The 275,775-nt window shown below is 39.9% G+C and overlaps 1 protein-coding gene across 11 annotated transcripts; it reads right to left on the bottom strand.

Annotated features, from left to right (window-relative positions):
* Positions 1–43,365: 43,365 nt before the first annotated feature.
* Positions 43,366–267,080, bottom strand: LOC311437968 (uncharacterized protein). Of its 11 annotated transcripts, XM_084521845.1 has the most exons (10): positions 117,882–118,070; positions 117,495–117,750; positions 117,269–117,363; positions 114,145–114,267; positions 102,580–102,777; positions 99,771–99,929; positions 92,006–92,123; positions 71,229–71,407; positions 71,052–71,130; positions 68,497–69,019 (listed from the first exon to the last, which is right to left on the bottom strand). In XM_084521845.1, the coding sequence occupies exons 4-9, from the start codon at positions 114,226–114,228 to the stop codon at positions 71,098–71,100; spliced, it is 771 nt and encodes a 256-aa protein (XP_084377971.1). In that variant the 5' UTR covers positions 114,229–114,267; positions 117,269–117,363; positions 117,495–117,750; positions 117,882–118,070; the 3' UTR covers positions 68,497–69,019; positions 71,052–71,097. The 11 variants fall into 11 exon arrangements, 4 of the variants coding, with proteins under 4 accessions (XP_084377972.1, XP_084377973.1, XP_084377974.1 ...); XM_084521846.1 differs by lacking the exons at positions 68,497–69,019; positions 117,269–117,363; positions 117,495–117,750 and adding an exon at positions 43,366–43,734; XM_084521847.1 differs by lacking the exons at positions 68,497–69,019; positions 117,269–117,363; positions 117,495–117,750 and adding an exon at positions 54,226–54,268.
* Between the last annotated feature and the right edge of the window lie 8,695 nt (positions 267,081–275,775).

Raw genomic sequence — 275,775 nt, 5'->3', positions numbered from 1 at the left:
AAATAAATCCACACTGTACTCCCAAATACAGTTAGCACTTTTCAGCAAATCTATGACTTATTCAGTAGGGAGCTCATTTATCTTCCTATTCAAAAAAAAAAAAAAAAAAAAAAAAAAAAAAAAAAAAAAAAAGAGGATCTCATTTTCCCCTTTTTTTTTCTTTTGTTTGAGCCTTTGTATTCAATAGTGGAGAGCAGGGAATTAGTAGGTCAGGAAATGGAGTCAGAGCTACAAATTAATCAATCATGCCTCATGTCCTGATATTGCAACACACAGACTGATGTCACTGGGAATTGATGAATGCCACATCTGCATGTAAAACTCATAGGCAATGTTGGGAACTCCTTCCGCAGCTATTCGGTGGTTACCTTCATGTCTGATTGATAACATCTTCTCACTGCTTCATTCTGCAGCCCCTCACGCTCTGCGAAGGAAGGGAACTGATTCCTGACACTCTGCCCTTGCTAAGACATGGGGATTCCATCTTTTTCTTGCAAATTCCTTCAAGGTTGGGTCCAAGACAAAACAAACAAACAAACAAAAAAAGAACATTTAAGATCTAAATTTTGACAAAATTCAACAGTATTTGCTCAGACAATTTTGTTCAGACACATCTCTCATCTCTCCTTTGTTTAAGGTTCCTAAGAGCCTGTTGGGATCCACATGCCACAGGAGGTGATTAATGCTTTGCTTGCCTTGTCTGAAGAGCATTCAATAAGAGCAAATCAAGAACAAAGGACCACACGCACTAAACCGCTAGACATTCTGCTAGAGAGCACTACAAAACTTTTACCACTTTCAGGGGAGGAGTGAGTTAAAAATATATATATATTATAAAAAAAAAAAAAAAAAAAAAAAAAAAAAAAGCACCCTACAAAAATAAGGTTCAATCTAAAGTTGCTCCAAAAATGAAAATTAAAGGAATAGACTTGAAAAAACAATCTGACTGATAATTTTGAATTTGTATTAGTACAGCAACATTTTCTGTTACATGGGGAGAGAAAGGATCAAATGCTGAAAAAAAATAAATAAATTATGATTTCATTAAAATCCTGTTGTCATTCTGCTGATGAGTGCTACAAGCAGGAACCTGAGCATGGCAACGTCATGAGCAGCTAGACCAAGAGCCTTGCTCTTTGTGCCAGGCCATGCAGCCTCCCAGCAGAGAGCTCAGTACCTTCACACTCGGACATGAGACCTTCATCTGGTTGCCCAGCCAAACACATACATTAAAATGTATTTAAAAAAAAAAAAAAAAAAAAAAAAAAAAAAAACATTTTAAATTGTGCACTGAAGCTATTCTCATCACATGGTGGATGCACTTGTGTTCACATGGTGAGGCTCTGAGTACAAGTCAGTTCGTGTCACCAGACACTACTCATATATCCAGTCTCTGGCGAGAGCCACAGTGTATGACAAATGCTTTCCGTAGCACTATGAAGAAATTTGGGTACAAAAGGCAGGCAATGAGCTCACAGGACAATTAATCCAACATGTAGTGCATTCATTACATGTATCCAATGAGCTCTTAGGGAAAATGTCAGTCAGGAGCATGTTCAGAAGTATTAATGAGAAGAGCACCAAATCTTAAAGTCCAAATATTTGCTACTCACGAGCATGTTGTCTGCTGGAATCCAAAGCAGCTTTGCATATGATACCCAAGTCTACAGCAAAATTAGCAAACATGCTTTGAAGGGCAGGGGTTGGGGGGAGAAGTCCCTCATGGGAATTGAGCGCTGTGACATGTCTGTGGTTCTGATCTGACTGAATTTTATATGAGAAATAACTTTAATTTTAATTACTGCTTTTCCAAACTAATTTCAAACATTTCTCCAAAATGCACAGGCTGCTACAGAGACTCATGTGCATAATGAACATCTGTAGTAAAACTGCTTTATTATGGGTTGTTTGATGCAGTTTATTGCATACCCATTGGTTTTTGGAATGGCATTAGTGAGCAGCATTTTGAAGATGGATGCTAAATTTTGCTGTGGCAAATTAGTGTCAACCAAGAACATATTAGCAAATAAAAGAGTGCATCTGCTCCAAACAATGTTTTTGCTTTGTATAGTGATTGAAAGACCGTAATAAAGAAATGATACATATACTGTATCCCCCAAACTACATTAAAAAATGGTTGCAAGTGATCAGTAACGCAGCAGGATAGACAACTGTGTTACATGTAAGCAGGGTTTGGTGGCAGGACCCCAAGCAATTCTCCTTGTGTTTATGAGGAGAACACCATGCTCAGTACCCAAACAGTTCAGTGGAGGGCATTCCCTGTCTCCCCTGCCAATACCTTTTTGTTTTAGATATCGCCCGTCTGTCCCTGTTTCCTGGATATCTCTTTGTCTGGGTTTGCCCCCCTTCCCTTCCCTCTAGTTTAATATCAATTCCAGACCAGGACATATATACTCCCTTGATGATCATTACAGTAAAACTTCAAGAAAAATCTTTCTGAGATATGGATAGCAACATATGGGGACAGTTTGCTTTATGTCTCATTTTTCATATTAATGTGGTTATTTTATAGGAGTGCATCTCATCTCCTGTCTGACTAATGCCTGAGTTGTATCTCATTCAAATGAGAAGTTCCTTGGGTTCAGTAAAGCACGAGAGGTTTAAAGCTTTATCATGCATCAGATGTTGTGGTGAATATTCACTTAACATTGCTCAGTAGTGAGTAAGCTCCTTTCCTTAATTTCCTGAATTTTGCCATCTTGCAGGCAATTCAGCTAAAACCGAAATGTTGTGATATATACACAAATTTACTTTTTTCTTAGAAGGAAATCGTGGTTCAAGTCACTCATGTGGTTTAGGTTTTCCTATGGCTAGAGAGACACTAATGCACAATGCCCACAGTCACTTGGCAGGCTCCTTGTGGGTGTCAAAAATGTTCTTGGCTTCAACTAACCATCTGAGCAAGTACATTTCCTTGAGGGCAGCACCACAACAGCAAAAATGTCCAGTGCAACCACTCAGGACAGATAATATTTTAAAATGAGGATGTTGCAATGAAATTTCTGTTTCTGATTACTGGAGTAGAGGGAATAATGGGGGATGAATAGGGAGGGAGAGGAACTGTCCCTTAGGAATTTGGAAAACAAAGGCTTCTTTTTTCTTTAAAATTCTCACTTTAAGTTGCTGCATTTTCAAATGCAAGTTAATTTCTAAGAAAAAAAAAAAAATCCTTCAAAAAGATTAGTTAGAAATTCAGGTGAAATATCTCAAAGCCATTGACATGACATGTTTTGATGAATCACATCTAAACCATCCATATGAAATGTTTCAATGAAGCACTTCTGGTTTAGGGAACGTGATTTGGGGTTAAATACATTTGCAAGATTTCCATTTTGTCTTGCCTTGAATTTGATATATTTGTTTTATGTTAAATTTTCTTGGAAGGGGAAAGTGGGTTTGTACCCAAATCCATGCCCAAAAACCAGTTCGCTTTATGAATATTTCATGCCTGTAAAAAGTGGAGCTTTGCCAGCAAAGTATATCCAGGAAAACTGAATGCTGGAATAAATGCGCAGAGGAATGTTAGGAGGATTACAAGTATAATTAATGAGGGTCAATTCATATATTAGTTTGTGCATTGTGAACCATTCCTCATACAAAGTTTGCAATTTGCAAACCAGCAGCTCACATGCTAAGGGATTAGAGTTAGGAAGTTTTACATCTTGACTCCCTGCTCTGATCACAAACACGACATCTCCACAGCTGTGTAAAGCTGGCGGCTGACAGGTTCAGTATGGCCACTTGGTTGCATAAAAGCTGGCCACCCAGGGTTGCATCCTGCTACCTCTGAGTCACCAAGACAGGCTGGCTGAAATAGGGCTTCTTGTGCAAATGCACAGCAATGATCAGGCACAGACACATCCCAAGATTCAGACTGCTCCATGCTTCAGTGCTCAGAGCAAAACTTAAGTAGGAGTTAGCTACCAAAAACTGCAGTACTCAAACATCCTGCCTAGCCCCTTCCCCTTGCAGGGAGTTTTTAGCCAGCTTTATTACTAAGGGGAAAGGCTGGGTCTTTGTTCTAGGTACCTACAGCCTGGTACTTTGGGTACCTTGGAGAAGAGGAGATGTGTTTTTAAATCTCTAGTAACTGAAAACAAAGAATGCAAAGGTCCCACCTTCTGGTAACTCCCAGAGCAATGGGCTCTAGCATAAAGAGTTAAATATCACCTCCTCTTTCTCTGAAAATTCTTCAGCAGAGTCAATCACCTAAAACAACCAGCTTGGCATCCAAATGAGGAAGGGACTGCATATACATCCCAGCTTTTCATATGCTTTGAACCTAGACGTAGACATCCAAATCCTGGAAAACTTTGGATTTCAGACACATTCATCATTTCTGACTGGTTAATAAAGGCACCTAGAACATCATGAGAGGTAAGGAGAAAGGTAGTAGAGTCGAGCAATCCTCAGAATAGAGCTTGTATACTTCTGTATGTGTGAACTTGGCACTATGCACAATACAAATATGAATAACACAAATACTAGCTAGAATGTGGAAGCAGACACCCAGCTGCTGGTTCTTCACGGTGTGCTTAGGGGTCCCTGACATGGGATAAACTGCCCAGTGGATATCTATTCTCTCCTACTGATGAAGACTCCTTTTCAGATCTCCTCCCGTGTAGTTCCCTGCTCATATTTTCTCATGCTTTTCTTTCTTTTTAACCCAGGGAGAGGCTGGGAGCCAACATATCATATTTTCATCAGCAGAGTAAAAGCTGCCACGTGGCTAGTGAAGGGTTAAAGAAAAGCAAACACTCCCCTCAAGATGTTCCTTAAAAAACAGTGTAGATAAGCACATGGAAAGCTCAGACAGCCGGCCTTCTGTTAAGTATGTGACAGAAATTTCCCATCTCGAGGTAAGGAAGATAGAGGCACTGTTAAATTATGTTTCCCGTGAGTGTTGCTAAGGCATACTTACACATATTATATGAGGTAGAAAATTAGTACTTTGAATTGTTATGGTTACATTTGCAGTAAAGTGTAAGTGTTTGCAGTTTTTCAGAAGTTTGTCTATGGTTTGTCATGCAGTTCACCCACTGAGAAGAAAATTTACTTGCTGTAAAATAGCGAAACCGATTGACGGCTACAAGGGAACGATTACAAACTCTACCCAGCATCCTGGTTCTGGGAGAGCTGATTATTCTAGAGATGAAAAGACTAAAATGACAGCTCCAGGCTTCACATTTATCTACTATTTACCTTTAAAAAGATTTAGGCCTGATCCTCACTGCGCACTCAGCAAGGCTAATGGACTCCTTGCACACACCAGCATCTGTCTCTCCCCCTCAGGGGTGTGAAGCTGATTGTGAACTGGGGTTCAGCGCTGTGATGTGCCCAGGACAACACCGGGGTGTCTGTGACGAAGCTGAGTCTGTAGCAATGGTCAAAAATATGTGCTATTTGGGGCTCAGAATTTGTTAGATGTAAATGTACCTGCATATATACATATGTATGCTATGTGTGTGCATCTATACTTATATATGCACATGCATATGTAAATATAACATATGTAAGTGATATACTTAAATTAGGTAGCCCCACAGCCATAAGGACTGTGAAAGAGACTGAGCTCTAGCAGCTTTGGGCAATGGTGATATGAGTTGTTTCTCTCTCTCTCTCTCTCTCACAGATAAATAAGTTAGGCATCTACCTTAGACTGGCTGAGCACAACCTGATAGCATGTGCAAGGGATTTTGAATAGGATAATCAGCTCTCATGCATGCAATAAATTACATGCTTTTACTCTATCTATGTAGTGCATATGTCAGGAAAAAAAAATAAAAAAATAAAAATAAAAAATCAAATGAAAATCTCTGAGAGAAAGTGTTTCCTTTTAGTCCACATGTCAGAACCTGGCATCCCCATCTTCACTCTGACAGTAATATGACTGACTCAGGGGGCCTAAATTTCTCCAAAGGCCTTGACACTTTTCTAGTACTGAAGGAACCATAGCTGCACAAATTCTTTTCCATTACTACTCTTCTTACAGGTCCCCCTTCCCTGCAAAGGATGGAAATGAGTGCAGAAGCTGTTAATATGTACCTGAGGTACCACTAAGTCTCTTGCCTCAGTACTGATCAACCATGAATACTACCATCATCACACCATAAAATAGGGGGGTGGATTAAAAAAAAAAGGAAATAATGTGTCTTATTTGACAGAATATTGCTGAATGTATGTCACCCTAAAGACCACTGTCCTATTCTTCCCCTATTGTACTCATAAGCAATGTCACTTTAATGCCTTGAGGGGCGGGGGGATGTAACGTGGTTTAGGTTTGATGTGCCCATGTGTATGAGAATAAATCACCATTAAATTCCATAAAATCTTCAGTGCCACCATTGTGTGGATGAAGTTTCACAACTTCATGCAGATGTATACCAAAATTGTCAAGACAAAACAGGATCTCTCAGCTTCAAACCCATGTAACTTTGTTGGCTTTACTAGCTCTGTGTTTTCATACCTGATGAAGTTGCTGACCATACATTTCAACTAAGCATTTAGTAAAAGATTCTTCGCTTCTTGTTCCCTTGCCTTCCTGTTGGAATATCCTCTGAAGCATTGCTTCAAAGGGAAATTTATTTCCAGTGTTCCTATTACAGAAACTAGTTTGTTAAAAGCTAAAAATGATATTGTATTGAACACCATTTAGACCTAGCAGACATTTGCTCTTTGAAGATGCTCTGCATATGCCAGTGATGGGACAAGATAAGTAACATGGACTAAACATATATATATATATAAAAAAAAAAAATCATCTCATTTTCTAAGGATCTTTGACTTTTACTTAGTAGCTCTCGGGCAAAGATAGAAGTGCTGAGTTTGTCTGATTCTTGCTAGATACTAAACACTCTACCGAGTATCATAAAACCCGGTGTCTTCCCCATCAAATGCTGAAAATATTTAGAACAGGTTACTCAATGGACAAAATTCATTTACAGGAGAAGCAAAGTTAGAAGTCAGAAGTCAGTACCTTATTTCGATATTAACTTCCTTTTGTGGCAGTTGTGAGCAAGCAGACCAAGAGGAGCAGAGATGAGGGAAACTGATTGAGTGCCAAGCACTTTTCCTTCCCAGGTTGCTTCCTTCTAAGCAAGCTACTAGTTCACCTCTAAACCCATCACCTGCCACACAAATGGTCAGCTCATTAAAGCTTGTACAACAAACACTGGATGCTTACATTTAATCATTTTTTTTTTATTTTAATGACAAGGACAGTTGGCTGGATTGCCATGCCCAGTGCTCTGAAGCTGTGCCATTAGTCAAAAACAAAGGTCACCGTTCTCTCTTTGTTGTCTAATATGATTTTGAATATTACTGCTTTCCAGCTATTACTATTTACACTGGGTGATTGGCTAGACTCATTAAAGTGAATGAATGCCAGGAGATGACATCATTTACACTTAATTGTCTTGTTTATCAGCAAAGTCTATATGGTTGTTTTAATAAAGGGCAGAGGCAGATAAAGGCTACATTTGCATTCTCTAAGGAGTCTTTGACAAGGGTGTAGGATGCTGTTGACATTTATTGTTTGTAAATGAGATAATCAAATCATGCTTTGTTTTGCAACTGTTGATTTTCTTTCAGTAAGTTATACTTTTTTCATTATTGTTATTATTCCTAGATGTTAACAAACAGACACTCAGTTTCAGCTCTCTAGCAGACTCTTTCCAGGATTCAGAACAACTGACGTGTTCAGCTTGCTTGGACGCCTCTTGCTTCCAAACGTACAATGAAGCACTAAGGCACCAACTTTGCTGTATCTAGCAAAAAAGATTAAATGTATGCAGAAAGCTATTGGCTTTTGTTAATCAGGGCTTACCAACTTCAAAACTCAGATGGTCAATATTTTCCGGGGGGGTGGTCCATTTTTCCTTTTAAGATTTCCAGACAATACAATTTAAGTGTACAACACATTGCTAATTTTACACTTTTTTTTTTCATCCCATATGTGATTAAAATACAAATGGTTCGATGGGCTCATATGTGCAGACGCCATAATCCTTCCTTATGTGACCTCACAGCAGAACTATGTCAGCTCTGGCTGCCAAATCTCCCACTCCGGAGCTTCCCTATTATGTCTCATTCACAGTTCATCTTTTTTCCTTATTTTCTACCCTCATACTCCCTGGAGGGTGCAGCTGTGCTAACTGCTTTTTGCATTTACGCATTCAGCCCAAAGTGTTAACTTCTTCCACACTAAAGCCACTCATGCCATTGCCATCTATGGAGCCTTCTCCTTATTTGATTTTTAATTCTGTCTTAAAGGAGTTATTTTGTGGTCAAAGGCACATCAGCCCATTTTCCTTTCCATACTGAGGAGGAAAGTGCCTGACCTTCTCCAGAGAAGGTCTGTGGAATGTCTAGCCTTCTGGGTCACCATGCATCCTGACTAGCTGTCATGCATCCACTAAGAGGTTGCTGCTTGATAAGGGAAACTGGAAATAAACGCACACAAGAGAAAGAAGAAAATAGAGGCGTGGAAGTCCATCTTAGGCTTCCACAGGAGGTGATTTGAAAAGCAGTAGGGCCTAGGTCAGATCAGTTTATTGTGTCTTGAGCGGTGCTTGGGATCAAAACCATCACTGGCAGGAAGACCTTCCACTAGGTATTTATGGAGCAACTTGCCACAAGACAATGTCTTTTTCCTTTCCAATTCCATTAAGTTCTTTCTAATTCCATTAACAATTGTCTGGAGTAAATCCTTTGCACCCTATCCAAACTTCTCAAGGATTTTATTTTAATTTTTGATATAAGGGAGAAATGGTGTTCTTTCATATTAAAATGGGGAAACTGATCTGAGTGGTTAGGAGTAATAATTTAAATCTTATCCAGTCTCTGAAAGGAACCAATCCAAGGCTTTATTTTTTCTCTGCTTTGCTGAGAAACCTGAGGCACCAGTAGTAGTATAGCTGCTGGTTAGATCCATGCCTGTATCTAATGTAGGTAAAAATGTACCCGTTAAAAGCAGTGCTCATGACAATAGTATAGATGACATTTTCTATTCAGTTGTCAATAAGCATTTTGGACTTGACTCTCTGCTCCAATTTTACACTGATTTAGCTTCAGTGGAGTTACACTGACATGGAGTCCATGTGACACAGCAAAAATCAATTCTTTCATTTGCAACAGGACCTAAATTCAATCTCAGGTATATATTTGTATAATTTTCTTTCCAATTAAAGAACAAAACACCCCTATCAAAAAGTATTGCGTGGTTTGTACCTGGTAATTAAAACCAACTGCAGGAATACCTAAGAACTATTCCCAGTGGGTCCCTATATTTGGGGTGATCTTAAAATAACCCATCATTTCTTAGCTAGTATTATGAAACAGTAGCAAGAAAAATAAGCAGAGTATTGCTTCACTTTTGTCTAATTACTCTGGCAGACGAAGGTGTGAAATGATTAGCCAGTAACATATGGGCTTGAGCTTGGACAGGTTCCCAGTGAGAGTTCTATTTATTCCAGGCATATTTTATCGTTTAATTTAAGGGTTTTAATCCGTGGGTGAGCCTCTGCCTGCCGTTCTCTCACTTGTTTTCTCACGCTTATCAAATATATTCCTAATCTTAATCATGCTTTCTTGTGCTTACATGCAAACAGTGTAAATAACCCCCTGGCCTGATGCTGATGACACTGGTGGTGGGGAGTCGCATGGTGATGTGGAGCCTGATCTTCATATGACAGCCATAAAACTGAGAAATTGCTGTTTGGGTACAATAAGGAGGGTTTCACAATGCTCATGACATCTATCAGTCCCATAATGAAAAGAGGGTGTCCTTTGCTTCCCCTCAGAAACACATTGTTCAGTGCTGTGAATGGGGCTATCTCTGTTGCTTTACTTGAACACAGAAGCAGCCTCTGAGCTCACTAAGTATAGGCAACATCGGAAGACACACCCACACAAATACCATTTTTTCCACTTCTAATTTAGTAGCAACATTCCCCAGTTAGCTATATTTAGCTTGCATTTGAGGTGCCTAAAATACTTGCATTAAAACAAGCGTATGTGTATTCTCTTCATCCAGCCAGTCAAGACCACAAACAGAATTGCATCGTTTGTAGTAATAATGAACAACTTTGCATGTGCTCATTCATTTAATCCCTGTGTTCACCGGCCGTGTTTGCTGGAACTCTGTAGCCAGCAGATAACAATGTACAGCGCAAAGAGACATTTCAGTTTTCAAATGCGAGAAACTTAATCCCTAATCTGGATGCTCCAAATTGCCACTTAGACATGTAAATGTCAATTTTATGCACGTAAGTGCCAATTTGAGTGTCCAAATGCATGACTTGGACATCACATTAAGGCACCCGTTGGGTCGTATCGCTTGTTTTATCTATCTGAGTGCATATTATGCGCTGTAAGTAATTATGCTCTGTTCCATACAAGTAAATCAATTCATTCAAGTACCTTTCCAGAAGAAAGTGATTTCAGCACAGCAGAAAATGTTAAAAACAAGCAGCTGGCCATGCATCAGTGTCACACTCACCTAGGCACCCCTTCCACTCCCCATCAGTGCCACACAAATTGCTGGTGCCTGAGAGCTTCCATTTACCACAATTTCTAAAAAGTATCCTAATCTGAGCACAACCATTTGGGAGCCCTGTTCTTGCTTCTGTATGTGCTCTGCCTGCTGAGATCCCCCCAGCTCAGTGGATTATTTGGGGCACATACAAGCAGGCAAGGTGGGAGCCACACCACACCTCAGACAGCCAGCAAGCCTGCACTGTAAGGGAATCCAGGCCTTGCTCACTCCACACATGCCAGGATGCTAATGGACATCTTAAAATAGGATTTTTTTCCCCTTCCCCCTTCAAAATAGTCTTTAAGCAGCCTTGAGAAAATGAGAGCAGATAATACCCACCATGCTTTTCCCAGAGACTCCTTAAAATGCTGTAGGAAGAAAGGTGCATGCAGAGGCCACTTTAACCCCAGCCTTTTCTGAGCAACAATGTCTAATATCTCTTTCACATCACAGCAGAGATTGTAAAATGAGGTATAATTTGCAGCTTTAAGAGGGTGAGGAAAAGAGCAGCCAAAAACTGGAAGCTCATTCTCTTCCCAGACAAGAACTGCACAATGTGTTACCTGTTTATTTTCTTCCCTCTTTCCCTGACCAAAATGACTGTTTTAAAATTTCCGAGGAAAGAAAAGAACCACCTGGAAATTACCCCCGAAACAAGCCCATACTGTTTGTCTGGGGATTTGCCTGAGCTTTAATAGACATTTTCTTTGTCTCGATTGCTTTCTGTAGGCATGCCATTGTAAAATCACAGTTCCTACAAGCATCCTCACAAAGAGTCAATGTGGCAAATGAGAAATATTACCCAGTGTATGCCAGGTTTCTTCCAATGACAGATGCAAATGCTGCAAACCCTCACAGCTTTGCAAGGGGTGTGATTGACCTTAGCATAAGCAATACTTTCTGTCCCCTTCCTGAGCAGGAAGGACTTGGGAAGGCTTGAAAGTGGGAGACCCCTGCCCACTGCTAATGCTGCCTGAGCTCCTACAGATGCTTTGAACCCCAGACCACACATGGACTGAAAGTGCCCCATTCTTGGAGTCCACCATGCTTATGCCCACCTTGCTATCCCTCTCATGAAGTAGACCTAGCCAAAATTCACCCTAATTTCCTATTGCATTGTGGGCCTGATCCTGGAAAAGGACCGCATCTTATGCGACACTACTCCTGTCCTGAATCGAGTGAGGAAATGAGCCAGGCAAGGGGCTGAGGGAACAATTACTCCCTCACAATAAGACCAGCACAGAGGCAAGAAATCTGTGCCAACTACAGCTCAATGAACACAGGAATAATGTGCCAATCTATGTATTTTGGTGGGGGGACCACAATGACTAACATCTCTTCATCATCTAGTTCCCAAGCTCCTTTAGCAATGTCCAGACAAAGATAAACCCATACACAGCAAAACTGTAGCTGCATATGCATGTGTGGTTAACTGCTATAAGCGCAAATACAAGAATCAAATTTCATGTGAATGCTAGTCAGCCAATAACCCTTTGCATCACCTAAATTTCATTTCCTCTTAAACAAACCAAAAAGAAAAAGATAATAAAAGTGAGCAACTATTTCCCAGCCCTGCTCTACTTCCTATTCTTCCTTAGAGATTCAGGGCCTTGGCTCATTAAAACTATTTTCCTTGCATGTGCTCCTCCATTGCAGAAATAGGATCAATACAGTACATATTACATGACCCATCAGAACAAGCAGTTCAAACTCTCTTTATCAGACATTTGTGGCAACCAATTTTTAGATCGATACTCTGTGAAAGAACACTTGTAAAACAATATACTAAAAAGCTACAGGTGTTTTGATTTTCTCATGGAAAACATAGAGTGAATATATTTATCTAGCAGCCTCTTCTCTACTCAACATACACTTCTGATACAAGACTGCCTGATATAAGACTGCATTCTGATATAAGACTTCTGATATAAGAACTTTCTTCATTGCAAACAGACATGAAATGATCCGTATACACAGACCTGCAATGCCAAAGGCACTGCACAGTTCTTCCTACTTTCCTACTGTCTTATTCAAAAAAATCATTAGAGAAGTTTCATCCAGTTTCTAGACTAACTCTACCATGCCATTCTGCAGAACATGAAATAAAATCAGAAGTCTACCATTGCTGGGGTGGGGAAAGGTTTCTTCCTCTTCCTGTTGCTAATTGTTATTGAGATGTGGATAAGCAGATGGGGCATGTTAGCAAAAGTCGGAAAAAGAACATGCACTTTTTATCAGCCAAACAAAGTGTGAGCCTTCTACAAAATGTAAATCACCTTCTTTTTCCTATAAATTTGTGCCTTTGGGGAGGATAGTGCAGTAAGAAAGCATGCTTCTTCCTCCGTGGCAGTTCAAAGGCTTAGTGCAATCTGTGAAAGTTGTCCTCTACTGTCTACTTGTTGAAATAAGGTTTAGATTAGAGACCAGCCTCAGGAGTCTTCAACACTGAAACAAATGGCCATAAGCCCTCAGAGAGACTTTCCCACAATGTTTTATTACTTTTATTACTTTTTGTTCAGAGATTAACTCTGAACACTTACAAATAGAGGTCTGAATATGCAAAAAATTAACTTAGCTGTTCCGGTTCTAGTAACAGGATTGATATTGGCACTTCATGAAGGAATTTAGGAACATGACATTGTCTGACAGATTTACTTAAGCATAGCAGAAAATTTGCTAGTTCCTGTTATTTCTGCAAGGCTTGACTGGGGAAGTTATGAACACTAATAGGAAGCTATGACACAAAATTGACATTATAATGCTTTCCAATAGTCTTGAGAGAAATAGGCAGTCAGGGTTGTCATAAGTAAATGTACAGAAAAGCATGAAGTTAAACATGGAACATATGTGCAAGGTTTTCAAATGTACAAATGAATGTCAGTACAAGTCTCAGGGGTTAATGCCACTATTCCCTTTGGAAAAACTGGACTACTCATTAACTTATTCAAGGCCAAAAATTAGTCATTGGATAAATTAAATTAAACTCACTTGAAATGGAATTAAAATGATGGAAAACTGCTGAATATAGTTTTTGTAACAATTAGAGTTGCTCTATGAAAATTAATGAAAAGCTCCATCTTAATCAAGTCTTAGTCCTGTCAGCATCCCTCTTTGTCGTTCTCTATTGTCATTTAAATAGCTAATCTTCCTCTTTTCCATGCCACAGTTTCTACCCTCCATATCAGCTAGTGTTGGTTTCCCTCCAAGTTCCATGACAGTTAATTAAACAGTTTGGAAAAACAGCTGATTTAGGCTTCCTGTGGCTGAAGGAAAGCAGATACACTCATCAGGAAAAGAAAACATGTAAAAGAGTCGACGTGCTATTTTTATAAAACTATAGAAGGTAGAGCTCAAAACAGCCTCTTAGGTCCACTAGTTCATCTCTCCAGAATTGTTTCCAACAGGAATAGTTTTTATGGTTTTAAGCAATCTAGTTTTAAGAATCCTAAGTAATGAGGCTTTCATAATGTTGCCAATTTATACTGATTACTCCTTTCATAAAATACATCCACAAACTCTTCTCCTTTTTACTATTTTTTTCTTTTTGCTGCTGTTGCAAATAGTATAAATAATAATTATTATTTTAGATAACATAAATATATAATATAAATAACTTCAAGCTGTGTGAAATATAAACATTGAACTGGGTAAAAACATGCTTTCATATGTGTGCATAGGAGATTTCTGAGATATCCATCAACATATGTCACACCTCATAGATTCTTTAGCTTTCCCTCAATGAATGCCATTAACATATTCAGAGGCAGCTTTATCAAGAGAGAAGAACCAATTGCATGAATGACCCAATTAACTTGAATCTCTCTAGGCTTCTGTAGCAAACTAATCTGTTCTGACCTGCTACAGAGAGGCCTGGATAAAAGTAAAGCTATGCCCATGCTGACAACATATTGTCTAAGTTATATGTATCCCCAGGCTAGAAAAATGGTCTTCTCTTTTCAGGTACTAGTGTAAAGGAAAGGATGATGGAAGGAGAGACTGAGGCATCCCAATACTAGGAATAGATCTTCCTTAATCTTTTTCCCAAAATTCCAAGAAGAAGAAAAACCTTATAACTTAGTTGTAACAGATCTTAAAATTTAGAAATGCACATGCAAAAATATAAATCAGCCTAATGCAACACCTTTAGAAGCTGTTTCTGTGCCTTGCTGGCAGGGGAGCAGAGTGCAGGATCCAGGATTCCTAGCAAGGCATCAGCCTCTGAACCAGGAAAGATGTCACATGTAAAGTGCCCCCTTTCCCACAAGAAACTGAAAAAGACGGGAAGTCTTTGCCCTTCCTATAATAAATACAGCAGGACATAAAAAGGCATAGAGGTGAGAAAGTTGCACATTGGACACAGACAGTGTGTGTGTGTGCAGACACACACCTACCCCAGCTGCTCTTTAAAGCACAGCAATAGCTGTTGGAAGGTTCAACAACCACCTAGAGAAATGCTGCCTTTTGTTGTTGTTGTTGTTATTTTTCTGTTAACAACACAAGTTTTGCTTTTCAACTAGAGAAACTGTTAGCTGCCATAAATCAGGACTTGCAGGAATGAATGGACAGCCAGCCAGTTTTGTTGCACAGAATTACCATGAGAGATACTCAGCTATTGTTGCATTGGGAATTGCAACACAGTAATGCAGTAAAACCCACCAGTTGATGCCTTATCATTATCCTCATCAGGCAGTTTTGGTGTTACACCCATTTCTCTTATTTGCTTTGTTTGTTTAAATTTGGAGAAGAGACCACTCTTTGCATACAGTTTACATTTACTGTATTTGTGTCTAGAAGTCCCTAGACAGTGTCCTCACACAGCTAAAGGATAATGGCAAAAGCAAATGAATACTGCAACCATCATCTACCCCAAACAAAAATCCAGCCCCTTCACTGTGCTTACTCTTTGTCAGGGCTGTGTTGCAAGCATTAAGCCCAGAAGGCCTCTCCTGATTACAGAACAGTATTTTTATTCAGCAGTGAAACTGGTATTAGCTCAGCTCCAAGGAAGTCATAAAGTCTCTCCCAGTAAAGATAACTGATGCAAAGTCCTCAGGATTAGAAAGAACTGATTCATTCACACTGCTCTTACTCAGGCCACACCAAAGGACATGTACTGATAGCAACTCACATCTTCCCAAAGACACAGAGATCATTCAACAGAAAGTCCAAGAAGTGAATTTTCTTAAAGAGGCTATGTGCATTGAAACAGATGACCCAATTCTTTGAAAGACACAGGACGGGGACAAATTGGGTATTATACTTATTTTTCTAAACCAAGGGACACAACAAGGCGTATTAAAGGAAATTCATTTTTGCAATGTCATAAAGGCTCAATTTTTCAGCTGGGCACAGTCTTGCTTTTTGCAGCCATGATTTTTCATCTTCAGACACTATGCCTGTAATCTGGTGCCAATAGAAAGAGTAAATTAATGCCTGTTTGCTTTGTAGGTACAAGTGATCAATTAGGACAAATGGAAACCAAGACTGTAAAATTATTTTGCTAGTTTTAAGTGTGGATTCCAAAAAATGTTTCTCAAAGACCTCTGGGGGGGTGGGTCAGGCATGTTCTTAGTTATTTCCACCTTTCCCAACACCATCTCTGTTGTCTTCTGTTATTTTCTATCAGATTTTCTTTCATGCTGTCACTTTATATATTTACTTATTTGCTTTTTCACTAAGAAGCTTTTTGCCCTGGCTAGAAAAAGTTAAAACACAGCCTTTTTTTTTCATCACAGAGACAATGCTGGTTACATTACTGTTTATTACAGACATGTTACATTATTTTTTATCCTAAATGTATCTCACAATCTGAAAAATATTACATGGCTTTGTGTATTTTGTTCCAATGAATCTTTGTGATTTTTCCCTTAGAAGTCTTTTATGTATCAAATTGATTTGTTATTCTTCAAAGATATGATTACAAATCCCTGAAAACTAACCAGTGAATATCAGTAATTTGAATCTATGAAGCACATCAGTCAATACATTCACTCTGAAACCCCTGTGACATGCTCATTAGAATGCTTCATTTTTATCCGCTTCCTTCCAGATCAATATTTATAGTATCATTCAAACATTTATTATCATAGAAGAGCAAAGCTCAGGACCCAAAGAAAAGGAAGCAGAAAGCACCAGCTGCAGAGAGTGGGTTTAGCTGCCTGCAGGTCTCTGAGCTTTCAGTCAGTCGTTGTCTTTGCTTGGAGTTAAGACTGGAAGGCCACAGTCTTTCCATACACAGCCACAGCAAAGTGTCTTGAATCCAGGTTAAAAAAAAATACCTTGCTTGATAACTTAAATCATTGCAGGTAGGTTACGCTCATGTGGTGCTGGTGGGAAAGGAGAACTGCCCACTTCTTCCCCATCACATCTGCATCTGATCTGCAGAGATTTTCCTTCCTTCCCTGAATTTTCCTACACCTTAGCATCTCAAAGCTATTCCTGAATGTTCAACTGCTAATCCAAATGACAGTCCTGCACAGCACAAAGCTGGGGGGAGAGGAGTGCACTAGGGAGCACAGCACACTACAGGATGCTCAGTCACCACTGCACTCTGGTAGGATGCTGCACCCTCACCACTGCTCGCTTCACAGCTCCAGCATAAATGGGAGAGATGCTCTCGTGTGGGCATTTCTCTGGGTTCCCATCCAGATAATCCTTTATTCATGCTGCCTGTATGTGAAACTCCTGGCCTGGGAAACTTCAGTTGGAAAGATTAAACTTTGGCGAAGTCATGAGTATCTGAAAAAAGGATCTAACAAGAGGAAGCACCAGGCAACCTTAATAGGCTGTGCTACCAGCCTCGCCTATAACATATCGCTGTGTTTATGGAGTAAGTAGCATATAATTACGATGAGTGATTAAGTCTGCTAACTAGCCAGAGCTGTCAGAACTTGGCTGTCTGCACAGTTGACGGAAAGAGGATCATAATAATTTCTAAATGTGACCGATAATGTGGTTTACATTTTTCACATTGTTAGCTCATGCACATTGGGATTTCTGGCTGGTAGGGAATAGATAACATTTCTATTACTTTTGCCTGGTTTTATCTCAGTTCTTAGCAGTTGGTTTGCTTTGGACAAGTGGTGTTAGCAGCATCCTGGCATTCTTTATGTGTCTGGCACATTTCTGTTTTTATTCCTGGACAGTACACCAAGGAAATGTAATCTGGCATGTGCTCTTTACCTTTTTCTGGGCGAAGTTAACCCATCAGTGTATGTCTAAATAGAGATACTTGCAATATTCATACCTGTTGCTGCTAAAGAACCAAAGTAGATGCCAATGTTCAAAGAGCTTATAGTTGCAAAGGAGATGGAAAGAATCTCTTTTATTTGATGTCTGATGTGCATGCAAATGCAAACAAATATCCCCAAACTCTGATGGTTCTTGGAGTCCATGGATCCCATTTCAATATCTGTCCATGGGCAAAGATTAAGTATCACAAGAGAATTCACCTATTTTAAGGCAGCTTCCTGGTCTTCAAGGGAGTTATAAGAGTTTCAAGGCTGCTTTAGCTTATGGTATACTATTCTCTGTTACCAGAGATGGAATAGATTTAGCTTCATTGCTACTCCTAACAGTCTGAAGATGGCAGGAACTTGGAGAAGAGGCACCATTCAGCTGATATAGCTCTGTCTTTGCTCTGTTCAAGACATATTTTGAATAGACTGGTCTTTCAAGACCCTTCTGCCTGTGAACAAGGCTTAACTCAGAAACAAACCCAGAGCTTTGCTTAAAATAATTTTCAAGACATTTTCTTGCTTTGTGTCATTAAGTATGTTATTTCTGAAGGATGACTCCTGGAAAGCAAATCGTTTTTTTTTAATACACAGACTTAGTAGAGCACAGAAACACGGGAGCACCAGACAGAAAGTGTCCACAGTGCCCCAGCCACAGCTGTGCCACATCATGCACTCAATTTTAAAACTACACCGAGCTCTAAGTTAGGTTTTCTCTCTCTTCAATCTGTAACCAGGAGACTGTTTCAGAATCTGTTTGCTGAGCTGGCAATCTGTTGTCTTCTGATCCCAAAGTCTGTTTTCATATGACTTATACCAAGAAAGTCATTTAGCTTAAAAAGCTATTTTCTCTCCTAATGCTGAGCCCATAAATGCATCTGCATAGCAGTCATCATCACTCCTGTGTCACTGAGCTGAATAATCCAAGTGCTTTGGTTTCCTCTTCTAAAATATGCCCTGCTTTCCCACTGCTGTTGGGAAAACTTGTCTGTGCCTACTGCAGACAGAAAACATCTGTCCTGAAGGGGACCAGAGCTGTACAGTGGCCTCGGATAAGATACAAGAGCTGTCCACCTCTGCACTGGAAAAATTTCTGCCCTTACACCTTGGGAGTGGATTTGACAACACTACAGCTGCATTATGGCAATATTCTATTCTGTGGTGATCCCAAGATCAGCTAAATCCTTTTTTTTTTCCTTTTTATTTTTTTTTTCTCCACTGTCATTTCCAAATGACGAGCTCCTAATGTATAGCAGAATTACTATTGCCATATGCACAGCATTGATCTCTTTTCTCAGGTCAGCCTTTTTTTGGTCTGCCAGTCCAATCCCTCTATCAACAGTGCCTCCCAGCACCTTATCATCAGCACGATGTATTTGATATTACTTAATTTCCTAGTAGTTCTGCCAAGCTTCTTAATGAAAATAGGGAACAGAATCAGTGCCAGACCTTATCCTTGAGGAACTCTGATAATGACCTCTTTCCAGCCTAATATTTCCCCTTTAACCCTATCTGTTGCCATCTCCCTGGAAGCTAGGTCTTTTTCTTTGTGAATCCCCATTATATTCATTTTATTCATAGTTTCCACATGATGGTACAATTGATACCTTCCCTAATTCCAGACAGACAAGATTTATCATTTCTACAATATCATTATCTTACTATAGAAAGCCATTGGTTAGTCTGATATGAGATATTTTTTGATAAAATCATGGTGCATTATACTCCCATTTTCCTTTAACCTCTCCCTTTTATATTCCTTCCAAATTTGTTTCAAAATTATGACCCAGTACTCAGATTAGGCATATCCAGGTTATTTTCCATTCTCTCTCTCCTGATATCAACACTGTAGTTGCTGCTGTTGGTCAGCTGGTGCCTTCTCACATCCGTTAGGTTTGTTTAAGTTACTTGCACTGACACAGGATGCCACGTGTGAGCTCCTCCAGCTTGCTGGGGTGGGATGGAGAATATCTGTCCCTTCTGCCTCTCCCTTCCCAAGTACTGCACTTCAGCAAATGTATGACTTCATTCAGAAATGCAATTTTTATCTCATTATATTTGCTTGGTGAGGTTTATTTGGCCCATTTTCTATTTTTCTGTTTTTCTCCACAGCCAGACTTTCTTTGTACGCAGCACTAGATGCTCTGACCATGACCACCTTATATAGACATCCTTCCAAGGTCAGAAGTACATACAGTTTATGCTATTTTATTAGGAACTGTTCTGCCTACAGTTTCATTTCTGATCCTAGAAGGTCTGCTGGTATCACTCAGAATATTTTAGATAAATTCAAGATTGAGAGTTGTGAAAAGAAGACTGAAGGCAACTGTAGATTTGTTTTAAATATTCAGTCTGTATGAAATAGTGTAAGCAGTTAGAAATTCCAGAAGTCATGAGAGATGAAAGACTGACAGGTTTCCTACACCTGGACTGGCTGTAGGAGGAGGCCAAGTGAGCTGAATGTAGTTTGGTGCTGGAAGTGGCAAAGCAGCTGTGGGGCCAGCCTGTTCCTAAGTGTGCAGGGCTACCACTGCTCTAAGAGCCAAGAGGTGGAAGTTACCTGCTCCTCTCTGCACTTCATCAGCACCCACAATAACAGCAATATCCTTAGATAAACAGCATTAGAGGTTCTTCATAACCCTCCATCACTGCTCCACCTCTTTATCTCACCAGTTTTTCTTATTAGTGGAAGAGGTGACATTTACTGCTCCAGCCTACACATACACATATTTGTGAAGAAATATAACACTGATTTTTTTGTTCAAGTTCACACACACACAGATACATACATATACATACATGTGGTATTTCAGCTAGTAAAATCATTCACTGTAATTTTACTTTAATATGCCTTATTTAAACCTCTCTTAAGTACTGTATCTTAATTATTTTTCAAACCATTTCAGAACTTTTTAGTTGCTTTTTTTGAGGAAAAAAAAATCTTAGTAAATACTAATTGGAGAAGCCTGCCTTATCAGAGAAAAAATAGTTCTGATGGGGAATAATTCTTCTCCAATAATTTTTTTACTATCAGACTAGTAAAAATGAGTTAAATGCAATTTTGACTCATCTATAATAATCTGCTTATAGCTATGATCGTTATTTCTGTTTTCCACAGAAACAATCACTTGCTAGATAGAACGATCCTGTAATCTTAATTTATCTTTATCACATACTTTTTTTTTTTTTAATGCTAGCAGCCAGCTGACCGCAGTAAATATCCCAGTCAGAACAAAGGTGCAAATAATCAATACATCTGTTCCATTTACACCAATAATGGCACATAGTAAGATTTATAGCACTTAGTATAAAGGAGCTGCGCTACTCAATTGATTACTGTTCAATAGCTGACATACATTTGAGTTTCACTTGTCTGTAAATATGACAAGATGCTAACTATTCATGAAGAATGACTGAATATACCACTTATATCCTCTCATAGTTTTTCACTCCTGTTTTTTTATGACATCCTTTCTGGGAAAGAATACCTTCCTACCCTTCCACAGGAAGAGATTTCAATTAGCTGGCTGCCTACATCCATAAACATTCCCTCCACACACCAAAGACAGGCTTAATTTTAATTCAAACCCAGATGTATTCTTTGCTACAGAAAGAATCATAGCTCATGACTGCAAAATTTGCCTCAGCTGTCTAAAAATGTTCAGAACATTAAGGGCTTTATTATCTAAATGCTGATTTGATTATCAATACTTTAATTGGAGGAAAAGAAATAGTGTTGCTGTTTGGAAGCTGAGTACACTGCATGGACAAAATTTATGATGAAGAGAGCACCGAGAGCAGGGCCCTACCAAAAGGGAAAACAATTAAGTGTTTGTTAATGAAGCAACTTTTTATGAACTCTCTTTTGACATCAACTGCTACATTACATTATTTGGACTTGATGATCTTGAAGGTCTTTTCCAACCTGGATGATTCTGTGATTACAAACCCAACATTGTCTCTAAAATTAGGATAGTAGGAATCTAAGGAGTGCTTCTAGGAATAGTGTTCCTTGTTCCCCAGCTTTGCATGTGCTGTTTGTTTAAGGTGTCAGATCCAGGAACATTTTGTATATAAACCCCAGCAAGGTAAAGTGAGGTAAGATGAGCAGCCGTTCTAGGATGACAGGCCGACAAGAAACCTCTGTTACATGTTTTCATATGCTTTTATTTGCTATCAGCTGGTGAACTACAGCACATAACTGCTGGCACAAGGGTGAAAACCACCAATAGATCCATTCTATTTAAATCTATAAAATAACTGACTATACATCAGGATGGGCATGATGCACATTGATGAGGTACTCATGATGCTCCTCACTTCTTTTAAGGGTAACCATTCTACTCTTCTCTCTACCCTGAGACAAGTTCCTCTTTATAGTTTCTCTGCACTTGTAAAAACCAAATTAAGGCACTTATTATTCTTAGTTAGCTTTGAAAATCTTGGCTCAAGGCTCTCCACTGATCTCTGGTGCAGCATGATAAAATTACATTGCAGTCTGTAGTGGTAGTGGTAAAAAAGGGTGGGAAAAGATGAGCCAGTGCATTTGGCTAACCTGATGACCTGCCCCACGGCAGAGCTGAGCAGTGTGCTCACAGCTGCCAGCCCTTCATGGGCTGAGAAAAAAAAAAAAAAACGGATAAAAGAAAATGATATTTTTTTATTTGCTTTTCATAGCTTTATTATCTCAAGTCTGCAAATAAGACTTTCATCTGTCTTCCTGCTGTTCCTCACCCAGCACACACAGCTCACAGGGAGGGTAGGAAGCCAAAAAAAAAAAGTATAGCACAGCCTGCTTGCAGGCTGTTAAACAGGTAAATACACTCCAGAAACAAGTGCAGTCAACTCACGCCTGTGTTCTTATCAGCAAAATCCACTGTGTGACAGGACATGGGCTTAGTGATGGCTTGAGTTACAGCCTCACTGCTGCTCCAGAGTCTACAGTAATCAGCTTGTATCATCTAACGGTTGATTTTGCCTTACCAAAATGCCCTTTGAATAGGAGACAGGTGTCTAAATTTTTATCTAATCTAAGCTGTGGCAGCGCATCTAGGTGTGCACAACAGCAGAACTATAAGGATGCTGAAAAGTGTTTTGCCAGAAGTCACATGTGCCCAAGCAAATTGTCTGGGGATTTTGGTGGAGGTAAGCAAGAGGAGGTGGCGAAGGGATAAATGTCCTCTTGGCATCACACACCAGAAATTACACCAAAGTTTCAAGTGCTGTTTTAAATTGTGTCCTGAATCTCAGTTCCACAGAGATGTCTTACCATGGCTCTGAGTCAAAGTCCAGAAAAAGGGGACAGTGACAATCTGGCAGGCATGACTAAGGATGTGAGTCCACCCAGCTAAGCTCATCAGTGTTCCCATGCTTCCTTTACAAATGACAGAGAAAAAGAGTCTCATCCAGCATGTAATTCATCTCACTGTATTCATGTTGTTACCAGTGATATTATCTGATTGCTTAAAAAAGCTAGAATATACCCAGAAATAAAGAAACCTAATTTAGATGGCACCCAAATGGTAGGAAATGTCAGACTTCTGCTCAGCTGCATTTGTTCCTTCTGAACAAAAAAGTGCTATTGAAAATGTGTATGGTCTAAAAAGACCAACAATGAGCATGAGGTTAAAGTTGCATGGACAACTGGACACTATGTCTTCACTTAAATTTGCAAGCATTTGAATTTGTAGCTAAAAATCCCTTTTATTTTAAAATAGGTTTTATTTGTTTGATTCTGTGAATGTTCCCATGGTTCCTTTATCCATTGCCTATCACGTGCTGTCAGTGGGTGTTTGAGCCTTTGCTTTCAGCACAGGCTGCTCCTATTTGCATTATGGGAGCTAATTAACGAGGAGGAAAGTGCTACTTTTCCAAAAGTAGGATGGACAGGTCCAGATGTAAGGCCAAAGTTTGGTTGAAATGAGAAGTCCACCTCGGTCAAGCTCTTTCTGTCCTCCTCTGTTACCTGTAGGTGCACTGGCATGAGAGGGTGACAGAAATAGGCTACAGCATTTGAACAGAGGCAGTGGTGAGAGAACAGAAATGTGTTCTTCCCTTCTCCAGAAACAAATAGTTACTGTTCTGTCTGGACAGGGTGTTTAAAAATACAGGTTTGAGATGAGTCTCCTTATCCTTGACAAAGCAGCCTTCCCATCAGGGACTGTCCTGAGCAAGCAGGCACATACATGCACGCACACACACACACTCACAACAGGAGATTTCATGCAAAACTTGTCTTTTAAGATCCTCAATCTAGAATCCCTTGACTCATTTTTTTTTTTAGTTCATCTCTTCTTGTTTTTAACTCTCAGAAGATCCATCTTGTGTAAATGCTGCTACTCTGTGTGCCAAAAGCAAATAAGAATACTTGCATAAAATGTTTGAAAATAAATAAATAAATAATAAAGCTTCACCTATGGGTATAAAATGAAATAGTGCTGCTTCATAGCTTTCCTGGGCTTTTACAGCAGCAAGCAGTAATGGTCAACAGAGTATCACAAAGGAAGAAAATAATCCTGTGACATCGGGAAGCCAGAGGCACAGAATTATCTGAGCCCTCAGTCTATATCTGCCATGCTTTTGCCAGAGAGAGATTAACCTGCCTCTGATCATAGCTTTGGAAAGCTTGGCATGGCTTTTGGATTAACCAGATCCCACTGCGGACATAACAGGCACCAATCATACAACAGCAAATTATTTTCTGTGATGTTATGTGGCCATTCAGCTCCAGGTCCAGCTTGTGCTGCCAGAGCACTTAGACCTTCTCAGAGGCCGGGGCCTGAGCCTAATGCAATCTGTGTGATTCCAAACTGAATTTCTCCAGAAAGATGCATCTGATGATTGCTGTCTGCCTCTTCACAGGCTAGTGAGCCTGATTAGCATGAAGGCAGGGGGACAGAGGAAGAGCCTCCCAACCCAGAATGTATTCCCAAGTGAAGCAGCATGGCTGACAAGAGCTCTCAGAAATGTAAAGGTTTATTGCCTCATAATGGAATAAAAGGATTAATTTAGAATAGGTCCGTAGCCCCTTGTAAAATATTTCATTTTAATAATTTATACTAATGGAATATAGAATCTAGGGAGGGTCACATGGGTTGCTTCTGGGCAATTGTTGACGAGGCAAATGTGGCTGGGGAGACCTGAGCTGGACTCGCATTGGCTTGTCCCTGGTGGAGTTGTAGAATGCTGAAGAGAGTAAGAACAATCGAACAAACAGCAAACAAAGCCTTTAATTCATCTGCTCCTCCTGTCGCTGCAGAGCGCTCATCAGATGACAGAGCTGATCAGCTCAGCAGGTGCCTAAAGATGCACGAGACAAAAAAAAAAAATAAGCTTTTATCTCTGTAATATGTAATGAATCCTAATTTTCCCCTTATAGCATTAAAAAATAATAATAAATCACTTTCTTGTGTGAGCACAGAGACCAGTGGCAGCAATGATCTCAGCTCCAAGAGGCATGCAGAGGTTTGGGAGTCACAGAGGCTGTTGTGTGTCTGAGTCTCACTCACGCACATGTCTGAAACAAGTTAGAGGCGGTGGGCAATAATTATGCAGTCTGTACATAAAGAGGGTTGTATTTCTTTCCACACATGCACTGTAAGTCTGCTCTCTCTCTTTATCCATCTGAACTGTTTATGATGGATATTTCTGATGCTCAGTCCTGTCCAAAATCTGAAAAAGGACTTTGGGAGCTCAGCATTGTGCAGGGGCTCTTAACAGAGAGATCTGCAGAAATCTTCAGTTGTTTCATCTGTCTTGTTTTATAAATCCCTCTGCACTTTGACAGTATCATGCAGAGTCCAATGTCTCAGCAAGACATTTCAGCCCTTCAGCCCTTTGGTATCAGTACTAAGTCCAAGTAAGAAAAGGCATCTCATAAATATTTTTCAACTATTTCTGATTTTCTAAATCAGAGCCAAGAGAACTTGTCCTCACTTTTGTTGTTATTGGAAAAAAAAAAAAAAAAAAAAAAAAAAAAAGTTACACAGAAATCCTAATTGTTCAGTTCTGTTTCATCTGACAGTGCAGACACACATGGCACTTTGTCCTACCTCTGCCTCATTTTTAAACATTAAAACTTGACCTCTGCTTACTGCCTACTTCACCAGCTTTGCTTTCGTTAAGCTGCAAACATTTTTCTTTCATAACAATTTACATATGTAATTACTACAAGTACTTCAGGAATTGTTTGCTAAAGGCTCTATGTAAATACTAATTATCAGTAATTAAAAATCCACAGCTATTAGGAAGATACTGATAGGGAGAAAATACTGCTTAGGAAGCAACTAACATTTGTCTAGGCAAAATTAAACATCAAATAACTTTCTATCTATGTAATTATATAATGTGACTCATCACCTGCTGCATAAATGAAAGTGCAAATGGGAGAAAGGTGTCTGCCTGCGTGCACACACACACACACACACACACACACACACATCCCAGCTGCTCACAAACTGCACATCTTCAGCATTGCAAAAGTCGTTTCATGTCAGGAGCAGAGACAATTTCGAGGTCTCACATTACAGTTTCAGAAACATAACAGCTGCCTGAATGCTGTCTATGGCGTGCTGAAGTCAGTGCTTCCAGGCTGATGATATGCAAATTTAACTCTCCAGGTCATAAAAAGCACTGGGATTCTTTCTTGTGCCAAGTACGCAAGAAAATATCCTGTGTAAAGAGTAGAAATAAAATGCAGGAGCAAATGACATCTGCCCGTATATCTGTGGTGGGTTTTTACCCTCCTTGATGTATTTTCTCATTGCTAATGAATTTGTTTCCTTATTAAATGTGGTTCAGCATCCATGTACTCAAAGTGGAATTTGGGCCCATCTACAGATGTCAAAGGGCATTTTGCCACTGTTGTACATGGAATTATATTTTCATTTCAGTGATTTATTACAGATTTCAGCAGGCTTTGAATCAGCCCTGGTCCATCTAAAATTAATCAACTTTCTGAGCCTGATGGGAAAAGCAAACGGGTAATCTAAGTGCATTATACAGCAACCCCAAAGTTTGCTCTCTACCGTACCGCTCCTGATGGTAGGGGAGAAAACCCATTAAGCACACGGGCAGGCAGGGGGGCAGCCATTTTATGCAGGGTGTGAAATAGATTTCTGCTCTCAGAGTACATGCACCAGGTTGCTCAAAGCCACCTCTGTGCTGGGGGCACAAAGCCACCAGCAGTGCTCACCTCTGACAGGAAAAGGACACAGCTGTGGGCCCAGGTTTCTTCTTATAACTCCTGGCCTTGGCTACAGTGTCAGCAGGAGTGAAACGCTACTGGCAGCACAGGCCGAGCTGCCTTCAGGATTTCCCAGCACGTTTCTATTTGCTGCTGTGGAGCTTGTTTTTCCCCGTCTTGCTCTCCATCTTAGGCCTGGAATCAATACAGGGAAACACTTCAATTATCTCTGGATCAGGCCCTCAGACTGTATTGTGGTTGAGGCTTTGAAAATTGCTGTTATCAAAACTATTAGCAGACTTGCCTGTGCTATTTTGAGCTGGACTGAAAAGGGCTTGATGGGACACTGAGCCACTCATAAACCACGAGTCAGACAGGAATAGCAGGAGTTTCACTGTCAGGGTTTGACTTTCAACTTTCACTCAGTTTTGTCCACAAGCAGCCACCCTGTGCCCTCCAGGTGAGCTGCTAAACCCAAACTCTCCCAGGCCTTATGCCAAGGTGTGGCAGAAAAGAGCAGTCCTTTGGGCAAATTCGGACCTTGCCTTGATCTGGTTTGCTCCTGGCAAGAGGACACTATCACCCTGGTGCTGGGGGCTTTTCCCTCCTGGGTTGTGAGGCCTGTACCACACCAGCTCATGGGGCAGCTCCAGTAAACCCATCGCTGGCCCATCTACCACCTGCAGGTAATGGGGGAAAAGAAATCCAACCCCTCAGGCTCTGCATTTGCTTCTGCATCTCCCTCGCCTTGGGCCTATAGTACACACCAAGCATGGGAACTCCCCAGCATCAGGAAAAGCTTGTCTGTCATACGTCTCCCTGAACCACAGCTTTATAGCCTACAAGTGGTACTGGCTTCCTCACATCTGATAGTAACTAATGCTTTGGATCAATATTTTGTTAATTCACAGCATTTCCTCAGTCTTAACTTGGCATTTTCGTTCTTCCCCTCCTGCTTTCACTCCATTTTTTTTTCTCTTTTGCTTCAACAAAGCATGAAATCATTGTTTGTCAAAAGATAATCTGCTTGCTGCTGTATCTGGTTGTAACTAATGATATTTTCTTCAGTCTTCTAGATTGCTGGGGAGACGTGCAACTGTACTGTAACTAATTTAAGATCAGTCAACCCAACTGCTGTGCTTGCAGGTTACGATTAGGGGCATGCCAATCAGAATCCCATGGTCCTGTTTTGCTTAGCTTCAGTTCCAGAGAAAGGTAAGTGAAGCTGTCCCAAACAGAGAGACACATCCCTTGCTTCTCCCCAGCCCAGGCTGGTGTGCCATGGATAAAGAACACAGTGACAAACAAGGCATAGTTTAAGCATTTAGTTACCTGCCTGCTTCATCTAGACCTCCTCACAAAATGGACATGGTGGTTCAGACACCAAAGCAAAGTAACAGGCAGCATGCTGCAGTAGGTGGAGGGGGTTTATCCGTGCAGACCAGAAATAAATGTTTGGGGCAGGAATGGAAAGGGAAGACCCTTAAGAGGGATTTTGCTTGGGGCCGGTTGGAAGGATTGCATCCATGCATGGCTCAGCCTCAACTCTTCCCACAGGTAGGTCCCTCACTTCCCAAACACAACCAGGTCATTCTTTCAGGGGAGAAAGATACTCCATACTCCTCTTGCTTTCCAACTCATGGGCTAAAACCCAGGCTAATACACAGGGCACAGGAGACAAGCTCAAACTATCCTGCCTGAGGGTATCAGCATCTGCAGCATCCAGATACAGGTGGGCCAGAGGAATTTGAAGACTGGATGAAGAGTATTTTTTATCACCCCAACTGAAGCAATTCAATTCTTCGTGGAACATAAAAACATTCATTATGTATGTAAACAATGCATAACTGTGTGTGTTAACTGTTAGCAGCTGCAGCAAGGAAGAGAAGATCGGGCATCTGCTCAGTGAGTACAGTACCACAGAGTGGTGTGAGTGACTTAAAGAAAAAAAACATATGTGTGCTTCCAAGAACAAGAGTGAGATGAAAGTGTTTGTCATCCTCTAGTGAGTGGTATGTCATGGTAATGGCTCCTGAAAAAAATCATTGCTGAGATCTGCATGACAGTGTATCACTCAGGACTGTGGAAGAGTGGCATACACAGGAAGAAAAAGAAAAGTAGCAAGCTATCAGTGTTTTATAGTGACATCCATCACACGCTACAGGAATTGAAACTACATCTGGTGAAATGTTGTCACCAAAGCATCCCTCAGAACACAGTCAAATCACAGGGGACTAACTGCTCGTCAGCACACCCAGAGTAAGGGTCCCCCCTCCAGCCCAAATCTGGAGCCACCTGCACTTGGTAGGGCAGGAGGTGGACCTGGGCTCCAGGTGTTTTTCCTTCCTACTCTCTTTCCCTGCCTTCACCTGATCCCTTGAGGTGATTCCAACTTTGTATTTGCAGCCCTCCTCCAACTCACTTCTATTTGTTTTTCCTTTGCTCTAATGTGGAAAGTAAGCAGGTTTTGAAACCTCGTGAATTGCTGGTTGTCCTCTGATTGGGCTGGGATGCCAATGTGCACCACTTACAATACTGGGAGAGATCAGAAAAGCACACCAAAACATGGACTGTTTATTCCAAGCTCTCATTGCTAAAATTAAACTGGAAGCATAACAAAACCAGGTTCTCACAACAATTATGAGAGAGATTTCCATATTTCGAGCTTAACAGACTATAAAAAACAAGAGTTCAGTCTCTCCTGTTTCTTCAGAGCATCAGTGTGCACGTCTGCCTGAGACCTGGGCAATCTGAGTAAGCAAGGGGAGAGAATTAATGAAGCTAAAACTGTTCTGAATCTAATTTTATATTCAACACACTACTAGCTTTCCTTGTTTTGGCAAGGAGTGCTGTGTGTGTGCGCGTGTGTATTTGTGTACACTCACGTGTGTTTACCTTGCAGTGGTTTCACTTGTGGTGGGAATTGTAAATGTGCTTGCTCATTCCTCATAGTTTCACTGTGCAAGACGAATGCAATTGATTTAGAAGGAAAAAGCCTTGCCAAGGACAGTAGTAATGGCTTTGTGCTAAGTAAATTTAATACAGTATGCTTTAGCCAACAGCTGCAGCTTTGGAAAGAAGTGATTCACCTTCTCCCAAAATAACCATGAGAAGCTAAGTAGCTGGCTGAGAAGCTAGTTTGTGCACAAGAAGAAGTGAAGGCCCGCAGTGGTAGCTAATCATATCAGACAGCTATCAAAAATCACAGCCAGCTGAACGGGTGAGCCCCCGGGAGGGAGGAGGAGAAAGGGGGAGAGATGAAAAGTTGTAGGAGTGGTTTTCTCTGTATATTGGATATATACTCTTTTATTCTGGGAAAGATAAAATGAAATAAAAGTGTCAGAGACTGCCGGCTTTTGGTATTAAAATATTTTAAAGAAATAATCATTATGATATTATTCCAGAAAGTATTAGTTCATCTAGCAGAGGTTAATATATTTCTAAGGCCAGAAAAGGCTATTAGGATCACCTAGATTAAGTTTAATATAATTCAGGTTCAGAAATAGATGCAGAGAACTATTCTGCCAGGCATGTCTGGAGGCATGAAGTTATTTTATGACTCCAGCAGCATCCCTGAAGCAGTGAGGTCTGTTCTGCAGGACTGTCCTGGCCCCTTTCAAGCAGAAGCCAGACTTTGCTAAGGATGAATAGCACCTCCCCAAACCTCACTTCTTTTCTTGCAGCATGCAGGGATCTCCTTTCATTTCATCTCCCCCACCCATCTCCAGGCCAGGTGTTTTTGGACCAATCACCACCAAGCAGAGTCCTTTGCAATCACTGTCCCACACAGCCCTTGCCATTTCTTCTCCGCGTTGATGCCTCCGGAGGCTGCGAGGGGCTGCAGAGCAGCTGGGCTGGCTCTCCCACGGCTCCATCACATGCAGCCGCCAGATAACCAAGCTGGATAGCACTGGTGGGTGGTCTGCCTGCAACCTGCGGCTCCTTGCAGCATGGAGCCAGATACACGCTTCAAAAGGCAGTTGTGTAGGAAGCTGCCCCCGCTGCTACCTGCTACAGAGATGGGTAGATAGGACACAAGCCCTATCCTCCCCTGGGTCCCGGCACCCCCCCTGAGGCTGTAGGGTATTTTTATTTCCACACCAAGCTTACTCTGTTCACCTCACGCTTAAACAGAGGAGTGTGTATATTTTCCAAATTTACTTTCTGGGCTGTTTGTTCTCTAAACCCGTCCCTGTTCTGGTAGAAGAGAAAAAGGGTTCCAAAAAAGATGTGGCTGGGAAACTTGCCCTGGTTTATAAGTGGGGAAAAAAAGTAAATATACAAACAGAAAGAATCACTTTTATTTTCACCACAAAAGATGTTTTGCTATTCTTTTCCCTCAGCAGATTGTTGCATTTACTACACAGACTACAGATTGCATTTACTACACCAAGCTGCAGGTACTGCGGGTTTCTGCTCTTCCTCCTTTTGCCTTGGGGCAACACAGAAAGAGCAAAGGAGAAACAGCAAGGCTGCTTCTGAGCCTTCTGTGTTTGTGTCTCACCCCTGTGAGAGAACTCAGGTGACTTTGTTCTCCAGCTTCATTTGTATGCTTGGAGCCAATCCTGCCATGGATCTAAAAACCAATCATTCCTATTGATTTCATTGTGAATTTGCCATGTGGAACAACAGTCAAAGGAGAAAAGGTTGTCTTATAGCTAGATGCACACAAAAACAAGACCAAAAAAACAACCCACAACCCAATAATAAAGGAACCCAGAACTCTCCTTTGCTCTAGATAAGCATCTTGGCATGTTACAATTACCTTTGAGCACCTCCCACTGAAAATTAAAAGAAAGCCTTGGTTTTGTCACCAAAGCTGAAAAATGTTATTATTTAACAATGGATTGTGGGCATTGCTGGTGTTATAATATATCTCATTTCAAATCATAACAGATGAGTGATCTCTAAATTGTAGGTTCAAATGAGATAATACTCTATGATGCTTTCCTTTGCAACACAAATCTACATAACTAGCACAGTATAAATACAATCCTGGCTGGTATAAAAGCTTAAAATACTATTTTAAATCCTACAAGTATGGCTGGCACTCAAATTGACAGCTCAATGCTCTGTCAGTTCCCACTGCCAATCTCATTATGGAAGTAAATGGCTTTATCTTATTTTATCCCGTTCTATACATGATGCACTTAAAGGGACTTAAAAAATCTAGTAAATGGAAATATATGGTACAATGAACAGTTAAAAATGTCAATTGAATTAGTTGGTTTTGTGATATCTTTTCAGCATACAATGTGAACACAGATGCTGCCTTTTATAGAGGTTTATGCATACGAGGAACCTGAAGTGGAACAAATGAGATTTGAATTTTATTATTCTTTTATAGCATTGCATTGCAGATAGCTTTTTTTAATTAGCTCCTATCTCAACACCTTTGGCAACTCTAAATAATTCAGAGAATCTTGTCTTCTGTTGTTGTTGCTGTTGTGGCAGTTTCTTTTGCAGAGAAGTGGCCCTCGTGAATGGCAGGAAGCTTATCTATCACCTAGTTTAATAACGAGCCTCCAATTACACAATTAATTGCACAGGGAGTGTGTTATGGCCCACTCAGGTTCTTAAATCAGCCACTAGATGCATGGAGTGACCAATCTATCCCTAACCCTAGGAGGTGCCTGGATTGCTGAAAGTTTGCTCCACTTCTCTTGAGATTTCCTGCACGCTCCACCAAGTGGCAGGCACACAGACGTTGGTTTAACATAGCAGGGCTTGGGGAGTCAGGGCCCCATAAACCCCGCTCAGGTCACATACGGAGGGACAGGAGGGAGCCCGTGCCACCACACAGCTTCATGAACCTGTTGCTGCCTCCTTCCCTGGTGCTACACCCTTAGCAATAAAATGAGATCTCGATATAAAACAGGCACAAAACCCATCGCTCCCAGGACTTCAAAGCACCAGGCGGTATTTCAGTTCAAAATAAATAAACAAATGCACATAGACAGAAGCTGATGTTTATGCTACGCTACACAGTGTGTGAGTGTGTTGGGAGGGAGGCGGGGAGAAGTCTGCCCTGCTCAATTTCTAGACAGCACATCTTTGCACAACTTCTTTGTTGAAAAACTTCAGGGACACGGTGTCTTACAAGGATTCCCTCGGGCTCCCAGCCTCTCCCTTGCTTCACAATGTGTGGGCAGGATACAGCTGTTCAGCTTCACTGCATGGTCTTCTCATCCAAACTGTTCACATAATGCAAAAATTACGTCCCTCAAGGCACTATGGAAATTCACATCCTAACACAGTTTCAAATGCCTATTTATTTCATAGCCTAGTGCAAATATTACATCTGCTACGGAGTCCACTGTTTCAAACGATACCACAGTGCCTCAGATTAAGTCTGCAGAATTTCTTTTGTACCTAAAAAGGGACAAGGAATTCTTTATTCTCTGCAGAGAAAAAATAAAAATAAATAAAAATCATAAAAAAAAATCACACTGACATCATTTTCCTTCTGGTTTCTTTCAAGAAAAATCCAAAGTTGAGGAAATTTCTGAATTGCATGAAACATCATTCTGAGAGTTTGGCCCAGCTCTACCAAAAGGAGGATTTGGGGTCAGATACTGCACTGTAGTCTGCTCACCTACTGCAGCTGAGCAGCCTCCCGCATCCAGAGGAGAAACAGAAGGGATTTCTGCTGCTCTACATCACAGAAATGCAACATGATATGAAATGTTTATAGGCCTGGATTTGAGAAATTTCTAATTTAAGCTTTTAGCAATGACATTAACTTAAAAAAAATAAAAATGGCCCTTTGGTATGTTTTTGGCATCCATTTCAAGCCTGGGAAGCAAGCAGAGCAGAATGAGCCCTGCTCAGGGGATCTCAGGAACCTCTGTCCAATATCAGCCCTGGCCCAGATCCTTGTGTGGCCCCAGGACAGTCACAAAAGGCCACAGCCACAAATGAAGGGGCTCACGTGTGCTCCCACTGACACCAAGAGCTTAGCTGAGACCTGGTTTTAGGGGGCAATGAGGCACCTCACAGCTAGGAGTTAGGTGGTTTCTGAGTCTAGGTTTCTGAGTCTAGGTGGTTTCGTGGATCTGATGCTGCTCTCTTTAGGTCACCTAAGTGTTGCATTGCCAAAAGCAACAAGTTTGGCTAACTCTGGGGAGAAAACTACACAGGAAATAGTCAGAAAGGGGGTTACAGCTTGTCAGGCTGAATTGCTTAGGTAGGTAAAAGTATATTTTTTGCACTACATAAGTTCATCGGACAGTGCTAAGGTGGCTGCCTCTGACATTTCCCCCACATCCATGTGACACTCACATTTCCTGCTAGGCACAGCTACAAACTTTCACAACACACCTGTGCAGTGCTCGAGGCTTCATCCTAAAGCTGGGGAAATGAAGGGAGACAGGTTTGCACCTTAGTCTCAGCAGTGTTGTTCATATGTGTTCTTCATGTGGCCACCGTGGAAGGCAAAACACACTTGCCAGGCTAAGAAATCGGGAGTATGGGAAAAAAAAAAAAAAAGTGCAATCACAAATCAAAGCTATATGAAATGGTCAACAAAGAGCCCTGGCACAGGCACCCTGTGTCAAGCTCAGAATTTAATTCAATCCAACAGGGAAAAAAAAAAAAAAAAAAGGTGGGTGAGATGTAGGGAAGAGGATAAGAGGCTGGCATTCTGGCAGCATCTGCCTCTTCACAGGACAGCAGGTGCTGCCAAAATATTAGGCTCTCTCATCTGCTTTCCTCATTGCTTTTGTGATGTGGGAGATTAAATCCTATAGATGCAAGTGAGTAAATGTGCCAATGCTCCTTCATGATAATTGGTGATTTTCTGGATCTCCTTTTTTGAACACGTCCTGTCCCCAGATGCCCATTGTCCCTCCCAGTCTCTTGCTGGCTCCTGCACCTTAATTAGATCTTGCAGGTTCTGCTTCTGTGGTGCTTTCCTTGCTACAGGTTTAATTTCCACTCCAAGTCTGCCTTTTCTTCAGGCTCCAGCCATAGTTCAGAGGTGCTCTGCTGTTTCCCACCACTGGTCACTCACCTGAACTACCTTTTAATAGTGGTTGTTGTAGCTGTTGCCCAGTCCTCTGTGAATGGTTGCTTCACCTCAGCACCCATCAAGTGTTCCTGATAGCAAAGGGCAAGTATGAAACAGCAGCCCTGGGTTAAACCTGAAAAAGGAACTTGGACATCGTGATACAGCATAGAACGTAGGTACCTGGATCACAAGGAGTTGGAAAAACTAAAGGGACTCCCAGAAACACAGCACATTGCTGTGTTATGAATTTTCTAATGATTTTCTAATGTAAAGGACAAGGACCAAGGCAGAAGCCTTCTCTCCCATATGACAGGCTTTTTCACTTGCCCAGAGTTGTATTCTCTTTGGTTTGCTCTTGAGGTAGTCCCGTAACTGTTTCCTACCTGGCTGCAGTTTCCTAGCATCAGCATGTTGTGCGAAAAGTGGTTTTGAATGCACTTGGCTCTCCCTAGCAGCGTGGTAGGTGTGTTCTGAGCATGTTTAGTGAACCAAGGCCTGCAGGGCAGGAGATTTTGGAACTGAGAAGTCTCTACCTGTAAGTAAGTCCAAACACACACAGGTAGGAGGTAGACAGGTAGGCATCTCTTGGCCAGGATGCCAGTACACCCACTCTGGAATATACTAGCACTAAAAGCATCTATAAAAGGACACTTACTTACCTTTTTTTAGGGTATGTCAGGTTCTGAGTTGCTAGGGTAGAGATTTGCTGGTTCACTAGGTTTGAGAGAGGCTTTAGAGAGGCTCTTCCTCCAGAGTAGTCAGAACGTGATCACAGACACGGTGCACACTTTGTGAAGAGGATGGAGAAGGCGCTGTAGACAGACTTCTCCATGGAAAGTCTGAATAAAAGGTGGTACACTGTGAGGAGGATACTGCTCAAAGCAACCCAGATCAGATGTTAGCCACAAAATTCCCCTGCCCTGCAAGTTGCCAACTACTTCCTAGGATCCTGTGATGGGGTTTGACATTTTCTACTCTGGTCCAGCCCTCAGCAAGGAGAGAAGATTGTCTGCTGGCCGAGAGCCCCTCTGGAAATGCAGGCAGCTTCCCTTCTGACTTCCTTTCCCTGGTTCCCTGCCCTGTGTTTTTTGGCAGCAGACATGGCAACTTTGAAGCAAGTGGTGGGAATGAACTTTTAAAAGGTAGGCACACAGTCGCAGCCGCATTAGCAGCTGGCTATTTCAGAGAACTTATTAAAAGAGAGGGGCCTCAGCAGCAAGGGATACATTAACAGCTACAGGGTACTTGCAGTGCAGAGAGAGCAGCCTGTTCTTTATTTATCAGCTGCCACGCTGGTAACTAGCTTTGGCAGAGTGGCAGACTCAGTCAGGAGTCTGGGGAACAAAAGAGGCAGATTTCTTTCTGCAGTGTTTAGATTCTGCATTTGCAGCCCATCTTGCTAAAGACACAAAGAGCAGAGAGAGATTATGGCTGTGATAATCTACACAGTGATGCTGGATTCTATTTCAGCGGGGGCAAGGGAGGTGATGCTGAAAGGTGTTTGGATAGCAAATACAGTGCCCAATTTTACTGCAAGCGCACAGGGCTAGAGCGAGACAGTGAGCCATGAAGTATTGACAGGTACTGTAGAGGGGACAGCACAGGAATAAGGACTTTTAACAGCTCTTGGTGCTTGGGGCACACCCAGCTTTTCTGAACCCATTCAGCATAGCTCCTCACGCGATTATCATAGGCACATTTTCAAGCCAATGTTATGTCAGGAGCACTCAGTATATGGAGCTCTTTGGAAAATTGGCTCCTACTTTTTGGCAGTAATTGAAAGCTGAGCTCTTAGGAAAATGGGAGGTCTGAATGCTTGGATGACATTTCTCAACTTTGCTCACAAATAGGAGAACCTGTAAGTCACAAAGGCAATGCCATCAGCCTTCCTTTAAGGACATAACCCTCAGACAGACTATTATTAAATCTGTTCTTCTATCTCCTCATGGGAACTTTAAAGACAGAGGTAGCAGAGTGACAGTGCTAAAGCATTCAGATTCTAATATCCCCTGCTTTAATACACAGCTATATCTAAACAGAAACAGCACTGATGTACATGTAGGTAACCGTATGTGTAGTGCATGCTTGTTCCTTTAAGTGAAAGTAAATGCAAGGCAGTTATCTCCATCAGATTTTATTATGTGACATAGGATGAACAATTACATACTGTGCAATAAGCTAAGTGAGGTTTTAATCGCTGCCGCATTTATGGATGGTTTATCTTGACCTTTCATAGCCTTAAAAACTAATAACTGAAGCAAAACGAAGTTTACCAGCTCCTCTCAGAAACTAGCCATGTGAGCATAATCAAATCCCAGGCATTAGTAAAGCCTGGATTCCTGAGCTGGTGAGGAACTGAGTCACCTCCCATGTCAGATGAGAGCACAGTAGTAATGTTTTTATGGTTAAGGCCAAATCATCACCTGAAGTAAATTGCACAGGATTTTCAGCTTTCACTGTCTGCATACTTTATTTATAGGACAATCACAACTGGTGTGATATCTCTAAGGAAGAATATTTATTTTAAGATATGCAACATAACTAAGAGTAGTTATAATTGAAATAATGCTAGATTAGATAAATGTTTTGCTGAAAAGGGAGGTCTGTGTCTCACACAGATACCAATTATATGGAAATATGCTGCTAAGCAAAGAGATTTGATGAGGTCCATGGGCAGGTTAGTAGCAGAGCTGTGAACAAAACCCAAAGTCCCACCTTTTTCTCCTTAGTCATCATACCACCATGGGTTTCTGGAGGGGGTGAATGAAATGACAAAGTATGAGAGGTAGTGTTTAAGGCAGTTTTCAGATTTACATTTTTCACCTCATGCCCTGAAGACACAACGATGTTGGGACTCTCATATAGATTTGCTTCATTCCGGAGAATTTGCAGAAAGAGTTGCCTTCCCTTCCCATGTCCTTTGCATGACATTGAGTTACAGACTGACATACTTCCTGCAATCAAGTTGTGCTTTGCAACCCCAATGAATCCAGGAGGTGATCATTTCAGGTAAAGAAATTAAGAAGCAGTACCACTAAGGTAACTAATGAAATCTCTTCTTTTCACCATAGCCATGTTTGTAAACATAGGAATGCAAAGTTTCCCCATTTCAGCTTATTTCAGACATGAAGGAAACAAGATACTCTGACTCTCTTTTTCCTTTTTTTGTCTCCAAGACAGAAGGCACATTTGCAAAGTTTGCCTGCAGCAAGCCCTGTCTACCTGTGTTCTACTTCAGAAACATGGCTTTTCAAGGCCTCTCGTAGGCTGCCTCATTCCAGGCTTGGTGACAAAATTGCCTACAGCAACACTTAGCCATTTTATTTGCCACCCTCAGCTGCAAATGCAAAGGAGCAGACATGCCTCAGATTAAACTTGCGGAGAAGTTAATTGTTATGATCCGACCCACAAAAGAGAGAGAAAATGCACATATCCGATGAATTTGCCGGCATCGTTCCTTGCAGCTGCACAGCTGTCCTTCACACATGAAAGAAGTGGGACTGGCTACCAAACATCTCTTTCAGTTTTTCCTTCTGTACAGCTACATTCAGGTTTCTCCAAACCGCAGCCCTGCACGACATTACAGCTGCCTGGGCCAGGTCCTCGGCAGTTGTAACCCAACCTGGCTCCCAGCTCCTGGATTTCAAACGTCTTTTCCACCCACTGGAGAATCCGTCTACAAGTTGAAAGGACTTCCATCTCCTCCCTTCCCCACCCGCCCCACAAACATACACACGCACATCCACATACATGGTAAATGGAATGAGTCCAAAAAGTTTTTCTCAACTCTGGTAGCATTTTTTTTTTTAACTAACTTGGAAAGAAAACTTTGAACGCTTTCCAATGCAAGTGTTCCTGGGGCAAGAGGGCTGAATGTAAACAACAGCTAAGGCTTGGTTCTGCAAGAGCTTTTTACATGGAGTCCCAAGTCAAACATCCCTTCCTCCTCCTCTTCTTTGCCTCCTACAGCTAATGTGTACTGTACACAGTTGTGCATTGCTCCATCAGAGACTCCTCACAGCTGCCAGGTCAGTAAGCACATAGCAGCTTCTGCCAGGGAAGTAGAAATGTGCTGGTCTGACCATTTTTTACAATGATTTTTCCCCAGTGAGTGGTGGGAAGATAGCCATTTTCCCTACTTTCGTGTGGTTTGCTGAGGAACAGGTAAGAGAAGCCAGAGAAGCATCTCCTCATTGACTATGTGGATGTGCAAACTGCTGGGAAAACCAAAGAAAAAGGATCCTATCTTGTAATAATTAGGGCAGGGGCTAGGGGTGAGGGGGAGAGAAATAGAAACTTTGGTCTCTGTTTCATAGTTTCTCTGGGCCTTGAAGTGGTCAAATCAAAGAGCTTCTGATTTTCATAGTACAATGGCAGCCCTCTCAGATCAAACATCATTACAGTGGGAGTGATCGCACGATAGGATGCTGGGCAAAAGGGTAAAAAGATAACCAAGGCTTCTGTTTTGATTTGCCGAAGAAAGTTAATCTCCAGAATCGAATCTGATGAAGTCTCTCAGTTGTGTAGACCTACCTTGACTCTGCAAATAGTGCTGCTTTCCACTAGAAGAACTCCTGGTGGGCTGGGTGAACATGCCATGAAGATTCCAGGCAAAGACCAAGAACTTCAGCCACTCCATCACCTGCTGCAAATTCAGAGCATCTCTGAGCATTTAGTGAGCTCTGTGTGATTGCCCAATAACCATCCCAAAGTGAATGCATACAGAGCCACCTTCTGAGTTCACGCAGCTCTGGGGCCAATATGATCCCATCCCAACATATGTACAACGTTCAGCAGATGGGGCTTCTCAGTGCCTTGCAAGACAAACCACAGTAAGACCATTAACGAGACATTATCTTTTAAACTAATCTCCCCATTACAAATTTGTTGGGGATAGGGTATTGATGTATTTTAGATAACCATATTACCTGAGTATTTTCTGGGTAAATAAAACTCAAAGTTAGTAGCTTTGATTTAATTGTTCTCCTGCCCCTTTTCTGCTTTGCAAGGTTTTAGCACTTTTTGGCATATAGGTTGCTGTAGTTGCAAAACTTTTGTTGATTTTTTTTTTTAATTGGTTGATCAATTGGATTTGAAGGACCATAAACTTATAGGATCATTTAAGTTAGAAAAGACCTCTGAGATCATCAAGTCCAACCTTTAATGCAAGGCTGTTGGATGAAAAATGTGCTCATTTGACTAGATACAGTTGTGAATCACACTAATGTTCTCCACAGATTGGGGTGAATTCTAAATTGATATAAAAGTAACTCCACTTGTGGAAAAGAAGATGGCCTGTTGGAAACTCCAGCCATCTGCAAGGCTGGCTTTATATATGTCTGTTTCCTTTCTTCAATAAGCAACACAAGGATTTCCAGATCCAGAAAGTCAGCGTCTTCTTGTAAAGTGTGCACCAAATTCGTAACATACCACCATCTGACTTTATTAGATTAATTAAAGAAACCTATTAATTTCCAAGTAAATGAAGAATATTTTTAATCATTGCCTGTGAACCACTTAGCACATTAACTTGTCCCTCTGAAGTCATTTACTTAAGTGTGCCCTCAGTTTGCTTAATCCATAACTGGTCAATAGTATATTAATATTACAGTCTCATTTTGGATCTAAGCATGTCTGAGCCTATTAAACTGTCACCCTGGATTTACTTGCAGGAAAAAATTATCTGCATTCAGAGATAGAGGCAGAAAAGTATTAAAGTGAATCAAGCACTAATGAAATTAATCATAATCATTGTAAGTACTTTCAACTGCTATCACCCAGTGGGAGATGCTGTTACAGGAAAGTCTTCCCGCTCTATTGTTTTTATGGCTGAGCTGTGGAGCATACTTCAGCTTTTGTTTGTTCCAAAGAGACCGATAACACTATTGTGGTTCTTTGGAATCATTCCTATTTTTTTTTAGTGAGAATCAACCTTAGAGACAACCTTGAAATACAAGCCACTTCATGCAAAGCTTGTTCTAGTGAACTAGTTTAATGTAGGTCAGACCTACTGTAGTTTGTGTTATAATTCATTCAAACTGTGAGACTCCATCTCTTGCTGTTTACTTTTACTGCGCTGCTTGTGAACCTAATATATATAATTTACGGGGGAAAGACAATAGGAAAGAGCAAGTCAGGAGAAAAATGATCTATTTCCCTGCAGTGTAAGATACATTTAGATATAAGGAGCCAGATCCTGAGCTGAGTAAATCAGAATAGGTATATTAAAGCCAATAAAGCTATGCTGATTTATAATAGTGCTGTAAAATTATTCTTTACAGCACTATCCTTAATTCATGCAAAAATTTAATAATCCTTTAATAATACTTGAATTTTAAAAATGCTTTTTTTTTCTACTCTTACAAATGCTGGGGTCTGTGGTGACAAGACACTAATCCATATCCTGATTAATACTTCATGAAACTTTTGAAGGGTTCCCCCATATTTCTTCTTTGAATTCCTCAGTTGTCTAGAAACTCTGGTGTTGTATGGATTAAACAGTTGACAGAAACCTCTGATGAAGAGAAACATGACAATGGGATAGACAAAAAATAGTAGCAGATCAAAAGCAGTTATCTCTAAAAACAAATTCTGTGCTATCCACAATTAAGCATAATTTGACATTTTAAAAATATTTGATCAGTGTTTTGGCTTACAGAACTGCTTAAGGGGCACTGTGATGTGTAAATTAAATTCAAATGAAGGTTAAATATAGTTCTTTGGGAAAGACTGCACGGTTTAAATTACCTAATTATTTGGACAAAATCTGTTCTCCTGTAATTAAATGTATACAAAAGAATGTGTCTTTTTACTAAGTACATTTGGAGAGATGTTTATCAGCAAATCGTTACTTCCTCTTGAAGATTGTAGAGATACTGTCATCACTCAGAACCATGTAAGGAGTGAAGTTAGTTTATACATTTATCAGAGCTCTGCTGAGGTTGGATGGAAGTGAGACAGAGCACTCCTGTATTTTCCTGTATGCAGCCCTCCTGCGGCTTCTGCAAAGCCCTTTAACATATGCTTTGCTTTAAGTCTCTTCCTTGAATTCATACCTATGCAGGAAGGTATGTGCCAGTGCAGTGTGTCCGATGTGAAAAGAGCCAATCATTCATCTGATTCATGTCTGCCACGATGCAGGATCACTCCTTGCAGCACCCGGGACCAGATTTCTGCCTTGCATCCAGCTCAGCCCCTCTCAGCCCTCAAGGATTCCCAGGCTTCAAAAGGATGACTGCTGGAGTGAGTTACGGCCCCGTGTGAGTAAGAGGATGAGAGTCTGGCTCACTGGGGTTTGTTTAGTCTATTTTTAAATGTGTTGAGTGAAGGAATTTCAACATCTTTCTGAGGGAGACTCCTCCTGAGCCTAGCAGATGTCAACAGCAGGATACCTCTTCCATGGTATTGGGCATAAACTTTCTCTTCGTCTTGTCCATTTCTCTTCGTTATGTTCTCTTTCACTTTACTCCGTCTTCACCTATATTCACACCCTTCAGTTTTCTGCTTCTTTCTACAGAGCCCACAAACTGTAGCTTTTTCATTCCATCTTTGGTATCACTCCATCTGGCTCCTTTCTGCTTTGGGAGGGCACCCTTTTCACCCGTTTCTGCCTCACTCCAATTGCCAACTCAGTTCAAATCTGTTGTGTGTGGATGACAGACAGAAATGTCAGCCCTGCTTAGAGCTCTATGCCATCAATTTAATATGGCAATACAGCCATAATGCACTTAGATTGCTCCATTCCTGCTCATAAACCAAAGTCTTGCTCTCCAAAGCAAAGGAATTTAAGTCTGCATGGCATGCCTAAACTTTACAATGCCATTCACTTCAGGAGATATGTGACATGGAACAGAAGATTCTAAGAAAAAATGATAAGGTTGTAGTAATTAAATTCAGAAATATCCAATATATACCTGGAACAAAGCAAGTATCTGTAGTTTCCCAGGCTGGAAGGAAAGCATCACTTTGCATGTCTGGTCCCCAGCTGTACTATCTGTCATAATTGCACTGCGAAAGAAATTGCATGTTCATTAGAAGAAGTGCACTGGTGCACAAAACTTGTGTCTGGTGGACCCAGACCATCTGAACTGCATCTGGGAGGAATTGTTTGGGTTTCAGACATGTCAAGGAGGGATTTTCAGTGTGAGTGGGAAGTTACAGGCAGCTTATCAAACTGTCCCACAAGTTATTTTACAGTCCACTCTCTTTATTCAAATTAATTCTGCAGAACATGAGGTTACTTAAAGGAAAAGGAAAAGAAAAAGAGAAGGGGAGGGGAGGGGGGAAGAAATAGATTTATTGCTAATAGTCATAAAGGGAAACCATAAATCTACTGGGGCTGTGCAGTGAGTCTCATAGTGAGTAAGAACACATGTAATCAATATGAATGTATTCATTTTTATTTTCTCTCAGCCACAATCAATATGCATGGTATCTCACTGCTGAGTAGGAAGGCACAGCTTTTGCCCCAGTGAGTTTACAGTAATTCAGCAAAACTCCCACTGAGTTTTGATTGAATAATAAGTTTGACTCTAGCTAGACAAAAAGCAGAGGCAGGCAGGCAATATGCTGACAGGGAGCAAAACTGGGAGCCAGCAGTTCTAGGGAAGAGCTGGGTGCAGGAAGGCAAAGGGAGAGTGCTGAGGAGCGGCTGCGAAGAACAAAGAGAGAAGTGCTGCCGTAATTTCTCTGGATGGTGGAAAAGCTCCCTTATACGGAGCAGAAGGAAGCTGTCCCCAGCCATTGCTGCAATCTGGAAAAAAAAAAAAGATTCAAAGGTGACCTTTGCAGCACTGCGGGAAGGAGTTGCTGTCACGCCAGGAGCTGACCTCTGCAGAGCTTCAGCCTCCACGTGACTCCTCCAAATATTCCTTTACTGTGTCATTATTAAATGTGCCCATAACGTCCCATGGTTACGTATACCCAAAGGGCATCAAACGGCACTGACGGAGCTGCCAACAGCCAGGAGGAGCCTCAGCCCCCAGGGAAGCCTGGGAGAGAGCTGGCTCCTGCTGCCTCTCTCCAGGTAAACATCTCCATGAGCAGGCATGCACGGACGGGGCCGAGCTGCTCTGCTCCCTGCCACCAACCCTGCTGAGCAAGCAGCCTGTTGCACTCTCCAATGACTTTTAATTTGCAAATAGCCTTAAAGCATTGCAAAAAACAGCATGAGATTTTTATTTTCATTTTTAATGATGGTAACAAAGGCTCGGATGTCTGTGTAATGCCTGTATTGTAATCACTGAACAACCAAAGAGTAGACAAAGTGTCACACAGAAACAAAGGAAGGGGTCATCCTGACCAGAGCAGAGAAGAAAATCAGAAAGAAATATTCACATTCATTAAATGTAGCTTCTGTACTATTGTGCTTGGACATTGGACTTACCTGGGGCACTAACAATAATCCACACAAATAACCAAAGCGGTTTAATGTGCTCCTGAGCTTACCTGCCAGAGCAGGGTCTGTGTCCTTCTGTCAGCCACAAGCAGGCAGCCTGCAAACCAGTCAAAGGGCATTCAGGTAACCAACTTTCACTGGCATTCAGGAGAGCTGGCCATTTAGCTGCTCTTTACCCTATGAAGACACACACTCAAGCACACACTACTCTGTGTACAAAGCAAGTTTCTCAATGGTTTGCTCTCTTTTCCTGTGAGAAGTCCCAGAAAAATCTCCCTGGATGAGCTCTCCAGGACTAATGTCTGTGCACTGCCTACCTATTCACTTCCAAGTCTGGTGAGACCCCAGGTACTCCACTGTGTCCTGTCATGCCTTCAGTTTGTTAGCCTCCTAATGAAAAGACCTAATTCATTCTCTGAGCACATTTGACTGGCAGGGGGGCTTGGCTAATGGTGCTGTGCAAATGAAGAAGAAAGTTATTACTGTGATTATGAGTGTTACATTAATAATAACCGGAAACTGTGGTCAGGTATTTCAGATATACAGGAAATGAGAGAAAATACCTAATTTAAAAACAGGTTAAAGAAACAACTGCTTTTCATGAACTAAAGAGAGAGATTTGCATGTTAAAACAGAACATGTTGAGCTCTGAGAAAAAATAGCTATTAGCATTAATTCCAATTTAAAACTGATTTAATTTTGCCATGCATTTTAGCCCAGAGAACATTGGCTTCCTGCAGGCTCATGAATTGCTCATGGGAATACGTACAGGAAGGGAAAGTTGAGCTCATACATTTGGTGTCCACATCCAGTGAGAATTATGCTACCCTGGACTGAGTGGAGGATTCAAGGAGAGAGCTCCTCTCCTGTGCCAGAGAGGCCAATGACTAAGGGAATAAGTAAAAGGCAAGTTAAGGATGGTCTTTCTCTACTGCATTCTCACAGGTTTTGACAGTCAGGTTTTCATCTCCCTGAAAGAGCTGCAGACACAGACTAATGTGTTGATGGTCCCATTAAAGGATCTGTCCTGTTTGACCCTGTCTCACCTGTTTTGTTTGCCTATCTCTACTTTTGACCGTTCTTCAATGTCCAATTGCAGTGAGGTCCCCATTTTAACCGTGTGATGCATGTAACAAAAATCCCTTTTGCCTTTTTTAAAGATGAGCATTTCAGTGAGCAGCCCCAGTATTTGAGTTAAAAGAAACAGGAAATAATTTTTTTTTATTCACTTTCTCAAAGCTATTTATGTTACTACAGACCTCAAGCATCTCCCCTCTCCCATTTTCAGCCTCAGGACTGAAGACTACTAAGATCAATCACATTATTATCATCCAACTGACACTGGAGCTAGCAGGTGACTTGCAGAAGGACAAGGAGAACCAAGCCACACTTCCAGCCAGAGGCCAAATTAATGGGCTGCTCAACTTCCTTCACTCTTGAGCTGTGGTGTACTTGTGCAGCAGGGCCAGATGCAGCCATATTTCATACAGAGGAGTAAGGGGAAAAGCAGTACTGTTAGTCCCACCTGTAGTCCTGGGTACAGTTCTCCATGGCAGAGATACCAGCGTAGCTACCAGTTAGAGGTAGGTCCAATTTCACTGGACAAGGAGGGCTTTGGATGGTAGTGATGCAGTTATCTCCTTACAAGTGAGCTGCAGGCCCCAAGTATTTAAAACGTGACATGGCAAATACTTTTCAAATAGCAATCTGTTCACAACAGCTTGCTTGCAAAGTAAGAGGCAGTATCTTTCTCCAGTGAATGATTTCTTTAAAGTCATGCACCAAGTCCCAAGCCAAAAAAAAAAAAAAAGCCCACTTATGCCATGGAAAACTCCTTACCAGCTGTAAGGGGCTATGTGTAAAGTCCTTGTCAAACAGCGAGCTAATGTAATCACTGCGTATTATGGACCAATCCAGGCTACTCCATTCCTTCAAATCCCCAACACACCAAAAAGATGCAAGTCAGAGAAATGCTGCTGGGTCCAAATTAAACATGGATGGGGAAAGAAATGCAACAGCAAACATATCAAATCAACCACTTATTGTATTGACTTGTTTATTGTTTTTAGTTCTGATGCTCATCCAAAAACCTCATTGCAATCTATCTATACCCTAAACACTGCTTGACATATTTTTCCAGAGAAAACCAGGAAGCTCATTAGCTTTCTTTAGAAGATACAAATCTGCAGCTCAACGTAAACTTCAAGAACACATACTTGATTTCCTGTACTGGAAGGTAATTTTTGCAAAACTAATAGCAAAGTAGTAGATACATCGTCAAGACTGTTGTTTGCTCACAGTCTGTGCATGGGACACCCCAAATATCTGAATGTAGCTCTACTTCATCTCCTCTGCAAAGCCTCAGAGGAAAAAAATACAGGAAGTGGTGGAAAAGGAAGATAAAATTATATAGAGTAGCAAGAAAAGCATAGGAATTACTTCAATTAAACAGTCAAATTAAAATAATAATAATAAAAAAAAAGTTAGTGTAGTTTCTTCATATTTTTACAGTTGGATAAAGTTTTAACAGTGGCAATTCGGTGCTTGTAGAAAAGCATCTGCACAAACAGCTGCATTTCCCTTGTGTAAAACATGCTGCATGCAGCAGCGAATTTGCTTGAACTTGCTTTCACAGGCAGCCTGTTCTAACAAAGGAATGGTTAATGATTTCTGCTAAATAATGGAAAGCTTCAGAAACGTGGCAGTGTAGGATGCGCCCTTCTCTCCCTTTGTCTAGGAGCACATCTGAAACATTGCATAACCTCAAGTCTCATCTTGGGGGAGCATAATGGACAGGCCATGAAGAGAAACCTTTATTCATTTTGCATAGATGTGGAGTAGACCACATGGTTTATCTTTTTATTTATGTTTATTCTTCTATGATTACTTGTGTTTAAAAAAATAAAAAATAAAAAATATGCCTATCAAAAAGATTTACATGTAATTGTCTGTAATTGTCTTGATGCTCATCTTGAAACTGATGTTGGGTGGCATACCAGTAAGTTCAATTTAAAAGTTTCTATATAGGGCAGCACCCAGTAGAAGCTACTAAAAACTGAAAAATATTTACATTATTCAGTTTCTCTGTTGTTTCTTTTTTTTTTTTCTTTTTTTACTTTCTTCCTTTTTTCCTTATTTCCTTTTATTTTCTTTCATTCTTTATTATTATTTCCTTCTGCAGAAAAAAGGTGGAATATTTCTGGACTTGATTAAGACCAGTTGGTGGAGATTTATTGGAAAGTGTTGCCGTGTGGTTTTGGTATTAACCTCTTAGATCACAGCAAGTGACTTTTGAAGTTGGCTGGGGGCTGGAGTTCTTCAGTGAGGGACCTACCACACCTGCCTCCTTCCATAGCGGAGCTGTAGGGGGAGGAGAAAAGCGGGAAGGTCACTCTGTTCTGCCTGCCACATCATGCAATAAATATTAACCACTGATGGTTATTGAATGCAAAGAAATAAATAATAAAGAGCTCTTACAAGCCTTACAGCTTGTATGTATCTTGCTAAGATGATTAAAGAAAAGTAAGTTTAGGATGAATGATTTTGCCATATGAAATTTCACTTATTTCCTTTCTAGCGGGGTTGCAAACAAAGTGAATTGATTTAGGGCTTTATCTGTCCTTACTTCTCCCTTTCCTTCTGACTCCTCCTGACCCGTTCCAGCACCCCAGTAGCCCTGTTCCTGGAACCACGCTGCCAGGTCCCCCACCAGCAGCAACTGGTTTTCCTCCCTTCTGGGTGGTGCAAAAAGAGCATCAGCACTTTCACGGTGGGAGTGTGCAGCAGTGCCACTTCTGCTGAAAGGGGACATGAAAGCAAGTCCTCTCCATCCCACCATCCAGGTGAAGGGGGACTTGCACAAGTTGTCCCACAAGGTGAAACCTGGCTGCTGCCACTGGAACTGAGAGAGCACATTAAGCCTGTGGCGTTTCAATTTCCCTGATTAAATTTCCCTATTAAAACAAAAAGAGAAAGAAAAAGAGGTTGGGATCAGACCATGGACTTCATCCCAGAGGACACATTCTTTCCAGGCAAGGAGCAAAAAGACCTGCAGCTTTACTTTTACAATTATTAGGACAAGGGCAAATTGACAAAATTCACATTTTTGTTCAGTTTCAGGTAATGAATGTGTAGTAAGATGCATGTTTAATTGACAAATCGCCTAATTCTATTACTTTTAATGCTGGAACAAACAATCAAAGAAACTATTTGTAAGCATCTAGAAGATAACGAGGAGATGAGTTACAGCCAGCATGGATTTGTCAAGAACAAATTGTGTCACACTAATGTAATTTCCTTCCCCCACAGGATAATAGACCTTGCGGACATGGAAGAAGCAGTAGTTGTCATATATCTTGACCCTAGTAAGGTTTCTGACACTGTCTCGTATAACATTCTGATAAATAAGAGAAGAAAATGTGGACTAGGGGAAACTAGTAAAGAGTGAGTACAAAACTGGTTAGAAAGCTGTACTGAAGAAAATAATTTCCAATGGTTTGCTGCAAAGGCTGCATCAAGTGGACTGCACAGAGGTCTCTCCTGGCCTGATACTATTCATTGCTAATGAACTGGATGATAGAAGAGAACGTGGTGTTATTACATTGCACGTTGCACATCGATGGGAAGGGTTCCAGAACAGGACAAGTACTGCAGAGGGTCTTGATTGTTCTGAAATAGTCTCAAAAAATAGGATTCAAGCCAATGATCCAGCAATAAATTGTTACATAAATTAAGAATAATTGGCATGGTACTACTTTGTAAGTAAAGATCTGGGTACTACAGTTGGCCAAAAGATGAACACAAAGGTGTAAGAAAAATAGAAGTTTTTCCTTTACTCAGTACATGAAAGACCTCAAAGTATTATATCCAGACTAGATTTTGCACAACTAAGTCTAAGGAACATGTAGGCCAATGAGGTCCAAAGAAGAGCAACATGAATGACCAGAAATCTGGACATTTATGAGAAAGAGGTAGACTTGCATAGTCTAGGGAGAAAAAAAACACTAATGCAAAACACAACAGGGATCTTTGAATTTGTAAATGATTTTTTTTTTAAGAGACAGCAGTCTCTTCTCTGTAACTTTGCTACACAGAACAAGAAAGAAATGGTTTATAATTCAGAAAGACTGTTTTTGGTTAGGAAAAAATTTCCAGCATGATAGAGAATTGATCAAACAGACTCCTTTGGGATGCTGTGGAGGAGATATCACTGAGAGAAGATACATGTACAACTTGATGTTGTCCTGCAGTGGGGAATGGCCTAGGTGACGTCCCAACCCACTTTTCTATAATACCATGAATTCTATGAACACTACAATCCATCTATGTTTAATAAATTAAACTGTAAAGGAGAAAAATAATCTCCTAGACCCAGAGCTAGGCCTGAAAACACTAAACATGTTGTAGTAATAGGCCATAAATTTGCTTCCATTCCCTCAGGAGATTTTATAGCCACAAAGACTAACATACCAGAAGCCTCCTCTAATAGTTAAGTAACTCCAGCACACTGGCAGGTTCTTTGATTCATATTCTGAAAGAAGTAGTTTATGTTTATAGAAACAAATTGGTTGCATCAGAAATACAGGTTAGGTCAATCTTCTGAGCTCTATATGTCTCCAAAATGTCTCTTTGTAAATCTTCATGTGCCTCGAACAGCAAACACACAACTCCAGACCATTATTAAAGGGCACTTTGAATTATTTTCACCCTATTCCAACACTCACTGCTTCCCACTATAACATTCAAATACCGTACCATCTGAAGGAAGACAAGTATAAAGCAGACAGGATGCAGTACAGCCTCAGCAGCTAATCAGAAAACACCACAGAACTGTACCTTTCTTCAGTGTCAGGCATCCATATTTTATAAAAAGCAGAAAGCACTTCATCTGTTAGTTGATGGAAGGGACCCTGCGAGGTTTCCTTTTGGCATCATGAGTATGACAGAAAGAAAGAAACTTTCTAATTAAAATCTTCCCAAGAAAGTGTGGTTTCACAGAAAGGAGTGATTATTGCTGTAAAACGTTATTCCAGTAAAGCAATCCAAGTTATCAACCAAGGTGTTAATTTTCTTCTTGCATCACCAGGCAGATTCCATGATCCAGTTTCAGATAAATGCCTAGTTTTTATTCTTTTTCACTTAGGCTCACTATGATGTTATAGGGAAATGAGCCCCCTTTTGCTCATTTTGATGTGCAAAACCTGTCCGAGGGAAAACAGAAGCCACCGACCACTTTATGTCAGGAGCGAAACTAAATAATTCACTCAATGAGACAGAGTTTAAGAGAAAAAAAAAAGGTCATAATGAATCTCCCTTGTAAAATCCTGCCCCCCAGAAGCTCATGGGGTTCATACAAGCTGCATTTGTTCAGAACAGTCCCAAGAGGACAATGCAAGTCCTGTTTTACTACCACGGGATATGAGGTGGTATCAAATAATGAACCCAAGCACTTCCTTTCTGAACTCAGCCCAAAGCACTTTTAAAGTTTTAAAGTTTTCTAATATAAAATAATATACCGTGAAGTGGAAATCTTTCTGATATTTTGTCATTTTAAGCTGTGGTAATATATTTTCCTTTGGAAAATATAACACTGTGCTCATTGTATGCTTTTTGTTTTCTGTTTAATCTGTGATGCATATCTGAATGGAATTTTTGCCTATAATTCTATAAAATTTACTCTGAAGTGCTGCTTATGCTCTACTGATCACAACTCTGTTTTAAGGATTGGCTCTTATTTTTTAATCTTCTTTTCACTGCCCTTTTGCTGTATTAGAATATGAGGAGTAAGAGGGAAGGAATTTCTGTGCATTTAACACTTTGTTTCCCTTTTATTTCTGTCTAGGGCTATGAGGCTCTTGCTACCTCGCATGAACAAGCAGGAAATTATACCACAGAAATGACGGACTTGCATAAATCTGATAGATACACACACATATAGATAATTTTGCTTTCCAAAAATTTCAAGAGCTATCTGCTATGTTTCAGCTGTGACAGTTATGGCAAATGTTATAAAAGAAAGAGGCTAGATCTTCAGCTGGTGTAAATCTACCTAACTGAAATCTTGAGTTATGGTTTACATACCTGTATGTCAGGTCAGACTTAATGATGGTGCTAAGACCATAACCTCTTGCCATTGCCCTCTAACAGCTGCTGGTTCTAATGAGCTTATCAAAATGACATTGATTGACGAAGCCCCACGTCATTTCATTCAGCTTCTGCAGGAAATGGCTTGATTTGTTTTCAGTCCAAATGAAGCCTACAATCTCATCGGGACCATAAACCGAAAAGTATGACAATTACACCAAGGCTAAATTTGACCCTGCACTTACAATCACTTAGCAGCTTCCCAGGTGCGGAAGTATAGGATTTCATTAGCTGCTAAGAAGATGGTGTTCCCTGTGGAAGTTTAACTGTTTACACAGTCTGTTGAAGCTGCCTCAACTGGGGACTCTTTAAAAGCTCAGAAGTCATAGGAAATGCCCTGCTTCATCCATCTTGAATAAGGTTAACCTTTAACCATCTTAGGCAGAAAAGTGATGTTCAAAGATGCCATAGAAGGGACTGGCATGGACTTCGAGCTCCTCTATGTCTAAACCCAGAGCCCTTGTGATGTGGACAGAAAGGGAAGAAAGACTGCGCACTAACAGGAAAGGTGACTGAGGTAAGGATAGGTTGGAGTAAGTAATCTCGGATAGAGTTGTGAGCTTCAAGTGGGGCATTTCATGGGCAGAGTTAATGCCTGGAAGCTCCTCACTGCTCCATACATGGGACGAGAATAAAACAGATGTCTGAAGTCCCCTGCCAGAAGTAAACTGAGGACATCTGAAGTTCCTCTGCCTTTGAAGTAAACATGGCTTTAAACATGAATACATAAAACAGAGCACAGCTATTTATAGGAAATCAAATGTAAATGAAAAGGGACTGGACCTCTATGAAACAGCAAGAAAACAAAGAACACAAAGCAAACAAACGTGAATGTAAGGAAAACAGAGTCAGCATTTGTAAGATGGTCATTAACCATGCTTTGTACTTCTGAACGCCCTTCATTTGCTGGTCTGTCTGCAAACATTAGGATTTGCCTGCAGAGGCATTGTGGTGGTATACGATTTTGGTGTAATGCGTATGTATACAGAACAAAACAAGGACTGTCCCACAGCATGCCCATTCATAAGCAAATGGGCTCTATCTGTGCAATGTACAGAAGGCACATCCACACATCCAGCACTACAACACAGCACCAACTCCACAAGCTGACTAATGACAAACTCCACACCAGCAACAAATCCTGCTTCACATAGGTTTTCCTAGAGACCATCCCTCATGAGCATCCATCGAGCTGCCTGGGGAATCTAAGAAGATCTGCCCCAAACCCTCCCCCACTGGGAGCTGCCAAGTTCTGCAAAGCTCTACGTCCTTTTCAAAAAGTCTGGGCTTTGTGCCTGATGCTGTGGGTCTGAGATGGTGGGGAGCTCTCTCAGCCTTCAGTTCCCCACTTGTGCACAGACACCATATTTATTACTTTCTGAGCATTAGGAGCTACGGTGAGGATTACTGACACATAACTGCACTGGAAAAGAGAAATTCTAAGTGATACCAGAAGGAGAGCCTTCTTTTATTTGTGTTGGCAGGTGTTGTGTGTTTTTTTTTTTTTTTTTCTTTCACCTTTTGTGCCTATGAGAAGGGCTCAGGTATCCTGTTTTTGTAAAAAGCAGTTTGAAAAAATCAAGTATTGGTATAATGGTACAGTCAATCCCAACAGGTCACAAAAGCCTTGTCACTTTACATTACATACCCTGATGAGACACAGGCTGGAAGATCTGTATCTAAATGGTTTCATGGGTGGTAAGAGGGTCACACTTGAAAGTAGTCCCTCTCCCTGCAAGGCAGCAGGTTCTCCCAGGAGATAATCAGGATTTTCTTCCTGAAACAGTCAGCGGATCACTCTGGTTAACAGCCCAACACACACAGGAAAAAAATAGGGACACATTTTTCAGATTTGTTCACTGTGAGAGACCAGGAAAAATCAGAGGACTTAGGAGACTGGATGCACAGGAGCCTATATTCTGATATTTCTATTTTGCCGCTACCTTTGTATTTGTGCTTCCTCTCCAACAGTGATGGATTCATTACGCTGTACCACCTGCTTTAGGCATTCTGCAGCTGCCACAGCAGAAAATGGACAGATATTACATTGTCACAGAACTTACACAGCTATTGCTTACTGCTTCCTTCCTACAAAGAGGAAGACGATAGACTTGTTTCCCCCAGCACATATCTTACATTGAGATGGTGCTTTGTTAATAAGCCAAGCCCAGTATTTTAACAACTGCAAGGTGAAGGGTTGAAGCAGTAATATGCCTTAGGGTCATGTGGCACATGGTCATATTTTAATTACCACTGCCTGAGGCTATCTCCACAGGTATGTTTCCTTCCTGCATAAAACATGAAGCCGGGAGTGATTTCAAAACACCCTGTCAAATAGTCTGTGACTCCAACAGGATGTACGCCGTATTAGACTTTAATCCAAGGGCAAATTTTATTTCAGTATTTTATCTTGGAGGCTCAGAGGGGCAAGAGAAAGAAACACTTGTCTGTTGGTAAACTAATAATGTTTAGCAACACAAGGTGTATCATATGTTCTAGAGATCTTTCATTTCCTTAATAAATATCTAAGCACAGCAAGCTCTCAACACCAATATCCTTTCAATAAAAGGTAACCTTATATGGTCACTGCATGATACATGATTTATAAGATGTCATGTTAAAGTAAACTCAAACTCACCAAACACACTGAAGGAAGGAAATGGTTGTCTGGCTCCATATGGTGTTTTCATGTTTCTATTAAAACCAGACTATTCAAACGCTGTGGATACCGACACAGGTTTTAGCTCTAAAAGAAGGATAAAGAGAGTCTTATCCATACCATCTGTATCAATAGCATAAAACTTGCTGGCAGCACATGAATGTGGTTAAAACACTTAGGGTCACCTTACTGATGGGGATTAAAAAGACATTGCTCCCGCAGACTAGTTTTGCACAAAGAACTATCCTGAAAGTGAATCACTGAACCTTTTTCTAGCCAAATATCATAGAAGAAAAAAAAAAAAATAGGGATAGTTAAACTTTTCTCAGAGACAATGTCCTTAGGATAAAGCATTGCAGAAACTGAAACTTAATCTTTGTTAGCATACCTGACACTTAAATTCAGGGTCCAGATTTTTGTGAAGTCATGCTCTCAGCTGTTTGGATTACAGATATTGTACTGCTTTTGCAAGCGTCTTCAATCTACAATGTTATCATATTAAATAAATAAAAGGTTGCTTATTTATAATGGATGACCAAAAAAAAAAAAAATCTAGGGCACTGAAATCGTTTTTTTCTCTAGCTGTTCCCTCTGTTCTCATTCCCTGGTGGATCCTACAAGGCATGCTCTTGCAACAGGCCACTTCTGGGACTCCCATGCTCAGCTTCTGCCAGTCTCCACCCAGAAATCAACAGAAGAAACCTGATGTAAATGGAGGAGGTGCCTGAATTATATTTTTCCTTCCCTATAGGGGGCAACCCTTCACCACAGCAGTGATTGAGGGGCCACAGAAAGTCTCAGTTCAGGCCCAGGCACATGCTGCATCACAGCAGCGTAAATGAAATCAAGGAGGGGAACAGATTTCAGTGCACGTCACAGCAGGTCATTGCATCTGCTTGGTAGCGTACTGCATGAAGTTCACATAGTTGCCTTTTAAGCTATTTTTGAAACCGCTCCCAAAGCATGCTGTTGTAAAGCCCAACCGAGCTGAGAATCTGCAATAAACTCAGTCAAGTTTAAAAAGACACAGAAACTCCTGTCTTTTGCAGGGGGACTCATCCCACATATTTTCAAGGTGGTCATTCACACAGCACCTCAAGTTACACTAACACTTTCAAGCTTTCCTCTTTGCTTAGAGATTAATGTATTTGTCATGTACTTTTGACTCCACAAGAGTTTGGGTTCATTCACTTCAATAGATTAGTCTTTAGCCTTGGTCATTAGCCTTTTGTGTCTACTACTACTTCTACTTTATTAACACAAGCACCTTCAAGAACTTCTGTTAATGAGAATGGCGAAGACCCAGAAAATGCTCTTGATTCTTTGAACCTCACATCATATTACAAGGCTAATAATGTCACTGCTCCATTAAAATTTTAAGTATTACAGCCTTCAGAGCTAGCAGCACTTAATGACTTAAACACCTCCTCCTCCCCTTTTTTCTTCCTACATCAAACACTATAGTATGTGGCAGCTTTTCTTTGAGTAGAAAATGCCATCCATGTTTCTAGTGTGTAATGATCCAAATGGTTTCCATTTACCTTTCCACAAACAGGACAAGTTACATGCTCACTCAGAGCTCACTCAGAAGGCAACACATCTCCATTCTCACTGCCATCTATGGCACAGAGGCAGGGGAGCTGAGTGTATGTTGATATATGAGCTGCAGCAGGCCCAGTAAAACTAGCTGCCTTCTTACTATATTATATTACAGGTCTTTCAGCTTTTTAGTTCCTACACCATTGTACAGATCTTTAGAGTTTCAGCAAGACGTTGGAAGAGATTTTGAGACATGTCTTAAAGTCTCCAATTTTGATAGTGAAGTATCTGAAGTGAGACCCCAACAGGGTGATTCAAGAGAATGAAGATCAGCACATGGAGCATATCATAAAACCAACGAGGAGAGCTGGAAGGACAGTGAACAGAGCTATGTGTGGAGCTGGAGCTGCCTGGTGCTGGGCAATAGGAAATGCTGAGCACAGGGCATATCTGAGCTCCTCCTGTTTTTCAGGAGCATTGGTATCCCTGTCCACAGGATTAGGATACATACCTGGGAACTAGGACAACTTGTATTCAAACTCCTCAGAAAACCACAGGCCATAAGAAAATCTTCCTGTTACAGATGGGTTGTCAGGCCAAGCACAGGATTCCTGGGCTAAAAAAGCTCAAGCAAGAGGGCCCTAGGCTGTAATTCGTGAATTGCAGGTGGGAAACTTATCTCGCTCAAGTGACAGAAATTTGACACTGGTGAAGATGTGGCCCTGAGTCTTCCTAAGTAGGTTTGTGAAAGGGCGTACCAGGAGCTAGGGCACTTACTGGCATGTTAACACTGAAATCTCTATGACAGGGTGAACCTAGGTCTGTCTCAATTGCCAGCATAGTTTCCCTGATTTTCTTTTATTTTTAATTACCCTGTGCTCTGACTGATGGGGCCACTACTACAGAGATGGGCATTTTAGGTGGGCATTGTTTTTTCAGGCTAACTGCTGTGGTCTGTTGCTGCTGTTTTGTCTATAGGCTTCTTGTGCAAGAACACTTTCCCTTCTCTTCTAAACAAGTGGCGTAAGTGGGGCAACAGAAATCTCTATGAGCTGCTGACAGGGTCCTTTATCACTTGTTCTGGACAGGACACGAGTGTGCTGTGAGCTACATTTGCAGCCACACTCACCCACCCATTATGTAAGTTAGACTAATAAATTTCAGCACAAATGAATATGTTCATCTGAACTTCACACCAATTTCATTGCAATGACACAGAAATAAAGTGACAGAGGTGCCTGCCATCAGTCTCAAGCACAGGATAACAGTATGCACAAGCATTTGGAAGAGGTTTTAAAGAATAGTATTATTCCTTAGCTTATTATCTTGCTGTTTACTACATTGGAACCGAGATTAAAATGCTTTAGTGTTTACTGAAGCAGCATATATGGTATCTAACAGCATGTTATTTTGTGCACACTGTTTAACATTCTTTATTGCTCCAACTCATAAGGTTTATTTGAAATCAGTGGAGGAATTCATCCCATCTACTATTTACTCAGTTATTATCAGCTACTGCAAAAGCGTCGTGTGGAGGGGAATAAACACCAGTTATTTATGAGCTTTTGCAAGCATGCAAACTCCTGACAGAAAATTACATTTTTAAGATCCATTATTATTTATGGCACGTGTATGTCCCTAAATACAGTTGCATTCTGCATATAGGTTGCTCCAGAGCTAAGCCTGAGAAGAACCTTATCTACCAGGTTTTACTCTGCATTCCGATTGTTTTATGTTTGATTCTACACACACACATACCCACACACACCCACACACCCCTCTTTCCTCTCTCTGCCCCTGTAGCAAGACCACTTTATCTTTTCTGGTAGCTACAATGAACATGGAGCTGATGGAGGATTACACTCTACCTAATGTTTTGATCAAATCTTAGCCATGTCAATAGGAAATCTTTCTGGGGAAGAGGGAAAGACCAAGCATAAAAAAATACCCCCAAAAGCCAATTCTTCTGGACCAGATACATAAAATGTTTGGCAGAGGCTGGTCAGGAATAATTTAGAGCCCGTTTACATAGATGTGATCGAGATGAGAGGTTCCCATGAGCCACTTGACATGGGGACACCGCTCGACTCGATCTGAGCCACAGACAAATGCCCACCTGCAGGCAATTCTTGACTGTTAGCACAGCGAAGGAAACTCTTCAAAATTCTCAAGTTAAATATGGGAACTTCGGACCTCAGTGCTCTGTATTTTTCCTATATTTCCACTTACTCCACCTGACTTTTTAAGTTTGCATTTTCCTCCTCCACGTTTGTGAATTTTTTTCTGGTCTTGCTACCCAGCTAGAGACAACTGTGCATTTAATAGCTAGTGATTGCTTCAGATAAGCAATTTAAGTGTAAATGTTTAGCACAGCTTCGTGTTTCATCTTCCCAAAACCTTGGTGACATCTAGTCTGGAATACATGGTTTGCATCATGCCTCTGTACACGTATTCCTTGGTTTGATTATCTGAGCTCCCAGAGAAAATAAATGCCAAGAGCTATGTACCTTTGCTAACTGGCATTCATGTGCTGGTTTTGCATAATCAAGCAGCACCTTTCATCCAATAATATATTTAAAATATCTTTTAGACAAAGCTCAATTTGATGAGGCTGACTCTGCAGCAGCAGGGAACATGCATGGTACATTGGGCATTAGAGTAATGGTTTAGATCTCTCTACAGCATGTAGCACACATAAGCTTTGAAGCATAAAAATCATAAATGATTAACCTACTTGATTTCACATAAATGACAGAAATATGCTCTTCATGGTTTATTTTAATGTCTAAAAACAAAGGCATTATGTCACCATGTGATGGGGTCTTTTTATGATCTTCAACTATGCTAGTCCATTTTGTTTTAATTGCCAATTTTTCACTGTATTAATTGCTAATTATTATATATTTGTATACGTGACACTTCAATTATCATCATGTGATCATAACTGTTTGGACTGGATATTGTGTTATCTCCATGAGCTATTTTCACTATAAGCTAGGAAGCCTTAAAAATTTAGCATCCAAACATTTCTCTTTTTTTGGATTAAAAACACATTTCAAATAAAAAACAAACTCACTAAAACATCTATTTTGCAAGAAAACAACAAGAGCCTTTGTAAGAAAATCTAAAACAGTATTTGTTAACTTTTCATTAAAGCAACTGTTCAAATCAAAATTTGAACATGATTCAAATTATGATTCAGATCATAATCAGATATAATATTACTAACAGAAAAAAAAAAAAAGTAAAATAAAAGGTTAATGCATGCCAATATAAATATTTCCTATAGCGATAAAAAAAAAAAAAACAAATTACCACCCACTTCCCAAGAACTTCTCTGAGATGTACAAGCATCTTAAAACAAAGCAGTGCATATTTTTATATTTACCTATTTTAAAAGTAGTCGAGAAGCCTCCTTTGGAGCTTCAGGTAACGTTTGAAAAGAGGAGTGATCTTATGGACTGTTGTTTTTCACAGGAATTACTGGCTTGTAAGACATGCCAGGAGTACACTACAGGTTGGGCTCAAATAAGAAACAGAATTTGAGGGGGGGGGGGGAAGAGAGAGAGAGGGAGTTGTTGGGTGGGGTTGGTTTTGTTTGGTTTATTTTCTTTGCAACTTGACTACATAGTTCTTACATTGCAATAAAATTATTTTCAGAGAACAATGACATTCCTGAGGAATTTTTGAAGCTTTACTGCAGTTGAATTTAATACCAATCACAAATCGGATTCAGTGACTACAGGAATGACGAAGCTAAGCTGACCATTTAAGGCCTAGTTTAAATACCTTTGTATGGTTCATTAGTTTATCCCCCTGCCAGGCCAGAAAACAGGTTGAAGATGGCCAAGACAATCATGGGACTCTGGAGACAACCCAAAGATGGCTCAATGTCACAAAACACATGAACTCACCCAGACAAATTATGGCAGCATCACCTACAAGACAAGTTTACTCATACATAGGACCCAAGAGAACATCATGGAGCTGGGACAGAGGAGGGTCAGGCTGGGTGTTAGGGAGAGGTTCTGCACCCAGAGGGTGGTCAGCACTGGGACAGGGTCCCCAGGACAGTGGTCATGGCACTGTGCCTGCTGAAGCTCCAGAAGCATTTGGGCACTGCCGTCAGACACATGGTCTGATTTTTGGATGGTCCTGTGTGGAGTCAGGAGTTAGACTCAATGACCCTTGTGGGTCCCTGCCAACTTGGGATATTCTGTGATTCTATGACTCTATTATATGTTGGTATACCTGAGCCTTTTCTGGAGGCATAATCTAAAATACACATCTCTCCTGCAAAATAAGAAGCAAAGATAAATTCCTCCACTTTGTTTAAAATGCTGTTGTTCTTGACCTCTGGGATACAGAAAGATTTATATAAATAAAATTTCTATTTTTGCTTGCTTCCCTGTCCTGGAGAAATATGTATAAATAAGAGATCAAAGATCCTGCACAAACATTAAACATAAAGCTGACAGGCTGCAAAAGCAGAGCTTCCTCAGTGTCTCCGAGAACGGTGACTAAGTAAGCCCCTGGGACTTGGCAGAGCTGCTTCCTCCACTATGCCCTGTGAGAGGGGCCCTTTTTAATAATTTTAATACCTTTGAAAATATAAATATGTCAGAATGGTTAGGTGGTAAATGGTTTGTATTAGTTGCTGCAAGATATTTTTGCAGCCTATTTGGAAACACACGTGCTATCTGCTACCTGATCTTGTCATCTTTCTGGAGGCTGCTTAAATCCCACGCAACAGAGAAGACAGTGGACCGCAAAACCTTAGCTTTGGCTAGCCCCACAAAAAAATACACCAAACTTTTTTTATTCAATTGTTCATTTTAAGTTAAAATATATTCCGTCAGTCAACATGACTTTTCCTGGTTTATGTTATTTTATTTGAACCTCTCATCAGTTACCTCCTAATATCCCAGCCAGCTGTGCAGATTCAACCAAGGAAATAAGGTCCGGTAGGAAGTTATTGATGGCTTTATCAGTATGAAATAGTCACAATGCATCACCTGCATGCTTAGGAGTGTAATGTTGACAATAAATATGATAATAGTTGTCACACATCAGTGAGAGAAATGTTGAGCTTCCAAAGCACTGAATAAATTGCATTTCCTTTTATTTATTCAGTGCAATAGATGGCACAAAGATGGTAGAACCAACCAACCATTTTGACATGTTTACAAGGCTTTTAAATCATGAAATGGATTATTGCAGTACTGAAATTATTTGGCAAATGCATTTTATGCACAGCACATTCTGCTTGAAGAGGCAGGCTTTTTAATTTACATTTGTTAGAAGTGCCTGTGAGGAAGAAGGATTGTATGTCAAAGAAGCTACACGTCTGGTAACAAGCAAAGTAACCTGCAATGTTGCACCCATGCTTCTTCAGACACAGCCACACAACAAAGCAGAGAGGATATAAAAGAGTTAATTTTGGACATCCATCTCAGCCCAGTGGGATTCAGGTGCCACAGCTGTGGAGTGCTACAGCAACTTCTTTTCTTCTAGGCAGCCACAGGCACCTATAACACCACCATATCCCTTTGTCAGGGCAACAGTCCCACCCTGGATGTCTAAGGTTTGATACGGATGAAGTGAATCCCTATGCAGTATCTCTGCCCACCACTTGGGATCTATCCCATACAGGACTGCAGTTCTTTAAATGCTTCTGCCTGAAAACTCACTGAATCCCACTGGTGTTACTTGTGGCAAAATCTGCTGAGCAGTCTCTAAAGAAAACAGTTTTCTTTCAAGCATTTCTTGTTCCCTTCAATTTCTGGATCAAATAAACCAGATCTTCAGCAGCTGTAAGTCAAACTCATTTCATTTCTGCTGGTTTAGGGCAGCTGATGGTGTGGTCAAAGTTTCTAAATCAGCATTTTGGTTTTATTTACTTTTTGCTCCTCTAAATATGGTGTTCAGCCATGGGAGCAGTTAACTTAAATGTGAATTGTTTGAGGAATTAAGAGGCAGAAAACAAACCTAACAAGAAACAAAAGGAACGCTGTAAGCTGTTGGAAGACTTCAGTTGTACTTACAGGCTAAGTAACAGTGGCAATCTGCCAACAAGAAAGCTGTGGGTTTACAGAAGTCCCTTGGTTTTAGTTAGAACAAAAAAATAAAATAATTATATATCGAAAAAAAAAAAAAAAAAAAAAAAAAAGCCTTACAACAGGGGGAAATAAATTCAATATGAAATGGAATGAAAAAGGACTAAAATCCCTAAAACTCAGTTTAACAAATGAACCAAGAGCAATGGAATGTTAGGGAGTTAGGGATAGGTCAAAAATTAGAAAAATAGCTAGTTCTTCATTCCTGTAAACCAGAAATTAAAAACCAGCACAAATTTAATATTTTCCAAGTTTAGGTATGGTACTGTTCACATTGAATTAGGCATGTATGCATTATTAACACACAAACTACATTAAAGTAAAATGAATGGTCTGAATTAAAATCCAGGAATGCCTGGCATAATATATCTTCACATCAAGGAAAGAAGCAAGCAGAAACCTTTCCACAGGTTTCAAGTTCTGCTTAATAGCATTATATCCTTTGAGTGATTTCAGGGCACACTAAAATGAATTTCTCTTCTAAGTATCTTTGAGATTATGACTATTTTCTTGGCCTTAGCTTTCAAGGAAAAGGGAAATACTACCAAAAGAGTTACTTAAGGCAATGTTAGAAACTACAGGTCATTGGCAGGACAGAGAAGAGCGGCTCTGAGCAAAGCCAGTGGCTGCTGAAGACCTTCCTTCCACTGACTCTTGATGTAACAAGCAGTGAACATCTGAAAAAGCAATGTTGCACAGTCTGTGTACTCTGCTGCCTGTGCACAGCAGGCTCTTACTCTAAATGGTCCCATTAAATTCTGTTTGTGCATATATTGTGCATCTATTCAAGTTTGAGATTTACTGGGCTATATGAAGGTGCAGGGAACAATTCCCTTCTCCCCCTTTTTCTCCGTGTTTGCTCTGCTGCATGTGCTAGGATGCAGCCTGCACTTCACTGCCTTTCTGTAGTCTATTCATCTACTGATCCAGAACCAGAAATTTTTTGTTTCTACTAAAGGAAAAATTTCCAGAAGTGCTCTGATAAGGAAAGATTTTTTTCATCCCTAATGCAGAGTGTGACAGTAACATTCAAGAGACACCATGGAAAAATCTGTTAAAGTAGGAAAGTACTAAATAATGGAATGAGATCCAAGAACTGTTTTCATGGGTTTCCAAAAGAATAGAAGCATATTTAATTATGTCATCTGCTTGTGTGTGCATAAATTGGTCTGTCTTTTCTGCACATTAAACCTGCTAGACACCTTCAAGTAACTATGTCTGGATGGCAGGGATCTCAAAGACATGCTTCTGCAGCTATGACAAACACAGGTAGCCAGGTAAAGAAAGATCTCTTTTATGCTTCCACTGAAGAAATGACATAAAGATAAACAAAACCATTGCTAAACAATAGAGGATAAACAAGAGAAAACAGTTTTAGTTATGCTCCAATAACAAAAGTCATTTCTGTAGGTGATCATCTTGAAAAACAGTGGAGAATCCAACACAACGCTGTAGGAAACCATACTTTATCCATTCATCTCATGGAACTGCTTATTGTCTACTCAGAGAAATGTCCTTAAACTAATTTAGAACATTGCACAGGGGAGCTATTTTGCAAGTTTCAGTCTACTGAAACAATAGCAACAAACTCTTGGAAAACACAAAAACCACAATCTGCTATTCACATACCAATCTTTAGATTTTCTGTGTTTGCTTGCAGTACCCAGAAAGTTTACCATTGCCCCTTTTGGTGTAAACTAGCATAATTTCAGGAAAATGGATACAACTCCACTTGCCTACATTAAGCAAGGCTCTGGGCTTCAGTTTGAGATACTTGGCAAGCAATCACATGAAACAGTATTAACAGGAGGTCTTTGACCTACTGGAGCTCATGTATTAGTGGCTTCGTTTGCTTTAAAATTTAAATTATGTATATTATTTATATTTTATTCTTAATTTAAATTATTAAAAATACCCCTGAAATAGAGAACAATTTGAAAAATAAAATAAAATAAAATAAAATAAAATAAAATAAAATAAAATAAAATAAAATAAAATAAAATAAAATAAGAGCAACCAGCATTGCTGCTAAAGTATATAGAAAACATTCTGCTTCTCCTGGCATACTCCCCTGAGGGCAGGGGCGATGGCTGTCCTTCTAAACCCTAGTTTCTCCTGAACAGCTTCTTGCAGCAACAGCGAATCAATTCCTTATGTGCAGTTTCTTCAAGTTTTGATTCAACACAGATGCCTGATTTTCCATTGTTTTAAATTCTTCTTCCCCCATGGACACATTTTTCTTTTCCTTGCCTTCTATGGTATATCTTCAATAATCTTCCCGTTTTTTTCAGTAGCTTTATCCCATTGCTTAATTCATTGCTTTTTTCAAGTCACATTAAACTTTTCCATCACCTGTCTGTCCAGGGTCTTTGACAAGACAGAGATAACCACCTGAGGGAGTCTAGATATCTGGATATATATGGTACTGCCTCAGGTAGGAATTTGAAGATGTCTTGAGGTTCCTTCCAGCTTTACATTTCTGACATTTCCATTATCCTTCTTTCCCTGTTGTATTTTATTTTTCCATAGGTGACATGACCCCAAATTCAGCAAAGCTCTTAGGTACAAGTCCACATTTCTGTCTAGAAAAACAATCAGGAATAAACTTGGATCCCACTGGAATGACTTCCCAAGAACCTAGGTAAAGCCTTTTCTCTCAGTTCCCCCCTTTCCTCCTATTGCTTCAAAGTGTCTCTCATCCCCAAATCAGTTTGTGTGTCAGACCTTCCAGTCTTGTTCACAGCCACTTTCCACTTCCTCCTTTTCCTTAGACCTCCTCTCTAAGTCCCAGAATTATCTGTTTGTACCCTGAATTAGTTCACATATGTGCTCACTATTCCAGTTCTGTTGTGCTCATACTCAGAACCTACAGGTGAGGGATCATTCAGGATTAATGTAGTTCCAGCTGTGCAATCTCTACCAAGCTGCCCTTTCAGCTTTCTCACTCCTCCACTGCTCCAAACAACAGGTTTGGTTGTTAGTGCCCAAGAAGAGAAAGGAACTGCAGAGATTTTCAAGCTGAATGTAAGCAAAGACTCTGAAGGCCCAGAAAGTGGCAGGAAAAAACTGAGGACCAAAAACCAAAGCCTGTGGTATAGGTTTCCCTGTATGGATGCAGTAAAAAAATGATCTGTAGTTACCTGCCTCTGTCTCAAGTGATGGCAATGTTTTGTTTTGTTTTGTTTTTTCCTTTTCTTTTCTTTTAAAGCATTTAACATGATAGGAACCCAAATCTAGTAATAGTAAATAATATTCCTGTCCTAAGCCATTACATAATAAGTATGTCACCCCAGAATATGTTTTTATGGTTCATTTTGAGATGCCTGGCAATAAGATTTATAATTTAAAAGGTAGAGATGGGAATGGCACTATTGATCATTGTTATAATAACGAGGCTTGTGCTTGCAGGTTAAATCATTTTGTGCTAGGGAACAAAGACTTACCAAAGAAGAACCTCTATTGCCAGCATAAACACAAGGACATTACACTGATGCCAAGAAGGACTGGAATCTGGAAATACTTTTCAGAATTCGTAGATTAATTTTGCTGCACCTGTGGGTTTAAGCTTTCAGTTTTAAATTATTATCATTAGATTCTTTTTTTTATGGTTTTTTTTTTTTTTTTCTGAATCTGAGATGAAAAAATAGTGATCCTTCCATCTAGCAAGAATGGGCTCGTAATAGCAAAATATCAGGAAGATGATAACATGTTATAGTAAGTGACTGATTTACCCTTCTTCATGTGGACCAATTGCTTGTAATTAAAGATTGCCACTTTAGCACAAAGGTCAAAGACTAGGGCTTGTACAATCATTTTCTAAAGAAATTCTGAAGAGATGGGAGAATGAGCTCTCTGCTCTCTCTATCATTTTGTTCTGCCTCTGCATTGTTAGCAAAGCTTGTGGCTAAAATGCACAATTTGCATGCACACAAGGAGCTTAATTCCGAACTCAGTTACAGATTTGTTATTACATTCAGAGTGTATAAAAGCTGCTTTATGTAACCAAAGTTTGAACTGAGTCCTGAGGGCCAGTCCTTCAAGATGTTCCTCATATGCATTTAAATTAAACTGACCTGTTTGCAAAGGAAGATGATAGTACAGACAGGGTCATATAGAATTGGCTGCACAATTGATGCTAAAGTGCCAGGTATTCTGCTTGGTTTCAGCCCTTACCTGCAGGAATTACTCACTACCATACCTACAAGGAAACTAACTCTGAGGCACAGCTCACAGTATCCTGACCTTTGCTTAGTGTTGTGTCAAAATTATTTGATGATGTTGTCAACACTATCCCATGATGATGGAAGTAAAGAGGGATGGTATTTAGGAATTATATTCTTTGAAACCATCAGCTCAGTGTGCAGCAGCAGCAAAAAAAAAAAAAAAAAAAAAAAAAAAAAAAAAAAAAGGCAACTTGGGCATCTTGAAGCAGGTTATTAAGAACAAGACAAAGGGAATCATTTTTCTTGTGTTGGAACCACATCTTGAGGATCAGTTGCTGGTCTAGTCCTGCATCTCCAGAAGGGTATAATGGAGTTAAGGAAAAGGTACAGACAGGCAGATAAATGATCAAGGAAGTGGAGCAGCCTCATAGAGAGAGATGAAAAAAGCTGTGATTCTGGTTTGGGGAGGGGAAAGCCAAGGAATGTAATCAAGGTTGTCAAAGTCTTGAAGGTATAAAGCTGAAGGATAAGCTGAATGCAGAACTCATTCACCCATATCTGCAGTATGAGGGATAGGGGTCATTCACTGAAACTAATGGTATCAGTTTAAAGGAGGTGAAAGAAAGCAAGTACTTCTTTGCACCTGGGTAGTGAACTTGGGGAACCTGCTGACACAGGAGGTTGTAGAGGCTGAGAGTATCTGCAGGGTCAGGAAGGGATTAGATACATTCATGGACAGCAGGTCCAGGAGTGGATACAAAAAGCTCCAGGCAAGGACATACATCCTAACAGAACAAACCTGGATGCTGGGAAAGCAGGGGGGCAGACCACATAAGATAGCAGATGCCAGTGCTCATCCTATACAGCATCTCCAGCCTGCACTGCTGGAGGGACAGCCTTGGGCAAGATGAACTGCAGCTCAGATCTATTTCTTATGTACTTAAAAATCAACTCAAAAGGCATATGGACAGCAGTCTTAGAAATCAAAATTTTTAGCTAAAGAGGAAGCAGTTACTGCCAAAGCCAGTCTGAGTCAGGGAAGAATTGCAAAGGAAAATAAACTGTTTGTGCTATTCCTAACAACGAAGAAACTGCAGAAATTTAAATGGAGTGGTTTATCCTGAGGATTACTGTATCAGCCATGAATGTGACAGTGTATAATAAGTCCCACAAAAAGGATGGTGTTTCCACAAGATGCAGTACTACCATAGGAAGCACTGGTTAAGCCTTCCTACAGCTCTCCCCAACCTTAGGTATATATATAAAAAAATAAAGTGTTTTTTTTTTAATTAAAAAAAAAAAAAAAGTTACTTCAGTGGGTATAACAGGGAATGGAGAGTCTAAATTAGGGGATGAAAACAGTATGATGAAAAGTATGTGTTGGTCAGCCCAGCAAAACAAAGCCTGAGAGGTGAGATAATTTGTTCTCTATAAACATATTAGTGAGGTAAATGTCAGAGGAGGAAGATGAGGTAATTAAGCTAAAGGAAAATGTTGTCACAAAAACTAATGAGCAAAGACTAACCAGAAATATCCTCCGGCTGGATTTGCTAATCTTCAGAAGAGTTCAATTCTGGAAGAGCTTTCTGTTTGGAGCAGAAGGGGGGAAAGAAGTAGTTTTAAACTGGTCCTTGATCAGCTAGTGAAAGGAATAACACACGGGGGTGGTCTGCAGTAGCAAAAGACTGGACTTGATGACTCAAGAGACCATTTCCATTGCTCTCTGTGTCCCTTAATTGTTGAGCACGGACGTCAAATAAGAGTGGTGAGCCCTCTGGGATTCCTTGGGTCAGGGACCTTGAGGAAGGGGAGGAGCAGCTGCCCATTATTTTGCACAGCCCCACCATCAGGTCAGCAGCACTTCATGATCAGCAGTGTCAAAGGCGACAGACTAATCATGCATGAGGCTTTGAATGGCCCTACCTTTTGCAAACTAAAATGGGGCTCGTTAGCAGGAAACTGTAGCACAGAGGATGTGGTGTGGATGGAGGACAGCAAAAGCACCGGACATCACATTGTATTCTTTTTCTAGATCCAAGGTCACAAATCTTATTGAAAACCTGTACTGTATTTTCCACTGGCTATTTCACTGTTGTCCTTCCTATTGTTTTGCAATTTGCTTCACTCAAAACCTTCTATCTATTCAGTGCTTTCTCATTCTCTATTCTCTTTTGTCTGAATCACTGTCCACCCCTTTTTATCCCTTCCAGTTCTGCATCCAGAGGTAAGCAGAGATGCACTGAAGCAGCTACTTCCTGCTTTGGTTCACAAACTTCCTAAGCCTTCATTTTTACATGCCAAGAAACAGAGAGAAACAGGTGGGGAATCTGCTGGGGAGGTACTTAAAGCTCACATTGCTAAAAACAGAAAGCAAAATATATGGGATATTGGCAATATTTAAAATGATGATAATTAAAACTTCACTGCTGTCTCCTGTGTTCTGCATCCCCTTTACAGGAAACCAGAGCTAATAAAGTTATCTCAAATATGGAAGTTCCCATTCTTCCAAGTTACCGAACGTAGTCCTTTGATTACTGCTGCTTAAACACATTCTAATGCAGACCATTTAAAATCTACAGAACCATTCTCAGTTTAATCCACACAACAGTACTTCAAACACCAAAGTGACAGAGATTTATGAAAAGGCCACACATATATATCTAATTAACTTTAGGAGTCTAAGAAATCTCATTAATATTATATTATATTAAGAAACATGTAAGAAATCTGTTTAATATTGTATTACAACATTATATATTTAATAGTATAGCCAAAATTTGAAAGACAAATTTTCACTGACAATGTGTCAGCCTTTCTGATATTCCTGTTACAGTCCCAAGAAAGACATCTGCCCAAGTCTGTCTAAGGTGTGACTCCAAAGAGAAGACGTGCAGAAGATATTCCAGCTGACTAAGTCATTCCTCTGCAGTCCTATCTGTAAGGTCATTTCTGCTCCACATCTCCCAGGCAGGAAATGAACAGCCTAAGGAATGATGTAATGAATCTATCACTGATGCAACCTGTCAAAACAAATGGAGGGCTGAAAGTTTGCATCTGGTGCCATCGTTGCTATTCAGACTGCGTGCATGTGGTCAGAAAACAAATGGAGCAAGTATTGACATGTAAAGGTTGTGAGTACCTCTAGCCCCTAATAAAAAAATGGTATTAGCAAAGGTGTTGGTAGATGTATGGATCTAAAAATGGAAAAGCCTTGTACAGTGTGTGAGTACAGCAGATACTGGAAAACTACCAAGAGGGTAGAAGGGATAATTCTTTTGCCTGACTTCACAGATGAACAGATCTGTGATGCAGCTGTTTTCAGCTCCCTGGCAAATTGTAAAACCAAAGTTGTCATACCTTTAGGGATAAGGAGAATAACAGCCTTTTAAACTCTACTCAAAGTGTCAGGGCCTTCCCCCTCATCTACCCCCCCCCCTCCCCCTCCCCCAAACCACCCTACCTTTAAATCAACAGTAAAAGGTTCACTGATTTCCAGGGTAATAGTTATTTGCTCTTATTTGAATGTGACATTAACATGGATATACTGTTCTCAGGAGAACTGACTGCTATGGGCCAGAGCTGGCCATTGATTTCACACCAAATTCTCCATTGATCAGGCATGGTAGGAAGTCTATTCATTGAATTGATAGCAGGATATAGCTATACAGTATTTGTTTTCCTTTTAATATACAGCTTCAACAGCAAGCCATGCATGAATTTAATAAAAGAAGATAATAATCTATCCATTCTAGGAGCTATAGTCTGAACCTGGGTGGTTATCAGACCTGCCCTCACTGCTATAAATCATGTCAAATAGGAGACTCATTTTAGCTTCGCGAATGAAAAGAATTCTCCTTTTTTCAATATAAGGAATCTGTGCTTTCTTCTCACTCACATTCAGTAAATCAGTAATTGCATTCAGTTATGGGTTATCAATGTAAAACCGTCAACAGAAGAGAATCAGACCTATTGTACTGCTAGACACCAAGCATTTGAGGGCAACAAAGTAGCTCTAAATAGTGCATAAAGGTATTCGCAGGATCTGTTGCAATCATCCTCAGTTGTTCAGTATGCTCTTTCAGTTGTTTCTTCATGTTTAAGACTGGAGATTTTGTTAAGGTCATCTTACAAAACAATAGAAGATGCTTTGAATATGCTAATACCTCCCACAGAAGGAGAGCAGACACTGGTAATAGAGAAAATGGGCTGATATAAAAGCCACTGACAACTATAAGGAAAACTGAATGGGCGGTAACAATTGTTAGCAGACTGCTGTGTCCACTGTTCAATCTGGGAATAGATCTTCAGAACTCATTTTCTGCTAGACACATGCTTGTAAATGATGGAAGATAGGCCGGGTGAATTGCACTGATAGTGCTTTCCAGAAGAAATGACCTCTACTTTTAAACATGGGTGGAAAGTTACATTCGACATGCAGAAGTGGTGCAAATTCAGCTCCTACTCCATTCACTAAGCATCAGTAAAGCCGAGAAAGGGACACTGGGTGCAGAATGGCATAAATGCTGGACATGTGAAGAGTGTTGTCTGGCAGACAGCATTCTCATTTCATAGCACAACAGCACAGCACAGCTGTTCCTACTACCAAAAATTAAACATCAGAGTTTTGGTAAATTATATCATTTTATTTTTCTCCTTTACCAACTCATGTGGAAAGAATTAAAGATTTGCTTTCTACTTTACCTGACCTGGCAAGTGTGATGCAGGTTTTCATAACGAACCTCTCATAACAGTACTGAATGGCATCAGACAGATGTTAAAAGTTAACTTTGGAGCTTTAAAGGCTGCTTGCTCTTACCCTAGGGCATGGCACTCCAGAAACTCTACAGTAACAAAAGTAGCTTGGAAACCTGATTATGAGCTTTGCTGAACTATCTAAAGTAACCTATGAGAAAGGTAAAGGAATAAAAGTCTTTCTAACTTTCTCTTAATCATGAAGTTTTAGTAATCCTTCATAATTATTTCAAACCATAAAAGATAGAAGTATTTGAGGAAAAAATTCAAACTCACTCACAGATTCATATATTCCCTCACCTTTAGCAGATGACTGTTGTTGGTTACATGCAGTGCATTCCCCTAGTCAACAAAAAGCACAGGACAAGATGTTAACAGCCTAAAAAGAAGGAACAACAAGTGAACATAAATGATACAGGATGGCAGAGCACAGGACACTGGGACAAACTTACTAGTTTCAGTGCTGTTCATTCTTACCTGCAGTAACTCCAAGAATAGCTGAGACTTTGGAAAAGGTGAGGTAGGGCTCTTTGAAAAACATTTAATTGAAGGAAACAGTAAAGGCAACCTGTGGAAATCCTGCCCCAAAGCTGAATGGCTGGGTAGAGTACAGAACAGGTCAACAACATCATGGGTGATAGCACAACTCAGAGAGTCTGAAAGATGAAAGGGAAAATCGTCTAAGTGAGATATAAGATAGAAAAGATCCTCAAGACAAAGGGGAACCAAAATAAATAAATAAATAAATAAATAAGTAAAATAAATAAATAAAAAGGGAAGAGAAAATATTTCTTAGTACTGAATAGAAAATCAGTTGCTGTAGGAATAAAAATGCTTGTTTGAGACAGATACATATCAGCAGCACCTATGGCTACCAATGTTTGCCAGACAAAATCAAAAGACATTTGTAAAACTACCTGTGTCCTCACCTATGTAAGAGCTTTAATCTATACAGCTCTAAATGCTACTTTTTCAAAGACTCATAGTGTCTGAGGCTGGAAGGGATCATTACAAGACTTGGCTATCCCATTAAATTTTATCTAGTTACTAAGCCAAATACCTAGTGATTGTGTAAGAAATAACTCAGCTAAAACAGAAATTCTCAAAAGATCTCTTACCTTGGACTGAAAACCTTGGGAAATAGAGAATCTGTCTGTCCTGGGGGCATATTATAACATTTAATCATTCTGACAGTTAAAAAATTACTCTTAATCTAAATTCAACTAGCTACAGTTTCCAGCAATTGATTCTTCTCAGGCTTTTCTTAGATTGGCTAAAGAGTTCTTTAGTGTCTTAACTTTCTCCTTGTGAAGGTACTTAAACACTGCAATGAAGTCATCTTTATCCTACTCTAATAAGATTCAGCTCTTGAAGATCCATTATTATAAGTAGGGCTGACTGGAAATGAGACCTGTGTTTTGTTAAGTGTTCAGAATTCGGGTATTTTTTCCCTACTATGAAGTAAAACAGAATCTCTGTCAGTCACACACTCCCTCTGTCACTCTAAAAGAAGGATTTTTTTCTACTTATTCCCAAATTATGGATGAACTGTTTGATAGCATTAGAACTGCCAGGAATATCTACATCCCTAAAAACTTCCATTTACCATACTTTCCCTTTGATGACTGTCATTGAAGATGAGCTGTCTGCACAAAATTGACACTGTATGTTTTAGCTTTGCAAAAACATATCACTCTCTCCTTTTGCCAAATAAAGGGATTGAGGTACAATGTGATAATGCACCAGTGGCAGGAATTTAATAGTAATCCTCCAATCCATTTGGCCTCTTGCAACACATTAACATTGCTGGTTCCTCCAAATCTCTTCCTCATTAGTCCTCTTACTTTCTCTCTTCCCGTTTTGTATGCTGACATGTGCCATTATTCTTTATCAAGTGCAACTCAGTTCTCCTATGGAGCAGTTGTAAAATGATTATAGTTAGGAGCTAGTTCTAAGGGAATAAAGAGTAAGATTAATATAAAAATCTGTAATTTAGATATGCATCTTCTATGAACGTCAGTGGGAATGCAATGAGATGTTTGAAATATTATGAATTTCCAGTTTTTAGTGTATTATTTTCCCCCAAGAGTATGATTTTGCCTGAAAAAGGAAGAACTTTATTATTTTCTAAAATGACATAGGAGTGCAGAATATTAAGACTGTTTCAGCAGGTCATGAATTCCCTATTATTTTCAAAATATCAGTTCTGTTGATTCTGTTAAATTCTGATAAGTTTTCAGAAGAATTTGAAAAATTCCCACCAGTTTATTTTCTGAATTTTTCAGAATGCTTCAGAATTCCTCGTGCAACTCAAAGCCAATGGGGAATCATTAAAATAAATAAATCTGCACAACTGTTCTGAACATAGAAACGGAGCAAGAACCAAATTCTTCTTCTCACAGATTTCAACAAATTCAACTCTTAATCATTTTTGTCAAAATAAAGTACCAAAATATTAGGATGACTAAATATCGGATGACTTCATTATTGACCTTTAAACAAGAGTGCAGAATGGGAAACAAAACCACACAATGGGAACTGATAAATATCAAAATGTCTTTTTAAAGAAAGAAGTATTTTTTCTGTTGATAATTGAGGTGACTTATGAGCTCTGAACAAAAAACAAGCTAATGCCTAAAAGCTGTTCTTACTCACTTGGCAAAATAACCCTGAATAATAAACAAATCACAATATTTTCAGTGCTGTGACAACTGGGGGGGGGGGGAGGGTGGGGCCAAAGAAAATGTTAAGTGTATTAATACCCATATTTTACATCTACTTAGGCATACTTAGGCAGGAGAAAAATCTCTTCATTTCAGATTTGAGTTCATACTGAAATGCAAAATAATTTATTCTCTAGAGTTTGGTTCCAAACCATCAATATTAAAAATAAAACAAATTAACCATATTGAAAGCATACAGGCAAAATCATTTGAAACCATGTTTCTCCTCTATACTCAGTCTCAGACGCTAGCACTACTAAAAATCACAGTACCCAGTGGCATCAAAGAAATAGACAGAAAGAAAAGGTTTACAGACGGAAAAACATAAGATCCCTCCAGAGACAGGAGACAGGGAACAGAAGGCAATTGTAGCATGCAAAAACCTTGGCCTGTGTCAGCAGATGCTGAGAACCAGAAGCAGTTTTCAGGGGTGTGATGGAGAACAAGCTGAGGGCAATGTGTTTACCAGCTAGATTTTTGTTTTCTCCCTGCACTACAAACTAGGATAAAGTTCTGTGAAGATCATTAAAAAGCATAGGGATTGTACAATTGAAACTTGAACACTACCTTTTACTACTAGTCTATTGCTATATCGGTTATGGTTAAACCAGGAAGGCACAGTTCTGGATCCATGCTGTTGTTGCCTTCAGTTGGTGCAGAACCTAATCAAAAAGGCCAGACTTTAGAAGTTCTTAGGAACCTAAATAAAATACATCAGTATTTAACATCTCCCATTTTCAGAGTTTGGCACCTTTGAATATCATTCTTGGCATTTATCTGTATCTTCATAATGCAAAATTTCTTTTAAAAACCTAGTCCAATAAAGGGGGGGGAGGGAGGAGGAAGAAGAGGAGGAAGAGGAGAGAGTTAAATGATACCTCAAAATGAATATTTAGAGGAATTTATAATCCTGCCACACACTGTCATATCCTGGGCAACTATGGCTCACCACAAGCAGGTCTTCTGCTGACTGACAAGGGTTTTTTGTCCCAAAAACTCTTCCTTTCCTGAGCTGCCTGTGTTTTAGAGACTACTTGTGCATGGCAAAAAGAGTACAGATCCTTTTTTTTATTGTTATTATTTTTGTTCTCTGGGGACACAAGAAGAATCTCCTGTCTTGTGCTTCTCAAGAGAAAAACAAAAACCATTGAAAACAAAAACCATTGAAAACAGAAAGGTGCTTTGTAAAAAAAAGGGCTATGAAGAACTCTGTCTCATTTCCTATCTGTGCAGTATAGAGAATCTTATACTCAAAAGCTAGAAACTCTTCCCTAGTTCTGCTAACTTGTAGCTCTTTATGCTAGCAGAGTTCATTCCAGCAGGAGTTATTAAGAGTTGATATAAAACAGAATCTTAGGATCCTTAGTGAAATATAATTCCTATTAGTGAAATATAATTTTCCCACTGTGTAACTGTTTCCCTTAAAGAAAGCATCTATCTTATCAAAATAATTGCTGGATAATACCAACCAGTGTCCACATTTCATAGTTCATGGTATATGAGCTGAACTCAAGTATTTAGTAATCTCAGGAGACCACCTTATCCATCTTCTGCTTCTTGTGTGTTGGGTCATTTTCATGATTGATAAACCTCATTCCTCAACATTTCTGTATTTTACAAAACCTTTCATCCCAGCCCCCTGCTTTCTTCCTGAGAAATTAGCACAGCATACACTTCTTGCAAGGAAGGGCACCTTATATTCCTTTAAATGTCACTGAGAATGGAGTTAAGGTTTTGCAATATAAAACCTACAGGATTATAACTGGTCACATCAAACTCTTAGCTTCTTTTTTTTTCTTGTTTTTTTTTTTTTTTTCCTTAGTTTTCTGCTGCTTGCAGAGATTGGTACTTCAGCTTATGTTATAAACACGCCAAATAATGGAGTTGCTCAAAAACTTCTCTGAAAGTCTTATGTCCCAACAGCTATATAGTGTATGAACAACTACTGCATAAGTTTCTTACATGAAAACAGGAATATCACTTTTCCAAGTCACCATCACACAAAACAACTTTACAGTCTATCAGGTCTGTTTCTCAGCAAAAGCATCCTGGTCAGACTACATTAATTTAACTGCTAATGAAGGTAGCAGTCAGTGGATCAGCATGTGCTAAGAGAAGAGAAAAATGGAGAAAATAAATGAAAAATACTTGAAGAAGAAACTTGTTAAAGTGTGGATTTTTTTAGAGTGCCTCCTTTTAATTATTCTTACAGAAAGCAATCAGGTTTAGACTCATCTTTTGTACTCAACCTATATTAAGTCTTTCATTTTCCTCACTGACTTAAAGCAATGTTCTTTATTCTTCCCACTTCAAATGAAATATCCACATCATTTGTTAATGCAGGTTGTTGGTTGTCAAAGCTTGTAAGGGTCCTTCAGTTTTGGGCAACTCACTTACAGAGCCTTAGGCTTCAATCCATGAGATGTAATAAGGCAAACTGTAATATACAAGCCATGAACAGACTCATATCTATGGAAAAAAGGTTTCACTTTCTAATGCTCATATAGCTCAGGGTAAATTCAACTAAAATCCCGTCTGACTCTGACATAGCATGAAAGTAATTCTTATTCATTGAAAATTAGATGGTAGAAGGAAAAAAAAATCCTTATTTTATATAAATATAAGTTTCCTCCAAAGTGGTTTTCATTTTTGTCCTGGGGATCCTATTCCATTTTTTCTTTCTTTTTTTCTTTCTGTATTTATGTTACTAAGTTTTTGTCTGTAATTTAGGAAGGGGAAAATTGTTCCATAACAGTGTTTTACCTAATTTTACACCCTGATCTCAAAGGACAAACTAGTGTTCATGGTTTACTATTTCTGCTTCTACTTTCATATTACAAATCTATAGAAAAAGGTTTCATGATCACTGAATGTCTCATACATCCTGATAAAGAATTCAGCCTTAAATTCACTTCTATGTCATTATTTCTGTGTGCTTTTTAACCTACTGTTCAAAGAAAGACTAACCTTCTACTAGTCACCAGTACTAACCTACAAATTAAATCCAGGTTCCTGTTACCTGAGTTGAAAAGAGACAGTTTCCCACTGTCAATTTTCATAACAAATTATTTTTCTAATTGTTCTTGAATAAATATTGATTTTTTAATTGCTGTGTTCTTAAATCTCCCTACTGTGGTTTATTTCTCGTATCAGGTATTATACTCTGCCCTTAGATGTCCCAAGCCATCACAAAGGCTTGTCTGGTTGTTCAGCAAGAAAAGAAATTCCCCAGAGAATCAGCTCTTCCCAAATGTCTTGACAGTATGCTCCTGTCCCGTACTGCATCCAACATGGAAGAAAGACACATAGTCCTTTATATTACAGAATAGACAGTAAAACATATGTTTCTAAAACCAGAAATAAATCTAAGATAACTTTAGAGTCCTCAAAGCTTTGAATTATCTAGATGAAAGAATGCCAACACTTAAATGTTGATGAACTGGGAAAAGATTTGGGTTTAAAGTGACAAAACTAGTTTCAAAGCATACAGCAAATAGTAAAACTGGTTGAAAGTGATACTTGCTATTACATTTCCAGAAAAATAATATATATACATGTATATATTTCTTGGAAATTAACCAGTTTTGACCAAACTCTCTTGACTCTAACTGAAATTCACTTGAAAGAGAGTCCTGCAAAACCAAGGATAGCCTTGTCAGTAATGAATTAATAAAATGACATGGATGGCAACACCCCTGAGTTAGGAGCATGACTGTATTCAGCAGTGCAGTGAGCCTCCCTAGCTCTTCTGGGAGCCATTCCACTTCATTACATAGCCAGATACCATCCACAGGCAGCAGCTGCCTCGATAGTCCTGGCACAACAGCTCTCACCTGGGCCAGCAGAGATGTGTGTTTGCCTTTCTTCCAGATCCAAAAGAGCAGAGACCTGGCCCTGCCTCTTCACTGCCATTTGAAGGGTCATTATCACTACTTGAAGACATGACATAAAGTAAGGTTTTGTTTTCAAAAAGAATTTTTAAGCAATAGCAGCATCTTCTCAATAGCAAAACTGAATTCATAGTCAAGAAGTACATGGGAAAATATGGCTGTGAGCTCAGAGAATAGTGTTCACTGGTAAGACACACACATATCTGGGAAGTACTATGAATATTCCCCAAAATCAAGTGCTACAGCAGGAGAAAGTGGGCTACACCCTGCTGAATTCATTCACATGAATAATCTCAGGTCTGTCCATGTGACTGTTTGTGTCAATAAGACAAACAAGTTTTGGCCTGTCCTGAATACTGTTCACTACAGATTGCAATAGAGGAGATGTAATTATGTAAGTGAGAGAAAGGCAGCAGGAGCAATTTCTAAAGGCAGGACATCATTAAGATTTCACAACAGACTCATTTTCCCAAGGGATCCAAAGGAAACTAGAGCCATGGATTTCCTTAGGCCAGGCTCTATGTTTGGATTCATACATCCAAGTGCATTTTTAATTTTAATTCTTAATTGCTGCATGCACTTAAGCATAAGTTCCTTGGGAAGTGAACCAGAGTCAAGACAGGTTCTAAAAGCACGTCCAGTCCACTATCCTACACAACCTGAAGCATGCACTGGAAAATGCATTAGCTTAGGGATATGGTTTAGTGGGGACTGCTAGCGTTAGGTCAGAGGTTGGACTCGATGATCTTGAGGTCTCTTCCAACCTAGAAATTCTGTGATTCTGTGAAAGAAAATCCCAGCATCTAGAACAGCCAGCCCTGGAGATTTACCACACACATTTTCTCTGGATAATAGACAAATAAATTTGTGCATTGCAAGGGGAAGCAGTTGCTGCATACCTTCAGGACCAGGGCACTGCCAATGAGAAGAACCAAGTCTGCAGGACTCTGAAACAAGTCAAGAGACATTAAGAGCGAAAGCAATCAGAGTTGGTCTAAGAGCTTAACACATCCAGCAGGAATGGAAAAAGGTATTGGCTAGGCTTGGGTTCGCATTCATTATAAGATGAGGAGTAAACAAAATACTTTGTTTTGTCTCAACATTATGGCAAATTCTATATTGCAGGTTGGAATTGGCACTCAACTCACACCTTTGGGTGAGGAAAGTTAACGTCTACAGTCAGTCCAGGTATGGGTTAGATTTATTTTTTTCTTTTCTTTTCTAGTGAAAACTGTTTAGACATTTAGAAAAATCACATGGTGAGTAGCTCTAATTAAAGGAGAATGCTTTAGAACTTATTCCCTGAAGAAGGAAATTTCCTGCTGGAAATAAACCTTGAGGAAAATTGCTATGTTGCATGTCTACATTGTGGTAACTGAAATTGTTCATATATCACAATATAACACTACCACAATGCCAACTGAGTTGCTTTGCTATAGGTAAATCAATGTCGTACCTTTGTATGAAACTGTGCTATATAGCTTTATGAATACACACACGTATACATAAGACTAATACAGTCCAGGAGCTAGAGCCCAGTTCTGGTGTGATAAAGAGAGAGCAGCTCTCTTTGGATTTAATGTGGCAGAACTCTGTGTGTGAATCTTGCTTAGCTCTGTAAGGTGGTGCTACTATTTCTGAATTGCTCCACTTCAAATTTTAATCAAATCCACTCCTTTGTGACTATAATACACTGCTTCATAAATAATGAAGCTTAATGAACAGAATTAAAAGTTGATTAATTGTAAGCATAGTTAAACACAGAAATGCTTTGCTTCTTTGCCATAAAATCTGTCTACTGTAAAAACTCGTCACTTTCTGTACTCTCTGTCTTTGGATTTTTAAACAGCTTTTACAGAGTTTTTAATTCCTGTCTACAGTTCAAATACGCTTTCATTTTTGTCCTCCTTGGCCCTTCTACACCACAGGCAGTGAGCGGATAAATGGCTGAGGAAGCTAAAATATTTACAAAGGATGATAAAGATCAACTCTGCTGGAAAAAAATATTGAAAAAAAGCACATAGGAAATTTTATGCAGGGGTGTGTGTACGTACATTTGTGTCTGATTTAATCTCTCTTCAGTGGCCTCACCTGGATCCTGTTCCTCTCCTGGTCCTATAAGCACCAATGCATCCAAAGTTTCCACAGAAGCTTACGGAGCAGACCTCTCTCTCAAAAACAGCTGTTCTGAGACATCTGAGTCTATGTACATGCCTGGAGGCTGAAGAGTTGAAGTTAGGCAAATGCTACCAAAGCCCTCTTATATACTTAAGAATCCTCACCTTCAAAATACTACCCCTTGAATGCTAAATACATTTGACCATTTAAAAATGATATTTAAAGTTCCTAAGTTACACAGCCTATCAGGAAAAGGGCTATTTTTCCTTTATAGACAGAAATCAGCAACCGTATGTTCTACTGTCTGTTTTTCAGGAGAGAAATTATATTGCCCAAATAATTTCAGTGTCCAGGCATCAAACAGAGAACTATTAATTTTAAGTAAATTATTTTTATTCTCCTTACCAGATCTTCACACGTAGTCAAAAAGATTTAAAAGGATTCAAAAAGATCTAAAAACTTAACCAGTAGAATTAAATAGTTGTAAGTTTAAAATGATATATTGCAATAGACATTGCTGATATATTTTGTGTTTCATTTATGTACTTCTCAAAGCTGTGAAAACAGATTATATGAAGTCTTAGCAAAAACATAAATGCAGTGTGCCAAGTGAAAAATAATAGTGATTAGATTAACAGCATCTTCAGTATGTATCTACCGTAAGACATGATGCATTGAAAGTGTGTTTTACTAGGGCTACGGAATTAAACTAGTAGGAGGTCTAGTTTGAATTAATATCCAGGTTCACTGGGAAATATTGATAGACTTAAGTATGATTCCCAGTAATATGCTGTTCTATACATCTACAGTTTGGTCAGTAGGGAAAATGAGCTGCTACAGTAAGCATATACAGTATTCTTGAAACATTTAAAAGATGTTTTGAAGAAATCACAATACAACATTTGCTTTTATAAATCCAGACCTCAGTTCACGTGGCACATGAAATTGCTGTGATTTTCCTTACTGCGCGCTGTATCTTTACAAGTCTTGGAAGCACCTGTCATTCTCCAAGACAGATTCAATGGTATGCGCTGCATTGTCTCCTGCAAATTTGCTTTTGTTCTTGTTTTGTTGCTTTTATCTCTGATATACATAATGCATCTCCCAGGAGAGGGGGGCTTTCAGGGCAGTGAGGACAAGCAGACCACACTGGTGGCAAAGCGGAGGCTGTCCAACAAATTTCATGCAGTTCCCACATCAGCGACAAGGATATTCACCTAAGAGCACCACGTATTTCTGGGTAACATGAATCCATCTGTCATGAAACAAACCTAGAGTAACCATGAAGTGTGATAGACTACATATTGACTCTCAACTACCACAGAGGATCAGGAGCCCTTGCAGCACAGAGAGTAGATTGCAGTCCAATCATTGGTAGCTCTTTTCTGTAAACTGTCCACACCTCCCCTTCCCTTTGCTCTCTGACCTCAGTAGCACATGGTTTGCAGCTATGAACTTGACGATTTAGCTAAGCAGCTCTGAAAGCTGGTTACCTCTGAAGGTTGGTTACACCACTACAACAGTGCTGAAACCCATCTTTCCATCCCAGAGATCACATTTCTTTCACAGTTCAAATACCAAATATTAACACACACCCATCTACTGGCACTGAATACCAAAAGGGCTTAAAAATCAGACCCCTAAATTGAGATGGAAACAGCAGCAGCCATTACTCCGTAAAACACTTTTAATCGTCTAATTATCAAGAACAAAAGAACACAGGGATAACACTGAGCTCTTGTCAGCCCGAGTGCCAGGTTGGAGTCAATCTGCAGCTATAGAGAAATACTGCAAATTTGCTCTAACAAAATGTCCTGCCTGCCATTAGACAGCCTGGCTGAGTGTTTCCTGTTCGGTTCCTCTCCTTACACTTGCGAGTGCCATTGTTATTTGGTGGGAAAAAAAAGAATTCATGTTAAGTGCACAAGTGAAATGACAAGCATCTCACTGTTCTCTAAAAACCCTCCCTGATTGCATGTCGCTCACTTTAAATTCTGATTAAAAGAGGGCATTGAGAATCTCAGCTGGGAATGCAAAAGGATAAATAGACTTATCATCAGCTAGATTTTGCACAAACTACCAGGCTGGGTAGCTTTCATTTCAGAGCAAAGTACTGAGGACCACCACTACCTAGGTGTTAGTGTATGGTCTCACATAGCATTCTTTACAGCAAAGCATTATTTATTCTTATTTTTTAAAGAAAACCCACCTCTCATGCAAATTAAAGTTCTGTATAAAAAACTAATGGTAGTATCACCATACAGCAGTAGGGACAGCGTCATATATACCCTTGCGATGGTGAAACAATACACATGGGAAACTGAGAAGTGTAGTCAGTACTGAGAGTTTAAAAGCAGGAAGACAATGTGAGTCCTGTCTTGGCATAACTTTGAAAAATATCTTGTTAAAGCTTAGAGTTAGACACTAAAGAACAGTGGAGGACCAACTGGGGACAAAAGAGAAAAAAGCAGGACACAGACATGCTAATAATCAGTATAAATGGATATCTGCCATTTTTCAATTTCAGATGATTCGGAGAAGATGACATCATTTATCTACAGAGGCCAAAATGCAAGCCTTAGATGTGGTGAAGGCCAACATGGGAAGATTCATCAGCCAATATGAGCTTGGCCAAAAACTGAAAATAAACCTTCTATTGAACAAGTGTTAATCATGACTGAGGTGCAAAAGTAAATACCAAATGACAGAGGGCTTTGAAGGTGAGAAGAAATGCAGATTATCTTCTTAAATGTTCAGATCATGCAACAAAGCTTAAGCAGTTTGGTACTAAAGGGTAGAATAAGGCTTTCCAGGATGCCATTAATTGTTATTGTTATCCTCAAGCAAGTGCTTCTACACATTCACTTGATCTCAATCTCTTTCTATGCATTATGTTACTACACTGACACCCCAGCTGTATTTGGTGTTCATTGTCATTTTCTTGTAGTGAGCTAATGACACTACTATAAAACAACTAGCAGCTGGTGGCACAGTACAAATAACTATTATTCAACATGAATTATGAATAGCATGGAAGCACTAAAGAAAACTTCTTGAAATACATGTGATAATGCATCCTAACTCTTTTCCCCTTCCCAGCTGCTAACTCATCTCTGAATGCTGCTGTAGTTCAGATGCCTCTCCACAATGTGTGTACATGGCACTCTGGAGCAGTTCACTAAAGCACCAGCTTGACAACACACCACCCCAAAAGACTGATATTTCTCACCCTGCTTAGTTTGTGTGCCACTGGAGTTTTTTGCTAATATTACACCTGCTTGTATTTGGGAGTAGGTAGAAGAGGTGCTTGAGATACGGACCTATAATTGTAGAGTCCCTAGACTATTCCAGAGTCAAAAGTCAGGGAGCCATTCAGGGTTGCCCCACACAAACAGGCCTAGCAGGGAAACACTGGCAGAACCTCAAACCACATCCAGACTGCTGTGTACAGTTTTGGGCTCCCCAGTACATAAAAGATACTGTCTTTGAGCAGGATGAAGAGGGAAATCTAAATCCACCATTACCATGGAAGCAGGCATGAGAAACTACAGGCACGTTAGAGTAGAGTCACAACTGATCTCTTGAGATTGGTTTCAGAAGAGCTTTGGTTTGCATTGTGGGATTCACTCTAATGTACATTTGCCGTTCAAAGGTAAGAATGGAGGTTTGAAGAGGGGGAGAGCCCCATCTGCTTTTATGTTGGCAAGTGCCACAGAGGGGAGTAATGAAAACCTTGTCTGTATAAACTATTGAACAAGGATATGTTTAATTTCAGTAGCTACTAATGACGTTTAGGGAAAAGTAAATGCACCTACTTATTTGTAGCATGCCATCAGGCCTTTACACCTGCTAATTTCTTTGAAATGCATTAGGTTTGCATTTTGTAAAATAAACAAATAAATAAATAAGCTTCCCAAGCAACTTACAGTTTGTTAACCTCTAGACAATAGGCTTTTCATGATGCATAGGGTTTTTGTTTTTGTTTTTTTAATGAAATTCTGTTTTAGAAAGATGGAGAGAATTCAGGGAGAAAAAAAAAAAAAAAAAAAAAAGAAAGAAAGAAAGAAAAAAAAAAAACAAAAAAAAAAAACGGGGGAAACAAAGCACTTTATTGATACAGTCAGAATACAGTCTCAGTTAAGTCTTCAAAATGGAGCCTTTAAGTTACACACTAAGGCCTTCAGCCTGCAAGGACTTCATGTATATACTTGTCTCTGTGCACTGCAGTTAGCCCCACTGATGTCACTGCAGTTACTTTCATGGATATAGTTAGTTATCTTCCATTTCTCTCAATGGATCATAGCCTGCATGTGTACACAAATACTGCATCACAATCTCGTTTATATACACAAATGGTAAAACAATTCCCTGTTCACACATTTAGATAGCCAACTCAGATGAGCAAAGATTTAATTCAAGAAAAGCTAAGAGTAAATGGGGTCTTTTACAAATGTACATCTTCCAAACAGAAATCAACTTACAATTGAAGTTGAAATGAAAACTGCTATTCAATTTGATAGCACATAAAGGGTTTCCTGGGAGAAAAGAAGGGGTTTTTTTGGTTTGTTTGTTTTCCAGATAACCAGGTATAGAATTATGTCCCATAACAGTTCTCTCAAGCAGAGATTCAGTAAGCAGCTATAGGGGAGGCATGCTACCTTCATCTGTAGATGCAGGACCTTCCTGAAGGCAGAATGAAGTACAGGTGCCTCCCTTTCCCCGAGACATTGGTATGAGCTCTGATACATTCATAAAACAAAGCAGAGCTTGATTACCACGTAGATAACACCAGGCTGCCACTGACTCTAATATAGTTTTTGTTATTTTTACTGGACCACTGGGGTACCCAGAAGTCAGGGAATTTCAATACCCACACATCCTCATTGAATATTAATGCCACAACCATAACAATAGTGGCTAATAATGAAGCTTTTCACTGCCATGTGAATTACACATCAATATTAATGAAGCCTTTGTTAACATTCAGTGTTCTTCCCTCTTTGCGTCTCTGCCAGGATTTTGGACTGGTTTATGCCAACAACACAGACTTAGATGTCAACCCTGAGTGGGTCCCAGACACTCAGAAAGGGCTTGCTTTTGCAAACATACATTTAAATTAAGAAGTATGCCATATCAACATTGGTTTAAATTGATGGTTGCTTAGTTTTTTTCTGCTTATACAGGACAGATATTGCTTTATATGTTTGCATATCCTAAAAGTAACACACAGAGGAGTGTCTTTTTATCTCAAAATGTTATTACAACAGCCTTTGTACACAAAGTCTGACACAACCATTTACAATCATTTATGATTCTTGTTCTTCCCAGAATCAGACATATTAAGAAAAGGCAATGGTTCAGTAATGAGAAATGAAGACAAGTAGTTTTCAGTTCTGTAACAAGTCCATGATACAGATCACTAAGCAAGTTCACCCTGAATTCTGCTCTTCTGCACAGGAAATTGTTCCAGTGCTTTGAACCTTCATATGAAATTTAAATGTAATTGCCAGAAGCATTACCTTATTAATAAAAGTAGAAAAGCATCATTACTAATTATCGTGAGCTTCATTTGCATTTTCTAAACATTTACATTATCTAATCTAACTATGTAACAGATGCATGCATGATTTCTAACTCAGCTCTTTTCCAAAATGAATATCCGACACCAGTAAATAATAAGGGTTGCTTTGGACTCTTCCTGTCAGATGCAGTGTCTTACTCAAAAAGGAAATTCATCAGCCACAGAAGCAGTCCATTTTTAATGAATACCAAACCACCAACTTCATTTCAGTACAGCTGATCAACCTTGTTGAATGCTGTATCAACTGATCCCATTTCAATAGTAGATCCTGCAAGATATCTGCAACAAATTACCTCTTTGAAAGAAAGATCCAATTGATTTGCACTAATCTAATTTAGAGGAGGCTAGAATAAAATCATACTGGGACTTAATCTCATCTGAATACAAACAGTACAAAAATGCTGCTGATAAGTAGCTGATGTAATGCTCCAACACACCAGGGGGCTGATGTACCAATCCTGCTCCCATTGAGGAGAGCACTCTGCAATTCCCAATGGTGCCACTCAGATTAAGACTTGAAATTGCATGTTTAGCATAGAATATCTGGAACTTTATATCACAAGATAAAGAAGGGAAAGAGAGGAGAGAAGAGAGGAGAGAAAAGGCAGACTATTCTTTGCAACAGTTGTCACAAAAGGGACATGGGATGCATTGAACACAGCATATCCAGTCAGTCCAAAGAGATTATTCTCCCACTATATTTAGCATTGGTGCAATCTCACCTTGAATATTGTGTTCTGGGCTCCACACTACAGAAAGGATGTTAAGGTCCTTGAAAGTGTCTAGATGAGGGCAACAAGCTGGCAAGAGGGCAGGAAGGCACGTCCTGTGAAGAGAGGCTGAGGACACTGGGGCTGTCCGGGCTGGAAAGGAGGAGGCTGAGAGGTGGCCTCACAGCTCTGCACCTCCCTGAGGAGGGGGAGAGGGAAGTGCCAGTCCCTGCTCCTGGTCAGCAATGGCAGGAAAAGCACAAATCATAATGCCCTTAATAACATGCTTTAAGTTTTGGTTAGCCCCGAAGTAGTCAGGCAGTTGGAATTGATCATCTCTGTAGCTCCCTTCCAACTGAATCATTCTATTCTATTCTATTCTACTCTACTCTACTCACATCTAGATCTGCAATACACAGCACCAGGCCTTTGGTGAGACAATGCCCAGGAAGAAAACAAAGCTCTACTCCTCACAGTCTAGCAAAGGAGCCATAAGTAGTGCAAGGAACCAAACCTAAAAAATCACAGGTGGTTCTTAAGCTTATTGTTGTAAGCTTAAGGTGAGAGTGATCTAGTGTCATAACCAGCAATCATCAAAAGCAAATGAAACCACTAGTGTTGCTTTTCCTTCCTTTAAAATAAGCCCTCCAGATTTTGGTAGACAGGCAGGCAGCCAAATTTCAACAAAACCACCATTTTGACCTGTGCCATCAAGTCCACTGCAGAAAAGAATGGAACCAATTTTACAGCACAGAATAGGATGCTCTAAAAGCCCATGTCAGGAGTAACTGGACTTTCAGTCAACAGATTTCATTTATAGACATTTATTTGCTGATTTACTGTGTAGATTTCGGGTAATTCAGCCCACCATCTCACTGTGTCTGTAAAACGGTGATAACAATCCCACCTCCCTGGGAAGCTCGAGGTTAAACTTACTAATATTTGCAAAACACTCTGAGGTGCTGCAATTCAGGCAGTAATATGAATATAAAACATCACAATACATCAGCAGCTATTGTATTTAAATTCATCAGCTTCAACCAGAAACATACTTATCTAAGGGGAAATACAATAATTCCTCCTTATTCTACACTACATGAATAACTATGTAATTATGAGGGAGCAATTATAAATGAAAATAATTGCAGCAAACTTGGAGAACTTAGAACTTGCAATAAATTCTGGTCATCTGGGACAGGAAACAAGAATAAATGGATGAAAAGACAAATAGATACAGGGATGCATATATAACTAAATTATGAAAGTGGAAAGGATATTTGGATCCAACCTCCAACCATACAAAAATGTTTTGTTTGTGACTGACTTTCTGGTTGTTCACTGTTCTGTTACTTCCATAAAATATGCTAAGAAAACAAAATTAAGTTGGTAATATCTTCAAGTCTGGGGACAGAATATGTGAAACCATTAACCACTGAAATCCTCTTCCATCTCTAAGCACACATATTCCCTCAGACTTTTGCAAATAAATGTATCTGCTATCCTATTTCTATGTTTGGATTCCATTGTTCCTAAATTAGTGTAAAGTTTCCTGGATGACCTGAAATCTTAAACTATGTTTCATGTCAAATCCCTGGAATGAAGCAAAATAGTAGATTAGCTTTCTACACAGACAAGAAGAAGAATGGAAACAAAAACCCTCATCTTTATAGTTCAAAAATGAAAGGCTATAACATTTGTCATTACTATGGCTGCAATTCAGTTAGTTTTCCTGAGTGGGAAGACAATATGGTTTCTGACAACAGGCACTGTTTTGGCATTAACAGCTGTCCAAAACCAATTCCAGTTATAAGCTCTTCATAAATGTCTGTCTTCCTGGAGTGCTCACATTTGAAATCTGTATTTTACCTTCAACGTGATTTCAGTAGCTGTTTGGAAGTATACATTCAACAGACTGACTTCCTGCTTTTATTCAGTATTCATGTATTTGAAATATACTACTGGAGAAAAAAAAAAAGATTTGTGTATTAAAGTGTTTACATTATTTTCATTTCTATTTTCATTGCCTCAAATAGAAAGCAGAATTTCCTGATAAACAATCCCCAACATGGACTAAAACAATTCCCACTTATTATTCACAGCAGAGGTAAAACAGGATTTCAAAGGCTAAAAGATGCCCTCAATTTGCATCCTGCTTCATTTGTCAGTAAATCTGTTTGCTGTTGGGAAGGCGTTTGCCATTCTGTTCTATTAGTCATTCAGTTAAAGCAAGGCTTGTAATTAACACTTGTGATAATTAGGTGTTGGTTTGGTTTGGTTTGGAATCAACCTCTGAGTTTTAATTAAATCTCAGGAATTGACAAAAACGGATATGGGTTTTTGTTTAGCCAAATGATTAAGCGGTATTTTCTTTATCATCTTTTTGTAGAAGCCATACTATTTTCTACCCCAAGCAAGCAGGGATGTTTCATTGTGGGTTTATATGAGCAGTTTACAAATAATTACTATTTCTCTATTTAATGTTAATAGGAAACTCATTCTAAAAACAAATCACTAACCTCACACAGAATGCTTCCCTCAACGGACACATTATCTTTATGACAACACTAGGTCAGCCAACAGTACCATATATTACACATGACTTATTCTTTATTGGAAGATAGGGAAAAAATATCCTCACATTGAGTTAAACCTATCCCAGTAAACCTGTTACATGAACATTTTGTCCACCAGCAAACAGACAACCCAACCTGCCATGACAGATTCCAATTACAAGAAAATATATATCTTAAACAAATGAAACCCTTGTGTATCTAATGGTGCAATACAATAATTACAAAGACGATTGGACCATCTGTGCATCAGATTTATGGCCTTATCATGTACAGTCAGACCTTCCTAAAGTAGCCTGTCAAAGGAGTAGAACTTAAAAGGAAAGAGCTGAATGCGTGGCTACATTTTAAAGTAGCTTCTAAACAAACAAAGACATTATCTTGCTGATCAGTTTCAGAAGATGAAAATTCTAGGTCAAAATTGGTATGGAACTAAGAATCTGGTATTGACACCATTTTTTGCCTGGCAAAAAATCTGGTGGTAAAAGATGAGTGGCAGGGATGAGGGGATGTACCCAGGAGGCTTTCTAAGAATACCCTGCAGGGCGGTTTAGGGGCACCAAGCATCGCTTCTCCTGTTGGTGGGGATGACCTGGGGAAACTATCATGCATAGAAGAGGGGTTGAAGGAGACAGAAAAATGAAGAATTTCATTTTGGGTTGTTGTTGTCATTGATGAGGTTGGAGGAGATGGAGTTTAGGAAAAGCCCAAATATCTCCTCATCAGTGACTGCAAGGGGGGACCTGGCTACAGGTGATTCACATTGTAAACTGAGCAATGTAGGGAGCAAGGTTTTGTTTGAACAAAGTAATAGTACAGTGCAGAGTACTTCTTAGGACCCAGCCCAGGTCTTTGTTCTCAAGCTGAATGTTCTTGGGAGCTACACAGCTGCAAGTAGAACTGAAAATCTTAAAATACATTTTGAAAAAGTCACCAAGCTGCACCTTGTTTCCAGAATTTGGCTAAGACTGGCAGCATTTTATACCCAAAGTTTCTCTTTTTAAACTCTAAAAAAGGCAAAATACTCATTGTTTTAGAGCAAGAACATTATAAAGCAATGGGCTATTGCAAGAAGTGGTATACACAAGGTCCTTCCTTAGAGATGCAACTTGTCCAAGTAGGAGCTAGTATTTCAAAACCAACCAGTGCCACGTGGAGGAAAGCCAGAGTAGTAGAGCCCATCAAGCCCTTACAGCAAGTTCATACTCCAGGATTCATTACAGTGCCTCTCTAAATGGCATTATGGTGAAGACAAGGAGCCCACATAGAAAGATGAGGAAAAGATATTCTTCAGATGGGCTATTCTGCAACATCAAGCAGTCCTGTTCTCTTCCTTCTCCTTCCCCTCCCCCCCCCCCCCACCCAAAAGAAGAGATTAAATAGTGATGTTTCAAGCACATACTACTGTTTCTTGTTAAGTAATTTTAACTCAGAAGTTATAAATATGCCAATGGATTAAGGGACGCATGGGACAGCAGAACAATGAAAGCTAATCTGTGCACAGAAAAATGAATAAAGGCAGTTTAAATTCATTGGAAAAAGATAAAGCAAACAGAACCATCCCAGCCTCCAATGCAAATGGTTTACAGATGCATAACAAGCATAACTATTAGAGGGAGACAAGATTTCTAAAAACTCAGTTGAGTTTGCTGTAAACTCCTTTTACTTCTCTCAGTACAGTTATCAATGAAATGGAGCTTTGAAAGAGGAGAAAAAGAGAGGAGACTGTGATAAAACTAGGAGCAGAGGAAAAGAGCTAATACTGAAAAATAAAATAAAAGCAGGGAAAATACAGGAAAATCAAAATACCAAGAAAATGTACAGAAAAGCAGATAAGAAATTGGAGATAAGAAGAATGAAGGAACAGAAGCCAGAGCCAGAGATAAAGCATGGAAAATGGAGAAAAAAAAGTAGAAAACCCGGGTTAAATAAGATAGGAGAAGACATAAAGTGCAAAATGCTACACTAAGGCTGAAAATACTCCCCCTCAAAAAATAATCCAACAATAAAATCATAATATAAGCAAAAAAACATACATAATAAAGGAATAGAAGTTACAAGAGCAGCATGCCCAGAAAATGCCATCTTTCTCCAGCATGCAAGTCCTGTTTTGCATAGGCACACTGAGGCAACCGGCCATAAGGAGGCTTGCCAGTATCTTGCAGTAGTGCAAAAAATTAGACTTTTTGCTAACAAGTCCCAGTCCAGCTGCTGCCAGCCTGCCTTTGGCTGGGACTTGCCAAGAGGATATCGTTCTCTGACAAACTCTTATCTGAAAGCAAGAGGGACAACCACCAACCACTATGTGAAAATGAACCCACCCAAAGGTGGAAATGACTTAATGCCTTCTAACTTCAGGCTGGTCATGAGCTAAGCAATAGTTTTACTCAAGAAGAAAAAAGAAATAAATGACAACATTTTGGAATATGTAGAATCTATTTTCTCACCTGCCCTCTCCAGTAAGGAAACTGAATTCCAGGAATTTAACTTTGGGCACAGGTCTTTGTCATTCTTTGCTACACTCAAGGGCTCGATGCTGAGGACAGATGGGTTTCACCAACTGTTCCTTACTGTCACAAAGCTTGTTTGGATTTCTGAGCTTGCCCCCTCAATTAGACAGCAATAGTCTTCTTCACAGATTAGGTCATTTTTTTAATCATCTTTTTCTCTAAAGGACAAGCCTGTTTTATTATGTATGAGAAGATAAAGAAGCCCTGAAAAAACACAAAAGGCTGACAGAAGTGGGTGGCTTTTATATTAGGTGAAGTCCCACGTACAAAATAAACCTCCCGCTGACTATACTAGGAGCAGGACTGCAGCTAACGTTCATCCCTGCTTTACCTTTTCTATCTCCCTCCTTCTTTGTGTTTGATACTCAGATGCCCAATACAGCTAAACCCCAAATGACATCTTTGCTCTAAAGCTACATTGAGATACATACAAGTAGAGAGAGACAAAAGAAAAAGCCCTATACACATTTAGGAGAGTTTTGCGTATACTGCATAAGAACTGCAGCATGGTATCCCCAAGATCCTGTGCAAAAGGCAATGAATTCAATGAGACTTTTTTGCTTGCCTTTGAAATGCTTTCAGATGAGGCTTCAGAAGAACTGTAATACTGCCAGCTCTGCATGCTCATTGTACATAGAGCAAGAGACAGTAACTTTTCCATCTCTGCGTTTGTCTTAACTTTCATACAAAGCAGAGAGGACGCAATTATAATCTTGAAATCAAGCATAGGATAGTGCCACACATGCCACCATTTGGGTCTTTTCAAACAGAAGCACGTGAAAATGGATATTAAAATATTTTGGAGGTGTTTTCCTCTCAATCACATTCCAACCTGGTTTTGGTTAAGAATCTGAAATCTTTAATTAATTTTTTTCACTCCCAATTGGAGAGAAATCTTTAGAAACATGAGCTAATCATGGCATGCATTTCCAGAAGGCAAAAAGACTTGAAATGACTGATATTTTAATAGCTCCTTTGTTTAAAGTCAGCTGCAAGAATTTTTGTGGCTTTAATACTAAATAATACTATGAAGAAATGACAGCCCTTTTCCCTTTCTCCTCTTATGGGTTTCAGGCCACAGCTTATCAGTGCAGAGGCTGCAGAAACGAAGGTATTTTTTAACCTGCTTTAACTTGGCTTTAACTTGCTTACCAGTAGGACAGAAAGATGCTGTTGGTGTAAGAAGAGACAGTTCCTTGGCTCCAGTCCTCAGCTGTGCCCAATGGCGCTGACTGGAAGGAGACCAACAAGATTGGGGGAAAAGTTCTGTCTGCAAGAAGCAAGAAGAAAAGGGTGGGGGAACCAAGTCAGACATGTCTTCCTCACCATCTCTCTGCCTTCTGAAATATATGTTTCTAGCCTCAGTCATCTGAACCTAAAAGAACGAGCCCACAGCACGTGGTTCTTTGTTACTTGAAGATCAACCAGAAGGCAGTACTGTGTTCTGGCTAAGGTTGAGGTGACATCCATCACCTCACTTGTTGGAAATCGACTGAAATTGCTGGATGGGCATGTGGATACAGTGGGGTAGGATTAAAGGAGCAGAATTTTCCCACTCTGCAAACAAGTTTTAGACAGAAAACTTCATAAAGCAGAGCAAAAAGTTGTAAATTAATACTTAAAAAAATATAAAAGTATCTCTGAGGATATAGTCTTTGGACCATGTTGTAACTTTTTCTCCCTAGCTATTATTTCTTAAACTGGAGTTCAGGGTTGCTGCACCCACTTCACACCAGCTAGGCATAGCAGCTGTTCTCTTCAGCTATGTCAGTTGGTTTAACAGAAGATACCAATTTTTATACGTATCTTGTCTCACCACCATGATCAAAGCATTTTTCCTTTGGGTATTCTTATTTTTCTTCAATGTTCTGACAAAATATCTTAAAATACCATGATCAGTTTATGTTTCAAAGCAAAAAGTTATTCCAAAAAAGCGTCATACTAAAGTAACTTCACAAATCTGTAAAATTTTCCCAAAATACTCTTAAAACACTATGCCTTCTAATAGCTATCACTTTTTGATATGGAATGAATTGACATTAAAAACAACCAAACATTAAAATGAGCAATTTCAACAAAGGGATTTTTTGTCTGAATAGAGAAGGAAGTAGAGAAGGATGGAAAGAAATCCTGCATCATCCTGGGAAGTAACAAAAGGAAAGGAAAGGAGGGAGAAGGAATCTCCAAAACTTGTGCTTGTCCAAGGGAAAAAGCACATAAAACATACATGTTGATGAATAACCAGATGTTTCTACAAGCCAGGAAATCTACTCTTCCCCTTGGCCAATTTCAAATTAGCATGAACTCCTTTTCTTGCTCTCAGTTCATTAGTGAACACTGGATACTCAGATGCTTTATTTGTGCCTCCTGCAATACTCACTAAATCCAAGGAAAGTCTTTGCAGTTTGGTTTTGGAGCAGTCTCTAAGCATAGCAATGCTGTGGTTAACGCAACACTTCAGTTTGCTCTGAGACGTGACACCAGATTTTCCATTACAATAAGCTTTCCCAATTGTCTTTCTTGTGGTAATTTTAATTATATACCGAATAAACTGTTCTTTTAGCTATTGAACCAGCATTTCAGAAGATTCAAAACAGTATCCAGTATTCAGTCAGTCAGTTACTCTTCTAAATTAACATCAGAGACTGATCAAATGAACACCCCTACCATTTTTTGTTTACTTAACTATAGATTTGGGCAGGCCTGCCTGTGTAAGTTCAGCATATCCCTAAGTGTTTTCAGGTCAGAGCTTCTATTTAGCATGAGACAGCAGTCTGAGGAATTAGCATGTCCTCATCTTCTTCGTGGTGTTCAGCAGACAAGATGGGTCTGTAGTATAACGTGTCAGAGAACTACAAAGTCCCTTTGGACAAGCTTCTGTGAGAATTAGATCCTTAGAATAGCTTGACAAGCGTTGTTGCTTTTTCTTTTGTTCCTCCTGTTGTCCTCTATGGCAGGTAGAAAATGAGCAATTAAAAGGATCTTATGTCTTCCTGTATTCAATAAAAAGAGATGTGTAAGAGGCTGTCATAGTGTCAAACCATTTCTTCATCACTGCCTTAAAGATGTGCTTTCTCATCTTCCACCCCAGCCATGCTTTCTCATCTCCCACCCCAGATATTAAAGGGGCAGAAACTAATTTCCTGCACAATTTCTTTGGCCAGGCCTAAGCGGCTTAAAGAGCAGACCTGGAAATGCGCTCAGAAAGAAGTTCCATAGCTTCTGCCTAGAAAGGAGTTCAAATAAATTAGAGCTCATTGAGCATTATTACAGCTTGTTGCCTATGGTATTTCCTCCCCCCAGGGTAAAGGAAATAATCTTGATTAATGACACCCAAAAAAATCATTTTTCTCTTTAATTCACTAATTGGTTAATCTTTTGTGACATCAAAGAAGGCTGCAGCATTTGCAAAAAATGGTCAATGCAAAAGCCAGATTTCCTGTGCATTTTCCATGTGTGCTTTGTTTCCTGATGTAATTTCTAACTGAAAAGGAATGAAAAATTGAAATCTCCAGTTTACATGAGAAATGGCAGTTTTGAGCTCCCTATCAGACACCTCATTTTCTCTACATTAGTCACAATCAGACAGACAAGGCTCTGTCTTGTTGAGCTACATTTAGTAGTCTGTCTGAACTGCAAATTTAGATGACATCCAAATTACACAGACTCAGCCAGTAGGTTACACTAATGCAAACTAGGAGAAAAAGAATCAAGACTATTGATTTTTTTGGTCCTTTCTCTGTCATATTCCCTTAAAGGCATTTACCAAGGCTTTTAAGATCTTCAGCATTTTCACAAAGGAACAAATTACGTGCAAATAAGACTGCCTTAATCTATTCTTCCCTGCTTGGATTGTTCTTTCTGTACAGTCATTATGTGTTTTTTACGCTGCTGCTGCAGTTTACTTGATCCACTTTCATGCACCATGTGGTCAATATATATGTTGAAGAGTAACTGTGGAAAAGCACATCTCTTGCACCTGCCTATGATAATCAAAATCTTGTTTGTTAATTCCCTGCAATCCAAATACATCACACATCTCTCTGCTCTTTCTTGCAGCTGTTTCAGCAATTTGATGTCAGATTCTGCAGAAAGCTCTTCTGATCGCATTTCCATTCGCAGACAACCTGATTTTTTGCAATAAATATTTACAGGGGGGTTGTTAGAACCTCACAAATGTGAAAAGCAAAGACCACAGATTCTACTGACAAATAGAGCTGATTTTAAAATTATTGAACCTTCACAATTCTGTCAAAGCCAAACATCCCTATCCCTCTGACTACTCAGGCTAATATGACTCTACTGAAGACACACGTAGCTCTACTGAACTCATACAGTAATGTAATTAGCTGATGTGGATGGCTGAACTCCACTGAAGGCAACAAAAGTATGTATTATTTTTTGCCTACCAGTCTCTGCAGAGGAGACATAGCCAATATCCAGCTCAACATAACTGTACATTACTGAGAAAGAAACGCTCAGAAAGCACACTCCTCGGAGCAGTCAGTGCAGTTCAGTTCAGGAACAACAGGCAACACAATCAGCCAGACTTAAGTTTCCAGATGCTATGAAAAGTAATAGAAATAATAAGAGCTTCAGAGAGTTTAAGTGCTTCCTTCTTTGAACCAGCTACCCACTGAGAGAATTAGGAAGAGCTTTTTCTATCTGATCTCACTAAGCAGCTGTATAAGCTTTTTTAGGCATAGTTAGCAAACTACAAACTCATTAGCCACTACATATGGTACTGTCACTTTCCATGAAATCTGAAGCTCACATACTTTCCTTTAAGGCTGTGCACATGCTTCCTGTCGAAGTTGAACGTATGTGCCATCAGGCAGTAATATGCCCCTTATGCATTACCATTTGTGTTTGTTTGACTTTATTTTTCATAGGTTCCTAGGCTTCTGACATTATTTCAGCCTTCAAACTTATATGCCCTGTGTTTTCTTTCCTGCACCTAAGGAAAGAAATTGATACATTTGCCCTTTTTTCCTCTTTTTCCTCTTTTTTTTTTTTATATGCCCACTAGGACTCCATCTTCCATCTTCTTTTCCCTCTCATATGTTATTAATCCTTATTATTATAAACTGAAGTTTAGGCTGTTTTTTGGTGCCTTTTTTTTTTCACCTTTACCAATTGCAGGGTTCGAGATGAGTTTTTCACAAGCAGGTAAACTGGCCAAATGCTTTCCTAGTCCTTTTTTTTTTTTTCCCCTCTGGGAAGGCAAAGCTTCCTTCAAAGCACTAAGAAAGCCAGTTCAGCATGCTTTTCTTCCCTGTGTAAAACACAGAGCCATTTCCACCCTTCAAACTCACATTTTCCTTACCATCGATTTTTTTTTTTCCCCGATATTTCTGTACTATTAATTTTACTACTGGGCTACCCCTTTGCTAACTCTAATGGAACAAAATTGAAGCAAAGACCCAAAATTCCTTTGACGTTTGTCCCTCTTCCTTCCTTCTTTTACAGTCCTTGCAGTCTTCCTTCTTTTGCAACCTTCAACAGGCTTTTAACAATGTTTCATTCCCACTGATTTTTTCTTCTAGATCTCATTCAAATCACAGAAATAGCCTGTTTAAAGTAACTGTAAATTTTGCTGGCTTCTTATCTTCCTTTTTAATCAAAACTTCAGGTTTATACCATTACTATGGGCTCATGTCATCTCAGAATCACTGCAAGATAATGCAAAGATTGAGTTGAATTTGAATAAGCCCTAAAACTTAATTATAATTACAGAAGCATTCAGAATCATCCTCTGAACTTTTTTTTTTGAACTTTTTTTTTTTGTCTTTCCCAATATGTTTAGTCTGTATATTTCCAATAGAAGAGAATTTGAGCAGTTGGAGAAGACATATGAAGAGAAAAGGGATGTTTAAGTAACCAGAAATGGAAAAGATGTGGCAGCTCCAGCATATTTGACTGGAGAAAGAATGAAAAAAAAAAGAAGTTGCCTGCCTACAGTAACATTAGTATTCAGAGGACTACACTAAGGCCAGTAGTTTGAGTTCTTGATTTAAAACATAATGTACAGAACTACCACTTGCCACTGCCACCCTGAGAATTACTTAAGAGACTGGAAACAATGCTGCCATGGTGAAAAACAAATCAGCTGGCAACCGGACTTCATAGAAACACAATTCAGTAGATATGGACTGCCACACTATGGAGAAATTAGAAGTAAACCTTACTTGGATAGGGGATCCCCTACCACTTGCCATGGAGATAGGAAGCGTCACAAATAGAAAAAGAAAGCATTAAATGAGCTGCTGACAAGGATGATAGCATTTTCTAGAGCACCATTTTGGGAGAGAGGATAAGCCTCAGAGAGGATGGTCAGCAAATCCATTTCACTTCCAGCTTAACACACTGCTAGCCATAAATGGTACGGATGGCTATTGCATGGGACTTTGATACTACCTATATCTGCTTAGCACCAAAGTCAGTGATAAACCTCCATTTCAATACCAGAAGGTCACAATTTAACTCCTGCTGAATCATGAAAAAAATGCCTCAATTCTTCAGTTCCTATAATAGTTCTTCAGCACTCACAGAATATCCCATTTTACACCTTCAAAGCTCTTTGGAAAAAATAAGTATATACTGACATGGATGTTCTCTGGAGACAATTAAACGTTATTATCTTCTTTTTACCGGTGGAAACACCAAGACACAGAAAGGTGAAGTGACTCTCTATGTGCCAGAAGTTTTAAAGATATCACAGCTGAAGATCCCAAGTGCTCAGAAAACTAGTTTAATTATAATACATGTCCCAACACCACCAAAAAAAAAAAAAAAAAAAAAAAAAAAGGCTTAATTTGGGGGTTATTTTGAGGCCTTCAGAAAAAGGGCTAACCATAAGCAGAATTTTACAAATTATTCCTTGCAAATTTTAGAGATCACGTGCAAAATCTAGCTCCGAAGCAAACAGAACAAGTCTTAGTTTCCGTTGTTTATATGTAACAGGAATTACCTTGCCATGAGTGAGCGGGGGCAGGAAGAACAATGGAAACTTGTGAATGGAATATTATGTTTCAGATGTCCAAATGTGACAACTAAGTCTTCTGATGACACTAATTGATTAGCTACAGATCTGTACAAGAGACCCCTATTTCATGGAGTATACCAAGTCTCTGAATGAAACATCAGCCAAATTAAACACCAGACTTAAAAAAAAAAATGTATATGATTGATACAATATATACTGTGGTATCTTGTGTGTGTCACTAAAATAATAGTTATTCATACTAAATTAAAAAAAAAAAAAAAAGGAAAAAGTTCTCTTCATTTTCTAAGATGAAATAAAATCTGTAACTAAGTAAACATTCACATTTACACTTGGTGGATGACCTTTAGTATTAAGAAGAGGTCACCTGAATCACATTATCCATATTTGAATGGTTATATAGGACTTACTTCACACAGAGGTCCCCAGGGTAATTATTTCATATCAGAACTAGGAAAGTTTAGTATCTGTATGCAGTATGTATTTACACTTCATGCCAATGCATTAAATAAAATTCTATCACATTCTGTCTTTGTCTTTGTATTTTCTTCTTTTCAAAGACATAAAGTACGTGATTGGATTATCAATTCCCTCATAGTCTGAAAGGCCCTGTCCTGTTATTGTTAAAACAAATATGAAAAAGTTGGCAAAAGATGGAAAAAAAAAAGTCAATAAAGAAGCTGGAATTGTTTTAGAACAGTGTACAACATCCTCTACAACCACTTTGTCATAATTGAAAAGGCAAAAAAGAGAAAATGCACTATTATACCATTAAGGAACACACATACTTACATATATGTGAGAAATGGTAGAAAAGAAAACTTTAATGAAAACATTAGTTAAGAGAAACATCTGAGAATGATTTAGTTAAAGGCCAAGTTCAAAATCCTTAGAAGTCAATGGATATTTTTCAACGTAACTTACACAACACTCCAAGATGTACTCAGCACAAAAAAGAGGAAAACACAAATTGAATAGCCTGAAACAGAGGGTGTTAAAGTCCTAATCAAGGGATCTAAATACCACTGCTAGAGCCAAACCAAAAGGCCTAAGACTGACTTTGATTCTGGAATGTTTGACATCCAGATCCAGACACATCTGACTTCTGTGGGTAATGCAGACTGAGACTTGTTACAAGAGCTTGTTGAAGCACAATGCAATTTCTAAGGAGGCTGGCATGAGTGTCCTTTCAAAATTTTGACACCTGAAAATCCTGAAACCACACAGGAAATTATTCATAATAAAGCAGGTATGGTTAAAATATAAGTATCTCTTATCAAAATTTTAAGAAAGCATCTTCCTATTAATCTTTATGGACAGGAAAAAATGTCTACTGTGAGAAATACTGAAATAAACATAGCATTTTCACATTTTCCAAATACTTTCTATATTTCTTTCAGGCAGGAAGTAGTAAAACAGTGGTCAAGAGTTTTTTTCTCCCTTCTTTCTGCTCCAGTTTTCTCACCAGTTTTCAGAAGTGTCCACGTGGAAACAAGTTTTTAAAAATGAAGGATTTTTGTCAGATTCCTTAACTCCTTTTCCAAAGGAAGTTAAAGAGAAAAATAGAAAAAAAAGTAACAATAAAAAAGAAGGAATGGGGAAAAGACCTACTCTGTTCAAAACATGCTTATCCCGTTCACACAAAGACACAGAGCTTTGCATGGTGACAATGCACAGCCACAAATCTGCTTCAATCCTCTCAAAATTCAGATAGTTTTTATCAATTGGGTCACAGCTTTTAGCAAAGCCAGTCTGCAAAGAAGGGGATGGTGGGTCTAGATGCCCCGCAGGGCCTAATGCAGCTGAGCCATTTAGAAGGACAGGGTTTAGATTGCTGCTGCAGTGCTTCTACTACTTCAAAATGTAGGTGGTAACATGTAAAACATGCACAGTCCATGTAAAAACAAAATTCACCTGAAGAAAGGCCATAATCCAAAATGCAGCTGCTTCCACTGTACAGTAGCAGAGGCAAGGCATCCCAGGCTTTGGAAGCCAAACATCCTTTCCAACTTCATTCCAGCTGTTGTGTGCTTCAGAAAAACAGGAGCCCGTTTGGCACAGGGCTGGTAGGATCTGTTCCAGAGAGATGGGAAATGGGAATAGAAAAGGTGCTGAGGGTCAGGACAGAGGTATGTTCACAATGTTGACATTTGCACAGTGCTTGCCAGCATTGTGCCTGTTCTAAGCCAATACCATTAATCATTCACTAAACTCACTTGAAAAAAATTACAAATAAAAATAATTAAATAGTGTCACGGCTTTGTGTTTTTGTACCACGATCCACAAGCTTTGACCTTCATGTGCATATTACATGCAGACCATGCCTGCTTAAATAAAGTTTTGTAGCAGACAGAACATCTGTTAGGTCTATTTCATATTCATGTTTAAGATGGGATTAGTCTCTAGGCTTTGTCAAATAATGAAGAAAAACAAAAAGGAAGAAAGAAATTAAAATCTTAATTCCCCTTTGATTTAGTGAAACAATTTGAATTTGAGCTAATTAGTACAAATGCTTATAGGAAATTCTGTAAGATCTTTGCTTGAAATCTTCCAACCTTTCAGAGATTAACAACCCATCTATAGCGTAAGCCCTTTCAGAAATGCAGCACGTGTACGACTCCACAGAACTACAAGGAAAGGTACTTTTAAGTCCAAGTGCTTATGTGGTGTTAACTGGTACAGCTGTGTTGAAAGTAACATTGTTAGACCCGTTTTGCACCGGACTAGGAGCCAGCAACAGCTAAAATATTTATTTATTTATTTATTTATTTATTTATTTATTTATTTATTTATTTATTTTGGTGTGCAGAAAGCATTATAGCACAGTGTTTAGAAGTGATGCTGAATTAGGGACCTCCTGATTTTAAAATAATAGCCTCATAACCTCAAACTGCTGGTCAGTGCCTTAATACCCCCCTCACATGGTTGAGGGCGTAGAGCAGAAGAATACCTGACTGCTCAGAGGGGCTTTCAGCTCAGCAGCCACTTCAAAGCTGGTAGCAGGAAGCCAAGTGACAGGTGAGCCACTGACCATCACTCAGAGCCCACAGAGGTGGCCAAACTTGGGTGAGAAGCTGAGAAGTGTAGGTGCCAGGTAAATTGTACAGACTCCCTGAAGGACTGGATCTGCAGCAGGGCTGGGAGCATGTGTTGGTAATGTTGAGTTTAAAGGTTGCCCAGGTGAATATTGATTGACACGTTACCAGGAAAGGCACAGAATATCAGAAGCATGAGACTGGAAAAGATGCATCAGAAAGAGACACACAGGTAAGAAAGATCACACCCAGCTGACCAGAGAGCTCACACGGAGGAGACACCAGAGAGCTGGAGGCAGAGGAATGAGCTGTCTGCAAGCCACAGATGAATGAAAGGGTTGACACAGTGATTCTTCATCATCCCCAGTACAATTCCATTTTCCATCCACTGGGAACCACCTCCAGATCAGCCTTCACAAGGCTAGACAGGTTTCCTGTGTTAGGTTCCTAGTTTGCTAAACTGTGGGATACCAAGAGAAGAGAATCAAGCAGAAAGGGAAAGAAAACCGTCATTTTACACCACCTCCAAGTATCCTCCATTGTACACTCTGAGAGGCAGGGCCAGTTCCCATACAAGCACAGATCTATGAAACAAAACAGATTTTCACTTGCATAATCCTTTGCATGGCAGGATTTACCGCTTCTGCTACATGCAGAGCTCTGGAGTCAAGTTCTTTTCCAAGCTCTCCTCTCCCTACTTAAAACCAGGCTGGATATTCCCCAGTAATGGCTTTTACAGCAAGCACACGACAGCCAATTTGGAAGGGTCACTTCACTAGTGGGGAAGCAGATGGGAGCGAGCAATTATCAACGGAGAAATACTGCACGTAGATAAATATCTACTGCTAGGATGACACCAGCAGAGCTCCCGTAAGAGTTAATCGTGCCCCTTCGCCTTCTAGACTGTGTTGCAGAGGTTCATAAAATACTGGGTGTAAATTATTTGCAATTTCAAAGGGCTTTTGATAGGATCCCTCACTGGAGATTATCAAAGGGAACAAATAAGCATGGGATAAAGAGCAAGTCATGTTAAGGATTAAATCCCAGTTAAATAATAGGAAACAAAGAGTTATAACTAATGGGTTTTTCCAAGAATAAAGAGAAGTTAATAACAGGACACCCTTCAGAGCATTACAAAAACTATTATGGTTCAATATAGTTATTAATAACGAAGGAGCAGGACTGTGGGGTCACAGCATATGCCTGAGACAAGAATAACCTGGGATCTTGTCTGCTGCATTTTTTATTGTGTGTGTGTCTGTTGTATTTTTTTTTTTTTTATCCCCCCGAAGCACCCTTTGAAATCAATGGGAAAGTGTGATCATGGCTCATGAAAACCAGCTCCCATTCTCAGACCTCTGTAAATAGCCAGTCATACTGGGACAGGCTGTAAATCAGTAAAAGGAGCTTCTGAAGACTGTTGCTCTAATAGCTAACAGCTTATCTGTATTTCAAAATATCTCTGGCTAGATAGTGACAAATGGGGTGTCATAGCTGCCTGGGAAAGCATAGCTGGGATGCTATAAACCACACTGCGAACATTGCATCAACAAGCACGATGCAATAATTGGACGCAACTAACTTTGATCAACGATTAAACTTAACACAAGAAAAGTTAGAGCTTGGGGGCATTGTTTGTTTGTTTTTTGATGCATGAGGAATTGATTATTTAAATCAAAAAGACTTACTTGTCTCTCTTTTCTGGTCCCGCTGACAATGGGAAGGCAGGGCTCTGCAGGGCTCTTGTAACCAGATACTTCGCAGTGATCCTTGTCTAGCACTTTAGGCAATTGATTTTTTCCTTTCATTTCTTTCACATACCTAAAGCTACTTTGAAGGCAGCAACCTCCCTTACTCTGTCCTCCTGCTGTTCCCAACCTTCTGCCCTGGAGAGACAGAAAAGCTGCAACAGCTGCTTGCCGCAAATAACTCTTCACATACACTAATTTTAGTGTAGAGTGACTAAAGTAGCTGGGCAAGACAAGCTAGGCGTGACCTCAGATGTCACGGGCCCTGTCAAGAGTAACACCAAAGAAATGTGCTCCTGCACATCAACCCCTACATGCACAATCACAGATAGAGGAGCACCGAGAGCAAGAATCCAACTCACAATCAGTCTGAAAACTAATCTAAATTAGAAGCAGGTTAATACAGCAGTCTACAACCAAGAGAAAAAACAGAAGCAAGGCGCAGTATTCTGACTTCATCAGCAAAAGGAAAAGAATTTTAATGGGAGGATTCCCAGAAGCACTGACCGGTGCCTAAGTCCTGTTTACATCTGTGATAAAAACATCAGCTCCCACCAACCATTTCTAATATCTTGCCCTTGGGATATCATTTGTAATGTGTCCTTGTTATTTAGAAACAACACTTCCTAGAGAAAATACTGCCCACTTAAGCCCACAAGTCTGGGTCAACAGGCAGTGTAAATCATTGTTGCTTCCCCACAGTTCTAATGAACAGCATCTGAAAATAGCAAAAAAAGTCACATGTCACATTTTCTGAAGCATTTTCTCTGAAATTCTATAATACTGGTGGTAACTATAGTTTAATCAAATGTCTTTAAAAGTATGTTTTTAAAATTTAACTACAGGATTCAGAATCACATAGGTAGTAATATATTGATATATATGCCTGTTGACTTCAGCACATTTTTTGAAAAAGATTGCACTATTTTTGACAGTTATTAATTTTAAATGTCAGAGAGAGTCTTTAACCTGGAGTGCCTAGAGATGACTGTTTATAGTTTTCAGTGATTTTTTTTTTTCCCTGAAAAGGAATGATGAGAGCTTGAATTCTGGAATGCTAGACAGGGATTATATTTTTAGCTGTGCAAATAGGCTTATGATACTTGAATAGTATCAGCACAAAAACAGAGTTGTCCTCTTTGTAAAAGCTTTTAATATACAGCACCAAAGGTGAAAACCTTAATTGACTTTCCTATCTTGTATCTTGTGTTCCAACCAACTGTTGGAAATAAATTGAAAAGAAACAAAAGATATTCACCAGAAACAAGAGATCCTGGGAATCGTATGATAAGATTTTTTTTTTCACCTTCAAGAGAAATTTGCAGCAGCAAAGCTTCCCTTTCCATGTCATGCTATATGTTGCTGCTGCTAACCTCTGCTAGTCCAATTCCAAATGTGCTGTTGCACTAAATAAGAATCTGGCCTTCACATTAACAATTTATTCAGATCGCTTCACTAACCAAGCGACCATTACATATACACAAATCAGCAGAAGAGTCACGCAGAATTAGGAAATGTCTTCTATTGATGAAAACAAAGCAAGCTAAGGCAATTCCAGAATAAATCACCTAGAACGTGCTGCGTTTTCCACAAGCACCAATCTTCACCTGTATTTAGAAAAGTTGAAAGGTTCATTCGTTCAGTTTACTTAAAATATTTAAAACATGAAAGAGACTGCAAGATGTTTGCAAAGCAAAGCTCCTTTCTGTGGGGGTGGATTTCAGTAACTCCTATTTCACGAGCAGTTACATTGATGGGGGAAGCTGAAACTATTGGAAGAAGTAGCTGCAATAGCCCAGGAATATAAAACTGAAATAGCTATTTGGAAAGGCAGAAAAAATTTAGGAACTGGAGTTGGAGGCATTAAAAATTCATACGCTCCAGCACTTTAATTCTAATGCATTTGAAGCACTGAAACAGTTAAGGTATTTCACCAAGGCACAAAATAACCTCATTATCATTTCTAATACAGATCAATACTCTAGACTGCCCTTTGAAAAATACAGCGCTTGCTGGTCCGCACATTTATTGTGATCCTTGCATTACCTCACTAACATTAAAGCTTTTGCATAAGCCCTTTGCTAGCCTCTAGAACATGCCTCTTTCCCCCGCCCCCCTCATTTGATCAGCATATTCCTGTATCAAATTGTAAGGGAAAGAAAATGCAAATCAATACCCAACGTATTGATTATTTCTTTTCCTTTCTTCCTTGTGACATTTTGTCAGGTGGGTTTCTCTGCTCCTTGGGGCTGCCTGGTGGCATTAGAGGGCTGCTCCAGTCAAGACTAATGGCACAGGCTCTGTCCCAGGTGGACGCCGGGTATTGTTTGAAGTAACTGATTGGTGTGAGAGCCCTCTAGCTCCCTCTCCCCAGCATGTGGTCCAAAGCACAACATATGCTTCCTGCTTGCTAGATTTGTCTCCAATAATAAAAACAGGATTTCTTTTCAATTTTAGTCTTGTGCCCAATTTATCAAGCAAAATAACATCAAGGCTTCAAAAGGCTGGGTTCATAATCTGGTTCTGCATTGGATTAGTGGGAAGAGGTGTAGCACAGTGAATAGAGAATTACCGAGATAACATCTTTGGTTATACCATGAAAAATATATGTATGTGTGTACGTGTATGTGGGGTGCGTGCGTGTGTTTGTGAATTCTGACTCATTATGAGGGCTTCTCCTGCACAGAGCTGGGAATTGCAACCTGCAGCTCTATAAAATGAGCTTAAAAAAAATAATAATGCAGGGGGAGGAGAATTGAAGTCACAGTAATGTTGAGATTCTGATATTTGTTCTTTTCATTGTAAATGCTGATAAAATACGTTAGCTCCCTGGGGCCTGGGGGGATGCAATTGTTTGGTGATGTTTCATTCATGCTGCTATAGGTCTTTAAACACAGAACGGGAAGGAAAAGGAGCCCAGCTTTCTTGCTGGTTTTTGTTTGTTGTTTTCTGTTTGTTGCCTTTTTTTTTTCTGGAAGCTTGAACCATGAGAATAAAAATCTACCCTCTCAATTAACACAATGGCCCAATTTAAAGAATATTGTCATTGTTTGCTAAAACAGTAATGAACAATGCTACAGATAAATTTAGCATTTCTCCTGACAGTATATTATAATAAATAAGACAATAATGGAAAAAGCAAACTTACTCATATTAGAATATAGCATGCAAAATATTTATCCAGGATTTTCTTAAGAAAAACAGATTAGACTTCTAATAAAAGCCATTGTTTGGTATAAGCAGTAAAGATGCACATAACTAACACAAGATGTATTTTATCTCAAGTTGTCTAGAAATCTCTCTAAATACTTTGTATTTAGATTAGAAAAAAAAATGCTTTTATTGATAGAATGAATTTGGGACCAATTAGACTTCTTTTTCTTCAGTAGAGCATGCAATTAAACGTATTGCTTCAGGGGAAGTTTTAATGCTGGGTGCACATTAGGTGAGGTAATGCCAAGCCAAACACTTTCCAAGCTGCTCAAGGAACATGCTGACTTCACTAGCACTCGACTGCACAAGTATCTCAGTCTTCCAATGCAGCCACATTTGGTTTGACTGAATGAAAGCTGGAACCAGCCCTAGACATTCACTAAGCTCAATTTTAGCATGCAAGGATACCAGACATAGCTCCTGCAGAGCATCAGGCTATTCAGTGGTTTATGCTTCACATGCCATATGATCTGTCTCTGTTTGAATATCTGATTTACTCTGTATCAGTCACCCTGCGCAATAAAACTTTACCATCCCTGTTGTTCTTACGCAGAGAACTGACCCACACATGCCCACGCATGCTTTCAAAATGGCCCCATTTAAATGTAGATTGGGATTTTCTGTGCAAAGGGACTTGCAAAGTCTTTGCTAAGTATTATATTTTACTTCATCTTTTTTTTTTTTTTTTTTTTTTTTTTCCCCTCTAAGAAATAAGAGGTCTCCCTTGTTTTTCTTAACGATTTTCTCAACTGCTTCTATTACAGTTTAGCCCAGCAGGCAGCTCAGCACCACACAGCTACTTGCTCAGTCTCCCCAGCTGGGATGGAGGAGAGAATCAGAAAGGTAAAAGTATGAGAATTCATGAGCTGACACGCAGATAGTTCACTAGGTAAAGCAAAAGCCACGCATGCAAACAAAGCAAGACCAGGAATTCGTTTGCTGCTTCCCATCAGCAAGCAGGTGTCAGCCACTCCCAGGAGAGCAGGACTCAGCACAAACGCCATCGCTCCGAAAGTCTCCCCTTTCCCCTTTCTTTACCCCAGGTTTTTATTGCTGAGCGTGATGCCATGTGGCGTGGAATGTCCCTTTGGCCAGCCCGGGCCAGCTGTGCTGCCTGTGTCCCCTAGCAGTCCCTAGTGTACCCCAGTCCCCTCACTGGCTGGGCAGCACAAGGAGGAGGAGAGTCCTTGGCTCTCTGTGAGCCCTGCTCTGCACCAACTAAAACACCCGTTGTTAGCACCACTATTTGCATCAAAAATCCAAAGCATAGCCTCCTATGAGCCTCTACAAAGCAAATTAACTCTACCCCAGCTAAAAGGATGATGGTATCTGATAAAGAAATGACTCCTGGGTAAATGGGGGAAAGTCTTAACTTGGAGCTCAACTATTTTATGACAAGTGGGCACAAATATCTGAAAGCTCCAGGATTGACATTCCTCTCAAGAAATAATTCATCTCATCGTAAGACTAAGGATAAAGGCTGTTTGACAAGCTTTGTTGATGCTTTTGCTAAAAAGTTCAGAGAAAGTCAAAATTCTGAATTTTTTGGAACACTGCTTTGAGTCACATGGGGCATTTTCACTCACATTAGGAACTGGTTCTACACACATTTGACAGCAGACTTAACCTGCTGCAAATGGTCAAAGTCACATTTAGGTTGGTGGAGAAGTAATGGCTCTGACCAGCAATACAGCTCGCATTTGAATACTGGATACCTTCCTGCTGCATCCCAAAAGATGACAGGACACACCAGAACATTCCTGCAGATATTAGTCATTTCTCTCAGATTTTCTAATGGCCTGTTTTGCCTGTGTACAAGGAGTCTGACTTGCTCAAATGCATGCCTGTTTTTTTTTTCCTCTCAATCAGAAATCTTCACCAATATTAAAAATAAAAAATAAAAAAATGGTAAGAGAAGAGCTCATTGTGCTATGAAAGGCGTTGACTGAATGGCTTTGTATCCATGACTGTTTTACAGAAAATGGGCCTTAATCGTGGGGCCAAGTTAAACCACAGTTGCAGAGGAAAGGCATTATCCTTACTAACCATCCCTGCTCAGGCAACTGCAAGCAGCCTCGGGGTGCTCTCACTAAGCAAAGCTGTTGCTTTGTGCCATTGTAAGAGGAGAGCGTAGAGCTGACAGGGCAAGGTCCAGCTCAACATGACACAAAATAACCCAGTCTGCAGCGGGGTAATACAGAGATACAGGTGGATATAAAGGAGGTTGCAACAGCAAAAGGGTAATATTTCTGAGTGTAGTCCTGTATACATCTTGCAAAGAGAAATACTGTGATTATATTCCTGTATCGTATATAAATAACTGCACTTCATCCCAACATATCTTCTAAGAAAGGCAGGCAAAAAGTACAAATTTACAGATGCACAATCAGATGGGAATACTACACACTGAATACAAATATTCTGCTTTGTCTGCTTTGTTTACATTTAAAAATAATGCAGAGTAAACATTGCAGTGGCTGAGTTTTGAACACACCATGTGATCTATATCCAAGCTATGCTTGGGGAAAGGTTGTTTATAGTATTCATATCAAATGCAGTAGAGCAATATCCAGAAACACAACCCAGTCTAAAGCAAAGCACTACAGAGAACAGCATTCTTGTCTTTTAAGTCTCTTCTGTTCATACGTGCATCACGCAGAATCATGCATCAGAGACAGGGTCAGAGAGAAATTTTATGGGGGCAACATGAATTATTTGTTCATTTCCCATGAAATCTAGAGTATTGTATTAAAACCTATGGGATATAGCAACTCCACTGGAAACAATTACCACTGCATGATTTGAGATATGCATTATATTTAGTTAATATGATTATTTGTTCCCAAGGATCAGCAAGAGGAGAGAGAATGACCCCTGCATGAAGGAATTTATGGTACAATAGCTACTTTCCATGATTCTCAAGCACATAAAATTCCCACTGAGTATGATAATGCTCCATGTAGTTAGGGTGCACTTAGGGATTCAACATAGGTTTATTACATGCTGTAACTCTAGGAATAAGAGTTATTTTGTGAAGTGTTGCAGGCACTACAGGTTTATATTACCGAATATTCCAAACATTCATATGATAAATGGACAAGAGTCTATTTAGTATAGCCTTTTAAAGGGGTGGTTTAATCATAAGTAGTGCATACTAATTGCCCTCTTTATATGGATACACCTTTCACTTTGTACCACAGAAGCTGCAGAAACTAGAAAACTATATATATATATATATATATATATATAAAATAAAAACACAACATATGTGGACGGAAAGAGCTAAGAAAAGAATGAATGGAGTTCCAAATTCAGTCTGGTCACTCTTACATACTACTTAACACTGTGAAGATTCACAATAATCAATCATCTGTTGCAAAGAAATGGCCATCCAGATGAAATATAAATATGTGTACATGCTATGTGATAAGAGAGGAAGTCTTTTTTTGCTATTCCCCTTTTTTTAGGCAGGTGCACTTACTTTAATTTGCCAGTAGGTATCTTCCCCTATTGTTCTGTAGATGAAAGGTAATAGAGAAAAACCATGTACCCCCTCAAATCCTTGGATGTTTGACAATATTTCTTTAGAATAAAATATAATTTCAGTACCAAGACTGCACCCCCAATAAATTTTGAAAATGAGGAAAAATGTGATTTCATTTTGCATACGAATGCACACAGCACAGAATTCATTAACCACTAAGAAGACAAAAAACATTCTTTCCACTATTTCAAATACTAATAAGCTTCCCTTAATTTCTCTGAGATAATATTAGTCAAAAAAATGGAATATAAATGTTAATAAGACAACTGATGTCTCCAAAGCTTTGTTAAACACAATAGCCTGGGAAATTATAATTTATTTTAGATTTGATGAATCTGGTGAACACAGGCACACTAGGGAGAAGTTGCAGTCTTTAACTTGCAAGCCACATGGCAATATTTTGAGTTTGCCTCATCCTTTAAAGGAACAGATGCATGTCCTTTTTTATGTGCAGTGAAAATATTTCCCCAAAGCTTTGCTGATCACAGAAAACACTGAAATTACCAATTTGACTGGTAAGAAAGGATGTCATTGCATAAAGGAGATAGTTCAGCAGAAGTTTTCCTCCCTTGCTGTAACTGGCCTGTAAATCCTTCAGAAATAGGCTGTTTTAGAAGCTCAGTTTTCTAGAGCTTCTTGATTATATTTTTAAGATATGCGTAATGTTTCATAAGGTCATCAACAAAGGGAAGAGATCTACTAATGGGAAAACACAAAAAAACAGGCCACTTTAATAACCGATTACTCTTCCAGCTCTGCCTGCAATATTGCTGGAATCTCTTTTCTTTCCTACGGTGGAGAAGTTGCAGCTGAGACTGGTTTGAGATATAGTGGTAATGGATATTATAACCAAGTGCAGATATTTAATGGATGCCACCTGTTCCCAGCTATAAGGGAGTCATAAGATACAGTATTAGGGCTCCAACTGCATTCAGTGTTTGCTGTGGTTTGGATGTCTGGTACAACAATATCGTGCCAAAGGATCATGGCACCACTATCTTGCTTTCTTCAAAACCCATGGACCATAACAACCTAAATGAAATTATGAAATAAGTACAGAACTCAGTTATCCTCATTGCACAGAGAGCTACTGTTTCTACATGCTGATGCACAGAGCAGGATATAGGGTGAGCTTTTGGCCACAAGAATTCCTCTAGACATTGGACTTCAGTGTAAATTAGAAGCTAGTGTCTCCAACAGTGTATGCTTCTCAGAGCCATCCAGCATCAATAAGCATCTGAATTCTGGAATATAGATTTCCCTGGCTATCTAAATGCAAGTGTTTTCATGCACTGGAAAAGAAAAATAGATCCAAGCAGCTAGATGCTTTAGTTTAATAAGCAACAGGATTCAGAGGTAAAGCAGGGAGGTGACCAGATGAACCCCTTGAAGGGCCGGATCCATCGGGCAAGCTTAGACCAAGCTCAGCAAACACTGGATGTGCTGTGCTCAACATAAAGCACTGCATCTCAACACTGATTACATTTTTTTCCTCTGGAGACTTTTTACATTCAAAATGCATGAGCAGGCTCAGGTGTCATGGCTGGAAAACACAACTTCTTTTCCTGAACCCTCTCACTGCACTGCCCTCAAAACGCTGCCTATACAAACAAACTCTCTTGCTTCCTTTCACTCTTGAAATCTATTCTGCACAGTTTCAAAAGGATGGGTAGAGGTTGGCTGCCTCACAGCCAGGCCTATAAAATAGTAAATGGAGTCCTCTCTTTGGCCCTTTTCATGCCAGCAAATGAACAGCACAAAGTCTCCACTTCCTGAGTAACTGCATTAAGCACCAGGCCGCCTGCTAGGTTATTTCTGTTTACTGACTGTACAAGGAGCACCAAATGCCTAAAACTGGCTCAAAAACTTTCTTCAGAGGGAGAGGGAGGTCAGAGAGGAGTCTGTCTGTCTGGTAATTTTCCAATGAAACAGTTACGGTGACTGTCCCTTGAACATCACAATTTAATTTCTGCCAGCAGGGATGACACAGGCTATTCTAAAGCTCAAAGAAATGCAGCTGGCACCAACCAATTCACTATCCTTGAATCAAACCTAATTTATTTCTCCAAAAAGGAGCATTTATTTTGAGTAATGATGCATGGATGCATCTGTAACCATGAAGGTGTTCAATCAAGGCAAAGCCAGAGTTAGCTAATCCACCTCAGAAGAGCGGCAGTGTAAACCTGTCAGTTACAAGATGCACTTAGTAGCTACAGCTACTAAGGATAACAAATCTGAATTAACAGCCAAATGCTCCAGCTCACTCATATGGTGCCAGAGTTTGATCCACTGCTAATTCCAGGGCTTTTTCAAAGTTAATATATGGGGGGAAAGGTTGTGGACTGGGATGTAGGGGGATTTGGAAGGGATTGAGAGCCCCAGATGGAATTTTGCTGAGTCCTGATCAGAGAGGCAGTGCCAACACTTTATGTCAAAATTATAGAGGACAAAATAGATTTGCAGCTACGCTGAAGGAACGTGATTGATGAACGCAACTATGAAAAGCTAGAATAACACAGGGAGGTCACTGGAAGTCTTTGCAATAACTCCAGTGAGGCCAGGATCAGTTAGCAACCATAAAATTGTGTCCATCACAGTGCTGATCAGCAGTTATTTATTTTTATCTACATCTAAAGCTTCACTTTATATTAAAAAAATGTCACTTAAAAGTACTCCAAAAATAGAGAGAAGCCAAGGAACTAAAAAACACAATGCAGACAAATATGCCAGATTAATTCCAGGTGGAGGTGATGTATTCTTTGATATGTGAGAAGAAAAGTAATCACTATTAGGCAGAGAAAAGTAGAAGAAAAGACAACAAAGACCTTGGGATCTTCCCAGAACAGAGAGAATACAGTATAATCAAAGGAAGATACAGGCAGGTGCAGAAATCAGAATTCTGGTGTGTGAAATTATTAATAGGACAATCATGTCTACGCCATTATTGCCTACAAACCTTGGCCAAGCAAAGAGCTCTACTGGAAGAATTGTACAAAGAGACAGTGGTCCTATCCAAACAGTTTATCATCCACATAGACAAAGTGAAGGGAGAAAAGAAATAAAACATTACCTTTACTTTGAAAATTGGAACTCTATAGATTTTTTTGGTTGTTGTTTTGTCATAGATGACATAGGAAGTTTGCAGAGAAGCTGGGATTTAACCCCTATTACATTCCTCATTTCCCAACAAAGCATTCCTCCTTCTCACACACGTGTTCAAAATCATAGTTCTTGTGGAAACAGAATTACAGGAATGGAAGAGACCACAGAAGGATGATAGATTTGTTAGAAGTACATACTCCACATAAGCCTAGTATAATACTCATACTATTACCGTTCAAAAATTGTTTCTAATGTGTAGCCTGAAATTTCCTTACTTCAGTACAAGTGCATCAATTCTTGTTTATTGCTATCAGACAAGAAGAGATAATTTCCTTCCTCCCTCCAGCAGAAGGGGTTTTATGTATTTGAAGACTATTAGCCTATCCCCATTGGACTTTTCTTCTGTAGACTAAACAATCCCTATTCATTCAATTTTTAATCATACTGTCTAGCTTGCTAATTGCTGTTTTCTGGATTTCTTCCAGTTTATCCCCTACTCACTTGTAGTAGAGAGCACAGAACTGAACAAAGTCCTGAAGCTAAGGCCTTCTGAGCACATCTCCAGAGCAACAACAAAACCACTCAATTGCCCTTCACAGAGGAGGAAGCTACACAACTGTTTTTTTTCTGTTAAAGAAAGTTAGGAAACAAGCCGGTGTTTAAGGCCAGCTTTTCTTGTACAGCATGCCTGCCTTTAGCATAGGTCAAAGAGCAGCTTGTAACAAGCTAGATGTAAAGCCAGCCCTGGCAGCTTCACTGAGGCTTAAAGCTTAGTAGATCGGAAAGCCATCATACCCATACAGTTATATTCATTCCAGCACCCTGAAAGAGCTGCAGAGTAGCACACTGCGCTGTGTAAAGGTTGCCAGCATTTTGGAGATTGTTAAGAGCTGTGCTGCACCTCGATTTATGAGCTTTAGTAACCCAAAGCTGATATAACTGATGGAGAGAGGGGAAAGTGAACAGGAGACAAAATCTAATGCTGGGTTCCGGAAGCTGCAACATTCAAGTATATGGCTTTAATATCACTGGTAACTCCCATACCTTGTTTGTCGTGCATTAAATATTGTATGTTAGCTATTGCTCTTTTTAAAGAAATAAAACACCATTCATGGCCAAGCACAACTTCAAAGCTCTTAGTCAAAATCTATTAGCACATGTTCACTCTTCCCCCTAATAATGCATGTATGCAAAATGTGAACATTTGCTTTCACTGAAATTCTATTACATTTTAAAATTGTTGAGAGCAACAAAATGCACAGAGGCTGTGTAACATACATGGAGTCTCTGAGTGTTTAACAAGTCTGTCTATAAGTACTGCAGGACCGTATTCTACTGCCTTTTGTTCATCTTAGAATCACAGACTAAATTTGAGCAGGGACCTCTAAAGGTTATCTGATCCAACCAGAGGAGGGCAAATTCTGTTCAGGTTGCTGAAGGGATCATTCAGTCAACTTTTGAGCATCTCCAAGGATTGGGATTCCACAACCCCTTGCATTTATTCAAAAGTATTTCTGTTGGTTTCAAAGGGTCTTGCTGGCTAAAATATTGCTCGATACCCACAGCAGAATCTGATGTAGCCCTCTTATGTTATAAGCAGTGTCCTGGTCTGTAGCTGCGCCTCTCTTTGAATAAAAGAAGTTCACCTTTATGTGTAAAGGACCAGATGATGAACTGTGTTCCCACAGCAGAGATTTCAATGCAGTCAGTGAATCTCTTCTGGGGAGCATCTGGCTGTTAACAGCAGCAAAACAGACACACTTTGGCTCCTAATGGTTAAAGGAAAAAATACAATGTGTGATGTAGCATGTGGGGAAAAAAACACAACACAATGAATAAGTGAAACAGTTGCTTTCATTGTGATTCTAGAGATAGAAAGCACAAATGAAAAGCCAGTCGAAACATACCTAGGCCACAACTAGCAGCAGTAATCTTGGAAGAGTACAGTAATTCAAGTGTCCATAGTTCAAGCAATTTCAGAAATAATTCCAGCTTTACTTTTTCCTCACTAATTTCCTCCATACTCAATGCCAGCAGTCCTCATTGTTATACCACCCCATACAGCAATTTTCATCAGCAGATCTCAAAACATATTATGAAAGTGCTCATTAGCATGAGAGTCCCTCTTTCAAAATCTACCAAGATCAATGAAAAGTACCCTTTGCTGATGTCTCCCAGCTTGTTTCAGTTCTGCTATCTAGCAAGAAGTCTACTTTATCTAACATCCAGAGGGTGTAAAATCTCTTTGCCCAAGCACTACAAAATTTATAGTTTGCAATGTAATTTGACTGTTGGTGGAGCAATATGGAATAGCTCCATGAATGTCAAAATAAGGCTGAATGTTACTTTTCTGCTAAGACAGTCAGAGGGCCCTTACAAAGCCATCCACCCATACTGACAGTAAAACAACTTGGAAATATCAAGGTCAAAAGATATCTCTATCTTTCACTGTTGTCATTCTAATGGGGTGCCAGTAAGTCCAGTATCTTCAAGATTGGCTGTGAAGGACAAGTCTGAGTCCTTTATTTAAGAAATCATCCATCTTAACTGGACCAGTCTTCCAAAGAATTAATTACCTTTAGATTCTGAGCATTTGCAGAACACCCCAGCTTTGGCCCGGGAAAAAATGTACAGTGTCACTGTATTTGATAGAAAGGGTCAATAGTCCCTTTAATATAGAGGGTACATTCTCCATTATCAGAGGCGTCTAGCATCAGCTGACATTTTGAATAATTACAGAGCTTGCCACCAGCCTCAGCTGTGCACAGCTCTGGATTTTTGTGCAACTTTTATCTTACAACCACTGTTCTCTGCTCTGCAACAAACCGTCTAGGCAATAAGTGGCCAAGATTTCCATTACCTGGGAACTGATTCAATATTTATAGATCTAGCTAGAAAAGCAGAAATACGGAGGGAAATTGCTGGGGAAAAAATAGCCAAGCAAATCTTGATTAAACCTGTATTAGCCAACTCCCAGGCAGGGTTCTAGCTGCAAAGGTATTCTTAGTCAATGGTCACCTCTTCCTAATCCGAGTTAAAAGTGTCTTCTCATATTTACATACAGAGCAAAAAGCAAAAAATTGCACTGATAACTTGGATAAACTGAAGTAGTGGATTTCTGTGTAACACTAACTTATTTGGTCTATTCATACAACAGTTAGTTTGAGCTAATCAGTCTGCAGCAAGGGTTGCATGAAATTAAGCTGAGAATTTATTTGATTGGCTACTCCCCCCCCTCCCCCCACGGCATTTTTCTCCCTTCTAGATGAAAGGGGATCCCTAAGCATCCCAAGAATTGTCAGCATTTTTAAGCACCATGCACAAATATGAAGTTTGGAAAGTGGAAATCTTCTAGAAGACAGACCTGCATGTATACAGATTATTATGTTCAAGAGTAAAACGCTAATCAGCTGGTCTAAACAAAGATAGCTAAAAAGTATGTTTAAGGGGAAATTTTTTTTAATGGGAAACAAGATCAGGCACATCTTAAAACAAAAAGCTCTAGCAAATGAATCAGTTAGAAAATTAATCTAGAGTTGAAAGTATCTATTTACTATAATGTATAGAAACATAAAACAGTTCTGTTTTCCTGTATTTGTTGCCTTTTTTTTTTTTTTTTTTTTTTATTATTCACAAAGTATTCCAAAGCTAAAGCAATACTTTTGTCCACTGTATATCTCTGCATGTATCAAAGTAGTGGTTCACAATACAAATACAGGGCTCAAAGCCAAAATAGTTCTTATAGGCATAAACTGACCTTACAGCTCAGGCCTCTGTATGGAGCAATCGTAACAAAGACAATGATGGAGGAAAACGGTACAGTGAAAATAGTGTTTTCCCAGCAGGCATCATTTCCCCAGATTTTTCTTTCACTTGATGATTGTACTCGCCAGTACAAGAGGCTGTATTCATGCTATTAACTGGTAGCCAGTCCTCTGGACAGCATAGAGAAGAAAAACCAACCACCACCACCACCGTCTCTGGTTTCCTTCTAGATTTTCACAGTCTATTTGAACATTAACATAAACATCTCTTGATCTTGTTTTAGCCCATAGACAGACAGGCTCTCACTGCTTTTTATGGATAGTTAGAAAGCATTCTCGCTTCCTTGTTTTTCATTTCTCAGTCATGCTGTGAAGATACAGTGAAAACCAGCGAAGATGCAGGGTGGTCAGGCACTGGGACAGGCTCTCCAGGACAGTGGTCGTAGCACTCAGCCTGATGGAGTTCAAAAAGCATTCGGACACCGCTCTCAGACATGTGGTCTCATTTTGGGATGGTCCTGTGTGGAGCCAGGTGTTGGACTTGATGACTGTGGGTCCCTTCCAATCCAGGATATTCCATGATTCTGCCATTCTAAGAAAATCTTCCATATCCACTTCCTTGACTCTGAATATGAATTCTCTCTGGCTCTGTTTATTTCATAATTGTGTTTACCTCCATGAAAAACAAACTGACTGCATGCCATCATTCATCAGCTCAATATCGACTCTGAATAAAATACCACAATACGCAACACTGTTTGTAGAAACCTAACTTCAATTTTTGCACGCAAGTATCCACACTGGTTGTGACACTGTCCAGTCAGACAAAGGAAAAAACACCGTATCATCTATGTGGCAAATTACCACTAATAAAACAGAAGTGCCAAATCTGTCCTACCAACAAAACCATACCTCTTTGATGCACTTCCAAAATAAAATGTTTATAATCATCTTCTGTCAAAAAGCTAACTATGTTTAAATAACAAGCACTGTTCAAGTAAATTACCTTCTTCTTTTTGATATTGTTCCAGAAGAAAAGCAGGACTCAAATTGTTTGAATGGATTATTCCTGGTGCATTATTTGTACTACCTGAGTGCTCCCTGTTTGCAAATGAAATAGGTAAGATTGCAGTCTTCTCGAGCCTAGCCAGTAATCATAGTTTGATTCCTTTATAAATATAATCCATTTTTAACATTTATATTCTTTTCTTATAGCACTTTTTAAAATATACCTGTTTTTATTTCTTCAGAGATAGAGGAATAACTTTCCTTCAGGCAGACCTCAGGAACCTCTTCTTCAGCTGTTCCAAGTACCCACATTCATCAAAGAGCTTTAAAGTCTCAATCAAGCAGACTCGAACAATAGTCTGATCACTGGATGGAAACTGCCTTTCGTCTACTGCACTAATCACAGATCATCACAAGATACACCAGCCTGGAATTCATTCCCATTGCAGACAGGTTGGAGGATTTGTTCCTGATTTATACCTGTGTAAGTAAGATCAGAACTAGGCCTTTCCTTCTGAGCTATTTTCTTATTTAACTGAGGCTTGATTTGAGAATGAAATTAGATATATAAATAAGTATGCAGAAAGTGAAAGAAATCCTTAGGCACATGCCCACTTCTGAAGAGCAATACAGACTTCTTAAAGGGAAAGCTCTGTGCCATCGATGGAAGCACTGCATTTTGAATCAACTCCCATTTTCCCCTTAATTGTTCTGTCAACCTGTTTGGGATCTCATCTACCTTCCTCATTACGGCCTTCAGAGGGAGGGCTCCTACCACACTGAGAGTCAAGAGCAGATCATGTCCCTCATTTAGACCCAACACATCTTTCCACAGCCCACTAATTGCATGGCAGCTCAGGCTCATTTGTCTTCCTGGATCGTTAAAATTCATCACCATGCTCTGTGAGCTCTCACTCCTGCCCTTGGATGGGCAGCTGTAGATTATTTAGCCAGACCAATCCCTAATGTTTTTAACTAGGAACTGACCCCAGCACCTGAGCACCTGCTGGGCTCTTAGTCTCTGTCATGTTAAAAGAGTGCACAGAAGGACCCAAGCCATCAAAAGCATCCTGCTGCATTACATTAAATATTGATAAAAAATATGCAAATTGTTTATTGATCTTCTCCAGGAAGGGCTGAGATAATGAGAGAGGGACTGTTTGAGATGATGCTTGGGATTTTTAACTTTAAAAAAAAAAAAAAATAGACAGTGTTGTTGATAGCTGAAGTTAATGAGGTCTTTTGGTTCACTCAGTATTTCAGACCTTACCACTGGTTTGAAGATAAAAAAAGATCAATGCACCTTTATTGTGCATCACTGCCAGCAAGTGCACTGAAAAGGGCAGGAGTATTTGTACAGGTGCAGTGCCATCACTGCTTACTAACTTTACCTGTACTGCCCTGGTTAATGTTAGACTACTCTAAATTGTCTTATCCTTCATTGTATTTGTCTTCCAAGGCAGATATGCATCAAAAGTTGATGCTCATGCTGTCTCCAACTTATTAGCAGTTCAGTATATAATTAATACCCAGAGACTAGTTGTTTTGAATTTCCCCTTTGCTCAGAGCATTAACTGCGTTATGTATGCTTCCTACCCTTTGCATGATTGACGTGTGACAGGTTTTAGTGTCTTTCTGGTGCTTTTATCCTCATGGTAGAAATTTCTTCAAATTCAACATCCTTAGCCTTTTTGTTTCCTTTCTATCCCTTTCTCATATTTTTGGGTGCTATCTGATGCCTCTGGGGAGTACGCAACAAGAAACCCAAAGCAGCTGGGCCAGAGCACGGTTGCCCCAGTACAGACCATCCATTTAAAACCATAAATCTGCAACCTGTGGTTTACCTGCAGGATGCTGCTTCTGTGACTCCATCAAGCCTAATTCCATACAGAAACACTGTGGATGTGGCTGCAAGCAGCCACCATCAGCCACTGGGCCCCCATTAAAGAAATTCCTGGAGCATCTGCAGCTTGTCCAGGAAACAGCAAGAGGCAGGTCAGGAGGGTTTGCCAATACAGAGTCCAGGATGCAATGACTGTCTGTCTAGACTGGCACTGATTTGAAAGAGAGCTTGCTTTCCCAAAGCAGCCAAAGCTTCAAATTCTCACCATAATTATTTAAAATTCCTTAGGATTTGGATAACACTGTCTAGGCCGAGATTGGTACTGTGGTTGGAGCTGTACAAACTCAATATATATTAAGTTGCAGTCTTTTCCCCAAAGAGATTACTGTTCTTAGATGAACAGAGAGGATACGGATTTGATTTGAATATGGAAGAGTTGGTAGGAGTGAAAAGGACTACACTTTGTCTTTCTTTCCTTTCCCCTTAATAACGTGTACTTGGTAACACCAAAAAAAGGATGACAAAGCAAGCAAAAGCATGGAGAAGTAGGGTGACTTACTGTAAATCACAACTGATTAGTGGCAAGACTGCAAGCATAACCCAAATCTCACGGGCACCAACAACATGGGATGCCGTCCTGACTTGAACTCCTAAAAGCAAGTCTATTTTGTTAATGCTACTAGTTGGTATTTCCACACACACAAAAAATAATATATATATATATATATACACACACATATATATATATTTCCTGAGAAAGGTCCCTCCAACACAAACAGAGAACAATAAATAGAGATGGAAAAACACTGTCAACAACAAGGGACAACACCCGGAGACAAGGTACCTAAATGGCACATCTAGATAAAGTCCTGGATTTGTCATGCCCAAGTTCAGGACACTACCGTGTCAGATTCAGGGTAACCTGGAATTAAAACTTGGCTGTAGCTTGGTCCAAGGGTCTGATCCAGGACCTACAGTATACTCAATACACCTGCTACATGTAAATGCAGCTCTACAAATACTACTAATTCACCTGATAATCTGCAATGTGAAAGCAAATACTTCTACATCATCATATTTTTGTTTAAAATTTCTAAAGATTTGAATATACGAAATCTTGACCATACAGTCTTCAAGTATTTTCTCAAGTATATTCAGGTATATAATTGCATTCTATCCCTAGAAGCAGTTACATCCCAGCACTATTAGGAAAAAAAAAAAAAAAAAAAAAAAAAAAAAAGGAGCAATTACTAAATATATCCTAATCCATACAGTGAATATGTTCTGAGATTTTTTTACCATTCAACATCAATTAAGAATATAGGAGAAAGGATTTTAATAGAGCTTTGCTTTCTCAAGGGAAAATATTCCACTGAGAGCTTGAAGAAGTTGATTTTCCAGGGCAAATCAGAAAAATAGAAATAAACAATTATTCAAAATTTGATGGAAGAACAAAGTGATTGATGGACTATGCTTCCCTCTGTACAATTACTAGACTGATGCCATACTATTGTGTATGTCAGGGTACAACAGACCTGAATTATTAATTGATTCCCATTCTGAATGATACACTCCCTCAGTGCTTCACTGAATGTATATTCTGTACATGTAAAACAAGAGCAAAGGCATTGCTGCATTCCCAGATAAACATAAGCATTTCTGGGTCTGACAGCATTTCACTGCCCCCACCAACAGAAAGAGCCAACCAATTTAGAATTGCTAAGCAGCAGGGAAAACATTTTTTCCCCTTCTATTTCACACCAGAGTATTTAATTATGAATTTATGCAAACAAAAATTTCAGAGCTCTCACTGCTCCAACAGTCTCTTGCCTGAGGTGCTTTCAAGCCCACAACTGCAGAACAGAGGGGGCGGAGTAGAGCCCCAGCATTTCAGACAATCAGCTTTGAATGCATGTTACAGCCTGTTTAGTTGCAGGGCCCTATTCATTTTCTGTGTTTCAAACAAGAGTCGTTTGCTTGAACACTGCTTTCTTAAAAAAATAATTAATTAATTAAATTAAAATAAATCCATTTATTCAAAGAAATGAAAACATATGAAAACAAGAACAAAAGCTAAATGTAAGGAGGAAACAACAGAAGGAAGCTGTTGTATGTGACCAAGGAAATCGTATTTTTTTCTCTACTGGCTGCATCAAAACTGAAAACACAGACAAAGAGCCTCTTAGCTACACTTCTGTAGGCTGAGAATAAAACAATGAAGTCATGGTATCTTCCTCATTAATAAACCCAGAATAGACCCAAGATATCTTTGTGTTTCTTTACCATAGTAAATATATTTGCAGTTCAAACCCTGATTCCCATTTAAACAAAGGCCACTGTAAACATTTCAGGTGATGCAAACAGACCTCAAGGTAGGAACAAATTTACATCTTCTGAATAACCCCTTTGAAAAGGTATAAGGTGGACTTCATGACGACAGCAATCAGATCGTAAGTTCTGAAAGCAAAAAGGCAAAGACAACACTAATACATAGCTATGACCAGTATTTTAAACAGATGCTTTTAAATTAAATCTTCCAGATACTCTTCCAGGTTACAGTTTACCTTTACAGGTGGTTTAGGTTTTTCAGGTACTGGTCACACATCATGGAACAGGCTGTAGAGGAGCACACCAACTTCACCTGCACATCTGTTTGGGCAGAGGTGAGCCCATTTAAGAGAAGATTTCATTTCTGTTTGGAACAAAACCTTCAAGCCTTCTAGAAAATAGACAAGCTCCAAGTCTGTACACCAAGTGGGACAGTCTCACTGGCTGCCCAGATACCACTGACTGGCAGCAGTGGGAGCACTTTGCTGGCAATGCCAAAGCCACGGGCCCCACTGGACCACAGGCCATCTGTGGGGTTGGCAGCTGCCCTCCGGGAGCCCTGCCCCAGTACCAGAGGTCCTGCACTCACCAGCAGGCCCCTACTCTGAGATAGCCTCCCAGAGATGAAAACTCAAAGCTATGAGCCACGTGAATCCTAGGAAACAGAAGTCACAGCAGTCCCTCTGAAAAGCTGCTAAGGTCTATGAATTCAGGAGAGTCACAGAGCTGATTAAGATGATTTCTTAACTTGAAACAAGACAGCCTGAAGGGAGGTTGGAAGCCCAGCTGCAGCACAGCTCCAGGATCAGTAGCTAGCAGTCTGGGCTTTCAGGCCCCCAAACCTTTTAGGTCTCTCTGAGACAGATCTGGGCTGCTACCAGTTACGTATGGGAGCTAGGGAACTTAGTCTCCTCGGCTCTTACTGGGTGGTCAAGCTAGCAGGAAAGCAAAAGTTATCAAAACTCTTCCTGTGCTCCTCCATCTCCATAGATTACTTTGAATTTGACCAACAGGAATTTTCGGGGCAGAAAGGATTCTCTTGGGAAACACCCAGTAGAGTCCAATTTCCACTTCCCTCAAGAAACATAGCTATCTCCAGCAAACACAGCCTCAGACGCACCTGAAAGCAGAAGGTGAATGCTACTGAAAAGGCATTCGTCTCTCAGGATTCCCACACTCCTAGAGAATTAGTGAGAAAACAAACCATATCTGACAGATATTAATCACATCACTTAATACACGCACACCAGGTGTGCTAGAGATGAGATGGCAAAAGAAATGATACAGAATAAATTGTTTTCAAGTGTGCTTTTCACATCAGAAAATCCTGTAGCATATGTGTTGTTGTTGTTGTTCTTTTAATAATTGTTAGTCGTTCTTTCATCAATGAATTTTAAGTTAATATTCTGATGTCAGTTATTTGGAAAGAAGAAAAAAGGTTTGTTCAGGAATGACAAAATACTGCTCAGAGAAGAGCAGTGACAACACACCTGCAATCTGCTTTGAAAAATCACCTACAGCCCACAAATAAAGCTCTTGAGAACAGATATATAATATAGCCAGTATCACCTTTAATAGCAGGCAGCATTCCCGTATCAAACACTTTCTCATCACCCCAGCAGCCCACAAGGAGCATTGCTTATCAGGGTCAACCCAGAACTGCAGGCCAAGTTTGGGTTACCAACAAGGATGTCAGAAGCCACAGCACAGGATCTGAGGCACTGTGCATTAGCTCCCCAACAGCAGGTGGTTTTCCAGCACTCCTGTCTAAGTAACTTAGCAGGGAAAAGGAAAAAAGGAAAAAAAAAAAAAAAAAAAAAAAAAAAAAAAAAAAAAGTTATGGTGTGAACATTCCTCCCCCCAAGGAGACCTTTCTTGACTCCCTGGCTGAGCACCAGCCCATCTGTTTGTTTTTGTATTTGCAGGTAAGCATGGCAACAGCTGGAGTGAGGTCACTGAAGAAACGTTTAGGTTAATGTAATCATTTCATCCCTTTGAAATACAGCATGTCTTGCCAGCAAGGCCACACACTAGAGAGACAAGATATTTGTTTAAGAGCAAGGGACCTTGCTCTTCTCTTCGTTTCTGCTTGTTTTGTATTAATGCATCTCAGTACATTTCTGTGTTTGAAGGAAATTTCTAGAGACAGGCAGAGGCCCAGTGATGCCAAGACTCAATAAAATCTATACCAGCAATACAGGTGATTGAAGACGTGCATGCAGGAGAAAGAGAGCTCTGCCACCTTCTCCAGCTGCAGCTGCAAAGAGGAGGGAGCAATCTGGCTGATCCAATCCTTGACCTCCAATAGCTCCAGATCAGCATCAGCTCCCACCTAAGTACCTGGCTACACCATCCATGGTCACAAAGATGGGGTTGGCCCCATCCAACCACAGTCTCCAGCACCCACACCACACTGTACCTGCACCATACCTGCTCACAGGCACTCTGCTGCCCCATAGCCAGCAGGACCAGAGGCAAGGGGACCTAACAGAGCACAGAGGAACTCACTCAGGTGTGACCTAGAAGCAGCAACATCCCTGAGCTCTCAGACCTGGATTTTATCTATTTATAGGCTGATGCAAACTGCATCAAAACCCATGGGAGAAGGACTTGGGAACTATGCAGGAAAATGATGGATCCTACTCTTGTTACTTAGATTTCTGCTGTAATCTAGCAGGCAGTTTCAACACTCAGAACAATGGAAGTAATGTACATAGTACATATGGAACAATGAAAGAACAATGGAAGTAATGACCAGCAGGGCTAGGGAGGTGATCGTCCCCCTGTACTCAGCTCTGGTGAGGCCGCACCTCGAGTACTGTGTTCAGTTTTGGGCCCCTCGCTACAAGAAGGACATCGAGGTGCTTGAGCGGGTGCAGAGAAGGGCGACGAAGCTGGTGAGGGGCCTGGAGAACAAGTCCTACGAGGAGCGGCTGAGGGAGCTGGGCTTGTTCAGCCTGGAGAAGAGGAGGCTCAGGGGCGACCTTATCGCTCTTTTTAGGTACCTCAAGGGAGGCTGTAGCGAGGTGGGGGTTGGCCTGTTCTCCCACGTGCCTGGTGACAGGACGAGGGGGAATGGGCTTAAGTTGATCCAGGGGAGTTTTAGGTTAGATGTTAGGAAGAACTTCTTTACAGAAAGGGTTGTGAGGCATTGGAACAGGCTGCCCAGGGAAGTGGTGGAGTCACCATCCCTGGAAGTCTTCAAAAGACGTTTAGATGTAGAGCTTAGGGAAATGGTTTAGTGGAGGGCTGTTAGCGTTAGGTTGGAGGTTGGACTCGATGACCTTGAGGTCTCTTCCAACCTAGAAATTCTGTGATTCTGTGATTCTGTGATAGTTTTCATTGCACTGTCCAGAAGAAGCATGTTATTTATTGACTGGGAAATAGAAAATTGAAGCATATCAACTCTCTTAATACTGCAAGAACATCATTTGATATCCAATGAAGTTTTTTTATTATTATTATCCTTAATAAGTTTTAATAATCCAGATCCATAGAATTACTTTATTAAATCAATAACAGAGCTACAAGCTATTTAGCAATAGTACTGGTAGTGCTGTTTATTTCTAACCACTTTTTTCTTTTCTCTCTCCTTCCTCTTCTGTTACTTTCATATTTGTTGTCAACAGATCTTTTTTGTATCTATAACTCTGGAATGCAACAAGTCAAACCACTGATTAGAATCAGAAACTAATATTTTAATGATAAGCATATTTTCTGTTTAATAAAAAGCAGATGAACCTTTATTTGAAATATATATATATATAAATCACATTAAAGGTCAAAACAAACATCCCCTTCATTATAGACACTGATAAAACCACCCATGATTTTCAGTGGCATCCAGATTCAGATTTAATGATCGAGCTGATAACCATGCAACAGAAGAATATCAGGATTTGTACTGGAAATTCAAGCCAACACTCTGACCTTAACTCATGCTGTGGTGCTTTTTGAAAGGGAGGGGAAGGAGCAGCTCTTCTCAACAAGATGAGTTCATACTGAAGTGTCAACCTGTATTTTTCTGTCCATTGTTACGTGGTTTTATTAAACATTGCTCGAATATGTTCCAAGGTGGTTAAATATTTAAAAAGAAGCAATTCCTTGCATTAGGCAGAGTGCAATCAAAATTATTCCATTTCAGGGGGACAATGCCTTTACTCATGCAAAGTCTGCAAAGGCTTGTTTTAGTAAGAACTCATTGCTTTTCAAGGAGGGGAAAAAAAAAAAAAAAAAAAAAAAAAAAAAAAAAAGCGCTTGTATTGCCTGTTGGTTTATCTCCAGTGATCCTTAAAATAACAGGAAATGTATTTTTCAAATGCTCAATTTCAACCAGAAACTAGGCCTGCCAACATGAGTTCCTGATCTTGCAAGATCTAGAGATCTTGAATATATGTTTTATTTCGATATTGCCATGAGTTGCTTAAATGCATAATGCTGATGAGATTGTTTGTCTGATTTTAATGCAGGTAATGTACTTGGAGCTCAGTGATCCAAGAGAAAATTTCCCAGCAGGCCACACTTGACAAGCAGGTGTCACTCAATCATGCACGTTTTCACCTCCCTGAGAGGACAGATGGTCCCAGCCTACTTAGCAATTCCATCCTCTGTTGGCAGCCCCCTCTCCAATGCAGTGCCGTAATAAAGATGCTCTGAGATTTGTGCTAATCTGTGGTCTTTGGGGTAAACTGTAAACAAAGTGTGTAGAGTTATCGTTTCTCATTATGAGCTGGACCTCTTATCTTCTTCTCTGCCTATAGCATATAGATATCTTTAATAGCCTATACCCCTGGACTCAGCTTTCATGGAGATTAGTTTCTATCATTTTAAGCACCACAGAATTACTTTGTCTGCAGAGACTTGACCTAATCTGTTTGAGGCTTTTACTATAAAGACAGTAAGACTGCCTTTTTTCTCCAAATTAGGAGAACAATGGCTTAAATTGGCAATAGCTCCTGTTGCTGAATTTTATGCATATGCATGCATTATACTTGCTGATTTCCAGCTCTAAGATAGAAGAGGTAGTGTTATTTCTCTCATCATCATTCAGCAACAGGAACAGCAAGGACTGGGAGGGGAGGAAATAAAAAATCCTTACATCTGAACATCATGTTGAGGGGGGTTATTTGTCGATTCCTTTTTCACTGCTGTGATACATTTCCACTGCATCCAATTCCCCCCGTGTAGAACGAAGATTATCTTCTCCTCACAATCTGACAAGTGCAGGAGGGGAAAAAACAGACAGAGAGAGGGAGTGTGTGCAAGAGTTCCCAGAGTCAAGTCTGTGCCTCCTATAATTTGTGCCATTAGGGAATTTTCCAGGACTTTCTACATGCAGAAAGGAAAAAAGAGGTCAAAGGTTCAGAGTCCTTGTAACACTACTCAAAGCAAAGCCAGAGCTGCTTCCAGCACCACCATGTGCCACAGAATGAGGTTGGAAGGATATTACATCATTAAAATGAATTATCCAAACACATGCCTCTATCACAATTTTAAGTCCCTTAATCTCACCCTTCACTTGTAACAGAGATTACATGAAAAATGAGAAGCATCGTACTTCAGCTTTGGCCTGTGCCAGACACCTGAAGGGAGGGGTCTAAGAAGGATTTACAGTGATTTTAGTGTGCTTTGGATCCAGTGAGAGTGCTTGGATGGACAGAACTCAATTGATGTAAAAAGGGATTTTGTCCACAGCTTAACTGAGAAGGAAAAGGAAGACTTTAACCTGCTGAAGCTAGCATAAAGAACTAAACAAGATTTAAATTGTGTCATTTCAGAATTTCTTGGGTTTCTCATTCTTAGTCACCAACCTTGAAACTCATACATAGTCCTGGAAGAGAAGAATACTTTTACGTATTATTTTGTCAAAGGTAACACTAAATACCAAATACAAGTTGAGAAGAATCATCTGACACACAGTGGCATTGATTAGATGACAGGGGAGATGTCAGCACACAACTACAGCAAGCATTTTCTTGCTTTCTTAGCACCTACATAAGCATTGCTCACATTATTCCTCTTGGGGAAATAGAGACTTGCAGACCTCACACAAACTAGTTCTTACCAACCAGCAGGACAAAAGCGCTGGAAACAGCCAAGAGGGGACCGCTTAACCGACTTCATCCTCATCACTGACCCCAAGCCATTAAAAGACTATCAAGCTAGATAGAGATGGAAATTGAAGATTTAAAAATAATAATCTGATTAAACATCCTGTATTAAAGTCTCAGCCTGTATTGAAGACTTGGCCCAGTGGTCAGAAGGACATCACACACCCCAGTGCCTATCTTCAGAATTGAAAATCAGTGAAAGGCCTCTCCAGAATAGCATAATATTTTATTAGTATAGTGACTGAGCCATTGTATCCCTCTCCATGTGAACAAATTGCCTGGCTGTTATCTGTGTTACAGTGGTGCCCAAAGGCTTTAGTAGAGGTTGGAGATTCAAGAGGCTCAGTGACATCTGGAGCAGCACATGGGGTTGAGGGCACATCGACACGAGCACATCTAGCAGTCACAGCCCAGCTCTGCCTGATTGGTAAGGCATAACCCAGATCAGGTCCTGGAGCTATGCAGACACTTTAATTCCCATGCTGAAATATCCTGCCCTCTCTGACTTGCTTATTAGTCTGGGCTCACCAATAGCTGCAGGACTGTGCAATCAGAGCTGGCTAAACCTCAGATAGTGAGGAGGGAAGGAGAAAGGGCACCAGACTTTCCTTTCCACGTCTGACTGTGGAGATATTCCCTGAGACTGAAGACACTGAGGTTTCTTTTCCAATTTTGCTACCCATCTCCTGGGTCATGGAGCAGACTATTAGCAAGTCATTTCACTTCCTCCCCTGTAACTGGGAATGACAGAGAACTTCTTGCGGACAAAAGACACTGCCTCCCTGGGATGCTCACTGGAAGTAAAGGAAAATAAGAAATAACAGCACAGAGTAGTGACATACCACACGTGCTAGAGTATCAAGACTCTCACCTCTCAGCTCAGTGCACTGCAGTCATAAAACTGCACCCACAGCACTTCTGTGCCTGGTTCCTCCAGCACTTTGCCCACACAGCTCAGTAGTCTCCAGTTCTCAAGAGCCACAGCACTGTTTTCACAGACATCTTGGGCATATGTTCCTTTCTTATTTTTCCTTCCTAGAAATAGAGCCTTGCTCACTTACTGCCTTAAACTTCCAAGTCCACAAAGCATCCCTGTACTTTGCAAACTCAAGCCATGTGACCAGCCTGTGAGTAATTCTGGATAAACCACTTGAATTTTCTCCTTCCCATCATTAGGAGAGCTCACAGGAAATGAGAAGCAAAGGACTCACAAGTTTATACCACTTCAAGTTGTTGCCAAATATGCCTTTCATCAGAAAGAGGAAATTATTATAGGATTATTTCCTGCAAATTCAAACCATTGTGAAGTGAAATATGAACACAAGATCAGCTACACTGGGCCACACAAAATATTTGCTTAGACATACCCTGTCTCCAGCAGTAGCTGTAAGCAGATGTCCAGGTAAGAATATGAATAAGGCAAGTAAATGGGACACTTCTTCCTGAGAGTCTCCTACCTTCAATTAGTTCAATTTAGGGACTTCTACAACTGGGAGAACAGGATAGAGGATGAACACAGAAGCAAAACCAGCAGATTCACCCTAATAGGATGAGGTAGTAAAATTACTTTCAGACGTATTTGAAAGGACATTCAGAGTTTAAATTTGCAAAAGAGCTAGCATCAACTCACAGTTTGTCCTAGGATATTTTTTTTTAATTATTCAGTACTATCAAGAAAAATCTGTGTTTTTTTTTTTTTGTGTGTGTGGTTTTGTTGTTTTTTTTTTTTTTTTGGTTGGTTGGTTTGTTTGTTTTTAAATGTTATAAGATATTTTTCAGAGGAAAGGACTATATCATTGTTCTTTGTCTAGCAGCATTCAAAAATATAGAACACACCTAGTGAGAAAGAATAATGCAATTTCAGAAGAAACATGAATGAAGCATGTCAGCAATAATGTACAGGCAGCACTATACCTTCAGTAATAGGCTTGCACCCTCTGGCTCTGAATTAGAAGCTGTATGTGTATGCCTGTGTGCTAACATGCTCACACAAGTACATTTTACATGTGCAAAACCTCCTTCTATCATTGAAAGAGGCAGGACAAATATATTCTTGATCCATTGTGCAGAACAGCATTTTCTTTTTATCCGTACATCCTAGGAATGGGGTACATAGCAGGGCAATTGTTTCTTTTCCAAGCTGTTATTCTTTTTTCCATTCTGACCAGTGCCCAATTCACTGAAGCATCTACTGACAGTAAAAACCAACTGTCTGTGATCTTATTCTGGCACAAGCAGACGGAAGGAAGCAGTGCATGCCGTAATACATTACTCAGTTGCATATGCTCTCTCTAGCTCACTCACGACCCTCTTCCCCTCCCCAAACCTCTCTTCAAATTGTATTGAGGCATGGAAGCAGGCTGCCTTCTAACACAGCTGGATTCAGTGACAGCCACAGAAGTGAAACATAACTTTCTTCTCAAACTTATGACGTCTGCCCACTTACATGGAAAGAAACAGATAAATTACTGAATACGTTGGTATTGAAATACCCCCTTATGCCTTTGGAACGAGTCATCTGAGGACCATAATCTGGCCTATGAAACAAGGCACAATGAAACCAATGAATTTAAGAGAGAGAAGAATCCTGCAAGACATTGTTATATTTAGGACTGGACCTGGAGAACACAAACGGGAAAGAGGAAAATGTTTCCTGCTCCTTAAGGACTTGCAAGGGAAGAGAGAACCTAGATTAGAAAAATGTTAGGCAGAACTGCTTCTTCACTCCTAAAGCTCACAGGGAAAGTTACTGCTAGTAGAAAGGATCAAGGTGAATAAGGGAAGCTTTAAGACACAAACTGAATAGCTGATACAGAAATCTGCTAGACCAGAGGGAAATAAGAGACTTGGCTGTTGAATTTATTTGTGAAGTCATGGGATCTGAGATGATATATCCAAGAAAGCACAAGGGAATGCACTATGTATTAAATGGGGAGTCTAAATGGAGAGTCTGGCAAGGACCAGCTCTGGCTGTTACAGATATTGGTGGGCTCCCCAACTCCTTAACAGTGTTGAGGGGTGAATCAGTAACCAGAGTTACCAAAACAGCCCCAAATCCAAGTTCTGTCCCTTGTGAAATAACGAAGTAATTCTGGGACAACTCTTACTAGAACGAATACAATACTACATATTACAGACCTCATTTCTGTTGACTTCAGAGTGTTGTCAAAGAAGCAGTAAAAATGCAGTACTGCTGGTTAGTGAAGGAAACATATAATCCCTTTGTTTGTTGATCTCTTTTTAAGACAAACATTCCAATACTTGTGGATACAAGGAATGCAGTAGCTACAATTGATTTGGATGTAGTAAAGAACTGTTTTTCAATAGCTCACTTTCCTGAAATATCAAACTACCTAAGGAGCTGGGTGGCTGGCTCCCAGATTTCCCCCTTGCTCCCCTGTGGTGCCCATCACATGGTCCATCAACTGGAGAGCTGCCAACTGAGTTTCAGATCTGCAGGCTGGAGCACAGGGGGGATCCAAAAGACAGGCCAGCCAGGTGGCTGCAGAGAGGTGGTTTGGGAGAGAACAGGACCAGGGCTGCAGCCTCAGCAAGAAGCAATTGGTAAGGCAGCACAACCAGCAGGAACTGGGGGAGCTCATAACGCTGGGAGCTGCTGAGCCTCAGCATGGCTCTGCCCTTTGTCAGGGGGGTGGATAGGTGAGTTTCTGAAGCAGCCCTGTAGTTCTCAAAGCCGTGGGCTTACTTCCCTCTTCACTACCCAGATCTTCTTGCTTGAAGACCACTAATTGCTCTCCCTCAGACTGAGGGAGTTCTGAAATAGACAAAGTATTTACTGAATCTGAGATAACCTTTGTACCATCCTTCAAAGATTTAAAACTGAAAGAGCACTGGAAATTCACCCAGAAGGCAAAAACCGTATCTAAAGCTGCAAGCTACCACATATTAGCTGCTCTCCAACAACTGCCCTTGGGCTGGAACTTTTCCACTGACAGATCCTCCTGCCTATGAGGCCCGTGGAAAGGGCAGGATCCTTCACACAGGTGATTCCAGTGGCAGCTTCTTCCTCTGAGACCTAAGTCATCCTCACCGCCTTGACCAGAGATAGCACAGCGCTCACAGCTGGTGCTGAGCTTACTGACCGAGCTCCTTGTACTCCTGTGAACAAGCACTGCGTGTAACAGAGCAGGATGATGTTTTTCTTGTCTTTGTTGTTTTAATGCAAACTGACTTCTCACCCGCCAGGGTTTTGTTTTAGTCAGAAGGTATGTTATTTGTGTAATTCCTTCTAGCAACTTTTTTCCCCAAAAAATATCTCATTTAGCTTTTGCTAAGGGAAATCACCTTATCATTGTCTTTTTATATTTTTTTTTCCTATGCTTGTTCTTCACTCAATACAGAAGGTTTTCTATGTGGGAATATTATTAAAAGATACTAACAACAAGAAAAATAAGGTTTTCTTTTTTCCAAACTACAATAGAATATAACTGTTAAAAGTAGAAAAAGCATCAAAACTATTGATAAAACTAATTTAAAACATTTTCCTTCAGCTAGCCCTGAGAACTTATGAAGTTGTTTCAGATTTAAGATCATTTGGGATTCAGTTAAATACAGTAATTGGTTGTAAGACCAGCTCATCTATGCTAAAAGCATTGCTGGAAACTCCTCATGTATTTGAAAGGAAGAAGTGAAAGAGAAAGAATAAATTAGTATATAGCTCAGAGGTATCATTAGTAGCGACAGCGTGATGTTAAGAACAGGGAAATTTAGGTTAAACAGCAGGAGAGAAGGCTGAGAGCAGTCACGGGTGTGATGAGGGGTGAGAGTCATCACACAACCCCTGGCATGTTACTGCCAGGGGGCTCTCCCCTTGCTCAGCTCTTCACCTCCTTTTTCTCTACGGATAACTTCCTGCCAGTGTTAAATTGCAGGATAGCCCACAGCATTTTTAAAAACAGATTGCTCAGAAATGGGAAGTTGTCCTGCTACACTGAAAAAACACACACTTGACAAGAGACTCTGAGGTAATTTTCCTCTTGCTGCTGCCCCTCCACCATGATCACTGCTCCATGTTGACAGGTCCCTAAGTATTTCACAGATGTCCCTACCTCTAACCAAAGGAACTGGAGAGGGGTTGAAGCTCACCTGCCAGCCCTTGCTGAGCTTGCTCCTCCTCCCAATGCAGAGCAGGAGATTTTGAACCTTCCTAACTTACTAGCTTCATGTATTTTAAGACTTAATCACTTTAACACCAGATGTTGAAAAAAATAATAATAATAAAAAAAAGACAATTATCTTTCCTACTTTAAAATATTTGCACTTTTTAACAGGCAAGATAGTATTTCACTGTTGGGTCTTCTTCAGAAAAAAATAAATAAATTTAAGCACATCAACCTGACATCCACAAAACCTGCTACAAGCAGGGAAGGATTTAAGCACTGCATAATCTTTCCCAGAGACTTTTTCAAACAAAGATGCTGTGGTTTTATTTGGTTTCTATTTAACTCTCCTGAGAGGGCTCCCTTTAAATCCAGGCATGAAAAATACATTCTCAGTCCAGACACAGAGATTTTAGAAAAGAGAAATGCAGTGAGACAGCATTTCATTTGCAAGTCTTTTACATTTTAACAGTGTCTACTGCTTTCCACTCAGCAAACACTACTGAAACCACTGTTCCCTACAAAAAAAAAAAAAAAAAAAAAAAAATCTTTTAAATTTAAATATTTTAAATAGTGTATATATATAGTATATATGCAATATAAACTGCCTTAGCACATTTGCTAATGTGAGCACATAGGATGCATGTATTTGTGTCTATGCATGATGTATATGCACAAACACACAAACTATTCAGCAACATATATTCTATATTAACGTGTGTGTCACTGATTCTAAAGATAACGTACATAATTTCAGAAATAATGTTGAGAAAATGAACAGCTGAATACAACCAGCAAACACTTATGAATAGATACTTGGGAACATTAGAAGGGGAAAAAAAACTTAGAGATGAGTTGTGATACATGAGGAACACAACGATTTTAGTCATAAAAATAATTCAAGTTTTTCTAGCATTTAGTCATATTATTCAGGTTCTAAGAAAAGAAGGAAAATTGAATAAAAATGACTAGGGTTTGTTTGCATGTTTTGGTGAGCTTTTTTGTAATAATAAATGTAGCTCGGACCCTTTTAAGCCAAGTAATTGTGTCTGGGAGTTCTGTTTTAAATATGCTCTGGGGCATCTCATTGTTCCCACTGAGTGTAAAGTAGATTGTTTCTATACTTAAGGAACTACAGTGTGTGGGATTAAATAATACACTTAATGAAGAGGCTGAAATGACTGATTCTTGCTATTTCAAAGGGATTCCAGGAAAGAAAACCACCCAGGATCAGTGAAAACAGACTTTTACCACCTCATATTTTATTAATACACATTCGGTAGTGCTCCCTACTTAAAACTGCACTTAAAGAGTATCTAGCTATGAGATTACACACCACTGATTTCCTCGGTATAAATCTGAACATCTCATCTTTCAACTTACTTCTCCTTCCAACACAGTCCTGGCCAGATGAGTACTTGAGGTATGAAGAGAGTGAGTCACATGCTAGTGACCTGTGAAAAAGAAGAAAATTGAACCCCTGTCTCTAAATCCTAGACTATTAACCTAATCATTCAATTATGGCTACAAAAATAACAGGCTCCTGTCTCAAACTTGGTCATGGCTTTTGGCATGGCAAACAAAACTCAAACCTTTCCAGAATCCCAGACATGTGATGCCTTCCACAGTCCCACGGATGAGTGCATATTGCCTCCCATAGCTGTAATGGGGGTGCTGTGGCCAGGCTTCTGCATTTTTTTTGTTAGGTCGCATTGCCACCAATAACCTTTGCCCAACTTGGGCATATGGGATAGCCCCCAGCTCTGAAGGTGGGAGGCAGCCTAGCAGAGATGCACCCAAGCCACTGCTTCTCCCCAAGCACAAGGGAACCACAACTCTTTGCCCAGCACTGCACGACCATGCAATGCCACAAACATACTGTTTTGTGGGGGTATTACATAGTTGATTCCTGCAAGCCATTTAGGAGACCCTATTAACCTGCACTACTTGATAAACAAATGCTGAGGCATCAGTGGATTAATGGCCAGGTTTGGTCTATAAAACCCTAAATGGCCTGGCTTCTGACAAGCCCAACTCGTTGTCCCATCTGAACTTTGTTGCCCCTTTGCATTTGATATATTACATCAAAGAGGCATGAACTGCTGTCATGTCTATTTCAACCACATTTCCACTTTGTGCTACCATCAGCTTCCAATGTTTCTTCAACATACTTTCCAATTTTCCTGCACAGTGTTGGTTTAGGGGAACTCAAACTTTCTTCATATATGGTAAAGTAACAACTATTTCAAAACAATGGAATCTGAGTTCCTTCCCCACCATGCTTGACTCCAGGTGGAGAAGACAAGGACCTGGATTAGCAGCTGTAACACCACAGGGTAGGGGAAAGAAGGTGTTTACCCCATGTCAGGTTTATGCTTCTTGATGGTGCTGACTTTTGGAAAAGCTGAGGATAAGGCCAGCTCTTGAATATCCCTTCTTGTCATTTCATGGCATGTAGCACTGTTTGCTCAAGCTTTTTATGACTGGGCATGTGCTGCATGCTTTGCATAGCCCTTGTGCATGACCCCACTGGCATTTGACATGTTTCACAGACAGACTGGCACTGGTAAACATACAGATGTGCTTGTGCTTAATGCTGTCTTTGCTACCAAGCAAGCCAGAAGCAGACAAACCCTTAATTTTTTGGAAGGGGAAGGGGTGGCTATGAGAAAGGAGGAGCTGCCAAATAACTCTACCACTGGCATTGGAACTTCTCTTCCTTGCTAAAACACATGGAGGGCACAAGCCAAAGCCATTTAGGCTTTCTGCCTGTCTGACTTTTACCCTCTGTTGGGTCATACAGACAGTGTTTAAAGAACAGCTCTAATGATCTAATTTCTAAAGCTTAATTCCTCTCAGATTGTAACCCAAACTGTAGACATCTGATCTTTATGTCTTTCTCAGTATGTATACAGAAGTAAAAAATTTATTTATGAAACACCATTCTTAACGCATTTATGTGTGAAAAATATTCAAGCTGTCTGTCCAGCATGTGCAGATAGTCTCAGTAATTTGTCTCTGATGGCTCAAACTACTGCAATTAGCAAAATCAGACAGTAGGATGGAGCCAATAAAAAAGAAACATTACCCTCTGCTGCCAATGCTTGCATCATTCTGCTGAGCTCGTTTTATAAAATACCTAAAAGGTGAGCCAGTTGCTCAGGGTCATAAATTGTACACTTTCTTTCCATAACGGCTACCAAAGTTCATTGTGGATATTGTCCCATCTCTGTTACTCTAGTTCATTTTTCTTTATTTTCTGTTTTCCCAAGGGCACAGCTTTGGAATTCTTGTATAGCTCTTGCTGCAATACATTCCCTGCTCGGTGTGTGGTCACTGACCAATAATCCCTGGCAACGGAAGAAAGGGCAGTTGAGAAGTCTTCTGCTACAATCCACATGTCAGCATGCTGCAAGGACTGCTCAGTCCAGGAAGAAAAAAGGAAGGTGAGTGTGAAGGAAAGGTTCATACCTTCCTGCCCCTGTGCTTACATCTGAGCCTGATCCTTGAGAATTCTGCGTGAAACTTCAGATCACAGGGAAGTTCTAACTTCATGTAAGTCTACCTAGACTTAAATAAACAAATAAATACAACACTACTTGAAACTCAGCAGACTAGTGAGCACATTATGCTATATATCTATTGCTTTCTTGCTTCAACATCATCCTTCGCAAAAAGCCTATGCCAACATATGACAGCTGGCACAAGAGCTGCCTCAAATGGATCCATACCAACCAAAAGTCCCCTTATCTAGAGGAATTCATTGACAGTTCCTTACACCCAGGTTCCAGACTCCTTGAGCTTCTTAAGCCAAACGCTGAAATAAAATCACATACACAAAGCTACTGAAAGAGTCACCTCTGTAACTAGGAGGAGCACTGCTTTTGTTTAAGTTAACATATCAGAAATCAGGGCAGTAGAATATGATTCAGTAGCGCCATTATAAACAACTATATTATCCTCTAAAGGCTGTATGGATCCTGACAGCTTTAGCCATGGACTTCACATACCACTCTAACATTAAACTGAGACATTCAGTGAAAGAAAACACCAGTCTTAACAGTTTCAGAATATATCTGTAGCTGCAACACACTATCACATTGACTAAACCTTGTCTGCTCTGACCACCATACTATCTGTCACTCTAAACCTACTGTAGATGTATTGCACTGGCTTATCTGTTCCCCTAAAGCTTGGGGATTTATGGACTGTAAAGTCTATTTGTAAAACCTACAGTAGTTTGAGTGTGAATTCTTCACAATAAATTTTGCTTTCAACACCCTAGGATTTTCCTGCTACTGATTTGTCACATCCTGGACACCTTCTGTGAAAAGGAGTCCCATAATATGTGTCCAGAAGTGGGAAGATGACAAATATGCAATACCTGACTAGTGAGATTGTCGCACAATTGCTCTCTGAAGATTTTCACCAGTTCTAGGAAGATGTTGGATTCCCCCAGCCACGGACCTTTCCAGTGGAAAGACTCAGTGCACACAGAATAGCATCAGGTGACACACACACACACAAAAAAAAGAAAGAAATTGGCAAGCAGCTGAGAGGACTCTGAGTTCTTGTTACCTGATTCTTCTGTGTTTACTTACAAATGTCATCTGTCTTTATAGCTCTAACAGATTTCCTCTGGGTGGCACAAATGAGCATATTCATTGTTCCTCTTAAACACTCTCAGTAAATGTGAGATGTAGATACCACAGTTTTGACTTCAGGACCTTTTAAACTGATAGGGCTGATAGGTATTCTGGTGTCATCATGGAAAAAGAGCATGTAGAGGGGGACACGGTGAGGAGGTAAAGCAGAGGGTATAGGAGGTAGATGCGATCTAAGGGTGCTAGCAAATTACTACAGGAAAGAAACAGAGGCCTCTGTAGAAGTAGTTCTTCTGTACTTATTATGACTAATTAATATTTGAACTCTTTCATAAATATTTGAACTGAAACTGCTGAAAGTGCTTATGAAGTAAATACTCTAGCTAGAAAATTGATTTGAACTCGAGTTCTTTTTTGCGGAACACCCATCCACTGTTTCTGCACATGGGGGATAGAGAGATTACCAGAGCAGTGGAGTCAGTAACACACAACCTGTCCTCATGTCCACTTGTCCAGGGTTGCCATCCACCCCTACAAACCAGTTTTGCTTCTGAAAAAAAAAAAAAAAAAAAAAAAAAAAAAAAAGAAAAGAAAAGATCTCCTGACCTGTATCTGCAGAAATTGCTGCCTTGTTTCTCAACTCCTGTCATTCCTTTCAACATGTATTGTCAAAGCTGCACCCACTATTTTTTTCAGTTTGAGGGGGTCACACAAATGAATGATAAGCCATGGACAGGTGGTAGCAATGGAAGATATTTTTCTTCCTGAAGTGATGAAAGAGAAATGAATCGATCTGATTGTAGATCTGACTGTAAACTGCACTTCCTCAGATGCATCTGCTTCTTCCTCTGTTTGTGACTGTCCTCCACTCTTCAGACTGCCTCATCAGCACCAGCTTACTTCTAACACAGAGGGGTCTCAACTCCTTTTTCCAGACCAGAGGCAGAAAAAAGGAACAGAGCTGAGCAAGAGAGGACAGCGTAATAAAACAAGTGGAGGGAGGGAGACTTCATTAACTGGGGTGCCAGCTTTGAACTACAGTCTTTAACAAGGCAAACTCCAGGCTTGGTCATCTTCTGTCATTACCTCAGAGCGGGAGCCAAGCAGGCCTCTGCATGTGTCCATATGCATATGGCAGGGCGGCATGGGAAGCCTTTAATAATTAAGTTCAAGTACATTCCTGCTCCCTTCTGAATATGCCCTTTCAGCACATTATTTTTGGTGAAGCTGCCAACCCTGTCCCCGTGCCTGTTGTTGACCTGGCCCTTGGGTAGACCCCAAGGCCTCCCGGCAGACCGCTCCTCCTGCAGGGCCATGGGCCTCCCAGGCTCCCCGCCACCTCCTCAGCACAGCTCTGGCAATTCCATCTCCTTCCCTCTTTAAGTCATCTCAGCTGCAACTGCTGCCACCACAGACAAGTGCACGTTATTATTAATGCATTATTAAATTTTCTCACATTTAGAGCCTTGTCGATGGTACTCGCTTATAGACACTGTGGTGATAAGCACTATAGGAATGGCTATAAATAATGAATACTACCCTTCTCATGTCTCTCCCAGTCTCCCAGCTCAGTAGGTATTCGCTGCAAGGCAAATGCAGATCAACTCCATTTCTTTTTTTTCTTTTTTTTTTTCTTTTTTTACTGATTAAAAATATCAGGGTGGGTAGTTGCCACAAGGTAAGCAAAAGACTGCTTCTGCTGTGGGAGGCAGCCCAAGATACTTGAGAAGCTTCTGTTCTCACCAGGGTACCTTCCTCTAAAAGCAGAGCTCTAACTCTAATTTGCCTGCCATGTTCCTGCTCCTTGCAGAGCTCCAGGAATTGGACGAGAGATTGGAAAGGTAGAGAAAGGGTCCAAGGGTTCTCCTGGTCTTTGCTCTTCACAGTGCAACTGCACAACACGATTTTTAATTGGGGGAATGCATCATCTCCAGAATTTGCCTGTCATCCAGCAAAGTTCAGACACCCACTGGTTCCATCAGAGCCCGAGAGCAGAGTGCTACTGCCATTTCAACTGCAGCCTGTCCTACCTCATTAATGCTCACTGCTCATTTTTTTCTTTCTTCCCCTATTCTGTAGCTCCTGCAAATTAATTCTTTGAACACTGTTAACATTCCTGTGCATCTACACTTCTTGATTACTTGACCACTGAAAGATGTAGGGGATATTTGTTATTACTTAAGCGTCTACAGGAGCTTAGAGAGGAAAAAATTGAAAATAAAAGGCTTTAGGGGAATACTGAGAGACTTTAAAAGACACGATAGTAAACCTAGTAGTAGTAATAGACCAAGTAGTTTTGGTCTCACAGATGCCCAAACTAAAATCTAGACTAGCATTCTGGACAAAGATACCTTAAGCTCTTCATAGCTTTATAATGGACAAAAGTTCACTACATGCTTCAGATCTCAAAGGAAATTTTAGCATCTGAATAGACACCCAAATCAGGCTCTACTCTGAGCATCACTGAAGTTAGGAACATTTGGAACAACTGATTAAATTTTGCTCATCAAGCAAGTTTTGAGCTGACAGTTCAGATAAGATGTTCAGACTTAGACCTAGAATGGGCAGAAAATGGATTTTTAAGTTGTAAAAAATATCTGAGATACGGTAAATACTTCTTGTCCAAATGAAGTTAGAATGCCAAAAGCAAATTTATTTTCATCAGCAAAGCTCCAGAGGGAAAAATAAATAAATAAACGAACAAACAAACAGCTTGGATCAGTTACAGCATTTTCCTTTGTTAATATTGCAATGTTTAATTTTCATTTTTACTTTTTTTTTTTTCAGTTGCATATAGCTAGTTTATTTGTCAGTACATCTTTTTAAAACAGGAAATGACTTTTTTTTTTTTCTTTCTGAAAATATCCCAGTATCCCAGTATTTTCTCAAATTAACATCTTGGGGAAGGAAAAAAACAACAAACTTTTCTAGCTTGAAGTCATATTTCAGTACATCCTTGGCTTTTGTTCATTAGAAACACAGATTGTAATGAAGAAATTGTCATCTGCACCATCTCAAATACAAGCCCTGGAGGCCAGTCACCTCCCATGATATTAAAGTTACTATTGACTTCATCAGAGCAGGAATAGACCTTATCACAGATTCCCTTAGTGTTACCGCATGAAATCCGAAGGAATCCAAAATCAACATCTCAGATTTCCCATGCTTGAGTCCTGACTTCACTCCAACCCAGATTCATGCTTGCCAAACATTTGACCTAGGCTCATGAAAGCTTTTTTTTCCTTAATATAATACCTTTGCTTGAGCTGCTTCAAAACCTGAAGCGAGCTTGTTTAAAGTTCAGGTTCCCTGTTGCTAAACTTTTCTGAAAGACGAGCTGAGTTTTATAACATTATCATAATGAATGAATCTGTCTCAGCAGCCATACTTTGCACTGCTTGGCTGTATCACAATGCACAAAGAATATGTCCCACCCTGATAGGTTTAATCACCAACATGTATTATATCACCACTCAGGGTGTATCCTCCTGTGAAGCTAGGTTTAGAACTAACATGGTTCCAAACTTTTGGTCAGCCTAAAGTAGAAGAAAAATTAGTTTCTGCCTGCCTGCAGAAAACTCCTTCAATGCACCCTCATGAATACATAATGAAAACCACACAGAAATTTGATAATGAACCAAAGCATCCAAGCTTATTTAGCACATATACTCACCCTGATGTCATTTACATCTTTGGTCACCCTACATGAGTACCATACATGTTTATTAATAAATTTTCTTATTTACTGTTGTGGATCTCAAACTCAAACCCTCAGTACCAAGCCTAATTTTCAGGGTCGCTCATCACCCACATTCCCCACTAGTTTCTGTTTCCCCAGTGTCTCCACCAATAGAGAGAGTTTTGGGAGTGAAAACTAGTCAAACATATCAGCCGTCCTAGAGTTCCTCCAAAAGGCAAGGTACTAACTCAGCAGAGAGAAAGAAAGAAAGAAGAAGAAAAAAAAAAAAAAAAAAAAAAAAAAAGTAGTAGCAGCTGGGCTCAGTGAAATAATGCTGTCAAGATCCCTTTCCTAAAGTGGAGATGGCAATCAGTCTACTCCAATATTTACTTTGTTATCTGCCCATCACAACAAACAATAATTAGATTACCATGGGTCAGGCTTTTTTCTGGAGAGGTCACGCAATGGTATAAGACATCCCTAGTGCTGTCTTGATAAGACAATCCCAGCATTTTCCATTCAGATTGGAAGCATTTTCCATTGCAGTTTTATTGAAAGTGTTTCACCATCCATAATTACAACAGTTATTGCACAATGTACAAACCAGTGCACACAACACAGGGCCATGAGTTATGCAAAGTTAAGGCAGAAAATACCCAACATTTTGCACGCTCAACTCAATGCATAAAGGAGGAATTGCAGTTGCATTTTTCAACCCAAAAGGGGAATGGCAGACTTCTTCAAGTGTACAATAACCCTCTCCACCCACCTCTTGTTTGTCAGAGTTTTCCCTACACCTACACTTTTCTCAGGATTAAAGAGGATTAGGTAACTCCTTCCTCAGAAGTTTCCACCAGCTCACACATGTCAGAAGGCCTCAGAAATCATATAAGCTGTAAATGATGATGCTCCCCATGCTGTACTTTTGGGAGGCAAGCTTGTCTGAGATAAATGTTGCTTAGAATACAAGTTATTTCTGCCCTTATCAAGGAAAAATTTTGTATCCCAAGGATTCCCCCATAAATTAGCCAAGCCCCACTGCTACACCCACTGCTTCCCTACAGCAACACAAAGAATATGGTAACACTCATTAGAGCGCACCACCAGGGAAAAGTCTAATTGCTGGATTTACATTTTGTAGGCAATGTGTATTTATACTAATAATTGTATTTTGTGCTGCTTTACTAGTCAGAGAAGAAAAGAGCATATTGTATTAAGCTCCAGCCCCCAAGCACTGAAATAACACTAACAGATCTAGAGAGACGGGCTTTCATATAATTGGCATCTACCCACAGAATGAAGTTGATGATGAAGCATATTTCCAGCAGTTCACAAGAAGGGCATGTGATTCCCTGAGGATTTTCAATCTTTAATATTCGCCTATCTTTGGGACCATCTACTCATCTCATCATTACAGCAGTGCTCGTCACTTCACTGATTGAAGTGGGACTGGAAAAATCAGCACTTTAACCTTGCCCATTTGGATCATAAGCATTATTACCCTCAGTGGTCACCACCAGGTTCCCACAGATCCCACAGAAAAAATGTCCTATCCACTGTTTATGGAGAATATCCATGAAAATATTTTTTTTAAAAAAAGAATAAGAAGCTGTAAAACTCACCATCCAACCAGAAAGAGTACCATAACCTGAGACGTCAAAATATTTAAAGAGAGCAATACATTTTCTGTTCATTTTACAATGGCCTCCATTCTTGATCTCTTAAGCATTAACAAAAAAAAAAAAAAAAATCCTTCTTCACCATGTTCCACAGTGTGCCTGCTTCCAGCTCCAGTTGACATGAGGAAGAAATGCTGTTGGCAAACCTGCTTTTTTTTTTCCCCCTGCGTAATGGGCTCATCAAAACATTTTGCAACGTACAGAAGGGATTAGATTTGATTCAAGATTTCCACAGGCTTTTATTTTATCTGAATAAATTCAACTAGACTTAATATTTTCTTTTAATGCTATAAAAGTGGGAGTTCCAGACCCATCAAACCAATGAAGGACAAGACAAGGCTTAAAGCCAGTATGAACTTTTCTAAAGATCAAAGATGTCAGATGCAGGGGTTTGGCTTGGGACTGTCTTGACAACAGCTAATAAAAAAAGTTAAAAGCAAACAAAGAAAGAAATACTTGTCTTACTCATAATAGCTTCATATAAACTTAAGTGTACATAAAAAGTAATTAAAGGCTTCTACTAAAAGGAGCTGGAAGCCATGGTGTTATGTCTCCCTTCATAGTTTCTTTATCTGATTGAGCAAACTCAGAAAAGCTACTTTGCACGTCTTTCTAAGTTACAGTTGTTTAACATTATCTCACATAGCTGTTTTACCAGCACACTGCACGTCCCGCTTCTGGCCTTTTTACCTGGAAACACGTTCCCACAAATTAATGCTGTGCTATTAATGCTTTTCTATTTGATGTTCTCCTCACCCTCATTTTACACAATGTCGCCAAATAGAAAGCATTTATTTGCATGCTTCCAATTGCAAATCAGCCTGCTCCCCTTTTAGACCCACTCGGCTCCTGCAAGAACATGTAGGTGAGAAGAGGCGAGCACTTCACCCATGCTGCAGGAGCTGTACAGCGTGGGGAGGAGGCAGTCTGGTCTGCTGGACACAGATCAGGCCTGCCACAAGCAGCACATCCATCTTTACCCTTCCAGCACACCCTCAGCTGCCCAGCCATGAGCCTTCTGAAAGCAAAGGTGTAGTCATATGAAACAATTCCTTTGAAATGACAGACCCTCCTCTTCTTCCAAAGGGGAAAAAAGGGCACAGATGCGGTTTGCACATTGAGCCATAGATGTCTGGTAGCACAGCTGTTCTAGGTGCAAGATGGGAAGACTGTGGAGCACATACCAATTAGGTATATGGCTCCAAAAATACCACTTGGAAAAAGAAAATACTTCATTACACTGCCATAGGAAATATGCTGGGACACAAGAAAGCCAAGAACAACTCATTTGCTAGATGTCCTTATCTTTCCTTTTTTATTCCTCGTATAAATACTCCTTAAAACAGTCACTCTGGTATAGAGAAAACAAGGAGAGAGCACAGAAGGTCAATGTTTTTTCCAGCTTTTGCTGGAGCTATGACTGCTAACAGCATCTTCCCTGGCACTGCACTGCCCATGCTACACAGCGCCCAGGGTTGTCAGGGGACACAAGAAATCCCAGGGGCTGGAGCAGACACCATGGATATTTGGGGGGACAGGCTGAGGGAGGGTGGGAAGTTTTACACCATTACTTGATTTTGAGGCAGAGAAACCTATGTAGACTTAATTCTTCATTTGTAAAATTACTTGTTTCCTTGAGACTTGCTGATCTTAATTATCTTAGGAACCCTGCATCGATCAGGGATTCCTATTTGGTGTTTTAAAGGAGGAGAATACCAGTAGTTCATTGTAGGCTGTTGTATGCAGCAGCAGAAGGGTGGTGAGATCCTTACTTGGCCTCCTGACGATTGGATAAGGCCAGCATGCCATCAACACCCTTAATTCAACCTGCACACCAAGTCTAAAGCAAGGGCAGTTTGCAGGGCAGTGGCACAGCCCAGTTCCTAGGAAATCCTATAAGAGGGCCAAGAGGCTGCTACGCTGGATTAAATCCTTCGTAATTTCATGTATGACTTCTAACATCGTCCCATCTTCAAGGTCTTGTTCCACAGTGAGGAGTTCCCTGCATGGCCCTTACCCAAGACACGATCCCACACAAAGACCCCTGGCTGTGACATAATCCAGCTCCCAATGTGATTTCAGGACATGAAGAGTGGAGGCCTTACGCGTTAGGAAAACAGCAGGTAGAGGAGTCTGCCCAAGGCCTGGACTTACTGTTAACACCAGGCTTTGTGCATGGGACGGACCTGATGTACGCAGAGGCAGACCTGCATCCTGAAGAAGTGATGGCTCTCATCTAAGCAAGTGTAGTTGTAAATCCTTGGTTTCTTCTCCTAGCTGCCCAGTGACTGAGCTTGAAAGGCACTCTCTTGCTCTCAGCATTAGCTGATAGCAGAGGGTCCCTAAGTGGGCTGCACACTGGCTTGCTTTATACATCAAATTTATATGAATTATGTTTTTTAACAAGAACTAATTTCACCAAAGTAAATGAAATAAAAACACAACTCCTTTCCAAAAATTTCCTGACCATGATCTCTTGTTCCTTTCAAAATAATTAAGAGCAGGAGCTCATCAGTGAAAATACCTCATATGTGTTTGTCCATAAGGAGCTCTGAATAGCTAGTCAGTATAAATACTGCATACAAATAAAAGTAACAAAGGGAGGGTTTTTTCTTCATTTGTTATTTCTGGGGAGAAAAACCAACCATCTGTGTTCCAAATGTGTTGCTTTGCAATGATCCACAAGCTGTTTCTATGGTTTTAAATTATTTGACTTTGCTCTTCTTTTGAATTCTTGCCTTCGCCATATTAAAATACAGTGCCTCGTCCTGCTGAGTGCTGTGTTATTTGTCTGGCTGCTCTGCTAGATAAGCATTGTAGAGGTCTGGAAATGATAACCTACACAAGAGGGCAGTTTGGTTTTCACTGTTATAGTGCAGGAAGGAAGGCAGAAAGCAAGGAAAGGTTCACATTGCCTTGGTGATTCTACCTGAAGTGCAATTTTATGTATTTTTGGTGACAGGGAAATTGTTTTAGTTCCTGTCTACAGTCATCATGAACAGTTTCTCACCCTCCCTGAGCTAGTTCTAAAATGCCTTGCACGTATATATTTAAGTGCTTTAAATGGGATATATATATATATATATGCACATATAAAAAAATCTTCCATTTACATTACTTGTACAGAAAGCATTTTATTTTGATTGAGAGCAGATTGTTCACTCCCACCCTCAATCTGAGGCTGGGCAGATCCCACTCTGTGCCCATTTCCACATTATAATGGTCTTTATGTACACACAGATGTACATACACAGATATACACATGGCATTTTTGTAAAATTAGCACTTTTAATTGTTTTAAGTTTCAAATCTGTACTTACTAGTTAGCTCAGCGCACATTTATGATTAAGAACACTGCAGATTCAGCATTTATTTATTAAAGGTAGAAATGCAAATGAAAGAAGATTTACATAAATATCTGCAAACACTACACATCATTCTCTTTGTCTTTAGGAACACAGCCACTTGCCACGTCTTTTGTATATTAAATGACCAAATGCACTTAAATCAAATAGCAGTTCCATTCAGTCTGTGCTTTCCACAAGTCGTTAGACATGCAATGTTGAAACGAGTGACTTGGTGCACACTCAGCTTTTTCAAAGAAACAGCTGTGATTTAATGACCAGATCTAAGCCATACAGAAGTCTGAACTCTCGGAAACTTTGCAGCCTGACTGCCATCCACCCAGGAAACTTCTGCTATAAAAGAGTCTATAAAGATGCCATTCACACTGTCAGTCACCAGGGCCCCGGTGCATAACAAGCCTAAAGACTTTAACTGAGGTCTGTCCTAGAGAAACTCAAACTGACCCAAGTATGGGACTCATTGAGACTGCTGAAAACAAAAAAACTCTTCCTCTGAGACAGGCATCTCTTAATGAGAGCAAACATTCCCCTCTCTGAAGAAGGCAGCAGGAGACGGATGTGTGCAGGGACCAACCTCTCTCTGTCTATTGTACTTCCACGGTTCCCATTACCACAGCATTTTAGAGCCTCATGGTTTAAATGTTCTCCCCAAAATGCCCCTAGGAGGAAGGGAAGTGCTACCATAATTTCGGACAATAATTCAGGTCAGGCTAAGAAAATACAGATGACCTTTCTAGCTTTAAAAGATCTGCTTTTACGTTTCTCATTCACATCAAATTTACACCAAACATTTGTCAATGTTTAAGAACATTTCAATTTAAATCCACAACATAAGCACGCTGAGATCATGTACAAAGATATGCCCAAAACGCTCTATTCTTCTCCCCGAACCACGTCCCTTTCCCAAGTTATCTTCTTTCTTCCCCACACAGACCAAAAGGGCTCATATTCACTTAACACAGAGGCACTGAAAACACCAAAAAATTTAGAGAATCTTCTCAAAGCTATCTAAGCAAGCTGAACATGTAAAAATGAACTGGAAATCTCATGAAAGCTTGCATACCTCCTCCTGACCTTTGTGGTACATCAGATATCCCTGCAGTACTTTAGCTCAGGAATGGAAATGAGAGAAATTGTGCTCTGTGTCCTGCAGACACTTGCATGTGTGCCTGGCTTAGCACCCTCAGGGGAGCAGGGGTCTTCCTCTGGACCCTGATGTAAGTGCTCTGACTAGCCCTCTGCAGACATACCTCCTCTCCTACACTCCAGGCTCCTCCTAAACAGAGACCTCAGCACCTGAGCCTTTTGTCCTCAGTGACAGCACCGGCCATCTCCTGCCTCTAGGTTGCTCTCATGGTTGTGCCAGCTCAGCTTCCTACATGGAAACACTGAACTGTGTCAAGAACTGGTCCAGCTAAAATATAATGTATTCTTTCATCATCATCCCGCCCTCCTTTTTTTCTTTTTTTTGGAAAGCTGTCTTCCAACTGAATCAGTGCCCTGATGTATTTCACTGCACAGCCACATAAACATTGTGCTGGCACCATGGAGTGTAGAAGCATTGGGCAGAGACTGCTAAAACCAGCTTACGCAGCACTGCTGTCTAATATTTAACCACAGCTGTAAGCTCCTAGCTCTGGTCCTCTGAACTGCAACCAAATTAGATACAGAAAGTAAAGCAAACAGTGCAATCTCCTGCACCTCAGTCTGGGGTTTTCATCATCAGTCACCAAAAACAGTTGGAAATATTCACAGCTTGCACAGTTTGTCCATGTTCCACTTGTGCAAATGAGAAATCCTGATAAAAAAGTGTCAACAACAAGAAACACTTGCAGGAAAGTTCAATTGTCTCTACCTGAACTGCTGCCGAGAGCCTGAAACATTATCAAAGAAGAGAGACACGTCTAAAAAATATGTTTAATACACTGAAATGAGCTGCAAACTTTCATGGGTCTATGTATAGTCATATACTCAGAATTTTTTTTCCAAATACATACAAAATCATACACATTTTCCTCAAGAATCTTATTATCTCTGATTTCTATTTAATAGAAATATGACTCCAGCAGAACGTATAGTAACCTGGCACCATGGTAGTTTTCTAAATTTACATCCCAAGATTAATTTCATGATCAGACCCTCCAAGCTTTAAAATCTGTCAGAAAAAAAAAATGTATGAAATATCATTGCCTTGACTTTTACTTTCATAGCTCTGCAGAATTTTTGTCATCAGAGTGATCATTGATATTACAATGACAAACATTATTTCCGTTGTCCTTGCATATATGTTGCCAAATGGTCTTGGCTCTTGGCCTACAGTTTGCAGCAAATGTATTTCCCTCAAATACTGCAATAAATCCATTCACCCATTCAAGCCCACCATAATGCTGGAATAGTGCATCAGAAAGTAAAAAAAAAGAAAAAGAAAAAGAAAAAAAAAGAAAAAGAAAAAAAAGCATACCACTGAGGTGTAATGCAAAAATGTGGTTTTTAATCCCAAGCAGTATGCAACAAGATATCAAGAACACTACTCACACTAAATGAGACAGATTCCATGTTTCAGAGGGGTTCTATGCAGGGCAGGTAACTATTTCTCCCCCGAGCTCGATGGAAATCTATGTAAGTGCCCTGGCCCTCCAGTCCCATTCATCCCTTCTCCGTTGGAGGAAGCCTAAAATACTGGAATCATTCTGTTTCCTGTGTAATTAATATTCACTTGATTTCACTTAACTGTATATTAACTCCAACTTAATATGATTTCACTTAACTCTAGCAGATTAAATCCTTAGGGCAAGTAATACTGTGCCTTCCTAGGTCTGGATGGGAGAAATGACAAGGACAGGCCGGTCTTTTAGAGCTGTCTTTCCCTAGAAGTCCTACACTGAAATGATAGGGAGACACCAGGCAAAATTTTCAATGACTATCAAGAGCAGGTTCCAAGCAAGCAGTTTTCCTGCTTGTGAATAAGCAGAAATAGAGGTCTGCCAGATCACTCTGCTTTGGATCCCTGTGTACAGCCATAAATGACAGCATCCACTTCTTCCCCTAAAGTTTGATGTTGCTGCCAGCTTAGGCACCCAAGAGCAAGAAAATTTGGTCTCAGGGACACCCTTAAAGTCATAAAACTTATTCTCACTTTCAGTTTGCAGTTAATTCTTCAACAACCCCTTGGTATGAAACCACAGTTGGTCTCTATCCCAGCTAAGTCATACTTTCATTGGATGATCTACAGACAGCAAATCTCTTTTGTGAAATCAAAAGGACTTCAGTGGTGAATGACAGTTCAGGAGTTATCCCGAGCTATTCCCTCTCTCTGATCAGGGCAGGAATCTCCAGAGTTCAGTGCATCCCGAAAAAGTTACAGTATTGATTTTACAGCTAGGGGCTGTACCTGTATTTTAAAAGCAGGCAGATGACTTTGTCTTTCAATATGTTTTAGTGATGAGACATCACTTGTGTTGCAACAATTAGGAAAAAAAAGAGCAGTTATTGGAGAAAACATCAGTATTACTCATTTTTACAGTCTTTTACAAAAGGAAAATGATTTTTTCTTTCCCTTGACTGAATGGTAAAGGTCAGCTCTTGATTTCAGTGCCAGTGCTGAACTGCGACTCAGCTGTCTGCAGTAAGAGGTAGCTTCAGGGAGAAGGTCCCTGTTTAAACATAACTTTCCTTCAAGAATTAGCAACAACAGCAGGCTAAGTATAGCCGAAATAAAAGTCCTGTACTTGTTCCTTTGCTGTGATCTGGGAATGCTCCTTTCATAGGATTTCTGTCTTTGTTAGTTGAAGCATTATTCATCTTTTATTGGAACAAACATTTCAGAAATCAATTTGCTCTCCAGAAGGGACCCTCAATCACCATAAAACCAAATGCAAACCACAATATTTCCCTAAAAGGCAGAGGGTTTGTTTCCTTAATCTGTCAGGTTTCACAGGGAAGAATTTGACTGGGATAACAAGCCATTTCAATACTTTTTTGATGTTTCATTTCATCCAGAGTCGCACTGCAAATGTCAAGGTGTGAAATCCTAGGGTTTCACCCCAAAACGTACAAATCACACTGGACCTTCAAAACCTGATATATTTCATGCTACCTTCCAACACAAATCTCCACTCCTATCACTCCGCCCTCCACAATACACTTGATATCACCTGAGAGGAATTTATTTGGAAAAGGTGGGAGGCAGGAAAGCTTTAACAGTCCCTATGGTTCCCCACAGCATTAACGCCTGGGATTTTCAGACATCTGGTCATCCCAGCCTCATCCAGGACCTGCTGCAGATATCTCCAGGTGCCCACCCTTCCTCAGAGACAGCCCTCACCTCCTACTGCAGCTCCCAGCCTCTCCTGGTGCAAGAGGGTAACACAAGCAAGAACAGCATAGCTCGCAACATAACTCTACAGCATCATCCAAACTTTTTCCTTTCATCTTTCCTTCTCTCAGAAATGAGATGCCACAGGACTCCCTGACTTTAAGTTTCTTGAAGCAGCCCATCTCACAGACCAGCCCACACAGCTTAACACCAGTTTCTCAGTCTGCAGAAAAAGCAATATGTACCAGAAATTTGTTAAGCCATTAAGTAAAAATAGTGGTGTGTAAAGATAATCCAAAGAATATTTTACTGTTTAACTCATCTTGTCATAAAACCGCAGTAAGACCTAACTCATAAAATAGAAAGTTCCCAGGTTCTGCATGCACTCAAGACAATTTTAAAAGCCTAGCTACACAGGGCATCCATTTCAGCACAGGAGAGCTTTTATATATATATATATATTTAAGCAGCTAAGGCAGGGAGTAAAGACAGGGTGGTGGGAGCTGTGTGAAAGAATGCCAGCCCTGCAAAGAGAAGGCGCTTAGTACACTTTCCTGCCTGGGATTGATGGTGACATAGGATAAATAACAGCTACTGCATGTTCAAAGCTTCTGGGTTAAATTCTCAGCCAACATAAATCATCTAAGCTTTGTCTCTGTCCCTCTGATGTTATGAGGGAAGCTTTTTATTCCACAGTCTATGAACTGCAGTCATCACATCATCCCAGGCAGCTGGTCAGAGAACTGTGTGTTCCTCAGACTGTGCAACTCCAGCAAAGAAAAAATAAAAATTAAAATTAAAAAAATAGAGTTTTACTTTGAAAGAAAGATGGAATACATATTGCAATCCAGGTAAAAGAAGAGATGAAATGTGTCAGGGTGATGCATTTAAGGTTTTCATGTTATTTTTTAATGGGAAGATGCATTATATATTATTATTTACACTTTAAAAGTTGTGTATCTTTATATATAGAGAAATGAAATGAAGCGTTATCCCTGTGGAAGGAAAGCTTTTGAATTATTCAAAGTGATGAGGGGGATTTCCCCTACACACACCCCTTAATGTTCTGTGGAAAATGTTCGTTACTTATCTTTTCCAGTTTTCACTCCAACTCATCACAAAAGTAGGCTTCACCATTTTAAAGGGCATTGCAAACAGAATTCACACTATACAGTTATCTGTAGTTATGTTAGTTCCTTTAACTAGAGAAATTAAATTAAGCATTTTGGAGTATAATTTCCAACTGCAAGGGCTATCAACCAACAGTCTTTTTTTACTGAACACTCAGTATAACAGAGACCTCAAGCTACCTTCAAGGAATTACAGAAATCACTATCTAAATAAACAAGAATAAACCATTTTCACAATCTGTATTTTAAAACAGCAGGTTTTCTCTCTTCTTACTTCCCTTTTATTCCTCCATTCTCTTTTTTCTCTCTCCTTCAGCATCACAAATCACACCACCACCACCCTACAACTTTGACTTTTCTGACCATGTATTTGCTGACTATTCCTGCTTCTCTCCCTCCTTTATAGCATTGCCCCTCAGAGAATAATTTTGTACTCCAAAGGATGAATGTTCTCAAAAAGCCTGTTTCAACCCAAAGAGTAGAAGGCAACTAGTGCTGGGAAGGATATGTGAAGAACTGTCAGTGCTTCTAAACTGAGAAACTCTAAAGCTAGGGAGGAAGAAAAAAAGCTTAGCTTAGAGGAATAAAAGAGAAAAGTATAATGAGTTCAGGATAAGATACACAGAGGTGCTATAAATCTGTTAAATGCTAGTTTTGTGTGAGAATCTAATGATTAATCTATGCAAGGATGGCTCCTCTATCCCAAAGGAGGAGCTTCCATGAATCGATTAATTTCCAATGATGACACCTCAGGCTTTGACCATGATTCCCAAAACCTTAGTATAACTTGTGTGACCACATTCTTGTCCATCCAGAACAGATGCTGCTCCATAATTCTGCGTGTCTCCAATTCCCTACAGGTGTAGATGTGTTCACACAGGTGCTAGACCTATCAAAAGACTTGGATGGGACCATTTCTTGCCATTTTCCTTGTCAAGCAAAGGAGCCTTAATTGTTGAAATCAGTTACTGTTACCAAACCATCATCATGTTTGTTATCAGCCCCAACTCCCTCCTGCATCCCTACACCACATTGTCTGCACCCACCACGGCAGGCAGGTCCTGCTCACAGTTTCTCACAGCCAACAGACAGAAAGGAGCAAAAGACAGATGGACTCTGACTGTCATTCTGACCAGGAAAAGTGAGGGAAAGAGAGATTAAATTTGGGATTTTCGTGGTAGCCCACACAGACTCCCCTTCACTGCCCGCCTGTGAAAATCAAAGACTGAATCTCATGCTCGAAGTCACACCAGGATGTTATGGCAAGGCTAGATCTTAAATTCCAGTTTTTGTGAATTCCTCCTCTCCATGGAAAAAAACTCGTGTCTGTGGAAGAAAAAAAGAAAAAAAGAAAAAAAAAAAAAAAAAAAGGAAAGAAAAAAAAAAAAAGAAAAAAAAAAAAGAAAAAAAAAAAAAAAAAAACACCCTTCATGGTCTGTTTGTTCTACTCTTACTGGATTTTCCCTTAGAGAAGCCAAAAGCTAACATTTGTCCTTCTCTGAGATCGGTGGCAACCACTCCTATCACAGGTTAAATAAGTTCCCCAAGTTCTTTCCTTAACATGCTTTTTCAAGATTCCTGTACATGTCTTTCTTTGTTCTCCTTATCACCAATAAGAATATGCTGAACAGAGAGCAAAGTTTTAACGGCTTTACTTTCATGCATAGATCTCACAATAATTTCCTGAATGCTTCTGGGATGCTCTCACCCCACACTGCCCAGCCCCAAATCCCAGGCACAGTGGGTGTGGGATATTTCCCCCCCCCCAGTATTCAAGTAACTTTGTATCCTGCTTGCTTCACCACTTTCTTTGAAGGCCTATAACAAACATAACAGCATTATATCATCTACTTAACCTTTGAAGCTGTTGAAGCTTCTCTGAGATGGAGATTCTCTGATTTATACTCTAATGTCCTCCAGTCTAAACTAATGTAATTCTTTCTAAAATGCCCAAGTTTAAATTATGAGATCACAGTGTCCAGAATGCTGCTGCAAAACCTCTCAACTTCTCTCAAACTCACTGAGCATTTTTTCCCACGTTGTAATCATTAAATTGTCTTTGCTTTTGTATCCATTTTAAATTGGATGTCATAGTTTTATAGTCTAGTATATAGATATGTATAGTATAGATAGTATATATTAGTCTTTTTAACTTTAATATTCCTGACAAATTTGAACTTCAGGAAAAGAAACCTTCTGTGCCTGCCTTGCTCTCTCAAATGCTTTGTCAAGCAAAGTTTGCCTATTCCAAGACATCATCAGGAAATAAAAAAAAAAAAAAAAGAAAGAAAAAAAAAGTAGAGTCCCACCTGACTTTTTTTTTTTTTTTTTTTTTTTTTTAATCAAATTCTTTGTTCATGGAAGCAACAGTTCTGACACATGAGAAAGTAAGCAACCTGGCTTAGGCACAGTATTATAAACACCAGAAAAGAAAATGGACATTCTGACATTCCTGAGATCAATACCTCTTATAAAACCAATCACAGTGTGAGAGGCATGGTCCTTGTTAAAGCTATGACGGTAATTCCGAGTCCTTTGATTTCTTTACTACAGTTATCATTGCAAACATTATTGAAATCCATTGGCATTGGACATTTGCACATGAACTGAGGCCAACAGATCAATTTAGAGAAGCCACAGAAGAGTCACCAGCCAGTGGTAATAATTTCAAACTCTCCACATCCTGGTTCCAAAGACAAAGCCTAGATGTAAAAGCCAAAAAGCCTCATTATAATGTGAATCTATCACCAGGCATTATCCAGTTTCCCATGATAGCTTGTACCCAGACTTACATTTCATTGCCATTTTAAAACATCTTTCAATCTACTGCATAAAGTCTGCAAAGTACCTGCCAAAGGAGTTGCATCATTAGATGCCTGAGATTTTAGACTAAGTAATTTCAGATAAAGTCAGAAAGGCATCTGGAACTTTTCACAATTTAAAGAAACCCCTATTGAAACGTTCACCTGAGTTACTTGCTTAAAATTGTTGAAGGTATCCAATTCTATGTCAAATTGAATGAAACTCAGGCATGCAATTCTGCAGAGGCCACAAAAATATTCTTTCTCTTTCTATAAACTGATGAGTTAATAAACATGGCCCATTTCTGCAGTGTGCTCCAGGTAAGTAGCCAACTAAACCTCTCTGACCTCAATAGGCACAGCAGGCTGCACACATGGAGTTGATTGCAGAGCCAGGACCCATGGTATGACACTACATCTATTAAAAAAAAATAATAATAAAAAAAAAAAACATCCTGTCAAGCAGAAAACAGATTTAAAGCAAATCCTATCAAAAGAGGAAGGAAAATTTACTAGACAAAATCATCATGCATTTTGTCCCCATACGTTTTGTGGTTTTAACAACAGCTTTACCTATCAAAAACTTTGATGGATAAAGAGAACAGAGTGAAGAGTTAGATCCATCCCTGCAGAATTAATTAGTTGTGGAGAGTTTTGTCCCTATAAAAAATTCAAGCAAATTGGTTCTGTTAGCCCATATACAGACCCCGGATGTAATTAGTGTGATAATCAATATATCAGTAGGAAACAGCTACTTAAGTGCACCCAGTGCAGTTGTAGATTTAGGACAAGTGAAAGGGGCGTACTCAACAACAGCAGGGAAGAGTATAAATGCAAATGAAGCTCATAAAAAAGAACGAGTGGTTATGGCTCTGCAAGCTGCTCAAAATTCATCTTTTGTTGTTGTTGTTTGAAATAGAAAAAAAAAAAAAAAGAATAGGCTGTTGTGAATTATCCATATTTAGTTAACAAATGTCAATAAGTACCATAGATCTTCGTTTTCCCCACTTGAAGACTTTTTTAAAAGTGTTAACTTTCTTCTCTCCACGAATGCACAATAAAAAAAAAAAAAAAAAAAAAAAAAAAAAGTTCTAATAAAATGTGCACCTGTCACACTCATATTCTTAGTGTTAAAAATACTCCCTGTTGTGTACACAGGACCAGCTGTGCCGGCAGCTTCAGCACATGCATGACTGACACTCTCAGAGGCATCCATGGCTGAAGGTAGCTTGCCTCAGCTCTGGCTCTGAAATTCTCTCTTTACAACAGGGTTTCACGAAATGCAAGCTAGACACTGACATGCTGAGAGGTCTCTGGAGGAATGTTGTCTCAGAGCTGAATATTTAAATACAAGTGAGAGAGTTGGGATTTCTTCTAGAGAACCAGAAACGGGTTTCCAGAATCACCCTAGATAGCAGCTTTCCCTCAGGGCAGGGAAATAAACTGGGAACACCTAATGAACAAAATGAAGATGCAGGTTGAGTAGAGCTTGGGTCCTGCTTTTCTTTAGTGAGTGAATCATAGGACACCATTTGGCAATGTATTTGTGAAGCCACTGTGAAATTTATCCTACCATCCCTTAAATATTGCATTAAAATAGTGAACTGAAAATAGCTTTATGTCTTGGATATTATTCTTTAGGTCATGATACTCCTTTAAGGACAGAAACATCTGATTCCTGAGATTATTCCCACCACCAAAAGCAATGGGAAAGTAGACTCTGGGCACTTCCACTGAGCAAGAGGATGAGGTGGTAGAAATAAATATAGCTCTAATAGAGATTCACGTTCATTGTCCCATTTGAAAATCATGCTCCTCAGAGCTATGTATGAAGAAAAAAGGGGAAAAACTGGTTGGCATCAGCTTGTCCATTGCTCAGTGGAAAAGCACAAGGGGCCACGTTTTTCTTAACTCACTGGCATGAAATTGTTTCCCCAGACTGGGTCCTTAGTCATATGTAGAGGAATCTCAAACAAAATATCCATCTCAGTGATGGTTATTTTGCAGCAAGATTTCCAGGAACAGCTCCACGAGTCAGAGTCTGCTTCAACAAAACCTTAAAGCACTTGCTTAATTTTTGCTGTCTGGGCAAACTCTACACATAAAATCAAATTAATGCAACTGAACTACCAGATTCATCCACACACTCTGGCATAATGAAATGTAGACCAGAGGCTAGCTCAAGCAACCTGCAACCAAACAGCCAGTATCAGGATGCAAAATCCACAAAGCACTTTCAAAACCAAGGTGCCTCAAATATTCCTTTGTCAATGTGTTATTCATAGCAGTACAGAAAGAAAGGTCAGAGGCAAAAAGCAGAGCTGCCAGTGTTTAGGGCATTCTACCTGTGAATTTCCGTATTTTTTAAAGTTTAAGAAAGGCCTTCCCTAAGAAACAAAGTTCTTTAATATACAGCCTTATAATGAATACATTCTTTCAAATATTCTTTACCCTGCAGTTAGTGGTAAAGATTTATCACCTCATGTGAAGCTGAATTATGTTTTTGCCTGGAAATATATACATCCACTAGAGAGAAACAGACGGTGTGTATTCATATATTTCAAAACAGAGGATTTAACCTCTGAAAAGAGATATCAAAGTGGCACTGAAGCGTGGACCTGCATTCAGCACTTTCACATTTGGTTCACAAATACCCAATTAGGTTTATATCTGAACCCACAGTACCTCAAATTTATAATTAATCATCTGTCAAAGTTACAAGGGCAACAGAGCACCATGTTATTTTGAACAGTGATAAAAAAAGATGTTGAGGTCTTATGAGAGAATATTTTAACTCTGAACTGCAATATCAGGCTCTTCTTCAGTGAAGAGTTAATAAAGACCAAAAAAACATCTCCACAGCTAGCTCAGCAGCCAGTTTTAGCTCAAAATGAAAACAGAAGGGACACACAATATTTAGTGTAAACTGAAAATGTATTTTTGTAAATGATAACTAATTTTGTAAAAAGTAAATTTAGGTTAGGAATCAACCCACATTTCTTAACCAATTCTGATACTAAGATTGATTCTTTAAAAGCTCAAATATCTTTTGAAAAATACTTTTTTCTTTTATTAATCACATCTGACTAATGACCTCTCTTTGTCTGGGTATGTGAGAGCCTGTAGTAAATTTTAACAATGTTAATTAACACCTCCATATAAAGGAACAAATGTTTATAACTGCAAAGGATGCAGAAACCCTACCAAATCAAACAAACTCTTTTGTCCTAATTGGGGATATAATTGGAATTAATCCCCTAGGAATTTTGCTGTTCCTTCTACATAAAACCCTATTACTGGTTGATCCCCAAACAAAGATACTTTCCTAGAGATCCCCATAACCCTAATCCATACAGTTCTGTCCCTAGCGAGTACACAGGTGCTCATAAAAAGTGAAGGTCCCCATCTTTTTAAAGATGCTTTAATTGATAAGACACAGACAGACTGCAGACAAACACAGCAACATAGTAGGAAAATGACCTCTTTCCCACTTTTCCAGTGGGAGAAAGATAGAGGTTATTTGGCTCAAAGGGTAGCTGTAAGGTTAATTTCAGAAAATGGGATCTGTCTAAAGGCTGAAATGATACTCTCGGTATCAGCAGCCACATACTGCTATAATTTGGGACCATATTCTACTCACTATGTATTCTCATAAACAGATCCACTATCCATGAGGACAGCTGCCAGGATTTATTCCCTGATGTTATCTTTACTATTTCCCTTATTTCTAGAAACGTAGACACCTTCTTCCTTGCAGCACTAGGCAGCCTAACACAGAGCTTGGTTTTACACTGCATTTACATGGGAGTAATCCCATTTGAAAAAAAAAAAAAAAAAAAAAAAAAAAAAAAACAGACACAGAGCAAGGGAAGAGAAAAGGAGAAAAGTGTGTTACAGGAAAGAAGACATAGCACTCAGGCCCACAGCCTTATATGGCATAAAATTTCACAGAACCACCAAAATCCAATCCAATTCACTTTTTAGCAAAGCAAAATATCTCAGAACCAGTCCAAAAGCCTCCCTGTGAAAGAGGCAAGTACATTTAATGCCTCTGGTACACAATCAACTGTTAGTTTAGTCTAGTATTTTACACCTTGGGCATATGTAGTAGGATACCGAAAGGGTCCATCATCAATCCAGTTACCACCTGCAGCTCTTGCTTTCATTTGCCTTCCACTCACTGAGACAAAAGCCACCCAAACTTCAAGGCAGCTCACAGTGGCTGGGACCCCACCAGACATTATGCCACCAACTGGAAGTTCCTAGTCCAGCCACAACCCAAGTTAAAATGATGTTGAAGTCTCATTTTGGGGACAGAAGAGCAAAACTGAAAGGATAAGGCCTACCAAACTGTTGAGGCAAGAGTGCAACTACACTGTGATTCAGATTGGGACTTTTTAATTGGATTATTAATATTCAGTCTTTAAAACACACCTGCAGTAACAACAATTACCAGAAATAGGATGTAAGGATACCCTTTTAAAACACAAAACTCCCCTGACCACACACATTGGCAGACAGGAGGAGCAGACAGACAAAAGGTGTCTTAATTAGTTTACTGTTTTATGGCACTCTCAAGCCATGAAACACAATTTGTTTTACAATGCATCATTAAAAATGTACCCTCCAAGGATTTCAAATCGTTGGAATCATATAATTATCAACGTTAACACTTTCTTTTATTGTTTTGACAGTCTTGATTCTGCTACAGTCTCATTTGAGCATCCTTCAGCCAATAAAGGAATGAGCATTTCTTACTCCCTTTCTTTCCCCAAAAGAAAGGTACAAATTAGAGAGACACAACTTAGTTTTAGGCATTTTTACAATCTTGAAATTTTACAATGAGATTTTAAAAAATCTGAAATCATAAAGATGAAAAAGAAACAGAAAGAAAAATAGTTTGGGGAAGTCAGTTTCCATTCAGGCCTCCCATACAGGTTAAATCATGCAGGCATGTATTACAGCTCCACTTTTGACACTGAGCATTTTCTATGGAAATAACAGAAAAGAGGACAGTCTTAAATTCCTCAGACAGTTTGCTCTCAACTGCTAGAACAACTTTATGAGCAAATCCTCTTGCAAATGAGCTCACTAGGATACCTCATGCCAGGTCCTCAAATGGTGTAGCACAGATGCTCCATTAACACTTTTCTGCTGGCATCAGGGAAATCACACAAGTGAACATCCACCAAGCAGTAAAATTTTCTCATCATTTTAGACCCTCTCCTCCTTGGACTGCTCTGAGGTCAAGTCAAGTGAGGAGTAACCTTGAAAGGTATAGTAGCATTTGCAAATGCAACATTCCCTTCTATTTCCCTCATGTGTATTTGGTTATTACACACTCAGCATCAACATGTGCACCAGTGAGTGAAAAATGAGGCTCCTGTTTGCCCAGCAGCATTATGACCTCTCTCCTGACTGCACAACTATCCTTCCTCCTGTGACCAGTCATGCCAGGGCCACACAGGTTTCCCTTAGTCACAGGCAAAGCCTGAGATCATTCAGATAATGGGCACTCAGCATTTTTCCACAGTGTATACAACTTTGCTGAACAAGTCCTGTCTAGGATGGGCTTCTCAGGCCAATGAACCTTTAAAGCAGTGGGAAAGCACAACTTGCATGGTATACAAGAGAAATGAGACGTTCAGACAAGTCTTTCACAGTTATACACAGAGTTTAAGATGTTTATCATCTTTTCATTTTCAGACTCAGACACTAGCACAAAATCCATGCGATATCCCAGGGGATGGCACAATTAAGGTTTCTGAGTTAACCACATAAAAATCACAGCAAAACAGCAAAGAAATCATACCTAGTGAATTTACAATCATATGAAAGGAGTGAGGGAAGAATCAGGCCCAAAGTCTGCAGCAGAGCTAAGCACAAGACCAAAGTTTCCTAACCACAGCCAAGTGCCTGATCCACGAGCATTGCCCTCCTCTCCATTACACTCCGCTGCCAGTCATTCACATTTGGGGCTCTAAACAGTTAAATCAGAGATTAGTAAACTGGCACTAAATTATACTCAGATGACTTATTGAATGGAGGATATTATCAATATCACATCTGTCACAGATGAAAAACTACATATATGGATGAGTACTGTATAATCCGTTCATTGTTTCAGAAACGCAGAATTCCCCGGAGAAGAGCACAAAATCCGCGTGACATCCCCGAGCGTGGAATTTTACATTCAGATGTCTGAGCTGGCTGGATGTGGAAAACCACGGCTGGGCAGCCAGCTCCCCATGGGCCACACCTCTGAGGAGGCTCCTCTGCCTTGTTTATCCCTGCAAGAACCTCGAGTACCTTGCACTCACAAAACAGGTCACAGCAGCACTTTGCAGCAGCACTACGCACTGTTGACACACAAGGCAAAGTTTCCACCCAGAGGGAAATCAAGTATTTTCACGATGTCTGAACAACAGACATGTTGGATCCAGACGTGGCTTTCAGAGCTGATGAAGCTACGCACAAGCTGCGCCCCTTCCCAAGGATAAACACATGCAGAACCGAGTCCTGAACTATTTACATACATGGGGGCTCTTGGCACGTTAGGTGGCCAGCATCTCCCCCAGGAGCACGCTCCTTTGAAAGGCTCCAGCTGGCATCCTGCTAACACTGGTGCTATAATTTGCTGAGCCTGGCATTAGTGTCCCTGCTTTGAGCTGTGCAAAACTGTTTCCCGACTCCTGTCTGCATTTTTCCAATGTAAATAGAAACACACAAATATATAAATAAACAAATAAAAATAATGGTGATTTGGCAATACTTGGCACTTCAGGGCAAGAAAAAAAGCCAAGAGCCAGGTTATATAAGATACTAGCATAGCTGCTATATATAGGTTACTATGCTACTGTTTGGCCCTGTGTAAACATTCTCTGTCACATGCAGCAAGCTAAATAGTCAAGGTGGCATTATCCAGCAATATCAGTCTTAACTTGCATGGTGAGATATGCCATGCAAGATGCCAAGGGCAAGGACTTATTTGAATGCTGGAAAATTAAAAATATTTCCTATTACATATCAAAATAACACATCAGAGCTGCATGCTTCCTTGATCCTTTCCAGTAAGTTCATTCGGTACCACAGTGAAGTGCCCAACTAGCCAAGAACTAAGCAGGCTCCGTTGGGACTCGAGATCCTGAAGTATCCTACTATGTAGTGTCCTCCTCCAACTACTTTGGTGTAAGACATCTACTTGGTCCTCCTGGATACTGCCAGCTAGCTTAATTTTCATAAAGGGCAGAGACTAATGCCAACTCATGTTACTACTACTCTGGCACTTTTGTTATTCAACATAAAATTTCAGTGTAATTCCTACTGACTACAGCCTTGGTTTCTGGGACATCTAGGACTACAGAAAAGGGAAGAAAATTTATCTTTAGAAAGATCTTCAGTCCTACCCCTTAGTTCTTTCCTACAATTTAGATGTGTGTGTTCTGTTCCTACTCATGAACAGAATTCCTAAATGTAAACATATTGTTAAAAAAAAAAGCCAGATCATATCCTATTAACGGTGCAAAGATAGTTATTTTTCTGTGACAAATAACTTGCAGCACATAACTAATGAGGTTTTTTGTGTTTCTTTTTTTTTATATAATGTTTTAGAGAAAAAGAACTCTGAAAACCATTTATACCCTTACACATGCACACTGCTAAATCTAGCTGATCTACTCTAAAATACAAGAACAAATTACATGTTGTATGAAGGCCTATTTTGTCCTAACAATTTATTATCTCTTAATATTTAAAACAGCCTGACAAATGAAGTTTCTTTAAAATTAATTTGTTTCTAGTTATCATAAGGAAAAACTTTCTATGTAACAATGTTAATAATTGCAGTCTATGTGCACATTCTGAAGCATTGCAGAGGATAATGTCAAGGGGTTCACTATTATTTTTTAAAAAGCAGCGATAGACACCATTCAATTCAAAGGTAAGTTTTACATATTTATCTTTAGCTTACAGGCATGTCTCAGATAGGATTAGGAAGCCATTCTGTGAAATATAAATGGAGAAAATTTAACAGAATACAAAAATAAGAGTTTGAGATAAAAATTTTAGTCAATCAATTCAGGATGAGTTCTTTTTTGCATCTATTGCAAAGGCAAAGAAAGAAAGATTTCACAGGACAGAAGTTAATATGCTCAAAGATTTCTCAATATGCTTTTTCAATTCTCTCATCAGAATAACTTGTGGCTGTTCAAAAATACTGGGATAAAAAGGAGAAGGGAAACAGATTAACAAAGAAAAGAAAACCAGGTCTGGTTACCTCAGCCCCAGTTATATTACCACGCAATTATTACTTTATTGATTCCCCAGTAAAATTCACTTAACTAGTTTTCTGGGTTTTATAGCTAAATAAATTGCTTAATCCATTGCAGAGGAAAAACCTTATGCTGATGAGTTTATGTTAAAGATGTCATAACCCCTTGGGTGTTGCTCACTAACCGCTCATTCACGACTTCTCCCCCTTGAGACCACAGTACAGACATCAAAGGCACAGCTGGATAAACTGTATAGATTGGATCCGAAGCAAAAATTATCATAAATACTAAGAAGCCACAAAGTATGTGGAAGGAATGATCATTTAGATCCTGTGAGTTATTAAAATTCTTTCAGTCCATCTGCTTATTGAGGTATGCGACATTAACCAGCAACTGCATTATCACTCACAGTTCAAAAACTGCTTGTGAGGGAATGATTTCACAACACCCATTCCACAACAAGAAGAGACCAGACTCAGAGCTGACTTAGTCCATATGAAGTTTCACTGTCCTAAGTGGGATTTCATGACCTGTACAATCACTACATAATCAGTGACTGAATAAATCTGCTCTTTCAAAGATCTGGAAAACGGACCCTATATTATTCACCCCACAACATTTACCACTGATGGACTACTTATGGCTCACAGATTTCATTATGGTCTCTAAGGAATTTCCCAAACCTAGGCCAAAAGAGAAAAAACATTTTTTATCAATATTCTTGCAATATAAATGAGTTCCACTTTTACTGGTTTCCAGCCAGCTCTAACTCTCCTGAAGCAAAAGCTTTCAGAGAATACGGCAATATTCTTAATAACTCTTGTAAGAATTAATAGCATGTATAGTAAAACAACTTCTTAGTAAGTTTATCAGGAACACGGAATTAAGTTGTTAGGAAAGTTACTTTTAAAGTTCCTCGTACTTCTAGGATGGTATTCTTCTCTTTTATAGAAAATTATTAATGCAAAGATTAAAAATCTATTTTCTATCATTATTAACATTACCTTCTTGCAGCCTGCAGCAAGTTAATTTTTCAAAACTGTTTAATAAAAGAGTAAAAATCCTTTCAGTTTCATATGTAACACTGATTAACCTTGATTAGACTAAAACCAGCTTTGCTTACTCCTGAGTGATCCCCACTATTTTATTCATCCTAATTATATAGGCAATATGAGCTGAATCAAGTCTTTTCAAGTGTACAGAAACTAGAACATAGCAGTCTTCTTGGATACCCATACATGTTACTGACAGCCCCTTCTGTGCACTCACACTGTGCTCCACTCAAAATGAGGTATCATTAGTACTCTGATTTTCCACCATTGTTCTGTGGGCATCCAGGAGCTAGCCTGGGGGATATTCCTAAATCTTGTGAAAGGTGTCCAGAGAAAGTGAGCTCAAGTTAGTGCTAGAGTAATCCATGTACAGGAAAACACAGCATCTTCCTGGAAAAACAGTTATTGGAACAACAAATCAAAAGTGGTTGGAAAAATATGGTATTACTCAACAAAAGGAAGCACAGTAAAATCTCGCGTTATATGGAGATTTTTAGATTATCCACTAGGTCATACACTCCTCCATGTGGAAGAGAATAAATGACAGTGACCTGATTATGTCAGCTCAGCAAACCATCCAAAGTAACAGATAATTGGGGGGAAAGGGCGCTTTCACTTTTCATAGCAGAAAGATGCACAGTCAGGGTGGAATAGTTCCTATCTCAGTGTACATAACCACCAAAGTGAAAGGGAAGCAGAAACACTGTGACAGCCACCAAACACAATTGTATTTGAAGTCAATGGAAATAAAATCTCAACTATCAAAACAGAGGAGACTTTTGAACTAACATACCACACAGAAAACAAGGAGTTAGAGAGCTGTGCATTACTGTTTAGGAAAACACTCCACACCAAAACTCTCTAGTTCTCTGCTCACTGGAAAAAGACCCACTGGAAGGACACAAGTGCCAGTCTGTCAAATTGCCTCCAAGCAAAGAGGCTGAGACACACTGCCAGCTGACTGGCTAAGGAAATTACTCTATTTCTGAGCTCCAAAAGGCCCACCAATATGCTTGTGAACATGCTGAGAGAAAACATACAAATGTTCCAAACAGATTAAACATTAATTAATCTCAAGATGGGGACACCCAGCTCTCTCAGATAAAGACACCACCCTATTTTGTTGGTCTTAGCCACTAACATCCAATGTTACTTATCTCACCCAAGGAGGAAGGAACTGTGAGGAAAGGGTGTATCGCTGGACTGCTCAACAGGATTACCACCTCTCCCATTTCCCTTCAAGCCCAGGCCTGCTCTTTTCCCTACAAATACTTGGAAAGAGGAATGCCTGGTTTTCAGACCACTGCAGCTTCCAAAGATCATTCACAGAACCTGAAGAAGCATGGTCCCACAGTCCTTGAGGGACCTCATAAGGCAACTGAGCTGTTCTTCATTACTATCTCCCTCTTTTTCTTTACAGGAGGGGAAACAGAGAGATCTGTAAAGCTTTCCTAGGAAAACCAGGATCTTTGCTAATAGCTAAAAGGGGTTGTGAATTTGAGCCATATTTAGATCATGTTCTGGGATCTCAAACAACATTTTCAGGTGACTCTACTGCTTGCCAACAGAAATTATATGATATGGCTCTGGTTTTCCAAGTGAGATCTGGCAGCCATCAGCCAAAATGGATCTAAATGTTAGAAAACTATTTGCTGAAGGAGCCTGAGAAGAATTTTAATATTCTTTTTGACATATATAGGTGAAAAAGTGGTAAGGCTTTATAATAACACAGAGATTACTGGGTAACATTTTCAAAAGCACCTGATTTTTACGAGTTTCTTATCTCACTTAGGCACTAAAATTCCAGTTTCATTTTTGACTAAGGCTTCTAAATAGCTTTGGGCTTTTAAATCCCCTTTCAGCTACTGATGCTATAATTGACTATTTTTCCTCAATGCTGTTCCTATGGCTGTACACTGTCATAGTTGTATTGGTTTGGGGAATTTGGGCCAATCATTTCAGAAACTGGAGCCAATAGTTACAGTTCCTAAATCCACATGTGACTACCTGAATAAGTGCTTTGCTTTTCAAAGGCCAGAAGCACCAGAACAACTACCATTCATTTCCAAGGCTGCCGCTGGATGCCCAGTGCTCTGGCATATCACCCCAACTACTCCAAAGCTGTAAACTAAACCTGCAAAGCTTGTAGGCTTGTCAGCAGTTATCCATCACACCAAGCTCAACTGAGAGGTGCACTAAATCCACTCTCACCTTTATTCTGTGATTGAGTTAGAGGAGGAGGGAGAGAGAGAAAGAGTTTAAGGTAGTTGGGGAAAAAAAAAAAAAAAAAAAAAAAAAAAAAAAAGATAAAAGAACACACATGTTAAAGAATGTGGTATGCAGAAGATGTTGATGCTGTAGGAAGCAGCAGTGGGCTGGTCTGCCTGGGGACATCTGTTTGTATTTGTGAGGGTCAGGATGCCAGAGGCTTCCAGGCTATAATGAGAAGGAAGTTAATATCACGCAAGCATGCAAGCTGCCTGCCATGCACCAATGCAAACACAAACCCTCCTTTTCTTCTCTTCCCCCCGCCACCCTCATGCTTGTTTCCTATCTGATGTTCTCCTTTCCCCAGCCTGCAGCTACAGCAGTTTTGTTTTCTCCAGTGATAGTCTCCATTCATCTCAACTCTTCTTTACTCAACAATAGATCCAGAGCTTCCAGAGGCAGAAGAGAAAGGCTGGATTAGCTAATAAAGCAGCTACAGAAACTGGGAGCAGACGAAGGACAGAATTTTCTGCAATGCTAATAGAGGAGAGAAAACAAGTGTCCCTTGCCCCTACTTTGAGCATGATGCCCAGGGGGTGTTGCTGAAAACAGCTAGGTAGCACACTGGTGGAAACTGTGGATAACCAAGTGTATCATTGCATATTTATTTTTTGTAATTTATTTCAAAAGCTCAAATCCAACAACTGAAAACCATTTAGGCAATCTACACAATGCTCTTACACCTTCCTCCTTCCACCACATGGTTTCAACTGGACTTCAGCCTCACATGAAGAGCAGCCAAGCAGCAAAACCACCTTGATTCCATTCTCAAAAAGGCTGGGAACCAGAAACCTGTGAGGCAAGACCAAAGGGAGCTAAGCTCTTTGCAACATACTGTTTTCCTTGCTGCCCAGTGGCACTTGGCTGACAGGCACAAGCAGGCAGAGCAGGAGCTCACCCATGCTCTGCTGCCAGGTGATTTACACACCAGGACACAGCTGAACCCAAGATCAGCAGCCCTCTAGCCAGGTCTTGAGGATGCTTCTCAATTACAATTCCAAGTCACGGTAGCTGGACTGCTCTAGCTAAAGCTCAGCTGCTAGATAAACAGAAATTACCAACATATAGTTGCATCAAGCCTGGCACCATAGGGCCTTCTCCAAATGCAAGCATTTACACCCTGACAAAACAAGAAGGCAATGTTCACACTGTTCCTTCTATATTAGAGGTTCCTATTGTATTGCAAGTAGCTGTTCTCCCCACCACAGATTATATAGGACTGTTAGATAATCTCTCATGTTTCTCTTAGTAACCAAGTGGCCCAGTAACCTCAATTCAACATGAATAGCCCCATTATTTAAAGTGAGAATATCCGTAAGCCTGAAATGAAAATATTTTTCTGAGTTGGAGCTCAGACAGCCAGCCTGTAAAACTGCTTAATGTACACTGCTACTACCTATGAGCAGCATCATTAACTTTTCTCTTTCTCAGAATAACTTTCTGACAGTGGAGTGACTTCTTTTAAAGACTTTGATTTCCACTTTAACCAGAAGTCATTGGAAAGAAATTGTCTCACTATATGACGTTTCCAGTTTACAGCTTATATGATACATCTTGATCAAGCTTCTTAAGGTTTTGGCAATCAGATGCTGTATATACCCCTGCAGGTGTATGTCAACCCATTTTCCTTCAGTCTGCATCATGCGTTCAAATGATCTTTACGTTATTGATGATCTTTCTTTAGATCAATGGAATACTCAAAATAATCCATCTTATTTTTCTGGCAAGCCAGGTGTTATTCTGAATCTTCATAGTTTTAGTGTTTCCCTCCAGGTGTTTTGTTGTTGTTTTGTGTGCATGTGTGTTTGGTGTGATTTTTTTGAATAACTCTAGCCTTTTTAAAGTAGAAATATAATGACTAAGCCTAGTCATTCTTGCCTGAAAAACATCAATAACAATTTTTAGTCTACAAGAATGTTTCTGTATGAGATACAGATTTTGGATGTCCTGGGTCTTTCTAAATTGAAAAGGCTAAATGACGTTGATTTAGTCTTTTTCTGCACAAATCACAGTTACCCACATATACTTTTTTTTTTTTTTTTTTTGTAATAACATTTGTTTATTTCCCAAGGTCTATAATTTTGAAGCTCTCTCTGACTGACATTTCTATCGCTTTTATCAGACTCATTGTTTGTTACCAGTCCTAGAATCTATTGATGTTGTGAGACCCATTACAGTCTTTCTATGATTCTTATGCATATTTTTATGATGAACTCATGGGATTACAGCAATTTATTATTTATGAAACTCCCAGCCACTTCCCTCTAGCAACTGCAGATTCTGCAATCTCAAGAAAGAAAAGGCTCTCAGAAAGCTTGTTGGAGGTACGTTCTCCCAGCTCGTCCTTACAATCCTTTCAATCATTTTTGTCTTCTTTTTTTTGTCTCATAATGACAAAAATACTACTTCATATCTTTAAGACCTTATGTAGGCTTGCTACTTTATGCCAAAGAGAGTTCCTTGATTTATACTTCCTGAGGTGAGCTACTACCATTCAAATACTAAGGGCTGTTGGCTGCCTCTAATAAAAGCAGTACCTTCTTATTTTAGAATCGGGATTACTGTTTTGTTAACCTGTTAATTAGCTCTGTTAAAGAGCAGACCATCTGTCAACCATGCTCAAACTATGAACTGTATTGGCTTCATCTGATGATGCAAGTCAAGCACACAGGCATCAAACTTTCCTTCCTTTCCCAAATCCCATCTCCTGAATGAGGAAATGAGTTTCCCACATGCAGGTGATGGCCAAGCAACATTGACATGGAAACCTTACAAGACCAATCCATAATTTTTATATTTTACCTTCTAAGCTCAAGAAATGAACCCAAAATATTAATCAAAGCCTCTCTCAGAAATGTTTTCTTATACAGTAAGAAAAAATATTAAAAAAATAAATAAATCAGTGCTTGGAAACCAACCACCGTCTGTCTTTATATTTCAATCAAATGTAATAAAAGGTTCTGCTTCACTAGCACACATTTGTGAACTCCCATTTTTTGAGGTATTTCAACTCCATATAAAGTACAAAGTGCGGGATAATTCCCAGTGTCATGGTCACTATGCACATACACAACTCTGTCAGTCAATCTGGACCCACACATGGACTTGCTGAGCATCATCTAAAGATATTTAGGTACAATTGTGGCTTGACTGTTGTACATGAGGCTGTATGACTTCATGTGTGTAAAGTCTGGAAACCACTACCTGAGAACTCTGGGACCAGACACAAGTGTTCTCCTGCTGGATCCAGCCCCTGGAGCAGCAGCTGGACATCCCTGACTTGAATAGGGCTGTCCATTTCTAACCAGAAGGATCTCTCTCTATGCCTACAAAATGTCTCCCAGTAAGAGTTCCCACATCTGCTCTTGCTACTCTTTAGCAAAGGTGAGCCCATTGAAGAAGGCACAAACAAACCAGCCCATGGCATTCTTACTAGTTATGGCTCCTTGGTATCCTAACGATATTGTTGGAACAAGAAAGTGTTCAGTGTTCGGGCTGCTTTTAGATAACAATCTCTCCTTTGCCTTGCATTTATACATGTGGAAAACTGGGGCTTCATCCCCAGGTGCGAAGCTAGGTGCCACAACATTATAAATGATAATAATCAAGGACATCAAGGGCCACCAAAAGCAGAGACGCCAAACAATTGGCCCCAGTGCTCATCTTTCCCCTGAAAGATGCTTCATTTCCAAGTCGCCTACCTTCATGCCAGCTCAAGCAAGAGGCACCCTCTCCACACAGGTGGATTTGCAGTCCTCAGTATGCTTGAGCGACCCTTTGAGTGCTGCAGAGCCTTCAGTGGCTTGCAAAATCACAGGCGGGTGATGAGTGAATGCCACCCCAGAGCTGACACCTGTGTGGCAGAGGCTTGCGAAACACCTGACACCTTGGGGGGCTGTGACTTGTTTTCCTTTCAACTCCTCAATCAGCCTGACAGGAGCTCACTTGGTGTTTGCGGTGTTGGCAGTGCCAATAAATTCCCCTCGCACTGGGAGATTTCAGGCTCTGTTCCTGCTTGCTCATGACTGTTGCCTTTGCACACCAGGGCAATTACTGAGGCTGTGTGGGACACATTAAATTCCTCATCAAGGAGTGTGCAATAATATTGCTGCTGCAGCCTCTTCTGCATCTTCTCCATGAAAGAGGATGCTCTGGGGCCTTGAGTTCATTTCATTTGTACCTTCTGATTAGTTCAGACATTTTCCAGGGGTGATTTTCATGTTGCTATAGGACATCTTTCTAGCCAGTTCCTCTTACCTTCTCTTAGAGAAAGAGCAGCCCCAAGAAAAGCATCAGAAATATGACAGTATTTGCAGACCTCTCTTTACCAGTACCTCTCCCTCTCCTCCCAGTATTTCACTGGATATTAATGAGCCAGAGTATGAATTCACCCAAGTGAATAGTAGTATACATTAGATATGCAACATGTTTTCAGCATACAAAAGAACCTGTTTTATCATGTTGAGGTCAGCGAGACTTGAATTCAGGGATTTCAGGGAATGCAGTTTAAAGGGATCGATACACTCTCTTCCAAGCAGGGAAGAGGAGGAAAACTGCCTTTGCTAACTGAGTTGTCTGAAGCTTGTATTCACTCTTGCAGCTGGTCTGGGTTACCTCTACATGGAGTCTCCATTGTGATTATTTTGCATTAATATACCGGTCAACAGTGGCATGCTTCATGCAGTGGCCACAGGCTATTTGTTTTAAACAGCAATAGCATGCTTCTTTTATATTTTCACTTCCCTAATTTCTTCTCTTTTCTTCCCTGAGAATAACCAGATTTAGCTGTCACTGCCTGTTCTTACCAGCAGCTCAGGTGCTCTCATCAGCTCTGCCTGTCTGCCCCGAAACACACAGACTGCCACAGGCAGCCTCCAGCAGCCACTGCGGACGGTGCTTTTCCCGACAGTCTATGCACACTGCCCCCAGGATTTGTCTTCTTCTAAATTCGCTTCAGCAGAGAGAAATCTCTTTTGCTGTCATAATGAGACATGCTGGTGCATCAGCATTTCTGGGTTTAAAAAAGAATAATGAACAGTGACATTTAAAACACTGGTAGGAATACCAAATATCACCCTCATCATTTGCTTAACTGTTATTTGCTTGATGGGATGGATCTATTGCTTTTCCTAAGAGAGGTAAAGTCTCATTTGATCATTTCATTTTTTTTTTTTTTTGACCCTTCATTGAGGTTTTCTTTACATTCATTTCCTAATTCTCCTAATTTAAAGTCACTGTCTCATAGGATGATGTCTGCCTATCTACTCATAATAAATCCCACCTTCCTGAAATAATAACATGGGAGAAAAGATTCCAGCATTTCAGCCCAGGGTGAGGAGACAGTTATGCATTCAAAGAAAAAAAAGAAAAAAGAAAAAAAAAAAAAAAAAAAAAAAAAAACAACTCTTATTTCTGCCTGTTATAATCAGCCTTAACTCCACACAGATCTAAAGATCCCTCCCTACAGCAGATGAAAATCAGTCCCAACATATTCGCATCAAGTCTCATCTTGTGAGACAGTAACATGCAACAAACATTCAGAAAGGAGGCTGACAAAAATATCTAAGAGATGTAGGAGCAGTGAATGAATTGCTTCGTATTGGGTTTTGGAATCCTACAGCCTTGAATTGTTATGATAACCTCCCTCCATCCTTATTAAAAAACATCAGGCTTCCAGGACATGAGGTTTCCCCACGCCACTTGAATCTTTGTAGAAAGAGCTACATGACTCCAAGTGTAATACATCATCTGCGGAGAGGTCGACATACATTCATTCATTCTTTCTCCCTTTCATCATGTGAAGATACAGGAGAGACAGGGAGCATCAATTCAAGCAATTCCAGGCTCATCAGGTTTGTGGGGATTTTTAAAGCTGTCTCTTCACCTTCCCCAAAAAGATTTGCTTTCCCCTCACCATCTGTGCAGTTCTGGCAGCAAGATTTCCTTAGCTCTTGCCGTGGCAGCTATCCCCTCGCAGAGCATTAATTTTAGACTTGCACCAAGGGGAGGAGAGTTGGTGCTTCTCTCACTGCTCATTCTCTTGGTTCGTGCAAATTCTACTCCAAGTCAAACGCTCCCCCTGTTAAACATCAGCTGAGCACTCACTGTTGGAGCCTCTGTCTGTCTCAGAGCAGAGCATTTATTTTTAATTTGTGTAGATGTGATCAAACTAAGTCCTGAAATTACATGCCAGAATTCGCCTGCTTGCTTATTTTGCTGAGACATACCACTTGCAACCTTTCCCCCTGACTTTATTATTTAATATTCTGTAAGATAAACTTTCTCTTCAGGAAGTAAACATCTCTTTGCTAACACAGACCCCCAAGAACCACCAGAGGCAGCTGACAGCAAAGAGGGCTTTGTGGATTTGCCTGGTTTTAAACACTCACCCCCACGTTTGCCCTCCTCCATCCCAGGAGCTTCCGGCCAGGATCCTGCAGCCGTGGGTGGACCTGCCCTGCAGCTCTGTGGTGCGTGGCTCCAGGCACGTAGTGCAAAGCTGGCACAGCCACCAGGAAGAGCAAGGGAGTTTTCAAAGTGCCACTGGTCTGATTTAAGGACCATTTTAAAGTTAAGCTCATAGGTATGCGTAGTAACAGTCCCCAGTTAGTTGCTTTTCCACAGCAGCACCCATCTGCATGATGACATCTAAATGGTACAAATCTAATTTTGTTTGCTCCATACTTCCCAGTCATTTCACAGACTTAAAAAAAATACTGCAGGGAAAATATTTTCATTCTAAAGTGGATATATTTACAGGCATTAAGGAAGCATGAAAAGGACACTGTAGGACTACTGAAGTCAGTAAGAGTTTCTGTTGACGTCAATGAGGTTTTGGATCAGATTCTAATTTATTGGCTAGATTATTTGTTGACAAGTCTTCATTCATCTTTAACAGGAACAGACCATGACACAAATAAGAATCAAGGCAGAGAAAATGTACTTGTATGAAAGCATTAGGAGAAGTGTTCAGACCAAATAAATCAGCAGGGTGAAATGTGATGCTTCTGTGGACAGAGACATATGGCTTTTCATATAGGACAGACCAAAGAAGGACCCACATGGAAAGACGTGCTTTTAGCATTTCCTGTGACATCTACTGCACATACTATTACAGCATGGGGTAAAAACCAAAAAGGAGTAGAAGGTGCAACAGCAGCAGCTGCTTGGCAATGGTTTCCACTGCAGTCAATGGTCTGACAGCACAACCTGGATTCTGGGACTGCCAGCCTCAGGAAGCTGTTTGGTATCTTCAGAGCCACCTGAAGCATGGCAATCAGCAGGGCAACCTTCAGCAAGGTGGTTTTCAGAGACTAAAAGACAACTGTGTGCCCCTGTCTACATGTATAAGGTGACAGCAATCTTATTCTCTAGGAGCAATATTTTACTCCTGACTCAGCCACCTGATTTTCAGTGGAATGACACCTCCAGTTACCTGTAGACACTCAGATACAAAGTGGTAAAGGACAGCAGAATCTGACTTTCTGACAGCTCAGGAATAGTACACCACGTATGGTGCAATTTATACAAGCATGTGTAATAATACTGTTATAGCTCTATAAAGGTATACAGGTACCTGTAAAAGTAAGGTGCTGATATCTAAGGGGTGTAAATGGGAAACAGCTGCTTTGAAGTGAATGGAGTAACTCAAGTACTAAATCTCTACTTACTAACAACAAATAGGTCACATTTTAACAGTCAGAACTCTTTTCACTTTTATTATTAATATTTAGTTAAGGCAAGACATCTCTGAGCCAAAAAGCATGTGTATAATACATACACCAAGCATTTTGATGATCTTTTCTATAATTTAATAGGTACCAGCTTCACAAAAACTATCCCCTTCACACATCCATGAAATTCAGTTTTCTACTTGAAGCTGCAGTTGGTTTCCATTCCTTCTCATGGGACAGAAGAGGCAAGCTCAGCATTTGAATCTTTGCACATTCCTCCCCAGCTATGCAAGATCTGAAAACTTCTCTGAAAGTTAGGAAGAAAGGAGCAGGATGCATTGGTCAAACAGTCTCTCGCAACCAGTCTTGGTACTATTGGAATGGAATCCAATCCAATCACCACTGGAAATGAAATTTTACTGCTCACAGAACTACTATGAACTCTGGAAAGTAATGAGCCTAGCCTTGTTCAAGATCATTCTCACTAACTCCCTGGCATATGCCTTACACTTAAGTAGTTTTAGTTTTAACTCAGCTGTCTGCTGAGGACAGCTGGAGTACATAGCAGACTTTCTTTTTTTAAATAATGACAGGCATTAAACAACTTTTATTTATTAAACCAAACATAATTCATGCTTTTCTTAGAAAAGAAAGAGACATATTTTGAAATACACAATAAAATTAAAAGCAATTCCAAGCAGAAACTATGTATGACTTCTAAAACCAAAACCCAACAAACAAGCCACTCCTTTGGCTGCTAAAGCCCAGCATACAATTTAGTAGGTAGAGCTTCTCACCTGATAGCCAGACTCCCATTAGACTCTTCCCACTTGAAAATCAAGACCATGAATTGTATCAGAGTTCATCTTCTCCAGGGAACGTACACCAATAATGTATGAGGGTTAGTGCCAATGAGTCTATGGATTTAGCCTTTATCCTCACTACTTCAAACTAACATGAGTGACTAAAGACAGATCAAATCCAAACTATTACACCATGTTATTTACAGAATTAGCTACTCTTCTTGTAATAATCAACTGTGTTTCCAGTAGCTGCAAGTTCACATGGGCTGTTTCTCGTTTCCCAGCCAATTCTTGTCTTTATGGTATCAACAGAGGCTTCACACTCTGGCCTAATTCAGCTGACTCTAAACACTGCTTGATGAAATCAAAGCATGTGGCTTGCAGGATATCAGTCAAACCTTAGGCGATCTGTGGGAAGATAAAAATGACCCAGCCACATAGGCTTTGGTGTGTCAGCAGCTATGCAAATTCAGATCCACGCAGTTAGCACAGCTGAAGCCTTTCCACATCACAGCTGGGCACACCTGGGCAGCTTCTCTTCCCAGGCTGGTGTTTAAGCACTCCCAAATGTTACACAGCAAACAGGACAATGCTGGCAGTACTTGAACTGACTCGCCATGGCCACAACATTGTACCCTTAGTTAGGTGAAAAGAAAGCTCTCCTCCAGTACCCCCACCTCTACTGAGAAGGGGCAGAGCTGCTCTTACCCCGCTCACCTCATGCATGGCAATACTTGTCATACTGCCTCTTCAGTCACAGCTCACGACAAAAAAAGATTTACCTGGAAGGGAAGAGCTCATCAGCTCTAATGTAGACATCTGAAAGGCAGCTGTCTCTGTAAGAGATACAAGTCAATTCCCGTAGTGATTCATCTCAGCCTTAAATGAGGGCTTGATTTCTTGCACACTCATTCCTCATCCCTCTAGCCAGATCAGGATCTGCACAGAGCATGCAAAGGCTCCTGTTTGCTCTGTGCAATTGCAATCCATCAGGTGGAACTGAGAAAGGGCTGGTGCTTACCCCAGTCCTACCCCGTATGGGTCAAGATGTGGCTGAGGTGCCTCAGGACCTAGGTTCTGCCTATACTGCCTCACAGAGCATCAGTTCTCAACACAGGGAAAATAAAGCATCTTATGGTGATATTGTCATCTTGCCAGTTAGATAAGGTGTAATGGTGTATCAGTATATAGAAAAATCCAATGCTACGTTACCTTTGTGGTGATTCCCCCAAAAAAATCACAAAGGGAGAGCACAGATGATCTTTAATTTTTTTTCCCCCTCTAGGAATTTCTTTATCATGAATCAGGAGTAGTGGGAGCCAATCCAGTGGTATTTCTTCTAATTAACAATTCAAAATATGCTCCAGCATGAATTCATCTCATTCAACGTTAACTACAGCACACTTCATATTAGCTAGAACAGAGGCAGAAATGACATCAGTTTTCCTTACTGATAATTTTTCCCAACACAAGAGGACATTTGTCCAGATGTGGCACATTTCAGTGCCACATTGGCAATGCTACTATATATTTTTATATATATAGTCTATATTATATACATATATATATATATATATAAATAAGAAAAGCTCAGCGTGCTTGGGTTGCTCCTTGTATAGCACTTGTGTGAATCAGGCACAAATGCTTTCTGTGGTCCAAGTAAGAGAAACCCTCATTAAGTTACACATGTAATGGCCTCATAAGGTACATGAGTAATAGACACGAAACCTGTTCAGATACGCTGGCACAATGATTTTTTTTTTTTTCTACAGCAAGCATTGCCCCACCTCACAACGATTTATTCAAAATATCCTTTAATTCAGAGGTAAGAATTTCAAGTGCAAGGAAAAACGAAAAGCCTAAAATCCCACTGGTGCTAATAAAGCCAAAGCACAAGGAAGCAAATCCCTCACTACCTATATTGGCCAGCCACCATTAGGGAGCTAAAAATATGGAAGAAACACAAGCTCAACCCAAACACTACACGCTCCTGTTGATGAGCACACAACATAGCAGTATTTCCCCAGTAGATTCACAAGGAAATGAAGCCAAAACACAGTACAGCAGCTTGGCCCGCAGATTCCTACTTTGTGATTCACCAGTACAAAGGAGGTGATCCACAGAAATGGCTCCAGTCACATCACTGAATCCCAGGGCATGGCTCTTACAGCCAGTATGGATGACTGCCACGGATAACACTGGAATTCCTTCTGACTTGCCTGAATCAGCATCATTCCTCTCCATTATTAAGCTTGGACATGAATCCGGTTAGCCTTCAGGCTGTACCCACTTTCTCTGTTACCTCAATATTCAGAGACAAAACCAGGAGTGCTCATTTTATCAGGATGGAAATTGTGTTGCTGTTTTGCTGCAGATCAGCCATAGCAGTATCACAACCAGGGCAACTGCAGCTGTGTTACAAGACACTGTGAATCCTTACCTAAAGGCATACAAGGAGCACTCCCAGATGGAGACCACAGAGCAGCAAGGTCCTGGGATAAGCTTTACATATTAGCTAGCTCTGCTGATCTGAAGGTCCTCCAGTGCCTCCAGCTTTGGGTCGTTCATCCTCACCTCTCCTTTACCACTGCCATTTGTGGTTTTGTTTGTTTTTCTCCTCAGTAAATTGTTTTAATACCAACTACCACATTCAGCAGACTACTTATGCTACCACCTAATTCAGCAAGAATAAGACACTAGAGGAAACGGTCAAAGTTTGCTCAACTTCACTGCTAAATGTGGATGGGACACGAGCAGAATCTCAGATCCTCGCTTCATGTGTCATTTCACATTCAGGTCTCTACAAAGAGCTCCTCATGCTACAAAAGACAGAGCAGGACTCCAGCAAAGCCTTTGACTCTTACCTCTCATGGATGAAAGCATAGCATGGGAAGTGGGAGGGAGAACCTGTTGTTCACTGTCTTCATGTTTTTCTTTATGAAAAGTGTGGTATTATTGCTCAAAAAGCATAATACAGAGTAACACAGGACACTGAGAGCAAGGTTCTCTCATAGGACAGTCTCAAACCAGTAGAAGAGCCAGGGTTCAATTTCATTAACACCACTTACCAGCAAAATGTGGCAGGAAGAGACTAAATTTGCAAGTAATCAGGGCAGCAGATTTGGACATTTTATATTCCTAAACAGTTTCCAACAAAGACAATAGCACAGATAAGCATATGTACGCAGATCAACTGCAGATTTGGATGCTTTATATTTCTAAGCAGTGTTTGAACATAAAGACAATAGCACAGATAAGTAAGTGCACATAAGCAGAGCAACAAGGAGCTTCATTCTCTTTCAAGAGAAAATTCCAAGTCCTGCACAAGGAAAAGTGATATTTTATGTTTGGGCTACACGTTTTAATTCACGGGTACTGAACCACAAAATGACCTGATTTAATGAGGAATTAAATCAATACAAGCTTTTGCATTTAAACTTAAGTTTACTACTACCTGCTGATTCATTATTTACTCAGACGGTGCGAGCTGCAGTAGCAACCCTTCAAAACCAAGGCATTTAGTTTTAAGAGGCTGAAAAGCAATGAAAGAAATAAACAGAGTCTCTTTCCAGATGGAATTAAATGCTTGACTCCTAGCTCCATCACATAAAGTGGACTGTGCTAAACGAAGGAATGAAGAACAATTACCCTAGTTATATTGGCACTAGGACTTTAGCACTTTAAAAACCAGTTTTTCAGGTGCATAGTCCAAGCTCCACAGTCTGATTTTGCCTTTTGGAATCATTGATCTTCCCAAACAAAAAATAATACATACAATAAATAAAAAACAATCTGCTAAGCTCTCTATGTTGAGTTTAACACCCCATGCAATTTTGCACAGCGTATGTGTTTTACGGGTTTTGTAAATTCTGAGCTAAACAATTACTATATTGTGAACTTTTCTCAAGTTAGCATAACATATGGGTCAGACCCCTACTTCTCAAAATGAACACAAAGATTTCCAAAGAAAGCAGATACTCAGAGGGCACGACTCATCTAGGAGACTCATGGCAGAGTCCCCAATGTCGATGCAGATATATGTGCTCCACAATGCCTAAGTGCACTCTCTTCTGGTTTTGAAAGCCAACTTGCATGCCATCTGTTTGCTGAGCACACCACACTGCAGGCACTCTGTACACACCCAACAGACACCTTCCAAACATGATTAATATGACCCAACTATCCTTCACAGCTATGACACAGTTCACCTCAGCAATCCTTCTTCTTGCATGAAAGAGTAAGAGTTGAGAGTTACAAACCATCCTTTCTACTTTAAAATCCCTGTCTACAGGAGCTGAATGACTTTTCAAATGTGAAACAAAACTCATTTAGGAAATGGGCAGATTTCCAAAGGAACTGTCAGAAGGTGACAAGAACGTGTGACACAGACAGAAGTGCAACCACTGCACTGCAGAGAGGAAAACTCTGTGAATCCCACCAAGCAGCTACTATATTCATCAGATCTTACCAGTCAACTGTAAAACAGACTGTTACCAATTTAATTGCAATCCTCATTGCTAATAGCACCATTTTCAGCTGAAAATTATTTTGCAATTATTCTATCACTAGAAAGCATTGCATGCAAGCCCCCCTCGTTTTGCTAATGAGAAGGCACTGAGTCACTCTGTGTATGACAACGCCAGAATTTGTTTCTTTTGTAAATGAGACGTTTTTTACCTCCCAGGTGATTCGTCTTTCCAAACAAAGAATCTGACACACATTCAGTTGCAGGGGGGTTATATATATTACTATTAATGTTATGAAAATAACTGTGCATCAGAGCCTGATAAGTTTAGCTGAAAATAGTCAATAAATTATTTAGTTCGTAAAATGTCATTATGTGTGGGATTTACTTAATTGAATAGAATAATTTATGGTAAAACCTAGAAAAAAGATCAATGCAGATGGCTTGTGAGAATGATTGAGTTTCAGTGAAGGCAATTTGATTTTTATCCCTCATTATAATAATGTTAAAGGGAAAGCATCAACTTTGGTAAAAATCAATATTTGATGAGTGCCTAGGCCATGAATTTTAACTAGAGGTAGAACTGAGGTAGGAATAGATGTAAATAATTAATAACTTCCATACCCTGAACAAATAACTGTTTTGTTTTGGAACAAATGCCTATTATCCAGAGATCCTTCTGTTCTCATAAAAGATAATTTAGTAATGAGTGTTTGGTTCTTAAAATTCTTTTTTTTTTTTTTTAATTGACTGGCATGAGCCTTGAAAAACTCTTGCAATATATTTAATAAAAGGCTTTTACATGCAACAGAAGGCTAAAAATACAAATATCTTAATTTTTTTAATGAAGTGACATTTTTCATTTTCCTGTTTCTCTTTACAGTAGAAGAATATTGCCATTTTTTTCCTTCAAGATGGAAGGAAATGGATATGACAACTATGATGGGTAGAGACGGATCAAACAAAAAAGATATGCATTTCATGAGGAAAATTGTAAATTAAATTTGTACACAATCTTGTACATGGACCTGCAGCTGGCAGAGCTGTGCTACAGAAGTGACCTCAAAAGTCTCTTTTTGAAGAGCAATTTTATTGTGAAACACTAGCCATGCAAAGTTACCTATCTGTGGTTTTAAAAGAAAGCAAGTTCATATTAGTGTAGTGTATAGCCTTATTTTTTTTCTGTGTAAAGTATTTGCCCCCCTCAAAAAGAAACAAACAAAAATCTCAGACTTTTCTAATAAACACCTTTTGTCGCTGGAGTATCCAACGATCCCCCCATCCTCAGTGCATTGGGAAAACTCCTATTTCTTTTCTCTCTTTCATAGACACACAGGTGCAGGGCAAAAACTGAACACCCAGATTGTGCCTGAAGCAGTCAGAGCCACCCAAGTGGTGCCACAAGCAACATCTATCTCTACACAAGGAAGAAAAACTATGATACAAACCATCAGCTAATGGAAAGGAGACTTCAAGGAAGGAAGCACGAGGTTCAAGCAGACCTGAATTTCCACTCTGGTTGGTTTACTGAGTTACGCAGAGATTCCATTTTTCCTCCCTCCTTTTTTTTAAGACTACAATAAGACAACACTGCTTGACAGATCCCTACATACATGCATGTGTAATTTCATGGGTCACGCACCACTAACATTCATTAGAGCAACTACACCTACCATTGGATCCAGGGCTACAGTCTGTCACCAAGAAAACCGCTGTCCTTCAATAGCTTTCCGGGAAAGTAACAGTTTGCTTGACCTAAGGATTCAACAGGTCACTGAATTTTTCCATTAAGTCTTTGGTTCAGGCTGAAAACAGACTGCAAATTTCAAAATGTCCTGTTAACATCAATTTGTGCAACAGATTACAGAATGTAAAGACACCAAGGGCTAATAAAGGATAGGAAGTCTGTACTCTAGGAACAAGGTCGGGAAGCACACTGCTGCCTTCAGTCCAGACTTTATGAAGGGCACTGCTCTGTGATGTACTTTGGGGATGTTTACAGTCAACTTGTTAAAGTTTCCCCTTATCACAGAGAAACATCCCATATGTGGGCTTGAAAGGAAGCGTTCCGCACAGCAGGGATAATAGGTTAGAATAATAAAGCAACTTCCTGCAAGGCTTGTGAATCTTCTGTTCCACCACCCTGAGCCTTATGGTTATCATTTACTTTTAACATTTACTTTTAACATGCAATCCCTTTTAACGTTCATTTCTCAGCTCAGACTTCCTTTCCATTTGTAGCAAGATGCAATATGGGATTAACGCAGGTACCACAACATTTATAAGCATAAATCAATTACGCACAGGTCTTGCTATGCAGGTGATATGACACAGACAAAACCTCTGTTAAATCCTATATTAAGCCTTCAACTAATTCTCTTTGTTTATTCCCAGCATCCTCCTGGCTGTGAGTACTGTCTCTCTATTTAAAGCCGCTTTTTCTTGTGCTGAATCGTCTCCTACACAGTAAGCAGAACTCTGCGGGCCACTGGTTGAGGAAAGGTGCAAACTCCAGGCAATGCAATTCTATCAGCCAGAGCATGCACTCATTTACATGAGATTACACTCCAAGGCACTCCACGGAAATCAATTCACACCTCTGTTACTCACCATAGAGTTGCATCAAGAAGTGACAAAATTAAAGCAATGGCAAAATGGAAGCTGAAATTCATCCCTGAATTTATACTTCCATTGATTCAGGTCTGGTCCAAAGCCATGTTTCCTAGAACCTCGTCCATTTATTTTCAGTGGCATTGCATTGAACAGGAAAGTTTTAGAAAGGATACACTACAGATACAATTCATTCTTGAGCCAAATTTAGCTCAGGAATTCAGTTATTGTAAATCAGCCTGGACACCATCGAGTTTCTTATCTAGAGCTGGTAACTCCATCTAAACAACACAGAGTAATCCTGAGTACATGAAGGGAAAGGTTACATTTTGGAGTTAAGAGCATCCTTGTATTTATGCTTATTTTGGGAAGTGGAAAGAAAGCTGAGCAAGCTTGGGAGTTCCTCTGCCTCCCCTCATCTAATGTCGTGCCCCCAGGCGCATCCTTTGCTGCGCCCTGCCGATCTGTTGTGCTGGAGCTTTTCTTCCACAGCTCCGAGTCCGTGGGGAAGCATGAATACAGATGTGCCTCAACTCACACAGCACTACCACCGTTTTCTTGCCAACAATATTCAGGAAATCAGTTGCAGAGAATGACCTGCAGAAACCTAGCTGGGAATTTTCTTCACTCCTTCATGAATTTACACCCTAATTCTTTTGTCCTTAAAGACAGTAACAATAGTTACCAGATTGAAACAACAGAAAATAAGTCTTTTATGACCAGTTTTCCTCCTCATCCAAACTTCTGCAGGCTTTCAGTGGTAAAATGGCAGTAAGAAGCCCTGCAAAAGAGGAATACCATAGCAGCAGAACATTGACCCCACAGTCATGAAACACTTAACCTCTGCATGGCACAAGTGGAAAGAAGGGTACCCTGTGTTCAGAGCATATAATTCAGTCTTCACTTTGTCCCAGAAATAGTCAGGCTGCCTAAAATAGTCGGTGTTGTGTGCAGCTGTGAACAGAAGGATAAACAAGCCCACACAGCTCTGTGCTTTCACATCAAGACTTGAGATAACTCTCGGAGTTTAATCACCCAGCGCTACAGCGCTGCTAACATTTGGATACAGGCTTTAAAACAACCACCTGAAGGAAACTGACTATTGCAGGGGCCATTCGGAGATCCAGGATGTTAGGGCTGGGTAGGGCTGACCAAGCCCAAACTCAGCCTCTGATCCTTCCCCATGCCATGGGAAGCAGGCTGCCAGACACTGCTGGATATGCCGCCAGCGACTGGCCTGCAAAACCCAGGCAGACAATCAGCCTTGGAAAAATACGGATCGCTTGAGGAGGCCATCTCTTGAGGAGGCTTTGGATCAACGTGACACAAGCCTGAAAGCTGTGAACAAGTCCGAGCCTGAATTTATTGTTAGAGACATGAGTAGAACTGCAATCTCAGTTGAAAACCTTCATATCACATTAAACACCTCTAATCACTCTCACACATGCGCATCTCCCTCACTCTGAGCATTAAAGCATTAGTTAGACATTTCAAGGTGCCAATCACCCCAAGTACACATGTCAATCACACAAACATTAATGGGTGTCTTAGCTAACAAAAAAATACGTTACAAACTGCCACTTCTTTCTAAAAGGTGAAAAGATTAAATCTATATCTATTTTTACTTTAAGAATAAGACTAGAAAACAAGATGTTAGTTCAATTCATCTTTTTCTTAACAACTGAGATGAGAAAAGGACTGTATAGCCACAGTTAGCACAAAAGACATCTTTTCCTGTAAGGCCATCCAAGGACTGCTCTCTCCTGTATTCTGTAGCCTGCCCACAATGCTGCTTGTGAAACATGCAGTATTTTCACAGGAGGTAGTGTAGTACGAAGCAGTTTCATGAGCAGGCTGACACCTTGGGCTTCCTCTCTTGGAAGGCATGCTCCACCATATCGCTATTTCAAGCTGTCAGAAGCTGGAAGAGGTAAAGTGCTTCCTAATTCATAATGATGTCAGTATTCCCTTTTGCTACCAACATTAAAAAATAAAAAATAATAAAAAAATGTAGACATCAAGCAAATGTTCAGAAAGGCTACTTCAAATCCAAGGAAGACTCTTGTAACTTGCAATTCAGTCTCTTATTGGAAAGGTGTCTAAGAGGTACTTTTTCTCTACTGACTACAGGAGGAAGCCTAACAAAGAAAGTCTCGTGGACAACGTTGTCATATATCAGTATGTAACCGATCCCACAGCAACAGTGCTTCTGAATTCCATTAGGTGCTTGGATAATTTCAGAAGCATGTCCAAAACCATTTTCTTAGCCTGCTGTCCAACACACATTTTTAGTGTGCTTTGACTCGGTGTGCCACTATTAATCAAGTTAGCACCCTGTTTGGAAGCCCTCTAAGCAACCCAAAACAGGGCTATGAATTCTGATCAGTCCAAGTCTGCAAACTTCAATCTCAGAAGTATTTAACGACCATGATTACAATAATTGTATTAATCACCCATGATGAATTTATGCACATTAATCCAGAAGTTACAGTAAGTAAAAATAAAAATTCTGAGCATGTGATATAAAGTAAAGCATATTATTCAAGAAGCCATTACCATCACTGGCCACACTATAAAACATGACATAAAAATACATCATAAACAACTTTAAAAAAATGAAGTATCTAGAAAAAATATCCTTTAGGAAAAGGCTCAGGAGGCAGTTTATTGCACAAATAAAACTCTCACAGCAGTTTCTCTCTTAAACATCAAACCTTAATCAGACTACAATTTCAGATTTTTACATTAAAGTTTGCATACATTTCTTACTAAGAATTTTTTTGAGGATGCGGCATAACTTCAAACTGTCCATATTTGTTTTTCTTCACAGTGATTTTTTAAACTGATTTTTCTTTCTTATTGGCAAAATAAGGATACAATGTTAGTGGGTTTTGTTTTGTATGTTTGCTTTTTCCTTCTTTTTATCAACTCCATACGCTGTTCCTTACAAGTAACACAGAGCAAAGTCTGGCCATATCCTAAGAAGTAATCTAAATCATAGACCTTCATTGACCTCTTAAGAGTAATGCCATACTTCACCTCGAGCAATACCACATGGAAAAGTGGACATCTGACTGACAACCATATTAATTTTTAATGCCAGTATTTGCAGTTTTAGCTCTTGCACAAGACATTTTGATTATAATATACTGTTCAGTAAAGGCACTTGTCACTCAGATGGACAGAAAAACATACACAAAAAAGATGGAGGAGGTGCACTGGAAATACAGAGAAGTAAAAAGAAAGCTCCCACATTTCTTCTCTCAGAACAGAGCACTATAATGGCAAGCTGTGGAGCTTAGCTGGCCAAGCACATACAGTTCAGTACTGTTCACAGTTATCAGACAGCAACAGTGCCTACTTGTTCACTGAAAACTAAAGACACAAGAGCAAAATGAAGCAGTAATGTAATGATGACAATGGTACCCAGCCTTTTTTTTTTTCCTGCCTTGTGTTTTAATTAATGGCAATTTAAACAGGCTGCAGTAACAGTCAATATTATATAGGCTGCATTTTATATTGTATAGGCTATATAAACTGAACACACACACACACACACACACACTCAAGCTCCATTCACATATTTGCCAATTTTATATTTGCCAATTTTATGCTTTGAGATTGGTTTACATAATGAACTTGGCTGAGAATTTCAAAAGCAGCTTGAAGATCACAGTCTTAATATGCTGCTGTGATTTACTTTCTGGTTCGCACAGGGTATATTTCGTACAAAAAGTTGTAGAAAGCTTTACCAGCTTGTACAGTGCAAGGTCAAGAAACACTATATTATGCTAGTGTTGGAAGCAATAATGCCCTCAGCTCATTCCCCTATAATTATTAATTAATAAAGGGATTCTCTCGTTGTTGTTTCTGAAAAAGAATAGAAGTTGCAAAACCCTACTGAACAGACAGAAATTAAAGAAGCAATGATGGTTCTCCCTTATCCCCTCCACACCTTCAGTACATTGTATCATAGACTAAAGACCTATAGGTCTATTCACTATATTCAGATTGCTTTCAACCAATGACCCACTTAAAGCATTTTTATATTATTGCTTTTAGAATAATTCTCCCAAATCAAACCTGTTCTGCTGCAGCAAGGCTTTTGTGTTGAAAGGCATTTTCTGAAGTAGTATTTATCAAAACCCAAACAAATGATAGAACAATCTAATCAAAACACTGAAATGACTGCCTGATTGTATTTTAAAAATCATAACCTAATTAGAACCGAATTGATTTTTCCGTTAGCATGAAATTAAAACTAATTTCCCTGCACAATATTTACTCTAATATTCCCCAGATGCAAATACAGTCTCATAAAACATTTCATAAAATAGGTTTTCTAATTGTTTCCTGATTTTTTTCATTACATCATCAATTGTATTTATCTTTCTGAACTATCCTTCTTCTTGTCTATCTGGAAAAATGTATTAACAAAGGGAGAGATGATGAAACATCATGGAAATTATTTAACTGCTTGTATACCGTGGTGCAGATAAAGAGGTATTTTTCAGAGGATCTAGTCTTTCATTTCCTTTCCTAGCCAAACCTGCTCCTGAGATGACTTTTCCTAAATTAATGTTACACTCAGGCTGATAGACAGCAAAAGGTGGCAGACGATCCCTGTTCAATTTCTCTTAAAGAAATGGGCTAGAAAAGTAGATTTGTCGCCAAAAGGAATTCTTCTGTCATCCTTCAACATATTCACAGTTTTCTCATTCAGTGTCATGTCTACTGCCCTAGGCTCTTCCTTTCTCTTTTCCACACAAAAACTTCCTGAATTCCTGCAGCGTATGGCAGTTTGTACACGGGGAAATTGAACAGTGAGACACTACCTCACTCAAGCACAGACAATCAGATTTATAGGAGAGTAATTTCATTTGCTACGATCGCTGCCTTAACGAGGAATGTATGTTTCTATCCAATAAGGACTATTCTTATTGTAATATACTCTTGACCTTGACCATCCAGTGGCCTATCTGACCAATGGCCAATCTTAGGGAGTCCCCCCTCTTTAATGCCAAGATAACGAACAAAAAGCACTAAGTAAATATCAAGAGGGAAAAAAAATACAGAATAGAAACAAGTTTTTGTTTGTTTGTTTTTAAGATTGCACATCTTTGTACAGAAACACATTACCTTTTGCAAATAGAAAGGTGATTCCCAGGCAACTCCAATGCAATTCCTTGCCTGAATATCAAGCATCCTCCCAATTCCTAATTATTTCAATGGAAATATGCAATGGTCAAGGAAAAAAAAAAAAAAAAATCCCAGAAAACTGTCTTAATCTTTTTTCAGGAGATACCTTTTCTTTAACCATTAGAGTAAAGCAGATAGCTTCCTTTAGATATATATGCAACATTATTTTCACACTTTCTCCTTTTATGAATGCAGGTTTTCTCACACTAAATGACGTGTTGTGTCATTTGCTTTAATACACAGAATAAAACATCCCTTCTGATTAGGGGACTTCACACACCCTTATTATAAAACTATGAAGGCAGCATCTCCCAGGGCAAGGCTGATGAGGTAGGCAAATAAAAGAGCAACACCCCTGTGGTGCAGTCACTTTTCTGTACTTGGACCACAAGGATCTGGTGGGAATTTTACTGTACAAGCATACAGTTCATCAGGCAGAAAGGGTCCTTGGTCCTTGAGAGGGACATGCCTATTCACTGCAATGCAAGTAAGTAATAAACGGAGACAAGGGCTTGGGAAGTTTGATTTCAGTTCACACCTCTGCCACAGACCTTAGGGAAATCATTTCTTTTCTCTTTGACTCAGCTCCCTGAATATAAAATGAGGTTAATGATATTTTTATCATACCCTTTGTCTGATTCATCTACTCAGAATTCAGGCTTTCTGGGGGGCTCCCACTGTGTAATTCTACAGTAGCCACTGTAACAAGGACAAAACTCTATTATGATGTCTGCTCTCCTCTGTCACCCATATAAATATGATAAATCATCCACAATCAATCATCAGGGCTAAAAAAAATAATAAAATATCCCCTCATGAAATCATGATAACACAAAATGATTCCAGCAATATGTCTGTAATTTATCAGAGGAAAAAAAAAAAAAAAAAAAAAAAAAGAAAGAAAGAAAGAGAGAGAGAACAAGTCAGGACTTTGTTGGTGGAGGCAAGCATAAGCTAACTGATTCAAGAAAAAAATTCCCATACCAAAATATGGATAAGAGTAAGTAAATTCTCGTTCTGACTTTCTGCTTTTGCATTTGTTCTCTGTACTTTCTTGAAGGAATTGATAAAAGGTCATGAATTATAAGGAAATTAATCTCAGAAATACTTTGCAATTTTCTCCCTTACAGAGGGGCTCTGCAGACTGTAAACACAAGGAGGCTTATGCAGATAAGTAAAAAAAAAAAAAAAAAAAATTGAATAATGCCCCAAACAACAATATTTTAAGAATAGACCAGACAAACTTATTTTTAAAATAATTGAATGAATTTGAATACAAATATCTCCCATCTAAGTGACTGCTGTAGTGAGGAAATCTTCCTTCTGAACCAAGCTATGGAGAGTGAATGAGTTCCAGGAACAAGGTCCTTGCCCTCTCCAGCTCGAAACAAGAGTAACCTAATGCTTACATTTCTTTAACCATGATGGTGGATGCTATTGCCTAGCCTCATTCAGCTCAAAAGCAAATCCTGTAAGGCTAACAAGTGCACAGGTCTGCTCACCTGCTTTGGGAACTCAGCAGCACACGCGCGTTTCAGTGCAGAACAGCACTCAGATATGCATTTTTGGCATCCAACCAGCAAAGTGCTCCACATTTTTCCCTCACTGTGCAAATTCTCACATGTTGATGGCACTGTTTGGCAAGGCATTAACGAAGCCTTTTTTGTGCTTACCTTCCATGCATTTATAGGACTCTGCACATAAACCTGTGTGTATTTTCCCAGGTCTATGCCTTTAATAACTTACCACCCAGCACTGAAACCTGCAGCAAATTCCATTTACGAATGCACTGAGTCTCTCACAGGTCCATGCACAAAGCACTTCCAGTGAAAGTGGTCCCAAGGAGACAGATTGTCAGTTTTAAAATGCATACTGCAATCCAGCAACACAAATAATATTGCCATCTTGGATAAATACAGCATCATTTAAAATCCTTTGACTATGTTACCAGCCTAACACACACTCTGGTCCAGCTTTGTATGACAGATTAAACCCATTATAGTGTGTTTATTCATAATGACTCTTATTTCATGAAATATATCTTTAAAAGTAATGCTGGAAAACAAGCATTCAAAATTTGTCTATACCTAGAAACTGTAGGCTAAAATAACGCAATAGAAAGTTATTACAAAAGCTTGCGTTCTTCAGCAGACAAATATGTGTAAAAAGGAGCAATGCTAGTTCTGGCAGAAGGTTGTGGATGTCTGTGTCTGTGCACAAAGAAGGAAAAACTCTGCTCACATGGAGACTCTGTGTGTGTTCTCTCTAAAAAGAAAATAGGCTTGTTGGTAGCACTGCCCCACAGCACAAAGCTGGATGGATCTTGTAGGCTTGCATCTTGCTCTCTGACGAGGCATTTAAAAAAAGTCTTAATATTTCCACCTGAGAGTTCTGTCCTATTCAAGAACGTGAACCACCCACATGAAAACTTGATTGGATAGAAAGCTTTGCTCTCTCCAGTAAAACTATGAAAATTATGTCTTTTAGTAACTGCCTTCTCTGAATGATTTTGAAGTGTTTATTATATACCAGATGTCTTGTGAAGCATTTGGATTTCAAAGTGACATGAGAGACTTTGGAGCAGCGTGAATTCTAGGACAACATATTGCATGTGTCTGTCTCTGTCACGGTAATGATAAGAAAGGGCAAGCATGCAGTGGCACTTGCTCCTCTCCAAATAGAATCACCATGCTCAGAAATTCCTAAATAACAGCCTCTGCTGGGGTGAACAGAAATGGTAATCCTCAGCTGGCCTAAATTAGCTCGAGACCACGGTGCAGGAAGCATCTCAGGAAGTAAGCTCCGGGCTGTGAGGCCGTCTGGCTCTCCTTACACAGCCATCAGCCACATAGCGCCCAACAGCACAGGCAATCACCCGAGTAGCTCCGAAGCCATGAAGAACCCAGGGCAGTTGTTGCATGAGGACAAGAACTTTCAGAGCGGGACAAGCAGTGTAAAATCAGGAAATTAAGGAACCGTGTGAGCAGGTGAAGAAAACACTTCAAGCAGGAGTTAGTTTCAGTAAATCCAGATGAATTGTTTAATTTGCACAAGCTAATACTTTCAGAGGCTAAGGATACCATAAAATAAATGAGTGCGCGCTGCTTAGGGTCTCCCTCTTGGAAAACGACAAAGATCAAAGACTCCCTGCCTATTTTCTCTCCAAAAAAATTTTTAAAATTAATTGCCTGAATTCACATACCAGTTTATTCAAGTCCTGCCTTTTTCAGTCACACAATTTGCATTGACTGATAGATACTTTTAGGATGCTAACATAAATAGTTGGCCTAATACTCTATGTCGGGGTATATTTTAATTGGTAAAATGCAATCATCATCTTTGTTGCAGCAGGGTCATTTCCTGAATGTCAGATATCAAATTAACACAAAAGGATAAGGTCCCTATCAAAAAAGTTGTGTATCCACAGCTCATGAGATATAAGGCAGAGAATAAAATCTACCAAGATTGAAGGGCGGACTCAATTCGTAAGAGGACAATGGTGTTCTTGATTAGTCATAAAATTAGGAAAAAAAAAAAAGGCTGAGATTAAAACTATATGACCGAGGCTGCAATGTGTATACAGATGTTCACAGCTCCACCTGTGCTACAGACAGAAGCTGAGAATCTGACAGTAACCCTAATTAGCCATAGCAATGTCTGTCAAGAGAGATGAACTCAGACACTCTGGGTGCTCTCTAGATGGGCTGCCTGCCCCTCTCACATTCTTAGTCACCCACCTGTATTACAATGTGCAATTTCATTACTTTATAAAAAAGCAAGGGTGACATCTGAAGCCTTAGGGTGCTGCTGTTCATTCCCCTCAAATGATAAGAAAAGACCTGTGCAGAAGCCATGCATACCTGCTCTCTAGCTGCCCTGTGACTAGATAATTAAGTGTCATGAATATGTAAATTCTAAGCACCTCAGTGGGTTCTTTGACTTTCCTTTCAGTTCAGCACTGCACTAATAGACCTGGGTCTGCATAAGTAAAAGGTACACCATCCGTGTCTGTATTTTTGGATGATGAATAATGCCCGGATAGCAGTGATCTGGCTGCAAGGCAGTGCAGTTTGTGCCTGTCAGCATCCCACCGTCATCACCATCCTACCAGCAGCAAAGTCATGTCTAAGACTCTGGTCCTATGAAAACCAAAACTGTGTGGCAGATTCATCATACAAAAGCTAGTCTCTAGCTCACAGCAATGTTCAAACCTTTGGAGTCAGAAAACACATACCCTGTTCCCAGGAGTTAGTACTGTTAAAGGCTCCAGAGTCAGAAGTTACAGAAAGCGTCCTGCAGCCTGAGGGTTAAAACACTGGATGTTCTTGTTACCCATAAACATACAATCAGTTGAGAGCCTGGCTGCCACCCTGTGAATAATGGATTTTTGTTTATCAGGGAAACTCAAAGGAGAGTTTAAAGAAAAAAAAAAAAAAAGAACACACACACACACAATGTTTCAAGATGACCTTAAACCAATTCTTTTCCTACTGGTTTGTCCCCGGAATTTTTTTTACAGCCCCAAATTTGACTTATTAGCCCTGAAGAATTCTACATAAACATACCATCAAAACACATCCAACATTATTTATTTGAAAAGTGTTGAAATAAGCATCTTGTTCTCCTTTTCTCTTGTAGCTGAAGCAATTTATTTAAATTTGCTGAGTAGTTTTGCTGCTCTTCTCAAAAGTTGTTTTTGTTCATCTCTTATCCTAAACTTTCCTGATTCCATGACATTTAATCTTGCATGTCATGTGCTGTGTATAAACCTTGTTTGTTTCAACAAGCTCATTTTGAAGTTCCTCCCACTACCTACCAAACATGCATTTTTCTGTCTGTCTACCAGATCAACTTCTCATTATTCCATTCTACTTAAGATATAGTGAGCACTGCTGCCAGGAGACAAGACTGTTAAACAAATTACAGCAGATGCTTATGGATTACACCCAGGTACACAGTGTTGTTTAAAAAAATAATAACAGTAATAGATAATTCTAAGCAACACAGAGGGTAATTTCTGACCAATTTCAAAATGCCATCTTTATCAAAATTCTCTCTACAGAGCGTGAAATCAATATATGGATGTTGCTGTAAAATTAATGAGCTCATCAATAGGCTGTTTTGAGATTTTCACTGAGAAGCATCTCTGATTTTTCTTTTCCTAAACTGCATAGACACCTACATTGGTTGGCTAATATGGTATCATAGCACAGGAAAAAAACTCCAGGAGGATTTGTCCCCTGTAATGATCTCCACCAGACATATATTCTTCTTTCTCTGAACAGACAGACAACAAAATTAAGTACATTGGCTTAATTCAGTTGCCATTGCAAGCTCAAATGGTATACAAAGTGAAATCAATATTAGTGAAATAGATCAGAATAGAATTGGAAGGTAATATAATTAGGTTGGCTTTGCTATACCTCGTAATGCTTATCTGTAGTTTTTTTAACAAATAGAATATGAATATCTATTTTTTGAAACTGTAGGAGTTTTTCGAAGCAGTGTTGTCCTTATTTATTCCACTTGGAGGAAGCACTTCAGAAAGACCTGTCTCTCCATCTCTGTGGGATTTAGATCTGCCACGTCTCACTGAGTGATCTGGATTTCAGATGTGCAAGGGAGATTTGCTTCTTAAGCAACAGCATTAAGAATTGTTTCAACTGTGCATTGCAGAGAAAGCATTGCATGTTCTGTCCACAGGAAACATGCTTTTTGTCTCTGAATACGAAGTGTTTGACTGTCTCAAAGCCCAGGAATGAAGAACATGGGACCTTGTGCCTCTGCCTCTCAGACTTCACCCCAGCCAGAGCAAAATTTGCTGCAGCAGCCGGACGGCTTTGACATGCATCAGTGAGATGAGGGCTGTAATGCAGGCTAGCATCTCACAGGGCTGCCAGGGGCCTGAGCAGTCCTCCTGCACCTTTCCTTCGCTCCATTCTTCTTAGGCTGAGCCCAGGTACAGGGCCAAGCCTCAGCTTCAGCACAGAGGTGGTCTCCGATTAAGAAAGACAATTCTGAGCAATCAAATGCAACCACGGGCTCCTTCCAATGTCTCTGATGCACATCTCTTCCCCCAAAGAACAGGCAATTTATGCCTGAGGCCTAAAGAATATTTCAAGGATGACTGGAGCTACTTGATACATAATTATTTTAGTGTTCCAAGCAAATTGATTAAGATTTAGCAAAGGTAAAATACTTTCTAAAGTTGGTATTAAAAAGCTACATAAACAGGGCTGTATGCCCTTTAAATTGATAGAAAGCATGGGAGAGAATTTACTAAAAGAAACTTGAAGAATACTCAGATTTTGTCTCAACATGAAGCTTGATGTTCCCCACAAGGCGAGCTTTGTCTTGCCAAGGCGGAAGCGCATCACATCAGCACACAAATGCCATAACATGTTGGAGAAACACACCACCCTGCAGGACATCAGACAAGCCACTGGTCTCACATGCCTTGCCCAGGGTCCCACAAAAGCCAGTGACATGGAGTGGAAGTGGCATCACAGAGTGCCCTTGGGGACTGAGGAGCCTTCCCCTAGCAAAGAGCAGGCTGAGGAACACTTTCCCACCTCTGAGATTAAAAATTAAGCAGCAAGTTTTTTAATCAGAATTCTTCTTCATGGATTCACATTCACTCTCTCACATCCTGGGATTTCATCCTCTCACTGGGACCAGTATTTTTAATGCAACTCTTTTTTTTTTTTTTTTTTTTTTTTTTTTTTTAATCCTTATAACTAAAAACAAAGAACTGGGATAAAGTAAAGAACAATGATAAGTCATTTTCTGTGCTTCTCTCCCTTCAAGGCTACCATGAATGATTTTATCCCTTTGGACCAAAACTTGTCAGCTCAGAACTTGGTTTAGTGCCAGAACTTGGAGGAAGGTGTGTAAGAACCAGGAAAAAAAAGTATAACCAGTGAGCTGCTATGAAGAATTACCTCCTGAAATCACTGCGGTCCAGCTGCTCTCCTGTTGCATGTCTTGTGAGGTGGTATAATGGTGCACAGCATCCCTGCACAGCTTTACTGGGAGACAACTGTCACCTCCAGTGGCTTGCATGCTCCCGAACGGAAGGTCTGCCCTGCTGCCATATAGCAAGGAGCAGAAACCTACACCACTGAAACAACACAGGGAAGTCTATTCCATATGCACACCACTTGTGAAATTCCCCAAGGCCTCAGAAATAAAGAGGAATGCAATAAAGCACTCTCGAGGAAGGGGAAAGGGAAGCAGGGTTGACACAAGGCACAAAACCACTGCGAAACGACTTGCAAGAAGCTCTTGAAAGGCTGGCATTTGTGGTTAATAACCCGATGCAGAAAAACTTGGACCCATAAAAGCAAATCTGGCAGCAAATGACAAAACCTGTTTTCCCTGTTTCTAACTCAGCCCTCGAGGGGCAAGGAAGAATGACCTTCTTCAGTGGGTGACGCAGTGCAACACAAGAGCAATAGCCAGAAGTGGGAGGGCAGTACCACAGGGGCACCAGTGCCATTGCACTGACACACAAGGACAAAAGAACTAGGAGAACACTGGAAATTAATATATGAAAGTAAAAGAAGGGGACTCACTAGGAATCAGGTTTTAATCTCTTTAAGGATTGCCTGTTCATTTGTTCCTTCTGCTACCCCCTTTCACAGGGAACATAAGCTAGAAATCAGAATTATAAGAACACCTCACCGATTTATCATAATTCCAACGTCCCTGCCTGATTGAGGGAATGCTATAAATTTCAATGTATGTCAAGGATCTCATTTAGATAGATGTATCATAGAGTAGAAGGAAAAATAAGATTTCCTGCTTTTTAAGCACATTATTAGAGTAAATCATATAACATATAGCATCAATAACATGTATTATCTCATATTTTGATTATCAGTAAACATGCTTAGATGTAGAATACGTCACACCTGCCATACATCCCAACAGGCCTAGACAGTGATCTGCATCACATACCAACTCCTCAATTTTGCTTTATTTCTTGAAATGCAGCAAGCAAGATACTGCATATTACAGTAAAACGTTTACAAACCCACAGGAAAATGTCAAATAGTGACAAGCGTGTGAGAAGACTTGAAGGTGGAATAAAGCTAATACTGAAGCTTCTTCTACTGTCCAAGTCTACTCAACTGGTTGTCTATTCACGCGGTCTAAAATCTGATCATGTTGTCTACAACTTTTCCAAGTGTTCAGACACTGCGCAAGCCCCAAGTTATTCTGGGAAATACTTCATTTTTTTCCTCATGGGGTTTTGGATTGCTGCTAAGGTTTCTGCTATCCAACATGACAGTACATACACTGCCTGACCATCCCAACAGCACTGTACCTAGCAAACTAGGTCTAATTCTACCCCAAAATACTTTAAAGATACTGATGTGAAACTTTGAAGTGACACAACTGAGAATCCAAGGCTGCTTTAACATGCTCTTTCCTCAGCACATTATCTCCCACTCCAAATATGCATTTTTAGCTGGAAGACAGGCATTATAAATGCAGTATTTTGAGCTAGCACATCTGTACCTATGGGACTCCCATCCTACACGAGAATGCCCTGCTGGTTAATCACAGGCAGTTTCCAGTAGTTTAAACATTTTTGGTGGCATAAATAAGTGAGTAAAAAAGGGCAATTCAATTGCCAGCTACTATAGCATATATTCCTTTTGAGGTGGTCTGGCCAACTTTTTCTTCAATCTAGAAAGAAATTCAGCAAAGCACTTAACTTCCCTAGAATAGACAGTTCTTAAAACACAAGGCAGAAAAAAAAAAAAAAAATAGTCATAAAATCAGCCAATAAAAGTGCCAACAAAAGTATAATCTTACAAAGTAATGCTCACCACACTATATAACACTTTACTAATGAAAGTGTAAAAGTATAAGCTAAACATCATTTAAACATTCATATATTTCTGGTAACAAGAAAGGGATGAAAAATAAACACAAAAATGCTAACATTTGCAAGTGCAGCTTGATGCAGTGAGGAACAATATTTAAGCCACTGCTGTTTTTGCTTTTTTTTTTTTTCCTTTAATTAATTTTAAAACTATTGCCTGCCGTGAGAAACAGAGTGCCCAGGACTAAGACAAACACTTAGTACATAAAAAAGCTTACACTTCCTATTCCCTTGCAAGATTTTTTTCATTTCTGTTTGACTGCTGTGCCAGTCTAGACTCAAGAAACTATCCTGATGAAAGTTTTGTGGGAACAAGACATTTTACACTGCTGTTACTTTCCAAAAGAAAATAAGGCACATACACGTAGGGCTGTTGCAGATCTCAGGTTCTTCCCAGGACTCAGCCTCTTCCCAGCTGAAAACAGAACAGTACTTCACTGAGGAAAAACAGATTATAGTATGGATTATAGTATCTTCTCCATTTAAAATTTATAAAAGGCTTTCTCTCCCCGTGCTACTCTAATGGCCCTCATGGCATTGTAGAGAATGTTGCAACAAGCTCTACCATATTTCCTTTATCTAGAAATTGACTCTCTGATCAAGAAATGCCATTAGGTTAGTCTGAGTAAAAGCTATCTTTGATAAGCCAATTATACATTTTTTATCCCATTTCATATTTATCTTCACATATTTAAATATTTTGCCCTCAGCTTGCAGTATAGCATAATCTGTCTCCACTCGGTATATATATCAGATTTGGTATTTATTTTACCACTCTCAGATGGCTTCAACAGAATACCTTGCTGCCAACATTTCTGATTTATAACGTAATCTCCCCCAACGGCTGAGGTGGAGATTATCTGGGTCCCCAGAATTTAACATATTGAACCCTGCAACTACCTTCAATAGAGATATAATCTCCATTTTATTGGTCACTTGCCTTTGAGTATATGGTCAGTATTGTCATTCTTCCTGAAATAATGATGCCAAATATACATTTAACTCTAGGGCCGTTTCCAAACCTTTTTTCTCTACCATTCTTACTGCATAGATGTGTTTTGCCTTTTCTTATTGTTTTTTTTAGATGACTCCTAGATTTCTCTTGATGAAATAAAATGTTTTACCTCAATTTACTGTCCTGTGCAAATCACAAGTTATGAACATTTCCGTAAGTGTAGATAGCTTCCTTTTTCATTACCCAGAAGCCTTGAAGACTAAACCTTGTACTTCTCTAATGTTAAGGAATCCACGTGGAAAGTTGTAAAATATCACTACTGGATGACTGCCAACCTAGTTTTAAAGCCATTTGATATATCAGATATTTTTATTTTTTTTAGAACATACAGATGCTTTAGCACCCATTTTTTCCATATAATATTTTCATCTAACAGTCAAAATAAATATTTCTTAATATTTATTATTTTTAAATAAACTTGCCTTACACAGAAGTTTCATTTGCAATACAAGAGAATACTTTAAATTGGAGTTGCACATGGCAATTTCTTTACCACGTTAACATCAGACTGTATTCCAGCTCATACATGAAAGGCCATTAATAAATATTGCTTATTATTGTATCCAAAATGCACAGAGGATTTAACGGGGAATAAAAATTACTAAAGAATGAGTATACATAAAAATGCATCTTGGACCACAGTGCAAGTTGGACATTGATTTCTGTCTGTTTATTATGCAAACTCAACTGGGCATGAAATAGTAAGTATTTGGAGAAAAAGCATGGATAAGATTTGACTTCCGTCTGGAAATAATCTCAGCTCAGCAAAAAATCCATAATTCAGCTCCTATGAACTGATCTGCTTTTATAGCTCTGACACTACGTAGAACAGGAGAGTATTAAGCATCACTGAAAGTGAAGCTGTTCTTTGTAATTATGTCTATTTAGACAGATGTAACTAACTTTAAAACCTCCTCCTCAATTTTTTTTTCTATATGACAGTAGTAAAAAATTATGTGCGTTAATCATGTATGCACAAGCCTCAGTTAAAAATCAGAGCCCCATTGAGTGAAGCCTTATGCCAACATACTGAAAAATAAGTGATGGAATCATGGCACTTCAGAAATCTGTGTGGGGCCTGCATTTGATTTCACCTGTATCAGGCTTTTTATGACTACACTAATTTCCAGCCATTAAATAAGAAATCATTGCAAGATAAAGCTAGGATGTGGAAAAGGCAAAACGGGTGACCATAACAGCTCCATGAGCACTTGAATGATGCCTTATTTTTGACTCATTTGTTCCTCATGGTTGACTGATATATATTGAGAAATATATATACATATATATATATATATACATATATATAGACAGATACACTGAATTTTAAAAAGGTGATGGTCTGACACCCCTATCACTTCTATTTTACCACCAGAAGTTTATTTTTGTTCAAATTCCTTCTCAGATAAGATGCTTTGAGCTGCTGTCTGCCCCAAACTGCACATAAACAGCCTGGCTAGGGGGCACACAGCGTTTCCCAAATGGTCAGCTGGACACCAGCAGTCAGTGACTAGACAGAGCGAACTATTTACCATCTCTTAGTCAGTGGCAGACCAACCTATTGTTTTTGTTTAAGGCTAAACTTTATACTTGATTTCCATAATTCAGTATTTTGCATGTTTCCCTGTTGCATTTTGTTGAAATTTGCCAACAGGTTCAAACATTGAAGGGAAAACAGGGGAAATATGTACCTATATTCATGGAGTGATTTCAGACTTCCGTTTTCCATAGCTAAACTTGGCAGAAATTGTTTTACTTGTGCTCAGTGGCCAAAGAGAAGTCATCTGAGCAATATTGAGTTATTGGAGCTGTGTAGACCTAGCCTAGCTCAGGTTCTGGTCTGCTTTGTAAACAAACAGCCCTGGGCAATTTTGTGAAAACAAAAGCAAGAGCAATTAATGGTGTTAGTAATGTCCATAACATCACAATGCTATCACCTCGCATTAACAGTTTGCATTGAAGTCATTCAAAAGCACCCTTCCTGGAAGAAGCTGAAAAAAGAGAAGATCTTAATCTAAATCAAAATGCAAGTATTCCAAAGAGGGTATTGGAGTTTTTAATTCTCATGCACAGCACACAAGGTGAGAATCAGCACCATTTTTCATGCAAGTCTCACAAAAATTAAGTGTAAATAAGACGTATTTCTGAGTATATAATGTGCACATTAAAAATACTGTTTACAGCTATCAGCTGTACAGAGCACGAATAATACGCTGACAAGCTCATGAAAGACTGATGTTCTTTGAGCTCATCATTGCATACTTGAGCAGGGTATGAATATTTTATATTCACGCTGTCATACTGCAAGTTGAGCTGTTTGTACTAGAAAGGCGTACACATAGCACTACTATTCAGGTTTACATTTACCCTGCAAACGTCAGCAAAACGTTTCCTTCATGTAAGCAACTCTTCCTCCTCCCTCAGTCTTTTTAATTCAGACATAAGATTATTCAAAAGGACCACACAGCAGCAGGGTTAAAATGGCAGATAAAAGTGGCTTCTGAGTATCTAACCTAGACAGGAGGCAAAGAGGACCTTATCATCTGATGCCCATGGTACACAACAAGTATAGCTGTATGGTGTGGTATTCCACTAATGACTGATGGAAGAAGCCCTTGCTGAATACAGTTTAGGGAGAGGAAAAAAAAATAAAGTTGAAGGCTAAATGACATACCCATCCATATATCTTCCAAGGAGTCCATCAGAATCTGTAGAAACTAACACGAAACATCAAAATGATCCCCAGTGAAAGCAGTCCTATGAACTTCTATCCCAAATGATCACAGCATTATTTGATTGAAACATCTACCAGTGCTGACACATCAGGATTGCTAATGTTCTTTATTTAGCAACTCTCTCCTATCACTAGCTTTCAGCAGGAGAAAAAAAAAAAGAGCAGATTCAAAAGCAAGTACTGTTCAACTATAAATTAGCATCTATAAATTAGTAAGTAGCTAATTTATAAATGCTGGATGTTTTCCCTGAAGGACACTAGAAACATTTGAGGAAAGCAACTAAAAGTTTAAAACTTTCATGGCTTGCTTCCATGGGAAGCTGAAACTTCCCATTAGCTGGCAACCTTTCAGACACCCCAAAGTACTGAGGGGCACCAGGTAAAAAGCTTTAAGTGCTCCCAACAACAGCAAAAAGACACACCTTAGATCGCTCTCCTCCCATCAGCACATTTGCCATTGACAGACGATGTGTCTACTTTATGCAGTAAACCACCCAGTAGCAGTCTGTGCAGTACTCCCCCTTTTGAGGAAGATCATATCATGCTTACAAGGACCAACAGAATATTTTTACGAGAAACTGCTCTGCAGCACTGTCACTAGCTTCCTTCCCTTGCCAATTTAAGAGATCAATGATCCCACCACCAGGTCTGCACTGCCACTCCGTGCTTTGCAAGACTGTGTGTGACTGTACACATTTTGAACATTTTTTTTTTCTCAAGTAGTGAGTTAGGGCACACTGCGACTTCATTATAGAAACCCAAGCTGTAAGTCTTCCAAGCCTGAGCTACTGTATGGTTTATATCACTTAAAAAAAATAATAATAATAAAACTAAGTCCTACTGTAAGGCTACGATTTGGCTTCTCTTGACACCTGCATAGAAATCAGCTTCCAGACTTCATAATCATCAGGGTATAAGCAATCCAGGAGACTCCTGGCATGCATTGATGACAACTTCGTTCTCCAAACAACAGGGGAGCCAATGAGGAGAGGTGCTGTGCTAAACCTCGTACTCACCACCAAGGAGGTGCTGATAGGGAATGTGAAACTCAGGGGTAGCCTTGGCTGCACTGACCATGAAATGGTGGAGTTCAAGATCCTTAAGGCAGCAAGGAAAGGGCACAGCAAGCTCATTACCCTGGATTTCTAGAGAGCAGACTTTGGCCTCTTCATCAATCTGCTTGAAAGAGTACCATGGGATACAGACCTGGAGGGAAGACGGGCCCAAGAAAACTGGTTAGGGATCATCTTCTCCAAGCTCCGGAGAAATGCATCCCAACAAATAAGACATCATGTAAAAATGCCAGGAGGCCTTCATGGATGAACAAGGAGCTCCTAGACACATCCATACTCTAAAAGGAAGCCTACAGAGGGTGAAAGCAAGGACAGGTAGCCTGGAAGGAATACAGAGAAATTGTCCAAGCAGCCAGGGATCAGGCTGGGAAAGTTAAAGCCTTGATGAAATTTAATCTGGCCAGGAACATCAAGGGCAACAAGAAAGGCTTCTACAGGTATGTTAACAATAGAAGGAAGGCTAAGGAAAACGTGGGCCCTCTTCAGAAGGAAACAGACCTGGTTACCCAAGATACAGAGAAGGATGAGGTACTCAATTACTTTTTTGCTTCAATCTTTGCCAGCAGGTGCTAAGTTACAGAACGTAAAGGCAGGGACTGGGAGAATGAAGAACCACCCAGTGCAGGAGATCAGGTTTGAGGCCATCTCAGCAACCTGAAGGTGCACAAGTCCATGGCATGTGATAAAATGCATCCATGGGATGAGAGAACCGGCAGATGATATTGCTAAGCCACTATCCAACATATTGGAGAAGTCATGGCAGTCCAGTGAGGTTCCCACTGACTGGAAAAGGGAAAACATAACCCCCATTTTTAAAAAAAGGACTTTTTACAAGAGCACTTAGCGTTGTCCCTTGAGCAAGCAGGCGTAGGCAGGCAATTCATTGGTTGCTTTTGGTTCCATCACTCAGTAACACATGTACACAAGCTCTAGGTGCCAGCTCATTAACCTAAGGCACATTATCATGTTGCTCATTATCATGTCTGATCTGCACCCAGGGGTGTGTGTTTTATCTTTTTAATGAAACATAGGTTACTCTAGAGCATCCTTACCTTTTCTTTTGTGCTGTCATTAGTACATACTTGCAGTAACCCAGTTGTGCATCCCTGCCCTTTTGCATTGTTTCAATGCAACTTTTCTTCCAAGGATGACTATAATAGGACAAGGGGGAATGGCTTTAAAATGAAAGAGGGGAGATTTAGATTAGATATTTGGAAGAAATTCTTCATTGTGAGGGCGGTGAGACACTGGAACAAGTTCCCCCCCATCCCTGGAACAGGGCCCTGGGCAACCTGTTCTTATGGGTGGCATCCCTGCCCATGGCAGGGGGTTGGAACTGGGTGATCTTTAAGGTCCCTTCCAACCCAAGCTGTTCGATGATTCTATGATTCTAAAGTTTCAGAGACTGTACTGAAGATCTGGGAATCTTATTTGAATCTGTGCGACTTATTTGAATTCACAGCGACTGACGTTTTTAAACCAGACTACTACAGGGAAGATATATATATATATGGATATATATTTTAATGGTTCAAAAGATGTCAAACCATCAGATAAACAAGGAACTACCAGAGCCTGATGGCAGTAAGGCCTACAGTGAAATATGAAAAGCTAAATTTAGCCCCTGCACTGAAGGTAGATCGTTAAGCACTCTTACCTGTGCATTCCTATACATACTGGCATCTGTTACTTAATCTCACTGCTCAGATTTATTGCTTTCCACTTACTAAATGAAAAAGAAAGAATTTTCCTTTTATTCTTCAAATATTTTTACATACATCATAACCAGAACTTGTGCTATTTCACATGTAGCAGCTTGAACTACACCAGACTTCTCTATCCTTCTCATCAGATCATATAATCAAACAAGTGGAAGTTAATTTCCTTCTCCCTTACACTGAATTCACAAAGGTGCCTTGGTCAATAAGAATTACTCAGCAAATTGATGCTCCTTTGGCCAAACGTGTTCCGAAATGATAAAACAAGAACCATGCATTTTTCAAAGGCCGTACAATTTGAAAATCATGAAGATTATTTGACTTTAATATGAAAAATACTTTTTCAAAAAAATTAGCATATTTTATAACGGGCCTTTATTTTATTTTTCTAATGATGCTGCATAACATCTTTACAATGAATCTTCACTGTATTGCTTATAGACTAACTCGGCAAGATTAAACCTGAAGAAATTGCATAGCAGTTCTCTTTCCCTCTCTTGCTCTCTCTTTTGACTGTGGTATTTTGAAAAGCACAGATGATAAACTCATACCAAGATTACCAAGCCAGTCAAGATATCTAGGAGGCCCAGCGATTTCTCATCTGCTTCCTTTGGCCTTTGCAGTCATTAAAAGGGTGGACAGTAATCTGAGATTCCCTTACCGTACTTTAAATTCTTATATCTCCATTTATGCAAGAGACATCTGTAATTTCTGGAAGCTATTGAGATGCACCTAAATGTAATCCAGTCTTGTCAAGATAAGGTAAACCTTGGCACTACTTCTGTGGGATCAACGATAAGACCCTGATTTGGAATATCAGAGGCTGCCCATGAGTCAGAAAACCTTTGAGTTCCACCAGAAGAGTTGGGCATATGCCCAATAAGCATTTTTAGATTACAGGGCTGTAATGTACTCGTGTTTTTGTTGTTGTTGTTTGGTTGTTTTGTTTTTTCACGTTTTTTTTTTTTCTTCATGTCAACTTACAAAAGCTTTCTTTAAAAACTGTTATCAGAAGATATTAGTGAATCTGTCACACACAGTTCTCACTGACCTACAGACCTGGATTCTTCCCCAGGGTCTACAAGAACATAAATTTAACACTGAACAGATGCAAGAAAAAACTACCAACCAGGTACCATGACATACTGCCTGCAGATTTACATGGCCCAGGACAAGCCTAGCACCAGTCGCCCCACTGACCTTCACAACAAGAGGGTCAGAGTACTTTCTATTGCACGTGCTCTGTTCCTTTTCGCACAGTCCCTCAAAAGCCCACCAGCTGCTCTATTTTCTGAGGTAACAGAACATATACTGTCCACCAATACACACACTAACTCACAACAAGTCATGAATCTATAGCCCTTTTCTAGTGATCCACTTGAAAAAGGATGGTGGGGAGGGAGGAGGGCCCCTTTGGCTGGTACCAACTACTTCTCTAAAACAATAATATACCACTAACATTATGCAGAGAGAGCTCTTTTGGCTCCATTCTTAGGTGGTGTTTCAAACCCTCCTTTACAGAAGGATATTCAATAAATGAGGTATTTCTGTGACCCACAGCAAGCCTGCACACAACTGTTTGTACTATATACTGTTTCGCTTTGCTCCCTGGCACTGCTCTTTGGTGGCTGTTACAGCCCATAAAGCCATCTGTTAGGAACACTCAGTCATAAAATTATTAATGCCTGTAGCCTAAAACCAACCCTAAGTAAATAAACAGTACCAGAAGGCCCAATACAAAATTCTGGGATGTTAAATACACAGGAAATACACAGAACCATAAATCTTCTTAATAGTTCTACGTGCAATTATGTATTCACTTGAAATTCAAATAACACACAGAAAGGCTAGACAGAAGTTGCTTCTAAAATAGCTCACTGCAGATTTGCTTCAGAGTTGAACCCCACATGAAAAAAATCTGCAATACGGTTGTGAATCCTTGTGACATTTAGAGCTTCTGAAATTATGCAATTATGTAAGAAAGTTCCTAACAAAGAAGCTCACAACACACAAATCAAGGCTTAAAACACAGAACAAAGGAAGAGATTCCCAAGTTAGAAACATTCAAATTCTTTAGAGGGGAGGGTAAAGTTACTTGTTTTAGATACGTGGCATCCTAGGTGCAAAGAAAACATTAAGAAATTCAGTGCAGCTAGATCTTTGCCACTGTAATAGCAAGTTTCTTGAGTAAAATAGCCACAGGACTGCCACCTTATAGTTACTTGGTGCTGGCTCCTACCTTAATGTAAAGATGGAGCGTCTTCACCCTCCATCACAGCTTCCTTCAGCTGTTCTTGCCATGAAGGCTGAGGTGGCAGCCAGCCAGTCAAGCCTCACATGTGGGTACAAGAAAGGCATGACCAGCTCTGTTCCCCAGCCCTCCAAAAGCTCAGGATGTATTTCTTGCACAGGCAGCCTGTCACTAGCCTCATATAGCCACAGATACCAACATCGGCTGGAGATGTTAGGATCTAAGCATCTGCCAGAGCAGGAGAGAAGCTGCTGTGCTGCAGGCATTAAGCCTATATTTTAAGAAGGCCTGATCCTAATAATGCTCATTAGCTCCCTAGCTGCAGCTTAGCATCAACTACAGTGAGGCCAAATGCCTGCAGGCTGGGCACATAACAGGATCTGGTTTGCAAATGCCAGCCTGGCAAAGAAGGCTGAGGCCTGGCTGGAGACAGAAAAATACTCGCTACCAGGCAGCCTGCAGGCCCCCAGGGCCACTAACACAGCCACCAGCTCTGTCACAATGGGGCAGAGGACTGACATTCACACCTACCTGAATGGCTAAAACCATAAGGTTGTAAGATCAGCCAAGCTATGGCCAGCAGCAGGCACAGCTGACATAAATATGCTGTGTGACCAAACAAGCCTGCAACGCAGCCACTTAACACACAACGTAGGCAAAAACCGTTCCTTGCAGTGCTGCTTGTGCCAGTTGCCTGCCCCACCAGAAGCATGGGCTCCACAGGGACCCTGGCACTGAGCTCTCCACCTCCAGAAACCACCTCCCCTGCAAGAAGACCTCTTTGGGACACCCATGGGGTATGACGAGCCCTGTGGGGGCATGACCTCCCATCCTAATGGGAATGACAGCACTGAGCTGGGTCCAGAGTGCATGATACCCCACTCAGTCCTACAGAAAACGTGGTTGGTCTGAGAATCTGCCCCCCCTTAAGCCCTAACCCCAACAACATCACCCCTTCAGGAGATTACTGGAACAAACTGCAGCATTGCACAGTTTAGCTGACTTAACACCACTTTGAAGAAATTTTAAAAGCAATCCTAAAATGTCTTTTTTTTTTTTTTTTTTTTTTTTTGTGGAATAAAAGGCCGATTGAGCAATTCTCTACTTTAACAAAGAATAATTCCTACTTCCTAGGAGCCCCTGCTAAGCTTTAAAACCACAGTAATCTATCAGAAACCAGGCAACAAGTTACTTTGTTTTATTCTCTTAAATAAAGGTTTTTAAGATCTTCCAATGTGATTTTAGCACTGTATTGAAAAAAGAAGGCTTTTGTTCCCAACAGTTACTTACATTTTGATGCCATTTAGTACCATTTCTACCTCATCTCACTCAGTTTGTACCTACAACCTGTACAGCTTTCACTTTTTAACTTAAAGCTTTGTTTCTTAATCACAGAGGCAAGAAGATTAGAGCTGTGCAAGTCAGAGAGACACGGGGGTCTTTATTTACAGTATGGAGCATGTCTGGGTTTTCTCTTAAGCTGCCAGCTTCCATAACTGGGTTGTGACTTTTACTTTGAACCACATTTTGATGTGTCACGTAAGGAAACAAGCACCTTTGATTTGTCTGTCAAGGTTAAGACTTTGAATTTCCAGGAAAAAATCCTCTCATCTCTCTGATTCTCATTTTCTTTCTTTTCCAAACAAAAATAAAGAAAATAACAGGCAAACAGAAAACATACCGCCACCATAATTCAGTATCACATACTCTGAAACTGAGATTTGGCTGACTGAAAAGTGACTCTGTGGAATAATGTAACAATTCAACAGCACAAAGGGCACCACAGCACAGACCAAAACTGGGGGCAGGAACGCCATCAGATGGACAGGAGTCAGGAGCTGGAGTACAAAACGCAAGGACTCAAGGCATCCTACTACATCTATCCTGCAGGACTTCATCCCCTCCCCATCTCCCAGCAAAGCTTGCAGTTTAAGGAGAGGATCTGCAGGATTGCTGAAGAGGGCAGCAAAGCTGACATAGCAGGGGAAGGCAGAGCCAAGCATTCAAACGGATGGCTGCACACAGGCTGGGCACAAAGGGTCTCAGAGTTTTGTGTGTCAGAGCTCTACAGGTAAGGGATTGAAGGGAACAGTCCAGACCGGACTTAGTAACGCAGGAAGTTTCTTATGAAAATGGAAATAGATAGCAATAATCATAAATCATCCCCACGCAGACCAGAGCTGCAGTTCAATTGCCAGAGTAAGACTTCCAAAGTCTCATCTCTGTTTCTAGCTCAAATGAAAATTTCCATTGCAACTGGTGATAATGGATTTCATTTCTCTTGTGCTTCACATCTGCCAAATACAAATAACTTCTTTTACCTATCCTGGCTATTCAGAAACTAAGATTTTGTGGAAAGTGGAACAAAGAGTGACAACGCTGTTGGAAACTGTTTCTTAGCTGGGTCCTTACATGCCTGAACTAATCAACTTTTCCTGGGACACAAAGAAAGGTAATGCTGATGCTGTAGTATACTTCTAACAGAAGAAAAGCTTTAAGCAAACAGCAAACATCTTCAATGACATCTTTTGATGCCTCAACTCATGCTGTAGTTGTAAACAGGATCTCTTGATGTATTTTCTACTTTATCAATGAGGGTGTTATCATTACGCTCTTTTCCAGACCAGACAGGTGCACCAATCTTTCTTATCTATCATGTGTCCTACTGTGTTCGTTTGTGACCACAGGGCTTCATACAAAGCTGTGTTTTTACATATCAACCACTAATTTCAGCAATTTCCATGTCCTCTACCCTCAGCCTACCTGACCACCAGGATTCCCCAGTGAATCCAGGTCACACTCTGCATCCTCCCATGAAAGCTTTTTCCAGTGTTTTGCCATGCAACAGGTTTCCTTCGAGAGCAAGGGGACTCAATATATCAGTATTTTCTAAATTACATATGTCGAAAGATATTCTAGGCACACTATAATTAGCCAGAAAGGAAAAGCATTTCTGATTCATTAGGTCAACTTTAATGGTTTCCTCATTAAAAGTTTTTGCTGTTAAGCTGACAGAAGCTAGAATTTAATAGTAGCTTCCAGCACTTTCTTTATTAGCCGATCTCTATTGAATCAGTCTTTATCACCTGAGGAGATATTTTAAATGGAAATTCCTCAGCCCCAAGCAACCTAGATTGACCAAAGGCCTAGAGATTGCTCTGTCCCTGCTTTAATAAACTGACTGTATATATTGCTGCAAAGGTCAGTCCTCATTAGTCAGCAGTGGCCATGCAGGATTTAACACATTCTGTTCCAGTCCTAGTTTGTCACTTGTTGATACTACCATATCCTTGTTGATATTAAATAGCTGTTACATAGTCTGGAGTTTATAAATGTGGATCTCTGGAGAGCTTTTACAAGAAGAATTGCTTCCCTCCCATCCATTTAATAACAGTTGGATAGTTCTCTGGTTATCCGACAAACTGCAATAATTTGGCAAAGTACATAATTAACTCCTTTAGTGTCCCCCCTCTGAACACAAAACAAATCAAAGAAAAGCAGCAGGCTTAACTCATACACAACTATGGTAAGTAATTCACTGAAACTTAGGTTCTCCTCTGTCACATTTCAACCAAACCAAACCACATCTTGTGCTATTATTTTGGGGACAGCATGTTGGGAGGATGCTTTCTTTAAAAGAGCAAAACTGCGTTTCTTCCAGTTCTCATCAATGTCCCAGCTACTAGACACTGAATTTTCAGAGATGGCAAGCTCACCCAGCTCTTGGCAGGGCTAAGCTTGTACAACTCTGTTATTTCAGAATATAAAAATTGCGAATGCAGTAAGAATTAGGCTCACTGAATCCAATCACAATTTCTCTATTTTAATTAAGAAACATCCTCCTCCACAGGTTAACTTGATTTTTGAATGGCTCCCTAATAGGTGCCTTCTCTGAGTCTGCAAGTCACTTAAAACTAACTCCTGTTCAAACTTCTACTTTCTGTAGGGAATTTAATTTGAGGAGCTTATACAGTATTGTAGGAGAAATGCTTGCCTAATGACTAAGATATTGTTCCAGGACTTGGGAGGTGGGGATTCAATACATGCATCTCTCACTAAGTCTGCATGACCTTGAAAGAAACTCTCAGGGCTTCATTTTCCTCAGGTACAAAATAAAGGTGACATTTGCTTTCCCTCACATTTGATCTTGTCTGTCTGGATCATAAACTCTGTGTTGGCAGGGACTCCCTCTCACAATTTGTTTGTAAAATGCCTAGTGTGGCGCTTTACAAGCTGTAGCACTAGCCTACTGTAAATTAAAAATAGTAATTCATATGTTAACATGCAACTGAGTTTTCCCATCATAAACCGAGGTAGTTGCCCTAACTAGGGGTGTTTCTTTCAAACAATATCAGATGAGAGAATGAAGGAAGAGAGGTCACATAAGACACAAAGACAGTGCCAGAGGCAGTTCATCTCCCCCTTCTTTCTCATCAAGCTACCTCAAATGCTAATTACATTAATTTGGAATTTAGCAGATAATTAACTAGGAAATCTTCTCTGGTTAGACACCAAAAAAAAAAAAAAAAAGGCATGGAAAGGATAGGATTTTGGTCTCCATCGGGGTGTTCAGCTTTGCAGGACTCCCTCATTTCAGCAGGAAATTGCTGCTCAGCTGGCAGCAGTATTTTGCCTGGTAATCTCCTGTTGAGGAAAAATAAAACAAAACTGGCATGCTCAGCATTAAGATGTGACTGTCCATAGCTGCAAAAGCTTGCTAGCAAAGGAGTGACCTTGGCATGCCATAACACTGCGCCTTATGATGTTAATGGAGGATTAACGTAGGGAGGAGGGGACAGCAGCAAAATAGGGAATAGAGGGGGAGATGTGTGGGCAGTAAAGTAGCAATGAACTGTCAAAACCCCTCCATACTGACAGACCATAAAAAGCGGCCAAAAGGAGTATTTACAGAACCATTCTCTGGAACCAAGATAATTCAGCATGACAGCAGCTTAGAGACTCATTGGGGAAAAAATAATTTTAATTACAGATGAAAACAATAAGTTCCAGGTTAGCAAACACTATAGTAGCATTAGTAAGTGGACACCTTGAGCTCTTCAAGCAGCCTATTGCTGGGGACACTTCTAGCTGCCAAAACAGCCCGACCTCCCTCCTTTACATTAGCATACATGTTCTGAACAGATTCTGTGCATTACCATCAGCAGCATCAGAATGGATGTTGAGGTTAGCTGTAAAGGACTGTAAAAGTGGCATCCAAGTCCTAGGCCCTCTTCCAATTTTATTTTTTATTTTTAAAATAAAACCTAGACAAGCTGCAGAGTGGCAGACTTCTTGCTGAACAGAGCAATCCATAACGTAGGAAATAACAGGAAGGCTTAGAGGCATATGGAACCCATTAGAAATGGCATGTTTGCAGGGACAAATTATAAATTGGATCAACTAGAAAAGCATCTGAAAAAAGCCCTTCTACAATTCCGTCTTATGTGAACTGCCTGAATCCAGCTGAAGTATGTTTCTAACCAGAAGCTTTGCTTTTCCATCATTTCTTCATCTTACCACATTTGGAAAACACCCATAAAGGATGACAGCAGAAACCCCACAAGCACTGTAAGACCCACCCTGGAGGAAAAGGGAAGAGGGATAAATGTCACGCTCACCTAGGCACCATAATGTACAACCACTGTATCTTCAGCTCTCCTTGTAACCACAAAGGAACCATTTTGAAGGTCTAATAGGGACATTGTCCTCATTTGTGCAGACCTGAAAGATCTCCATGCCTGCATGGGACAGATGGGGCTGCTACACTAACCCCAAGAAGCACGCTGGTTTTTGGGTGCTCTCCTACAGCTCCACGTTCACTGTGGGAGTGAATTTCACCTCCCTGGTCCCCTCTGCCTTGCAACTTCTGGAGTCTGACTGCTAACTTCCCTGTTTTATGCAGAGGCAGTGAATTTCACCCTAAAAGAATAACAAGCAGCCATTCATTAACATCAGACATGCAAAACAAATTTAGCTAAGCTGATTACTGTAATGTAGTAGCCAAGAGCACTGTTCAAATTGACATGGGAGAAGAAACGCCTTTGATACTCTCAGTACAACGAGCTGTCTATTTTTGTGAAGTCTCATGTTTCCTAATTACCTTAATACTCTAAGAATTAGGTAATGCCGATGTACAATCACTCACACCGGGCTGGGTTCACAGCCTCCCATTCCACAGTGCTTGCAGGGAATGCTAATCTGATGCAAGAAGTCTGGCTGCCAGAGAAGCAGTATCAGACAGCTTCCTTGCAATCATCAGCCACACCTCAGGATAAGGAAAACCCTAAAACGCCACAGGGTAGAGTTCAGAGAGGAACAGAGGAAACGTGCAGCTGCAAATCCCCTTTTAGCTGATGCTGCACTACAAAGGACCATCCCTTTACTCCAGAGAAGACCCTTCATTACCCTGCCATGGCCCAAACCTGAGGATGAAGTAGCATCTGCCCTCAGCTCAGGGTGCCAAGAGATACCTAACAAACTCTCCCACTGCCTCCCAAACCTGTACACCACCCATGCAGCCTCCACATGAACCCCACACAGCACAACAGGGTGGCTGGGGACATGCCAACAGCTTCTGGTGAGGGTTCAGTTTCCATTCACCCAGCCCTTTCCTGTAACCCTGAAATTTAGGCCTGATGGGGTTGTATTGGTGATGCCAGATGATATATGCTGCAATAGCTGAGCGTGTCTGTGCCGGTAGGGATGGAGCGAGACCTTTTGTGCTTACCCCATGGTGTGCGCTTCACACCCTAGTATTTTTCCTGTGTTTATTTATGGGCAGATTTTGAAAAAGAAAGCAAAGCATCCTAAAATGGGAACAGATGGGGTCTGCCTATTATCCCAAATCATTCTATGACAGAGAACGAAAACAAGCAAGGCTCATGTGTGGCAACCTGCAGTGCAAGACACTGAGCAGACCCCGCTAACAAGCAATATCTCACTGCTGAAGGGACCCAAGCTGGCTCCCCTCTCACGGACTTCAGCAGAGTTAGGTTTAGCTGCAATAGTAAGAACAAGGAAAGAATCAGCCTTTGTGTGCAACAAATGAACACAGCTGAGACTCATACTTGGGCTCTTGGGCATAAAGAAAACAGAAAACCAAGTAACTAGGAGCAGCATTAAACTTTCCACAGCTACAAATTGCTCTTTCATGCATGATACATACAATTACAGCATGCTTAAATCCTGGATTATTGAGACAATAGGTTGTAGCAGCCTTAATCCAAGTGAGTCATTAAGCTGTGCCACTTCAGTAGGAATCTGCATACTTAAAAAGTGTCTGTTTATCATACAGTCCATCTGTGTAATACAGTCCATACAGCCCAGCTCCAGTAATTAACTGTACTTCCTCATGAACATATTGCTACCATGTGTATACATTAGCATCTTGGCAATATTTTCTTTTTACAAAAAGATTGAAAGTATTAGTGCCAATGTGGTAAATCTGTCTACGTCTGTCTGTATGTCTAAGCCTTACGGCTGTTCGCAGAGATTGTCTCTCTCTCCTTGTGTTAGACTACCAACTGCTTTGGAAACTTCTTTTTCCATTTCAAATGCATTTTGTGCTTCCATATTGAGATAAAACCCCCAGGAGACAACTAGCAAGACTCTAACATCTGACACAAGGCTAACAAAGGAGGACTGTTAGCTGCTGATGGTGAGTTGAGTTGGAAAGTTTACAGGGAATGAGGCAGTCACCATCCAGTGCAAACCAGGTTGTCGGGCTGAACTCCCCAGGGAGGCAGCCATACATGTCTGCTGGGAACCTTCAGTGGTTTATCAGCCTCGTCATATAACCCCAGAAAGGGAAAAGGAAAGTGCAACATGCAAGCACACTAGCAGCTTTAGATTCACAATTCAGGGACAGACTATGGAACTTGAAGAAACCTTGTCAAAACCCTGTTGAAACCAGGCTCTTTCAGAGACTCTGGCATGAACCTCAAAATGCTGAAGAGTAATAAAGAAAGCTGAAGAAGAAAAGAGTTTCTCAGTTTCTCTGATCTCTCCAATAACCAATCCGAACTGGTAACTCCACACATCACAACACACCATCGCATGGATTTGCCATCTCAGACCAGTCCTGTCCTGCACGGCAGCCAGCTCAATGCTCTCCAGCTCACTTTTCGTGTGTTTCTGGGAGTAAATACAGTTTGAGCTAATTTGGGTGTCTGAAATCTGGACAAGCTGTTTTCTAACACTGGTGTCAGTAAAGCTTAAAGGTAGCCTGTTTCAATGTCTAGTGCCCTAGATAAATAAGTTGCAACCCAATGAATCCTCTGGAAAAGTGCTTACTCTACTGGGGTCTAGAAAAGGTACCAAGCTGTTGGAATATGCTGGCTCAGTCTTATGAGAAAATCCTGCACAGAAGATCCTGCATGGAAAACTTGCACCTCGTGATGGCCTGGAGCCTTCCTCATCTTGTGAGCCCTGGAAGAGGCAAGTGTGTGGAGCCCAGATGAATTGTGTGGTCCAGGGAGCTCCAATTAAAAAATAAATAAAAAATTACTTATCCAGACAGGTTTTGACATAGAACTGCCAGAACTTATAAAAGCACAAAAGCAAGAAGTATTCATTCTGTTTTGTTATATAACTATAAAGCATCACAAAAAAAAATCTAAACAAGATTTAGTAAATCATTGCTCCCAAGCTGCAACTATACATGCCAAGTTTTACCACCTGGAAATAAATGGGAAAAATACATAGGAAAATCCATACAGACCTCTGGCTCTCAAGTCTTAGCTGTGCCAGAATTATGATTTGACGTTACCTGCTAATCAGTGCCATGAGAATTACCTCCCCCTTCCCTTCCAGTTTCTCTAAATGGAAAGATACACTTTAGGAAACATATTTTAATAAATAGAATGCTAATTAAAATGAAGCTTGTGACTGCAAGTAGTGACCTCAGATTTCTGCATACTAATTAAGATTACTAATACATAGCGCAGACTAAAAAATATTTTTTTTTTTAAGAACTTATTATTTTGTGGACTCCCCAAAATAGGACAAAAAGGCAGAATATAGGAGTTTCTGAATGCAACTACTTTTTTTTTTTTTTTTTTTTTTTTTTTTGGAAGTCTGTCCTGATGTTGAACCATGTCTACTTCAGTGCCTTACAGGCTTTAATCCTCCTGACAAGGCAGCGCCCAGACCACCTGCAGCTTCAACCACATACGGCAGTCATTGGATTTCTACAGTCAGTCCCAGTGGGCAGCAGCTGAGGCTCTTCATGCTGCCCTGCAGAAGATATAGTCCAGCTAAGGAAAGGATCCCAGGTAAGAAAAGCAAAGGAGGATGCAAAAAATGAAACTGTGGGCCCATGGAAACTGAGCAGGTACAGCAAACTGTTGGTACGGCAAACTGACATGATGCATTCTGACTGAATCAACTAGAGTAAGGTATCTTAGTTCTATTAAAGCCAACGTGAAATGGATTTTTATTCCCAATCTACCTGGGAAAATCCAAATGCTTACTGATTTCAACCTTTCAAATATTCTCACTGAAATTTTTTTTAGTTTTACTTTCATTTGGTGTTTCAGGAGGAAAGGAAAAACCACAGTACCACTCTGAGAAGCATTTAAAGCAGTAGAAGTATTTAAATAGGAAGAATTCAGAAGAGGCAGGGCTGGCACCACAGCTCTTTGAGGCTACTGCTGAGGACTAAACACTGCTGGCATCCCAGCATTAGCACACACCTGGACCACACTAAGGGGAAAAACTCAGGGTGCTGCACACAGTACCTCTGACCATCCCCTTTCCCAGGAAAAGGAAGCAGATTCTGTCCTTCATAAAACAGCAGGGACTGCTGGAGGGGCAGCCAGCACTGCCACAGGGCCTGTTACAGGCAGCCTATCTACACCATCCTGCACACAAACCTTTTGGAAAGCAGTACCACGCACACACCTTCCCTATTGCCATGCTGAAAAGGGTCTTCACTTGTTATTTAAGGAGGCTGAGGTGTGTGTGGGGAGGAAGCAATAGCAGTTGACTCCTAGACACAGACACACGGAACAAAACAGTAAGCTGAAGCCCCGATAGTAATTTTCATATTTCAGGGCCAGATGACTTAAGGCATCTCAGCAAAAAGCCAAAGGTGCAGACTTGCACTTCATTCTGGATTCACGCCAGAGGAAAGCTCTCATGGCAGCAGCTGTAGGGGAGCACCTGGATTTTCCAGCCAGAGGACAGAAGCCAGATGTAGGCTGGCAGCTGCCACGTGGCTTGGCCATGCTGCCTTGGTGGGATGGGCATCGGATTGCTATTGCCTGTAATTGAATTCAAAGGCTGTTGCTTCATTTGGTTTAGGGTAATTTCATATGCCTGAACTTTTTGTCATGTTAGCAAGTTTGCTGGTTACTGTTTTTTTGGTTTTGTTTTTTTGTTTTTTGTTTTTTTTTTTTAATGAAAAAGCACATCTGAATTTCCTGTAGAAACAGGCCCACTTTTTATTTTATACATAGCATTTACTCTGAAAAACGGACTTTAAACCCAAACCTCATACCTGTTTGAACTCACAGATTTACAGTAGTATACATTTTACTTCAAATACACCCTTGAATTACAACTTACTCCTGGCTACATGAGCTAGAGACAGGATGTATACTTGCCACATTCAAGCATGGGTATCTTATCTATAGAAAGTACATATAACATTTAAAGTCACTAGCAGACTTCCTGCCTCAAACCATGATATAACTCTGGGCACATCGAAGTGTGCCTGCCTTTGCAGAAAGCAGCAGTTCATACTTCAGTTACTGCTGTACACCAAGGCTGAAGGTGAAGATGAGCCAAAACCACTGGACCTCAGTCTGAATCCATTCTTAAATCAATTATCAAAACTCACTGTATTGTGCAAAATATCTAAGATTAAATCAATTCAGTGTTTAATATCCATAAGAATTTAAAATAGTTAAAGTTGACATAAAAGAATGAATGTAAGGGGATTTGTTAGCTTTCCAGATGATCCTGGTAAACATTAAGACTGCAGTCTGTAAAAAGATCTGTGGTACCTTTGAAAACCAGCACAGCTCTGCTGTCTCTACAGCCTTCACAAACACAGGGCAGATGGGTTTAGAAACAGCACAGATCTGCTTAAAGTCTGTTTTGGCGTGGACCTGTTCCCAAGCCATAAATATAAAGATAAGAATAGCCGTCTTCCTCCAGAGCAGTCAAGGCCAACATCACCACAAACATTTGGACAGCAATGACTAGAAGACAGCAAAAGCCATTGCTGACTTTGCCAGAGGCTTACTGCTAGCTTATAACCATAGCATACGTTATTTTGTGGCACAAACATCTGTCTCGTCAATCCATTGATTACCACACTCACAATGCTATCGGTCACATTTTAGGCCTCATATTTGATACTAAATATAAAACATTACAGCAAAGGGACAGCCACTTGAATATGCGCACCAATATCTGGGTGTAATCACCATCTCCATGTTTCTGAAGATAAAGCTCGTTTTTTTGCACAATCTACTGTCTTTGCTAATGACAACTTAGCCTACAATACAGAGATAGAAAACTTTGCTGATAAAAAATAACAAAGGAAGTGTATTGCAAGCATGCAGACAAAACTCTGGAAAGCTGGCAAGAAAAGAAAGAACACAACAAAGAATGAAAGGGACATAGTAAGACAAAGTCAACATCTTGGGAAGCAGTTGGTAAAGCGAGAGACAGATTTCAGCATCGTAAACAAGTTATAAAGTTCTCCCCAGGAAAACCAATCTGCATTGCTGCAATGCCTAAGACATTTCTCTTTTGTGATTATTTAAAAAAAAAATCTCATTTTTCTGCCTATTTGTTTACAGGGAGACATATATGTGGCTGTCTCTTTTGGAATGATACTTTGAAGTCAAATGCTTTAACTTGGCCTAGACACATTCTCTGGGATGAACAGGCTTCCCTCTTGTGGAAAGAAAACAAGGCTTTTCAAACAAAGCAAAACAGTATGTGGATTTTTTAAAAGACATTTTTCTATTTTGAAAATAGTTAGTTCTATCACTCACTATTACAAGTGCAAAACTGCAAGGGAACTTGATAGCAAAAGATGGTTAGAGCTGCAGGAGGAATACATTCATAGAAACCTTGCTTTGTCAGTGTGTTGCAGAAACAACAGGCATGTTATGTTATGCTCCGCATTCAGGGAGTTTCAGCAGGTCTGGCTTTGTTGTGTGAGGAAGTCAGAGCAGAAGGTAACAGTTTTGAGCTTCCCGTCCCCCATCTCTCACAGAAGTGGTGTATCTGGAAAGACATCAAGCTCGTACGCAGTAGACCAAACAAGTGAAATTTCAGTGGCGATTACAGTAAAGAAAGCCATCTGCATCCCATCCTAGTAGCTGCAGGAGGTCTGCGATAGCAGTGTCGGTGTGGCTTCATCGTACAAACAGCAAGAATGCCATTCATGGACTTGGACAAAAATAAGGTGTTTCTGGATACTGATGCATTTGACCTAATCCCTCACAGATCTCTCCAACCATTTGACTGGCAACAGATTTATCAGCTGGGCTCACTACAGGTAGGCAACTCTCTGAAGACAGTGGGGAGCAGCTATGGAAAAAAAAATCCTAAGGAGAAAGACACCTCCTCATAAATCTCCCTGGCAGAAATAACAAAATACCAACCTGTTACTCAGCCCAGACCCCAATTCTTTGTTTTAGAGTCCCAAGATGTAAGCCTCATGGCCACAGTTCATCTCCTTATTTCAGTTCTGTAACAGCCCTCACAGACCCAGAGGAACTGGGGCACATAGTAACATCATCATTCATGTTTTGCTGACAGCCCTCTTTCATTTCAAAATCAACAGTTTTGGAATGGTTCACATATCCCACCTATGTCTGAACCTATTTAAACCTCACAGGAAGAAGAGAGAGCTTCTGAAGACAAGATAATTACATTCCCCAGGTAGATGGAATTCTGCAAATTCAACATCCACGTAAAGTATCTGCAGGCTGCACGGGAATGCCAAAACCCTCATTTGTCTTCCCAGAAATCAAAGGGCTTGCCTAACAAGAATAATATTATCCCTGAAGTTTAGTTTCATAGAAGTTATATCATCCACAGAGGTAGGGAAAGCAGTGAAAGGGGAAAAAGGCCCCTTCTCTGTCTCAGGATAGTTGCTTTGTTGTTTTTAACGCAAGGAGTAATGTCACAAAGCTAAAACAAACTGTGCTTCACATCACTGGGGAAACCACTGTTGCAGTCATTTCACGTGAGCAATGAATCCCACCTTAATGCTGATTCCAAGCGCCGAGAGAAAACTCCAAGTAAATTTGAAGGTAGTTGTTAAAGTCGGGTTTTTGACCCTTAGCCTGCTCTTTGTTTGCGCAGTCTCTGACTGGCAGTTCATTCTTCACCCACACAGAGAAACAAATACGCTCACGTGTATTGGCTCAGACAGAAAATGTCCAGTTAACACAAGGGAAAAAATGTGTCTTTAAATGTAAAGTTTGCTAAAATGTTCTTGCTAAGTAGCATGAAAGTGTGCTGATTATAAATATTTACTGAATGGAGTAGAAGTAATAAATTTGATATGCCTACCAAGGGCTGTATATTTTCATCTGATTTTATTCTTACTGGAAGGCTTTATAATGTATTTATGAAGATGGGCTTACAGGCAGGATTAAATCTCTCCTGTTTGCACAACTATAACACAAAATATGCAAATATTGTGGAAAATTAAAGCAGTTTTTGTTGGCTTTTCTCTTCCGAGGAAACTTGATTGCACAGTTTTCCCTTCTCCTGCTTAGCTTATTAAATTCAAAACAAAATAATAAAAGCACCTTATATCCCTAATCCCTACACCCTGCAACCATCTTTTCTCATGCACCACCTTCCAGAGAAGCTATTGTGTGTTTTGTCCAGGAAAAGACTGCAGGACCTGCCCTACTCTGGAGTAACAAGCATGCAGCATGAGCAAGCCAGGGCTTGTACTGAGACAAAAAGAAAAAACAACTTACACTTAGCCATTTTACACAGATACTGATCACCAGGAAGAGCATTTACCGTATTAAATTGAAATCCATGAATAATTCACCAGTTTCAGCTGATGACAAACCCAGAAGTGGCAAAGTACTTGATGATCAATAATTATTTCTGAGATTTGAGGAAGCTTGGCATCTTATAACTGAACAATTTAATTAAGCATTAGATTTGATTGTTTAATTGCACACACTATATCAATCTCTTCTTTCCTTTTGAATTTTGTGCAGGTGCTAAAAATAGTTCCTCACTTCTTGAACAAATGCATTTCTCATCATGAATTATAAAATCTATTCTCTAATAAGGTTTTCAACTACTGCATTTTGCGTTACACTTCTGCACTCACTGAACTGCTAATAGCCTTCAAATAAGTTTACCGGAAACTGTATTTTTACTGAAATCACATTTGAATCTCATCTGTTGCTGAGATTTATAATAAGTGACAGTGTTATGACTGAATCTGATTTTGCTATGACCTTATGTCCAGCCCTGTGGTACTCCAACAACAGATAACATTCCTAGCAGTCAGAGCCAGAACACATCCAAGGAACATCCTGGGAACGTTCTTCAAAAATGAAGCAGATTCACGTATTTATCAGCTTTTCTACACAAACCATTCGTTTCTAAAACAACTCCTTTTAAAACGTGACAGGGTTATTTCTCACACTTTGCAAATCTCACAAAGTGCCAATCAGGTTTATTCACTGAGAGTGTCTTCCCAGGTCTGCTGGTTTTGTGGTATCAGCTTGGGGTGCAGAAAGCCAGCTCGCTTCTTCCCATGCAGGTTAAAACAAAAGGGATTTGTTCAGCTCCTCACTCTGTGTCAGAGCAACCTTCTCTACTATGGATTCCAACAACTTTGGGAGGGTTAAAAATCTCCTTGGGTGAGGATACTGCTGTTTATTCTGAGCCACTGTGAAGTTTTTTCCCCTCTCACTGTGTGGCATTTTTCTTGCTACTCAGCTTCACTCATCTTTTTCTAGAGGTCTTTGCTAGTTAAAGGAAACTTCTGTGCTGAATTGAATGGTTCCTCTTCCTCCTGAAAAAAAACTCAGGTCTCCTTACACAGGTATATGCTTCACCACATCATCCTCGCACCTTTTATCAACCCCCTTATCAGACATCAATATATTACTTCTTTAAACCTTCTCTCCTAAGTCACTCTTCCAGAATCTTTGCTTGCACACTCTTCAATCCATTTCTCTACACCTTTTTCAGAAGGAACCACCAAAAGTGCAGCTTCTGTGATTCTAGATCCCCAGTCAAAACCAGATGAATTTTACAAAAAAAGCTTACTTAGCAGCCTTCTGTTGAGGCCTTTGGTGAGCAACTACCAATTCTGTCTTTACTCTGGGAATTGGTGCTTCTGAACACAGGACTGTACAGATCCTTCCGAAGAAATTTTTCATTAAAAAATAATTTGTCATTGACTATCATCTCCACTCATGGCTAGATTAAATTGAAATAACTGTAAGTAAGAAGTTATCATCAGCTTCTTACACAAGCTCTTGCTGAAAACTTCACCAGCTCAATAACTTTTGCTGAAACAGACAGAAATGAGAAGTCAGTTCATAACTCCACATTCATCTAATTCTGTTGCATCTCTGTGCATGGTAGCTGAGGTATTGGAGCAGCCGAGACCTTTCTGACTTAATATGTACTCTAATTGCTCCTGGAGCTAGCCAAAGATTAAATGTTTACAGAAGGATCAGAAACCCTGTTTTTTTTATTAATCAGAGGGACCATTTATAAAAAGCTTCTTGAAGTAAACAATGCCAGCTCCAAACTGGAAAACAAACACCACCACCACTCTAGAAATCACAGAAGCCCTTTAATACCAAGACTTCACACTAAAATATTCCAGTCTGGTCTCAACCTCCACAAGTACAGCAGCACCTATGGTTCATTTTCTTATCTGTCATGAGAGCTCATGTAAATTATGTCTTCTGCGATCCTGAAATCAAGTTGATGTACTGTAAACCATTATTTCTATCCTGGTAGAAATAATTTCTTATAGCTGCAATGACACATACTATCCCCGCTGCAAGAAAGCTGTGGTGATTGATAGGAAATCAGCCCTTGTCACTAGACATCCTGATGCTGAAGACGATGACTGAGGACAAAAAACAGCATTGGCAGAGGTTTTTGCTGTGTTTGTTCCACGCTGCCTTTTAAACTCCAAGGATTTCTGATCAGGATTTTTTTTTCTATTTCATTTTCTTTGACCATTCTCATGGCCCTTCCTTTTGTCCAGTTGCTTAAAGCATTCTGCCTCTGCAACCTTTACTGTTAACAACATTCTCCAAAGCATGTTATTACAGAACAGTTGTAGGCAAAGAAGCTGTGCATGCACACATTTGCCCTAGAAGCCTCCTGTAGACTGGGAGCAGCCCCAGTCTGAGGCACAAGGAACACAGAGCCATGTGGTAAATATAATTCCATGTAGTCCAGTGAGGGTAGGCTATGCCAATTAGTAGTAGGGGTGTGTCATCCTCATAGCTCAGAAGGTAAATCATGCCTGTGGTCAGTGTTATGTTCATATGGTCACAGCAGACGTTTGATCTAATCAAAAGAATCTATTTTCTGCAACCCAAAGAAGACATAGTGCAGTACATTCCAGGAAAAAAAAAAAAAAAAAAAGCAACAGTTTTATACAAACATTCTGTCAAATCATAATTATGGCTCCCGTGGCACTTGTTCATGAACTGAAAAGTGAAAATCATTCTGTTAACATGCAATTCCTTGCAAATAGAAATAAAAGGAGCTGGCAACCCTGAATTTTGAATATTTTTGTTGGATTCATTGTTCAATGTGTGGTTACAGAATATAAGAACATAGTTGGGAATATATTTGCAGATGTTTCAGTAGGTATGTTTCATTTATAACTAGTAGTGATCACTTAAAATAATCTGGACATCACCATCTAATCTGGGTTAGTGCCTCCATCTCATGTATTGCGAGACATCATGTGGCAGAGTCTTCAGTGTTCTTCAAAATTAAGAGTCTCTTAAAGGCATGTGATGCCTCTTTGTATTTCTTAGTTAAGAAATAGTTATTCAAGCACATGAGCTTTCCATTAGCAATGAGAGAAGTTAGCAATTTGGGAATACCACAATTAATAACAACTGAATCCATATTTACCTTCAGAATAACGACATATGAAAGCAACTACCAAAACTGCTCAGCTTACACCTGAGAGAGCATCTGGCTGATGCTGCAGAGGTTTTGCCCCACACTTCCGCCATGCCTCCAATATATTACCATAATTCTTTTCTTGACAGGCCTTCCAAAGAGTATGTACCACATGACCAGGCAAACAAATATCATCCTATAAACCTCATTAAGCAAAGCCACAAGAACACTCACTTTCAGGCTGAGTCTTATCACAAAGCAAATTAAAAAGGTTTTGTGATTTTTTTTAAATTATTTTTTTCCTTCAGCTGTTGCTCATTTGCTACCCTTACTTCCACAGCTGGAACTTCAGCAAACACTGTTAACAAAGGGCTTTGGCCCCCATCAGAGCAAGGCAGAGAACCTGACATACCAGCAATAACCAGAGGACTGGTAATATAACAGACGTGGATTATCCAGTTTAGTAACCACCTGCATTCCTTAAAACAGCACATCACAATTGTGTGTTATAGTATTTGCTTTTCAGATACTTCCTGCAAAAGAACTACCACAGTAACACTTCTTCAGCTGTAAGGCATCTGCAGTAAATGCACTAGCAGAAACTTCTTTTGCTCAAGTCCCAGGACAAACCACAGTAATTGCATCTCATTGGGAAAACGTGCTGCTGCCTAACAGGTTTAGTAGAGTCACTCTGGTACAGCTAACAAGAGCACTGGACAGCAGATATTGGATGGTGGGCTTTGAAGATGGAGAAGCCAGGGAAGGCAGGCAGGCTCAGTTTCTCTGTCTCAACAGCTTCCTGTAATATGCAGCCACTTTGGCATCTTCCAGTTATTCCCAGTACAGTTTCTGCCACAACCATTCTGCAGGCATGCCACTGTCCTGGAACTCTTATGCAAGGCAATGGCTACTCTGCAAAACATTTTGCAGCATCACCATCATTCTCCTGAATGTGTAGGAAAGAAAGAGCGCTTGTGTATTGCATACATAATTTCTAACCAAAGCTAAGTGACAGTTCCTGGAACAAGGAGACGTGACTTCTGCAGCTCAGAGGCTTTACCTCTGATAAATATCAAAGTTGTTAACACTTATCAAAAAGAAAAATGAAACAGAAGTCTTTCCTGATGGCAAGTCTTAGGAAAACTTAAACATGGAGATCACTATCTTTGACTGTAGTAAGACCCTCCAATTTTCTTGTCATTGATTTGCAGTTTCTTGCTGTCTGGCCAATCCAGAAGAGTGTTCAAGCACCATATTGTGAGCATGTTCTGGATGCTCTGTGAAATCAATGCTGTTATTCAATTGGATCTCACCTTAAGAAATGCTAATTTTTGAACACATATAGTTAACCCTGTGGAACGGTTGATTATTTTAATCTAGTCTAACTCATCTGCATTTTTTTTAAATGTTTTATATCCTTTGTGCTTGCTTCTCTGCTGCCTTTGTTAGTAGTAAAATAGATTATTAACAGGAATTTAATCACTGATTATTCCTCCTTTATAAGTAGCTTGTAGCTCCTGTATTCCATTCTGGATGATATGTACTACTTACATTTTGGAATTATTTCCACTTATTACGTAGTTTTGTATAAACCTGCTCTAGACATATCTGCTCTAGGGGTCTTAATGATTTCAACTATAAATACTGTTGTCATAAAAATCTAGTGTGTTATGTTAAATGCAAAATTAAATGAAGCTGTAAGACTTTGAAAAAAAAAAAAGAAAAGAAAAGGTAAGTAGTCACCATTTTTTCACAACTGCTGTGTAATAAGAAAAGCTCTTTCTGGGTTTGCTTTTTCTCCACTGAACAGTTCTCAGGTATCCCTTAAACTTTCACTGTAGTTATAACAGCCTTGAAAGGATCATGGTAGTGAAGTCAATGTGTCCAATTCTTATGTAAAGCAAGCATGGAAGTGAACTTTGTACACCAAGGGTGGATGCAATAGGTAGCTAGTGCAGGCAGTTTACCTGGAGAAGGTGAGAAGCAGAGGCTGCCCATTCAAGGATCTCCAGTCCTCAATGGTCCTGGCCAATTTTGATTACTTGGCACCATGTAAGATGGAGACTCAGCTGTCTTCCTCTGTAAGTTACATAGTTAAGCGTATCAAACATTTTAGGAGCTTTGTTTCCCTTTTTAACCAGAAACTCCAGCATTGCTATTCATTAAATAAATTACTTAAAATTTCAGGTTTTGGCTGATGCCCAGATATTCTGAATACCATATTTTTTATCCGGATTATGTACCATCTACTGTGGGACTTTGTCAAAATACTGCCTGTAGAACTGAGATGATCGGCAGCAGCTGTGCAGGCTGTGATGGAGCACCGGGAAGTAGGAGAGTTCTTCCTTCCCATGGGGGAGCTGGGAGCCACTCTGTCGCAACAAAAAACAGCCAACGGGTCTGAAGGGAATAAATCTATTACTACAGTCTGCTTCTCTTTGCGAGGACAGTCTGGAGAAAATATTCACATTAGGCGTGATTAAAAAAAAAAAAAAAAAAAAAAAAAGACTGATAATAAACACAAAGCTTCACATTCCAAGCCTTAACCTATTAACTGGCAGAAGCTAGGCACGTCGCATTGTGAGATTTCTCATGTACTTTCAATCCATCTGGTACTGTCCAATATTGAAAACAGGATATTGGACTAAATGGGCAATTAATCTCATCTTCTGCAGCAATTCCTGCATGTTTCTTTTCCCCTAAACATATGCCAATACAGAATTATAAACAGTGTTGGAAACATCTGAATTTGATGTACTAGAGGTCACCAAAGAGCACAGAATTCTCTCTTCCTCCCTCTCCATTCCACACAACACTCAGTGTAGTTCGTTTTCCCAGAATTAATTTCTATTTCATAAGTAACTGAGACTTCCAATAACTTGTTACTTAAAAAAGAGTCAAATACTCACTACAGCCTGTAAGGTTTAAATTGTGTTTTGTTTTGTTTTTTTTTAAACAGTAAAAGGCAGCATGGTAAATGATCCTGATTTCATGACCAAGATGTGTAACTCAGAGTTCAAGTAGTAAAGCAATTTATCTTCAACAGAACAGCTCATGCTAGCTCTGAAAATAGAGCTCTAAATTCTATCATCCTAAAGTATTTAACATGATCTCTGCTAGAACCCAATAGAAAAGATTCGTCTTCTGCTCACAAAATAAATGCAAATCCTTACAAGGCTGGATAACCATAATATGGCTCCAGGCAAATCTTTGGTTCTTTCTTACTGTCTGCTCCTGAGAGAATCGCCATACACCCTGATGCTCAGGGAAAGCTCTTTAAATGGCTGCTTTTTCCAGTCGCTTCCAACATTCATTTTTTAGGCATCACCTCTTTTCCCTTTCACATCTAACACTTTCATTGATGATTAAGAACTATTTTTTAAACCAAACATAATGCACCAAGTTTTGGTGCATTAATTCAAGCAACTTGCAGTTTACAGGTTTCATGTTATTCTAGAGTTTATAAAATCAAGCTGAAGGAATAATTTAATTTTGTGCACTGCCCAGTTACACAAAGTTATTTACAGTCTGCTCTTGAAAGGGATTAAGACCACTTACAGTTGAAGCCTACACCAGCACTACCACGAGCTGAACCTCCACATTCCACTGCTCTCCTCACACTGAGCACACGCCCATGAAGGCAGCACACCTGATTCCCCAACATGCAATGTACACATTTGAGTGCCAAATTAACCTTTGGTTTGAAATTGCCTCGGTCTCCAAAAGGCAACATGACTAAAATGAGAAAACCCTAATTTACGTTCTTCCTCTCAGTGATCTGATCCTTCTTTGTTTTCTTGTCTGGCCTGAGTCTCTTACTTAACAGTTTTGGAATCCCCTTCAGGACATACGTTTCACTACATAGGTGCAATGACAAGCACAGTAACTTTATTCCAGCTATGACCTCCCTGTATTAGTAAAAAAGGTAGTTTTAGGACAAAACAGTAAATGGGTGAAGGGCATTTTCGCAGCCCAAACTCAAAAACAATTCACATCCCAAAGTCAAAGAAATTACTTTGATGAACTATACTAATTCATATCAGTGAAGAGGCCAACAAGAATAGTTTAAAGAGGAGGGGGAAAAAAAAGAAGCCTCTTATATGCAATATTTATTTGACATTTATGAGTTCTTACATGATTTCACTTCACTACATGCCTTGCCCCAAACAGAGAGTCTAACAAAGCACACCTTACATGTTAGAAATTCATCTCAGTCTTGTTCTGAAATTAAATATGAAAGAATTCTTCAGCCTTCTTTTGTCATCCATGCTTTCTCTCTTTCTTACCCTTCATATTGAGTCCTACATACTCTTATTTCCTGGCTGTCAGGTTTCCTGCTACATCACATCTTAATACACTATGTGCTTTTTCAATAGATCACTTAGAAATCATCCCTGCTGTGTCCAGCCAAATATACATATATATATATGTGTGTATATATATCTATCGGACTTGGACTTTTCAACTAGAGTCCTTGAAAACAAATTAGATGTGCAAATCCTCTTTCAAATGTGATTAAACAGACAATAAAACTAACATTAACCCATACGACACTATTAGAGGGTTTTTAGCTTGCCTGTATTTGAATAAGAATAGTGCTTCTTAGCTTGTATATTCTTGTACAGGTTTCTGAGAGTCATTTCTACAGAAATAAAGAAGCAGGTCCAGTCAACCACATATTACTATTGCAAATCAAATTAAAAAAAAAAAATAGGTTTCATGCTTATAACGGGGAAAATATACCAAAAACAAAGGTCAGAACCTAACCAAAGAGGAAAAAAGAGAGAGATGGAAGAATCATTCAGAAAGATGTACATGCAGTTACAAAACATTTCGTGCTCTTGGTGAGACTGTATCATCAAGACATTTGCAAGGGCTCAAGTAGCCAATTGCTATTAAGGAAAACAGTCTTCAAACTCTGAATAGCTGATTTATTAGGCTAGATTCTCTGAAGACTCCAGAAATACAATTTTGATTATATACTATCCATCATGAGTTCAGGTTAGTATTTTTCAGTCATAAATTGTAAGAAAATTGTGTTGTTCCTGTTAACATGATTCCCATTCAAGTGAGTACCTGGCAGTTAGGAAAGCTTGAGCATAAATAATTAGTTAATACTAAAAAGAGCAAAATAGCTTATAGTGGCAATGGCTGAGGCAGGCAAAAAACTATGTATGTGGTATCACCCTGGCAGATAATTTAGGAAAACAATATATGGAATAAGTCACCTACAGATGGTCCTTGCCATGGAACGTTGTTCTCAGCTGCTGGGAACAAGTGGTTTAGAAATTATTACTCATTAGACCTCCACAAAAGAATCAACATAGCTGTACTGACAAAAGTTTTTGTCTGAAAAGAGCTGTACTGGAAGAAGTCAGAGTTGGAAGTGTGTTTATCACATTACCTTTTGGCAAAATAGGGATGTTTAAAAAAAAAGTCTTGCAATTATTTATATTCCTACCACCAATCCTGAAGATGATCTTTGGAATAAAACTGCCTCAAATGGTCTCCTTTCATTAACCACCTCTAGACGAATCAATATATGAGGTGAGAGATGTGGGCAGCATCTTTCAAGAGAAACAAATTGCCATTGTAACTTATAACATGCAATTAGTCATGCAAAAATGAAATGCTGTGAAAATACAGCATGCTTTACAAATGTATCACTGTGAAGAGTAGATGGTACTTCACAATGCTGGCAGAGCAATAAGTTCTTGTTTGTCAACATAATATTCCCATATGTAATTACAAAATTGTGTGCAAGCCGACCACTTTACTTTGCTCCATTAGGGAAATTGACGACTAGCATAAAGAATACCATGACAAAACAGCTATTTTCAAGTATGAAATGAACAAGAATTGCAGTCACTAAGTTACTTTCACTGCTTTTCTTTGATATATTTCATCTGTGCGCTTTAACCAAACCCAACCCTCTTCCCAAGCCTTCCAGGAAAAAAATACATTAAGGAAAAGAAGGTCAATTATTCCATTATCTTAATGTATTTACTAGTGTAAAAAAGAAGAATCGGCTTAATTGCATCTAAAAGATTCAGTCCAAGGTACAGGAAAAACTTTCAACCACTAAAGAGCTAGTGTGCATTAGAACAGGGCTGCCCAGAGAGGTCATGCAGCCTCCTGTGTTGTCCATACAGGTCCTTGACTTTTTTTTTTTTTTTTTTTTGTAACTGATTTTAAGAGATCCATCATGTGTCAGTGCAGAGCATTGGGCTCAGCTTCCTCTGGAAGCCCTTTCCAGCCTGACATATCCACTATTCTCTGTGTATATGCACCCTGCCTCTGTAAGCACATTACTGGACTGCTGCGCTCTGATACAGCTGAGGCTGACAGGGTTTGGCATAAGCATAGAGCACTGTCAAAACACTTGCAGAACCTGAGCTTTTCTTCAGTGGCCCATTATTAGTCATTATTAAGACATGTGTGAGGTCTCTACACACTTCAGTTTCCTGCATCAACTTTTAAATTAACTCAGTATAGCTTGTTTTTTTCTAACCGCAAATAAAGACCTGCCTGAATAATATCAAACTATGTGTTAGCTGTCATTTAAACAGCAAATTACAGCAAATAAACTATGCAACAAGAAATGTTTAAAAACACAAGTCCCTAGTATAGTTAATAAAAATAAACCAAATTCTTAGTGTAATCTACCCTCAAAAGAGAGTCAAGACTGGGTATCATGCTGATTACTGTTTTTTCATCCTATCAAAAATCATTGTGTCTTCCCACAGCAATATGTGACCCAATTTGAAGATAATACATAAAAACAGGTAAATTGTACTTGGTATAGGAGTAATCACTTCTTCAGCTATATTCTCGGGTTCCGCAGGTTGATGCCAGTATCCATTTGCCTGTTATTTTATGTTTAACTACAGTCATAAACCAAGCTGTTAGCCTCAGGGAGATTCTATGGCTGGCCCACCAAATACTATTCCTGGTCAGTACAGCATGACTGCTCCCTTCAATACATACTCCCTACTTTGCTCCATTGCCCAAGAAAGCACATTCTTCCACTAGCCTAAGATAAAAATCAGGTAGCAGTCATGAGATCAGATGGAAAAATATGCTTTATGTAACCAGCCTTTTATGTTCAACAAATAAAAGATAGCATTTCCCTACAGCATACATAAAGTTTAAAGGGCAAGCACAAACAAATTAGAGAGGTTCCAAGGGATGCTGAACTGGAAATGCTCTTAAGAGTTTCAGAATCGGAAGGGAGGAGATGGGGAGCATTATCTTCCTATCTGAAACAAAAGCATTTTAAGTTTAAAATTTCGAAGTGTTTTCCTCCCTGTACTCATGCCTGTTGACTTGAGAAGTGTGCTATGTAATGGATGTTTTCGGAGAGTCTGTTAACTGGTAGAACCAGTAAGCTTTCTCACATTGCTACCAAAATGCTGTTTTATATTGAGCACATCAAACAACTCTTCTGGGGTTGTTTTGATTTACTCTATTGACAGCTAACATAAGCAGGATTTTACCTGACCAGCAATCCTGTCTGTTTTAATTGTGCTGAAGGAGCATGGTGAGCTTGACATTTCTTGACATTAGAAAGAAAATGTCCCTTCTTCAAATATTTTACAGTCTGATTAGTTTTCATAGACTAAGCCATAAGATCCATGGAACTTCCCTGGTTTAAAGTCTAAAAACTAGTTAGATGAATCTAAACTCATTTTCAGACTGCCTATAAGGCAGTGCATTGCAGGGTGGTCCTCCTTCCCCCTCACCACAGCTTGCGGTATCTCTCCGCTTACCACACAGACCATGTTAAACGAGGTGATCTCTGGCGGTTACCATGTGCTGTACATTCACACAAAGGATTACAAATCCTCTTACATCAGCCCAAGGCTGCTTTGGCCATGTGTCTGCAAACATAGGAATAAGCAGGATCATGTGCTTTATTCTTTCCTGAATCACTCAAGAGAAAAGCAGAAAGACTGGTCAAACCTTTTCCCCTACAGACACAGAGGTACACACGGACTCATTAGCCTGCACAGACAAAGGCTCAGGAAGTTTCCTAGGGTGTCATTCCTTAGAACAGGGGAAAAGCATTGAAGTGGTGCAAAATGCCCTTCTCCTTGCTTGCTCAAGGGACAAAAATCAGTTTCTGTATGACATTAAAATTCAATGGATTTTGTATTGCTTCTTAAGCTGTAGAAAAGACAAACATACTAACCTAGCTCAGCTAAAGGGCTTCACCTGTTGCCCTTTCTTCCTTTAATGCTGAAAAGGTTTCTCCTCCCCTCTCACCAACTCAGAAGAATATAATTTTTGATCAGCACGTCCCCTGCTATGTGTTCCATACACTTGTCTATATTTGCCCCATCACATTTAAGCAATCAAATTCACCCCTCTACTTGTCAGATCCACATTTCTTCTTTCTCTCCAAAGACAAAAACAAGTACATTTTTTGGGCCTTTTCAAATAAAAAAGTCAGCTGTTTCTTCATTCTCCATCTTCAGCTCTGTCCCCAGCTCCCCAGGGAATCAGCCCTCTGCATACCTACACAGCACTGTCAGTATATTTAGAAAACCCTTGACCTCAGGTTAGAATGTACAGGATAGCTCTTCAGGTTCAGTATTCATATTTACTCTTAATTGTCTTTAAAAGGGATTTGTTTATACAGTCAGCTGTATGTTGAAAGCTGCTCACTTGTTGCTTACATCCTGCTGTGAGCCATGATCCCACAACAGTAGCTGGTGCCCTTATGCCCACACACACACTCAGTACAACTGGGATGAACGTCAGCTGCAATCCCCCCAGCTGCCATCCCACTCTTTGCTGTAAACTGATGAGTTCTAATCAAAATACCTCAGGGCATTTTACAGTCTCTCAAAGTCACTTTCATGTTGCTTCATCTAGTGCTCTCTCTTAACAAGTATTTCAAATTGGATGATAGCACTAGAAGGTTTTACTCAAATACAAGCAGTGCCCATTTTCCAACCTTATTAAATCATAAAGCACTTGATTCATTTCCAAGGATTAGGTCCAAAATATCCTCTGGCTATATTGACCATTCAACAAATTGCATTATAAAGGCAGTGCTACACAAGAGTAGCTCTAAAAGCCTGCCTTCCTTGGATTTTGCATGGTTATTATTCCAATCAATATTGGAGTGATTCAAATCCCTCGTGATCAATCTCCAAGCCTTCTCCTTGGTGCTTCTCTTGTCTGTACAAACATTTCACAGATAATTTTTGTGAACTGCTCTAGGGGTCTATAAAAACCACCAGCCTTTTCATCATCAACTGTTTCCCATACCACCTCTGGTTTATGGGACACAATGTATGTCCCTTGGGAAATCCATTCCCATCTTTCAGTATAGATGCTTGCCATCAGAGTCAGTTTGCATTCTAAGTCTCAAAATTATAGACTTTTCCTGATTGGTTAGCTAGATATCACACCTTTAAAATGTATATTCATTCAAAAACAACAGGCTGTTGAAGACTAACAAGCCTCCTTACCATTCCCTATCAGACACCAGAGCAGTTCATGTGGGACAGAACTGCTTAGCACAAAAAGCAAGAAGCTCAAAATCCACCACTACATTTTGTATTTTGGTCAGAACATTTTTAGTTCTTAAAAGTCTTTTCTCCCACGAAAAAGATACTACAAATGTGTGGTCTGTCTCTAGCCAGAAGTATGGTTTTTCTGTTCCCTTCTATTGACAAATTCATACTTCAAATGGGAAGAAAATTTATGGTGTCTGTACTCCACAATCAAGGGAAGAAAGCATCCCCTTTCTCCATTATTCATAGAAACGCATGGGTGTTTCTAGAACCCAATGCCAATATAACACACCTTTTGAATTTGTACCTTGATGCAAACGCCACCTCCACATAAGATTATATGTGATTATATTAGATTATATATATAAACACCCCCAAAATAAGATTATAATGAATCCGTCTACTGCAGGGGCTAAATCAGCTAAAATCCAATGGAATTTCTATTCCATGCTCTCAATAGTGTGACAAATTGAGAGAAAAGGCAGGGGCACATGAAGGGTGCACTAATTTCAATCAACTCACTTCCAAGTGTGTGAATACCAGAGAATGATTGGCTCTCGAATTTCATCCTATGTGCGAGTATTGCTTTATTGTGAACATTTACATTAGCAGTTTAATCCCGTTAGGAAAAGAACACTGAAAATTGGTTTCAAAATGTTCCCTTCATTAAATCAGTTGCAATTTCTCTTGAAATAAAAGGCACAGTCTGAGTGAGTGAAACCTAGCAGACGAACTGTTAGAAACATTAGATAAGGACCTCTCAACCCGTAAAAGGAAAGAAATTGTACTGTACATTTCCCAACTGAATTGTTGCCACATTTTAACATCATTTAGGGGAATAGAATTTTAAATAAAGGCTAGCAAACACGTATCACATGTTTAAAGAAAATCAACCACAAAATAAAGAGCTTAAGATGTACAAGGAAGCCCCGTTCATACACAGCCACGCATTTTTTTAACCTCTTTTTTCTGCTCTTTACGGTAGCTTATTTACAGTACTTCATTGCACTGGGAGACAGAATGATACTGTACCACCACAGGATATCTATCTCAGTCTTGTGCTTCAGCAAGTTCCCATCTCAGGGAAGATTTTGTACAATCATCTTAAGCCTTGATTTCTTGCATCTCATCTACTCAGTGTGTCATGCAATGTGATCCAGCAATGCATATAGCACCTTCACTGTCGTGTAAATGTAAGCAACCCAGGCATGCCACACAGGCACAAATATTGGGTGCAAGACCAGGTGTCAAGTGCAGAGTTTGCTTTGGAGGAACATCTTGTAGCAAGCAAAAGCTCATCCAGTAGCATTTGCTTTAGTTAAATTAGTTCATGCTTCCTTCAGTCCTGAGGAATGCATACAAGTAGTTATTGTGACCTGTTGCATGTTCAGTAACCTGTTTCAATCTGTCCCCAACCTTCCCCAAACAGTAAACTATTAGCTATTAGAAATATCTATGATTTCAGCCTTTGGGCTATGCAAACTCAAATTATCTAAAATAAGCCATACACATATATATGAGGACTACTATAAATTAGCTGAGGCACCTGTTTCTCCATAGTAACTCAGGAGGATGGTCAGGCTCTAGTTCATTCCCTGAAATAATTGCATTTATAAACTTATTTCTCCCAAATATGAGGGCATTTTAATATGGTTCACACTCCAGTTCTCCAGGGAAGTATCACTGAAGTTAGTCTATTCTGTGATCAAGCTTCTGTTTGGATGCATTTACACTTTCCAATAATAGAATACTTCATTTTAAATTTTCAAACACGTGTAAAGGCAACACACCTCAAGTTTTTCGAAGAAGCTTCTTCCATAAGCAGAAGTTATAGATAAACCTCCTACAGAAATTTTTAGCTTTTCTACACAGCATTTTAGCACACTGAATTAAAAGCACGATGTTACTGAACAAATGGCATCGGTAAATTACTTTGCTGAAGTTTGCTTGCATCTCCTCCACCACTCAAGTTTCCAATAATTTGTCTTTCTGTGAAAACCACTTTAGAACATCAGCACTATCTTAAAAAATACATTTAACAAAAATACTTTTCTGATCCACATGAGTTACAGAAAAGACTTAAGCACTAAGCTATGAATGAGACTAAACTGGGTAACAGAAAATTAATCCACAGAGGAGGAGTATTTGGTAGTTGTGTCAAAAAAAAAATAATATCTCACATAAGCAACATCAAAAGTAGCAGCAGACAGCAGAACTCACACTCCTCCAGTTTCACTGCTGTGATAATGTGTTGGAAATAGGAGTGTACTTACACTGGTAACTGCTGCCATAATGGTAGCTTGATTAACCCCACGTGAGAGGGAATAAATAGCCTGGCAGAAACTCCCAGTGTTGTTGATCTCTGTTGCCTCTTGTCTAAAAGCAAACGGGGCAATGTTGTCATTGCTCAGAACAGCCACCAATGACTTTAAATCTGAAAAAAAGTTTAAGACTTCTGCAGACCTGTTTTATTATATGTCATGTGCAATGATACTGACAAAAAGAACAGTGAGGGTACATTGAGACAAAATTAACTTTTCCATACGCTCACTTTTCATCTACCCTCTGACATCAGTTGTTTGAAAAGACAGCCAAGGAGAAAAAGTCAGTTTGTAGGGGTGGAACTGACATTGAAAACACCGGCACATGCCATTATTTTTTCCTTGGCAGCTGATTTTGCATTCAGAAAATGAACCTTTTAGACTTGCTTCTAACCTGCAAAGATGCAATGGAGGCAAGAATGCTCAGAAAACATTCCTCAGGACCAAGCTCCTGTTTTGTGTGGTTCACTCCAAACAATATGCAGAAATCCCATTTGACTTGGAAGAGCATAAAAGCTTCGATACAAGCTAATTCCAGAAAGTACATAGGAAAGCATTTGAACATTTTCTTATGCTCTAGTGAAGCATGTGGTTAAAGTTAGAGATTTACTTTTGTTCTTTGCAGAAGTACAAAGCAATGAACAGAACAGAAATATTCTCTTTAGTTTTCATGTGCTCTGTAAGGAACACCAAACCATGCCCTCTATAACTGAGTCCATAGATATCACATATCTCTAGAAGATATCCCAAAGTAGGACTGCAACACTTTAAAACAGAAATCCCGGACTCTGCAGCATTACCATTTAGCTGAAGAGCTGTACTAGTTCCAACCAGCAAGAAACCAATTTAACAAAAACTCTCACACAAAATTTCACAGGAAAGGAGGCATTACTGAAAAAACATATAAATTGATTGTATTGTATCTATTCAGTATTGCTGTTTAGTGCCAGAAGTCCAGCATTAGCTCAAAAATGGCTGGGTCTGTGCTTACACAAGACACCCAGTCAAACAATTAGGAACCTAATCATTAAAGAGTTTAAGACAGAAAACAGATGTTCCAGCCAATTTTGTTATTGCTGGGAGCCTCTGAAGAGAGACGTCTGGATTGTTTAGCTTGCTGATTTCTGCAGTGCCAGAGATCGTTCTCGTTACTGTGTTTTGAAGCGGTAATTTCTGAATGATGATGCTGGCAGAACTACAAACAAAGAATTACACTAATCCAATCTGGATGTTACTAACACATGTAAGACTGTCTTTAGATTTTCACAGGTCAAGCAGGATTAAACTCTACTCCATTAATAAAACAAAAAGACACTCTTCTAGGACTTTTTAAAGTGTTGTTGCCTAAAAAGGCACAGGAGTTCAGAGTGGGCTCTAGCATTTTGTCCTGCAACAGGATCTCAAGGAAGTTACTGGACTGCCAACAATCAAATTGCTTTAACCAGATAAAGCTCATCTTACTCTAAACATCTTCCAAAAAATAACCTTATTAACACAAAAGGGCCTCTCCAGAGCCTTTCCACATAACATTCCAGTGCAACTAATAACCAACTGTTAAGGAACAGCAAGCATTAAATTAGCCATGAATTGCAACTTCACATTAGTGCCAACCCTCCATTCCATGATTTGGGAGGAAAGGACTGAGTGTTGATTCAAACCTCTGGATCCAAAACACAGCCTTTCAGGGTTTGATTGTAGGATAAGTTGGAAACCCAAAGAAAAAGATTTACAATCTCAGTTTTGGTATTATCTACCGCAACTACCTGAATTTTTAAGGTTCTCTCTGATTACAGTTGTTATAAGAAGAGCTAACAAGGCTCTTCTTTTGCAGTTGAGGAGACTTCACAAAACACAGAGTTTAGCCCAAACACAAAGTTTAGAATCCATTTCAACATCTTACACAAACACTGTTAGGATCTTGATCCAAAGGACATCTTTACTGACTGTGCTGCAATGAACAAGGAAAGGTATCCAAATACCTCCTGGCATAACTTAGCATTCACTGCACTGCCCATGCAAAAATAAAATCAGGTGGAAAGTAAGACGTGAATATTCAAAATGCATACGCAAGAGACAGCGATTAAGTAAGATTGCACAATGAACCATGGTTGCCACCCTTCTGAGAGGCAGTTGAGCTAGCTATGGAGAGTCAGCTTTAGCAGAGAAAAAAAAAAGGCCTGTAGGTGTTGATGTTAAAGTTTCTCCTACAGCCAAGAAATTCCATAGAGGTTGGGCTGACAGTACTTTTTTTTCATGCTAAGAAAATAAAAACACTATTGTAATTGCACAAGAAGTATTTTCTTGAAAGAAACAACAAAATACCCATTCATTTCTTAAATTTCCTGGTCTTTTTAGCAAACACAGGAAATCTATGTTTACTAAACACAGACTGCATATCTATCTTGCCTGTGTTTTTTCATATTAGGTGAAAATCCAAGTAGCCACCAACAGCGCAGCTCTTGCAGATAAAACTAAGCTCCAAGTCACAGGGAAGTGAGCAATCTTTTTCCCTTTCTATTACTCCAGATACTTCTGGCTCATTAAAACAATCACTTCACAAGTTGAGTACCAACACAGTAAATTAACAGCAATATTAGAGAACAGACAAGTATCGAACTGTGCCAAACATGGGTCTGAATTCTAAGAATGAAATTTTATTTCCATTTACCTAGGTTGATCATTTAAGGCAAGACTAAACTGGCTTTTGAGGCTGCATTTCTCATGTTTGAAATATTCAAAATTCTCAACCAACAATATCTTCCTGTGCATTGAAGAAAGACATTTATTGTACAAGCCTCTAACATCGCCCAGGGCATAACCAAATAAATGGGAATAATTAGAAGAACAAAGTAGGAAGTTGTCCCATTCACATAAACACCTTCGTGTTTTTACCCAGCGGACAGCAATGGACAAGGACTTCTAAGATGGACAGAGCAACAGAATATATCCACAGAAGGGAGTAAAATAGAATAAAGTTTTCTCACAGCCTTTGATACAGTCCTCAGAACCCAGCAGAAAGAGCAATTACTGCTAAGAACACGTGTGGAAACAGGGCAAAACAAAGGTTAATATGCAAAGCCGTGGGGAAGCCCAAGATGTACCTCATACATATCAGTCCCTGCTGCTAGTCATAGCCTGCTGCATTTCACATATTATCCCCTCAACAAAGCTTACTTGGTGTCTCCATCAGTAGGAAAGCTTCTTTTCTTGACTACAGCTAAGTAAACCTGCGTGTCTTCTGCTCCCACAGCCTCCAGTCTGTCCAGCCAAAATAAGCTGGCAGTAGCCAAGAAAAAGGGCTTACTAGCACACCATCCTAGTAGACAGCCATCCTCATTCACATCTGGCTCACACCTGGCCAAATAAAACCATAAGCAGAGTAAACATATTGTCTTCTGCTCTCCTGCATGGGTGTACTAGCAGGCCTTGCTAAAGGCAACTCTTTCTTTGCCTACCTAATTAGATTATTAACCATTTTAGGGCTCAGGGTGTAATGAATTAAACAGGAAGCCAGTGGCTTTAACCATTTATGGTTTTGCACGCCTACAATAGCAAGGAAAACCAGAAACCTTCAAAGGTGCTTTAAAGAAACCTTTAAAGGTTTCTGATTTTCAGTCACTACATTTCCCTACCAGCACACAAGCCAGCACAACTATAAACTGCATAATTAAGAGATTATTAAAGACCTGGAAACAGATGAGAAAAAAAAAGACAGAAAAAGCAGATGTTATACCATGCTGAAATATTGCCAGGAATCTAACCTCAGAATTCCCATTAGCCACAATCACCTCAAACAAACTGGAAATGAGTAGTTATACAATAGCATAGCATTAAACTAGAATGCAGTGGGCAATTGGATTAAAACAAACAAACAAACAAAAAAAAAAAAAAAAAAAAAAAAAAAGAAGAAAAAACAAACAAACAAAAAACACCCTACTCCAGCATGAGAGGCACAGTTGCCCTGATCAACAGGAAACTTTCCCCCAAGTACGGTTGCAGCTGGATCAAATCCTACTAGAAAAAGAGAATACTCATGATCTCTCTAGAATAAGCAGAAAGACTCCACATGCTTTTCGCCAGACCAGAAAAAAGCTGCTGGCATATCTACTGCCAGATCCTGAAGAAGCATAGGTGTGCTTAACTTAAACCAAGATGTCCCACAAAACAAAGCTGATAACTCTTACAGGGCAGCTTGAGAAAGGATGGTCTTCACCAAGTGCTCAGTGCAACCAAGCCCCCCAAAATTCTGGATCTAACATACAAATAAAATCCATTAGCAAGGTTAAGGCATATAGATCTACTGCAGTTTCAGTTAACAGTACCATGGGATACACAATACTGAACTGCTTGGAATGACAAAAAACAAACAAACAAACAAAAAAAAAACACTAGAAGCTTCTGATGCTTATGAAATCTTAAATAACACTAAGAATGGGAAGAGGTGAAATTGGGAGAGGCTGAGGAATAGCTGCGGAGTATAAGGGGATATTTCAGGAAGGCAATATAAAAAGTACATAAGGCACATGATGCACTTCTATAATAAGGTGGATGCATTTAGTTTCTAGTGTATCACATCAAAGTTTTAGCACACCATCAAATGTGTGAGGCTGTACGTGCTGGTCAGAGAGCACTCGATACCCGTGCTGAGAACGAGAAGCTTCTATTTCTCCCCTATTCCTCCATCCCAAAAATAAAAACTCACGTGCACTCCAGACTTACTCAAAGAGTCTGGGTAGGAGAAAAAAAAATAAGCAAAGAAAAATGTAAAACAGAAACAAGAAGACAAAGTCCTCCGTTGCTCATGCCACAGAATTGGTGGCCCATGGAATGCACCACACTTCTATGCCAGGCACAGCTAGAAAAAGGGATTCATGTGCTCACGTTCAAAATGCTTTCAGCCAGACTGCCCAGCTGTTTGTTCACAGCTGCATATTAGCAATGTTCTGTGGGCAGAATGCAACAGACCCAACAAGCCTGTCTTGCTGTGCAGAACATCTGCAGGAAAATGAAAGACAAAATTACACTCAATTTACAAAAAAAAAAAAAAAAAAAAAAAAAGAAAAAAAGAAAGAAAATGGAAAGGTAACCCAGATGAAGACAGCTAAAGAATAAAAGACATCTTTGAATTATTTTCCCATTTGGGTTGTGCTTACAATTCTTTTCCATTGCTCTCAGCAACCCTTTCTCAGATTCTCTCCTCTTCTCTTTTTGTTCTATATTTTGCCAGTTTGTGCTCCTTCACAGAGGAATGTAATTATTTGGAAAACTTTAAACAAACAAACAACAAAAAGTTTAAAACAGTAAGAGTACATAGGCTGCAATGAATGGCTCTACTCAGAGAAGTTCTGACCAAGCAATTTCTGTCAAAAAATGTTATTCTGTATTAAGTTATGGATTTCAATTACATTTTTTATGGCAGATTTGACAAAGCCCACAATGACCTTTTCACTCATTTTCAGTCTCAGAGTGAAAGTTAAGATTTTCCAGGAAACTGAATTTTTAATCCAGCTTCAGTTCACATGAGAAAAGATACATTTTGCTCTTCTGTCAAGCAAAATACATTGTCAATCTTCTGATTTGTTCTCTGACAAAGATTTATCTCTGTTATCTGATCCAGAGGCAGCATTTTCAAAAGCACAGACTCATATACTTGAGCATGATGGGACTTCAGTGAATCTCAGAAGAAAAATCCAGAAGTCTTCATTACTACAAGTCATTGCTCTGACAGCTGCTCAAGACATCCTGTTGAAGGCATTTACATTTATCATAAAACCATCAGAGATTACATCTTCCACCATTTGAAGCAGTTAAATGAACAGAGTTGAATCCTTGCCTGATACTCCATGCACCTGAACAAATGTGCATTGCTATGCCTTTGCTGAAGATCTGTTGAGAGTGCTGCATGCTACTTTTTCTATTCAGATCTTCCTTACAGGAGGTACTTTCAACCAAAACCTTCCCAAGCCACTGTAATCTTCAAAGCTCAAGGACCAAGAGCAACAGAGAAAATCTGGGTGTACAGAACATGAGCATTAACTTGGCCAGGTATCCTAAGCATATGTTGTGTAGAAACCAGCTTTATGGTCATGGGTAACAAAAGCAATTTACTCTAGGAGAAGAACCTAAAGACTCATCCCAACATACCATAGGAAGCATGAGCAAAGATCAGGATTGTTTGTTACACTTGTCTTTTGGACAAAGAGAATCCTCCACAGGGTTGTAAATTAATATCAGCATTAAAACTATACTTCAATACTGGAGTTACCTTTTAAATGGCTTAGAAACAAACTCTTCTCAATGGGGAATTTTGCAAAGGGAGCTTCATGCTTGGGCTCTAAACTACATTCCCATTTCATTTAATCTTGTGTAAAACTGCTCAGGAAAGGAAGCCTCAACTCTACTTGAACCAACAGCCTCTGCATTCTAAGCAACACGGGGTATTTAGAAACACCAAGTATGCTCATGTAAACTAGACACCACAGCAAAGACATATGGTCCAATAAACGCAACAAAAACAAAGCAACAGCAGCAAAAACATCAATGACTTCAACAGCTGATGATTGGTCTTCTAGTTCCTTTGCCTTTCACAAAATAAAAAGAACGCTCTGTTTTATATGATACACCATTAGTCTAAGGGTCTGAAACAAAACTTATCAGAAGATTCCCACTATCACAGCCTTTGGACTGCCACATCTTCAAACCGGAGCTTCTGCTGAACATCTTTAGCATCTAGAACAAGCATCTTCTCCTCCTGCCATCAGTCTGCTCTTCATAGGATTCAGTTCTGCCTGTACTCATCACCTGCAACTCCCTTTCTGTTCTATCTCACACACAGATGTTTCTCAACTTCCTGATTTTCTACCCATTGCTTCCTCAGTAAACACCTACCTCTCCCACACCCATTTTCATCTCATTTCTTTTTCTTATGAATGTCTGACAGTTTTTTTCCCTTCAGTTATAATTATTTTAAGCTCTTTACAAAATACACTTTCCACTTAAGTTGACTACCCAGCTTAACACTAACTATTCTGTCTAGTCTGCCTGATGTAGAACTGGATAAGAATCAATCTTCCCATAAAGTTTCCTGAGCTTTGCCTTTTTTTTGTTTGTTTCACAGTGAGATAAAACCAAGATCATTTGATACTTTTATTAAAGAGAGAGAGAGAGATGTTTATCTCAGTAGACAATGAATCTTGAAAAAGTATTCATATGGGAAAACCTCAGACTACCTAATTAACTGGAGAATTATTTTAAATATCTCCCAGATCCCAAATTAATGTTTTTCCTATTACGCTGAGGGAGTCATCACCAGTTTACCTCCTTTCTCCCAAAATTCAATCCTGAGCTGGAAAAGCATTCCAGATAAAATACTTCATTCAGGTGAATACAGTCTCATGAACGATTACAGTTTCAACAACAAAAAGCGCTAAAATGTTCAGCCACATTAGCCTAGACTTCCCTACAGCTCTTCTCAAAGAAAGTCCAGCTCTTCCTAGCTAAAGCTCACATGAAGACAGCTGTCAGGCCTAACACCTCCACCTGGAATCCAGTCCTCCAAAAGCATTTTTGACCATATCAAAATTCTTCTTGCATTCTCCTTCCTAATCCATTAACGATATCCTCTGAAAGATCTGAATTCCATGCCACAGGGCCATCTTCAGTCAGTGTTACCTGGTTGCCATTGGTCATTTCTGAGCATTAGCCCAGGGTGCATATACCTTCTGCTGAATGTGGCTTTTAGCCATGTAAGGTAACATCACCTTCAACCATCCGGGCATATGTAAATGCAGACTGGCACCTATCAGACACCAAATCCTTGGTACAGTGTAGTATCATTAGCAGATTTTTATGTATAGAATTAGATTATTCTGAAAATTATCACAGGACACAAAGCCAAGCAAGTTGTCAGGTGGTGGATAGCAGCAAATGCTACATGAAGAGCATCTACTGTGTATTTTGTTCTAAGTTCTCCCATTTTATTTTTACTATTTTCTGAACCAGAGGTCTCTTCTCCAGTTTAATGGAAGTTTTCCATTAATGTAGCTAAACATTTTACAGCTCTTACATGTCATTTCTCACCTAAGCTTCTACTTGCACTCAGCCCACCAGCCAGTCTATCACTCATTACTAAGCTCTCACACACCTTTATGCTTTTGCCCCATGAAGCTCCCCATGGTTGGAAGATGCTGCCAGCAATACCGCCTTTGTCATAATATATGTATGTGGGTGCCTGACAGGGGGGAAAAAAATCAAAACAGATATATTAATACAAAACAGGCACCACTGCTACTACCAGATATCACCTCTGGCTTCTATGGCAACACTGCCAAATCTCATTTCATGGTTATACAGATTTGTGAAGCTATACATCTTACAGAAGTGTCATTGAATCTTTTGCCTTTGTTTTTACATCTCAACAGCTGAAGGACATTAAAAGGAAGGCACAGAAACAAGACAAATGGTGTATACCTTTATTTAGGTCTGAGAGAAAGAGTAAGGAAGATGGCAGACACTGACTCAGAAGGTCAGCAGTTCAGACTTTTGACTTTTTCAAGTTTCCACAGTGTTAAGTCTTTATTAAATACTATCAGACCTAATTGTTCCACTGTCTTCTTGAAGTTCAATGAACTGCAGCTTTCATTAAACACAGACCTGAAAATTAAAGCTTGAAGAAATACAAAGTTAGATCTTGGGGAGGGTTTGGGAGTGTGGAGAGGCTGGGAGGAATACAGGGAAGGGCTGTAAGTTGAATATGTAAATATTTATAGCTGGAATTATCCTGAAGGATGCTGCATTCTCACAGCTCCTGTCTCATCATTAGCCTCTGTTTCTTCTCCAAGAAATTTTGTAATTTTTCCCTGGTTTAATTATCTTCCTAACTGAATTAGTTTGTCAGTATGCAGAAGACAAATAAAACTAGTCATGGGTGATAAAGCCTTGTATATCTTCTATTGTACTGCTCCAACTCCCTATCATCCCTCCTAATTTTTAATTGAATGTTGCCATTAAGTGGTTCCCTTTAATACGCAGCCAGCAAGCTTTCTTTAGCATGCAAACTCCTGTACTCCCAGAATAAGCATCACTGGCATGACATTTCTAATTCTAATTATTTTAGATTTTGTAACAGTCATTAAAAATGGAGGGATTTTCAATATTCAATTAAGAAACAGGCCAACAGTGTAAGAAAGAGCCTTTGCAAACACACTGAAGGTATTCTCAAATATTAAAAAAAAAAAACAAACTGCTGCCAGAGGAAATGAGCATGATTTCTAAAGCTGCTTTCTGAAACTGCTGTTAGAGATAGCAGGATAAGCCATTGTAATCCTAGGTCTGGAAGCAGGGATACCACAGCTTTCAGACTGCTGTAGGCAGTAACTGGGAGACCTTTCCCCCCTGTGCAAACCCTATTTCCAGCCCACTGAAGTGGGAAACACAAGCAGTGATATTGTGGCCAGTTTCTGCCACCAAACAGATGGTGACTGCTGGAAGCCAGCAACACAGATCCTAGTCACTGAAACTTTATTGGGAGAGCCCACCAGTGTGAATAAATGTCTTTAGACGGACTAATTAAAAGGACTCTCTTCATTAGTTAGAACCATCTGTTAGGCCACAGACCTGGTGGAATTGCATACAGGTGGACATTCCTAGTTGGGAATCTGGGAATCAGCAAAAGAGCATCTCATGGCTTGTAAAGCTATTGTGTCCCAGTAACAGACTAATGAGGCTTCATGCAGCATGTTCCTTCAGTCTGTATCCACAAAGATTTTTACCCCTCTGCCCCAAGCTCAGTTGGATAGGTACTGACTGGTGCATCAAGCTCCAAGGCAGCTTAGCTTCCCTGGCCAAACCTGCCGAGTGTTTCTGGATGCATCACAAGTGCCTGTTTCCTTTCATAATTCTCCTGGTGTTTCCATGCAGCAGCAAAAGGAAAAAAAATAACTTTTCAAATATGACAAAAGACCAGCTAGTAAAAGCTCAGGAAAAAGTATACATGGATGAATGTGAACTCCATGATAATGAGCTTGAGTGCAGAGAGGCTTGTGGTAGGAAATATTTCCCAGCTTTTGCTTGAAGTCTCACACACTGTAAGGTAATTTCACGTAAGACTCTGGATTAAAGCTCTATGCCCTCTGACTCAACATTCCTTTGAAACCCACATATACAAGACAGGTATAGCGCAGTGGGCCAGACCTGTGCTTCTGTTTATTCTTGCCCCTTGCTTACCCTCAGCCCAGGGCACAGCCCCTTGTCACTACCAGACTGCCTGCATTTGACAGCCATGCTATGGAACAAAAGGGTTAAAACCCTGCCCCAGGCAGCTTTAGATTTTGGATGTCAGCATTTTCTATTACAGTTCATAAGAGCAGGTGCTTGCCTCATTGCTGGCAACTGCCACAGGCACTCACAGCCCTATCAGGCTGGTACCCAGCTCCCTGATGGGGACAACCCCTTGTGGGTCTTGGGTCTACTTCAGTGGCCAGGATGCCAAGGGTTTGCCTTTGCTACAGCCCCCATTGTCTTTGGGATTGTACAGTCAGCTACTGTACAACTGCTTAAGGCAGCTATAAATACTGCTTATCAGCCAGAAGTACCCAGAGAAAATTGGGGTGTCATAACTCATTGTGATCATAGCTAGACCCTGACTACTACTACTTTCTTGTGTGCATTTTATTTTTTTAATCCAGGAAACTTCATTTTAAATTCTGTGCAACATTCACCAGACTTCAGTAATAGCAGAAACTGCTGCTTGAGAGCTCCACAGATTTTGCTTGTTACTTTATAGGAACATAGTTTGCAACTACCTTGCTTTGCTTCCAAAATGTAAGCACTAGCAAACAAGCCAGCCTCTACATAGTAATCATTTATTAATATATTTTCCATTTGATAGAGCTGGAAATGGAAGAAACAAGTTGTGTGATTCTTTACCATACAAGGTATCTATTCATGTACTCTAGAGCAAAACAACTGTGCTGGTTCAGAGAATGGCTGGAGGCAGTAGTGAAGATAAGTGAACTTTACTTAAGGACTAGATAGAGGTGACTTCAGAAACTGCACCTTAGTTCTGAGCTGAGGGAGCACGCACCAATTCAGTAGGTTTATTGTGTTAGTCAATGCCAAACATATTACAAGGCTAAGTACCCAGACAGGGATTTTTCTAGTTTTAATAACCAGAGGAACAACCTGCTTTTTATAAGACCTGTTTATTTAAAGATCAAGTTTTGATCTCTATCTGAACCCCTCAGTCCTCACACAATCTGATATTCAAAGTCATTAGTAACTCCTGCTGAATCCCTCAAGATCTTCTGACTGCTTGGGACTTTAAAAATGCCACCATGCTTTTTACCACACTTACACCTGTGGAAGGTTAAAAATTCCAGATCTAAACATGTTAATACAAGTACTCTTCATTACAATTCCCCAGCACTATGTTATATACTACCAAGACTTCTGTGGGTGACAGCTGGAAGGAGACTTCATTGCTAAAATACAATAAAGGTCTGGGAGGAAATATTTTTAAGGAAAAAAAAAAAGTTGTTTCAGGCATTAGAATATATAAGAGGTCATTTATTTTTCTATTATACATCACCTTTAGATGGACAAAGAGTTAAGGCAACACAGACATCCAGGAAGCTGGCTAGCCAACATACAAAGAGCTTTAAAAAGAGCAGAAAGGCCAATATGTTCCTATTTACAATATTTTGTGACCCTAACCTAATCATCATGTTTTATTATTTCCTCATTTTATAGCTGTGCTCTTTCAAGAGAGCCAGCAGCCAACATTTCATCTCCACTGGCCAAAGGAGCAGCCAAGTGCCTGCTTCACAGCCAACATCAGTAACTGAGCCATAAGCAGCTAATATGAGGTTGTGAATGCACAAGGTAGCAGCTGATGCCTTTCCACTGGAAAATTAGACTTGAGTTTTAGGCACCTAAGGATTCTCTTTTGACTTTAATTCATGCTGGGACCCAAATATTTGATGAATTTTGGATTTAAATTAGGGCAGCCAGCGGAACTATGCTGATTTATGCCAGCTGAGGAACTGACTGTATTTTAATACTACATTCTCTTGTTTTTGTGCAGGAATAAGAACAGGCAAGAATTCAAGCCTAAAGCAAAATGCCACTGTGCAATTCCAAGGCCAAATAGAAGCATGTGTGCTGAAATCCAAAGCCTCCAATTTAAAAAAAAAAAAAAAAAACACTTGACAGAACAAACACGATTTTCGCAGTGTGGGAGAGTACAGATCTCAGTAGAAGGCCTTCAAGAGGCAGCAAGGGGATTCGCATACATCGAAAGCTGTAATATGGTTTGCTCCCTTACAACGTACACACAATCCTCAGATTTCTTCAGGGGATACCTCTACAAGCAACCAATCCACTTGTAGCTGAGCTGGACAAAATGGTAATGGTTCATTCTCATTACCAGAGAATTGCATATTGTTCTGCAGAAATGCAATTTACTTGCAATACTTTAAGCCCTACTAATGACCAGCAGTCCTGTCCTGCTAACATTGTTCCTGGGAGCATAGCAGAGTGGAACACAAACACTTATTTGCAAAGGAAACTGGGCATCCCAAATTCAAACAAACCACTTTTGCAGTATCCATCTCCTCTACACATGCAACTCAAATGGAGCTTGATACATAAGCTATACAGAATTCCTAAATATGAACAATATTATTTCAAACTTCTGTTAGAACATGAAGTAGACTTCAGAGCAGTTAAGATGCATGTAAAGCATGAAATATGATGCTTTGGTTAACAAAACCATAGTCAACTGGTTTGATAGTATATTCTTATAGGCATGCAAACAGCATTAAGCTTATAGTGCATCTGGAATTCTATGTTAGTCTATATATTGGGAAGAAATAACTAGGTAGGATCAATATGGCAATTTCCCCTTAAAGAGTTTTTTTTTCCAATACACATCTGAAGTGCCAGTCAATACACCTGAGTTGCAAGCTTGTATTCAAGGGCATTCCTTATAAAAGCTTGTTTTCTGACAAATACAAAAGAATTTCTGCTTAAGTGGCTTGCACACAATGCTATAGAATATTTTAACCTGAGCCTACACCAATAGTAAAGAATATTTATTGTTTCACTTTTACCACATACATTGCCTGTTGAGGATTCTCAGTTATGGCACAATGATAAATTGAGGAAAAATAAGTATAGAACAGAAGCTAAGCATGAATAGTTAGAGTAACTAATCCTACGCAGAACACAACTAGTCATCCCAACTCAACAGAAAGGTTGGGAGTAGAAACAAGGGCCTAAGAACAGGAATGACTCATGTGGGCTTAGTGTATACTGCAATAGCATCCTGAAACCAATGGCAATAGCAGAAGCCCAACAAAAGGAGCAAGACTGCTTAGCTAAATATGCCATTACAATGCATGCACAGTTGTTTTATTATACACAGGCCACTAGAAGATTGGTGCTCATCACCTAACAGCGTATGATTACGTTCGTTTCAGAAGCAGATAGAGACAAGCAATGCAGATGTCCACAGATGCTACACTAGCAATGAAAAGCTACGTGCATGGGAAAACTGGACAAACTTTGCCCTCTAACAGATGATGTGCCTGGATAAAGGCAGACTGATATTTTCCCTCACCACATATCAGAGGATAAAGAGATGTTATAACATCTTCCATTTCTTGATTACATACAGCCATAAATGCCAGCTTGTTTTAATTAAAAGGCTAGAACATCAGCATTTAACAGGGTTTATAGACACTGCTCAGAGAACTTCCCTTTACCCTCTTGCAATATGCCACTTGCTACAACATACATTCCCCACAACATGTGACACTTGCATTTCTCTACAGTTCTGTTTGGGATTCCCAGCATATTTTATAAGTTCTACACAAATTAAAATAATGTGGAGATGACAGTGTTCATCTCAGTTACCTAGATATGGGCTTGAATGTACTCCATTTACATCCACAGCACTGCAGTCACTGCCTGAGCAATTTTGTCTAAAATGATTCTTCTAGAGCAGAATAAAAGATAATTTCCTAATGCCTTAAGGAGGTTGTTGCTAGCCTCCAGCTGGGCTGTAAATATTTGCTGTCCATTATATAACATCATTGATCACTATTTCATACTGTAATGGTCTTCATTACATGAGCCTGTTTTCAGGACCCTTACCTCAGGTTTGAGGCATTTATTCCTTTTTTTTTTCCCCTCCTCTCTTCAAATAATGTTTTTCAAGACTTGACAGTGGTAATCAATATAAAGAGTTAATTTTATGGTATAGTTTTGTACTCACACTGTTCAAAAGCAGCTTTGATATAAATAATAGAAGCAGGCAGGGACCACATGAAATAGCTAATTTAATTTGAGTAAAAAATATTAAAGACTATTTCCACAGATTAACTAAAGGCTTTAACATAGGTCTTCTAAAGCTGGTGGATGGTAATGTACTTATTGCACCTTTAGCAAAACAAAACCCAACAGTCTAGTTTCCAACCATCAGGATGCAGTTAGAAGTGTCATCACCACTCAGATGCATTTGGATGTTTTTGAGTGGGTGAACCTCCTTTGGTTACTTTTTCAAAGTTCTTACTAAAAGGCAAACCAAGAATCTCAAGCACTAGTTTGAAATAAGAAAACATGGCATTAAGATCAGCATCAATATTAAGATTAAAAATGAAAGCTGAAGAGCTGGAAGTGACAGTGCTTCCCTGTAAAAGCAAGGGAGCTGACTCCACTGAAAATATAGCCCATGTTACCATTTCTGCAGTGAACAAATAGCATATTTTCACCCAGCACTCTGAAGAAGCTATAAGGAATCAAATCTCAAGGTTTACCTCACACTCTGCCCTTTATCTCAGGCAATTTACCTGGATGCATGCAGTCAGTACAAAACAGAGTGACAAAATACCCAAGCCTGGCAGCCCACAGTTGGACCATCACCCATTAACAGCCAGCAAAGTCTTGCCTACTTCCCTGACCTCAGCCCACACACAGCTGAGAGTTACCCATGACAGTATAATTGTTTCGGGAACCTCTAAGCCCTTAACCTCAATGCTTGTGGCAATGAGATCCAAAAATTAACATCAGGAGTGAGGTAAATCAGTTACCTACCACATAAAGTCAGACTTGCTTATATGTATATAAATATTTGTATATATACCTAGGGATACACTGGTACAGCCTCAGACACAAATTACTGAGAACTCCATGCAATGAAAGGAGGGTAACCACAATGCTGTAGAACATGAGAACAGCCCTGAGATTCCTGTAGCACATCAGCCTCTAATGACACCTTAAAATATGACATTGTAAGCCAAAGGCATTGGTAAAAAGCCCATACTTACTTGTCCATAAACACCCCCTCCAGCTCCTGAGATACAACCACTTCCCTGCAGAGCCCAGGGGGCAGTTGCAGTTATACTCACTGACACCTGCTGAGTTTTTCCCCTGCAACACAAGAGAAGTCATCAGCTGCTGCTTAGAATAGCTCAGACTTACTTTTGCACAAATCCAGCAGAATGAGCTGACCCTGAAGGAGGCAGGGTCTAATCTTATGTTACAAGGCACTCACCATGCAAGTGCCTTTTTTTTTTTTAAACCACATTCCTTCCCACTCCACATTGGAGACTAAGAATTTATTGCATATTTCTGTCACTGTTCTAGATAGTGCTGTTTTTATATTTCAGTATAGTTTTAAATAGCAAAACAAGCAAAATTTAAAAGCATACATCCATCTGAATAACATTAAAAACAAATGTTAAAAACAAGAGCTGACAGGAAATTGTGAGCTAGGATTGCTACTTGGTTCTTTCTGCAACTCACATCAGCGCTCCTTCCTGTCCTTCCTTCTAAATCAGATGCATGTTTACTTAATACATTTATTTCATTTAGCTGTACACTGCTCCTTCCTCTACAAAGCAGATAAAAATCAAGCAGATCATGATCAAAGACTTTAAAGAGATCAGCAGTCAGAAGGACATGGCTATTTTATCCTCCCTTCTCTACCTTCCTCCTAGATGGAAGAGGGGAGGCTTACTGAGGACAAAAGGGAACTGGGACTCTCCAGTTGCTTCTGACCCCTTAATTACAGCAGCAGGGTAGAAATAAACCCTGGCTTTTACCTTTACATCCTTTGATTTCTGACACGGCAAGCCAATCTGAAGAAACATTTTAATAACAAAATTCCTCATCAGAAGGAAAGAGAAGTGTCTGATCTTCCCCTTCTGGTACAGTAGATTGGAGACAAGAATGTGACCTTTCCATTCAACAAAAAAAAAAAAAGTTAGTTTCTTTCAGTTGAAATTGGTAGTGGCTACTTCGTATTACACTCCTGCTCTTTACTTCATAGAAATCACCTCCCAGTCTGAAAGTTCTGCCTGAATGTTACTGTGACTGATGTGTTAAATGCAGTGAGCAACTCATCCTCATAATGAAAAAGAACAAAACCTCAAATTGACTAAAACTACCCCCATAATACTATTAGAAATAACAGGATAAGAAGTTACTTTGGGTTCAAACTGAATTGTTCTACTTAGTTTTGATATAGTTCTGCAAAGCTTTTCTTTGCTATTTTGATCAATTTTTAAATTGAAAACTCCAGTTAAAAAGATGGAAAATCCTTAAGTGTATAAAAATAATCAACTAAACGAAATCACTGAATATACCCTGATTTTGTGACAGTTTGTATTAACTTGGTTAATTTTCCAGCAATTTTTTTTCCTCAAGAAAGAAAATTCACTTTATGTAGCCCTTAACAAAGGGTTATTTACAGATTCTGCTACAACCTGCAGTCACTTTTAATAACCTCTGTTCTGTTCACATAAAAATCTTTAACAGAATAATAAGAAGTCTGGGACAGATCCTCAAGCCGGTATAAACTAAAGAAACTCCTCTGGTAGATTTACACTAGCCTGACATTCCAATGATTCATTTCAGCAGAAGTCATTGCTTGTTATGATTAGTTTAAAATTATATGTATTCTATAGAATAGTATACAATGCTTGTTTTAACAACACAGCTAAAATTATATGGTGTCATTCTTCCAAGTGTACAAAGCCAACCCACGTATATCAGCAAGTACATGGCCTGTTATATACTGGAGATCCAAGCATAAGCAATGACAAGTGAGGGGGCCAACCGTATAACTTGCAGTACAAACATCTATTTCAGGGCCCCCACTATCAATTTAGATCAGAATCGTTTATTTCAATACTTTCTCTCTTCCTCTGTGCAAACTCTCATGTGAGATGCATTTTCAGAGACTAACTTCTAAGAAAAAAATAAATTATTTGGGCATCTTTGTTGACAGTATACTATATGAATAATGGTAAAACTTCACTTCTCATAGGGCCATCCAAGAAATGACCTTTTTGTGCAAGAAAGCAATCCTTCATTTCTCTCTGCAACAGAAGAAAACTTCCCTGAAGAGCTTCCTACTATTCTGCAGGGTGCCTGAAAAGAAGGGGAATTGCTGTTAACCATGCCTTTCAGGCACCATTGTTATCAGCATTCAGTTTTTTTCTTTGCCCATTTTCCCCTCACCTTTTGCTATTTATATTTCCTCAGGCAGAATTTCCTTGCTTTCTAAAATGGAGACCCGCTTGCCTCATAAGAAGATTTTCAGGGGTAGAAAAAGGAATTCAGAGAAAAGTCACCTCAAGTTTGACATGTTAGTTTGACATGAAGACACAGGGGGTTCTTTCTCCTGCATGTCCATACCTTTTACAAGACGTAGGAGCAGGTTGCATATAATTCCCCTCCCTGCCACTAGCTCCCCATGAATGAAGCCTTGAGTCAAATAAAACCCTCACACACACCATATCACAGAACCACAGAATTTCTAGGTTGGAAGAGACCTCAAGATCATCGAGTCCAACCTCCTCCAGAGGTACTAGAAACCTTAGGTTTTGTTGTTAACTCCCACTGTATGCCTACTCTCAATGATAAAATGAAAAATGATTTAATGAAAAATGATTTTTAAAATTAGTCAGAATCTCACTAGTCCTAGTTGTCAGTAGTTAAAACCAAGGCCTGTGCCACCATTATAATTCTTTAGACACAATTTAATTATTCCATTTTAAATTAAGACATTTGATATTGCTTTCATATGAAACATGAAAATGAAACAAAAGTAAAATTCTTAAATTGCCTACAAATCAAACTCAAAACCAAGGATAATGGGATTTAATCTAGATGGAATCTCTGCTCTGTCAACATCAAATGCAGCTGAGTTAGTCTGCTGCAAAGCAACTGTATAGTCTAAAAAGCTAGAAGTCATCCAAGAAAGGATAGATGAGTGCTGAACACATCTTTTCCATGAAAGAAATGCTTCTGCAACCTGAATGACCAATTTCTCTGCCAGTCCAAAAGTAGGCTAGGTGCACTCTGCAGCTAGCATCTGATGTATACCACATTCTCACCTTGGTAACAAGATCAGAAGAGAATATACAAGGGGTGTAATTTTTTCCTCCTTTGTCACATCCCAAGATGTTAAGTACATGTTCTTTTTGAGCAATCCTTATACAAAAGGATAAAATGAATAGCAGTGAACTTCAGTCTATTAAATGTCACCCCAAAATAGGTAATTACCATATGCACATTAAAACGACGCACTCCTTTTCTTACAAGGTTCCCTTTTACTATCTGAAGATATTACTAGACCTTAATTGATACGTCAATGAAATCTCTTCAGGCTGCAATTCAGACATCTAAAACTTCACCTAGCAGCTAATTCTAAACAGTGCTGACAAAACTAGGCCAAAATCAAGCAAAAAAATCACTAAGCACATAGTGCATGTGTTAGAGCTGGAATTGCATACAGAAGTTTGAATTCATGTCTATGCATATGATCTACATGAGTCACTTCTGTTCCTCTGTGGAAAGATTTACTGCATCCTTGTCTATGCCCTTACCTGTAAAATACAGATACATAAAAACATATCTGCATCTTGAAAAAGATCAGAAGAGGGGATGGGTACCATCATAAACATCAGCTGAGCAGTTCAAATCAAGAATTACAGGCAGACTGCTTATAAATCTACTACTTAGATTATTCATTGAGGAGAAGAATGGAAAGGCACACATTTTGGTTGTTTTTGAAGATTTCTGTCCAAATAGCCCAGAACTTCAAACTGATTTAGCTTCATCCTAAAGAAATACTTATCAGGTAGCCTCTTCTCCAAGACTTCCGTCCCCAGCTCTTTCCTAAAACACAGGAAAAGAGAGATAAGCCCTTAGGGAGTTAATAGGGATCATAAGAGTGGCTATATTCATGATAAAAATTGGATATCAAAGTAGACAGTGGAAAGCTCTCCAGGCCAAAGGAGGTTTTTTTTGTTGTTTTTTTTGTTTGTTTGTTTGTTTTTTTAAGTTCAAGATGTCCTAGCTAGTTTCGTTCCTGTATAAATTGACAGAGCTGTTTGTGCTTATACATTATTTAACAAAGTAGAGCATATATACAAAAATACACTGACAGGCTGAACAAACCCGTGCATGCCTGAGATCTACATTAGCTTTCAAATACTCATCTACACCCTTCCAGATGTAAAGCAGCTGCCACTTACCATGAACAAAGGATTTTTTCTAGAGGAGCTGGAGAATCCAAAAAGTTACTTCAAAAGGAAGCAAACATCTGAAAAGCCACATCTACATGTAAATGCTGTAATTAGAAGGTCGTGTCATATCACAAATCAAATCACATAATCTCCAACAAAAACAGAAGTTACATGAAGATTGGCTACCATCTTTCTGACAAGGTTTCCCATATCCTTTCATGCACTCTTTTATGCTCAATACTCAAAAGCTGTTGCTTGTAAAATTTTCCCAAGCCCAGTTTCCTGCTTAGCTAGAAGTTTTCCTTAAATGCCTATGAGGCCTTCTCTGCTCATAGCAAAAAATGTTTCCTTGCTTCCTCATTGCAGATTCCTATGTAGTCAATGTCCACCACAACCCAAAAACTGGTGAAAACTTGGAAGAGGGCATGGCAAAGCTGCAGGTCTCCAAATGCTTTCAGCACAGAAGTGAGCTTTCATGTGCCTATTCCAATGAGACAGTTTCTTCCTCCACCTGAGTCAAAAGACGAGTGTCATCTAGTCTCACATCAGTCCCAGCCCAGTTGGCATGGATGAACCCACACAGGCTCCATGCACAAAGCTACCAGCTCTGACATGAGCTATGGTCCCTGCTCCACAGACCTGCTTTCTGCCAGAGAAGCAGGAAAATACAGGGAACCAGTCTGCTTGTTTGGGTTTTATTTTTCACTCCACAAAGAGCTCAGCACATGGGTATTTGTGTTGAGACAGTCACTGCCACCATGCTAAAGAGACAGAGCTACAGACTAGGATTCCTGGTTTACACCTGCAGCAGAGAGACTCAAGACCAGCACAACACACAACTGAACAGCAGTACACAATTCCTGCACCCAAAGCTTTTTGGGGAGGGTCACCTGAGGGAGGCTCACCTCCCTCCCAGCTTCCAGCCTGCCCCTCTCCAGAGCATGAGCTCCTGGGCCCACACTCCCCTCTGCTGCAGCCTGTGCAAGGGCTGGAAGTCAGCCCCAGACCCACAAATCTCACAAGCACTAATTCCATGCAGTTTCAGTCTTACAGCTGCTCTTCAGCACCCAAGCCACAGCTCAGACTGATTCATCTGTGACACTGCCTTGCCAGCTCCTGCACTGCATTCTGCGTGAGAGCAGCAGTAACAACAACAAGAAGGTCATGGCTGTCACTGTTCAGTACATGTTTTCCATGCTGAAACAGTGTTTGCAGGAGATAGCATAGAAAGAAACGATTCCTTCCTCCAGGATACTGGCAAGGAAAATGGTTCCCTCCACCAGCATGTTAGCAAGGAAGCTTTTTACACAGCAGTGCATCCAGGTTGGAAGTTTTCCTTACATCAGGATGCTGGCCAATCTATCACAGCCCACAAGCATCTTAAAAGAGTCCCGTCCCCCCCCCCCCCCCCAGCAGCACCAGTTATGTCTTTCTACAGTAGCTTCATTAGCCAAGTCAGACTTCAGTAAGGATTTTCAATACATGTATTTTCATCCCCCAGCACCTTCACACAGACCTCTAGGTACATGAGCTATTCTGCCATGAAGTTCAGAGACAGCTAAGAGCACAGGTTTTGTTTTGTGCTTGTGCAGATAGTAATTTCTGGCCAGCTGAAATGGGAATGCATTTATCTGCTTGGAATGTAAAAGGGAAGGCTTCTACCCAGATTGCCACAGCCACGCTGAGGCTGGAACACCAGCACACAAGCATGGGAGGAAACACCTGGCACTCTACTTGGTCATGTGCTGCTGCAGGGAACAAAGTGGTTGAAATAGAAATAAGGCACGGTATTCAACCATCGCTGGAAGACAGTGATCAGATAGAACAATTGAGAATTAGAGCTTATGCTAAGTTTCGGGTATTTGATCACACAACACCCAGTCAACTTACTATGAAAGCTTGCTCAGTGCAGATGTACTCAGGCTATGGCACTGACAGGTTGCATATTCAGATCAGCTTTTTTTTCCTCATCACAACCATAATCTTGAAGCAAGAACATTCTCAATTTTGCTACTAACATGCTACAAGCCACAGGATTCATCAGAAAAACATCCCCCTCACATTGCTCTTCAAATTAAAGAGGACTTGCAAGCGCAGACTCTTACACTCTTCAGACACTGCCTAGCACAACAGGCACAGCTTCCAGTTCATGGGGCATATTTTTTGCAGCATTAAGTGGAAATTACCCTATAATTTTTCCCCCATTTTAGACCCAGAAACAGAAGCTCCCTCATTCCCTTGAAGTCTGCCCACAACTCCAAAAGCTCCACATGCAGATAACTGCACCACCTAAGTGTGCCACACACTACTACTCAGCAGGTTTTATTGGATTAGGGTCACTAACACCTGCATGGCTTTTAAACAGAAGCAGGCTTGGGACATGGGTATGGGGCCATACACATCTAACCATATTAACCGGTGTCTCCTTCTATAGGCCTTGTATGTAGGAATCTGCACCAAGGTTTGCTTTTGACATCAGGAAGAACAGATCACTATGAGTTCAGCAGCATTTCACAGCCATCCTACACAAACAGTTCCTTCCTGCAAGGTGAACATAGACTCCCTGAACAGCAAGTAGCTGGCTCCCTGCAAAGTTAGTTCTCTACGCCCTTCACATTAGTGAAATTGCAGATTTGTTTTCATTATGAGAAATAAACTGATTAGCAGATGGCTATTCATTTCTCCCTCTCTGTCAACCCTAATATAAATGGAACTATTACTTAAATGAACATTCAGAGAGCTCTCAGAAAAATCAGAATTCCTATATATTAAGTGTATTTTTTTATTTTTTACAAATGAAGTAAATTAATCTTTGAAATTCCATATTTACATTTGACTGATTGCCTACAATACAATTAAAATATACTGACCTGCAAGCTTTAAACAGATGACTGAAAATTAGCAAACATTAAACCCACATTAGCTAGGTTTTACACATTGAGCAGATGTTTTTCAGGCTGCACAAGCACCATTAGTTGTCTTTCTTTCGGCTCAGTATCTTTCTCAATGTGATGAGACATATTGATGTGTTAAAGCACAACTCAGGCAAGAAGGTGCCGCTTTCAACCTACCACACCCTTTGGGGCCAACAAACCTGATGCTTTTGTCTAGACTCCTGTCACTGATACACAGCACATCATGGAAAGTGTTTGAAGCATGCAGGAAAAAGACCTCAAGCAGGAGGCACACCAGTGTGCATGGGGAAGCCTGAGCCCACAGCTAGAAGAAGAGGTAAAGATTACCTGTCATCCCAATTATGTCTTTCCATGTTTTCATCTCCCTCTGTTTCTGTCTGCTCTATTTCAACTACAAGCATTTATTTGGGGTTGCCCCTCACTGGCCACTCACAGTAGCCCAAGGACACCTAACCTAAGAGGTGCTTCTCAAGCACAGCATGATATGAAAGCCAAGAGCTCTGGAGGAGACTTAGTGGGCTATATAAAAAACAACAGGATAATACTTCATTTACTCTAAACTGTTGCTCAGGAATTACTGCAAAAGGACACTATCATTACAGTGGTGCACTCCCGTACCTGTTCAACAGATGCTACTTCAGTAACAATGTGATCCAGCATTACCATCTGGTTATACAAAGAAACACCACAGCATTTTAGCATGCTGCTATCAGGCTTTCACATAGCTGGGGATCAAGAAGGCATGTTATCACCCATTCAACAAACTGCCACCAGCAAATACAAATCCAGCAGGAAGTACTACTGCCTGCTGCACTAGTCACCATAGTTCCCTCCTCTCTTGTCCAAATGAGAGTCAGAGCAGCAATACACCAGGCTCCAACACCAATCCAAAATATGAAGTTACTATACTGCAACTGGACCAGACAGGAGACCCAAAGGGCAAAGCACATAGTAAATGAGCATGCTTGCCCCTCATTAGGAATATACTTCTGATTCATAAAGCACTTAAACATATGTGTAAGTCCCCTTGCAGTCAGTAAACCTTACAATGATTTAAGTGTTTTCCTGAGCAACAACTTAAAGAGTAAATAAAGTATTCTCCTGTATTTTTATAGTTGATTTCGGAAGAAAGACCCTTGATTGAAATTACACTGTTCGCATTGTAACTAGTTGGCTCACAGCTTGAATTTCCTGCCATAGAGTTTCCCCAAAGAACACCTGGAAATGATGAAATAGGGATTTGCCTTAATGGCCATTTCCAGGCTTAAGTAAAGGCACCAATTACCTGTTTCCTCTTTGTAGACAATGATAAAATGGTTATCTCAAGTCAGATATCAAATCCCAATATATAGAGCTGAATAATATCTAGATATGTCATCTCAGCCAGATCTTAGGATCTGGAAGGAAGCTGGACATGAAGTCCTCAGGGGCACTGAGGGAACAGAGGACCATAGGTCCCCCTATTTCCATTCTCATTCCCAATATCTTTGATTTTACACTCCAGTTCCCTGGGTCATAATACAATTTCTGTGTTTCAGCTCATAACTCCATTAGTCAAACCTTTTTTAAAAAGTGAGGTTACCTGCTGTCCTCAAGCTGAGTGTTCAGTTCTTACTTTGACTTGAGCTCCAGAGCTCCCCAAGAAGTACAGAAGTAGGAAAGGCACAGGACCTTAATACAACTACCATCCTTTAGGGGACTGTACAAAGCAGACAGACAGGGCTGAGCGAGCTTTGGCCCACTCTGTTGTGCACAACACTTACCCTTAACTACGGAGCACTTGCTCAGAGCCTGGATCAGCTAGCTACAGTAACAGCAGTGCTGGGTGATGGGACCTGGCTCATGGTCCACACTGTAAGGCTTGGTCTGTGTGTGACAGTCTCCAAGGTTACTTCATCACTAGGGATTCTTACAGCCTTCAATTTACATGGCCTCAAAGCTTTAAAAGCTTCCTAGTTATTTTACCCTAGAGAAAGAAAGAGTTAAAGATCTTTTTTAAAAACAGTCTATTGGCTTAACTGTGTGAAACAAATTCAGCCAAACTCAGCCACTTGGTGGAATCCCTAGACTTCTTTAAATGAGCCCCTACAGCAGATAATCTCTTCTTAATCAGTTTGATGCTCTGATAAATCAGCTCCTATTTCCTAGCATGGGGAGAAAAGCAGCAACTGAGTCAATGCTCATTTGAAACAGAACATGCTGATAGGAGCTATTTGAACATGTAAATGCCAGAAAGCCTCTAATTTAGAAACATAGGCATTTCATTTCTATTTCAACTCCATGTTCATCTAATCCTAGGATATTTTGAGGGATTTTGTTAGCCCATGTGCATATCATTCCACTTGCCTGCACTACAAAATTTGCTCAAGTATACAAGAACTTGTTGGACTGAGTAATAGTAATAATCCATCTAATCAGTCAATTCAGCTGCTGGTTGCTTATGGGCATCTTTTATACATTAATTTCAAGATTGAATAAGCAACATCAGAGCAGCTATTTAACAAAAGCATATTCATAAAGCTACCAGCACCAAGTCTAATTTTCAGAAGCTTGTGATCTAGGAGCATGTTTTTAAAGTAAGTTTACCAGCTTTAACCTTTCCATCTGTCACCCAGGAAAAAAAAAAGACACACACCAAAGTCAAGTCAGGGAATTTACTTAATTTATTACTAAATAACACTTCTGATCACTGATTTGTGTATTGAGAAAAAAAGGACACGTGTACACAAACACGTAAATGAAGCATTTACTCTACCTACTCCCTAGTCACAGCTTGCCTTGTTATCAGTGAGTCATACTCAGTAGGTCGCAATTACCCCAGTGAGGTGATGGCAGCACAGGATGTTGAGGTGGCACATGCAATATTTTCTCACAATATTTCTTATCTAAAGATGTTTGAGCAGGGATACCATGTTCTGTCTGATGTTATGTACAGCTATGGGCAGGCTCCCCCATTTCCAGCTGCCTCCACTGGCAGGCAGAGGTAGTGAGCAGCATGGAGCAGTTTAAGGCCTACTCACAGGTCATCACTGCATCCCCATCTGCTTCAATCTGGTGACATGTACCCCTTGCCATGTCACACCAGAGAAATAGGGCAGCCTAATAGTTCATGGCTTGAAGGATGGATGCGAAAGAATCACAGATCAAATTCCCCCAAACTGGGTGGACATTCCCACATAGAACAAGCACACCCTGGTCTGGGTGCCTGGAGGTGGTATGGCATAGCACAACTCCAGACCTCTACATCCAAACTTGTGCCAAAGGCAGCTTCAAACTGTGGCACCATAAACAGATTGGGTCACTTGGGCCACAATTTGGAGATGGCTGGAGATTATACCTCTGTATCACTCCCAAGTGTGCTTCATGAGCAGCTGTGGCTCAACTACAGCAACCAGATCATCACAGAGAGTATATGTCTGCACAGGTGTTGCCACAGCCATAGGTACTAGGGAAGATCAGGTAATTCCTCCAAGACAACAGCACAGCAGTTGGACTATAGGGGAAGTTAGAGTCATTTGCTAAACTCAACACTACAGGTACTGAAAGCAAAGTGTCAAGAAGAGTGGAGATCCCTCTGCCTTTCCAATAGTACTATACAGGAGGAAGGAGGAATATCAACAATAAATCAGGAAGGGGTTCTGTGAAGGCATGGGTGAAGATAAAAGGGACTAAGAAGCAGTAGTATTGAGAGAGAAAACTCTTATATAAGAGCAGCTCTTCCTGAGAAGTTTTGCATGGATTTTAGCTTTTAAGGCTAAGATACTGAATGCAAAGGAAAATGCAAGGATGAAAAATAGGTACACGGCAAAAGAGCTGCAGTGACCATGAATAGCTCTACCTCTGCATGGCAGTAGTTTTTTCTGAAGAGTATCTGGATCACCCTCAGCAAAATGCCATTCAGGAATCAGACTTACATATATAAGCTCTTCAGATGGGGGACATGTTTTCCAAAATACAATCACAGTAAGCACATCAGGCAATGCATGGATCAATAGAAGAGCCACTGGTGATAAGGAAATTCATGTGTGAAACATGACTTTTTTGTTGAACATTTGAATGAAAGGCAAAGGTATGCATGGAAAATTCACTAGTTCAGGTTCAATATCACATGCAGAACCCAAACTTACAAATGAATTTTTCAACTTGGGATTGTTTTACTTTCACCCCTTCTTCTAATTAGAAAAATATAGTAAACAAATCCATAGATTGATTCACAAGAACACTTTTTGTTAACTGCTTATTTACACATGACTAAAGGCATGCTACATCCTTTTTCATCTGTTTAATAGAAATTCACCTTATTTGTCAATACAACTTTTGACTTGTCAGTTTACAAAACAAAGGCCTCTGGACAATGAACTCTTCTGCCTGGCTACAAACTACCTACATGCAACAATTAGACACTTGTAACAGTGAAGCCTTTGATCATTGAAGATACCACTGTTGCATCATGTTATTTGGCATATATAGCATCCAGGTTTCTCAAGAAGGCTTACTAATCACCATAACCCTCATAATATTCCAGTAAGATATGTCTACTGTACCATGTAATACAGACGTAAACAGACTGAGAAGCTAAGTATCTTGCCCTCAGATCCTTTAAATAGCCTGTGGCACATTAAAGTGCTCTTTATATTAATGAAAAAGGAAGTCTGCTTTATAGTTAAGTCACCAGATTGGTACTTGGGAGATCTGAATTCACTCCTTTCCCATACACCTTGTCTTGTGGCTGGCATGCTTCCAAATAGCTTCAGGTTCATCCCTTTTACAAGTGGGAGAAACTAATGACAGGAACAAGATCTAGGACACTCTAGATAAGGACAGAAAGTGTCAAAACACCCCAGCCACACAAAACACAAACAACCTAATGCAGTAGTGTTTTATATTTGAAAGAAGGGGAAAAAAATCCTATCTAAATTGTTAACTGCTTATTTAATTTTAGATAACAAAAGGTAAAGGACATTTTAACCTAAGGAGGCTACACATTACTACCCCCATGAAGATGGGCTTTAAACAAGTCAGCTTATTCCACCATCCCTTTCAAAGCATAAAATGCTTTCTTGGAGCCCCAGTAACACGGGCAAATTAATGCTAATGCACTGTAACTTCATATCATAGCTTACTGCTCATGCCCATCAGCATTGCTTAGGCTACCCTGTGTCCCTTTGTGAATTCTGTTTTATGGAAGCTGAGGCCTCTGGACACACAATACAGCAGAAAACATGGGGCGGGGGGGGAAAATCAACAAGCAAGGTGAATTCCTAACAAGAGATAACGGGGTGATACTGGCTTTGACTTTATAATTCTTTCAGTTGTGTGCTCCAGTAGACTTACTGAAAGATTTGCTTAATAAGAGAATAGCTTTCATATATATGGTCTTCTAATATATCATGTTGATCTCAGCCTTCCTTTGATATGTTCCCAAGGCCACTGCTGTACAATTCATATCACGTATCAGCTGCAACCTTTTCATTCAATCAGCTGTCAAATGCTTACTACACGTTGAAGCCTCTTTCCTCCCATACAGGAGAGCAAAATTTAAGATTAACAGAAAAGACCCCTGGGTCAGACTTAGAAAAAAGATACAGAGAAAATTTGGCTTTTCAAGCTTTCCTCTATAGCTTATGTGTGTTCTTCGACAGCTCTCCCAGTATCAGTAAGTCTGTTCATCTCAAGGGAATTACATTTGATAGCATATTTAGTTCACAGGACCAGCACAGTTACATTAAACAGAGGCTGCTAATAAAACATTATATCTCTCTCCCCCTGGCACTCCATTTGCCATGATGTAAAAGGCAGACACCCCATAGAGAAATTAATCAGAAAGAAGGAGAATGAATCTAAGGAGTGAAAATTAAAGACCCCATGACATCAACATCCATCTACTACATTCAGATGAAACTGTGTCCCAAAAACTCAAGGATGTATTAAGATCCTTCTGAGAGATGGAAGTGTTTATAGAATTCAACATATTAACATCATCAATATAAATTATAGTTTTAAATGAAAGATTTCTCTTCACTCATCACTGAGGCTCCAGAGAATGTAATCTTTTAAGAGGAAAGCACACCTACTCTGCCCTGTAAAGTGATGAAAAAGACTTAAAACAAGATCTGGTAGAGGTAGTGTCAGTCTAACATCAGTAAAGCTGTGCTGTTTTACCTCCACTGAGGATACATCCTAAGAATCTACATTTCTTCCACAAAGGAAAATGTGGAAGAGGTGCTCATGTTCAAATAAAGAGACATAATTGGGTGTCCCCAAATCCCAATACTTCCCTTGTTGATCTAAGTGCTCTCAGATCTTTCCACAGCACCAGAAGCACACTCAAAGACACTTCCATTTAGCCCAAATTCCCTCCTCAACCTCATTTTCTATGGGGGAAACAGCAACCTGTTGTAATTAAGACTTTCTTGGGAACATATGAGCAGAAAATCATTATGTCAGTATTCCTTCCCTGTCAAGGTTAAGCTTCTTGTTAATAGGAGAACTCCAAAGAGCCAGCTATCTCAGGGTAATAAGACTAACCTAAGTGGAACATTGCAGCCAGAGTAGCCTGATAGGTAACATCCTTGGAAATAAGAGGCTGAGGAAAAGTTCAATTTTCCATAAATAGTATATAGAGGTAGAACATGCCATTGGCTCAGCACAGCTAGTAAAAGTTCCAGGTCTTTAACCTGGAATAACCAGGTCTTTTATCAGGAATATCAAATTTGTAAGTAGCATTTCACACACTCCTTCACTGACTTGGGTTTTTAGGAGTCTTGTTATCCTTTCACCCACCCAACATCTCCTCTCCACCACCCCCAAAATAATTCAAAGCACTTCAGTGTCACCCAAGTTAAAAAAAAAAAAAAAAAAAAGCAGAAATTGAGGGACCCAAGACCTTTAAAACAAGGGAAAACTATTTTCCACTCATTTTTGTCACAGTATTTTATTTGTCTAATAGAGCAGCAGCAGTAGAATGACCTTCAGTCAGCTGAAATCATGTCCAAATTCAGCTAAAAAAATGTTCCCCGGATCAGGGAAGTAAGAAGAGCTAAAGAAAAAAGTATCAGCTCTTCCAGCTGTAGGATCTCCTTATCAGAAGCTTCCCTATGATTAACAACTAGAACAGTTGCAGGGTACTAATTTTCCATTTATTACCTACCTAGAAGAGTGGTTCCCAAAGCCAATGCACCTGGAATCCTCAAAGCTTCAAGAGGCCTACTCCACAAATTCCACATCATCCCTTCTATTGAAGACACTCAAAAGTAAGATGTTATTTATATTGCTTAATACAATTTCTCAGGCACACAACAGCCCATAAATCTCTAGTCTAACAGTTCTGCAGCTACTCATCTTGGGTTTCTGCCACAGTTAACCCTTCACAAGATTAACTACCACAACTGAGGATACCTGGTGTTAACAGCATCACAAGTATCAAATCTGAGTACAGATGTAGCAAAACAAGGACCAACGAGCAAGAAGTGAATAAGGACTGACTGTTTAGTAGGGAGAAGACTAAAGCACAGAAAGAGAGAATAAAGAAACAAAAAACCTATGAGGTATGTTAGTTGTGCAGCAAACACTGCCTGAGAGTGCTTCTGATCTGCCTCATGCTCAATCACTCAGCCTGAAGCAAGGCTCTAAAGCAGCATGCTGAACCTGCTTCTGCAGTCAGGGAGACTAGAGTTGCTTTCACTTACCAATGAGGAAGACCCAAGACAGAGAGATTAAAGCATGTATATATGCTTTATATATAAATATTTTTGTTATACACACATATATATAAATTATAACTGTCAGTGTCCTTTCCAGTCCCGATGACTAACACCCCCCAATTACAGTTGAATTTCTTCTAGTTGCCAGCATAAAATAAAAGTCTTTGTAGGGGGGGAACAGGAGCAGAAAGAACCTTAAGTGTCACCCCTACACAGTGTAGGATGCAGAATAAACACAGTATTCAATAGGCAGACTGAAGAAGTTAAGTTGCATCACTTCGGGTGTTTGCAGGTGTATAAGGATGAATTGAGTGTGCAGTGCTAGGACCCTATTTTAAATTTAAGCTCAACTCTTCTAGACACACATAGAAGACTTAAGTCACCTTAACATAGACTGCAAAAGATCCACAGAACAAGTGTAAAGCTACTTCAACTTTCAAACACCAAAGATTATTCTTATCTGGGCAGCTCTGGGTCACAGATCAGAACTATTAAGCCAGTATTAATGGAGGATGAGGCCGACATTACAGGCTCTTACTAGACATTCGCATACTTTGTGCATCACAAAAGATAGATAGAAAATATCAATTTTAGCTAGAGATTACTTTCAAAACACAATTTATGCAGAGTGAAATAAAAAAAAAAAAAAAAGAAAGCTCCTTACCTCATACTCTGGCAGAACAAGTTAGAGGAGTGTGATGGTGCAGCCTCCTCCATAGGAAGGGTGGTATCATGGAGCTCTGTGAGGGTGGTGAGGGTCCCCCTGACTGTTTAAAATCCCTGTCTGTATCCACACCCCAGTACAAATCAGCCATGGCAGAGACTGCAAACAAACAAACAAGACAGAGCTCCCATTAGCTGTTACCAGCACAAGCCCAACTCCTTGTCAGGAACATCTGTGGCACAGTCTGGCCTAGTTAAAGAAGACACGCACACCAAGTGCTGCCACTAAAGCACCAGAGGAACAAAGAGCAGCAGGCAGTTACTTCACTACAAAATACAAGCCTGCGTTCCTGACTTTGTCACACAAGAAAGGTTGACCTGTTTCCTTTATCTCCAACAACTGAGCAGTAGACCTAGTTCTGTGTTTTTAGAGAAACACCTCAGAGCCTCTCAGATAAGGAGCCCCCTGCCTGGAGTTACCAAGAAGCCCAGCAGCTGACCAAGCAGCCTCCCATTATTTCAGCTCTGGTAACAGAGTGCTACCGTCACTTCGTTTATCAAATTTCACTAGACCACTTGTTTACAGATCAGACACTTGATGGTAACAATTCCTCTCCCAGTATTACACCAACACCATTAACAGAACAACACCAAACCACATCAGAGCATCATGGCTATGTCTGATTCTGCCCCAGTACGTAGTTATGGGTGCTGAAATTATCTTGGGCTTTGGCTCTCAATGTTTCCCTGTAGTAACATTTTTGATACCAAGATACCATGCTCCACCACTGCAGTGATAGCAAAGCCCTATCCTGGTTAGGTGATATGCAAGAACATGTACAAAGAGAGCGGTAAAGTAATATCACTTAATAAAGTCATTTATGCTGCACCTTCTTCTGGGAGTTCAGAAACGTCCAAATATATCCTATAAAGCTTCTGGTGCTGTTCTTGTTAGAAATAGGAGGGGAAGGGGCAAGAACATTTGTAACTAATGTTCCTGACAGATGAAGTCAAGATAGCTATCTACACTTAAGTGTTCTTTGTAGGATATTTTATTTGCCTGGTAAAACAGTTAGGTGGACTAGATCTTAGTACTGATCAGCACTGTACATGCAAACACTCTGCAAAATATTAACTAAGTGAAATAAAATGAGTTGGAATTTGCCACATATTTCTGACTGTCTGATGCCAGAGTTTAAGTTAACATTCACTGGCTTACTCTGGCCATTTCCCTTTGTTATTTTCCACTACAGCCTTACAAAACAAAAAGCATTATTTCATTAATATGTTTGATTTTATAATTTCTTCCCTTCTTCGGATACCAGAATAAAAATAGTAGGAGGAGTGCTATACCTTATACCTTTTAAAAAATAGGTCTAGCCCCATAGGCACTGGAGGAATAGAAATGTAAAGTTTTTTTGCCTTTGGCACATGAAACAGTTCCCTATTACAGCAGGCAAACCATAATTAAGATAACAGCTTGTACAGGGGAAGTTATTCATATAAATACATTAGACATAGTTCAAGGGTAAATTCACACTCAAGGGTTAATAAACTGCCCAGGGTTGAGGCCCAAGTGAAATGTCAGGGTTTCTAAAGTTGTGAGGAAGACTTGTTCTAGCTTTCAACACTAGCAAATAAAACACCTTATTTTAACAAGTTCACCAAGCAAAGCAATGCAATTTTGTTGCTATCACAGTTTTCTGCCTGAATGTGCATCTGTGCATATAATAAAGTGAATCATTTTGTCCATATCAGTTTTCTCCAGGAATATGACAAAAACAATTCTAAGAATATTACTGAATTCCCACCCGAGGCAAGTTTAGCAGTATTCAAGTTTGCTAGTTTTACACTGACAGGATGAGTATCCTTTTCTCAGAAGCACATATTTGTTCTGTAAATAATATTTCCACATTTGTTTCAAGATATTTGGACAGGTCCAGGCAGCATTAGACTGGTAGCTCTGGGATGTAGACTGTTTTCCAATATCCAGAGTGAAGAACAAGGAGCCAAGTCCGCTATCTACTAGTTTCACTCACTTGCATGCCTTGGCTTTCCCCCTGTTTACCCTCAGTAGCATTCTTCTGATATTAATAGCTTGCTTTAATGTTTGTGAAATATACGTCTTGCTAAGAACAGTGCACCTAAACACAAATACCAATAATTTCTCTTCACAGCAGGATGCTCAGCTCTGAAACCAAAGTATTTTGGTGTGCCATACTAACATGGGAAAATGCTTTTTACATTGCTATGAGAAAAAGAGAACTCTGGTAGGAAACACACACATCAGCACTTTCTTCTCCCTATAGCACAATGCAGCCTTTGATGTAACAACAAATAAGAACAGGTGTATTTTGTAAACAAGTTTCTACATCAACTTCCAAGATTACCATGCGAAGTGATTAAAAGACTCATCAGCTTCCTTACTGTAAGGAGTAACATAAATACTTTTTCTTCCCCCCCCCCCGAGAAATTAGGTTGATCAATTAGGCTTATTGCAGAAAAACTTGAATTAGTCTGATTAGTCTCAGTTACTTAAATTCAGAAGCAGATGCCTTGCTTTGCAATACTGGTGATTAAAGGCTGCATTCGCAAAAAAAAAGAAAAAAAAGGGATTATGCACACTTAAGACAATACCCACCATTTTCAGCCCTCCCCCCACAGCAGATGGATGGTACAATTAGTGTCTTTAAAAAATTCTCAGTAGAACTCCTCCAAAGCTGAGATGTGGCTGCACTCACTTCTAGAGACAAAAGGTGTGTGTGAGCCAAGACTATTTCAAATGTTCTCATCTGATCACACAGGTGAAGAAAAACATTCAATCCATTTATACAAGGTGTGAGTCAAAATACAGCGCTTGTGCATTCCCCATATAGCCACCCATATGGCTACTAGGAGAATCAAAACAACAAAGCAGGCAAGGAAAGAAATAAAACTCACATCTCACCCTCCTAATGCTCCAGCCAGCACAAGCAAGTGAGAAATCAAACTCAGAGGCACAAAATGGCTCATTATCCACCCCAGAAGGCACTAGGCTGCCAACACTACTCTTTATCAAGTCCTTAACAGGTGTAAAATTAGCACTCGTTATTAAAGACAATGGAGTTACATGTATTGCCAGCAGCTGAAGAAATGTGCTGGAATTGTTTTCACCTCAAGTTAATTCGCTACCATTCAATAATGTGCATGAAGCCCGTAAATTAGGGAAGAGCTTTCTGAAGCATGGAAGTCAAGCCAGTGTGTGTGCACCCTTTCTAAACAGGTGCTTTCCTCAGTGAGGGCCTAAGGACCAAATCCTGCTTTCATCAATACCGATTTAAGTTCAGGCAAACCAAATTTACTTGAGTATACTCTCTCTTGATCTGCTCCAGTGTAATCTGTGGTCAGAATCTGTAAGAAATTTTCACAAGCAAATTCCACAACAGGGCAATTTTCAGCTTGTCTAACCCCACTGAACACAGATCAAGCGGCCACACCAATATCCTCTCTCTCCTCAACTGCTTACAATTCATTCCTGGAAGCAGAGAAAGGAGTTATTTACTGAGGGAGGCAAAACCCCATTTCAGATGTGTCTCATTACAGGAGATGACCCCAGGTTTAGGACGAGAAGTCCCTGAATCACTCAGGAGGGCGTAGCTTCCTTGCGTCTTTTCCTGTTTTAATACCCTGCTCGGCTTTGAAAGCAAATTATATAGATTCATGCTGCACATAGGAACTCTTCTGACTGCTGAGCCATTTTTATTCAATAGCAATGTCTCCCCCTTATCCCCAGTAACTTGGAGGAGCTTTGGCCAACATCAAACAAATCTGACAAAGGGCAGAAATCTCAGTGATAATTACATTCCCACAGGGTTTCATGAAAACTGGCTGCAAGATAGAGGAGGAAATTAACTCCTCCATGAAGGGGAGTGCGGACACAAGCCAGGCATCACACAGTCCCCGTGGCAGCCATCGGCCAAGCAGCCAGCGCGCAAATTGCCCTACACGAGCTGCAGCACACGCTGCCTTTTGTCTGCTGGGGTTGTCACGGGGAGCGTGTCAGGAGCTTGACTTCAGTAGGAATGGATGGAGGGGAAGAGCTCTTAAGTCCATAAAAAAAAACACGCTTTGTTTCTGCTGTCAGATACAACGCTCAGCCTGAAGCCCAAACCGTGGGGCAATGCTCTCTTTTATTAATATATTCTATTACTGGTGTGTGTGGGAATGGTCTGAGGGAGCACAGCAAACTCAGAGATAGTCACTAACAGCCGCAGGTTCTCTCCTGTTAGAGTTGTTCTGCAATTTTCCTATCGTCATTTTATGATGCAGTCAGAACATGTCTGAAACACCCAATATAAAAAGCAAACTGTTGCTGTATTTCTATTGAAAGGCCTCTGGACAAGTTCAAGTTTGGACAGCATTTAAAAAAAGCCTGTTTGCTAAGGCATGAAAACATGTTACTGCTGTCCTTGGTTCATTGCATATCTTAGAAAAGGCAAAAATCTACTTAAAGCAAATAAAAAGAGTAATTTGTCTTTATGCAAAGCAAATCTCCAGCTCTGGCTGGGCTTCTAGGTGCAATGAGTCCAAAGCTGAGTCCTTCCACATGGCCATCGCTCCCCTTTCTGCATGCAGAAAAGCTGCAACAAAGACTACAGCCTTTTCACTCCTTGTTCCATGCAGACAGCGGAATCTGTTTTTTCTTCCTGGGTCTCACAACTCTGGGCAGCAGGAGTGATTGCAGTCTGATGTGTGTTAATGCTAAAAAAAAACAAAACCACACATCTTGACACTAAGCAGTTTAAAACTTAAGGTGCAAGTACAGCAACTGCAGTGCAAGAAGGACAAAAAAGCAAGGGGTCCCGGGTGACTTGCAGTGCCCTGCCATCCTGGCACTGAAATCTGTGACATTGCTAAACCTGGGCCATGTCAGACTGGGAACCAGGCGGAGAACTTGAATCATTGGTCACTACCAATGCCTCTGCAAACCTGTGGGGTTTCTCAGTGAGGCACAGACCCCCACCCCAGCCTACACCCATGCACTCCAGAAACAAAAATCGGCAACAGGTCTCAGATGAGTACGTGCCAATGCTCTGCAATCTGGCAAAACACTTCAGTAATTCACTCTGGTACAATGATAGCACAACAAAGGGGAGTCTTATGCAATACATTTGTAAATACATTGCCACGCTGGCTTTGCTGAAGCATTGCCACATTGTGAACTTAAATACAAATAACAGGACTACTGTCTGCGCAGCTTGTTGCTGTGGGAAATTACAGCTAAATCTCCCCTTGCAAAGTGTGGGGAGCTCAGTGTAAATAGCAACACAGTGGGAGCCACTTGAAATGCATGCAACAACTTGCGTGGGTCCTAGAGCGCCGGCAGCAGCCCGGCATGTTCTCAGTTACCGTCGGCTGGAAAATCATTAACTAGCTGTGTCTGTACAAGGGGCAGAGAGAGGCTTTTGCCAGAGAAGGGAAGGCAGGGCGTTAGCATTTCCAACGGCTCCCAGTTAGTTTGCATATGGTGCTGTCAGGCTGCTGTGCTCGTTTCCAACCTGATTATTAACACTGCTAACGGGGAAGGGCCTCGGAGGGCAAGGACTGCACAGCTGCATGCCTGGTGCATACAGAGCGGAAATTCCTGGCTAAATTACCAACATATACAAACCTATCTATTATATTAGCTGATCTTATAGCATCACTGACTCAAATGTCTCAACCATACCATGAGAACTGCAGGTAAGGGTGAACATTTTACATGTATGAAGCTTTCAGACCTGCATTTACAAATTACACACCAGAAAGGGGATGGATCTTCAGTCTCCATGCTGAACTAGTCAGTATGCTGTCAGTACATGTGGTACTCCCTCCTGACAGAGTTAATCGGAACAGCTTCCCTAGTTTCTGATTTGAAGAAGTTCAGTAAGATACATTGGTGAAGTTTAATGTTTCCATGCTGTTTCAGAACATGGTTTGTGTTGGATTGGTTATCAAGGACAACACCATCAAACAACCTCAACATCCAGACTGAAGAAGGGAATTTTTCAAGGGCACAAGATTTCTGAAGAGAGCGCCAGGGCATCCTAAGAAAATAGCAGGCTTCGTTATGCTAATCCACTGCATTGTGTTTTATTCCAAAGAGTGGAATGATAAAATGACATAATAAGCTCTGAACTTGTAAAACAAGAAAACGAGTTGGTTTCCACATTCAGCGCTTCACTCAGCAGCTTGCTGGATATTTTATAGAGAAATCCCATGCAAATGAATCTCTCTCTTGCTGGAGCTCTTCAGAGTATATGGTATGCGGTGCATATGCATTATTTTAGTAGTAGCCTAAAAAAATCTTGGAAAAAAAATAAATAAATAAAGCTAGTAGTATAAGGTTCTATCTTCTTAACTTGGATTCAGTAATGTTTATGGCTTACTCTCTATACCCAGCAGAGCAATCAAAGTACGACACAAAACAGAGCAGTTCTCAAATGTAGTTCAAACACAAGCATAGCTCAGTAGACTTCAAGCAGAAGAAATCCTGACCTATAATATTATGAAGATGATGAATAAATGTGTCTGTTGCGTCTGTCAGCAGTGACAATCCATTTCTAAACATAACCTCACAGGCCCCCACGCAGTCAAGTGTTTGGGTCCTAGAGGTGAACTTCATTTCCAGATTTCCTGCTAGGCAGCTTTCCTTTACCAGTGCCTGTCCAGAACTCACAGCTTTTGCAAAGAAATGCACAGACCAGGCTCTGGCATTTTCTTTCTTTATGGTTATATTTTATATATTATTACATTTTCCTCCTTGTATTTCAGTCCCCAGAAGATGAAGATAAAAAGCTGAAGGGAAAAATTTGCTTTCTCTCATTTCCTGTCATAAAAGTAAATAATATTTCTTCACTGTGAAAACTGAGCAGTTTGAAGGTGGCATCCCATTGCAGCCTGTCTGCAGCGTTTCAGCTGTCATATCTGAATGTTTTGCTCAGTACTCAGCAAAGGTCAAAGTGAGAGACTTCTTTTTAAGAACTGCTACGTACTCAGTTTGGAGGGGAACACAGTAGTCCACTTTGTCCTTCCCTCTTGTGCCCTGTCTTTTTAAGCTAAAAAATGGTGTTTGTACAGCGCTTAGCCCCACGAGACTGAAGCCTTTAGGTACAAATGTAGCTCATTTAAATGGTAATGTACAACAAAATGAGTGGCACCCTTCAAAACCAGGGGCATTTGTAGGTGTATCTGTGCCAGGTGCTGACAAATGGTGTGTCATTGTTACAGACTGCGGGAAAAGGTCTAGGTGAGCCAATATTTAAAAGTCAGTTTTTGCAGTCAAAGGCCAACCTCTAGAATGTCTGCGTGCTTCTCTGCGCCTCTGCCCTGGAGCACTGCGTGTGCCTCCCAGAGAGCAGCGCACTAGGACTCTGTAGTTATTTCCCTACAAGGTCAGATCAATTAAAATGTGCTTTAAATACAGTCACGTGAGCTGTGTCAAACGCTCTGCAGCCCTGATTAGGTCCCTGGCATTCTGAAGGGCAGCATCTAAAGCAATCTGGTGACCTCAGGCAGGAGAGCCAGATAACAAGGAGGCAGGAACTTACTTTTTCACTACCCTGGGACTGAAGGCTTTGCTCCTTCTGTCCATGTAATGCACTGACTGTGATGCTGGGAGTTAACTAATGATCTGGTTCTTCCCCTGCTGAAGTCAACAGCAAAGCTTCATTTAGTCTCAGTAAAAGACAGGCTTGTGTTTTCAGAAGTCAGGACAAGCTTGTTCAGCCATCCCAGGGAGACCAGGCAGCACAGTGTGAGCTGCCGCATTCCTTTGCTAGACCTGATAGGAAGCTCCCATGGAAATGTTTACATTAAAGGGGGAAAAAATGAAGCAAAATCTTTGCAGAATGGGGCTGTACTGACTCATGCCAAGACATAGGCTGTCCATCCGAACGACAAATCGACCAAACAAAAGCTGTCTCAGGGAGACCTCCTGGCCAACAAGCTTGTAATAGCATCCTAGTCTTTATAGCACATATTAGTGTAAATGTAGTGCAAGCGAATTATGCTACTGAATCAGTGCTGATGCAATGGGGAGAAGCAGAAATGTGGCATGAGCATCTCTTTTCTGTCCATCCCCTGGTCAGATGTAGCCAAGGGATTGTTGCCCTTTCCTCCCATTCAGGAGCCATAGGGATATGCCCAGGAATAACCTGTCTCAAGATGAACACAATAGTGAGAAGCAAAATAGATAAAAATGGCAAAACCAGGCCACTGAGGAAGTGTTCATAACCCAGAGTCCCAGTGTGGGTTGCTCTGAAAGATTCCCCTCCATACCCCTTCAGTCCTCCAGCTTAAGGGAAGGGTCTTATAAGGGGAAATAATGGGCTCCTAAGTAAGCTGCTGTAAGGTTACTGTGGTGCTAAACACAACCTATCATCAGGCAGTTCCCCTGCAGGTCTGATAATAAATCTCTCTGAACATCTACACTGTCAAGAGTTACGTCTTATTCTCTGTATTTTAAAAACAGATTTCTGCAAGTCAAATTCTGCATGAAGCCATGAGATGCTACGTACAGGAGCAGCCTGGGAGGCAGTTTCTGCTTTCTAATTTGCACTCGTGATATTGTTGCACATCAACAGAACTATTCTTTCCTTTCTCCCAAATACCACTGATAAGTAAAATACTTTTAACAAGACCTTCATCTGTGAAAGTCAGCATAGCTCCCCTGAACCACTGCTAAAGCAATTTACACCATCTGAAGCCCTGAAGCAAAAAAATCCAAGTCAGTGGGATATAAGCCAAAATTTGAGTGTTTTGCTGGATACAAACCAGATTTACTTGTTTGCTTAAGCAGGTGCCTAAGTGCTCTAGTGAATTGGGGCCCAAAAACACCACCATTTTTTATTTGTGTCCACTTCTGCCAGCCTGAACATCTGATACAGAGGTCATCTTAGAGCCAACATTTTTGCCTTAAACCCTGCTTATAGCCTCAGTATAGAACAGCTGCCTGTGGAGTTATGTTCCACGCATAACTTTAAAAATAAAATGCAAGTGACTGGAAAACATGGGTTTATAACTAGAAACAAAATACTTGGGTACCTTGAAATAGAAATAAATGAAAAGCTTTCTGCATGCTGAGAAAAGAACAAATAATCTCATATTTCTATTGCATTCCCTATTAGTACTAATGTTTCAACACTGCAGTTAGGGCGTCCTAGCTGGAACTCCTTAGACCAGAAGCACTGTTTGGAAAAGAGGTTTTATACATACATGAAATTAATTTTTGCCTACACATCATCTGATTTCTCTGTAGGAAACTTGTGTTTGTAATAACTGCATTTACAAAGACATGTAGTAATGTCCCTGTAGATATGCACTGCTTAGTATGCGGTTATCAACAGCACAGCTTACAGGAGTGACTACTGACTCATCATCTAACTTGCAAATTCTGACAAGCAAGTTGAAATCCCACCTCCCAGAAGTGGTTTTATTTATTGGCCCATGACTATTGGATGGGAAAATGGAAAAGTAAGCTTGGAGGCTGCCTCCAGAACCCAAGGTTCTCCTTGCTTTCCCGAGTCCCTGATAACCAGTAAGAGTCTGGCTTTCTCTCTTGATTTTTGACCCAGTCCATACTGTATCTCTTCCTACAATGTGCCTGACCACGTGTCCGAGACCCTACACATCTCTCCTCTCCCTGCCCCTCACACACAGGCAAGGTAACCTTTGGCCTCCTGGTTAGAGGAATCTGATGAGAGATGGCGTTTGAGGAAAGGGGAATCCTTGTCCCACTTCCTGAACTTTAATATTCAGGTTTTATTTAGAGACACCATTATACTGATTTAAAAATACAGCATCTACATTTTGTGGAGGGAGACCCAATCTTGTCACCATGAAATAAACATAGTGTGAGCTGCTTGGTAAATTGGGCCATCAAGGGTCCAAGAAAGGGTTCCCCTGGAAGGAGGAGGTGAGGGATTTTGTGGAAAGATCTGCATCCAATGGAGAAAGAATTCTAGCATGAATTAGCCCTGCCAAGAGTAACTCAGAGAGTTCTCCAGCACCACTGTGTTTCTAAGGTTTTATTTGGTAATGTAACAAATTCAAAAAGATCATTCCTTCAAGCATGCAATTTAATGGCTCTCTTAAATCATTAAATCTCAATAGAAAATTAATGAAATAAAGCATCCAGTTTCATTTTGCAATTATAATTTGCAACCTTATATAATTAAGCCTTTTGCAAAATAGGCTTGAATTATAAACTGAGCATATGTTTGTATGAATCTTAACTCGGCAGAACTGCAAAGGTAACCAAAGAGAAAGGAATATTATGGGATCTGAGGACTTGAGATATGAAAGATTTACTATCCACAATTACCAATAAAGAACATAATTTGCATATGGAAAAGTCCACTATTTCATCCATCAGTGCTTCACCTTATTTTGCATCTCAGACTTGTTTTGTGTCACCAAGCCAGAGGCTAAATGTATTTAATATGCATGCTATTGCCATGTTGACATGGAACTAAGCAGCCCTGAAATGACTCTCTTGCTATTTTGTGGAAAACATAACCATAGCTACAAATGAAGGAAAAGTATCAAAGGCCGCAGGACTGATCAGCAAACACTACGTAGATGAACATTTAAACAAATAAGGTTTATGTAATTTGGAATGGATAATTGGTGGCTTGATTTTTATTTCAGACAATTATGATATTGCTGGAACTGGGGAGAAACAACCAAGACTTGTGATCTGGCAAACAAATGAAACAAGAACTCTCATGTCCATTTATTAGGGGTGTACAGGCTACCCTGAAAAGATGTGAGTCCAGCCTGCTGTGCCCCAGGGCTCAGAGGATACCACTGGTCAACACACCTTATAGTAGGCAGCACCATGAAGATGACTGTCTTCAGGGGATGGTTCAATGGCACCAGCACAAAACTTACACCCCACTGCAAAGCTCCCATGAAAATATTCTCCTTCAGCCCTCTAGTTTAGAGGTTTTCTCCTTTGCTAAGAAATCCTCATCCCTCAGCACACTGCTGCCTTTATTTTGATTGTATTTCTTTGCACTGAAAAACCCACAATGTATAAAATCACTGCTTGGTTTTAATTCGATCTTTGGAAGAACCGTGACTTTTTGCACATGCACAGAAAGTAAATACAAGAATTTACAACTTAATAAACGTATCTGGTATTCAAGGATATCAGTGCAGGGACCCTCCAGAAATTCTAGATGACACATTTCCCTGTGTACAACTCACTGTAGTACCAAATTTCAACAAGTAAACACGGTGCATCCTTTTCCAGGCATTAATCACATTAGATAAGAGCAGGGCATCCCTTGTAACCTGTGCAAAGTCATAAAGGTATTTGAGCATCAGACTCTTGCTCTCACTCTCCCCCCTCCTCCCGCTGTAGAATAGGAGAAGCATCTACCCCCCTCACAGACATCTTAGGAGGGTAAGAGAATGCAGTGCTTGGATGCTGTGCTGTTAAGGCTATGAAGGGAGAGAGAGAAGGAGGGGAAAACTTCATGCATTACAGCTCATTTGACCAAATGGCTGGAAAAATACTTGAAATGGTGCCATTAGAGGCACTACCTTTACATTCAATCTGCCTGGAGTTACTACAGCTGGCATCAGTGAGAAATGAGGACCAGGCACAGCTACTGCTTAACCAGAGAGCAAATGCAGCAGTGTCAGACAGAAATAAATACTGTGATGGACCAAGAGGGCCCAGGGCTTGATTCCAGTTCCTAAAGTTTGT

Source organism: Aythya ferina, assembly GCF_964211825.1.
Source record: "Aythya ferina genome assembly, chromosome: 5".
NCBI lineage: Eukaryota > Metazoa > Chordata > Aves > Anseriformes > Anatidae > Aythya > Aythya ferina.
Note: the sequence above shows the minus strand (reverse complement) of the source record. Positions and strands in the feature narration are given on the sequence as shown.

What these genes read in the sequence shown, in the direction of transcription:
- LOC311437968 (XM_084521846.1), bottom strand. Translation starts at nt 114,228, where the DNA reads ATGCTCCCCAGAAGAGATTCACTGACTGCATTGAAATCTCTGCTGTGG. An exon ending in CTGGTCCTTTACACATAAAG is followed by an intron (nt 102,778 to 114,144) that starts GTGAACTTCTTT and finishes CTGTCTCTCCAG; the next exon opens with GGCAGAAGGTTGGGAACAGC. An exon ending in GGATTATGGCCTTTCTTCAG is followed by an intron (nt 92,124 to 99,770) that starts GTGAATTTTGTT and finishes TGCTTCTTGCAG; the next exon opens with ACAGAACTTTTCCCCCAATC.